Raw genomic sequence first — 267,955 nt, 5'->3', positions numbered from 1 at the left:
ACCATTTTGTATTGCTGTGAAACTATTACTTAAAAGCAGGTTTTCTTTGGCTATTCTTTAGAACTGCTAGAGGCTTCAAGAAAGAGCACTGTACTTCTATGCAAAGTGCTATCCCTGCCTTTATGCCCACCTCACCCCTGTAGGAAGTTGAATTTAAAGGTTTCAGTAGATTCGCAGATGTGCCTATGACTCACGGAAAGTTAAAAAAAAAACAAACATTTTGAGGGAGACTTTTTAATTAAAATTAAATCAAATTAAAAATAAGGGTTGGAGGGCTGGAGAGATGACCTAGCAGTTAAGCGCTTGCCCATGAAGCCTAAGGACCCCAATTCAAGGCTCGATTCCCCAGGACCCATGTTAGCCAGATGCACAAGGGGGCACACACATCTGGAATTTGTTTGCAGTGGCTGGAGGCCCTGGCGTGCCCATTCTCTCTCCCTCTCTCTCTCTCTCTCTCTCTCTCTCTCTCTCTCTCTCCCTCTTTCTCTCTCTGTTGCTCTCAAATAAATGAATAAAAATAAACAAAAAAATTTAAAAAATAAGGGTTTGAGCCAGGCATGGTGGCACACACCTTTAATCCCAGCACTCGGGAGGCAGAGGTAGGAGGATTGCAGAGAGTTCAAGGCCACCCTGAGACTACATAGTGAATTCCAGCTCAGCCTGAGCTAGTGTGAGACCCTACCTCAGAAAAGCAAAAGAAATCAAACAACAACAGAAACCATGAGGGTCAGAGAAATGGCGTACTGGTTAAGGCACTTACCTACAAAGCCTAAGGACCCAGGTTTGATTCCCCAGTACCCCCTTAAGCCAGATATACATGGCAGCGCATGTGTCTGGAGTTTGCAATGGCTAGAGGCCCTGGCATACCCATTCTCTCTCTCTCTCTCTCTCCATATATACATACATATATATATATATATATATATATATATATATATGTATATATATATATATATATATATATGGATGGATCTGTAGAATCTATCTATCTATCTATCTATCTATCTATCTATCATCTATCTATGGGCCTCTTTCTCTTTCGCTCTCCCAAATCAATAAAATAAAATAAAAATCTGTAAAATAAAATTTTTTTGAGCTGGGCATGGTGGCACAGGTTCTTAATCCCAGCACTTGGGAGGCACAGGTAGGAGAATCACTATGAGTTTGAGGCTAACCTGAGACTACATAGTGAATTCCAGGTCAGAATGGGCCAGAATGAGACCCTACCTCAAAACAAACAAACAAAAACAAAGGACATACCTCACTTATAAGACATGAGCAAGCATCTTTTTTGTTGTTAATGTTGCTTTTAGCTGTCCCTTTATGGAAATCTACCCAATATGTACATTATATATGGAGATTTGTTACTTTGCTTCTCAAGTCTTCATTTCATACTTTCTAAAATGGCAGTTTGTCAACAGTGGTGTTTTTTTTCTTGCCCAAATTCTGGTTCTTTCAAGCAGCTGGAAGGAGATAGTTGAAGGTGTCCGTGCTATTTTTAGGGGTTGTTCCTCGATCCGTAAGAAACCTGGGCTTGGATCCAAGTTCTCTTCTGCCTGCTGGCTGTGTGTCTAGCACTCGGAACAAGGCTAGACAGGGCAGTTATGATTAAGGGAAACTGACCAAAAGTAAGCCCCAGGTCTTCTCAGGAACACAGCTTTGCTGTCCTGGAATCTGGAGACTGGGTTAGGGACCTTCTACCCCTAGAACATCGTATATCTCTGCCTAGGCCCCAGGGACTTTCGAGTGGAAGGAACAGAGACCTTCATAGCCAGAGTCTGCGTCTGCTTCTGAGGCTGGCTCTGCCTCTGCGTTGCCTCCTACCATCAGTTGCTTTCAAGGGCCAAATGTTCTCCCAGTGGTTACAGATTATTCCACATTTCTGTAGCCACAATGGCCTTTCTCTTCCATCCTCCAGAGTGAAATAGAAGGCTTCTAAACTGGGAGATTCTGGTCCAAATAATGATGATGATAGTAACAATTTAACATTTGGTGAGGACTTACTTTGAGCCATGTACTATATTAAATACTTTACATACATTATTGAATCTACATATCAACCTTATCAGGTGGACACTTTATAGGGGGAAAAAAAGCTGTTTTATAGTCCATGAAAGTGAAACCTACAGTTTTGTTTTGTTTTTTCTAACGTCACATGGGTAACATTAGAGACATAAAGCAAACCCAGGACTGTCTGAATGTAGAGGTCAGTGGCCTTGGGGACAGAAGAAAGGTTATCTGGAAGATTCAGGGTGCAGGTCCAAAGTTCATATTCATGAGTCAGTGCTTGAGAAGACAGGTGTCACATTATTATGGAAGGCTAATCCTCATGGAGAGTAAGGTGGGCACTGGCTGGGTGGGGCAGGTAGGTGGTCAGGGGCAATAGTGAGGGGAAGGGGATGCTCTCAACAGAAAGCAGCCTAAGCCAAGGTCTAGGGTGGGACTGAAATGGAGGACACTGAGAGGATTCAGAAGGAACACAGAAGTCCTGTAGAGATTAGAGACTGGGAGCTAGGGAATGAAGGTGCCTGGGATCCAGGGCAGTTGAAACTTGCCAGTGATGGAGTCACCCCCTTGAATTCAACATGGCAGACTTTTTTAGCTGGTCATGGGAGTGAAGCCTTTAATACCAGCACGCAGGAGGCAGAGGTGGGAGGATCGATGTGAGTTTGAGGCCACCTTGAGACTAATTCCAGGTCAGTCTGGCCTACAGTGAGACTCAACCTAAAAAAAAAAAAAAAAAAAAAAGATAGTAGACTATACTTCTTTTTGTTTAAATTTTTTGTTACTTTTTATTTATTTATTTGAGAGCAACAGACAGAGAGAGAAAGAGGCAGATAGAGAAAGAGAGAAAGAATGGGTGCACCAGGGCCTCCAGCCACTGCAAATAAACTCCAGACATGTATGCCCCCTTGTGCATCTGGCTAACGTGGGTCCTAGGGAATTGAACCTCCAACCGGGGTCCTTAGGCTTCACAGGCAAGCGCTTAGCCACTAAGCCATCTCTCCAGCCCTAGACTATACTTCTGACTGCCTTTGTTGAGAGCTTGGCAGGGACACCCACATGCAAGGGCTATTGGGCTCATGGACTGTGAGGGACAATATGTTTTTGAGGAAGGTTTCTGCCTAGATGATGACACTCAGGAGTGTTACTACAGCTACAGAAAGAAACTGATTTTAGCACATGGGACCAGAGCCAGGACTCTAGGAGCGAGATGCTACAGAGGTAAAATACTGGTGCCGATGCCTGGAGCCACTTGCTTGATGATGCTGCCTCTGGAAGCCTACCTTTTATTTATCTCGTCTCCCAACCAGGGAATAGACCAGGTCCTGCAGGTGGTCCAGGTTAGTTCAGGACAGGACAGAGTGGAGCTGGCAACTTGTACATCAATTATTTCTTTTGAGGGGAGCTTTTGGATACAGTCCAATACTGTATCCAGGCTTACTTGAGATTCACTTGATAGTCCAGGCTATCCTCAAACTCCTTGGTAATCCTCCTATATGTGCCTTCTGAGTGCTGAGATTACAGGCTTGAGCCACCACACCCGGATATGCATCCATCTTACACAACAAAGATGTTCTAGAGGGCTGGAGAGATGGCTTAGTGGTTAAGGTACTTGCCTGCAAAGCCTAAGGACTCATGTTTGACTCTCCAGGTCCCACGTAAGCCAGACACACAAAGTGATGCAAGTACGCAAGGTTGCACATGCTCACAAGGTGGCATACACATCTGCAGTTCAATTTCAGTGGCTAGAGGCCCTGGTGTGCCAATTCTCTTCCTCTCTCTCTCTCTCTCTCTTTGTCTCTCTCTCCTCACCCCTCTCAGTCTTGATCTCACTCTCTCACATATAAAAAAAGGGCAGTCTGTCTTGCATCAAAATAATTTTCTGGAACTACATACTGTTGGCAGGTGCACAACTCTACAAATATACTAAAAACTACTAACTGTATAATGAGAAGGGTGAACTTTGTGGTATAAATATTATATCTTTTTGTAGCCCAGGATGACATAGAACTCACTCTGTAGTACCAGGCTGGCCTTGAACTCACAGTGATCCTCCTATCTGTGCCTCTCAAGTATTGGTATTAAATGTGTGTGCCACCATGCCTGGCTGTAAATTATATCTTAATAAAGATATTATTTTTAAAAATGTAAAATATTTGGAAAGATATGCTTTATGATATATCATAAATGTTCATGTTTTCAAATAAAATTATTTCATAACCTTTTGTTTTTAAACTTATTTTCTAAAGATTTTTTTGTTATTTTTCAAGGTAGAGTCTCACTCTAGCTCAGGCTGACCTAGAATTCACTGTGTAGTCTCAGGGTGGCCTTGAACTCATGGAGATCCTCCTACCTCTGCCTCCCAAGTGTTGGGATTACAGGCATGTGCCACCACACCTAGCTCTACAAACTTTTATCTTATGTTTTATTTATGTTTTATCTTATGTTTATTGGGGTAGGCTTTTGCTCTACCCCAGGCTCTTACCTCAGGCTCCTGAGTGCTGGGATTAAAAGCATGCACAACCACACTTGCTTCTAAAAATATTTTAATTTAATTAATTAATTTATTTATGTGTGTGTGTTATACTAGGGCTTCTTGATACTGCAAACACTTGTGCCTCCTTTTGCATTTGGCTTTATGTGGGTACTGAGGAGTTGAACCTGGGCCAACAAACTTTGCATACAAGTGACTTTAACCTCTGAGCCATTTCCTCAGCCCACTTCTTAACTTTTAAAATGTATTCAAAGAACTCATGGTACTTAAATTTGATAAAATATTGTTTAAAAATGTAAAACAAAGCTCATCTGTAACATTAGAAATTTTATATTGTTCTTTCTTTTTGAACATGTATTTCCATTTCACAAGTTAACAGAACTTTGTACTAGCAATGTTTTCTAAGTCATTTATTGGTTATCATGATTCTTCTGTACAAGAAGATATACATATAGAGCTGGGGTGATGCCTCAGCAGCTAAAGTCACTTGCTTACAAAGCCTGATGGCCTGAATTCAATTCCTCAGCACCCATGTAAAGTTGGATGCAAAGTGGAACATGTGTCTCTGATCCCAATGTGCCTACAAAAATAGGAGGTGGGAGAACCCACAGGTCATGGACGAGCTAAGTCTGGAGTTCATTTGTAGAGACAAGAAACCCTGTCTCAAGGTGGAGCACATATGTCTGGAACTTGTTCTCTGACCTTCACACACTTGCCATGGTATACATGCCCATGCACGTTTGCACACACACACACATACACACACAGAAACACTTAAAAATACACATATATGACTTCTGGGCTGGAGAGATGGCTTAGCGGTTAAGCGCTTGCCTGTGAAGCTAAGGACCCCGGTTCAAGGCTCGGTTCCCCAGGTCCCACGTTAGCCAGATGCACAAGGGGGCGCACGTGTCTGGAGTTCGTTTGCAGAGGCTGGAAGCCCTGGCGCACCCATTCTCTCTCTCTCCCTCTCTCTGTCTTTCTCTCTGTGTCTATCGCTCTCAAATAAATAAATAAAAATTAAAAAAAAATACACATATATGACTTGAGATTCTCTTATTTCCTTAAAAATCTTAAGTTTCTAAATGTTAAGATCTTTCTTCTGAATAAAGTTACCAATATAATTTTTAGTCAAATATAAACAAAACAGCATGTATACATTGCAAATTTTGGTAATTATTTTGAAAATGTGCCTCTTAATGCAGTGAATAAGACTTTCTTTAAAAAGAAGAAAACACCTCATATCCATGGTTGAAGACTACACATTCTAGAATACAACAGGAACTAGAATGAGTCGTCTTCCTGTTTTCACTTTGTTGATGTAAACATGTAGTGATCTTGCTCACCTGTATGAGTAGATGGGAAAGGAAGCAATTTCTAGCAATGTCACTACATTCTTTAAATTCTTTCTGAAATGTATGTCAAAATTATATAATATCCTATCATGAAAATTTATTTCTAATGTTATATCAGCTGACTTAGATCCTCTTGCAATTTTGTTGGATGCAAAGAACTGGAAACCACTTAAGTTGGAAAAATGTGCTTACCCATTCATTAATGTCACTCACTTTCTCAGTATTGACACCAACTTGACATAAAATTGTCCCTTTATTTAGTCCTCTGGAGGTTTTTTAAATTCCAAAGCAATGAGATCTCACTGTACAATGTAATATTCATAATGAAAAAGAAGTATCTTTATTTTTATAATAAAGAGAAGAAAGGCTCTTGGGAAAAAAGAATTTGTGTAAGGCCTCAAACACTAACCTGTTCCCAGGCAAAGCAACTCTAGAGAAGATTAAATATAAGCTGATCTGAAACTGACAGCTCTTCAAACTATCCATGCTCATGTTCCCGTTGGAAAGTCTCATGAGCATGAGCCACAATCTGAAGACCCGTAAATTCAATACCACTTATTGAAGGAGCCTGAACATGAACCAAGGAGAGGGGGAAATGGTAGCACAAGGGGAAAGGCAGGTAGAAAGAAGATCATTTTTAGGCTGGAATCATGCATGTTTTATCATATAACAAATTATACCAAAGTTTAATGACTTAAAATGACCACTATTGATCACCTTGTGTGATTTATGAGGGTCAAGGTGAGAACAGGCCATCAAGGTGTTTGTAGCTTACATCTCTTAGGCAGTCTGATCAGCCCCTTCCTTGGCCTTTCTAATGTACCTGCCTATAGCAGGGATTCCAGTTCCCTCTGCTCACCTTGGCTGGCCTGGGTCTCCATGTGTTTTTTTCTTTCCTGTCCAGCACCTGTGGTTCAGCTGTGGACACTACCATTCAGTGAACGTACTTACCATAGTGTGGGCTGTGATCATAACTTCTTCAACGAGTTCCGATTCTCTGTCAGGGCTGTCCTTTGTTAAGAACATCCCCACTGCCTCGTGCATCCTTAAGAGTTCCCTTACTAACTTTGCTGTTACTCTCCTGTTGTAACTTAATGTTTCTTGATTTCATAGGAAATGTTTTTTTCTTACTGATTTTTTTGTTTTTGTTTTTGTTTTTTGAGGTAGGGTCTCACTCTAGCTCAGGCTGACCTGGAATTTACTATGTAATCCCAGGGTGGCCTCGAACTCACAGTGATCCTCCTACCTCCGCCTCCCGAGTGCTGGGATTAAAGGGGTGCGCCACCATGCCCAGCTCCTACTGATTTTTTGAGAGTCTCACTGTGTTACTGAAGCTCATCTCTGACCTACAACCTTGTTGCCTCAGCTTCCTGGCATGCTTAGATTACAAGTGTGTACTACCATGCTTGGAAGAAAATGCCTTTCAGGCAGTTGAGGAGCATTCCACTCAACATCACAAGCAGCTCTTTCCAAGGGCATTGGGAACATTTTTAAGAATAGCACATCTGGCCGGGCAAGGTGATGCATGCCTTTAATCCCAGCACTTGCTGTGAGTTCAAGGACACCCTGAGACTACACAGTGAATTCCAGGTCAGCCTGGGCCAGAGTGAGACCCTATCCCTCCCCCCAAAAAAGAGTAGCACATCTGTCTGCTGATAAAACAAATCTTAATGAAAATTTAAAAGGTAGAAATGACATTTAAAAATACAAAATATGGGCTGAAGAGATGGCTTAGCAGTTTAGGTGCTTGCCTACAAAGCCTGAGGATCCAGGTTCACTTCCTAGTACCCACATAAGTCAAATGCACATGTGGCACATGTGTCTGGAGTCTGTTTGCAGTGACTAGAGACCCTGGTATACACATTCTCTCTCTTTCTCTCTCTCTCTCTCTCCCCTGTCAAATAAATAAATAGAAATAAAAATATTTTTAAAAAATGCAAAATATATTCTCTAGCCGCCATGGAATGCAATTAGAAATCAATAACATAGCCAAGTATAGTGGCACACACCTTTAATCCCAGCACTCAGAAGGTAGAGATAGGAGGATTACTGTGAGTTCAAGGCCAGCCTAGGACTGCAGAGTGATTTTCAGGTTAGCCAGCCTATAGTGAGACCCTACCTGAAAAAAAAAGAAGTTAATAATATAAATGTTGAAAATTCACAAACATGAGGAAACTAAATAACACATTCCCAAATAACAAATAGTTACAATAAAAAACCAAAAGGGAAATTAAAAGTGACTGTGAAGAGGGCTGGAGAGATGGCTTAATGATTAAGGCACTTGTCTGCAAAGCCTCCCAAGTGCTGGGATTAAAAGTATGAGCCACCTGGTTTAAAGAAAATTTTTCTAAGCCGGGCATGGTGGCGTATACCTTTAATTCCAGCACTCAGAAGACAGAGGTAGGAGTATTGCCATGAGTTCAAGGCCACCCTGAGACTCCATAGTGAATTCCAGGTCAGCCTGAGCTAGAGTGAGACTCTACCTCAAAAACACACACACACACAAAGTTACTTTGAAGAGCTGGGGTGGGGATATAATTCAAAGTCCTGGGTTCAGTCCCCAGTACCACATAAACCAGGTATGGTGGCACATGCCTGTAATCCCAGGTAGAAGCAGAAGGACCAGAAGTTCAAGGTCATCTATGGCTACAAAATGAATTTTAGGCCAGTGTGGGATGTACATGAAACCCAGTCTCAAAGTAATTGAGATGACTGAAAATAAAGGTAAAACATCTTGAAGCTGGTAGGATGTAGCAAAGCAGTGCATATGTGCATGCATGTGCACATGCACATGTGCATGAAGTGTGCTCCTGTGCAGAGGCCAGAGGAGAATGCATCAGGTATCTTCTTTATTGCTTTCCATATCACATCCTTGAGACAAAGTCTCTCACTGAACTCAGAGCTGCCCTTTTCAGACAGACTGGCTGGCTAGTAAGCCCCAGCTATTCTTCTGTTTCCCACAGGACTGGAATTACAGGTATGCGTGGCCATGCCCAGCTTTTCACACAGATCAAACGCAGGCTGTCTTAGGCCCTCTCAAGCCCTAATATTTGTGTGGCAAGTGCTCTTATCTGCCAAGCCATCTCCCCAGCCCCTAAGGCTTCTTTTTGATGAGGTGAAATATTTTTTAAAATTTTTATTTATTTATTTGAGAGTGACAGACACAGAGAGAAGGACAGATAGAGGGAGAGATTGAGAATGGGCACACCAGGGCTTCCAGCCTCTGCAAACGAACTCCAGACACATGCGCCCCCTTGTGCATCTGGCTAACGTGGGACCTGGGGAACCGAGCCTCGAACCGGGGTCCTTAGGCTTCACAGGCAAGCATTTAACCGCTAAGCCATCTCTCCAGCCCAAGGTGAAATATTTTTAAATCAACTATGGAAATCATTACGTATGTATGTAGAAATACTGAAAATAACTGAAGTATGTACTTTGTTATTGGGTGCAGCTGTCTGTGGGCGTCGCATCCTCTAGGCAATGTGCAATAGGTTGCAGAGGCCAACTGAAACCTCTGTCATTTATGTTCCCTGTATTTAGAATCTGTCTCCTGGCCACCACACAAGCTATGCTCAAATCCCAGCTCAGCAATTTACCATGTAACCTTGTCCAAGACACCCTCTTGGGTTACTCAGTGCCTTTTGGAGTTTAGTTTCTTCATCTGTACAGTGGGTAAGGATAATGCCTGCATGGATGAAAGGGAACAAGGCAATACTCAAAAAGTGGTACTTGGGGGCTGGACCGATGGCTTAGCGGTTAAGGTGCTTGCCTACGAGGCCTAAGAAACCAGGTTCAGTGCTCCACTACCTATGTAACCCAAATGCATAAGGTGGCGTGTGCATCTGGAGTTCGTTTGTAGTGGCTAGAGGCCCTGGCATGCCCATTATCTACCTCTCTCTCTCTCTCTCTCTCAAGTAAATAAATAAAATATTTTTTAAGAAAGTTATAGTTACAACTATTTATTACTATTAAAATGTTGTAGATTTTATATAGCTCCATTAATATAGCGGACATCTTAATTTAGTTTTTTATTAAGTTTTAAGTTAGCATATAAAATATTGGATTTTTATTACTTTTTGTTGTTTGTTTTCTCTGAGACACTGTCTCATGTAGTCTAGCCTGGCCTTGAACTCCTGAACCACCTGCCTTCCTCTCGTAAAATGAGATTGCAGGCATCCATAGCCACACCCTGCCAATACATACTTTATATCTAATGAAAAAGCTGGTTATTTAACCAAATATCATAAGGCTTTCTCCAAGTTGTTGTTCTGAAGTCTACTTTGTACCCTATAACAGTGTACAGATTCCTAGTTTTCTGCACTACTCTCCTAACATTCAGCTTTTGCAAAAATCTTTTTGCTATTGAACTTTTTGTGATGGATATATTTTTTTAAATTTTTAATTAAAATTTTTTTTTCGAGGTAGGGTCTCACTCTAGCTCAGGCTGACCTGGAATTCACTATGTAGTCTTAGGGTGGCCTTGAACTCACAATGATTCTCCTACCTCTGCCTCCCCAGTGCTGGGATTTAAGATGTGCACCACCACGCCCGGTTTAAAGCTTTTATTTATTTGAGCAAGAGAGAGGGGGACAGAGAATGGAAATAGGTGTGTGCCAGGGCCTCCAGTAACTGCAAAAGAACTCCAGACATATGTGCTACCTTGTGCAGCTGGCTTATGTGGGTCCTGGGGAATTGAACCTGGGTCCTTAGGCTTTGCACGTAAGGCCCCAACCACTAAGCCATCTTTCCAGCCCTGTGGTGGATATTTTTATATGGAAATAAAAGTTTGCTGCATTTCCTAGCTACAGATGATTGGGCTTCTGCGTGAGAAGGAAAATACTTAGTAGCAGAGGCCAGTAAGTTAAAAAGGAGACATAAAGGGAAGAGAAAGGAAGGGAGGAGGGTACTTAATAGGTTGGTATTGTATATATGTAAGGACAATGATTGAGATGGGGAGGTAATATGATGGAGAATGGAATTTCAAAGGGGAACGTGTCGGGGGGAGGGAGGGAATTACCATGGGATATTTTTTTTATAATCATGGAAAATGTTAATAAAAAATTAACAAATTAATAAAAAAATTTAAAAAGTTTGCTGCATTTAGGAATTTTTACTTAAGGTTTAAGAAGAGGAGTGCAGGGATTAACAATGTGAACATTGGGGCTGGGGAGATAGTCCAATGTCCAATAAGTAAAGCACCTGCCTTGTAAGCACGAGAATCTGAGTTGCACCCAGTGCCCGTGAAAGGCTGGTGTGGTGGTGGTGTCTGCTCATAATCTTCGGGTAATGAAGGCAGAGCCGGATGGATCTCTGGAGCTTACTGGTCACTCAGTCTGATTTAATTAGTGAACCCCAAGCCAATGAGAGCTCCTGTCTCAAAAGAAGTTGATGGTATATCTGAAGGTAACACCCATGGTTGACTTCTGGTCTCCACACACACGCACACAGATGTGCACATGCACCTATTCACACATGTCCACTCACATGCGAACACAGACATGGATGAACACCACAAACACATAAAATTAAATAGAATTCTCAACAAAAATGTAGAAAAATGAATTAAACAGCACATTTAAAGGATCCCATTTTCTTGTGTCCTAGGAGCCAGGGTACTCACCACTGACTGTCCTGGGTCGTTCTTGCACAAATGGAGGAGGAAGCTGAGGAGGAACTGACCGTACCCAGAGACTTCCATTTTTATCACATGGATCTGTATGACTCTGAAGAAAGGCTGCAGATCTTCCCAGGAGAAGACACCAGAACTAGGAGAGAAGTAGTCCAGGCCGACATGAGCAACAAGCCAGGAAGGGTCGGGGAAGACAGGGCTCAAAGACACCTCCAGGAGGAAGTGGATGAACTTGTCCATTTATACGGACTTGAAGATGACCATGAGTTAGGAGACGAGTTTGACGATGAACACAGAATGGGGGCGTTAGGGTACCCTCCTTATGGGATGACGAGGCAAGACCCTGCCAGGGAGCAGAGAGACTGGCGGCTTGGTAGCGAGGCAGCGGAGGCTGAGGACCTGGCCTATGGGGGGCAAGGCCTGGCTGGCCAGTGCCAGGACTTGCGGGAAGCCTATAGGTACACACATGGTCGTGCCAGTGAGGAGTACGAATGTTACGTCATCCCGGAGGAGGAGGACGAGGAAGAACCTGCTGACAACTTCTGTGTCACTTGCAAAACTCCAATAAGAGCTGTGGAGAAGGACAGTGACAAACACAGGGGGCACGAAGTGACCGCGCTCAGTAAGGCGCTGGAGAGTGCCAAGGTAATGTCTCTGTCCTCACAGCAAGTCTGTGTGTCAAGTTGGTGGGCGGGGTATAACTCTCAAATGCCCTTTACTAGAGACTGGATGGGGCTAAAGCCTAAAGACCCAGGTTTGATTCTCCAGGATCCCACATAAGCCAGATGCGCATGGTGGTGTATGCGTCTGGAGTTTGTTTGCAGTGGCTAGAGGCCCTGGCGCACCTATTCTCGCTCACTCTCTCCTTCTCTTTCTCTCTGTCTCTAATAAATAAAATTTAATAATGAAACTTTAAAAAAAGAAAAGGGATGGAGGGCTGGAGAAATGGTTTAGTGTTAAGCCCTTGCCTGTGAAGCCTAAGGACCCCGGTTCGAGGTTCGATTCCCCAGGACCCACTTTAGCCAGATGCACAAGGGGGCGCATGTGTCTGGAGTTCGTTTGCAGTGGCTGGAGGCCCTGGTGCACCCATTCTCTCTCTCTCTCTCAAATAAAATAAATTAAAAGTTAACAAAAAAATTTTTTTTAAAGGGACGGAGCTGGGCGTGGTAGTGCATGCCTTTAATCTCAGCACTTGAAAGGCAAAGGGAGGAGGATTGCCATGAGTTCGAGGCCACACTGAGACTACATAGTAAATTCCAGATCAGCCTGACCTAGAGCGAGACCCTATCTCAGAAAACCAAAACCAAACAAACAAACAAAGCCAGTATGGACTTAACACCTTCTTTGTGCGACTCTGTTGCAGGATGAAATTCACAAAAACATGTTCAAATTGGAACAGCAGATTATCGAGATGGAAAATTTTGCTAGTCACCTGGAAGAGGTGTTCATCACTGTGGAGGTAAGAACCACGAGCTCACCTTACCAGACACACATGGCTCCCTTCAGTGGCCATGTCAAATAGCTGTTACTAATGAGCTGGAGAACCTGTTTCTTAGAATGTGAAGGTTCAGGGCTGGGGAGATGGCACAGTGGATAAAATGCACACCATACATCTCCAAGTACCTGAGTTCAGATCCCCAGACCCCAAGTAAAAGTGGAAGTTGGCCAGGCATGGTGGCACACGTGGGAGGCAGAGGTAGGAGGATCACCATGAGTCCGAGGCCACCCTGGGATGACACAGTGAATGCCAGGTGAGCCTGAGCTAGTGTGAGGCCCTACCTCAAAAAACCAAAAGAAAAAAAAAAAAAAACAGCCGGAAATTGTGGCAGTCTTCTGCAATCCCAGCATATGGATGTGTGTGTACTCCAAATAATAACATTTTACAAAAGAATGTGAGGTGTTACCACTGCCTCCTCCACTCAGCCTTCCCTGGACCCCCTGTGGGCCCTGAGAACCTACAGGGACACTGATCACTTGTCATTGTCCCCTCCTGTGCTATGTCCTCTGGGTGGAGAGGCAGGCTCTTCTCTGCCTGTGTCAGCCCCCCAGCGTGGTACGTTTCAGAGCAGGAGTGTTAGACATGGATGAATAAATAAGGCAGAAACTTCCCCACCAAACTGCCAATTACATGTGACGTAGTTTGTTTTATTCGAACTAAAGTCACTTCGTGGCATTTTATTTGTTTGTTTTAGGTTGGTTTGGTCTATTTTTTCCCCCTTTTCTGGCCTCACACCGAGACTCCCTTGGGGACTATCTGATATACTGTTGGAACCAGATAGAGCAGGCTTTCTACGTTGTTGCTTTGCTCTCTGGAGTTTCAGGGGTGGCCCTTGGGGTACCAACCATGTGACTGCATTCAGTCAGGTGTGTACTGTCACACAGGGTTTTCCCATTTGATTGCTTTCCTTGTGTATGCTCACTGCACATGGTGGTGTTACATGAGGACATTCATTCAGGTATATGATGTACACTGAGTGTCCTACCGTTCCTTTTGTCACCCCCCCCATTGTTCCCTTTGTTCATCTACACTGTTTTGCTTAGGGGTGGATTCTCTCTCTCTCTTCTTTGTGTCAAATAAGTAAATAAAAATAAAAACTTCTTTTGAAATTAAAAAATTAAATAAATACTATAGGTACCAGATTAAGTATATACTTCCTGCTTCCTTCATTTCTTGGGTACAACCTTCATCTTCCCTTCACCTTTTCCCCTGGCTGGCATGATCCTAATTGAAGTACCCTTGGTGCTTATATGATCCAAGCATCAGGAAGTAAGGATGAGCATTGGGAGGTAGGAGTGAGAGAGTTCAGGAAGGAATGATAGCTGGAAATCTCTCAGGGCAAACGTTTCTACTTAAGGTCATAATTTCCAGTACCAAGCTGACTTGTCATTAATGAACTCCCTGGCCAGTTGTGATGGTGACAGGATAACTAAACTGAGGAGAGGATTATAAAATGCTACCATAAAAGACAGCAGTGTTGGCCAGTGTGGTGGTGCACGCCTTTAATTCCAGCACTTGGGAGGCTGAGGTAGGATTGCTGTGAGTTTGAGTCCAGCCTAACACTACGTAGTGAATTCCAGGTCAGCCAGGGCTAGAGCAAGACCCTACCTCAAAAAAAAAAAAAAAGAAAAAAAGAAAAAAGAAAAGAAAAGAAAAGAAAAGAAAAGAAAAGAAAGAAAGAAAGAAAGAAAGAAAGAAAGAAAGAAAGAAAGAAAGAAAGAAAAGATGGCAAAGTTTTCTGTTAACATTACTTATGGTGGTAGAGGGAGTCTAGAATAGAGACTCCCCTGTTCTGCCTTCCCCAGCACCCACTCCAGCAGCCTGATAAGAGATCACACAAAGTGGAGGCATGAATGCCCTCTGATTACCCTAGTCAGCACAGTCCATGCACTAAAATAACTGAGGCCCTATGTCTTACAGGAGAATTTTGGAAGGCAAGAGCAAAACTTCGAGTCACATTACAATGAGATCTTAGAAATGCTTGCTCAAAAGTATGAAGAAAAAATTCAAGCTTTAGGCAAGAAAAAGAAAGAAAAGCTGGAAGCCTTATATGGACAACTGGTCAGCTGCGGAGAGAACCTTGACACCTGTAAGGAACTGATGGAAACCATAGAGGAGATGTGTCATGAGGAGAAGGTTGATTTCTTAAAGGTCAGTGAGGAAATGAAGCCATGAACTGAAATGGCGGGGTCAGCCAGGGGCGGCCATCTTGCTGTCTCTCCTCGGGGAGGTGTCAGAGTTCACCTTCATGGTCAGCATCCATTTGATTCTGGAGGTTCACGATGGGGGGCTGTCACTCCATCTGTCAGCTCAGACACAACAGGTCCTTTCCCTCTACCACTGCTAAGGTACCCCAGGCTTTGTTCCTTTCTCTCCTCATTCTTTTTTTTCTTAATTTTACTTGTTCATTTATTTGAGAGAGGGGAGCAGGTAGACAGAGAAAATAGGCACGCCAGGGCCTACAGCCACTACAAACGAACTCCAGACATGTGTGTCACCTAGTGCCTCTGGCTCTACCTGGGTACTGGGGAATTGAACCCTGGTTCTTAGGCTTTGCAGACAAGCACCTTAACCACCTCCCCAGCCCTCATTCAAAGCTAGGCAAAGACTGCCCTGAGAGCCTTATGGTCACCTTAGATGGTCTCTTGGAACTTTGGATAGAAAGTGATTCAGGCTAAAACGTCACTTTAAATTTTCCAGTTACAAAGATAGCAACGGTTACTCTTAATCCATAACTTTATATGTATGCCAAAAATCCATTTCTTAGCTAGGTATGGTGGTGCATGCCTTTAATACCAGCACTTAGGAGGCAGAGGTAGGAGGATCACTGTGAGCTGAAGCCAGCCTAGGACTACAGTGTGAGTGCCAGGTCAGCCTGAGCTAGAGTGAGACCCTACCTCAAAAAAAAAAAAATCCATTTCTTGATTTTTGACAAATCATATTAAATATGACAGCTCCATGTAGCTGGGCTGCAGGAATTTCTTCTCAGTCCAAGTGAGGGTCCTTTTGCATTACAGGGTCCCACAAGAGTACAGGGTAGATATGGTGCCCAGGAGGTGGGGGAGGGTTGGCCCTTCAACCTCCAAAGTCCTCCTGGATGCCAAGTATGATCCTACATGGTCCAAGCCCACAGATGCCCTTCAAAACCCAATGACACTGCCCTCCTGCTGTGCTCCAAATAAAAGACCAGTGGCTAAAGGTGGGGAGCAATCTGACAGGTGCCACGAGAGCCACCATTACTGATACATCCATGTCAGTGGGCCCGTATCCACCGTGTCTCAAAGACACAATCCAGAGTGGCGAGGAGGAGTCAGAGGAAGGCACTCCTAGCCATTACTTATGAGGAAAAGGTGGACACAGTGTTCTACAGTAGAGGAGCCATTCTGTAAACAGTGGCATCTTCATTCCACAAACCGCTTGCAGTCGTAGCAAACAGTGGTCCTAAAGGCCACAGGTGACATGGGAAGCACTTCCATGCTGTTGATGTGGAACTGCAGTACTGTAGAAGAAAATTCCATACGTGTGGGGGTGGTATTTTTAGGGAGATACAGATGAGTTTTTTCCCCTTTTTCTAATTTCCAGGTTAAAAAATGTTTATTTATTAGATAGTTTGAAAAAATTATTTCCAAATTCAGTTTTATGTTTTCTTCTTTTCTCTTCCCTTAGGATGCAGTGGCAATGGCTGACAGGTAACACTTCTGTCTTTACGTACTTTATTTTTCGGTTCTTTTCACCTCTAGATTCAGTTCCATGGGGTCTTTCAGCTTCTGCGATCCTATGACAGTGCGGGGTCAGCAGGGCCCTCTGTTGTCAAATCTTGGAATCCGTGTGCTGGAAGGACATGTACACGGTGGGGCCCATCAAGTCTGCCCACAGGCTGGTGTCCTCCACAAGCTCTTTGGTTCCCTGGGAGGAACTGATCCCTGAGGAGTGTGCCCAACGTCTAGCTGTCCTCACACCTGGTGTGTATGGCTGTCGAAAGCATGCTCGTTTTAGAGTCAGAAACATGAGAGCCCTGGGACCTTAACCGGGTCCAACCCAGCCACTGGAAGGCCCCACTTTTTTTCTTTACAAACAGGGATAGTTTGGTGAAAACATAATAAGACAATATCTATAAAGCAATATGAAAATAGGAACTTAATAACAAGGGCTAAGCACATGGATTTTTGGCAAAAATAGAGCTGGTTTCAAATCCTGCCCTTGCCACTTAGAACCCTTGTGACTGCCAGGAAGCCGGTACAAGAAGACCTAGAGCTCCCAGGGAAGCAACTTCAGCTGCGCGCACGTGTGTGTGTGTGTGTGTGTGTGTGTTCGTCTGTGTGGGCACATGTGTGGTGGGAGTGCACATGCATGTCTTCCCCCGTTGCTCTCCACTGATGTTTTTAAAAAATGTTAATTTTATCTTCATTTATTGCTTGAAAGAGAGAAAGAACTGGTATTCCAGGGCCTCTAGGCACTGCAAATGAACTCCAGACATATGCACCACCATGTGCATCTGGCTTATGTTCGTTCTGGGGAATTGAACCTGGGTCTTTAGGCTTTGCAAGGAAGTGCCTTAACTGCTAAGCCATCTCTCCAGCCTGCCGCTGTATTGTTTGAAGCAGGGTCTCTCACTGAACCTAGAGCTCACTGACATGGCTAGATGAGCTAGCCAGAAAGTCTTGGGAACCATTTTGTCTCCACCTCCCCAGCACTGGGATCCCAGGCACATGCCATAGCTGGCTTTTATGTGGGTGCTGGGATCTGAACTCAGGTCCTCATGCTTGTGCGGCCAGCACTTTATCCATTGAGTCATCTCCTAGCCCCAGGGCAGCAACTTGGCCATGTGGAAAGGAAGTTCCCAAAGTCTGAACCCTGGGTACCTGTTAGAACAGGGTGATGTAGGAGCAGTGCTTCCACAATAGTCTCTGAGAGATGCTATGAAAATGTGTGCTTGTTCATGCATGCTCTTCTGCTAACCTTCACACCACGTCCTACCCTTCCTCTTGCCCCTGGAAAGCTCAAATCAATCCCACTCATCCCACTGGTGACTCTGATGGCTTGGATAGGAAGTGTTCCCTAAAAGGCTTGCTTCCCAAGGCAGCTATGCTCAGAGGAGGAGCTTGGGGAAATGACTGGATCAGTGGAGCTCTGACTTCGTCACTTAGTTAATCCTGGGTAGATTATAATTTCATGGCACTATTGGGAGGTGGTGGAAATTAGGAGGCAGGGCATAGTTGAAGGAAGTGCATCACTAGGAGCTTCCCTTTGAATTATATGGCTTGTTGGTGGTCTTGTCTTCTCTACCTTGGGAAGGTGGAGCCTTGCTGAAAGAGGTGTGTCACTGAGGTGTGCCTTGGGATGTCATCGTCCAGCCTGCTTGCCAGTGCTGGCTAGCGCACTTGGACTACTTCCTTCTTGCTGCTGCAGAGATGTGTCAGCTTTCCCGCTCAAGGCTGTCATGCTTTCTCCACCACGATGAAACTTCTCCTTGAAACTGTATGCTAGAATAAGCCCCTTCCTTCCCCCATATGCTGCCTCTGGTCAGGCGTTTTGTCCTAGCAATGAGAAGGCAACTGCTAAAGGAATGTACCACCATCCTTGTATTTTTATACCAACAGACTCGGGAAATTCTTGAAAACGAAAACAGACGTGGAACTCTCCACACAGCCTGAGTTTGAAGACCAGACCTTGGACTTCTCTGATGTGGAGCAGCTGATGGACTCCATCAACACTGTTCCAGGTGTGTATGTGTCCCATGCATCTTCACATCAGCTCAGATTTGCACATGTGTGCATGTGTGTTTTAAAAATCATGTCTTGGGCTGGGGAGATGTCTCAGCCATTCTGTCTGCAAAGCCTAAGGACCTAGGTTTGATTCCCCAATGCCTTCATAAGCTAGACGCACAAGGTGGCACATGCGTCTGGAGTTCGTCTGCAGTGACTAGAGGCCTTGGTGTGCCCATTCTCTTTCTCTCTGCCTCTCTCTCTTAATAAATAAATAAAATATTTAAAAAGTAAAATAAAAAGAACAACATCTACCCTCTCACTATATTTTAAAGCTTATAATGTCATATTGTTAGCAGTGGGTATTACGTTATGCAGTATGTCTACAGAACTTCTTCATATTGCATAAGTAAATCTTTATACTATTATTGAGCAACAGTTCCCCATTTCTTCTTCCCCCAGCCCTTAGCAACCACCATTCTGCTTTTTGCTTCTGGGAGTTTGACCTTAGGTTCCCCATGGAAATGGAGTCATAAAGTGTCTTGCTGTGAGTGGTTTGTTTCACCTAGCATACTGTTCTGTAGGCTCATTCATGTGGGCACAATGACATTCAGTTGCATAGATGTACCAGTTTCTTTATCCATTCATCAATTGACTGACATATAGGTTGTCCCCATGTCTTTTTTTTTTTTTTTTGAGGCAAGCCCAACAGACTGACCTTTTAAAAAAATTATTTTTATTTTATTTATTAGAGACAGAGAGGGAGGGAGAGGAAGAAAGAGAGAGAAAATGGGCACACCAGGGGCTTCAGCCACTGCAAATGAACTCCAGATGCATGCGCCACCATGTACATCTTGCTTACGTGGGTTCTGGGGAATTGAACCCGGGCCCTTAGGCTTCGCAGGCATGTGCTTAACTGCTAAGCTATCCCTCTAGCCCCAGACTGGCCTTTTTTATGTGAGAGAGAAAGAGTGAGAATGAGAAAGAGAGAATTGGCATTCTCTGCTTTCCATACTGTCTCACCATATGACCAGAGAAATGAAACCAGATGACTGTTGACCATGAGCCAACATAAATCAACTGTAAGTTGATTTTTCTGACATATTTTATCTCAGTGAAAGAATGATAATATAGTATAAAGTAATAAACACATGGTGGAGGGAATGCTGCCTAGGTTTTCAGCTTCAGTTCCTTTGTTCCCTTCCTGAGTTGGCATCTCAGTATTCCAATGGCCTCATCTCAGAATGGCTTTCACTAAGCTTCTATTCTCTTGAGAACCTCCTATCAATGTTTCTATCCTGTTCTCTACAAAGTAGAGTTAGACTGGTGTAAGAATCCTCTCTTCTAAGGATCCTCTCCACAATACCAGGTACAGAAGTATGATTAGGACAAAATAGAACATAGGTTCCATCACTCATACACATTTGTTCTGAACAAGTGTTTTTGACCACTCAAGATCACAGAGGTGAATGACCCTATCATGCATATTATCATGCACCTTACTAACAACAGATGTTTTGTGTCATTTACTCTTGTAAACTAAGATTGTTCATTTGGAATCTTGGCTATATTTTACTTATGTCAGAGCTGTCAGATAAATTAAAATTAAAACCACTTTTAAGATATTATCAACTCATCATGTAAGAATGACTATCCTCAAGGAAACTGAAAATACATGCTAGCCAGGGTGTGAGGAAAGAGGAATACTTGTGCTAAACAACTAAGCAGACAGAAGATGTGTGAAAACGTGTCCTCTGGTGGGATAGTGGCAATCGGGAGTGACCCAGGTCTCTCTGATTGGAATTGAGGATGCTGCATGGGAAATAATTCATTTCTAAAGTGAAAAACTAGTCAAAACTATGGCTGAGAAGGTAAAAGATCCTATGAAGAAAGCTGCTATTATTTGGCTAAATATATTTGTTTCAATATTTTCAGTATTTTTTTTCAATATTTCTGTTTATGTACATAGATTCATGTTGTTCTCATGTTTCCTTAGAGAATCTGCTTTATTGTTTGGAAGTGACAACAATTGTGGAGACTCAAAATTCATCAAATGCTGAGAATTAAGTGACTGTTGAGTGCTCATTAAGAAATTAGACATCTCTTTCATAACCTCCAAAACTCAGAGAACATCCAGGAAGAGGGAGCAGAGGAAAGGATATAGGAAACTGTGGTAGCTTGAATGTATGCCAGGACATCTAGCCACTGCAATTGAATTCTAGATGCATACACCCTCTTGTACACATGTGCAACGTTGCACACTTGCATCACTTTGTGCCTCTGGCTTATGTAGGACCTGGAAAATTGAACATGTGTCCTGAGGCTTCACAGGAAAGCACCTTAACTGCTAAGCTATCTCTCTAGCCCCCCATATTGCTTTTCAAAATATTTCAAATTTAACTTATTTATGTATTTGCAAGCAAAGACAGAAAGAAAAAGGAAGAATGGGTACACCAGGGCCTCTAGCCACTGCAAATGAACTCCAGATGCATGTGCCCCTTTGAGCATCTGGCTTTACATAGGTACTGGGGAATCAAATTCGGGTCATTAGGTTTTACAGGCAAATGCCTTAACTGCCAAACCATCTCTCCAGCCCTAAAAATATTTTTATTTGAGAGATAGGGTAAGAGTATGGTTATACCAGGGCTTCTCCCTGAGACAGCCTCTTACTGAACCTGAGCTCCCTATTTTATGTTTAGACCAGCAGACTAGGGAACCCCATCAATTCTCCTATCTCCATCCCCCTTAGCACAGGGGTTTTAGGCATGCATGGCAATATCCAGTTTTTTGTTTTGTTTTGTTTTGTTTGACCTATGATTGCATTTATATAAAGCATCTACATAGAAATGGCAAATCCATACAGAGAACACATTAACAGTTGCTTGGGCTGTGTTAGGGAGTAACTGGAAAAGGACAATGAGGAATCTCATCAGGGTGATGACAGTCCTGAAGCTCAACTATGGTGGTGTTTCACAACTCAGTAAAATCTGCCCCAAATAACTAACAGTAACTTTCTTTTTTTAAAAAATTACAAGTTAAAGGTTCAGCAAAACCAAAATTACTTCTTTGTTGAAACAACAAATAGCTTATATGAAAGAAATTATTGTGCTTTTTCCTTCTGCATATGACTTTTTTTACACAACCTCCCACTAATGCTCTTTTATTGTTGTTGTTTGTTTTTTGTTTTTTGAGTTACAGTCTCACTCTGGCCCAGACTGACCTGGAATTCACTATGGAGTCTCAGGGTGGCCTCGAACTCATGGTGATCCTCCTACCTCTGCCTCCCGAGTGCTGGGATTAAGGGTGTGTGCCATCACACCTGGCTTCATTAATGCTCTTTGAAGCCTGGGTGAAGAGAGGCACTGCCAGGACAGGATAGAGAAGCACTTTTTGTTTTTCTTCTTGATTCTACATGAGATTGAGAGCAAGGGTAGAGGAAACAGACGTATTAATGTACAGCTAAAAACAAGAAGATGGTTCTGACAAGCAGTTTGGCCACTCCAAAGCTCCCTTTTGTGGTGTGGGAGACAGTCGTCAGCTTCCCGCCCACCCACCCCCAAGGGTACCCATGCTGAAGGCTCCTTTTCTTTACTCACTCTGGGTTGGGGGGACAGCAATTCTGCAAGCCTGGCTGTCCTGTCTCTTCAGATGTCATGAGAGGACCCACAACCAGGGCCAGGACACGTAGATCATACCCAGTCTGAGACCCCACTGGCCAACGCTGCCCCCAAGCTCATCTGCATTTGCCCAAGTGGGACCAGTACTCTATTCCTGGGGCTCATGTTGACGGGCTCTGCATTCCAGGCCTCCTTGTCCACTCTGGATGTAGATTTATTGGAAGACCAGTGGCCCTTAAAAGAGACTATTCCCATCCCATTCCTCCACATATGGCTCCTCATTTTTTATTGTTTTCTCTCTTCTTTCTCTAGCTCCCTGTGCTCCAGTGATAAACCCCCAGGCCCCTAACTCAGCCACAGGCTCCTCTGTTCGGGTGTGCTGGAGCTTGTATTCCGATGACACTGTGGAGAGCTATCTGCTGTCTTACAGGCCAGTGCAGGACGGCCCTGCTGGGAAGGACCGAGCAGGTGAGGCTGTGCCAGGGCACACACCCACGGACCCAGAGGAACAAGGCCAGCCTCCCAAAAGCCCAGGCCCTGCCCCACCCATGATGCTGTGTGACCTGGGACATCCAGGGAATGGGAGGCAGGTGGATGGGCAAGGTGGAAAGACCTAGAAAGGCAAGTTGGGACCTGGCTAAGGAGGATATTGAGGTCAGGTCAGAGTCATCCATGGCATCAGTCTCTACCTTTGTTGGGTGCAGAAGAGGGTACATTAACAAGTTACTGCTGCCTCCCAAGATTCTGGGGAGGCATGGAGTTGAATCAGTTAGTTTTGTTGTTGTTGTTGTTGTTTTGATAAATTTTATTTATTTATTTGGGAAAAAGTGGCAGAGAGAGAGAGACAGAGAGAAAATGGGCACTCCACGGCCTCTAGCCACTGCAAACGAACTCCAGACGCATTCACCACCTTGTGCATCAGCTTCAGTGGGTACTGGGGAATCAAACCTGGGTCCTCAGGCTTTGAAGGCAAGTGCCTTAACCACTAAGCCATCCCTCCAGCCCTGATTAATTTTTTTATTTTTGGTTTATTGAGATAGGTTCTCACTCTGGCCCAGGCTGACCTGTTAACTATGTAGTCTCAGGATGGCCTCGAACTCATGGCAATCCTCCTCCTGTTGCCTCCCAAGTGCTGGGATTAAAGGCATGTGCCACCACGCCCAGCTTCTGATTAATTTTTTGAGACAAGTTCTCACTGCATAACTCAGGCTGGCCTCCATTTCTTGGCAATCCTCCTGGCTCAACTTCCCTAGTGGTGAGATTTCAGGTATGCACCATCATATATGGCTTTGTATCAATTTTTGCTTCCTCCCCTCAACTTAGTGGCTGAAAATAATAGACATTTATTGTTTCTTATAACCCTGTGAATTAGCTAGATGGATAATTCAGCTCTGGCTCTTGCATAGGGCCTAATGGTCTTGTACTTGTAGGAGAAGCATTCTCCTCAGCAAGGGGGCAAGCCTTTGTGTTCCAAGCCTATGCCTCTGTTTGTCATTGATTTCCCTGCCAAAGCCTGTCATCAATGTAAGCCCAGAATCAAGGACTCTCTCTCTCTTTCTGTCTCTTCCCCCTCACCTCCCAGTGGCAGCAAGTGAATGGCTACATCACTCCTCTGACTGGTCTTGTTTTGAGCTGGAGTCTCCTTTTACTAATTCCAGAGCTTGCAGGGCTCTGATGATTCTCTGGTCTCTCTGCTCCTCTGAGGGACTTGGATTACAGGGGTGCATGACCAAGGCCAGCTGTTTCCATGGGATCTGGAGACTTGAACTCAGGTCCACTCAGGTCCTCCTGCTTGCATGGGAAGCACACCTAACCATTGAGCCATCGCTCCATCACAAGAGAGACAGTTCTGTTAACAGTAGCAACAACAAAGCCTAACGCAGAGGGCAATGCCTACAAGGAAAGGAAGAATGTGCAGGCAGTATTGTTGCCTTCGGTCGTGGTACTCAGTGCAGTAAAGCATGGACTATTTTAAGGGTTGAATTCTTTTCTTAAAAATATTTTTGTAAACCAGGCATGGTGGCGCATGCATTTAATCCCAGCACTAGGGAGGCAGAGGTAGGAGGATCACTGAGTTCAAGGCCACTGAGATTACATGGCAAATTCCAGGTCAACCTGGGCTAGAGTGAGACCCTACCTCGAAAAACCAAGTATATGTTTGAGAGAGAGGGAGAGAGAGAGAGAGAGAAAGGGCAGGCACAGAGAAAGTAGGTATGAGCATTCCAGGGCTTCCTGCCACTGCAAACAAAATAGGTGCCACCTTGTGCATCTGCCTTTACATGGATACTGAGGAATCGAACCCCTGGCCATCAGGCTTTGCAAGCAAGCCCCTTTAACCCCTGAACTAACTCTGCAGCCCCAAGGGTTGAATTCTTGTCTTTTATCCTCCCCAGAATTTACCATGACCGTCAAAGAAACCTATTGCTCAGTGAGAAACCTTGAGCCAAATACCCAGTATGAATTTTGGGTCATAGCTCAGAACAGAACTGGCCCCAGCCCCTCCAGTGAGCATGCAGTGTACATGACAGGTAATGGGGCTCTTTGTCTTCTGTAGCCGGGCATCCGTTCAAGGCAACATTAGAGTCTGGTGCTTTTTGTCGCACTGAATCTTTCTAATGGAGGAAGAAGGGTGGGGGTGGATGTGGTGTTTGTTCACGGCTCTGAACAAAATGACTGGAAGTGAACATAATGATTGCCGGTCTCTCCCTTCTCCTGCATTTAGCCCCTTCGCCCCCCATTATAAAAAGAAAAGCAATAAGGAGCTGTGAAGATGCTGCGCTCATCTGCTGGGAGTCCGGGAACCTGAATCCTGTGGACTCCTACACGGTGGAGCTGACCCAGGCAGAAACGCCCGAGGCCTCAGGGGTAACTGAGTGAGTCTTGAGGGCCTCTATAGGGCTGCTTATAGAGTGTGAAGACAAGGTCAGAATTTGTGACAAGCAGGAATCTTTATTTTTGCGAGGGAGGGTTTTGGTCTAACTCAGGCTAACCTCTATAGTCTCAGGCTGCCCTTGCGCTCATGGCAACCCTCCTACCTTGGCCTCCTGAGTGCAGGGGTTAAAAGCGTGTGCTACCAAGCCCTGCATCCTGCAGGAATCTTAATTCTGTTGCTTAGTTTTCATGATAAGTAACTAGAATGCTATTATTTTTTTAAAAAATTTGTTTATTATTTATTTATTTGAGAGTGACAGACAGAGAAAGAGAGAGAGAATAGGAGCGCCAGGGCTTCCAGCCACTGCAAACAAACTCCAGATGCGTGCGCCCCCTTGTGCATCTGGCTAACGTGGGTCCTGGGGAATAGAGCTTCGAACCGAGGTCCTTAGGCTTCACAGGCAAGTGCTTAACCACTAAGCCATCTCTTCAGCCCTGGAATACTATTATTGACAGTGAATGATTACTAAGTAATTAGTAAAGCTTCATGCTTGTTTTTTTTAATGTTTAGATTTCCTTTTCAGCCAGGCATGGTAGACCATACCTGTTCTGTCAGCACTCAGTTACAACTCTTCAGGCAGGATTGCCTGGACTATAGAGTGAAACCTTGTTGAAAAAACAAAGGGTGGGAAAAGAAAGAAGGAAGGAAGGAAAGAAAAACTGGGTATGGTGATATACGTCTATATTCCTAGGTTTAATACCAAATAAAGATAGGAGGATCAGGAATTCCAGGTTATCCTCAACTATATAGCAAGTTTGAAGCTAGCCTGAACTACATGAGACCGTATCTCACCCCACCATAAAAAGATTTTCTTTTCATTCATGCACCAATTAGTGATATATAGGTAATATTGGGAAACTAGAAAGATGTATTTTGCCCTCATGGAACTGGCAGTCCGGTAAATAAAACAGGCAAGAAACAGGTAAACTACACACAACAGGGAAGGAAAAATAGACATAATGAGCCAGGCATGTTGGCGCACGCCTATAATCCCAGCGCTCATGAGGCAGAGGTAGGAGGATTGCTGTGAGTTCGAGGCCACCTTGAGTCTCCATAGTGAATTCCAGGTCAGCCTGGGCTAGAATGAAACCCTACCTTGAAAAACCGAAAAAAAAATACATACATACATACATACATACATACATACATACATATATACATACATACATACGACTGATGGCAGAAGTGGGGTGTGCCTGGGATAGGATCCAAGACAGGAGGGACTGAGCCTGATAGCCCTGGGTGAAGGGTGTGCCTGTGAGAGAAGTGGGTCAGAAATGACTCCAAGAGGGCTAGAGAGATGGTTTAGTGGTTAAGGCACTTGTCTGCAAAGCCAAAGGACCTCGGTTTGATTCCCCAGGACACACATAAGCCAGATGCCCAAGGTGGCGCATGCATCTGGAGTTCGTTTGCAGTGGCTGGATGCCCTGGCCCACCCATTCTTTCTCTCTCTTCCTCTGCCTCATTCTCTCAAATAAATAAGTAAAAATAAAAACAAAATATTTAAAAAGAAAAGAAATGACTCCTGGGGGCCTGGGTAGTTGGCTCAGCAGCTGAAGGCACTTGATTGCAAAGCCTGCCACTGTGAGGTTCAATTCCCCAGCCAGCAGCCACCGATGTATTTGTTTGCAGCCACAAGAGATGCACGTGTGTGTGTGTGTGTGTGTGTGTGTGTGTGTGTGTGTATGTGTGTAAGTAAATAAACAAAATAAAATTTAAAAATGAGGGCTGAGAGATGGCTTAGTGGTTGAGGCACTTGCCTGTGAAGTTCTCAGAATCCAGGTTCAATTCCCCACTATCCACACATGCACAAATTGGCTCATATGTATAGAGTTCATTTGTAGTGGCTGGAGGCCCTGGTGTACCCATTCTCTCTCTATATGCCTCTCTCTCTCTCTCTTTCAAAGAAATAGATTAATTAAATTATTTTTGGAATCAGTAGAATGCTCACAGGACAGGACAAGGGCTGCATGGGCACCACTCTGGGCACGGGTGCGCTGGATGTGCTACAGGAATGTCGGGAACAACATGGCTGAAATTAGGAGAAGAGAGAGGAAGACACGAGGACCAACAAGGGAGACTGGCTCAACATACAAAGATGCCATCTGCCTCAGATGACTGTCTGAGAGACTGGAAGGCTCCTTTCTGCCCAGATTGCTTGAGTGTGGGAGGCCTTCATGAGCAGATGAACGCTGATACCGTGGCCTCCAGAACCCATGGGTGCCCAGTCTACAGCAAAGCACCATGGGTCCCTCCAGTTCTGGTCAGTCGTACATTCAGAAACACACATGGAGAGCCTTCCTTGGCTCAGCACTGAGCTATGTGTAGTGGTCGTCGGCCCTCAGGGAGTTTATGGTCTTAACAGACAGAGGAGTCACAGGATGCACACACACCCAGTACACACATCAATCGTGGAGCCAGGTGCCTGGGAAACCCCGTTGAGGAGTTTGGGAGACAGCCACACACAGCTGAGGAAAGTGGGCCACGGGCCATAGGAGGCCCACCACGGTCAGCCAATACTAATGGCCCTGGGTCCCAGGACACTCCTGCAGGAGTGAAGGGGGTGACGATGCGTAGGCCCAGGCTGACGGAGCTCTGCTTCCTTGCCTAGATCTGTGGTGGGCATCCCGACCTGCGAGTCCCTGATACAGCTGCAGCCCAGGCACAGTTACACCATCTACGTGCGAGCCCTCAACATGGGAGGCCCCAGTGCCAGGAGTGAGCCCGCCACCGTCCACACCACAGGTCTGGCTCTTCCACACGCCCTGGAGCCCAATGTGGCCACTTTGTGGCAGACCCAATGCTGGTAACGCTTAGAAAACAGGGGACTATATGCAGATGAGGACGCATGGAGGTCGGGCCTGGAAGGGGGTCTCGGAAGGTCATTGTGCAGGCAGAGAATGAAGACCCAGGTCACAGAGTGAATGGGTTAGCTAAGGAATCATTTGAACTCAAGACTTTTCTCTATGCCTTTCAGGGGCCCAGAGGCTTGGCCCGCTGCATCTGGTAGCCCAGACATCTCTTATCTGACAAATTTTGGGGTGTTTTTTTGAGACAGTCTTACTCTGTAGCCCGGGCTGGCCTGGATTTACTAACTTGTCAGGTTGGTGATCCCCCTGCCTCAGCCTCCCAAGTGCTGGAGATTACGGGCATGAGTCACCACACCAGGTGTGGAACATGGGTCTTTATGAAACTCCCAAGAACTGCCAGTGGCCACAGCCACCTCCCTGCTCCTGCTGTCAGCCCAAGCACTTCCCCAGCCAGAGGCTGAGTGACCCCACAGTCCACCCTCCTCCCAAGCACCCACATCCCTTCTCATCTGCCATTGTCATGTCCCACGTCCAAGTCCCGAGTTAGCAGACACCTCATAAGAAGCATCCACCCAGTCTGGGATCCTGTCCTGCTTTGGCTCTACAACTTGAACTTTGCCCAGGTGCCCCAGAGCCAGGTGGCTCTTCCAAAAGCAAGCCAGCTTATGCCGGCGGGGGGTGGGTGGGTGGGGGGGGTCATGTGCAGGTTAGCTGCAAAAGCAGGAAGCCTGACCAGGGTTGGGGCACAAACTTCCCTTGCCGGGACCTTTCACTGAGACACGCTGTGTCCCCATTTCCAATGGCAGGAGGAGAGGTCTGTGAGCAACCCGCATTTATATTCCTTGCACACAGATGGGAACATCAAGTTCCATGGGCATCTGGCGTGGAAGAGCTGAAAAGGAACGCTGCTGGGGACTCCCTGTTTCCTTTCCTCCCTGCCGAGGCTGTCCTTCCCTTGCCTGGCACTTCTAAGTTTCTGTGTTGAGTTGGTGTTTTTCTTTACTATCCTCAGTTGTTTATTTGCAAGCAGAGGGAGAAAGAAAGAGGGACACATCCACTCTCTCTGTCTGTCCGTCTTCTCTTTATCTCTCACTGCTTGCAAATAAATTGTTTTGTTCATTTTTATTTATTTATTTATTTGAGAGCAACAGAGAAAGAAAGAGGCAGATAGAGAGAGAGAATGGGCGCACCAGCGCCTCCAGCCACTGCAAACGAACTCCAGACGCGTGCGCCCCCTTGTGCATCTGGCTAACGTGGGTCCTGGGGAAACGAGCCTCGAACCGGGGTCCTTACGCCTCACAGGCAAGTGCTCAACCGCTAAGCCATCTCTCCAGCCTGCAAATAAATATTTTTCTAAAAATTCCCTGAGCTGCTTGTGGTGGTTCACACCTGTAATCCCAGCACTCCAGAGACTGAGACAGGAAGATGGCTGCAAGTTGAAGCTTGGGCTATATAATGTGCTCCAGGCCAGCCTGGGCAACCGTGAGAAACCCTGGCTCAAAACAAAAACCATCAAAAGCATTGCCGCAACTTTGTTTTCCTAGGCAAGGAGATCGAAAGTTCTCACTCAGGCACAGACATTCATATCCCGGGAGTTAAGATCACACACAGCCTCTGGAACCAGTGGAGTGAAAGTTCTATCATTTTCCAGCACATATTATTACTTTTTTTTTTTTTTACCACCTTTACCTTAATTTCTTCATGTACAGTGGAAACAGTAACACCGTTTCTAGGCATACCCCAAAATACTGAAGGAGATAAAATTGAAAACTACTTACTTAGCTTGGTGCTAGACACAGAAGCACCGCCCTGCGCATGGTACCTGTCATCCCTATTCACAGGTCAGTTACAACAGCCAGGGTGGGCTTCTGTGTACCCCTTGGAGGAAGCCCACCTGCAGGGGTAGTGCCTCAAGGCTGTGTGGCAAAAGACATAAAACAGCTAGCTGGGGCCTTAGGAATATTTCTTCCCTTTACAGGAAGCTACTTTCACCTGAACAAGGACACCTGCCACCCATGGCTGACCATTTCTGAAGATGGGTTGACAGTCATTCGAAACAAAAGGAAAATCTTCCAAAGAGAGCCACCACCCAACAAGACCCAGTTTACCAGGTACTGGGCTAGCACTCGCTGGAACATTCTGGGCACTTACCTAATAACACTGTTATTCAGGGCAAATTGGATTATGACAAATAAATGCAGCTGGAGAGAGGAGCTCAGAGAAGCGGGGGCTGTGGTGGCCCTTAGGGAAGCCAGGTCCCAGGCTAGTAGTGCTTTGTCCTATTTGACCTGTGAAAGTTTCTTCTTAGCTTTGTCTCTAAAAACAAAACTTAGGGCTGGAGAGATGGCTTAGTGGTTAAGCGCTTGCCTGTGAAACCTAAGGACCCCGGTTCGAGGCTCGATTCCCCAGGACCCACGTTAGCCAGATGCACAAGGCAGCGCATGCATCTGGAGTTCCTTTGGAGTGGGTGAAAGCTCTGGTGCACCCATTCTCTCTCTCCCTCTTCCTCTTTCTGTCACTCTCAAATAAATAAAAATAAACAATTTTTTTTTAATTATTTGAGAGAAAAAATGGGCGCACCAGTGCCTCTAGCCACCGCAAAGTAACTCCACATGCATGTTCCACCTCATGCATCGTACTTTACATGGGTACTAGGGAATCAAACCTGGGTCCTTCGGCTTTGCTGGCAAGCGCCTTCACCACTAAGCAATCTTTCCAGCCCTCAGGTCTTGTCTTATCCATGAAAAAAAAAATTAGTGAAGAGAAGCAGTTTAGGCAGAAGTTTACTTCACAAGGAACAGTATGCACTCCAGAGAGTGACGCTGACCATCCTGAACGGGGTGGGTAGCAGCGATGGCTCCTGTGTTGTTGACCTTTAAGTTTTATGAAAATTTATGAGGAGGGGGTATATTTATGGGGTAAGCTGACCCCTTTTCCTCCCCAAACATGGTGGAAGAGACCTCCCTTCCAGAGTATTTCATTCCAGGATCCGCTGGGGTTCAAAACCACAATAGAAATGCTATTATAGGGCTGAAGAGATGGCTTAGCAGTTAAGGCACTTGCCTGGGAAGGCTAAGGACCCAGGTTCAGTTCCCCAGTACCCATGTAAGTCAGATGCACATGGTAGTGCATGCACCTGGAGTTCATTTGCAATGGCTAGAGGCCCTGGCACACCCATTCTGTCTCTCTCTCAAATAAATAAATAAAATATTTTTTAAAAAGAAATGTTATGATAATGAATTCAGGATACAAACCCTTCATTAGTGCATTTCTGGTGACTGGGGAAAGTGCCCTGGAGCCTTAGTTTCTGGTATAGCAGGACAAACTTAACCGGAGCTTCAAGGATACTTAACCACAAAGGGGCGTTCAAAGTGCAGCCACAACTTCCCTGTGTCGCTCCCACAGCTCCTGAGGGAAGGCCAGTAGCAGAGCAGGCCGATCTTAACACCACCTATGCACTTATGCATGAGCTGTGGGGTGGGGGTCACCCAAAATGCTGTCTGTCTAGCTCTCCAGCTCCCTCTCCTCAGTGTTGGCTGATTTATTTAAACCATCCTTCTTTCTCCAAAGACACACAAAAGCTTAAAATAAGAGGCAAATATATGATACTGAGGTAGAAAAGCAGTAGGATTAAAAGGACAGATTGGTTAACTTCAAGGGCTGTATCTATCTAAGATTAAACAGCAAACATGGCACCCAGCTTCCAGACAGCCAGGACAAAAAGAGTTCTTGGAAGGTTGATTTTTAAGTCCAGAAGATCTTCCAAGGAAGAAAAAGGCCTCTCCCAGTGTCAGCTCCATGTGCAAGCCCTCCCTCCACCCAGGGAAAGCTGGAATCCTTGGTTTATGTCACAGATGTCATGAAGCAAAGCTGGAGTTTATCAAGAAAAAGTTTTAAATTTCATTTATTTGAGAGAAGGGGGGCATATAAAGAAAGAATGGGCACGCCAGGGTCTCTAGCTACTGCGACTGAACTCCAGATACATGCTCCACATTGTGCATCTGGCTTTATGTGGGTACAGGGGAATCAAACCTGGCTTGTTAGGCTTTGTGGGCAAGCACCTTAACTGCTGAGCAATCTCTCCAGCCCACACTGTGAGTTTTCAACCCCCTGCCTCTTTAGTGAGTCAAACTTTTATAATTACTAGAAAAACCACAAGCATCTTTAAGAACCAAAAGAACCTCTTCCGCAAGTTTGGGTCACCTCCTCCACTGCCAAGCGGTGATATTCCTCTTCTGATCGTTAGCATCAGCCAAGCTTGAGGCATGCTCCCTGGTGCTGGGGACAGAACCTATGGTCTTGGGCATGCTAGGCAAGCTCTCTGCCAGAATGCCATTCTCAGCCTGTGTCTACTTTCTAAAACCAGATGTGTTGCTGTCATGGGAAATCTAATTCCGGTCCGAGGGCGCCATTACTGGGAGGTGGAGGTGGAGGAGCAGCTGGACTACACTGTTGGTGTGGCCTTTGAAGATGTCCCTAAGCAGGAAGACCTGGGAGCCAACTGCCTGTCCTGGTGTATGAGGCACACCTATGCCTCAGCAAGGTAAAGTCAGATCTGACACCCAAGGCTGGGCTGTGCAAGTAAGAGGTTTTCACTAATAATACCTAAGGCTTACGTTATGTTCAGAAAACATTCATGTACCTCAAGGGTGCTTGTCATCCACTTCCTTAAAAAGAAAGAGTAAGCCGGGCGTGGTGGCGCACGCCTTTAATCCCAGCACTTGGGAGGCAGAGGTAGGAGGATTGCCATGAGTTCAAGGCCACCCTGAGATGAGAGAGTTAATTCCAGGTCAGCCTGGACCAGAGTGAGACCCTACCTCGAAAAACCAAAAAAAAAAAAAGAGCAGAGATAGAGAAATGGCTTAGCAGTTAAGGCACTTGCCAGCAAAGCCAAAGGACCCGGGTTCAATTCTATAAACAAATAATAAGATCTCTCTTAAAAAGACCAGTTTAAGATAAAAATAGCTAAAGCTCATGGAGAGTTCCCTAGGTGCCAACACAGTTCCACTCCTTTTCTGGGTCATCTTATCTACTGTTCACAATTGTAACACTCCACATAAAAAGGAAGGCTCCCCTCACAGCAGCTGGATAATCCGTGCAATCTAGATTCAGAGTTTGGATCAAACCCAGGCAGGCTGGCTCCACAAATATCATTCTATTTTTTTTTGGGGGGGGTCTCACTCTAGCCCAGGCTGAGCTGGAATTCACTATGTAGTCTTAGGGTGGCCTTGAACTCACAGCAATCCTCCTACCTCTGTCCCCCAAATGCTGGGATTAAAGCCACCACTGCCCAGCTCCACAAGTATCATTCTTAAGCACTAAATGATGGGTTCTTCACTTTGTTCAGCTTCAGTGCTATTAAGCAGTTACTGCTTGATCTCCATCTTGGCAAATATATGTTGGTAAAAGGCTTTATAATTGGGCTGGAGAGATGGCTTAGCAGTTAAGCGCTTGCCTGTGAAGCCTAAGGACCCTGGTTCGAGGCTCGGTTCCCCAGGTCCCACGTTAGCCAGATGCACAAGGGGGCGCACGCGTCTGGAGTTCGTTTGCAGAGGCTGGAAGCCCTGGCGCGCCCATTCTCTCCCTCTCCCTCTCTCTGTCTTTCTCTCTGTGTCTGTCGCTCTCAAATAAAAAAAAAAAAATTAAAAAAAAAGGCTTTATAATTAAGACTTCTCATGCTAAACACTACATGAGATAATTCCGCATGGCTGGGGAAAAAAATCCCATGGAGCCCATATCAGTGGACAAAGTTTTCAGATGCAGAAAGCCACAGTGACCCTTCTTCAATTTAAAAACTGCAAAACAGGGATGGCTTAGTGGTTAAGGCATAAGCCTGCAAAGCCAAGAACCCAGGTTCAATTCCCTAGGACCCATGTAGGCCAGATATACAAGGTGGCACATGCATCTCGTTTGTTTGCAGTAGCTGAAAGCCCTGACACACCCATTCTCTCCCTCTCTCTCAAGTAAATAAGGTAAATTAAAAAAAAAAAAAACTGCAACACACACACACACACACACAATCCCATACCACTTTCCCATCATCCCTTATGAGTACAGGGATGACCCTTCTGGCCCAATGAATGCTGTCACTTTTCCTCCAGTGCTCTTTGCCTATGACCCTGTGTCATGATATTCAAATTCCTACTGGCCTTGCCCAAGCACAAATGAGAAGAGCAGCTTTCTCCCTATGAGAGATTAAACTCAACTGTACTCTGTAATCCCTCAGAACCACTTTAGGGATCCAAGAATTGGTCTGTATGGAGCCAGTTACTTTTCTTTGGGATTCTATCTAAAACTAAGGTCAAAGTCTTCTCTTCATTAGGAAGGTTAGAGCAAGGCAGAGTCACAGGGAGTGTAATGGTAACACTAGAATCTGTGTATGTGGGGAAGGGGAGTATGGGATGAGACAGAATGGCAAAGAGCAAAGCAAGGCCTGGAGCTGCTAAGTTTCTTGAAATCTTGTGTTTAAAGACAGGAGAGGGAACCAGGCGTGGTGGCACACACCTTTAATCCCAGCACTCGGGAGGCAGAGATAGGAGGATCACTGTGAGTTTGAGGCCAGCCTGAGACTACATAGTGAATTCCAGGACAGCCTGGGCTAGAGTGAGACCCTACCTCAGACTTAACAAACAACAACAAAAAAAGACAGGAGGGGGCTGAAGAGATGGCTTAGCAGTTAAGGAGTGTTCCTGCAAAGCCAAAGGACCTAGGTTCGATTTCCCAGGAACCCTGTAGGCCAGATGCACAAGGTGGTGCATGCGTTGAGTTTGTTTGCAGTGGCTGGAGGCGCCTCTTTCTCTGTTTCTCCAATAAATAATTAAAAAAAAAAATCAAAGACAGAAGAGAGGGTGGGAGTTGGGGAGAGATGAGGGTGTTGGGAGGGAGAGAGGAAAATGGAGGATGAGGACAAAACCTCCCGTGTAGTCGATTTTGGGTCCATGATCTTAAAAGTCCATTGGTAGACCAAGAAGGTAAGGTAGAGAAAGAACTCATTTAACAATTGGTAGCTGAAGTTGAGAGATATGGTGAACTGAGATGGTGAACGATTGTCTTGCTAACACATCTAACTGGTTTTCAAGTGTTTATCCAGGAGTCTAAACCAACATGCTGGCACACACACAAATCTTCAGCGTTTAGGTCACAGGACAACCCTGTAGCTAGCCTCAGGTTTCCCAGAGCACTCAGGATACTGAGTGTAAAGGGTGTTAGAACTATTCAATCCTGAACTGACAGGCCTGCTAACAGGTAACGACTGTATGTTCCTCGGCAGTTATAACAAAAACCCCATTTTACAAGAAAGACCACAGGGCTCCCTGTTTTGAACATCTTTATTACAAACGATCTGCACACTGGTTTAGAGTGGTTTATTTGTTTCTGAGCTAACTAAAAAAATATTTTATTATTTAGCCGGGCGTGGTGGCACACGCCTTTAATCCCAGCACTCAGGAGGCAGAGGTAGGAGAATCGCCGTGAGTTTGAGGCCACCCTGAGACTCCATAGTGAATTCCAGGTCAGCCTGGGATAGAGTGAGACCCTACCTCGAAAAACCAAAAAAAAATAAAAATAAAAAAATATATATATATGTATATATATATGTAAATAAATATATATATATGTGTATATATATATATGTTATATATATAAATTCATTTATTTATTTGCAAGTAGAGAGAAAGGGAGAAAGAGTGGGAGGGAGAATATGAAAGGGCACACCAGGACCTCCAGCCTCTGCTAACAAACTCCAGATGCATGCACTACTTTGTGCATCTGGCTTTACGTGGTTACTGGGGAATTGAACCTGGGTTATTAGGCTTTATAGGCAAACATCTTAACTGCCAGGCCATCTCTCCAGCCCCTGAGCTAATTTTGATGCAATCTAAGTTTACGATTCTGTACATAAAATTTTTAGGTGAAGAAGAGTTTGAAACTGTGTTTCTTGGGAAAAGTGTTAGAAAAGATGTAGAGATTAGTTTTGGAAATGATATGCTACCTTGGTAGTTATTTAATATAAAAAAATAGGAGTATGAGTAAAAATAATAAAAAATTATGTAAACTATACTACAGAATTTCTAAAGTTTTGTTGTATCAATTATTTTAATTTTCAGGCATCAGTATGAATTTCTGCACAACAGGACAACTCCAGATATTAGAATAACAGTTCCACCCAAGAAGATTGGCATACTGTTAGACTATGAAAATTCCAAATTGTCATTTTTCAACGTGGGTATTTCTCAGCATCTATACACATTCAGTTGTCAGTTCCACCAATTTGTACATCCCTGTTTTTCTTTGGAAAAGCCTGGGTGTCTGAAGATATACAATGGTATTTCAATGCCAAAGCATGTCACTTTCTTTTAGATCCTACTGCTGTCCCATTTCCAGTCTCTCTTGTGGTCCTCGGTCACTCTACCTCAGCTGGCTGAACTTGATCTTCTATCATCCTGCATCCTTTATATAAGTTGTGGCTCATGTTACCGGCAGACTGTTGAGCTGCCACCCATTTCACCTGATGTGGGCTCCAGTCCTCTGTACTGCTACCTGGGTGATGCTAGGGGAGCCATCACCAAACTGAGTTATAGAATGAGGGGTCAAGCTGAATAAATTCAAAGAGCCCTCACAGAGCCAAACTGCACATGTCTGTGTATATGTACTATTTTGTGGAGCTTAGGAGAGGGAGAGGAGCTGCTGTAGTTATGACATTTCCTTAGTCACCAAGAACAGATCTGAGATGAGAAACTCTCTAAAGAAAATGGGAAAGTCATGTGCCCTCTCAATGCCTTCCAGTTTCCCAGGAGCGGGAAACCCTGTTGAGGTCCCTCCCACTGTTCACTCTTCCTTCACCCTGTCCTCTCCTTCAGAGGACATTCTGTAATGTTACACCAATCCCATGAAAGTGGAGACAGCATGTGTTTATTACTTTCAGAGTCCAGCATGTTAATGGGTGCACCCCTGAAACAAGCTGAGTATATGAGTATCTTCTTCCTCTAATCACTGCTCATTGGCCTCTCATCCTCTCTTGATGGGAACAATGGCAGGGATCTTTTAAAACTACACTGAAGGACCTATGGCAGGGGAGGAAGACAATCTTAAGGGGGACCTTATAAAGAACAGTAAATAGGGCACTGTACCTCAGCAGAGTACAACTTACTGCCACACACCTATGCATGCAGCCACATGAATAGGGTGTTCTCCTCATGCGTTGAGAAGGGCTAGAGGTAGATGCAGATATTAGTTGCAACTGATTCTAGGAATTGCCATGTAATGTCAAGAGCAGATTTAAAACCAAGAACTGGACTTGACTTCTACCTTGTAGCTACACTGCCTTAGCTGAAAAAGTCACCTACCAAACCTTTGGTTTCTCTTCAAACAAAAGAGAAGTAGTATTTGTCTCAATAGGATGGTGAGGCTTCAAGACAAACCTAAGTACCTAGCAATACATGGCATACAGCATATGCATAATTTTAAACGCAACCATCAACCCACCAGAGAGCAGAGCTGGGCCCAAGTGAAAAATTAGTGATCTAGTCAACAGCTCATGGGTATCCTGCCTCATGGTCCATGGCACTCAGTGACCAGCTCTATCAGCTACATGCCTGGTTTTCTAGTTCACATTTCCAATTGCTCTCACACAGCACTGGCAATGCTTAGGAGTCAAGCTGCAGAGTGAGAACTCCATTTCTCAAACAATCTGAGACAAATCAGTACCATGCTTGTGATCCCTCTCTAAACACCAGTATGCCCTGATCTCAGATCTCATCATATAGAGGTTTTTTCTGTTTGTTTTTCGAGGTAGGGTTTCACTCTAGCCAAGACTGACCTGGAATTCCCTATGTAATCTCAGGGTGGCCTCCAACTCCTGGTGAAACTCCTACCTCTGCCTCCCGAGGGCTGGGATTAGAGGTATGCACCACCACACCCAGCTCTTATTATACAGAGTTTTGTTAAAGGGAAATAGCCTTTCTTAAGAGGTTACAAACTCTCCTGTTTTCCAGCACATTCAAAGTCAAACACCATGACAAACTCTCAACTCCTACTGTCTCTGAATTAATCCTTATCAGATAATTTAATAGTCTGTCACACACACCCGTGCCCTACCAAGTGGGTCTCTTACCCTGAAATAAAGGAGGTACAGCAGATTTAAAAATAGAAATGTCTCCAACTAGCAGTATATTCACACATATATTTGTAAGTGTTCTCTCCTGCTGAACAGAAAGTACTGAGAATGGATCAGAGTAGTGCAAGTTTGAGTTCAGGGTTCTAGAAGGCTTTATGGAGTATGTCACATTTATATGAACATGAGTAAATAGTTAAAGACTCGACATCTACAAGATTTTAATAAATTTTTATTTGCCAAGAAAAAAAATCAGAATCACTTTAAGACATTTAAAATCCACTTAATTTAAACAAGGCAGATGACCAACTTCAAACATCACAGTTACTAATTATAAAGGACTGGTTAAATATTTTCCTCATCTTTTTCAAGAAGGGAAAAAAAAGAAAAACTTTGTTTTGTGTGTGTGAGAATATTCCAGGTCCTTAATATACATGTACAGTCTGGTGAAACTAAATTTCAAAAAAGGATGGACAGGGTTTACCTCATGACATGTTCACCTCCAACCTGCTGATAAATCTGTTAAAAAACAAAACAGAAAAAGATTTTTAAAAACGAGACAATTGCAGACCTAATCCCCGATCCTGGGCAGATAAACCAAATGATAGTAGTATCTGCTCTTCTCTCGACTGTCTAACTCTTGGGCAAGGCATTCCAGAAGTGGTGGAAGCTGGCTCCCCACCCTAGTAGCGGGAAAAGACAGCATCCAAAGCAACCACTGAATCTTAGTGGAAATTGGCAAAAATATAGACTCAGACTATTGAGAACTTGCAGTACTCTAAGAAGAGTATGGGCAAGTTGGTTAACAACTGGGGAAATAAATGACATTGGTTTCTGGTAAATTAAATTGCTTTTTAAATTATTTTTTGAGGTAGTGTCTCACTCTAGCTCAGGCTGACCTGGAATTCACTATGTAGTCTCAGGGTGGCCTCGAACTCATGGAGATCCTCCTACCTCTGCCTCCTGAGTGCTGGGATTAAAGGTGTGTGCCACCACACCTGGACAATTAAATAGCTGGTTTATTTAGAAAAATGGTTTGTATGTGTGTAAGTTTTTCTTTTTTTGTGTTTTTTTCTTTTCTTGAGACAAGGTCTCACTCTGTAGCTCAGGCTGACCTTGAGTTCTGAGCAATCTTCCTGCCTCATCTTCCTGAGTACTGGGATTACAAGTGTGAGCCCCATGGCTGGCAGAAAAGTGCTGTGCTTAAAAACTGGCTTCCTGCTGGGTCATATATGTATGCATGTGCTTGGTCATCAGTACAAACCAGAACAAATGCACATCCAGGTAGGAATTCTCAATACTTCCCAACCTCCAAGTGTGTTCAAATTATCACCTTACTCACATACTGGAAGCTGCCTACAGCAATTCCCTATGATGTGATAATATATAAATGGCTTGTCTCTACCCAAGGAGGGTCAGGTACTAAACTTTTTGGACTCTACAAGCTGGCACTACAGGGAAGGTTCTCTCCTCACCTTTCCAAAACTACCTGTCCAATTTCCAGTTACCTCCCTTCAAATGTTCACTATGGCTTTTTCCACCTTTCTTATCTACAAATTTACCAACTTTTCCTATAGTAAGACAATAGGAAGCAGGTAATGGCTGTAGGTAGATAAGTAGGTCTTGAATTCATTTTGCAAACAAGACCTGTTCTATCCACCTTTTCATCTAGGAGGCTAACAGTAAGAGTCAACTTGACTTCAAGGACTCTCTTTTCTAAGTCTCCAGAAAAATATGACCAAATCCAGCATTTAAACTAGTTCCTAAGCCAAGCACAGCCTTTGAAAGGTAGAGGCAAGATCAGTTCAACATCTTCCTCAGCTATATAGCAAGTTCAAGGTTAGCATGTGCTAAGTAAGACCCTGCCCCAAAAAACGAAACTAAAAGCTGAGCATGATGGCTCATACCTGTAATCCTAGCACTCAGGAAGCTGAGACCAATGGACTGCTGTGAGTTTGAGGCCAGCCTAGGTTACAGAGTGAAACCTAGTTTCAGAAACAAAAATGCAAAACCACTGTTCTTAAAATGTCAAGATATTAAAGGAAAGATAAATTATAACTTCAGTTTTAAGCGCTGAACTCTGCACATAAACTTCCTGCACCGCAACTAATGGAGTTTGTGATTTGGAAAGACAACCATAGCCTGCCACATCTGTCTAGGAGTGTGCCTCGGGCACAACTGCCCCTACGTTAGAAGAGCTGCTGCTGCATGAGGCTGGTTTTTGTCAGGTATACTGTGTGCCCCCCATGTCACTGCTTGTTTTCTTCTATTACTAATCCTGGAAATAAATGAGGCTTAACTCACAGATGGAATGCTTTGCCTTCATTTTCCTAGACTTTGACAGAATTAGCATTTTCTACTGTTTTTACTTACTCAAATCTTGGTGGAATTAAACTCTCATTTATTTGAATTGTGAGGATTAAGTAGCTTATACCTGATTCACACAATATTTAATCATTCAGCCATTTTTTTTTTTTTTTTTTTTTTTTTGTCTTTTGGAGGTAGAGACTTGCTCTAGCCCAGGTTGACCTGAAACTCACTCTGTAGTCCCAGACTGACTTCAAACTCACAGCAGTCCTCCTACCACTGCCTCCCAACAGCTGGGATTAAAGGTATGTGCCACAATTTTTTGTAGTATGAACTTAAATTAAAATCTTGCTCTTGCCAACTGAGATACATGTCTTCATTTCCCAAGGAGTAGGATCAGTGAATCCAACCCATCTATTACTATATTTCCCTGCTCTGTGTTTCATACTTCCTTTACAATACAGTAAGTAATTTTTTACATAAGCAAAAAAAAAAAAAAAAGAAAAGAAAGAAAAAGAAAGAAATCTTGTTTTCTCCCCAATTCTCATTCCTAAGCATAAATGTGGGTATTTTCTTTGAAGAGAATTTGAGATGTCTTTAAAATCAAACTTTAAATCAAATCTTTAAGAGAAAAGAATGTAATCCACTCACTGACAAAGTACCCAGCCAACCAAACTTGGGTTTCCCAGTTGCCCATTTTAATAGACACTTTTAGAAATACAATGAAATGATGTATATTGTTTATAACATTGTTTATCATTTTGTCATCCTACTATCCTGCTTCCTTCTACATTCCAAATATGCATCTGAGAGAAGAGAAGCAAGAAAAAAGAAATACTATTTGAAAATAAAGCCGGGCGTGGAGGCGCATGCCTTTAATCCCAGCACTGGGGAGGCAGAGGTAGGAGGATCGCCATGAGTTCGAGGCCACCCTGAGACTACATAGTGAATTCCAAGTCAGCCTGGGCTAGAGTGAGACCATACCTCGGGAAAAAAAAAAAACAGGAGAGCACTCTGGAAAAAGTAGGATACTCAGTACTGTCTTCTTACCATTCCCACTTTATAAGCCAGCCACAGATTCCTAAGGCACCCAGAGTGCATCACCTCTATTTTCTACTTAATGCCTATAAAGCTCAAAAGTCCTCCCTCTTCCAAGGGAGTTATGTGCCATGTACGCACCCATTAGTAATACTTAAGTGGCAATATGGCAACCACTGACTTGTGTTGGCTCCACCTGATGTAAGCAGGTCAAAGGTAGGCATGTGCCTGCACAATCTCTGAGTGATGAGAACATGGAAACTGGTTTCTGTTTTCAGGGAGCTCTTATACCTGAAAAGAGAAATAATACATCAAATTATCTTGAAAATCAAAGGAAAAACGCTTCATTAGTAACCAAAGTAGCTTTCAAATCCATGTGAGCATGGGGGATGAGAAGGCTGAAAATATGGACCAGTGATCTCAGTGATTATATACCTGAGGGGATCTACTGAGTCTCAACAGTAACAGCACTGTGGTGACTTCTACTCTATGAAAAGTGAGGTGGATGGGCATCGTGGCACATGCCTTTAATCCTAGCACTTGGGAGGCTGAGGTAGGAGGACAGCTGTGAGTTCAAGGCCAGCTTGAGACAACACAGTGAATTCCAGGTCAGCCTGGGTAAGTAAAGACCCTACCTTAAAAAACAAAAGTGGGTTGGAGAGATGGCTTAGCAGTTAAGCGCTTGCCTGTGAAGCCTAAGGACCCCAGTTTGAGGCTTGATTCCCCAGGATCCACATTAGCCAGATACATGGGGGGGCATGCATCTGGAGTTTGTTTGCGGTGGCTGGAGGCCCTGGTGCGCCCATTCTCTCTATCTGCCTCTTTCTCTCACTTTCAAATAAATAAATAAATAAATAAAAATAAACAACAAAAAAAGTGAGGGGTGGAGAGATGGTTTAGCAGTTAAGGCACTTGCCTGCAAAGCCAAAGAATGTAGGTTCGATTCCCCAGGACCCATGTAAACCAGATGCACAAGGTAGCACATGCATCTGGAGTTCATTTGCAGTGGTGAAAGGCCCTGATACGCCAATCTCTCTCTCAAATAAATAAATAAAATATCTTTTTAAAAAGTAGAAAAGGGGCTGGAGGGATGGCTTAGTGGTTAAGGAGTTTGCCTGCAAAGCCAAAGAACCCAGGTTCAATTCTCTAGGACCCACATTAGTCAGATGCACAAGGGGACACACACATCTGGAGTTAGTTTACAGTGGCTGGAGGTACTGGTGCGCCCATTCTCATCCTCTCTCTCTCCCTCTCTCTCTGTCAAATAAATAAATATAAATAAAATACTTTTTTAAAAAGTAGAAAAGAGCTGGAGAGATGGCTTAGTGATTTAGGTGTATGCCTGCAAAGCCAAAGGACCTTGGTTCAATTCCCTAGGACCCACAGAAGCCAGATGCACAAGGTGGTGCATGAGTCTGGAGTTCATTTCCAGTGGCTGGAGGCCCTGCCACGCCCTTTCTCTCTCCCTCTCTCTCTCTCTCTCTCTCTCTCTCTCTGCCTTTATCACTCTCTCAAATAAATAAGTAAAAATTAAAGTCCTTTTTAAAAAAATTTTTATTACTATTTTCCATGATCATAAAAATATATCCCATGTTAATTCCCTCCCTCCCGCCCCCCACTTTCCCCTTTGAAATTCCATTCTCCATCATATTACCTCCCCATCACAATTAAAGTCCTTTTTTAAAAAAAGTAGAAAAGGATGTGAGAAAAGATGTAGAAAAATACAGGGAAAGAAAGGAAATGAATGTGATTTAGAATATTCCTCCCATTATGGCATAAAAACTTTGACATTCCCATTTAATACTTATAGTTTTGACAACTCTTAAGATAGCCCAAAGATCTATGTGTTTTTTAAGCATTCTGAATCACCATTTTGGTTTAGAATCCTTAGAGGCTGTTGTATTAAAGTTGCCTCCCTGCCCACTAAGTTTAACTTGGCATTTAAAGCACAACATGACTATCTGGCTATATGCTGGTTTTAGAATTTCATGAATGTTCTGGAAGAGAGAAGGAAGTGGTAGATGGAGGGTATAACATATTGCTCATCACAGGTAGATAAGCCAGAGTTAACTGGATAAGAGAATGAACAGAAAAGGAAACTGCCTGTCACTTGTCCAGGTCCAAATGCAATGAATTGGTAAGAGTCTTCTCTTCTGAGCCTTTGGTTCTCTAGCAGTTAGTCTAAACCACTGGTTGAGTACAAAAAAGGAATGGAGGCTGGGGTGTAGTTCAGTGGTGCAGCACTTGCCTAATGTGCTATGTAGGGGGCTCTGGTTTCAAGCCCTAGCACTGGGGGAGCAACAGGGTTAAACACAAAATGTACAGCTACTTTGTGTTTCTGTGTCTAGAATTACACAGCTTCTAGAAGGAGTGCAGGCTAACACTGCCATCTACAAATGTGTTGGTCTGCACTCTCCACCACCCTTGGACACATGTAGTCCACAAGTCAGAAGTATAACACGCGTTAAGAGATTTAGGACTGCATTTGTCATTACATTTGCAGATGAAATTTCTGCCCATGGAACAATCACAACAGCAATCATTTGTCTATAAACTCAAAAAGAGAAACATTTGCATTCACACAATTTTGAGACTGAACCTAGTGCCTTGTGCATGCCAAGCAAGTACTCTACTACTGAGTTGTATGACCAACCATTTAGTATTTTTTATTTAGGGACAAGGTCTTGCTAAGTTACCCAGATAGTTCTTGAACTTGATATCCTTCTGCTACAGCTTTCTAAGAAGTCTGTATTTCAGACCTGCACCACCAGGCCTGGCAAGTTATTCTTAAAATGTGATTCCTCAAATGGGAAAGTGTGGGAGTGGGAAGGGAGGGAATTACCATGGAAAATATTAATAAAAATTAAAAAAAACCAACATGATTCCTGTGGGAACCACTAAAGGCCTTTCATAGATCAATGAGATCAAAACTATCTTTTTTTTGAAAAATATATTTACTGGGCTGGAGAGAAGGCTTAATGGTTAAGGCACTTGCCTGCAAAGCCAAAGCACCCAGGTTCAAGTCCTCAGGACCCACATAAGCCAGTTAAAGGGGGCACATGTATCTGATGTGTTTGCAGTGGCTGGAAGCCCTCGGTGCTCCCATTCTCTTCCTCTCTTTCTCAAATAAATTTTAAAAAATAGATTTTATTTTCTAAAATCATAAATACTGATTAATCCAGAAGAAGCTTGAGTGCACAATAATAGGGTTTTTTGTTTGCTTAACAATATATCATTTGCTTATTTGAGAGAGAGAGAGAGGCAGGTAGAAAACTGGTATACTAGAGCCTCTAGCCATGGCAAACTAACTCCAGATGCATGGGCTTCTTGTGCATCTGGCTTACGTGGGTACTTGTGAATCGAACCTGGGTCCTGGGCTGAAGGGATGGCTTAGTGGCTAAGGCATTTGCCTGTAAAGCCTAAGGACCCAGGTTCGATTCCCCAGGACCCACTTAAGTCAGATGTACAAGGTGGTGCATGTGTATGGAGTTTGTTTGCAGTGGCTGGAGGCCCTGGCATGCTCACTCTGTCTCTGTCTGTCTCTCTCTGACTCTCTCAAATAAATAAATAAACTTAAAGAGCCACTCCCCCCCCACACCCGCCACACATACACATGGGTCCTTTGGCTTTGTAGGCAAGTACCTTAACTGCTAAGCCATCCCTCCAGCCCTATTTTTTGTTTGTTTGTTTGTTTGTTTTGTTTTTGTTTTTCAAGGTAGGGTTTCACTCTAGGTCAGGCTGACCTGGAATTCACTATGTAGTCTCAGGATGGCCTTGAACTCACAGTGATCCTGCTTCCCGAGTGCTCTGGTTAAAGGTGTGCGCCACCATGCCAGGCTCCTGTTTGTTTTTTGAGGCAGGGTATCACTCCAACCCAGTCTGGTATCAAGCTCAAGGTGTTTCTCCAACCTCAGCCTCCTGAGTGCTAGGATTAAAGGTGTGAGCCACCATGTCTGGCTTAAGTCTTCAACTATTTTAAGGGTGTCTGGAGACCAAAAACATTTGAAAGTTTTTAATAAAGGGTATATGGCTCCCTTACAATGAACATCAAGTTGAGTAAGTTCTTCAGTACTAAGATTTCCCACATGTGATGCTAACAGTTACTCAGTATTTGCTACTGCAGTGTGTTTTCTGGACTGCTTAGGCTCCCTTACTGGCTTAACAGACTTGCCACTCTCCATCAGGTTTCCATGGGAAAGACTATAGCAATAATACACAATACAGTAAAAACTGCACAAATATCAAATGTTTACCTACAAAGACAGCAGATCTGACTGCAGTGAACGCTCCATCATCTCGCCTAGACTTGCAGGCAGTTTACAAGTCCTTTATAGATGGTCTGTCATAGAGTTCTGGATAAATTTGTAAGCTTTTTTACAGCAAAGTCAGTGAAAGCTTAGATAAAGTACTAGCCCGTAAGTTTTCTGGGGAGGAGCTCATACTTTAATAATCCCCAAGTCTTTTTATGTAAAGGTCCATAACCGGCCACGAAAACTGCATCTTCACACTTTGTTATTCTATATGTCACACGGGAAATGACAGAAGTGACATGGTAGACACATCTCCATCTACACAGTATCAAAAATGTAGGTGTATGACACACTTCTAACACCTGACAGATGATTTTGCCTTTGGTAGATTTACATTGTATCAAAACACACTTCAACACCGTCTTCACTCTACTCTCCACCCTCGACGCTAGCACCTAGTTTTAAAATAACCAACTTCCTATGTGTTCATTTAAAACGTGGCAGGTTGCTGCCGCCTCAAGCAGGAGTCACCGCTGCTATACGGGTCCATATTTACCATCTATGTGACACTGAATGTTTTATTTTAAATATTTTATTTTTATTTATTTGAGAGAAATGAGGGAGAGAGAGAGATGGAGCGATAAGGGCACACCAGGGCCTCCAGCCACTGCAAACGAACTCCAAACACATACGCCACTTTATGCATCTGGCTTACGTGGGTCCTTTGGCTTTGTAGGCAATTGTTTTAAATGCTAAGCCATCTCTCCAGCCCATATGTTTCATTTATTTTTTAAAAAAATATTTTATTTATGAGAGAGAGGATGGGCGCATCAGGGCATCAGCGGCTGATAACCAATTCCAGAAGCATGCACCACCTTTTGCATCTGGCTTACGTGGGTCCTGGGGAATCAAACCTGGATCCTTTGACTTTGCAGGCGAGCGCCGTATGTGCTAAGCTCCCACAGGCTTTAGTTTGAATTAAACTTTGGTGTGCGCTAGAGCGTTTCTCCTCCCACTAACCTCACCGCAGCTCCTCACGTTTCCGGAGGTTGGAGAACCAGGAACGAGGCCCCGGTCCCCAACGACGGGCACCCGATGCCTCTCTCTCTCTCTTCCCCTATTCGCTGCCTCCAGGGACAGCAGGTCACCTGCCCCGCCCGGTGACCAAAGACTGGCCTGACCCGGAGCTACGCACGCCACCGGCCATCAGAGCCCAGGCATCCTTTCTCCTTCCGGCGGAAAGACGCTCCCTTCCGGTTTCCTGCGCGTGGGGAGGAAGTTCCGCCCCCACGCAAATGCACGATGGACGTCTAGAGCTGCGGCTGGTGCCGGCGGGTCACCGACGAACCCGCTCGTTCTTGCTGCCGGGAACGCAGAGGGTCTGGCGGTGTTGGCGGGACCTGAGGGCGGCTTGAGTCGTCTTGTCCCCGGTATTCCTCGCTTCCCTCGCCCGCATTCTCCAGGGAATGGACGACTGCGGCCCCTGGCTGCCCTCGCTCCAGCTTAAGCACCATTGCCCCCTAGCCTTGTACTGGGCTGCTTTCGAGCTCCGTGGCTTGGCACCTTTGGGCCACCGTAGAGGGAGCCGTACTGGCTGTACAGCACAGAGTCACCGGCGTCCTCACTATTCATTGCTGGAAGCCCGCATCTTCATCGAAGAAGAGTCAGGAAGTCGCCTCGAGTCTGGTCTCTGCCAGGGATGTGACCCCCTTGGAGCTATCAGGATAAGTAGAAGTTAGTTTTCTGGGGATGTCCCAGAGAAACATCACTCACTGGGCGGCTTAAAACAACAGATTTCTCCTTTTGCTTCTGGGCTCTAGGAGTGTGGATTCAACGTGTCTCAGAGTCATGCTGCCTCAGATTCTTAGTAGACTCCTTTTCCCCTTCCGATGATTGCCAGCATTCGTTAATGTGTACTATATCACTCCACTCCCTCAATGTTGTTCTCCGTTTCTAATTATTAAGAAAAAATTGTCCTAATAGATAATAAGCCCACCGTGCTTATGACCTGCTCACAACCGCTTTTATGTGCAATGACTGTCTATTTCCAAGTAAGATCGACACGTTGCCAGTGCCACTAGCCAACCCAGTACAGCTGTATAGAGTTCTTAAGAATGGGCAAACCAAAAGCTGACAAACAGCTGTAGAACACATGAATTCAAGCAGTTCATTTGGTTCTGAGGTTTGGGCCATTGAAAGGTAGGTAGGATTGGATGTGGCATCATAGACTTAAAAATTTCAAGCAAAAGGAACAAAATACAGGAAACATGGGGTAGACTTAAAAGGTTAAAACAAGGGATCTTACATGCACACTAAGATGTTTGAATTCTATTCTCTATATGAAACTAGGAGCAAACTAATGTTTCATCAGAGGAGTTAAGCTTTGAAGATTAATTGGTTACCAGTTTGAGCCAATCCTACTTTATTTTGCTTGTTTTGCTGTTTTGGATATTGTGTCCCAGCGTGGTGTAGGAGAGTGCTTAAATCACTACATAGCATTAATGTGCCAATACCAAAACCTAGCAAAGCTAAAGAAGCGAAAATTAGGGCTTGAGAGAGGGCTAAGCAGTTAAGGCACTTGCCTATAAAGCCTAAGGATTCATGTTCAACTCTCCAGGTCCCATGTAAGCCAAACACACATTGACACAAAAGCACAAGGTCACACGTCGTCTCAAGGGGGCCCATGAGTTCAATTGCAGTTGCTGGAAGCCCCCAGCATGCCAGTTCTCTCCCTCCCTCTGTGTCTCTCATTAAAAAAAAGGCAGTCTGTTGAACTTGCCTCAAAAAAAAAAAAAAAGGAAAAAAAGAGAAAATTGTACCTAAACCCTAAACACAAGACTGCAAGAAAATCCACAAATCCATATTACAACCTATCTAGAACAAGAAATGGCCAATCCCAGAAATTAAGTGACATTAGAAAATTTATTACTGAGTCATTATATTAACTTACAGGTTTAATTCTACATGTTTATCTCAACAACAATCCTTGTTTGTTGTTGTTTTGTTTTTTCGAGGTAGGGTCTCACTGTAGCCCAGGCTGATCTGGAATTTACTGTGTATTCTCAGGGTGGCCTTGAACTTACAGCAATCCCCCTACCTCTGCCTCCTGAGTGCTGGGATTAAAGGCATGTGCCACCACTCCCAGCTCTGAAGAACAAATTCTAAAATCCAGTATATACTTTGATTTACAAAAGCTTGGCAAGGGGCAAAAGTGATGGCTTTAAGGTTCAAAAGCACTTTCTGTGCAAGCAAGTGTAGTGGCCAGAGTTTGGGTCCCCAGACTTTATGCACAGAGGGCTTCTGTAATCTCAGCACAATGACAGTGAGATGGGTGGTGGAAACAGAAGAATTTCCCAGAAGCCCTCAGCCAGCACAGCAAAGAACAGCAGAATAGATCTAGAGAAAGGAACCCTGCCTCAACTGAGATGGAAAGGTGAGGACTGACTATGAAGTTGTCTTCTAAACTCTGCACATGCACCATGGCATACTTGTGCCTAGACACACACACACACACACACACACACATGAAAAATTTTAGTATTTTTCTTATGTGGTGGTAACAAAATAGGCTAAAAAATAATACATCCAAAGGTGTCAAAATGAAGTACCCATGAATGCACTGAACAAGTGACATAGCAGATTTAAAGGAGATATGAAATATGTGAATTGGAGAATATTGAAAGATGGTATGAAATGGGAAAGCTCAGTGCTTTCAAAGTATCAGTCTATTGCAAATTAATGCAATGTTTGAGGGGGTTAGGCAGATGGAGTAGTGGATAAAGCACTTGCCATGCAGGTATGAGAAAAAGTTCAGATCCCCAGGACCCACATAAGTTTAGGGTAGACATGGGATTTCTGGGACAAGCTGGCTAGCTAGACTAGCTGAATGGGCAAGCACAGGACTCAAGTAAGGCATCACACCTCGGTAAATAAACACAACACAATCACAGAAGACACCCAGCATCAACCTCTAGCCTCCACACGCATATATCTGCATGCACACTTACATGTCCATACCAACATACATACCTGCACACACACCACACCATATGTTGCAGGCCAGTTCGCATTGCTGGTAGAAATCACCCAACCCAGAGCAGCCTCTGGGGAAAAGAGGTTTATTTGGGCTTACAGGCTCGAGAGGAAGCTCCACAATGGCAGGGAAAACGATGACATGAGCAGAAGGTGGACATCACTCCCTGGCCAACATAAGGTGGACAATAGCAACAGAAGAGTGTGCCAAACACTGGCATGGGGAAACTGGCTATAATACCCATAAACCCACCCCCAACAATACACCACCTCCAGGAGGCATTAATTCCCAAATCTCCATCAGCTGGGAACCTAGCATTCAGAGCACCTAAGTTTATGGGGGACACCTGAGTCAAACCACCACATTTCAACCCTGGCCCCCATAAACTGATAACCATACATGATGTAAAATGCAATGCATTCATCTAACTTTAAAAGTCCCCATACTTTTTATCAAGTCCAATGATGTTCATGCATCCCAATAGTCCAAGATCTTTGAACTGAGCCATAATGCCAAAAAATAACCTAAAAAAAAACCATAACGGCACAGAATAAATATTCACACTGCAGAAGATGGCATTGGGCATAACAAAGAAATATTCAACCAATACAAGATTTAAAATAACCAGGGAAAACATCAAACTCTGTAGCTTCAAGTCTAACAATTCTAGTTAGTAATAAATCTCCAAGTCCAATAATTCTAACCAGCAACAAGTCTCTGGCATTCCAATTCTGCCCCTCCAGCTAGGCTACTCAAAGTCCTGGAAAACGTCATTGGGGCCATCAGCTTTCCTTAGCAGCCATCTTGTGATCCTGGCATCTCCACTGCAATCCATGGTTCATCCTTACGGCTCCATCAGGTCTCCATGCAGGCATCCAGCAAACCTGCTTCACACTGCCCATGGCCATTTCCAAAACATAAGACCATGTTGCAAACTCAATGACCATCTCTTTCCTGCATTTCTTGTACTCCACAATACCAGGTAGGGTGCCAATTTGTTAAGCCAGGAGGAAATAAAACAGTTTGAAGAACAGGACGCTCCTTGAGCACTCATGCCTCTTCAAGAGTTTACATTCTTTCTGTTGCCCCAGTGCAGGTCAGCTGGCCCAATCTCAAAGGTTATAATCTCTCAATTGCAGCTGAATGGGTAACAGTTTTAGCCTAAAATTTGTTTCTGGGCCATATCCTTCTGCTCACACCAGTTCATTTCTATGCAAAGCAACCCTGCACATTCTCAGGACATGGGCACAAGAGCAAGCTTCTCATACAAACTACTAGCCCAGTCCAAGCAAAGCTCTTTCTCACCCTCATAAGCCAAACCTCACAGTCCATAGTTCTTACTGCATTTCAGGTCTTTCAACTCTGACCAGAATAGTCCATCAAGCTGTTCTTACAGCACTGCAAGGCATCTCTTAGGCCAATGTTTCAAATCCTTCCACATTCTTCTTGAAAATTAGCTCCAGAAGGCCAAAGCCACGCAGTCAGGTGCCTATCGGCAATTCCACTCCTTGGTACCACTTTACTGTTGTAGTCAGGTTCACATTGAGGTAGAAATCTCCCAACTAAGAGCAGCTTCTGGGAAAAAGAGGTTTATTTTGGCTTACAGGCTTGAGAGGAAGCTCCATGATGGCAAGGGAAAACAATGACATGAGCAGAGGATTGACATCACCCCTTGGGCAACATAAGTTGGGCAATAGCTACAGGAGAGTGTGCCAAACACTGGCAATAGGAAACTGGATATAACACCCATAAGCCTGCCCCCAACAGTACACCACCTCCATGAGGTGTTAATTCCCAAATCTCCATCAGCTAGGAACCTAATATTCAGAACACCTAAGTTTATGGGGGACAACTAAATCAAACCACCACACCATAAAAAAGAAAAACAATACTTGATACAGTGCCTATTAAAATACTAAGATCTTTACAAATAAATCTTTGAGCAAAGTATTTTATTCTTTTAATGCACTATTATGCTCCATTTATTAACATTCTTTCTCTTAGGAGCAAGGTTTGTATATGAGCCCACAGGTCTACTATATTAATTAAATTATTTAAAGTTATACTAGATTGCTTAAAATTAGGTAACATCCCATAATGTTATATGGTCTGAAAAAAAATATCAGACTTTAGGTTATTTCTTCTCTCAAGTTTCAATAAAGGATGAGATTGTGAAACTATCTTACATGATGATGTTGTAGTTTTGGGGTGTGTGTATGTTCATGTGTGTGAGTGTGAGACATACATGCTGTAATGTGTGTGGAGATCAGAGGACAACTTTAGATGTGGATCCTTGCCCATCACCTTGTTCGAAGCAGGATGTCTTGTTCACTGCTGTGTTTACCACACTAGCTAGTCTGTGAGTTTCAAGATAAGTCTCTTGTGTCCAATCTCACTTCTCACTGTAAGTACTCAGGAATTACAGATTCTTGCTCATCAGTTTCTGGCTTTTTATGGATTCTAGGGATCTGAATTTGGGTACTTATACTTGAATGGCAAGCACTTTATCCATTGAACCCTCCTCACCCCATACCATAGATTATACCATCTGTCGGGTTATAGAGATGGCTCAGTGGGAGTACTTTCCATGCAAACATGAGCTTCTGAGAGGACTTGATTTGCCTTGAGTTTGATTATCCAGCATCCATGTAAACAGGTGGGTGGGCTACACAGGTCTGTAGCAATCATCAGCTTAAGGCCAATCTTATTTTATTTATACCCTGATGTCCCTTTACTCCCCATATTATTTTCTCACACTTTGCAGCTGAGGAAACCAAGTCTCAGGTATAAATGAGGAAGAATGAGTTGAATCAGTTAATTCTCAATATATGGAAGTGATGCTGAGGGAACAGGTGGAGGAAGTAAATCACATTATTTGGGGTGACATCTATGACATCTTGGAAAAAGCAAGGCCAGGGCTGAAGAGGTGGCTTGGTGCTGGGCACTACCAGGAACAGGCTGGAGCCTTCAGGAAAAGGGCTTGAGCTGCCAGGCATGGCTAAGGGCCTTTAGCCCCTGGGCTATAGGAGGCCACTCCCCCCAGCCCAGAACACCTGGACATCATGAGACTTAGGCTTCGCTCAGAGCCCTGTGACCTTTGGCCAGTTGCCTAGGAAATTCCTTATATAGTGTCAGCCAGCACCCTTTACACAGTCCATCCTCCTGCAACTCTCTTCCCACTGCTGTAGATCACCTGACTCTCTCCCTATGTGCTGGAATGGATGTTCCTAGGCATCAGCTCGCAACCTTTGAACCCACCAGTCCCCTTAGGACCCTCTTCCCACACTCAACTGTTTATAAACTCATTTCCCTATTGAATAAACAGAACTACTCTCTGAAGTCTTCTCCTGGGTTTGTGCATCCCATCGTGCTCACAGCCACTCAAAACCCGCTCTCCATGGTTGCCTGATGCCTTCGGGGAACTGAGGCTCCAAGGATTCAGGGACCCACAGCTCAGTAGTTAAAGGTGCTTGCCTGCAAAGCATGATGGCCTGGGTTCAATTCCTCAGTGCCCACATAAAGGCAGATGCACAAAGCGGCACATGTTTCTGGAGTTCATTTGCAGTGGCAGGAGGTCCTAGTGGGCCCATATTCATTCATTCATTCTTTTTTTCTTTCTTCTTTCTTCCTGTCTGTCTCTTTTTCTCTCTCAAATAAATAATTTCAAAAGATAAGACCAACTATACATTATTATTATATAACATTTATTTGAAACATGAAAAAAAAAAACCAATACCTTCATAATATAAATCACAGAAGACAAAGTTGAACAAAAATGTCCTCAAGCCTTTAATCCCAGAACTCCGGAGTCAGAGGTAGGAAGATTTCCATTGAGTTTGAGGCCAATCTGAAACTACATAGTGAATTCCAGGTCAGCCTGGGATAGTGTGAGACCCTACTTCAAAAAAAAAAGTTCTCAAAGTTGGGATGAGGATTATATAAAAGGCTTCTCCATCTGTATGATTACCATGTTTATCAGACCCAAAGCCATGGGTTATGAAATCCAGCATTAGAATATGCTAGCCCTTTTCCTCCTTGCCCCTCTCCCACACTAGATCAACTCTCATCATCACCCTGGGAAGGGGAGGCTGTAGCTATTTCCCTCTATAGCATCCAGCACAGTTTTGTGCAACCAGGAGGCTTCAATAAATGCCTTAGAGAAATCGCCTTCTTACAAGAGGAGTTAAAACATGAACTAATAAGTTATCTAGAGAAAGTTGCTTATACACATATCATTTCCAAATTGGAAAAAAAAAAAAAACTCCATAGTTTTCCAACTCTGTTCCCTAGATTCTTATGACCACACAAGAGATTTGGCAAGTATCAATATGTCATAGTCAATCTTGAATATATCTGCATTGATTTTCATTTCATCCTCTTTTTAATTCTCTAAATTTACACCAAACATTTCAATTCATTCTCTTTTGGCTTGCATGGTATCTGAAGAAAACTTGTGTGTGGTTCTTAACCTTGTACTTTATAAAGTATTTTGTCATCTGCATTTTTAATACTCTTAAAAAAAATTTATGTTTATGGGGAGGGGAGAGTGTATTGGTGTACCAAGGCCTCCAAGCCACTGCAATCAAACTCCAGATGTATGTGCCATCTCGTGCACATGTGAAGCCTTGCATGCTTGTGTCACCTTGTGCATCTGACTTACTTGGGATCTGGAGAGTCAAACATGGGTCCTTATCCTTGACAGGCAAGCAACTTAACCACTAAGCCATCTCTCCAACCCTTCCTCTGCATTTTTGCAGGATTTTTCTTTATCCTGGTAAAATATATGCCTCGTTGCAAACCTTTTTATTTTGGCATTGATTCTGCTCAGTGTTCTCTGACCTTAGATCCATAGTTTGTGTCTGTCATTATTTGTAGGAAATTATCAAGTTATTAATGGTTCAAACAATATGAAAGACTTCTTTGTGTTCCTTCATTTCTCTCCTACACTAGTACTGATGTTATGTAGCATCATTTCTAGTTGTTCCGTGGTTCTTGAATATTCCACTATGTGTGGATTTTGGGGTGGGCTTTTTTGTGTGTCTGTTTGTTCATTTGTGACAGGGTCTGCAAGGGTAGTTCTACAGACTAGTCTTGAACTTGCTATGTAGCTCAGGCTGGCCTTGAACTCCTGGTCCTCCTGCTAACCTCCCAAGTGCCAGCATTATAGCCACCACACCTAGCTTTTATTGTTTTGCTATACATAAAAATTGCATGTAGCTGGGCATGGTGGCACATGTCTTTAATCCCATGCATCTATCTGGGGAACTGAACCCAGGCTGTCAGGTTTTGCAAGCAAATTCCTTTAACCACTAGGCTGCCTCTTCAGACCTTAATTTATATCTTTATGATCTGAGAATTCTGTACTATAAAAATACATTTAAAAATTTATTTATAAAAGATTTATTTATCTTAGCATATTTATTTACATGTGAGGGAGGGAGAGAATGGACACACCAGAGCCTCTTGCCATTGCAAATACACTCCAGATGCATGCACCACTTTCTGCATCTAGCTTTATATTGGTACTGGGAATTTGAAACTGGGCCAAACCCAGGCTGACAGGCTTTTGCAAGCAAGCACTTTTAATGACTGAACCATCTCCCTAATCCCTATTTATTTGCATGTGTGTAGGGGGAGGGGCACCGGGGCCTCTTGCCACTGCAAATGCAAGCACAACTTTTTGCAACTGGCTTGCCTTCGGTATTGGAGAATTGAACCCAGGCCAGCAGGCTTTTCAAGAAAGCACCTTTTAACCAGTGAGCTATCCCCAGCTTTGTGTACTTTTAATTAAAATTTTCTTTTTATCTGGTGTGGTGGCACACACCTTTAATCCCAGCTCTCAGGAGCCAGCTGTAGGAGGATTGCCATGAGTTCAAGGACATCCTGAGACTACATAGTGAATTTCAGGTCAGCCTGGGCTACAGTGAAACCCTATCTCAAAAAAAAAAATTTTTCTTTTTATCAGATATGGGGCCAATAATACATCATGATCATAAAACATATTTTCTGTTCATAATTAAATTTTTCTTTTTAATTTAATTTATCTATTTGAGAGAGAGAGGCAGATAAAGAGAATGGGTATGACAGGGACTCTAGCCATTGTAAAGGAACTCCAAACACATGCATCGCCTTGTGCATCTGGCTTTACATGGGTGCTGGGGAATCTAACCTGGGTCTTGGACTTTGTAGGCAAGCACCTTATCCACATAGCCATCTCTCCAGCCCCATAATTAAAATTTTCCATTGCATCAGGTTTATTAGGTTTAGTGTTCAGATATATTGACTTTAGAATTCAACTCCCTACATATTTTTTAGATCAATCTAATTCTATGTGCTTTAAATTAGTTTTCCTTGTATTTCCAAAATGGGTTCTTCATGTATGTGGTTAATACAGAACTATGATGGCCCTATTTTCATGACTTATGCCTTACATAAGTTTCTTTTTATCTTGTTTAGTGCTTCCAGCTTACATCTAACCAGTATCCTCTTACATAACATTAGCCTTACCAATCCTTTCTTCTGTTTCCTCTGCCTGTGTTTTCATAGCTCACCCCTTTGTTGCTGGCCTTTTATATCCCTCTGTTTCAGTTCTAGGAAATCACTAACATAGAAAAGAAGAAGGAGGAGGAGGAGGAGGGGGAGGAGGGGACGACCAACCAAAATGCTGTCATCTGTTTAGCTAGAAACCAGTGCAAACTCCTGTCTTCCCTTCATCCCAGTACTGCCCCATGAAGTTCTGCTTTCAGCGTGACTACTCTGCTCTCACACACACCCAGTGGCTCCTATGAAATCCCGGGGTGGAACTAACATGGCTCAGCCTAAAATATAAGCTTCTCCAGAAGTTGCCCAGTGTAGAGGTTCAGAGAACACACCCACTAGTGGTACTACCTACCTAAGGCAACAAGGAAAAGACAATGCTTTTGGACCTGCCATCTGCCCATCCCTTATTAGGCATTTTCTCTTCCGTAATATGATATGTATTTTTGTTATTGTTCTATTTTGCCTTAATAAAGGGTCTCATTAGCCCAGGTTGGCCTTGAGTTCTCAATATAGCCAAGCTGACCTTGAATTCCTGATCCTCTTTTGTCTATCTCCCAAGTGCTGGGGTGACAGGTGTATGCCCCCATGCCCAGGTGTAATATCTGTGTTGGTAATGGCTTCGATACTGTTGCATCTGTTTCCTGGTATGATTCACATACCAGTTAGAAAGCAGAATAGTGTGAGATTTCACCATGCTACTCAGAATGGCATGGAACTTAAAACATATTAATTGTTTACTTCTGGAATTTTCCACGTAACACTTGCAGATTAAAGTTAGTTGTAGGTAACTGAAACTGCGAAAAGCAATATTGCAGATGAGAGAGGACTACTGTGCACTTGCAGGCAGCAAAGGGATAGATTAGGAATACATATTTTTGTATCTTCTGTATTTTTAGACAGGGTTTCACTTAGTAGTCCAGGATGGACAGTAGTCCTCCTGCTTCAGCCTCCTGGGTGTAAGGTGTATCTTGTTATTTTCAATATATCAATGTTAGACATTAAGAGGACACAAAAGGGCTCTTGCCAGCAAAACCAAAGGACACCAGTTTGATTCCCCAGGATACACATAAAGCCAGATGCACAAGGTACGCATGCATCTGGAAGCTCATTTACAGTGGCTAGAGACCCTGGTGTGCCCATTCTCTCTCTCTTGCTCTCTCTTTCTCTATATGCCTCTTTCTCTCTCTAACAAATAAATAAGTACTTTTTTTTAAAAAAAGAAGACACAAAGCAGGGTGTCGTGGTGCATGCCTTTAAATCCCAGAACTCAGGGGACAGAGGTAGGAGGATCCCCATGAGTTCAAGGCCACCCTGAAACTATATAGTGAATTCCAGGTCAGCCTGGGCTAGAGCAAGACCCTACCTCAAAAAACAAAACAAAACAAAACAAAAAAGACCCAAGAGTCCAGAACATTTGCGTTGACACCAAAAATTCTGAGGTAGCTAATGATGGCTTAACATGTTATCACACAAATAGGGACACATGGCATGAAATGTCATGTAGAGTACTTAAAGCTCTGCTGCCCTAAACATTTGGTTCTGGTAATTATGAGTGGTCAGTGAAACAGAAGGGAATGGTAGACTATACTTCTCCTTTTTATATGTTCTTAGAACAAGTTGATAGTTTGTATCCTCTTTCAGGTGCATTTCTCAGAAAAAAGGGGAAGATCAAGAAGTCTCAGCAGCCAGATCAAGCAGCCTCTAACTAGTTAGGACCTCCCTGAGACTCAATTACACCTGGGAGTTCTCTAGTAGGTGTGGATGTGCCTACTACGATGCCTGGGCATCTTTCTATTCTTCATGAGCAGCCATTCTTGTACATGATCTCTCGTTGAGAACTGATCACCTCCCTTGACCCTATATCATGCCTTTCCAATTGTAGCACTAGAAGCAAAATGTTTTATTTTTTTAAGGCTAGCTTTAACGTCAGTCTGAATGACCTGGAACTCACCCTAGTTCAGAATGACCTCTAACTATAATCCTCCTGCCTCAGCCTCCCAAGTGCTGGGATTAAAGGTATGAGCCATCTGGTTTAAAAGGAAATTTTTCTAAACCAGGCGTGGTGGCTCATGCTTTTAATTCCAGCACTCGGGAAGCAGAGGTAGGAAGATCACTGTGAGTTCAAGGCCATCCTGAGGTCAGTCTGGACCAGAGTGAGACCCTAATCAAAAAAACAAACAAACAAACAAACAAAAATAAAAAAAGAAAGAAAATCTTTCTATTCTTAAAATCCTGGAGGAAAGCATCACCCAACCATTGCTGTTGAATTAGAACAGATGGAACTCTATATGAAGAAAATTTATTACTCTGCCCAGCGTGGTAGCACACAGCTTTAATCCCAGCACTTGGAAGGTAGAAGTAGGAAGATCACTGTGAGTTCGAGGCCCCTCTGAGACTACATGGGTAATTTCAGGTCATCCTGGGCTCTAGCAAGACCCCTTCCTCAAAAAAAGGGAAAATGAAGGAAAAGTTTTTAAGAGCCCAAAGGAAGTAATCATTGATGGGAAGGTGTATAGGGACTAGAGCTGAAGGCTTCGATGCAAGAAAGGTGTGATTTCTCCTGCAAGCATTACAATATATTTTTTTTAAAAAAAAACAAGCTTAAGGTGGAACATAATACATTCTTTTTTAAAAATGTATTTATTTATTTGAGAGAGACAAAGAGGCAGACAGAGAGAATGAGTACAACAGGGCCTCCAGCCACTGCAAATGAACTCCAGATACATGCACCACCTTGAGCATCTGGTTTATGTGGGTCCTGGGGAGTCAAACTGAGGTCTTTTGGCTTTGCAGGCAAATGCCTTAACCGCTATGCCATCTCTCCAGCCCACAATATTTTTTCTATCAATCTCTTTGTTGGGAGAACATATTACTCCTCCTCTCCAGAATTCCATGCACCACCTCACTTCCCCCCAATAAAACAGAATCAGTTTGAAGATAATTCCATGTTCTCAGTCTTACCTTCACCCCTGTTTACACATCTTCCTGAATCTTGTCCTCACATATTTTCCCTCCTGTTAGTGTGCAAAGTTCTTGTTTATACACAAACCCTCCACTTGTGAAGTAGAATCTATCTCTTCTATCCCATCAAGGACTGACTGTGATCCTGTCATCCTATCTCTCTCTTTTCTAAATGGTCATTTCTCCCTCTCTATTGGATGTTTCCTATCAGCTTATGGGTAGTTTCAAATTAACTGCCATTATTTAAAAAAAAATACCTTCCTTAACCCAATACCTATTGCAGCTCACCACTCTATTTTTCCACTTTAAAAAATATTTTTATGGTCTGTAGAGATGGGTTAGTGGTTAAGGTGCTTGTCTGGGAAGCCTAAGGACCCAGGTTCAATTCCTCCAAATCTACATAATCCAAATACACATTGTGGTGCGTGCATCTGGATTTTGTTTGCAGTGGCTAGAGGCCTTGGTGTGTCCATGTGCCCATTCTCTCTCTCTCTTTCACTCTCATAACTAAAATAAGATGTAAAATATTTATTTGTAAAATAGAAAGAGAACATGAGCACACTAGGGCCTCCTACCATTGCAAATGAATTCCATAATCACGAGACCCTTGGTACATCTGGCTTTATGTAGGTACTGCAGAATTGAACCTGGACCATCAGGCTTTGCAAACAAGTACCTTTAACTGCTATAACATCTCCCTACTCCTATTTTTTAAAATATATTTTATTTATTTGAGAGAGAGAGAAAGAGGCAGAGAGAATGGGTGTACCAGGGCCTCCAGCTACTGCAAACAAACTCCAGAAGCATGTGCTCCCTTGTGCATCTGGCTTATGTGGGTCCTGGAGAATCTAACTGGGATTCTCTGGCTTTGCAGGCAAACACCTTAACAGCTAAGCCATCTCTCCAGCCCCTATTTTTTCCCCACTTTCATTTACAGAGTTTTCCATGAAATTGACTATATTCATTTTCTATTTTCTCATCTTCTGCTCCATGTTTAACCCACTTCCATTAGATTTTCATTCCCATTCCTGAAACCCTTCTGGTGTGTATCCCATAATCTTTTTTGTATCCCACTGAAGGATGCCATGGACCACCATGGTCTCAAGCCACCTCCTAGCACCATTTGGTCCTTTAAAGAGCTAGCTGATCTCATATCTTGTCATTCTCTTTGGTGATTTCCAGAACACCACATTCTTCCGGTTGGTATCTTCCCTCGCTGGCCGCCTTGTTTAGTTTCCTTTGCTGAATTCTCCTTTTCTGCTGACCTGTAATGTCGGAATACCCTACTGTTCTGTTATTTCTTCTGTCTACACTAAGGTCCTGGCCAATCTGATTCAATGCAATTTACATAGTACTGGGGACTTCCAGTTAAGATGGTGGCGCAGGAACCACACCAAAGCAGCCTAGGGGAGAAAACAAACAAACAAACAAAAAAACTCCAGCAAAATACACACTTTTACTAAAAAGTGAGGTGTGTAAGAAAACAGCAGCAGAGAAGTAGGAGAGATCCAGAGCATCCAGAGCCGGCACAGGCCCACAGAAGCGGCTCCAGCAGCTGTGCAGCCAGTCCCGCAGGGCCTCAGGGGCCAGGCTGGGCTTGAGTCGCAGGAAAAGCCAGGTAAGGGGATTTTCCACCCACACTGGAGCTCTTCCCAAACGCAATTTACATAGTACTAAATAACATTTTTATAGGAGGCTATGCATTTGAACTGGGCACCTGTCTTGGACCCAACATACCAAACCAATACAGATTTAATTACAGTAACAGAGCTGAGGCTGGTTACAGAAGGTCCTGGAGCCAGTTAGCTAATTAGGCTGTAAACAATTAACTAGTTAAGCTGTGACTAACTGAGCAGCTGACTCCCTAGGGTGTCGCCAACTGGCTTGTTTATCTCACTTGTTTTCCTATAAGTGTTGTTTGATCACACGTGTACCTTGTGTATTTGTTTTGAGCATCTGTTTTCAATTCTTTGGCAAATGTGAGTAGGAAGGAGTTGCTGAGTCACGTGATAGTTCAACATTTAACATTCTGCCCCAACTTTTTTTTTTTTCCTCTTTTTGAGGTAAGTTCTCTTGCCCAGGCTGACCTGCAACTAACTCTGTGTCCCCAGGTTGTCCTTGAAGTCACAGTGATTCTCCTTCATAGTGCTGGTACTATAGGTGTTAGTTACTATGTCCAGCTATCCACTTTACTTTCCCTCCTCTCTAGCGATGTATGACGGTTCTAATGTCTCTGTTTTCAGCTCCTGAGGGATCAGTAAACTCTATGTCTGAAGACCTGGCCTTCAACTCTGAGAAATGTTTTTATTTTTCCCCTGCCTCCACTTTCATTCACTATTTTGTTTCTTCCTCTAGAATGTCTATTCATTCAGAATTGAATTACCTGATTCATTTTGTCTCTTTTTAATCATTTTTAAAAAAAATTTTAATTTATTTATTTAAGACAGAAAATGAATGGGCACAACAGGGCCTCTTGACACTGTAATGAATTCCAAATGCATGTACCACCTTGTGCACCTGGCTTTACATGTGGACTGGGGAATTGAGCTCAGACAGTCAGGCTTTGTGAGCAAGTGCCTTTAATGGCTGAGCCATCTCTCCAGCACCCTTATCATTGTTTTTTTTTTTAATTTTTTATTTATTTATTTGAGAGTGACAGACACAGAGAGAAAGACAGATAGAGGGAGAGAATGGGCGCGCCAGGGCTTCCAGACTCTGCAAACGAACGCCAGACACATGCGCCCCCTTGTGCATCTGGCTAACGTGGGACCTGGGGAACCGAGCCTCGAACTGGGGTCCTTAGGCTTCACAGGCAAGCGCTTAACCGCTAAGCCATCTCTCCAGCCCCCTTATCATTGTTTTAAGGAGGTAGTTTCCTCAATGTATTTGTGTGCCTATATGTACCTACTCTCCTGTCCCCTAAATCAACTATTTTCTTAGGATCATCTTTTCCCTTCCCTTCCCTTCTCTCTCCCTCTCTCAAATTGATGAATATATATTTTTTAAAGTGCAAAGGTATAAAAAGCATAAGTATGAAAAGGAGAGAGCTGGCTGAACCAACATGCATCACTCTCTGCTTCCTCACTATGAACTGAAGGTGACCAGTGCCTCAAGCTCCCTCTGTCATGCCATCCCTGTCAGGACGGATTTTCACTTCAAACTATAAGCCAAAATAAGCCCTTTCTTAAGTTAAGCTGCTTCTGGTTAGGAATTTTGTCTGACCAACAAGAAAGTAACTACTACACTGAGCATGTGCAAAGTTCTAGGTTCAATCCTCAGCACCACAAAACAACAACAAACCCAGTGAATGCCAGTCTGCCCACTCAACTCCAAGACCCAACAGAGAACCTGGTTTGTTCACTTCAACAGTTTCAGGTCAGGAAACTCAAGGCTTGAGGGCTGGAGGGATGGCATAGTGGTTAAAGCATTTGCCTGCAAAGGACCCATGTAAGCCAGATGCACAAGGGGGCGCACATGTCTGGAGTTTGTTTGCAGTAGCTGGAGGCCCTGGTGTGCCCATTCTCTCTCGCCCTCTTTCTCTGTCAAATAAATAAATAAAAATTAAAAAAAAAAAACATTTAAGAAACTCAAAGCTGGACTATTTAGAAGGGATTTAATTTTAAGAAACTGATCTGAATTAGCCAGTCTGACAAAAGAAGCATGAGAATTACAGAATATAGAAGAATTAACTTATAAATAAATATAACTACAAAGGAGAAGAGATCGGACCATCCTGAATGAAAATCTACTTGGAATTTTGGGTAAGGATGATCGTTCACTTATAACTCAGGGAATGTTCAATGGTGTTAAATATAGGCTGTAAATATCCTCAACATACAAATACATCATGAAGAGTTTTGGTGAGTCTCCTCTTCAGGTTTCCTGTCCTCTTGAGCTGTGCTTGGAATTCTGATTTGGATCCTGGGCTGACTGTTTTTCCCACAGTGGAAATGACATGAGAACTCTTAGATGAACTGGATTAAAGAAAGCAATAACCTGGAACTTACACAGGCAAGACCTTACTAGATGTAAACTGTTTCTTTTTCCAAGTTCTTTCAAGAAACTCTGGACAAATGGAACACATGGGGAGTAGAAATGGGGCTCAAAATCACAGGGAATAATTAATTAGGGCTGGTCGGTAAAGTGGTTTCCTTACAAGCAGAGGACCTGAGTGTGATCCCTACAACACACATAAAAATTCCTGGTGTGGGCTGGAGAGATGGCTCAGCTGTTAAAGGCACTTGCAAAGCCTGATGGCCCTGGTTCAATTCCCTAGGACCCATATAAAACCAGATGCCCAAAGTGGCACATGCTTCTGGAGTTTACTTGCAGTGAAAGAGGCCATAGCATGCCCATATTCATTCTCTTTCTGCCTTCTCTTTCTCTCTATGTTTCCCTCTCAAGTAAATAAATAAAAATATGGTGTGTGGTATCATGAGCTTGTAAATCCTAGTACTGCTGAGGCAGAGACAATAGGACCCTGAGGCTACTGGCCATCCAATCAAGCCTAATTGGCAATGCTCCAGGCCAATAAAAGACTGTCGAAAAAGGTGATCCATGTTCCTGAGGATGACATGGAGGTTGTCCTTGGCCACAAAGGACTGGCTGTCCACTAAGAAGTGATATTCCTTAGGAGGCTCCAGTTTCCAGTGCAGGTAAACTCTTCACACTTGGGTATTTGGGGAAGCCCACCTTCCTAACTGTTGCCCATGCTCCCTAAAGAGAAGTCTCCCAGTTGACACAAACGTGTGCAAAGTTGACCTTGTCCTTCCCATTTCCAGAGATAAGCCAGATGGGAAAATCAAATCACATCAGTGGAGAAAACTCACCCAGCTACCTTAGAGGGAGCACCTGAATCAAAGGCCTCTGGAGAGGGTGAGATGAAGCCTAACTTTAAATTTCTCATGTTTCTTTTTATTTCCTTTATTTTTCCTATTTTCTTTCTTTCCTTCTTCCTTCCTTCCTTCCTTCCTTCCTTCCTCTCTCTCTCTCTCTCTCTCTCTCTCTCTCTCTTTCTCTCTCTCTTTCTTTCTTTCTTTCTTTCTTTCTTTCTTTCTTTCTTTCTTTCTTTCTTTCTTTCTTTCTTTCTTTCTTTCTTTCTTTCTTTTTCCTTGGCACTGGCCTGTAATGCTCAGTACCAGGATGCGATTAACACCCACAATGAGCTATTGATCAGAAACCCACAAGGGGGCTGGAGAGATGGCTTAGCGGTTAAGCGCTTGCCTGTGAAGCCTAAGGACCCCGGTTCAAGGCTCAGTTCCCCAGGTCCCATGTTAGCCAGATGCACAAGGGGGTGCACGTGTCTGGAGTTCGTTTGCGGTGGCTGGAGGCCCTGGAGCGCCCATTCTCTTTCTCTCTCTCCTTCTCCTCCTCCTCTCTGTAACTCTCAAACAAATAAAAAAAAAATTAAAAAAAAAAGAAAAAGTAAAAGAAACCCACAAGGTTTCCCAAAACAAGACAGACTTCTGTTGGAGTAGTTGATTACCCACCAGAGGTTAATGGTAAGACCCTACTGCTTGAAGACACCATAAGCTCTTGGCACAGAGCATGGAGAGACCTAACTGGAATCTGGAATAGAGCCAGTCCCCAGACAGCCCATCTTGTGCCAACATCTGTCTGAGCAACTTGAGGTCTAAGCTACTCAGAAGCAAACAATCTTACATGATGCTCACACAAGTGCAATAGTGGCACACAGCCATGGTGGGTAACCAACTGCCTTGGATCAGCTAACAGATCTGCTCCGTGGAAAGGAACCCATATCTGGAACTGGAAAACAAGTCAGAATCATATCCAGACAATGAGTTTGCTTTCCAATATCAAGATCCCACTAATCTTGGGCTATAAGAGGGTCTATATCCATTAAATTCTCTCAAAACTAATAATGGTTATCCCATTTAACCTGTGCTTAATCCACTCTCTGTTGGAGAATCCTTCTCTTTTTCAGACAGAAGTGGGACCTGAGGAGATAAACCACTCAGTACACTCCACCTCAGCTCTAGCTGAAACCACAGAGAAATTGGGGAAATGAGAAAGAGTGCTGCTTTTTTATTGAATCTGATATCAGCACAAGGGTGAAGGAGGTAGACACTAAGGACACTCAACACCTACCAAACCTGACATCTAGATGTTCCTAAGAGCCCATCACTGAAGTAGACTTAAAACACACCCAACATGGCTCAGGGAATTTTGTGGAAGAGTGGGGCAGAAAGATTGTTAGAGACACAAGTTGGGACATTATGCACACAGACATTGCTTCTTCCCCATAACTGATGGCTGCTCCCACAATGCACAACCCACAATCCCCATGAGGATGACCAGCATCCCCAAAGAGGAGGGTCTCTTTGGAGGGGGCACAGGGATGAAGGAAAGGATGGTAGCAACACGTGCTGTTTAAATACTGAGTATGTCCATAATCAATAATAATAATAAGACAGCTGATGTGGTGGCACTTGCCTTTAATTTAAGTAGAGGTAAGTGGATGGCTGTGAGTTCAAGGCCACACTGAGACTACATAGTGAATTCCAGGTCAGCCTGGGCTAGAAAGTGAGACCCTATCCCGAAAAACCAAAAAACAAATAAACAGGGTCCATCACTAGCCTGAAACTCCAAGTAGGCTAAGTTGACTGTCTAGTGAGCCCCAGTCACTTACTTGCCTTCACCTCCCCAGTGCTGGGATTACAAATGCATGTCACCACACCCAGTTTTCCTCTCCTTCTCCTCCCCCTCCTCCTCCTCCTCCTTCTTCACCAAAAGAAAAGTGGGGTCATTCAGCTGCCTGAGGTGGTGTATACCTTTGAACTGAGCTCGTTTGAGGCCAGCCTGAGACTACATAGTAATTCCAGCTAGCCTAGGCTAGAGTGTAACCCTACCTCTTAAAAAAATGTAGATTCAAGAGGTGTAACTAAGGTCTTCATGCCAGCAAAGCAAGCACTTTACTGACTGAGGGATCTCCCTAGCCCTCTAGTCTTGAAGAATAATTAATATAAGAGCATTTATTCTACCAATGGGGGCTGGAGAGATGGCTTAGTGGTTAAGCACTTGCCTGTGAAGCCTAAGGACCCCAGTTCAAGGCTCGATTCTCCAGGACCCACGTTAGCCAAATGCACAAGGGGGCACACGCATTTGGAGTTCGTTTGCAGTGGCCAGAGGCCCTTGCACACCCATTCTCTCTATCTGCCTCTTTCTCTCTCTGTGTCCATTGCTTTCAAATAAATAAAAATAAACAAAAAAAAATTTATTCTACCAATGGTCTAGTCTCACTATAACAGTATTAAAATAGCATGGTATTGGTGCAATAATAGGTAAACTACTAGCCAATAGAACAAATTACAGGTTAAAGAAACAGATCTGTTCATACGGACACTTTGGCATAATTGAGGAGACATTGAAGATCAGTAAGGAAAGGAACGGTTATTTAATGACTGGGCCTAGAACAATTAGTTATCAAATTGAAGGGAAAAAAGAAATTGGGTCCCCCATCACTTACCATACATAATTTTATATGAAACTAAAGCTTTTTGGGGAAAAAGTAAAAAAAAAAAACAAAAACAACTCTGAATCTAGAGAAGTTCTTCAATGAACTATAAAATGCCAGTTTGTACAGAAGATATAAGCAAATTGGTCTGTATTTAAATTAGGACTATGAAATCACCAAGCAAGGCTGGGTGTGATGTCCCACACATTTAATTCCAGCATTCAGGAGGCTGAGGTAGAGTTTGAGTCTAGCCTAGACTATAGAGTTTCAGGCCTGGACTAGAATGAGACAAACAAACAGGTTAAAGTATACTCCTTGCTTTGAAGAATCCTGGCCTAGAAAATAGGCTTGATACATTACTCAGGATTTCTTAACAAGTGATAGTTAACAGGACTTGTTAGGGAACCAGCATGATACTGTCACTTTTTTTGTTTGTTTTTTGAGGTAGGGTCTCACTCTAGCCCAGGCTGACCTGGCATTCACTATGGAGTCTCAGGGTGGCCTCGAACTCATGGCAATCATCCTACCTCTGCCTCCCAAGTGCTGGGATTAAAGGCATGCACCACCATGCCCAGCTGTCACATTTTTTCTACATGAGTGAATTCAGCAATTATCACTTTCTCTAGCCCAGACTGTCCCCCAGCTCCAGGAATTCAGCTACAGTGATCCTGTGTCCCTGAAGGTCCTCTGTTTACAACCTGCTTCAAATGCTTTCACTTGATCCTCGCACAGCTCCTGCAGATCTCTCCTTGTCATTGTCACAGATGGTGTAACTGAGAGCATGAATGACAAGCTACCTTGATGGGTAGACGGAGTAGGACAGACACTTGGAGCCAGCACTTCTACACAGCATTTCATCTTTGTTGCCTCAGCAAGAGGCCTGGCAGGAGGCACTGTTATTTCATTATTGTTCTTTTTTTTTTTTTTTAAAGTTTTTTGAGGTAGGGTCTCACTCTAGCCCAAGCTGACCTGGAATTCATTGTTGTCTCAAGGTGGCCTCGAGCTCATGGTGATCTTCCTACCTCTGCCTCCCAAGTGCTAGGATTAAAGGTGTATGCCACCACGCCCAGCCTGATTATTGTCATTTTTAAATTATTTTATTATTTGAAGGCAATACACGCATGCAGTACAATAATGCCAAAGGGTACAAGAGGAATGAGTAAGAAGTCTTCCTCCCTCTAAACTCCTGAATCTCTTCTAGTCTATAAAGATGATGCCTACTACTGATTGCTTGTCTATTTTGGCAGAAATATTCTATCCATATAGTCCATATTTCTCTGAATATATTCCATATCCCCCAGATATTCCATAGCCTCCTTTTCTGCTTAAAGAACTCATGTCACTATTTTTAAAATATATATTTTACTTATTTATTTGAGAGAGGCACATAGAGAGAGAAAGAACAAATGGGAGCACCAGATCCTCCAGCCACTGCAAACAAACTCCAGATGCATATGCCACCTTGTGCATCTGGCTTTACGTGTGTACTGGTATTGTACTGGTGTTGGAATTAAGTAGTCTAGAGGTGGATTATGTTAATTTAATTACCACACTTTATTCACTCTTCACACGTTAATTAGTTCACTGTCTCCATTTTCCTATCCTCTCAGCCTCTGCCTAGCCTGAAGCAGCTCACCTGTGACTAGGTCCATGGGGCATCTGAGTCAATCCTCCTTTGTCTGCTCTTCCTCCATGGGCTACTCATTCCCCTCCCAGTGGGTAACAACACAAAGAAGGATATATAGTCTGTCTCACTGAGTTGAGTGACACAAGTCTGAGCTTTTGCTGGAGTTTTTATAACCATTTTCTCCTCAGTCACCGTAGTCACCAATAGCCACCTTAGGGTTAGCTCATTCACATAGCAGGGCACAGTTGGTCTCTGGTTGCCATGGTGGTGTCATCATTGTTAGGTGAGTGCCACCATTTATTATTATTATTATTATTTTTACTATTACTAGTGCTCCTAACAACTGGGGAATTGAACCTCAGTCCTTAGGCTTTGCTGACAAATACCTTAACTGCTAAGCCATTGTAAGGAAAGTGTAAGAGAAAAGCAAAAGAGAATGCTGGACTTGATCTTTACAGACTGTTTATTGAGAGGAACAGTGAGGGGCAGCAGCCTTCCTGTGGGATGAAGGCTGAAGCACTGAGCCAGGCTGGGGTTCAAACTTAAAAGGAGGATCCTAAGAAACAGACTGGACCAGGTGCAGTTGATAAGAAAACTGTAGCTGTTTGTGTCCCTGTTCAGAATAGGTTTCTTCAGCCAGGAATGTCTAAGGAAGGATACTCAGATGGTCTCTTGTCCTTCAAGGCCATCTGGGCTAAGGAGAGTACATCAATCAGGGATGGCATTGGGCTTAATGAGGCCATATACCTCTGTGGTTTCTTTATTGCCAGTGAGCTTAAGGGATAGTTATTAACTCTTTAGTTCCCTCTAGTTTTCAGGGAAGGCTATTAACCCTTCAGTGCAGACTCTGGAAGGATAGAAAAGATTGGGGAGAACTGGGCATGAGTGGGGTGTTGGGCTCTGAAAGGCCCAGGTGTGAGGCTTAGTGGAACTTCCTGAGCCTAGCTAAAGTTTGGCGACCTGTCTCTGGCCAGCTAAGACTCAGCAAGATGCCTAGTGGCTTCTGGCCTGCCACTTCCGCATGTTAATTGTAATTACCATTTCAATAGTTACAGTTTACGATTGGCCCTTACCTCTGCCCCCATCCTAAAATCATGATTTTGTTAAACATTTAGTTATTTTAGTAAGAAATATAGGTATAGCTCAATTTTAACTTTGACTTGAGACCTGGCAATATAAATAAATTCATTAATTTATTACAAAGAGTAAAGTCTAAATTATATGAAAAATTAAGGTGAGAAAAATTATGGAGAATGAGAACCTTTAAGTTAACCCATTTTATCACAGGCAACTTAAGCCATTTTCAGTTTAAATCCCACATCTTTTTATATCATTTTCATACCCTTTTAATAACATAACAATCATGTTGTCAAAACAAAGAGGTTAATTATTTTAAATATATCGTAAACCTGATTTTAATAATTTAACATCATCTTAAAATATATGAACATCAGAACACTTAATGACCATAAGCACTGTAATAATTAATGATCATGAATTTAGTCATACATAAAGACAGATTACATGAGACAGAACATATGACATGATATGGTTGACCAACATTAGACATGGCAGCACAAAACATGGAGAGACATGCTATTCAAGATTTTAGTTATGTTTTAAATTGGTTAGGACTTAATCTTAACAGGGAAACAGCCAGTGGTTTGAATTTTTTTTTTAATTTTTATTTATTTATTTGAGAGCGACAGACACAGAGAAAAAGACAGATAGAGGGAGAGAGAGAGAATGGGCGAGCCAGGGCTTCCAGCCTCTGCAAACGAACTCCAGATGCATGCGCCCCCTTGTGCATCTGGCTAACGTGGGACCTGGGGAACCGAGCCTCGAACTGGGGTCCTTAGGCTTCACAGGCAAGTGCTTAACCGCTCAGCCATCTCTCCAGCACCAGTGGTTTGAATTTAAAGTTGACATTTTTTCTTTGGTGGCTTATTGTGGGTCCCTGGATACTCAGGGACACTATTCCCTGAAGGCATCCAGGCAACTGTGGAGAGCAGGGTCTTGAGCAGCCATGAGCGCAATGAAAGAACCACTTTCGGGAGGCAGTGTCAGTGAACAGATCCGTTTGTTTCTCAGGGAAGTGGGTTTATAAGCAGCTGTGAGAGAGTGGGAAGAGACCTGTGTCTTAAGGGGGTTGGATTGTGTGTGTTGTTTGCTGATGGCCAGCATATGGGGATGTACATAACAGCACATAAACAATGGTGGGGAAAAGGCATAGGGTATGGGCTGCAGGGGGTGGGCTGTGCAAAGCTTGCTGGCTGATACCATATAAGTTCCCAGGCAACTGGCCAAGGTCATAGAGTTATGGGCAAAGTGTAAGTTCAGGTGTGCCACACGTGGAGAGGGAGTGGCCTCCTGTAGCCCTGGGGTCCCTAGCCATGCCTGGCAGTTCAGGCCTGTCTCCTGAAAGCTCCAACCTGTGCCTAGCAGTACCTGACAGCTTATAATGAAAAGAAGAGGGTGGAGGGATGGCTTAGTGGCTAAGGTGTTTGCCTGCAAAGCCAAAGGAGCCAGGTTCAATTCCTCAGGACACACGTTAGCCACATGCACAAGGGGGCGCACATGTCTGGAGTTCATTTGCAGTGATAGGAAGCCTTGGCACACCCATTCTCAGTCTCTCTCTCTTTCTCTGTCAAATAAATAAATAAGTAAATAAAAACATTAAAAAGAAAAGAAAAGAAGGGGGAAGGGAAAAGAAAGGAAAAAAAAAAAAAGCCCTAGAAACTATATTGTGATTTAAACCCTAGAAACTATATTGTGATTTTTAACTTTTAGCAAGGAGAGAAAAATTAGATATTTATATGTAGAAGAAGATAAAGAAGCCCAGTAAAGACAGGAGTCTCTTTGAGAAGCATTTGATTTTGCATTTGATTTAGTGAGATGGCTTGAATTTGGTAACAGAGGGAGAGACCCTGGCAAGTCATGGCCAGCTGACAGAACTGCATGAGAGATAGATTTTAGAAGGGGCAGGAGCAGGGGAGGGAACCTTGCATACCATTTGCCATGGCATTTGTTATGCTATGTTATTGGAGAACGTTACACATGAGAATGTTGAAATCCAAAGTACAAAATTTAGGCCAGTGGTGGCCAGAGTTTAGAGAATATTGTGGCCAAATTTGAATAGAGAGTTGGAGTAATTTGGTAGGTAGGAGCTCAGAGTCCACACTCTTTTAAATTAGCTTTGAGACATGCCAGTGAAATGTCTTTGGAACAGATAATTTAGAGCTCATTTTGGAGGACAAGGACTAGAATGGCTAATCCCACCAACTGGGATTTCTCCCAGGCTTAAGGAAGGCCAATTAAACCCAAGGATTAGGAGGGAGCATCCCCACACTCATAATGCTTGGGGTTTCCAGTGGAGCAATACATGGAAGGCTCACAGAGCCTCTGATCATCCACGGACCAAAAAGTGAGAAACTCCCGGAGTTTCTAAGGTCAGAGACGAGGTGCCTCTGCCACAGACTGAGAGTAAATACCTTGTCCTTAAGGCTGTGATGGATAAGGGTATGGATGTTGTGGGTCATATGGCAATGACCTCTCTCTGGAGTCCTGTGAGAGAGGATGAAAAGAAGAAAAAGGAAAAAGTCCCGTAGTACGAAGCTAGAAAGACTGTAGGTTTCTGGTCACAGGCAGCTGTTTAGTTCAGAGTAGTGAGAACAGTGAGTTTTTGTGCTCCTGAGGGAGCGAAACATTGGCAGGGATGTAGAGAGGAGGAGAGGGAAAGAGAAGGGGAGGGTGTGTGGCCCCAAATCCCCAGAGGGCTCTGATCCAAGTCACGGCACCAAATGTAAGGAAAGTGTAAGAGAAAAGCAAAAGAGAGCACCAGACTTGATCTCTAGAGACTGTATATTGAGAGGAACAGTGAGGGGCAGGCTGAAGCATTGAGTCAGGCTGGGGTTCAAACTTATACAGAGGATCCTAAGAAACAGATTGTACCAGGTGCAGTTAAGAAAATTGTAGTTATTTGTGTCCTTGTTCAGAATAAGCTTCTTCAGCCAGGACTTTGTAAAGAAGGATACTCAGATAGCTTCTGGTCCTTCAAGGCCATTTGGGCTAAGGGGAGTACATCAATCAGGGAAGGTGTTGACCTTAATGAGGCATAATACCTCTGTGGCTTCTTTATTGCCCACGAGCTTTAGGGATAGTTATTAACTCTTTAGTTCCCTCTAGTTCTCAGGGAAGGCTACTAGCCATCTCTCCAGCCCCTCACTTGGTTCTTCTTTATTGGAGAAAGAAGGAGAGGGAGAAAGAGAGAGATTGAGAGACAGAGTGAGAACTGAAGGTTAATATATGTCCCTGAAAACCACAAGGAACTAAAGCGTTAATAACTATCCTTAATAGTTCATAATAATAATGATATTTCATATCCTTAATAGGTCATAAAGAAGCAAACTTGACAGGCCTGACAACTCCCCTTATTGATAAACTTCCCTTAATTCAGAAAACTTTGAAAAAGCTTCTTCTGAGTAAGACACAAATAACTACACTTATCTTATCTACTTACCTACTTTCCTTGCACCTGTAGCTGGTACAGTCTGTTTTTCTTAGGATCCTCCTTATAAGCTTGAACTCCAGCCTAGCTCAATGCTTCAGTTTTCATCCTACAGGAAGGCTGTTGTCCCTTGCCATTTCTTTCAATAAACAGCCTGCCTGTAGAGATCAAGTCCATTATTCTCTTTTTCATTGCTCTAATACTTTCCTTACAAGAACAGGCATGCCAGGGCCTCCAGCCACTGAAAACAAACTCCAGATGCATGTGCCACCTTGTGCATCTAGCTTATGTGGGTCCGTGGGAATCAAATCTGGGTCCTTTGACTTTGCAGGAAAGCACCTTAACCGCTAAGCTAAAAGGCAGTCTTTTGGGTGATATATGAGTGCCATATATAATGAATGATAAACTGCAAAAGTGCTTTTGTAAAATTGATCACCCAGATTGTTCCAAACATTGAGGTATTTGAAATTCTATACACACACACACACAGCTTTTTTTTTTTTTTCAAGGTAGGGTCTCCCTCTGGGTGGCCTCCAACTCACGGTGATTCTCTTACCTCTGCCTCTGAAGTGCTGGGATTAAAGGTGTGTACCTCCACACCAGGCTTGAAGATGCTGTCCTACTGACTGGTACATAAACTCCTGGTACACTTACAAGTGATCCCATCTTGGATCTGATGAAATGGAACACATGGTTGTTCTTATTGTCTTAGAGATTTAATGTAGCCATTGGGTATAATATTACAAATATCTCTGTATGATGCTGCTTAGTTATTTTAGATTTTTTTCTTTTTTAAAAGATTTTCAAAAATTTATAAAGAAGAGAGAAGGAGGACTTCCGGTTAGGATGGTGGCATAGGTACCATGCCAAAGCAGCCTGGGGGTGGGGGGAAAGACCAAATAAACTCAACAAAATACACACTTTTACTAAAACGTGAGGTGTATAGGAAATTGAAGCAGGAGTGGAGAAGTAGGAGAGATCCAAAGCATCCAGAGCCCGCACAGGCCGGCAAAAGCAGCCCCGGTAGCTCCGCCAACTGCGGCAGCGGCGCATGAGAAAGCCACCAGACTCAGCTTCAGCGGCAGGAAAAGCCAGGTGTGGGGAGCTGCCACTCACACCAGCGCTCTCTGCAACTCAAGAAACGTGAAGGGAGAGCGGCAGTGAACAACGGAGGAGCAGACCGCGAAGTAGAACACGTGGAACAGCGAGAGAACCAGAGCAGCTGCAGCTCCCTCCCCTCCCCCACCACCTGTGCCCAGCTCCAGCGAACAGAGCAGCGGTTCTGGGACCTGGCCACACCAACTTGACCCGACAGTGGGACCCAAGCAGGAGCAGAGTCCGGCAGCAACATCAGTGGCTCTGGCACTGGTAACAGTGGCACCAGTAGCAGCAGATTCACTAGCAGCAGCAGCGGCAGACCCAGCAGCAGCAGCTTCAGAGGCAGCAGCAGCAGCCTCAGTGGCAGCAGCAGCGGTGGACCCAGCAACAGCAGCTTCAGCAGCAGCGGCAACAGACCCAGCAGAGGCAGCTTTAGCAGCAGCAGTTCCAGCAGCAGGGGTGCTGATCTGCAGGGCCACAGTTGCCAGGCTCAGTTTGCCCTGCAGGAAAAGCCAGTGCCCAGCTCCAGAAATCAGAACAGCAGCTTGATGACCAGGCAACAACTTGACTGAGACCAAAATCATTCAAGGTAACTGGGATTGCACCAGGGAAGGGTCTCACTTGGTCACAAGCTGACTTGGATCCCTCAACAGACCAGAAATCTTAACCTCTTTGTTGATAGAGGATCTGGTTGTTATAATAACTACTCTTGCATACATCCTTGGGGCTGTTTTTGATTGAATGTGTACAGTGTTTAGTTAACTTTTAGAATCTACCTGTATTTAATTCCAATCAGCCTACTTGAATACTCCCATAGCAGGGAAACTCAACCCCTAGGAGCACCTTTATAGATACTCTGAGAGTCTTAAGAGCCACACCTAACACCTTAAGCTGCTACCCTGAAAATGTATAACATCAAATCAATTGATACAGCTAAGAATACCCAGCTAGCTAGAAAATCCAAGCATTAACTTAATCCAAGATGCAAAAATATATACATTATAACACAAAAACCACTAAAAAGCAAGACGATATAAATCCACCTAAAAGTCTTAATGCATCAGAAACGACCTCCAGTGAGAACGAGTTAGAGAAAATGTCTGAGAAAGATTTCAAAAGAATGATTGTAAATATGTTCAAACAAGTCAGAGAACAAATCAAAGGAGTCAAAGAGGAACTCAAAGAGGAAGTCAAAGGAATCAAAGAAGACGCAGGACACCAATTTCATGAAATAAAGAAGGCAATACAAGACATAAATAAGGAAATAGAAACAATAAAGAAAAACCAGTCAGAATTACTAGCAATGAAGAACACAGTTAATGAAATAAAAAACTCTGTAGAAAATCTCACCAGTAGAATGGATGAAGGAGAGGACAGAATATCTAAGCTAGAAGACCAGGTGGCAGATCTAATACAGTCCAACAAAGAGAAAGACAAACTTATAGAAAAGTTTGAGTGGGAATTTCAAGATATTCGGGACACTATGAAAAGATCAAATATAAGAATTCAGGGCATAATAGAAGGAGACCAAAGGCATGCTAGGCATCTTCAACAAAATCATAGAAGAAAATTTTTCACAAATTGGGAAAGAGGTACCAATGCAGATACAGGAAGCATTTAGAACCCCAGCCAGACAAAACCTGGAAAGAACCTCTCCTCGCCATATTATAATCAAACTTCCAAACACACAAGCCAAAGAAAAAATATTTGAAAGTAGTTAGAGAGATAATTCAAGTTACCTACAAAAGCAAGCCCATCAGGATTACAGCAGATTATTCAACACAAACTTTATCCTGCAAAGTTATCCATTCAAATAGATGGAGAAATAAGGACATTCCATGACAAAAGCAGGTTAAAGGAGTATTTGAAGACAAAACCAGCTCTACAGAAAATACTTGATAGAATCCTCCATGCTGAAGAAAAGGAAAAGCACACATATAAGGAACCTAGAGAAAATAAACAATACTCAAATACTAGTTAACAGAAGAGAGCACAGGTAGAACCGGAACCACAAAAAAAAAAAAAAAGGCAAACATAAATACACACCTTTCAATAATATCTCTTAATATCAACGGCCTCAATGCCCCAACGAAAAGACATAGGTTTGCAGACTGGGTTAAAAAGCAGGATCCTACAATTTGTTGTCTCCAAGAAACTCACCTTTCTACAAAGGATAGACATTATCTTAGGGTGAAAGGTTGGAAGACGGTGTTTCAAGCAAATGGGCCTAGAAAACAAGCAGGAGTTGCTATCCTAATATCAGACAGGGTAGACTTTAGTCCGACGTTAGTCAAGAAAGATAAGGAAGGTCACTTTATATTGATTAAGGGCACACTCCAACAATCCTAAACATATATGCACCTAACATGGGGGCTCCCAAATTCGTCAAACAAACACTATTAGAACTAAGGTCACAGATAACACCAAACACAGTGGTGGTGGGTGACTTTAACACTCCACTCTCATCAATTGACAGGCCATCCTGGGAAAAAATAAACAGAGATGCATCTGGACTAAATGAGGTCATAGAAGGAATGGACCTAACAGATATGTACAGGACATTTCATCCAAAGGCTGCAGAATATACATTCTTTTCAGCAGCACATGAACATTCTCTAAAATAGACCACATATTAGGACACAAAGCAAATCTTAACAAATTCAAGAAAATTGAAATAATTCCTTGCATTCTATAGGACCACAATGGAATTAAACTACAAATCAGTAGTAAAAAAGCTATAGAGCATACACAAAATCATGGAAACTAAGCAATACACTACTAAATGATGAATGGGTCAATGAAGAAATCAAGAAGGAAATCAAAAAATTTATAGAGTCAAACGATAATGAGAACACACTATACCAAAACCTCTGGGGCACAATGAAGGCAGTTCTAAGAGGTAAATTTATAGCCTTAAGTGCCTATATTAAGAAATTAGAAAGGTCACAAGTAAATGACCTAATGCTTCACCTTAAAGCCTTGGAAAAAGAAGAAAAAGAAAAACCAAAAATCAGTAGACAGGAAGAAATAAAGATTAGGGCAGAAATTAATGAAATAAAAACAAAAAAAAATTCAAAGAATTAATGAAACAAAGTTGGTTCTTTGAAAGGATAAACAAGATTGATAAACCCTTAGCAAATCTGACCAAAAGAAAGAGAAGAGACACAAATTAATAAAATCAGAGATAAAAAAGATAACATCACAACAGATTCCAGAGAAATTTAAAAAATCATAGGGACATACTATAAAAGCATATACTTCACAAAGTATGAAAATCTGAAAGAAATGGATGATTTCCTTGATCTATATGACCTACCTAAATTAAACCAAAATGAGATTAATCACTTAAATAGACCTATGACAAACATGGAGATCCGGACAGTTATTAATAATCTCCCAACTAAAAAAAGCCCAGGCCCGGATGGATTCACTGCTGAATTTTACCAGACCTTTAAGGAAGAGCTAATACCATTGCTTCTTATGCTTTTCCGGGAAATAGAAAAAGAAGGAATTCTACCAAACTTCTTCTATGAGGCCAGCATCACCCTGATATCAAAACCAGGGAAAGATAGAACAAAAAAAGAAAATTACAGACCAATCTCCCTCATGAACATAGATGCAAAAATTCTCAACAAAATATTGGCCAACAGAATACAAGAGTATATCAAAAAGATCATTCACCCTGACCAAGAAGGCTTTATCCCAGAGATGCAGAGATGGTTCAATATATGCAAATCTATAAATGTAATACATTATATAAACGGGTTGAAGGACAAAAATCACATGATCATCTCATTGGATGCAGAGAAAGCATTTGACAAAATCCAACATCCCTTCATGATAAAAGCCTACAGCCAACATATTACTAAATGGGGAAAAACTGGAAGCTTTTCCACTAAAATCAGGAACAAGACAAGGGTGTTCACTGTCCCCACTTTTATTTAATATAGTTTTGGAAGTCTTAGCCATAGCAATAAGGCAAGAGACACACATAAAAGGGATACAAATTGGAAAGGAAGAGATCAAGTTATCATTATTTGCAGAGTACATGATTCTATACATAAAGGACCCTAAAGACTCTACTAGCAAACTGTTAAAGCTGATCAAAACCTACAGCCATGTAGCAGGATACAAAATAAATACACAAAAATCAGTAGCCTTCCTATATGCTAACAACAAACACACAGGGTGAAATCAGACAATCACTCACATTCACAATTGCATCAAAAAAAAAAAAAAAAAAGTACCCTGGAATAAACCTAACCAAGGAAGAAAAGAATCTCTACAGTGAGAACTTTAAAACACTCAAGCAAGAAATTGCAGAAGACACTAGAAAGTGGAGAAACACCCCCTGTTCCTGGATTGGAAGAATCAATATTGTGAAAATAGCAATCTTACCCAAAGCAATCTACACATTTAATGCAATCCCTATCAAAATTCCAAAAGCATTCTTCATGGAAATAGAAAAATCAATCCAAAAATTCATTTGGAATCACAAAAAATCTTGAACATCTAAAATAATACTGAGCAACAAAAATAAGGCTGGTGGTATCACCACACCTGATTTTAGCCTATACTATAGAGCCATAGTAACAAAAACAGCATGGTACTGGCACAAAAACAGACATGTACATCAGTGGAACAGAATAGAGGACCCAGATGTAAGCCCAAGTAGCTGTAGCCACCTGATATTCGATAAAAATGTCCAAAATACTCACTGGAGGAAAGACAGCCTCTTCAGCAAATGGTGTTGGGAAAACTGGATATATATCTGTAGAAGGATGAAAATAGATCCTTCTATGTCTCCATGCACAAGAATTAAGTCCAAATGGATTAAAGACCTTAACATCAGACCTGAAACTCTGAAACTGCTGGAGGAAAAAGTAGGGGAAACCCTTCAACATATTGGTCTTGGCAAAGACTTTCTGAATACAACCCCAATTGCAATAAAACCACAGATTAATTACTGGGACCTCATGAAATTACAAAGATTTTGTACTGCAAAGGACACAGTGAAAAAAGCAAAGAGGCAACCTACAGAATGGGGAAAAAATCTTTGCCAGCTATATATCTGATAGAGGATTAATATCTAGGATATACAAAGAACTCAAAAAGTTAACTAATAATGAATCAAACAAGCCAATCAAAAAATGGGCTATGGAGCTAAATAAAGCATTCTCAAAGGAAGAAATACGAATGGCATATAAGCATCTAAAAAAATGTTCTACGTCACTAGTCATCAGGGAAATGCAGATTAAAACTACATTGAGATTCCATCTCACTCCTGTCAGATTGGCCACCATCATAAAAACAAATGATCATAAATGTTGGTGGTGTTGTGGAAAAAGAGGAACCCTTCTACACTGCTGATGGAATGCCATCTGATCCAGCCATTGTGGAAATCAGTGTGGAGGTTCCTAAAACAGCTAAAGATTGATCTACCATATGACCCAGCTATAGCACTCCTAGGCATATAGCCTAAGGACTCATCTCATTTCCTTAGAAGTACGTGCTCAACCATGTTTATTGCCACTCAATTTATAATAGTTGAGAAATGGAACCAGCCTAGATGTCCCTCAACTGATGAGTGGATAATGAAGATGTGGCACATTTATACAATGGAGTTCTACTCAGCAGTAAAGAAAAATGAAGTTACAAAATTTGCAGAAAAATGGATGGACCTGGAAAGGATTATACTAAGTGAGGTAACCCAGGCCCAGAAAGCCAAGCGCCACATGTTCTCCCTCATATGTGGATCCTAGCTACAGATGATTGGGCTTCTGCATGAGAAGGAAAATACTTACTAGCAGAGGCCAGTAAGTTAAAAAGGAGACATAAAGGGAAGAGAAAGGAAGGGAGGAGGGTACTGAATAGATTGATATTGTATATATGTAAGTTGAATGATTGAGATGGGGAGGCAATATGATGGAGAATGGAATTTCAAAGGGGAAATTCGGGGAGGGGGAAGGAGGGAATTACCATGGGATATTTTTTTATAATCACGGAAAATGGTAATAAATTTTTTTTTAAAAATCCAAAAAATAAAAATAAAAATCAATCAAAAAATAAATAAATAAAAGATTGAAGGAGAATGGGTGTGCCAGGGCTTCCAGCCACTGAAAACAAACTCCAGTTGAATGCATTACCTTGTGCATCTGCCTTATGTAGGTACTGGGGAGTCAAAACCTGAATCAGGGTCCTTAGGCTTCATAGGCAAGTGCTTAACTGCTAAGCCATCTCTCCAGCCCCAAATAAAATATTTTAAAAGGACAACTTTACTTAAACTGATGTGTTACTTTCTCATCATTTCTTTCAAGAGAACTCATTAAGAAATTCAAGAATTTCTGTTCCCAAATGCTAAACTGTTTATAAACATAAGTTTTAAAATATTTTGGCCCATTTCCATTGAAGATGTTGCTGCTAAAATATAGTTTTATATGTGGAAAAGGGTCCTATTATTTTAACTCACTTACATTTCATTTATTCACGTGCAAACACTCATCAAGATCTCCTTTGTGGGGCCTGAGAGATGGCTCAGTCATTAAGGTGCTTGCCTGCAAAGCTTAATGACTGGAGTTCAATTTCCCAGTACCAGTGTAAAGCCAGATGCACAAAGTGTGAGTGGCTAGAGGCCCTGGCATACCTATTCTCTCCCTCTCCCTTTCTCTCACTTCTCTCTACCACCACCCCCCTCCCCCGCTTGCAAATAAATAAATAATTTTAAAAGATACTTGTGTGAAAGTGCAGGATATAAAAATGACTGAGCTCACTTTCAGCAAACTTGGGAATGGTTTCAGTGCCCTGTGACTATGCTGCAATTGAGTTACGTTCTAAGTAGTAGTTGGTGACAAGGCAATTGCAAACTACTCATTTGATGCTGACTTTGCTGAACTTTTGAATGACAATTAAGAACATAGACACCATGAGAAGGAACCAACATCTCAAAGTCTGGAAGACAAGTTGAGTGAGTGCATTGCACTGGTGAAGCATGACCCATGAGGGAAGAGCAAGAACCCACAACAGAAAATGGGGGAGAGAAATGGCTCAATGATTAAAGGCAATTGCTTGCAAAGTCTGATGACCTGAATATGATTCTGCAGATCCCACATAAAGTCAGATGCACAAAGTGGCACATGCATCTGGAGTTCATTTGCAGTGGTGGAAGGCTCTGGTGCACCTATACTCACTCTGTTTTCCTCCTTTGTCTGTCTGTCTGTCTGTCTGTCTCTCCCTCTCACATAAATAAACAAATAAAAATTTTTTAAGGAAGAAAGAAAATGGAGGGCTGGAGAGATGGCTTAGTGGTTAAGGAACTTCCCTGCAAAGCCAAAGAACTGAGGTTTAATTCTCCAGGACCCACATAAGCTCAAGGTGGTACATGCATCTGGAGTTCATTTGCAGTGGCTGAAGGCCCGATATTCCCATTCTCTCTTCATATAATCAATCTATCTATCTATCTATCTATCTATCTATCTATCTATCTATCCATCCATCCATCCATCCATCCATCTATCTATCCATCTATCTATCTATCTACCTACCTACCTACCTATCTATCATCTATCTTATATCTGCCTCTCTCTCAAGTAAGATAAATAAAATATTTAAAAAAAAAGAAAATGGAGGCCAGACATGGTACCACATGCCTTTAATCCCAGCACTCAGGAGGCAGAGGTAGGAGGATTTCTGTGAGTTTGAGGCCACCCTGAGACTATATAGTGAGTTACAGGTCATCCTGGACTAGATTGAGATCCTATTTAAAAGAAAGAAAGAAGGCCAGGCATGGTAGTGTGCACCTTTAATCCCAGCACTTGGGAGGCAGAGGTAGGTGGATTTCTGTGAGTTTGAGGCTACCCTGAGACTATATAGTGAGTTCCAGGTCAGCCTGGACTAGAGTGAGACCCTACCTCAAAAAAAAAAAAAAAAAGAAGAAGACGAAAGAAAGAAGGAAGGAAGGAAGGAGAGGAAATAAAGAAAGGAAAATAAAATGAAGAGACTTCATTGTGATGGGTGCCTTGGATCCTTGGATTTTGTAGACTTAAAAGCTGCTGTTAGTCAGAAACAATTGTATTTCTAAATGGAGGAAGGTTATATGAGCAAAGTGATGTTGTAGAATCTGGGTGTGTGTTGTTTTGGTTCTGTTTTGTTTTGTTTTGTTTGTTTGTTTGTATAGCCCAGGCAGGCCTCAAACTCATAATCTTACTCCCTTAGTGCTGCCCCCTCCACTGCCACACATACACACACACACACACACACACACACGGGAGAATACAGACCTGTGCTGATTTAATTCTTATGTCATCACATTCTTTTTTTTATATTTTTTATTTTATTTTTTTAAAATTTTTATTTATTTATTTTTATTTGTTTGAGAGCGACAGAGAGAAAGACAGATAGAGGGAAAGAGAGAATGGGCGCACCAGGACTTCCAGCCTCTGCTGACGAACTCCAGACGCGTGCGCCCCCATGTGCATCTGGCTAACGTGGGACCTGGGGAACCGAGCCTCGAACCAGGGTCCTTAGGCTTCACAGGTGAGCGCTTAACCGCTAAGCCATCTCTCCAGCCCCGTTATCACATTCTTATAGAAATTCTTTTTAGTACTTACACTTTTGTTTGGTTTTTGTAGTCCTGTGTATTGAACTTGGGGCTTCATGCATGCTTGGCAAGAATTCTACCACTGAACCACACTCCCAGGCCATACTCACACTTTCAATTCTTTGCCTTTCATTCAGATTTTGTCACTTTGAATGAAACTAAGGAATATTTCTATGTAGCAACCAGGTACCATGGTCAGAGTTCAGTCTTATTCAAAATCATCCCCTCAAGGACTCTTGATTATCTTCAAGCCCTTATTTAAATATCTCCTCTTTGACACTTATGTGTCGTAACCTAATCCCTCTATATTAATCTCAATTTGAACTTTATACATAAGGTTGTAATACTTTCCTTAATGGGCCCTTTGTTCTCACTACTAAATTGTTTGTAATAAAAGCTTCCTTGATTGTCACAGTCAACTATCTGGAACATTGTGCATATTATTGAGTGAGGAATTACAATGCACATGGAGTTTTGCTTCTGGTCAAGATGTAGTACCAGTAACTCGCTTTATCCACCTACCTAAAATAACAATGAAAGAACAAAATATATGAAACAATTTTCAAGATACTATGAGGCAATGAGAACAACAATCTCTAAGAAGAAAATGTGAGAGGAGCTCTGTGGTTGCTCTAGTTTACTGTCATTGAAGAGTTTCCAAGAAATAATAGGGGAAAGGTGAAGGCAGCAGAACTCAACAGGCTCACTGAGTTGAAGAGCTGGAGCTGAGCATTCAGCAAGATCAAGACAGCTAATTTCCAGGACAGTGTCCTGCAGAGGACAGAGCTTCTGAGGGGTCATCTGGACAAGTCAGTGCAGTGTTCATTGGCTCATTTTTATAAAGAACCTATCTGACCTAGGCATGGTAGCACATGCCTGTAATGTCAGCACTTGGGAGGTGGAGGCAGGAGGAACAGGAATCCAAGGTCATTCTCTGTTATATAGCAAGTTCAAGACCAGCCTGAGCTGGCTACAGGAGACCCTCTTTCAAAAAAAAAAAAACAAAAAAAAAAAAAACTGCCCAAAATTTAGGGGCTGGGGAGATGGCTCAGAGGATAAAATGTTTGCAACACAAGCCTGAATACTTGAGTTCAGATCCCCCAAGCCCACCTAAAAAGCCAGAATCTATGGCAGATTCTTTAATCTCAGCACAAAGGTGGTGAGTTGGACGATGGAGACAGGGAAATTCCCTGGTAGCTTACAGATGCCAACTAGCCTGGAGAACAATGATGAGAACAAGACACCTTGCCTCAGTGGAGGTGGAAGGTGAAGAACAACACCCCAAAATTGTTCTCTGACCTCACATGCATGCTGTGGCATACAGGTGCCTGTACTGACACATGTACACATCTGTGGCATCCCTGGCTCCCCAGGAGCATCCAGGCAACTTTGGAGCAGGGTCTTGTGTGGCCGTGAGTGTGACGGGAAGAAACACCTGGGAGACAGCTTCAGAGAACAGCTCCTTTATTTGTCAGGGGACTGAGTTTTTATAAGCAGTTGAGAGAGTGGGAAGAGGGTCCTAAGGGGATCGGTGGGTTCAAAGGTTGCTGCTGCTGCCTAAGGATGTTCATTCCAGCACTTAGAGTCAGGTGATCTATATAGTGGCAGGAAGAGGTGTGGGTCACAGGGGGATGGGCTGTGTGAAGGCTGCTGGCTGATACCATACAAGGAATTTCCTAGGTAACTAGCCAAATGTCTTATCAGGATGTCCAGGTGTCCTGGGCTTGGGCAGGGAGTGATCCTACTTCCTACTTATCTTGGGGCCCGAGATTAGAATGTATGTATTCTCTCAGATTGGCCCTAAGTAAAGGTGAGAAAAGAGGCTTAACCTGTAACCATCAAGGACTAACCCTACACAGAGTTGGATATTCTGCTGTCTTAACAGGACCAACTGTGGGTTTCTTTGTGTTGTTACCCATCAAGTTCAATGGTTGGGGTATATTGAATAAATCAGCATTATAGCATTTGATAAGAATATGAGGCAGCATTGTTTACCAGTGGATATTCATGGAGGACTGGGGAAGAAGAAACTTCAATCCTTAACCTACTGCAGTTGGAAAGGAAGACTAAGGATGCCTGGAGGTAACCCATTTAAAAGAATTCTCAAGTGTCAGTCTCTCTGTTCCTTCCCCTTTCTTCCTCCTGCCACTGTCTTCAGCTAACACACTTGTCATTTGTTCATTCGTCCTCATTGGTACACCCTTTAAGAACAAATCTGTTTCTATTATCTTTTGCACTGGCCACTAGTATCTAAAATATGTATCTAATTTCAATTTTTTTTTCTATGGGTTAAAAATCTTCACTCACTTCTAAGGAGACTACAGGGTGGATCAGATTCTGTCCATAGTATATAAAGTGCTTTACCAAAATATTTGAGCCTCATGAGATGTTCTATAAAAATCTATAAAAAAACAAATTAGTTATGATGGTGCACTTCTATAATCCCAGGACCATTGAGGTAGAAGCTGCAACTAGCTGTGGCTACTTAGCAAGATCAAGGCCAGTAGGCTTACATGAGACCCTATCGCCCACAGAACAAAAAACAAAGCCAAAAAATAAATATATTAGTGGGAACTAGATATACTCAACATAGACAAAGCCATGCACAAGAAAGGAAACCAGATTATTAGTTAATCAAGTCTGTTAATAGTACATATAGAGATCTTATCATAACACAGTCTAGGATGACATAACCTGAACTCAATTCTTGGCTTCACCATCCAGCAGAGGCTGAAACTTGGGCAGTTATTTAACCTGTTTTAATAGTTTCTGATATCTGCAAAATGGGAATAATGTATACTAAGAAGTGTTTTTTCCAGTTCACACCCAATCTCATAAAGCAAGTTAACACTAAGAATCTATTTTACAGTTAGTTAGTCCTATAGAGCCAAATCAATAAGCTGTGTCTTCACATTACATTCTGAGGCAAAGGAAAAAAGTGTGCATCATGTATGCTTTAATGTAGTTTTTAGTAAGTAAATTGTCTTCAGAACATTAATGTAGTTTAAAAAAATTGTGGTGTGTGTGTCTATGAATAGTACTGTGGTGTACTGTGGTGTGTACGTGTAATGTATGCAGGGGACAGGAGAGAAAATCAGTGTCCTCTATTGATCAGCATTTTCTTGGAAAGGAGTCTCACTGAACCTGGAGCTGCCATTTTGTCAGTCAGATTGGCTGACCAGTGAGCCCCAGCAATTCTCTCATTGGCACCCCGCCCCCAATCTCATTATGCAGAGGACTATAGTTATAGGCATGCATGGCTGCTCCTGGCTTTTTGTGTGGGTGCTGGGGACTGAACACAGGGCCCTCCCTGGCTCTCACTTTGCTTAGCAAGCACTCTTACACACTGAGCCATCTCCCCAGCCCTGAACTTTTTATGAAAACTAAAAAGTAGATGTATCAAAACACTGTATTTCAGTTTGTTTGTCTTTAACTTTATTTATTTGTTTGAGAGACAAGGAGGCAGACAGAGGTGTGGGGGGGGCAGTGTGAGTTTGGGGGCATCAGGATCTGCCACTGCAAACAAACTCCAGACACATGTGCCACTTTGTAAATCTGGTTTTACATGGGTATGGGGTAATGGAACCAGGGCCGACAGGCTTTGCAAGACAGCACCTTTAACTACTGAGCCATCTTTCCAGCTCTAGCTTGTTTTTGGAGACAGGGCCTTGCCACATAGACTGGGCTGTTCCTGACCTAGGATCATCCTGTCTTAGCCTCCAAGTACTGGAATTACAGGTGCACATCAGTATGCCCAATTCCACGATGTTTTTAAGTTTACCTATTTTATTTATACAGAAATACATTCCAATTTCAAATCAAAATTGTTTAGGAGCATCACTTGGTTAAGAAAAATGATAACACATGGCAATTCTCCCCATCGGAAATGACATCGGTAGAGAAGTAGATGCTGGAGATACTGATGATTTGGTTGCCATGGAAAGGACACACTTTTTTTTTTTGCAATTTTTATTATCATTTTCCATGATTATAAAAAATATCCCATATTAATACCCTCCCTCCCCCCCACACTTACCCCTTTGAAATTCCATTCTCCATCATATTACCTCCCCATCTCAATCATTGTATTTACATATATACAATACCAACCTATTAAGTACCCTCCTCCCTTCCTTTCTCTTCCCTTTATATCTCCTTTTTAACTTACTGGCCTCTGCTACTAAGTATTTCTTTTCTTAGGCTTTAACACAGCTCTGCACAGAATTGGCATTTATATAAAATTATACCAGTTGGGAGCAGAGGAGATGGCCCTGTGGGTAAGAACAGAGCATGAGGACCTGAGTTTGATCCCCAGTACCCACATAGAAAGCTGGGCTTGGCCACACATCCCTATAATCCCAGTGCTGTGGAAGGTGGAGGCAAGGAAGATCAGTGGGCTCACTGACTAGCCAATCTAGCAAAACATGAGCTGACGTTTCAGAGAGAGAATGTCTTCAGGAAATAATGTGGAAAAATGGCAGTAGACAAGGATGCCTGACATGTTGCTCTGGCATCCACTTGTGTGCACTTGCATCTGCACATACATGTGCATACTCCCCAATACCAAAAATCACACCATTTTGTCCATCAAGAATTATGTTATATTATTTTTTATTTTTTTTCAATTTTTAAAATTTTTATTAGCATTTTCCATGATTATAAAAAAATCCCATGGTAATTCCCTCCCTCTTATTTTTTATTTTTAAAATAGTGTATGAAATTATTTATCTGTTATATTTTTTGGACAGGGTATAGCTATGTAGCTTTGCCTGGATGGAAACTTGCTATGTGGATGGGACCAGCCTCAAACTTGTGGTCATTTTCTTGCCTTTGCATTCTTAGTTCTGGAATTGTAAACACTAAGCACTTTGCCTTAATTACTTAATTACTATTTTTAAAAAAGATTTTATTTTATTTATTTGAGAGAGAGAGAGGCAGAAAGAGACAGAGAGAGAGAGAAAGGGCATGCCAGGGCCTCTAGCCACTGCAAACAAACTCCAGATGCATGTGTCACCTTGTGCATCTGGCTTACATGGGTACTGGGGAATCAAACCTGGGTCCTTTAGGCTTTTCAGGCCAGTGCCTTAACCACTAAGACATCTCTCTAGCCCCTGAGTAGTTTTTTTGTACCATCTTAAATTTTATACCAAGGACATATTTTTCATTTGATTCCCTCCAGTTCCAGCCTATAAGTTAATACTCACTCTTGCTTTCAAGGTAAGAATTCCATAAGGAGGGAGCAGAAGAATCACTGATTTATTCTGTGTCCTATGGCACTGCGGGTTGAACTAACTGTGACAAGATAGTCATTAAAGCACAGAGACTTTGAAATCAAGCCGACTTGGGCCATATGACCTTGAATTTCCAACTTCATCCATTTCTCCTCCTATGTATACAATTAAGTTGTTCCTATAAAGCCTGGCAATGTTCTTTATATTCTGACTTAGAATACTGGTACCAATAAGACTTATAGTCACTTTACTTTTAGGCTAAGCATTGGTCTAAATTCCTATGTTGAAAAACCTGGGCTTCAATATCTAAGAGAAAATCCCTGTGGAGAAAAACCATTCTTACAAATCCAGAGAATCTGCTCTATTATGAAGGTGTTCTTGGTGCAAGGGGCAGAATTTAAGATGCTTACATCTGTCTCCTTTCTTTTTGAATATGTTATTTTTATTTATTTATTTATCTGAGAGAGAGAGAGAAAAAGAGAGAGAGAGAATGGGTGTGTCAGGGCCTCTAGTCACTGCAAACGAACTCCAGACACGTGTGCAACCTTGTGCTTCTGACTTACATGGGTCCTGAGGAGTTGAACCTGGGTCCTTTGGTTTTGCATGCAAGTGCCCTAACTGCTAAGCCGTCTCTCCAGTCCTGTCTCCTTCTTTCTCTATGAAGTTGTGGTACAGTTAGAGTGAAGGCTCCAGAGGATGAGGTCTTCTATTTGGTTTTCTTCTTTTACTGTGCTAGCTAATGCCCTCATCAGTGTTGGATAGACATCCCACTCTTGTACTAAGTTCTTATTTTTGTTGATTTTTCCATGACTGGGGATTGAACTCATGGTCTTGCATATGATATGCAAGTGTACTACCCAGCCCTCTCTGTACTAATTTTGTATTGGTTTAAAAGCTGTTGTAAAAAGTTACTATAGACTTGAATGACTTAAACAACAGGAATTTATTAGCTCAATAAGTCACATAACAGCACCTAAGCTAAGGGATTGGGGAAATGATTGAGTAGATAAAGTGTTCACTGCACAATCATGGGGACGTGAGCTCAGACACTCAACCCTTACATAACAGCCAAATGTTGTAGTGTGTATGTCTATAATCCCAGCACTGGGGAGGAGGAAGCAGGAGGATCCTAGATTTGCTGGCCAGATAAACTAGTTCAATTGGCAAGCTGCAGGTTCAGTGAAAGAACTTATCTCAAAAAAAAAAAAAAAAAAAAAAAAAAAAGACTGGGCTGGAGAGATGGCTTAGCAGTTCAGGCTCTGGCCTGCAGCCAAAGGACCCAGGTGCAATTCCCCAGGACCCACATAAACTAGATGCACAAGCATAGTACCTGGAATTCATTTGCAGGACTAGAGGCCCTGGTGTGCACATTCTCTCTCTATCTCTCGCTCTATCTGCTTCTTTCTCTCTCTCAAATAAGCCACTTGACCTCTGAAACCCCAATTCAAAATGAAATGCTTTTCCCCTTAAGCTGGTTACCCTTGGGTATTTTGCCACAAGAAGGAAGAACTCACACACACACACACACATGTGCGCGTGTGCACTTACACACACACAATCAGTATCTGCCTTCTAGCAGACCTATTTAATAAAGTAGTAACAGAAAACCTATTTCCCAAATCTTGGAAAAAAGAACTACAGGAAAGCACTTAAAACCTCAAATATATATTACCAGAGAAGACGTATTCTATAAAATACTATAGTTAGGTGGTCAAAAGCACAGGACAAAGAATATGCTTTCTCTCATCTACAGAATCTACACACACACACACACACACACACACACACACACAGAGAGAGAGAGAGAGAGAGAGAGAGAGAGAGAGAGAGAGAGAGAGAGGGGTGGGGTGGGGTATGGGTAGGGTCAACCAAAAGTAAGGATGTATGAAAAGGCCATCAAGAAATCTACTACTTTGTAACCAATAAGGAATCAAACAAGCCAATCAAAAAATGGGCTAAGGAGCTAAATAGAGAGTTCTCAAAGGAAGAAATACGAATGGCATATAAGCACCTAAAAAAATGTTCTACGTCACTAGTCATCAGGGAAATGCAGATTAAAACTACATTGAGATTCCATCTCACTCCTGTCAGATTGGCCACCATCATGAAAACAAATGATCATAAATGTTGGCGGGGATGTGGAAAAAAAGGAACCCTTCTGCACTGCTGGTGGGAATGCAATCTGGTCCAGCCATTGTGGAAAACAGTGTGGAGGTTCCTAAAGCAGCTAGAGATTGATCTACCATATGACCCAGCTATAGCACTCCTAGGCATATATCCAAAGGACTCATCTCATTTCCTTAGAAGTACATGCTCAACCATGTTTATTGCTGCTCAATTTATAATAGCTGGGAAATGGAACCAGCCTAGATGTCCCTCAACAGATGAGTGGATAATGAAGATGTGGTACATTTATACAATGGAGTTCTACTCAGCGGTAAAGAAAAATGAAGTTATGAAATTTGCAGAAAAATGGATGGACCTGGAAAGTATTATACTAAGTCAGGTAACCCAGGCCCAGAAAGCCAAGCGCCACATGTTCTCTCTCATATGGGGATCCTAGCTACAGATGACTGGGCTTCTGTGTGAGAATGAAAATACTTAGTAGCAGAGGCCAGTAAGTTAAAAAGGAGACATAAAGGGTGGAGAAAGGAAGGGAGGAGGATACTTAATAGGTTGATATTGTATATATGTAATTACAATGATTGTAATGGGGAGGTAATATGATTGAGAATGGAATTTCAAACGGGAAAGTGTGGGGGTGGGGAGGGAGGGAATTACCATGGGATATATTTTATAATCATGGAAAATGTTAATAAAAATTAAATAAAAAAAAAAGAAAAGAAATCTACTACTTTGTAAGTTGATTAAAAATGCAATTCAAGCTTCTTCTGGTTAAGATGGCAGCGTAGGTACCACGCCAAAGCAGCCTAGGGGGGAAAAGCCAAAAAAAAAAAAAAACCTCAGCAAAATATACACTTATACTAAAAAGTGAGGTGTATAGGATATTGAAATGGCAGCAGAGAAGTAGGAGAGATCCAGAGCATCCAGAGCCCGCACAGGCCAGCAGAAGCAGCACCAGCAGGTCCGCCAATCATGGCAGTGCACCAGAAAGCCCCCAGGCTCGGCTTGAGCCACAGGAAAGCCAGGTGAGGGGAGCTGCCACTCACACACCAGAGCTCTCCGCAAACTCAAGAAATGTGAAGGGAGAGCGGCAGTGAACAACGGAGGAGCAGATCACAAGGTCGAAGAACACGTGGACCAGCAAGAGAACTAGAGCAGCATCGGCAGCCTCCCCTCCCCCACCGCCAGTGCCCAGCTCCAGCGAACAGAGCAGCGGTCCAGGGACCTGGCTATGCCAACTTGAACCGACAGTGGGACCCAAGCAGGAGCAGGGGTAACTGGGATTACACCAGGGAAGGGTCTCACCTGGTCACAAGCTGACTTGGAACCCTCAACAGATCAGAAATCTTAACCTCCTTGTTGTCAGGATTAAGGGTGTGAGTAGGGCACCACACACCCTAAGGGACAGTTAGAGGATCTGGTTGTCATAATTCCTACTCATGGATAAATACTCTGAGAGTCTTGACAGCCACACCTAACCCCTTAAGCTCCTACCCTGAAGTTATACAACATCAGATTGTCTGATACATCTAATAATACCCAGGTAACTAGAAAATCCAATCATTAAATAATCTAGGATGCAAAAATATACATAATAACACAAGAAACACCAAAAATCAAGACAATATAAATCCACCAAAAAGTATTAATACATCAGAAATGACCTCCAGTGAGAACGAGTTAGAGGAAATGCCTGAGAAAGATTTCAAAAGAATGATTATAAATACGTTCAAAGAAGTCAAAGAAGAAATCAAAGAGGATATCAAAGGAATCAAAGAAAACATAGGACACCAATTTAATGAAATAAAGAGATCAATACTAGACATAAATAAGGGAATAGAAATAATAAAGAAAAATCAGTCAGAATTACTAGCAATGAAGAACACAGTTAATGAAATAAAAAAAACTCTGGGGCTGGAGAGATGGCTTAGCAGTTAAGCGCTCGCCTGTGAAGCCTAAGGACCCCGGTTCGAGGCTCGGTTCCCCAGGTCCCACGTTAGCCAGATGCACAAGGGGGCGCACGCATCTGGAGTTCGTTTGCAGTGGCTGGAAGCCCTGGCTCACCCATTCTCTCTCTCTCCCTCTATCTGTCTTTCTCTCTGTGTCTGTCGCTCTCAAATTAATAAATAAAAATGAACAAAAAATATTAAAAAAAAAACTCTGTAGAAAATCTCATCAGTAGAATGGATAAAGGAGAGGACAGAATATCAGAAAAAGAGGAACCCTTCTACACTGTTGGGAATGCAATCTGGTCCAGCCATTGTGGAAATCAGTGTGGAGGTTCCTAAGACAGCTAAAAATTGATCTACCATATGATCCAGCTATAGCATTCCTAGGCATATATCCTAGGGACTCATCCCATTTCCTTAGAAGTACATGCTCAACCATATTTATTGCTGCTCAATTTATAATAGCTGGGAAATGGAACCAGCCTAGATGTCCCTCAACTGATGAGTGGATAATGAAGACATGGCACATTTATACAATGGAGTTCCACTCAGCAGTAAAGAAAAATGAAATTATGAAATTTGCAGGAAAATGGATGGATCTGGAAAGGATTGTACTAAGTGAGGTAACCCAGGCCCAGAAAGCAAAGCGCTGCAAGTTCTCCCTTATATGTGGATCCTAGCTACAGATGATTTGGCTTCTGTGTGAGAAGGAAAAAGCTCAGTAGCAGAAGCCAGTAAGCTAAAAAGGAGATATAAAGGGAAGTGAAAGGAAGGGAGGAGGGTACTTAATAGGTTGGTATTGTATATATGTAAGTAGAAGAATAGATTAATGGGTGTGAAAAGGCCCAAAGTGAGGTAAGGGGAAGAGATTGAGTAAAGGAAAGGTGGAGGGACGGCTAATCAAAATCTAAGAGGATGCAAATAAATCATATGGAATCCTCTGGTTTCAGACAATGGAACACTTAGGAGCCATAGATCACTGTTAGAAAATTTTCAGTGCCAGGGATGGGATACCTCCAGGGAGTTGTTGGCCAGGGAGGTCCCGGATGCCCCCAAAACATTATAGGCCATTACCAAAGCTCTTGGTTTCCCACCAGGAATTGGTGATAAGACCCTATTGCTGAAGACTCCACATAATTGGGCTGCAAGGCCACTGAGAAATCCTGCTGGAACTGAGCTGATAACCTCCTCCATGTAGACCAGCTGACAGAAAGATGGAAGAAGCCATTCTACATATAGTTCAATGGGAGAAAGACATACCACCAGTGAAGATACTCAACAGTGGGCAGTGAAAGCCTTATAATTGGCAAGCCAGCCCAAATGAGCCAACAGGTGCAATAGTGGCACATCTGTCATGGTGGAAAGCAACTACCCTCCAATTGGACTGGAGGCCCACTCCATGGGGGGGAATACATCCCTGATACTGAAAACTTAAAACAGGGGTAGTCATGAGTCCTAGGGGTGTAACATCTGCTGATGTCTGGAAAAATTTATATACTATGCTTATCAAACTGCCCAGTAAACACTTCTCTTAATATTTATACCCTTATATTAACGCTACTCTCACTTTGGGTAGAGAATCTTCTCTTTTCAGATGGCAGTGACCTTGGGATGACTCAGAAAGTATCATGGCACTGGAAAGAAGTGACTGGAGTACTGAGTAACATCTCGATCACACCTTCCAAGGCTCAGGGTCTAATGTGGAAGAGGTGGCAGAAAGAATGTAAGAGCCAAAGGAAGGGTAGGACTCTTTACAATATGCTCCCTCCAGATATAAAATGGCCTGGATTTCCATGACCTCATAGTGCCTGACACTACTTACACAAGACCATCATAAGAGGAGGAAAAGATCATGACATAATAAAACATGACAAAATAAAAGAGAGACTGAGATGGGGAGGGGATATGATGGAGAATGGAATTTCAAAGGGGAAAGTGGGAGGGCATTACATGGGGTATTTTTTATAATCATGGAAAATGTTAATAATAATTGAGGGAAAAAAATATAATTCAAGGGGCTGGAGAGATTGCTTAGTGGTTAAGGCACTTGCCTGTGAAGCTTAAGGACCCAGGTTCAATTCCCCAGTACCCATGTAAGGCAGATGCACATGGTGACACATGCATCTGGCATTCATTTGCACAGGCTAGAAGCCCTGATGCTTTCTATATGCATAGATCTTGCTCCCTCAAAAGTCATGTTATTAAGTGGCAATTTTAATACCAGGGTGGGCCACTTCTCTAGGAGTTGTTGGTTAAGGAGGCCTCTGAGCCCTGCCAAACAATATATGCTATTACTGTTGCTCTTGGTTTCCCAGTAGAAGTAGATGGTAAAATCCTATTGATGAAGTCACCACATGATTTGGTTTCAAGACCTAGAGAAACCAAGCTGTAAGCTTCCTCCCTGCTGGCTAGCTTTAATAGTGCCAGAAGGTGCTATGCAGGCTGCTGGGGAAAATTGTCACTAACAGTCTTACTCAGCTGTTGACTCTACATGCTACACTACTATAGCAATCACCTTCTCACTGCTGGGACAAAACAATAGAACAACCAGAAACAGTTTATGGAAAGAAAAGTTTTGTTTCTGGCTTAGTTTTGAGGGCAAGCTTCATAATGACATGGCAGGGACAAGCAGGTGAGCGTCACATCATCTATCAACATGGAGGAGGTATCAAGTGTGAGCTCTGAATACTCAGTGGAAGTGGACTAATGAACTTCGAGGCCCACCCCCAGTGGCATACCTTCTCCAGCCAGGCTCGGCCTCCCTAAGGCTCTACAAGCTGGGGATTAAGTATGATGCTAAATCAAAATACATGAGCTGGGCATGGTGGTGCATGCCTTTGATCCCAGCACTTGGGAGGCAGAGGTAGAAGGATAGCTCTGAGTACAAGGCCACTCTGAGACTACAATAGTGAATTCCAGGTCAGCCTGGGCTAGAGTGAAACCCTACTTCAACAAAAGGACCATAAGCAAAAGAACGTTAAAATAGAATTCTATGTCCAACAGGATAGGGTGATTGAAAAGAAAAGTGTTTTCAGATAAAAAGAAAACTGAGAATGCATCATCAGTGGGTTTGTACCACATGAAATGCTGAAAGGAATTTTTATTCTATAAGAAAACAGTATCAGAGTTTCAAAAGTGCCAAAAGAGGACCAGAAATAATTAAGTATCTGGGTAAATGCAAAAGACTTTTTTTCCTTCTCTCTAAAACAAATAGGACTGTTTTAAGCAACACATAACAATGTTTTGCCTGGACTACAGAATGAGTTCCTGGTAAGCATGGGCTAAGGTGAGACCTCAAAAAAGTTAGAAAGCAAGATTAAACTACATTTTATTACAAGAAATGTCCTTTAAATACAATGGTATAAAGCCTTGTGCTGTGTTATATACCTATAATCCCAGATTCTCAAGAGGCTGAGGTAGGAGGATCATTTGAGCCCATGGGTTCTAGACTAGCCTAGGAAGTGAGGTCCCATCTCAAAGCCAATTATAAAGACTTAAACAGATTGGAAGTAAAGTGTAATAAAGAAAGTAAATGAATGAAAAAGATATAGTTGCAATTAGTAAGACTTCAAAGCAAGCATTGGCAGAGAGGAGGAACATTCATGAGAAAATGTCATCAGAAAGATATGACAGTCATAAAATATTTCTACATATAAAAGAGTTTCAAAATCCACTGAGCAAAATTTGATGGCATTAAAGGGAGAAATAGACAAGTCCACAACTATAGTTGGAAGTTTTAATACTCTTCTCTTAACTGACAGGAAGCTGCATAAAAACTAAAGCCAATGCAGTCAAGGTGCCACCCACCTTGACCTCATCCAGGTCCTGAGTGCAAACTACCGCGTTTGCTCGCGTGTAAAGTATGTCCGCCAGTACAGAGCATGAAGTAAACCTCAACACATTCACAGGGATTGGATTCCCACTCTTGTTTTCTGATCACAGGAGAATGCCAGGCACTAGTGAAAGGCACTGAGCTGGTGTTGAGAGCAAGTACAAATGGCAGGGCTAGAATAGCGCCAGACACTTGGAGAAGGGGGGAGAGGGCTCCATTTAACCCACGTGGACCCCAGCTTCAGGCCCTGGCTTCTTGCCTGTCCCTAGGGCTACAAGAGGAGGGAGTGAACTCTTTTGCTGCTACTGCTGTCAGACTGGCTTGGGCAGTGATGCTCAATATAAGTCCTCAGGACTTCCTGCTTGGCCTTTTATATGCCAGAGCCATGAGTGATTTGTTCTTTGCTTTGGCCACAGAGGACGATCATCTTACCAGGTGTGGAGTGTGGTCATTACAAGGTAAGCTGCTTGGGCTTGGGGGGAGAGGGTGGCAGATTCAGGTGGGATCATGGGGTGAGAAGGAAAAGGGACTGAAGGACTAGGGGAAGAAGGAAGGGCCCAGCCGGCGGGCTGCTTCCTCTGCACCAGTAGAGGACTCCAACCTTGTTCTGGCTGAAGGTGGCTGGTGGGGGTGCGGCAGGCTCAAAATCAAGTCACAGGGGTTTCTCCCTCCCCCCACCCACTGCTTTCTTCTCCTGACAGCCATAGCCAGTGTGAGAGGAGGGAGGGCACAGGTCCCTGAGCAAGGATCCCCAGTGGGGTGGGTACTGTTGTTAGGCCCTGTTCCCTAGGTTTGGTTTGCTCTGTTCTGTGGGTGTCCATGGCTTCAGGGTGTTGCTTCTTAGCATGTCTAAATAAAAGCCAAATGGAAAGGTGGCCCCTTCTTCCAGTCAGAAAGAAAGCAGAGCTGGTACTTCCTGATGGCTGGGTCTGGGGGAGGGGATCCCCAAATGACAGCAGCATGTGAAATACAGTCCTATACCGTGGTTAAGGACCCAGGAGCTAGAGCTAAACCGCCATACTTGAAACTTTGTTCTTCCACTTCCTAGTTGCCATCTTAGCAACCTCCCCAAGCTTGCTTCCCCCATCTATAATGATTGGACTGGAGAGATGGCTTAGCGGTTAAGGCACTTGCCTACATAGCCTAAGGACCCAGGCTTGATTCCTCAGTAAAGCCAGGTGAACAGAGTGATGCATGCATCTGGAGTTCATTTGCAGTGGCGACAACGGTGTCTCCGTGATGTTGGAGGGCTAACAGAGCTTAGCTTTTAGCAATTGTGATTATAGTTGGAGCACCACCACCTGTGGGCCTGGATCCACATCTAAAGGGGCATCTTGTCACCCAGACCCCGACTCAAAGCCAGGGGCCCAGCTGACAGTAGTCAAAGTGCCTCAGCCATCACGGGTACTTTCCCAGGAAGAGTCTGGGCCTTTCCATCTGAGTGATTCCCTTTGAGCTGTGGGGCAGGGGTCACAGGGAGGCCATCAGCCTCTGGAGACCCATTGTTCTTCTCCTCTGAACTGAGAAAGATGTGTCCTTCCCAACCCCTCCTCTTGGCATCCAAATCTGCATGCTCAGGAGCCAGCCAGACCCAGGCTGCCCTCTTGCCTTCTCCAGCTCACAAAGAGCTCTCAGTACAGCACAGTCGTTGTGTGGTGCTCAACCCTACTGCCTCCAATGCACAGACGGGGAAGTGGAGGCCTTGAGGGAGGAACCAACTTGCTAAAAAGTTTTATTTATTTGTGAGGAGAGAGAGGGTGGGAGAGGGAAAGGACATGCCAGGGCTTCTTGCAGCTGCAAATGAACTCTACATACGTGTACCACTTCTTGCATCTGGCTTCATGTGGGTAGTAGGGAATCAAACCAGGGTCATTCAGCTTTGCAAGCAAGCACCTTTAACCACTGAGTCATCTCCCCCAGCCCCAGAACTTTTTGATGTCCCATATAGAGAGGTGATGGAGCCATGACTAGGTCTCTCAGTCCGTGACTAGCAATCTAGTGCAGACTTACGGGCACAACCTTGTCCCAACACACAGTGGCAGGCTGGGGGAGGGCCACGTGGTGATGACAGGTTTTTCTCTCCCTAGATGAGCTTCACTTCCCAGGTAATTGGAGTAGAAGTCCTTCGGCTCATCTTACCTCCTCCGCAGCCTGGGTGCCTGCTGCCTCAACAGGGGCCAGGAGGATTGTTAACTCTCTTCCAGAGATGTGACTTCTGCTTGACTCAGTGGGTATGGGACAAGAGGGAAGCAGGAAGTAAGGTGCCTTTCCTACCTGATGGATGGTAGAGAGCATGACCCAAGATCAAAGGGCTGTTCATGATGGTGATCTCTCTGTGGTCTAATGAGGATGTAAGATGTGTAAAGTGGGCCTAGGGTGACCAACTTTTCAACTTTTCCTGGTTTCTGGAGATGCATGTCTTTCAATTTTAAAACATGTAAAGTTTAGTCGGGTGTGGTGGCGCATGCCCTTAATCCCAGTTCTTGGGAGGCAGAGGTAGTTGGATTGCCATGAGTTTGAGGACACCCTGAGACTACATAGTGAATTCCAGGTCAGCCTGAGCTACAGTGAGACCCTACCTTGAAAAACTAAAAAAGTAAAGTCTTAGACAGGCTAGTATGAGATGGTCACCCAAGTCTTCCATAGTATCCAGTCAAAAAATCAAACTCAGGACTGGGGAGATGGCTTAGCAGGTAAAGCACTTCGATTCCCCAGGACCCATGTAAGCCAAACACACAAGGTGGTACAAGCATCTGAAGTTCATTTGCAGTGGCTAGAGGCCCTGGCATGCCTATTCCCTCCCCCCTTCTGCCTCTCTCTCAAGTAAATAAATAAAAATAAAATAATCAAACTCAGTCAGCAATAAGCAGAGAATATTATGGACTAGGGATTAGGAGGGAAAAGGAGAATGAATCAAGATTGAGAGACAAGTGAGGTATAGTGGCACATGCCCTTTAATCCCAGCACTCAAGAAGCAGAGGTAGGAGGACCAATGAGAGTTCCAGGTCAGCCTGGGCCAGAGTGAGATCCTACCTCAAAAAATAAAAAATAAAAAAGCGCAGTCCTTGGGATGCCAACACAGGAGAATCACAAATTCAAACCTGAGCTACCTAGCAAGATCCTGTCTCAAACAACAAACAAACAAAATGAAAATGAGGCTGGGTGTGGTGGCTCACACCTTTAGTCCCAGAACTCAGGGAGGCAGAGGTAGGAAGATCACTGTGAGTTTGAGACCACATAGTGAATTCCAGGTCGGCCTGGACTAGAGCAAGACCCTATCTCTCTACCTCAAAAAAAAAAAAAAAAAAAATTAAAAAAGAGGAAAACACAGAAAGCTACACAGTGGCTGTCATTCCACAATGTGGTCTTGGGCATCTCCTCATTTCTATCTGTATCTCAGCTCTTCCCACCTACGTCACGACTGCTGGAGTCCACCTTCTCTCTTTGCCACAAATATGCCTAGAGACCTGGTTTAGTGGGTCACTTGCTGCTCCCAAGTCCTTTATCAGTGCCTCAATAGGCCCTACCATGCCTTTTTCTCCAGGCTGTGAGACCAAAAGCTTAAACATACTATAGGCAATGGGATCCAAATACCCTAAACCTTGTTCCAGTAAAGACGGGAGAAACTTAAACTAGCTTTTGCACTTCTGAGTACAGGAAAAACACATGACTGATGTTTAGTACAAGGGGCACAGGGTAGAGTCAGGTAGAACTCCTTAGCCTTGAGCTCCTGGAAAAGTTAGATGAATCTCAATCTCCTTATCCCAAAATAGGGATAGTCTTCCTATACAACAGAACTGTGCATTGCTGACGAAGTTGGACTTGGGAAGGGCCTGCCCTGGGTCCAGATCTCACCCAGGCTTTTCTATTTCTTCAGGTCTACTGCTCAAACAAGGTACCAGCACACACCCAGAGCTCTGTGTTGCTTCTAAGCCTGCTGAGAAAGGAGATCTTGGAGCAGGGAGAGGGGAAGAGAAAAGAATGACTGGATTTTGAGATGAGAAGCTAACTATACGTGGGGAGAAGGTTCCAACTGCTGGACACTATGGGGTCCTCAAGAGTGGCTCAGGGCTGAGTATATCTGTGACTTTAAGGCTTCCGAATCCCTTAAGGACAGGGAGGGGGTACATATGGAGCAGTAAAGTCATTCTGCCTGAGATGCAGCCCTGAGCCGGGTCTTCTGCTTTCTGGTCAGTGGCCTCTATTCTGACTCGTGCACACAACTCTGCCATCCGCTCCCATTCTCCTCCTAGGTCATTCAGGGGGCAGCCAGTACCCTTAATTTCTTCCTCTCCGAAGTGTACCTGGCTCAGAACTTTGAGGTGGTGGAGTTGGAAGCAGATGAGCCCAAGCCCGGAGACCTCTTCCTCTTCAAGTTACTGTCCCCCCAAGCAAAGTGGTGTGGGGCCCACGTGGGCGTTTACTGCGGCGATGGCGAGATCATCCACTTTGAGGGTGAGCGAATGAAGCTTGCCCAGGCCAACTTGCCTCACCCACGAGCGAATGTAGTCCTGGGTTGGAGGTGCAGGTCCTCGAGGATGGAGGGGTGGACACTTGGAGCTGAGGAATTACGGGTGTGGGGTTAACTGGGCACAGGCCCTCACTCAGCTGGCTCTGATTTGTGTCCTGTCGGCGACCCTCACCCCACCCCACACACCACAGGCAAGGTTCCAGGCCATCACGGACCGCAAATGTTTCTGAAGCCCTTGGAAGGCGTGGTATCCAAACAGAGCCAGCGCTCGCTGCAGCGCTCGCGCCCCCTCTGGCGCGTGCTGCGCCGGCGAGGCGGCGTCGACCCCACTGTCCTGGCGCGGCGCGTACGAGAAGCGATGGACGCCGATCCGCCTCTCTACCACCCGGTGCGCAGCAACTGCGTGCACTTCGCTCTGCACCTGCTGGGCATAGATTCGGTGAGGGCTGCCCAGAGCAAAACGCTCCTATTCAAACGCGCTCCTGCCCTCCCTACTTAAGCCACCTTCCTCCAAACTCAAGGTCTTCTTTGGCAGCCCCAAAGGCCCTAGAACTAAGCAGGTTTGCATGACTTGTTGAAACCCTTTTGGGCCCACGTCGTACTCAGGCCCAAATTCACAGGTCCTAGTCATTTCAATCTGCCAATCTTCAAGCCAGGCGCGATTCCAGACTTCCCACGCTGGTCCAGCCACATCATTTCCCTTTCTCACAAGAGAAACTTGTGGGGGCCAAACTACACCTCTCTGGGCCCCACTCATTTTCAACCAGCTCTCCAATTCCAATTAGATCCTAATCTACAGGTCAAGACTCAGCTCTCAGGAACTCTTCCATTCTCTAAGCTCACCCAAGCGACCACAGACAGCCAACCCGATGCCCAACACCTGGCCAGGGTAGCTGCAAGCTCACTGTCCCCAGCATGACTCCCTCCTTTCTGATCCCAGACCCTTCCTTGGATCACATGATCCAGGAGACCGGGTGGTTACACCAGACCCTAACCTAGTCTGTTCCTTCTCCCTTCCTAGGTGTCAATGGACGTGGACCAAACCCTGTACCAAATGTGACCTTGAGCCCTCTTAGATGGGCCAGATGGGATTTCAGAAAGCACCATTAAAGTACTTCCAAAATATCATTAGAATGTTCGTTGTTCTCTCTACTCCATCTTCCATCTCTCTAACCCCCCACCCCACCCCCCAGGCTGCCTTCTAAGGGTTCCCCAGTGCTCCCAGGCCAATTCTAGGTCCTCCGACATGATGTCTACTTAACAGGCAGGCCTCAGATTGTGTAGAAAAGGAAGTAGGAAAGGCACCCTCCGGAGTGGGAGTGTTCTAGCTCTGTGGACCCTCCCCGGAGGTCGTGTGCCTGCGGGTGCAGCCTGCTTTTCAGCACCCTGCTCCCTCCACTGCAGGAGTGTGGGAGCCGCCCCTACAGATCGGTGGGGGGTGGGTGCCCAGGAGGGAGTCCGTGGTGGGGATGACGGGCGTTCCATCCTCAGGCTAGCAGCCGCTCGGCTGGTGTGGGAGGGGGAGGGGGAAATGCCGAGGGCGCGGGGGCGGGGCATCGCGGTCGCCCCTCCCCGGCCCCGGCCGCCGCTCTCCGCAGGCGCCGGCTCCTTTAAGAACCTCGGCTAGCGGCTCTGATTGACGGCCGAGCCCGCGCGCAGCCGCCGCCGCCGCCGCGCAGATTGCCGTGCCGCAGCGCCGGGCCCGCACGCCTTTCCTCGGTGGCCCTCCGCTCCCCGGCGCAGCTCCTCCCCATGTCGGTGGCTCCGGCCTACAGCGAAGACAAGGGCGGTTCGGCCGGCCCCGGGGAGCCCGAGTATGGCCACGACCCGGCGAGCGGAGGCATCTTCTCCTCCGACTACAAACGGTGAGCGAAGGCCGGGGCGCGGCACCATGGACAGCGCCCCGACCGCCGCGCGGGCCTGGGGGGACCCCCGGGGATGTGTGGGGGATGGGCTGCCCGGCCCCGGTGTTTTTCCTGCCTTCCAGGAGAAACCAAAACGCCCCCCCCCCAAAAAAAAAAAAAAGTGGAGGAGGGGTGGTCTGTGTCCAAGAACTTGAGTTTGAGCCTGGGGCCTCCCTCGGGGAGGCCGCCCAGCATGTAGACTAGACACTGACTCTTGCCAACAAATTCATTCCCCCCCCCCACTGCCCTGTGAGTCAACCTTACTTGGATATGGTTCTTCAGCACCCTCACCTTGGACTCGTTCATTCGTTCATAAATTCAGCAACAAGCATTTGTTAGAAAGGACTACTGTGTCGGGGCCTGCGATAGTCACACAATAGAGCCGTAGAGCAGGAGGTGACTGTCCTTGCTCTCACATTGCTCCAGAGGGGAGCACAGGTGAAGCAGTCAGTGACGATTCAGTGTAAGAGGTGGGGGAGCAAAGTGTGGGGCTGTTGCCTACAGGGAGGAAGGCTGCTTGCACAGAGATTGAAGTGTGGGCCACTGCTGCTGCTCTTGGCCTGCTGTGAAGAGTGCATTCTTCCTTGCTTGCTTGCTAGCTAGCTCTAATTCGACTTCTGTCTGATTGCTCTGAAAAATAAAAATAAAATAAAAAATAAAATAATGATTGGGGTATGATTACGAAGAACAGCCAGGTCAAAGATGCTGTTGGCGATAGAACTGTGTGATCACAATCATTGTACAGGTCACACTAGTGACCAGAAATGAGCATGGAGGCAGCTGAGGGTTGTCAGCCGGTGCCAGATTTTCAGTTTACTTGGGTCACCGGTTGGGTGGTGGAGAAGAGGTTGAAAGTGAGCTGGCTTGATTGACCAAGAGATAGGGGAAAGAGGCACTGGAGCCAACTGGTAGGACTTGAGGACTTCTGGTGGTTTTGAATAGAATAGATGGCCCCCTATATATTCAGTTGCTTATTTGTTTGTAGTCTGCAGCCACCTAGCTGGAGGCAATGTCACTGGGTGGATCTTAAGGTGGGGTGGTGGGTTTTAGATTTCAATCTAAAGATATGCAAAGTGTGCCTAGCTGGAAGCTGCTGTGCTGTGTGGCGTTTTGGCTTTGGGCTTGAACTTCTGTCTCTCTGCTTGGTCCTGTGAAGGCAGGCCAGCTTCTTCTGCCATTTATGGAACTTCCCCTGGATCTGTAAGCTTCAATAAATCCCTTCCTCCATAACTGTGCCTGGTCTGGAAGTTTATCTCAGCGAACCTGAATCTGTCTGCTACAATGACCTTACCAAAGCTTCTTAAATTTTGGGTTCTGAGTCCATAAAGGTCCTAGTAACTCGATGTGGGGGTGGGGGAGTCACAAAAATGTATCAGCAATAAAATGTTTCTGGGTTGGAGGGATGGACTAGCAGTTTAAGGCGCTTGCTTGTGAAGCCTAAAGACCCAGGTTCAATTCCCCAGTACCCACATAAACCAGATGCACAGGTGGCGCCTGAGTCTGGAGTTTGTTTGCAGTGGCTAGCGACCCTGACATGCCCATTCTCTCTCTATCTGCCTCTCTCACTCTTTTTTTTTTTAAATTTTTATTTATTTATTTGAGAGCGACAGACACAGAGAGAAAGACAGATAGAGGGAGAGAGAAAGAATGGGCGCGCCAGGGCTTCCAGCCTCTGCAAACGAACTCCAGACACGTGCGCCCCTTGTGCATCTGGCTAACATGGGACCTGGGGAACTGAGCCTCGAACGGGGTCCTTAGGCTTCACAGGCAAGCGCTTAACCACTAAGCCATCTCTCCAGCCCTCACTCTTAAATAAGTAAACAAATTAAATACTTTTAAAAAATGTGTCTGAATGCATAGGGACCAAAAATTAGCTAAAAACAAACGTGTGATGAGTGTAAAGTGCTCCTAGCAGCTGACTCAATGTTGCGTCCTGAAACTTCACAGCAGCTTTGCTTCTGAAAAGCATGACATGCCCACTCTGCACCATGCATGCTGACTCACCAAGCACTGCCAATGAACTGCCTGAAACAACGTCAGTTCAGGTCCTACATTATAGTGTTACAAAGTATAGTGCTTTGAACTGTACATAAGTTTTCTGCTCTTTCCCCTCCCTCCAGTGATTCTCCAGACTATGCCACCGTACAGGACTGAGGTTACACATGTGACCACATCCAGCTGTTTTTATGTCAGTTCTGGAGATTCAAAATCTGGTGGTCTCAGGCCCTCATGCTTATGTGGGGAGCGTACCTAACTGCTTGCTGAGTGTGTCTCTGTTTGTGTTATGGTTTGAATAAAATGTGCCCCATAGGCTCATGTGTTTCTTAAAAATATTTTTATCTATTCGAGAGAGAGAGAACGGGCAAGCCGGGGCCTCTAACCACTGCAAACGAACTCCAGATGCATGTACCATCTTGCGCATCTTGCTTACATGGGTCCTGGGGAATTGAACCTAGGTTCTTTGGCTTTGCAGGCAAGTGCCTTAACCTTTAAGCCATCTCTTCAGCCCCAGGATCATGTGTTTTGAATGCTTGGTCTCCAGATCATGGCAATTTGGGAAGGAGGCAGAGTCCTGCTGGAGGAGGAATGTCACTGAGGGTGGACCTTGAGGTGTATTAGTCCAGCCTACTGGTTGTTTGGAGCTAGCTTGCTTAGACTCCTTCCTTCCCACTGATGTGGAGATGTGACCCAGGCTTCCTGTTCAGGCCTTCTATGCTTTCCCCCCTGATGAAACTTCCCCTTAAGACTATAAGGTGAAATAAATCCTTCCCATAAGCTACTTCTGGTTGGGTGTTTTGTCCCAGCAATGAGAAGGTAACTGTAACTGTGTGTGTGCATGTGTGTAGAGTATATATGTGGTGTGTGTTTGATGTGTGGTATATGCATGTGTGTACAGATGTGCATGCCCATGCATATGCATGTGGAGGCCAGAGGAGAATATCAGTTTCCTTCTCTTACCAATCCACACATTGTTTAAGACAAGGTCTCTCCCTCAACTCTATCAGTTAGCGGAGTTATAGATGTGTGTGGCCAAACCCAGATTTTTGTTTGTTTGTTTGTTTTCTTGAGGTAGGGTTTCACTGTAGTCCAGGCTGACCTGGAATTTACTCTGTATTCTCAGGGTGGCCTCGAACTCACGGCGATCCTCTCCAACCTCTGCCTCCCGAGTGCCAAACCCAGATTTTTATGTGGGTTTATAATGGGATTCCAGGCAACAGGGAAATTCTTTCCCTGGCTCAAGAATCTCAAACTTTAGATCCTTGTCCATTACAACAAAGAATTGAGGAAACAGATTCTGAAAAGGTTAAATTATAAGATTTCTTTGAGAAAATTGGTACCTAGGGAAAGGCTGGAATGGTGAAGATTTCTAGGGAAATAAAAAAAGGGCAAGAGCTTAAAGGAAAACACACACACACACACACACACAGGAGGTAGAGCAAAAGGATATAAGCCTTTCTCATTTCACATTAGGAGAAAAGATAAGGTCAGTTAGAAAGGGCCCCATAGCTAACAAGAGAGTTAATGAAAAGAAGCCCCCCAAGGGCTGAGATGGGAGAGGGCTTACCAGAATCAGGGATCTTGAGTTTCAGGTGGCAGGAGAGATGAACAGCTAAGAGGGCCTTGCCCACCAGTAAGCCCCTCTTATATCTTATAGGCAGAGGTAGGAGGATCACTGTTAAAGACCAGCCTGGGACTACACAGTGAGTGCCAGGTTAGCCTGAGCTAGAGTGAGACCCTACCTTGAAAAAACCACAAAAAAGTTATTTTTTTTTCAAAAAAGTTATTTTAAAATAATTTTCTTTATGATTTATTATTAGCTAATGGTTGATTTGAATACCTATTTTATATACCTATATACCTGGAGTCATATAAAAATTTCTTGAGTAGAAAGGAGTGATAAATGGAAAGTTTAAGAAGTCTTGGCCTAGATTAGGGCAGGAGATGAGGACTTAAGGACTACTTAGGTAGAAGCATGATTTATGATTTGATATGGGAGGAAGGGTAAGAAAGAGTGACTAGGAGAAGTTGAGGATGGTACTCAGGGTTCTGGCTCCTGCAACGTATAAATGGCTCTATTTAGTACAACTAGAAGTAAAAATGTTACAAGCAATTTGTAGAAACTAATGGCAATCTCTACTTTGAACATGCTGGGATGGTAGACTCTGAAAACTGTTCAAGTCTAGCATCTAGCTGAATGTTAGGATTTAGGTTCCAGGGTTATGGTTAGAGAGATGAGGAGATTGTTCTCATATGTTTTAATTAAAGGCACAGAAGGCAAAAAGGTAACAGGACCCAGTCTGACCCTAACCACCATTAGGGCTGACCAGAGGAGAGCAGGACTGTTTTAAGGACTGAGAAAAAAAAATGAACCTAGGGCTGGAGAGATTGCTTAATGGTTAAAGTGCTTGCCTGCAAAGCCAAAGGTCCCAGGTTTGATTCCCCAGGACCCACATAAGCCAGATGCACAAGGTGGCTCGTGCATTTGGAGTTCCTTTGCAGCAGCTGTAAACCCTGGCATGCCCATATATTCTCTCTCTCCCCAACCTCTTTCTCTTTCCCTCTCAAATAAATAAATAAAAATAAAATATTTAAAAAAATGAACCACAAGGCAGGAAGAAAATAAAATGCATTCAGGTATTGTAGCTCATACTTATAATCCCAGGGCTCAAGACTAAGGCAGGAGCATTGTTATTAGTTCAAGACTTGCCTGAGCTATATAGTGAGCTCAAGACCAGACCCTGTCTCAAAAAAAAAAAAAAAAAAAAAAAGCAGCAATTTCAGGGAAAGAGTAGACAGTTTATCAATACCCATTAAGGTCAAGTCAAGCAAGAAAATAAATTTGAGACAACTGGCTGACAAAGTCAACTTCTCATTCTACTTGGCATGGAATGGGACAGAAGGGCCAAGAATGTGAGAGCTGTGGAAGGGTGGACTGGGCCTGGCAGGGAGGAGACAGGTCCGAGAAAGCTGACGGAAAGGAAGTCATCAAGGAAATATGCATTAGTTACTTTTGCTTTTTATTTATTTATTTGAGAGAGAGAGAAGGGAGCGGGGTGCACCAGGACCTCTAGCTGCTGCACACGAACTCCAGACACATGCCATGCGCTACCTTGTGCATCTGGCTTACATGGGCCCTGGGGAAATGAACCTGGGTCCTTTGGCTTTGCAGGCAACCACCTTAACAGCTAAGCCATTTCTCCAGCCTTATTAGTTACTTTTCTTACTGCTGCCATCAAGTACCTGATAAAAGCAACTGAAGGAAGGTTTGTTGGACTCACAGTTTGAGCGGAGAGTCCATCAAGATGGGAGATGTCCCGCAGCAGGTGCACAAGGAGATGGTCTTATTGCATCTGCAGTCTTGAGGCAGAGGGATGAATGCAAGTGCTCCACTTGCTTTCTCTTTTTCATTCAGTCCAGGACCTTTGCCCATGAAATAGTGCCACCCACACTTAGGGTGGTCTTCCCACCTAAACTCCCTCACAGGCAAGCTCAGAGGTTTATTCCTAGGTGACTCTAGATCCCATCAAATTGACAATCAAGATTAACTATCACAGTTGGGCATCTGGGCATGGTGGCACACTCTTTTAATTCCAGCACTCAGGAGGCAGAGGTAGGAGGATCGCTGAGTTTGAGGCCACCCTGAGACTGTATAGTGAATTCCAGATCAGTCTGGGCTAGAGCAAGAGCCTACCTTAAAAAAATAAATAAAAGTTTAATTATCACAAACTTACTCAGGAAGGGCCTGTGAGGATTAAAAGACTGAGCTAAATGAGTGAGAATGTGTGAGATTTCTGGGGAGAAGCAGTTCTGAAAAAACCTAGGGTCTGCTTGTAGCTATTGTATTGGAGGAGAAACAGCCATTCCTCCCTTGTCTCCTGCCCAGAAACTAGGGTGGGCTTAGTCTTCCAGCCTAGTCCCTACCTTGTCCCTCCTGTGGCCTTGTCTCTGAGGAAGAAACCAGAGCCTCTTTCCTGGGCAGTGTCTGGTTACTGAGTTTCGGGGCGGGTCATCTGGTGACAATGACAGGCAGTCACAGCTCACTGGCAAGCTCAGTCCTCTCCCAGAGCTGGACCTGATGCCCAATGCAGCGATTCCTACAACTCCCAGGGGCCATGGTGAGGCCAGGGGCGAGAGGGGCCGATCAGGAGGCTGCCAGTCCTGTGCTAGGCCCGGAAGGTGGGCCCCCACCCTGGTACCAGGCCCTGAAGCCTGAGGAACTACGATGGCTGCAGGCTCCTGAGGAAGACACAGCCCAAGAAGCATCTCTGGAAGGACTTTGCCCAGAGACTGGACAAGGCCAGAACCAGAGCCAGCCACTAAGGTAAAGAGGGACCCCCAGGACTCTCCTCCCCTCAGATAGCCATAAAGCCCATAGAATGGGTGGCTGCCACTGTTAGCCTAGTCCCTTCAAGTCTTAGCTCCTTGGTGGAGGAGCAATGGGCTGCCAGTTACAATCCAAGCTTAGTGGAGAGAGATCACAGAACACGTACAGGGCGGAGAGTATGTATTGGGGACATAAGGAGCTTAACTCACTGGAGGCTCTAAAGGAAGGAGGACAGTTAAATAGTCAAAGATTTTGGTTCTACCTTGACCCACTGTCTTCCTCAGGCCCTGGCTGGAGTGGGTTCAGGGATAAGATGTGGCGACAGGATAAAGCACAAACCATGTTTGACCATCTTCTCCCTGGCTAGTGGACTGGAACCTGGGTGGTAAGGGGAGGGAGGGCTGTAAGGCATTAGAGAAATGAATGCGTCTGGCCCCAGTGCCATATATTACCCCCTGGAGAACTCCAGCTATGGCCAGGAGAGTCCTCAGGCCAGATCAGGGGGCAGGTCAGAGTGAGGCTGTGTAAGGGGATCCACCTGTGGGAGATGAATGTTTCATGGCCTCAGGTGTTGCTGTCCCTTTCTCTGTCTCTGCCCCTTGGGAACTGAGGTAGGTGGGAGTAAGGGAAATGAGGAGGAAGAGGGACAAAGGCCATCTTACCCCAGGAGGCCTTGTCTGGGTCAGTGGACATCTGATGCTCAATCCTGCCTGCTCGGCTTGATACCCGCCACTCCCTCCCTTCTGTTGGGCCTGAAATGTTTGCTCCAGATTGACTGGGTGGAATGCCCAGGGGTGTGTGAATTTGACAGAGGCCTGTGGCATTTGTAGGTGTGGCAAGGACACCCAGGTATGAGAGCCTCACCTCTAGAGAACACCCAGAGTTAAAGGAGACTGACCCCACTCTGTCCATCCCACTGTAGGCCAGTGAAGACCCTCCCTCCCCACCCATGAGGCCTCAGAAGAATGTCAGAGGAGCCCTAAGGCTGGAAGTCATTCATCTTACAGGCCTAAATTTACCCTCACCTATATTGAATAGGAGGAGTTTGCCAGCCACTTTGGTAATTGAGACTGGAGTAGCCAACTTTTGTCAAAGTTGTATTGTACTAGATATGGCTATGGTGTAAATGACTGTGGGGGCACATGTGGGATGCCTGTGTCTGTACAGGGCATGCATATCTATATAGGAAGGTGCTGGGTAATGTGGAGAGGCCTTTTATAGTATGTATTTGTGGGTATGTAGGTGAAGTGTGTCTAGGCAGGTTGTTACATGTGGAAGCTGGCTGTATGTTTGTTTATTTATTTGAGATAGGGACTCACTCTAATGCAGGCTGACTTGGAATTTCCTATGTTGTCTTAGGGTGGCATTGAACTCATGGCAATCCTCCCACCTCTGCTTCCCGAGTGCTGGGATTAAAGGTGTGTGCTTCTCTGGGGTTGTGGATATGGGTCTGTGGTGTTTCATGTATATGGGCATGCATGGGCTTCTTGCCAGTACAAGAAAACATGTGCTGCTTTGTGCATCTGGCTTTACCTGGGAAATGGAGACTTGAACCAGCCTAAAGACTCCACAAGCAAATGCCTTTAACTGCTGAGCCATCTGCCCAGCCCCGTTTTTGTTTTTTTTAGGTAGGGTTTCACTCTAGCCCAGGCTGACTCTGTCCTACCTCTGCCTGCCACCTGAGTGTTAGAGACGTGCACCACCATGCTTGGCTCCTTTTATTTAACCTCAGACCTTGTGCAAGCTAAGCTAGCAGTCTACTACTGAGCTGTACTCAGCTATTTTCTTTGTTGTTTTGAGGTAGGATCTCACTGTAGCCCAGGCTAATCTGGAACTCACTCTGTAGCCCAGGCTGGCCTCAAACTAATGATTCTCCTACCTCAGCCTCCTGTGTGCTGCAATTAAAATTGTGAGCCACCATACCTGGCTATTTTCTTTTTAAAAAAATATATTTCTTTGAATGTGTGTGTGCGTGTGTGTGCGCACATGTGTGTGTATGGGCATGCCAGGGTCTCTTGTCACTGCAAACAAATGCCTGTCCAGCTTTCCTGGGTGGCTAGGAAACTGAATATGGGCTGGCAGGTTTTCCAAAAAGTGCCTTTAACCAGTGAGCCATCTCCCCAGTCCATTTATTCCCTTGAATTAATTTTTATAAAATCAACATTAAAAAAAAGTGAAACTAGCCATCTTGTTACTGGTGACTTTATAACCTTGAAAATAAGATTTCTTCTTTCTGTATTTAAAAATAATTTATAGGGGCTGGAGGGAAGCTTAACAGTTAAGGCGTTTTTCTGCAAAGCCAAAAAACCCAGGTTCAATTCCCCAGGATCCATGTTAGCCAGATGCACAAGGGGGCGCACGTATCTGAAGTCATTTGCAGTGGCTGGAGCCCTGGTGTGCCCATTCTCTCTCTCTCTCTCTTTCTCCCTCTCAAATAAATAAATAAATAAATAAACCATCTTGAAAATAATTTATTGAGGGCTAGAGAGGTGGCTCAGTGGTTAATATATTTGCCTGCAAAACTTAAGGACCCAGGTTCAATTCCCCAGTATCCGTTATAAAGCCAGTTGCACAAGGTAGTGCATGCATCTGGAGTTCTTTTGCAGTGACTAGAGGCCCTGGTATACCCACTCTCTCTCTCTCTCTCTCTCTCTAACTCTTTCTCTCTCTTACACTCGTTCAAATAAATAAAATGATTTAAAAATTTTATTAAACAAGTGTGAGATTTATTTTGGTATGAAATAGGTATACAGGTTATTGCTTTGCAGTCTAACATTTTTCCCATAGCATTTATTTGATGGAAAATAGATTCTTTCTCTCATTGATGAGCTATTTGTCCAAATGTTTTAACTTAGAACTTTTTTTTTTATTCTGAGGTAGGGTCTTATTCTAGCCCGCTGACCTGGAATTCACTATGTAGTCTCAGGGTGGCCTTGAACTCATGGTGATCCTCCTACCTCTGCCTCCTGAGTGCTGAGGTTAAAGGCGTGTGCCACCATGCCCAGCTCAACTTAGATCTTTTGATGAAGCTTCTCCCCATGACCTTTGATTTTTATTATTAACTTGGTTTCATATTGCTTTTATCACTTTCATGCTCCTTTTATTGTTGTTCTCTGTCCCCTCCTCTCCCTATACACACAGGGTCTCACTCTAACCCAAGCTGTCCTGGAGCTCACTCTGTAGCCCAAGCTGGCCTCCATAAAGGTTGTCCTCTTACCTCAGCCTCCCAAGTGCTGGGACTAAAGGTGTGAATCACCACATCCAGTTTTCGAGCTTTTTAAAAAATGTTTTGATGTCTAGTAGGATGAGTTTGTCAAATTGTATTCTTTTTTCAACAATATTCTTTAGATTTATTTACTTATTTGAGAGTGAGAAAGAGAGAGAGAGAGAGAGAAGGAGAGAGAGAATGGGCACAATAAGGCCTCTATTCTCTGCAAACAAACTCGACTCATGTGCCACATTGTGCATCCAGCTTTATATGGGTACTGGGGAATTGAACACTGAGTCCTTCGGCTCTGCCAGCAAGTGCCTTAACCGCTAAGCCATCCTCTAGCCTATGGATTTTTGTTGTTGTTGTTGTTGTTGTTGTTTTGATGCAAATCCAACAGACTGCCTTTTCTATGAGAGAGAGAGAGAGAGACAAAGAGAGAGAAAGAGAGAGGCAGAATTTGTGCACCAGGGCCTCTAGTCACTGCAGTTGAACTCCAGGTGCATGCGCCCCCTTGTGTGCATGTGTGACCTTGTGCACTTGCATCACTGTGTCTGTTTTAAGTGGGATCTGGAGAGTCAAACATGAGTCCTTAGGCTTTGCAGGCATGTGCCTGAAGCACTAAGCCATCTCTCCAGCCCCCATGGATTTTTTGTTTCAAAGACAAGAGCTCAGGCAGCCTATGTTGACTTCAAACTTGCTAGGTAACCAAGGAATTCTTTAAACTCCTGATCTTCATTCCTCTATCTCCCAGAGGCTGGGAAATCAAGTGTGAATCATGTTTGGAGGTTTTACCTACTCATATTTTATTTCCAGATAAATTTTTCTGTTACTTTACAAAGTCTGCACAAGACTCCTTTTGAAAGGCCAGTGGACATTACGTAAAATCTGTGTATTGGTTTATCCACTACCTTCATCTTCCTTGGTCAAATGCTAAAAATCTATTTATTCAGGAACTCATTGACTTTTCCCACTAAGGTACAATAACTTACTTGAATGACTATTGAAGAATGACAGGCAGGTCTGGCCCTTTTGCTTGTTTGTATGTTTGAGACTGGGTCTCATGTCTGCCAGACTGGCTACAAACTTGCTGTGTAGTTGAGGATGACCTTGACCTTACAATCCTCCAGCTTCTATCTCCTGAGTGCCTAGATTAGTCATGTGTCACCATGCCTGGTTTTAGGTCTGGTCTTTGATATAAGACCATCTGTGTCATCTATGGGCCCTATCCAGTCTTTAGAATCAGTTTAGTTAGTCTGTGAGTTCAGTACCTACAAACACACTGGATATGGAGCAAGCATGTCTGATCCTTGTTTTGATACCCACTTTCTACTGGTTCTTCTTATCCACCCAGCTAGCTTTGTCTTCTAAGCAAGGTCCCTGCCTTCCCACCCTAAGCACTTCTTTTGTCCCCTGGCTGTCTGCTCCTGGCTGCATTATGTTCTGATTGTTGCTAAAACAAAGCATCAGGATGTGGATTGCTTAGAACAATAGAAAATATGTATGTGCATGCGTGGGCATGGGCAGGCTTTCTCCTTTGCTCTGTCACTGACCCTGGAACTCACCAATTTGGCTAGGATGGCTAGCCAGTAGGCCTTATGGATCCTCCTGTCTCTGCCTCCCCAGTGCTGGAATTTCAGGTAGGTGTCACTGTGCTTGGCATTTTATGTAGGTGCTGGGGATCTAAACCTAGTAAAGCAAGTGCTTTACTAACTTAGGCATCTCCCAAGCCTGAAAAATTCATTTTTTTTTTTAGACAGGTTTCACATAGCCCAGGCTGGCATCAAACTCACCCTGTAGGTGAGGACTACCTTGAACTTCTGGTTCTCCTGCCTCTACCTCCAGATTACTGGGATGTGTCACTATATCCTGTTTATGTAGTGCTTGGGATGGAGCCCGGGGGTTCTTGCAGCTAGGAAAATCTACCAACTGAGCAATATCCTCAGCCTTCCAAAGCATTGAAATGTATTGTCTCACGGTCCTAGAGACCAAACATCTGAAATCAAGGGGTAGGTAGGGCCCTGCCCGGAGTGAAGCCCCTAAGGGAATCCTTCCTTTCCCTTCCTTGATTCTGGTGGCTTGGTGGCAATCTTTGATATTCCTCAGCTTTTAGGTTAAAATCTCCAATAGTCTGTCTTCACATCATGTTTTCACTTGGGTCTCTCTCTTTGAATGGCAATACCAGAGGAATGGGGTATAGTGGTGCATGGCAATAATCCAAGCACTTGGGACGCTGAAACAGGAGGATCATAGGGCTGAGGCTGGAGATAGTAAGGCCTTTACTCAGATAAATGGATGAGTGAATTGAAATGAATTAAAAAACAAGACAGGAGACATATTGGACTAGGGCCCACCCTACTATGGTATGACCTCACTTAGCTTCAAGTACAGGTGATCCTTTTACTTATGATGGTTCATTCAGCCTAAAAACTTTTGACTGTTTAATGGTGTGAAAATGATCTGTATTCAGTAGAAAGTATTTTGAGTTTTGATCCTTTCCAAAGCTAGCAATATGCACTGTGGCACTTTCATGCTGTGTCCAAGTATTGACTAATATAAGTGTTCAGGGCTCGAGAGATAGCTTAGTGGCTAAGGCACTTGCCTGTAAAGCCTACAGACCCAGGTTCAACTCCCCCAAAACCACATAAACCAGTTGCACAAGGTGTATGCACACAAGATCATACACATGCACAAGGTGGCACGCACATCTGAGTTCAACTGCAGTGGCTAGTGGCTCTGATGCACCAACTTTCCCTTTCTCTTGTAAAAATAAAAAAGGTGGTTAGGCGTGGTGGAGTACACCTTTAATCCCAGCACTTGGGAGGCAGGGGTAGGAGGATTGCCCTGAGTTTGAGGCCATTCTGAGAATACAAAGTGAATTCCAGGTCAGCCTGGGCTAGACTGACACCCTACCTTGAAAAACCAAAAAATAAAAAAAAATTAAAAAGGTGGTCAGGGTGTTCTCTGAACATTTGAGACAGGTGAGGCTAAGTTATGATGTTTGGTAGCTAAGGTGTATTAAATGCATTTTCAACTTGATATGTTCATTTAATACTATGTTTATGGAAACACAACACCACTGTGAATCAAGGAGCATCTGTCATATCTTTGATAAATCTATTTCCATGTAGGGTCTTATTTTGAGGCTAGGGGTTACAAATTCAACATCTTGGGCTGGAGTGATGGCTTAGTGATTAAGCTCTTGCCTATGAAGCCTAAGGACCCTGGTTCAAGGCTTGATTCCCCAGGACCCATGTTAGCCAGATGCACAAGGGGGCGCACGTGTCGAGTTCATTTGCAGTGGCTGAAGGCCCTGGTGTGCCCATTCTATCTCTCTCTCTCTCTCTCTGCCTCTTTCTCTCTATCACTCTCAAATAAATAAAAATGAATAATTTTTTTAAATTCAAGATCTTTTTATTTATTATTTTATTTTATTTTTTAAAATTTTTATGTATTTATTTGAGAGCGACAGACACAGAGAGAAAGTCAGATAGAGAGGGAGAGAGAGAGAATGGGCGCGCCAGGGCTTCCAGCCTCTGCAAACGAACTCCAGATGCGTGCGCCCCCTTGTGCATCTGGCTAACGTGGGATCTGGGGAACTGAGCCTCGAACCAGGGTCCTTAGGCTTCACAGGCAAGCGCTTAACCGCTAAGCCATCTCTCCAGCCCTCAAGATCTTTTTAAATAGTTTATTTATTTGCAAGGCAAGACAGAGGGAGTCATAGGGAATAAGAATGAGAATGGGTGTGCCAGGGCCTCCAGCTGCTGCAATGAACTCCAGATGCATATACCTCTTCGTGCATCTGGCTTTATGTGGATGCTGGGGAACTGAACCTGGGTCATTAGTCATAAGGCACTTTGCAGGCAAGTGCCTTAGCCACTGAACCATCACTCCAGCCCCATCTTATCTTTTGACAGCGGGGAGACACAATTTAACCCATAACATTTGCTGCCCACATGCTTCTCCCAACACCTTGAGTCCCGTAATCTTTCCCCTTTCCCCCTGGATCTGGTTGCTCTCTGGTTTGGACTTGCCGGAGCCTTCTCCCTGACTGGATCCTGATGACTGACACCCTGCCTCCTACCCAGCTGACCTCTCCTGCCTTCCACCAGGCACGATGACCTGAAAGAGATGTTGGATACTAACAAGGATTCCCTCAAATTGGAGGCCATGAAGAGGATTGTGGCGGTGAGAGGGGGAGTGGGAGATGCTGAGTGTTCTTACTGCTGGGTGTTTCAGGCTTTGCCTAAATCTGTACTTTGCTTCCTCCCTCCTTCTCCCTGTGTTTGCCCCTCCCCACCCCAGATGATCGCCAGGGGGAAGAACGCCTCAGATCTGTTTCCAGCAGTAGTAAAGAATGTGGCCTGTAAGAACATAGAGGTGAGCACCACTCACCAAAGGGTTTTCCATCCCCACCAACCAGGACTCAACTCAAGCTGGGCTGGGAATAAGGAAGGACATGATTCAGCCTCTGAGGGCTGAATCTGCTCAGGTCTCTCTCTGGTCCAGATGACACTGGATAAAAGGTAAAGGACTCGGGACACACTCTAGTAACACTGTCCTCTTTTAGAAGAATTTAACTCCATGGACAATAGCTGGAATGGGCAGTGATAGCATCCTGGGAACTAAAGGTACCAGCCTCTGCTAGGCACCCTCCTGCTGAGATACCTGCTCTCCCCTAGGTAAAGAAGCTTGTCTACGTGTACCTGGTACGATACGCAGAGGAGCAGCAAGACTTGGCCCTTCTGTCCATCTCCACCTTCCAACGTGGTCTGAAGGTCAGAAGTGTCCATTTGTTCCCTGCAGTCTGAGCTTCCTTGGAACTCTGTGGGAGCAGTGGGCTCAAGGAGAGGCCATGAGCATGGAAACGGTTCTGGAGACCTGTTTCTATCTGCAAAAGTGGGGAAGGTCAAGTCAGGGGAACAGAGAGGACTGGCCAGGCCTCGTAGAAGAGGCCCGGCTTAGAAGGGACATGAGAGTGAACTGTGTGGCCCAAAGGCCTCTGTCTCTCCACCTCTGAGGAACCTGTGGTAATGGCTGTGTCATTATACAATTTTCATGGTTATAACTGAATTATACTGATTGAATAAGTTGTAAAAATAAATAAATAAATCAGAGGTTGCTCAGCTTACAGTTCTGGAGGCTGGGAGGTCCCAGGCTGATGAGTCATACCTGGTGAAGACCTTCTTGCTGTTCAGAGTCCCAAGGTGGCACAGGGTATCACATAATGAGAGAGGCATATGCAAGAGACAGGGCCACTTTAATAGAAAAGGGTGAATGTGTTTTTATTTGCAGGTGATAGGATTCTATGTGCTAGAGGCCCTAAGATTCTGCCAATAACTCTTAGAGCTGATAAACACCTCCAGCTAAGTGGCAGGATACAAAATTAGCATACAAAACCCCATAGTCTTTCTATTTACCAATAATAAACCTGCTGAGGAAGATAGCAGAGAAACAACCCTATTAACAATTGACACACACACACACACACAAAAACAAAACAAAACAAAAAAAAAACTTCAAATTAACCAGGTGAACAAGCTCTGTGTTCAAGTGACAGCTCTTGCTTCAGTAAATAAAGTGGAGAGCCATTGGGGAAAACACCCACATCAATCTCTGACCTCCTCATGTATGCACATACATGTGCATCCACCCATGTGAGCAACACACATGTACATACATGCAAAAAACTTATGAGATTTTTGGCACAAATTTCACATTCTTTTCTAGTTCTTACAATCTGTCTTTGGGCTCATTTAGTCCAACTCAGTACAGTAATTTCTCTAGAGTAATTGTCAGCAAACTTTCTGTAAAGTGATAAATGGTATTTACATTAGGTTTTGTAGGCCATACTGCAATCGCTGACCTATTCAATTTTACATAAACAAGTGGGCATGACTATGCTCAATCAATTTTTATTTAAAAATTAGGTGCCTGAAATTGGGAATATGGCTCAATGGATAAAGTGCTTGCCACACAAGCATGAGGACCTGAGTTTAGATCCCCAGCCCCCACATAACATGCTGGGGGTAGCAGTGTGAGCTTGTAATCCTAGTACTGGGTAGGTGGAGACGGGAAGATCCTTGGGGCTTTTTAACTAGTTTATCTAGCCCAGTTTGTGAACTCTGAGAGACCCTGTCTCAAAAAGTAACATGGAGAAGCTGGGCGTGGTGGCACATGCCTTTAATCCCAGCACTTGGGAGGCAGAGGTAAGAGGATCACCATGAGTTCGAGGCCAACCTGAACCACATAATGCATTCCAGGTCAGCCTGAGCTAGAGTGAGACCCTACTTTGAAAACCAGAAACAAACATACAAAAAAGTAACATGGAGAATGGTCAAGCAAGACACCTGACCTCAACCTCTGGCTTCCACATGCATGTGCACATACATGCACCTGCACACATACACACACACATACACCCACTAAATAAATGAACAAATAAATAAATAAATAGGCAGCTGACCTATCTGTCCTTTGCTGCAGAACATCTCTGAGATGTTATCTCCAGTGATAGGGACTACCATCCACAGGCAAGTGCCTTAACCTCTAAGCCATCTCTCCAAACCCAGCACTGAGCTATTAATAAACCTTTGCCAACTATGTTTTACCAAGTTGTATACCCACACAACTGTACGGTCAACATTTACCTATCTTATTAGAACTTAATAGCAAGAAAAAAAATTTAACACCCTTCCTGTGCAAAGAGCTATGGGTGTTGCAGAGATAAAATAGGCCTTAATTCTGCTCATAAAAAATTAGGTGAAAGAAAAGGCTCCTGTCAAAAGTGGTGATGAGCAATGCTATGAGAGTCTTGGGAACACCTTGCTGAAATCAAAACACATAGTACTGACATCTACCAGCCTGGTCATCTTCCCCAAAATGAAAGCAATTTTTTATGACTATGATCATCTGCCAGTTTAAGTGGTTGCCATGATATAATCTGTCTAAGAAAATACAAGCTCCAACGTAATAAATACTTCTAAACCACCCATTTAACATGACTTCCATAATTTTTGCCAGGGATTATTATCACTTTCACCTCTAATGTAGTAGGATTTTTATTTACTTTGGACACATCTAAATTTCTTCAGTGTTCTAGCTCCTCTCTCATCGTCTACCATTCCCCAGGATTAGCAGATATTTAGAGCGGCTGCCTATATAGTGCATGCTCTTACATGGGATCTGTCTGCGCAGACACACCTACTCTGGATTTGTCACTGTGGAGGAAGAGCAGCCTTCACCGAGTTGCTGGGAGGGTGTATTCTTTGGAAGAGAGATTAGCTTGCGTTTTCTGGCAGTCACCTCAGACCTCAGCAGCCCTAAGGAAGAGGAAGTTTGCTTCCAGAGTTCTGAAGTTTTTACTCTTTCTGAAAGCAAAGCTAGCCCTTTCCACGCCTCTTCAGGTGTCAGGTTTCACAGCCAGAGCCAAGAGTCAGCACACCCAAGCAGTACTCCCCCAGGTACCCAGCGCTGGTAGGTCAACCAGCCTCCAGTCAGGAGACCCTATAGGAGACCTAGTGCCTTCTCAGACCTCTCTATCTCCACCTCTACCCTTAGGATCCCAACCAGTTGATTCGTGCCAGTGCGCTCCGTGTCCTCTCTAGCATCCGTGTACCCATCATCGTGCCCATCATGATGCTAGCCATCAAGGAAGCCGCCTCGGACATGTCACCCTACGTTCGGAAAACAGCTGCCCATGCCATCCCCAAACTCTACAGGTGTGTCCCCAGTCCTCACAGGCTGCTTCTTACCTGGTACAGGACAGTTTAGGCAACAGAGATGGAGGCCAGTGGTGGGGACTCATAACCTCTTCATGAAAGCGTGTGTGCAGGGCTGGGGCAGCTACTGGGAAGACTGGGGACAAGAAGGAACAAGGTCTTGCCAACTGTTTCTCCCACAGTTTGGATTCTGACCAGAAGGACCAACTGATCGAAGTCATTGAAAAGCTCCTGGCAGATAAGACCACAGTGCGTACAGGATGGGCACCCAGGGGCCAGAGGTGGAAAGGGACCAGCCAGGGGCGGAGCCAAATCATTCTACCTTTCCCCTTCACCCCCCTCTTGTGTTGATTCCCCAGCTGGTGGCAGGCAGTGTGGTGATGGCCTTTGAGGAGGTCTGCCCCGAGCGTATCGACCTGATTCACAAAAACTACCGGAAGCTCTGCAACCTGCTCATCGACGTGGAGGAGTGGGGCCAGGTGGTCATCATCAGCATGCTCACGCGCTATGCCCGCACGCAGTTCCTGAGCCCCACGCAGAACGTGAGCGCCAAGACTCCGGGCAGGGGCAGGGGGAGGAGAAAGGGGAGGGACGTCCCCTGGGGATGGTGCCCACAGGTCCAGCCATCTCCCCTCCAGGAATCCCTGCTGGAGGAGAACCCTGAGAAGGCCTTCTATGGCTCGGAGGAGGACGAGGCCAAGGCCCCCGGCTCGGAGGAGGCAGCGACTGCAGCACTTCCAGCCCGAAAGCCCTACGTCATGGACCCCGACCACCGGCTGCTGTTGCGCAACACGAAGCCGCTGCTGCAGAGCCGCAGTGCAGCTGTGGTCATGGCGGTGGCGCAGCTGTACTTCCACCTGGCTCCCAAGGCGGAGGTCGGCGTCATTGCCAAGGCGCTCGTGCGCCTGCTGCGCAGCCACAGGTGTGCAAAACCTTGCCCCTTGCCCCGGCCCCAGCTGCTGAGCCCCTCGGAGCCCGAACCCCAGCTGTAGCCCCACACCCTCCTCATCCCAAGCCTGCCCAGTCCCACACTGGCTACAGCCTGCCTTCCTCCTGAGTTTTCTCCTCCCTCCGTGTGTTCCCCGCGACCTGGCCCTGGCGTCCAGAGACGTCCAGGGTCTCTGATCAGTTCTCTCCACAGTGAGGTGCAGTACGTAGTGCTCCAGAATGTGGCTACCATGTCTATCAAGCGCAGGGTGAGCATGTGACTCCCACTCCTGAGGGCTGTGCGGAAGCTGTTGGGGTTGAGGGGGGTGGTTGTAGAGTATGAAGGGTTGCCCCACCTGTGCAGGCATGGGGAGGGTGAAACCTCCAAACACAAAGCAGAAGCAAGGCCTGCATCCCGAGTGGCCATGGGGTGGGAGATGCCCCGTGAAGAAAGAGCAAGTCAGATCTGAGGTGGAGGGGAGACTTGGAGAGGGAATGAGGGCCCTGCTCTCTGACAGGCGGGTGGCACTGGAAGAGACGTAGGGCTGGCACAGTGATGGCGCCCTCCACCTACTCTCTTGCCAGGGTATGTTTGAGCCCTACCTGAAGAGCTTTTACATCAGGTCCACGGATCCCACCCAGATCAAGATCCTGAAGGTGAGTGGTGGACACAGTGCACATGGCTCCTGAGCCTTCCCCACCCGAGTCACATATCACATAACAGCCGGTAACTGCTACTGGTCGGTAATGCCTGCCTCTTTCTGGGTCTGAACCCCAGCTGCTCTAGAGGGAGGTGTTTACTCACGTGGCAGGCTGAGCTTTTCCTGGTATGGTCTAGCTATGCTTCACAGAACCCAGGAAATGTACATTACCTCAAGTTTGTATTAAAAAAAAAAAAGGCAGATACTCCAAGAAGTGGCGAAGTATGTCACTCTGAGGTCTCGTAACACTGCTGACTTTTCCCATGATTTTCCCACTCAGTTTTCCGTCTCTCACACACCTGTCCCCATAGGCTTTAGGGAAAACATATACCAACAGGGAAAAGGTCAGTAATCTGTACTTTCATACCACTCCCACTCCGTTGCTTCATTATATTGAGTGATCTCACTTAGTAGCAGCTAACTCTCCTAAGCCTTTGACACATCTACTACATACCAGGTTCCTGGCTAGATTTAGGAATTCAAGATGAAGCAAACTCATCAGGGCCCCTGTCTTCTGGAACATGCAGTCTAGTTGGATGCAGGTGGAGACATGAAACAGCTAATCACAAGACATATGTAAAAATTCATTATGAAATTTAGCAAGAATGGTGGAGAGAGGGGGGAAGGGAGGGAGAGAGAGAAAAAAAACATAGGGAGCCACATCAGTTGTTTCAAGAAAGTTTTGGGGCTGGAGAGATGGCTAGGTGGTTAAGGCATTTGTCTACAAATCCAAAGGACCCAGGTTTGATTCTCCAGGACCCACCTCAGCCAGATGCACAAGGTGGTATATGCATCTGGAGTTTGTTTGCAGCAGCTAGAGGCTGTGGCATGCCCATTCTCGCCCTCTCCTTCTGTCTCTCTCAAATAAGTCAAAAAAAATTTTTTTAAAAAGAAGAGCACTGGAGGGATTGCTTAGTGGTTAAGGTGCTTGCCTGCAAAGCCAAAGGACCCAAGTTCGATTCCCCAGAACCCACATAAGCCAGATGCACAAGGTGGCACATGCATCTGGAATTTGTTTGCAGTGGCTGGAGGCCCTGGTGCACCTATTCTTTCTCAATCTCTCTCTCTCTCTCTCTGGCTCTGTCTCTCAAATAAATAAATAAAATTTTAAAAAGAAGAAGAAAATTTTCTCTGAGAACATGGCATTTGAGCTGAGGCTTGAGAATATCTATGTAGATAAATTCAGAGACAGAAATGGGAAAAACTGCTTCACGCAGATGGAATGGCACTTGTAAAGCCCTTGCCGCAGGAAGGGGTGTGTGACTGGGTTATAGTGGTGAAGAGGAAAGTGGTCGTATGATTCAAGGATTTAGGGACCATGGTAAAGACCTCGGTCTCCTAAAGCCATAGTTTTCGGTGGAGATGGGAGAAGACATGATAGTGCTTGAAGCATACTGTCAGGAACTCTGTTAGGACTTCCATGATCTGGTATTCCCTCTTCACTGTGAGCATGCTCAGAGCTGTCCTGAGCATCGTTTCATGGTCTGTCAAGTATATCTGACATGAAAGCCTGCTGGCCACCCCGTCAACTTTCTGCCTCTTCACTCCTCCCTGTAGCTGGAAGTGCTGACTAACCTGGCCAATGAGACCAACATCCCCACTGTGCTACGGGAATTCCAGGTACCAGCCATGGGGAAATCCCCAGTCAGTGGGTCCCATGAGAGGTGCCCTGCAGATCCTTGTGCCCAGTGAGGCTCATCTTCTCTAAGAGCCCAGTGCTGGAGAAACTGTTACACGGCTCTCCCTGCCAGAGCCTTCGCTGGCTTTGGGCTGAGGAATCACTCTGGATGTGGGTTGGAGATGGTACTCTCTCCCAAGACTTAGTCTGTGTTATAACATAATGAGTCAGAAAATGAAGGGGTCACAGTGTTCCTGAAGGACACACTCAAGCCTACAGACTTACTGTGGGGTTACTGCCTATTGAGTGTCATGTGTTGTGATGCCCCACAGACCTACATTCGCAGCATGGACAAGGACTTTGTGGCAGCCACAATCCAGGCCATCGGACGCTGTGCAACAAACATAGGCCGGGTCCGTGACACCTGCCTCAACGGTCTGGTGCAGCTTCTGTCCAACCGTGATGGTCAGTGTTTGCCCTTGGAAGTGTCCACCCTCGCTGTCTCTGTGTGGACTCTGCTGGCAAATAGTTATTTCCCTGGCCATGTAGGTTCAATGCATGTCCATTGGTTTATCCGCTTCAGTTAGCATCCAGGTGTTTCTACACCTGGAGGGCTACTAAAGTGGTGCAGGGGGGTTGAAGGAGAGATCCAAGTGTGTCTGTCTACCTAATGTGTGGCCATGTGACTGCCTTGGTACCCACATGCCTGTCCTTGTTTCCTAGAGCTTGTGGTCGCAGAGTCTGTGGTGGTCATTAAGAAACTGCTGCAGATGCAGCCAGCGCAGCACGGGGAGATCATCAAACACTTGGCCAAGCTCACAGACAACATCCAGGTGAGGGAGCAGCCCCGTGTGCCTCAGCCCTATCATTGTCCCCACAGTCTTAAGACCCAGTACTTAAATGCTTTAGTCTTCTCAGAATCAACTTCCAAGCCTCCTGAGTGGGCTGTGAGGAAGTTTCATGTAAAAGGAGAGAGACCACGGCTGAAGAGATGGCTTAGTGATTAGGTGCTTGCCTGTGAAGCCTAAGGACCCCCATTCAAGGCTCGATTCCCCAGAACCCACATTAGCCAGATGCACAAGGGGGCGCACACATCTGTAGTTCATTTGCAGTGGCTGGAGGCCCTGGTACACCCATTCTCCCTCTCTGCCTCTTTCTCTCTCTGTCACTCTCAAATAAATAAAAAATGAACAAAAAATTGAAAAAAAAAGAGAAACTGGACTGTGCAACCATAACCTTGTTGCCCAAGATCTTCCTCCCCCATGGGGATATCTTACTGGGATCCACAGCCTTTACTACAACTCTTAGTTTCCCTCAAAGTTCTGGCCAGCACAGATGGATAAGTGCTATTTCCCTGGCAGTTTATGTTCCACCCACTTTGCCATGCTTCCCTTAGACCTACCTGTCCCTCACAGGTGCCCATGGCACGAGCCAGTATCCTGTGGCTCATTGGAGAGTATTGTGAACATGTGCCCAGGATTGCACCTGATGTCCTGAGGAAAATGGCCAAGTCATTCACAGCAGAGGAGGACATTGTCAAGCTGCAGATCATCAACCTGGCAGCCAAGCTCTACCTGACCAACTCCAAGCAGGTAAGAGTGAATTGTCCCCACAGCGTGCTCTGATCCCCAACAACTTTGCTTGGCAGTATTCTTTTGGCCAATCCCAGGAAGATTGGATTCTTTCTGAGAAGGGGGAGTCTAGACAGGTAGCTGGTCTGCCCAGCAACAACGCTGTCCCAGTACCCACACTGATTCTGGAGCATGGTCACCACTGACATGACTTGAGGCTATGAGTTCATGCCTGCCAATAAGAGTGTCATTATCTGTCACCTTCAGAACACTGGGCTGTGGAGCCCACTGTTGAGTGGGGATAAGGAAGAGGGCATCGGTGATAGGCAGTGATGGGAGAAGATGCACCCCAGAGGACATGGACTGTGCTTCTTCCCAAGGCTTGATGACGCCTGACCAGTTTGTGCCAGGGCCAAGATTCTGCACAGATGGGTGATGCCTCATGTCCAAAGTGAAAGAGATACCACAGCCATGATTGTCGTTCAAGTAGGCTGGCCTATCATGATGCTAAGAGTCTTTGGGTGTCTGGAGTCCCCTGAGATGGCTCCAGTAAATTCTAAGAGTAAAGCATGATACACGGAACTTTTCAAGGTGTTGAAGACAGCCAAACAGCAGGAAGGTTCAGCAACACAGGGAGTGGCAAACGACTGCCTGTGGGCTATACTGGCCTGTTGCTTGTTTTTATTTTATTTTACTTATTTTTATTTCTGTGTGTGTGGTTTTTCAAGGTAGAGTCTCAAGGCTGACCTGTAATTCACTATGTAGTCTCAGGGTGGCCTCAAATTCATGGCAATCCTCCTACCTCTGCCTCCAGAGTGCTGGGATTAAAAGGTATTCACCACTATGCCTGGCTTATTGCTTGTTTATTTATTCATTCATTTATTTATATTTTTGAGGCAAGTCCAAAAAATTGGCCTTTTTTATGCAAGAGGAAGAGAGAGAGAGAGTGAGTGTGAGAGAGAATTGGTGTGCAAGGGTCTCTAGCCATTACAATCGAACTCCAGACATGTGTGCCCCCTTGCGCATATGTGCAACCTTGCACACTGCGTGTTTGTGCATCTGGCTTACGTGGGACTTGGCGAGTTCAACGAGTCCTTAGGCTTTGCAGGCAAGTGCTTTAACTGCTCAGCCATCTCTCCGGCCCTTGTTGCTTGTTTTTATAAATAAAGTTTATGAGATTTTTAAAAGTTTTTTTTTAAATTCATTTGAGAGAGAAACAGGGAGAGAGAGAGAGAGAGAGAGAGAGAGAGAGAGCGCACCAGAGCCTCCTCCAGCTGCAAACAAACTCCAAATGCATGTGTCACCTTGTGCATGTGGCTTATGTAGGCCCTGGGGAATCGAACCTAAGTCTTTTGGCTTTGCAGGCAAGCGTCTTAACCTTTAGCCATCTTTCCAGCCCTATAAATAAAGTTTTATGGAGCACATGCATTTACATATTGCCTGTGGCTGCGTTTTTGCTACAGTAGCGGGGCTGACTACTTGAAACAGTATTTGTGTCCCATGAAGCCCAAAGTACTCTCTAGCTCTTCACAGAAAGTCTGCAGATCCTTAAGGCAAAATAGCTAGGTGGAATGGAAGGACAGAGCATGCTGGAAGAACACTGGAATAAAAGAAGTGGCCTTGAAAATCAATAGTGATGCTTTCTGCATCCTGGACAATGAGTGACAGTCTAGGCCTTGCTACAAGGCCACAGAAATCCTAGTTATTTCCTTACTACAGGTCAGATCCCAGCCCAGAGTGAGACCAAAGGAGATGACAATGTACCCCTCTGTTGACCGCAGATAATCAGATTCTGTGACAATAGGCCACAAAGGAGCAAGACATAGAGTCAGAGGCTTGAGGGCGGGTGGTGGTATTGTACCCACCTGGGTACAGCAGGTGGAGCAACGCCTGGAATGCTCTTGGCAGGTGAGTGTGATTTTTCTATGCAGGTTAGATGTGGGAGTGGAGGGCCTCCCAAGGCACAGAGGGACTACAGCTGCTTTTCTTGCTGCTTCTACAGGGGACCCATGTAAAATCTACAGACCTAAAAGAAAATTTGTGTATGTGTGTGTTTTATAAAGGAGCTCACCACAGAGCATTTGGGAAAATACTAATTAATAAATTTAAATTATCATGCCTCTGACGTAGTTTTTTTTTTTTTTTTTTTTCCTTTGGTGAGGTAGGGTCTCACTCTGGTCCAGGCTGATCTGGAATTTACTCCGTAGTCTTAGGGTGGCCTTGAACTCACAGCAATTCTCCTACCTCTGCCTCCCAAGTGCTAGGATTAAAACCGTGTGACACCACACCCGGCCGTGGCACACATCTTTAATACTGGTATTTTTAAAAAAATATTTTTTTCACAATTTTTATTAACATTTTCCATGATTATAAAAAAATATCCCATGGTAATACCCTTCCTCTCCACCCTGCACTTTTCCCTTTGAAATTCCATTCTCCATCATATCCCCGCCCCATCTCAATCATTCTACTTACATATATACAATATCAACCTATCAAGTACCCTCCTCCCTCCCTTTCTCTTCCCTTTATATCTCCTTTTTAACTTACTGGCCTCTGCTACTAAGTATTTTCCTTCTCACGCAGAAGCCCAATCATCTGTAGCTAGGATCCACATATGAGGGAGAACATGTGGCGCTTGGCTTTCTGGGCCTGGGTTACCTCACTTAGTATAATCCTTTCCAGGTCCATCCATTTTTCTGCAAATTTTGTAACTTCATTTTTCTTTACCGCTGAGTAGAACTCCATTGTATAAATGTGCCACATCTTCATTATCCACTCATCAGTTGAGGGACATCTGGTTCCATTTCCCAGCTATTATGAATTGAGCAGCAATAAACATGGTTGAGCACGTACTTCTAAGGAAATGAGATGAGTCCTTTGGATATATGCCTAGGAGTGCTATAGCTGGGTCATATGGTAGATCAATCTTTAGCTGTTTTAGGAACCTCCACACTGATTTCCACAATGGCTGGACCAGATTGCATTCCCACCAGCAGTGTAGAAAGGTTCCTCTTTTCCACATCCCCGCCAACATTTATGATCATTTGTTTTCATGATGGTAGCCAGTCTGACAGGAGTGAGATGGAATCTCAATGTAGTTTTAATCTGCATTTTCCTGATGACTAGTGATGTAGAACACTTTTTTAGATGCTTATATGCCATTTGTATTTCTTCCTTTGAGAACTCTCCATTTAGCTCCATAGCCCATTTTTTTGATTGGCTTGTTTGATTAAAAAAAAGATTTTGTGTGTGTGTTTATATAACATCACCCAGAAGTTGTACATTTGTGAATTATTCACTATTTTAATCTTTTCATTTGTATTTTTCAGTGCTTTTCTGTTCTGAAAGTTTTTAAAAAATATTTTATTTGAGAGAAAGAGACAGAGAGAATGAATGAATGTTGGCATGCTAGGGCCTCCAGCCACTGCAAATGAACTCCAGACACATACACCATTTATTTATTTATTTTTATTTATTTATTTGACAGAGAGAAAGAGGGCAGAAGGGAGGGGGAGAGAGAGAGAGAATAGGTGCACCAGGGCCTCCAGCCACTGTAAACGAATTCCAGATGCATACGCTCCCTTGTGCATCTGGCTAAAGTGAATCCTGGAGAATCAGACCTGGTCCTCTGGCTTTACAGGCAAACACCTTAACCGCTAAGCCATCCCTCCAGCCCATGAGCCATTTATTTCTAAGCCACAAGGGACAAATAGGAAGACAGAATTTGATCCTGTCATCTTTGGCACATTCAGAAGTCTTGGACCTTGTTCCCATCAAGATGAGGGGATTACACAAAGGCACGCACACAGGAAGCAGACAGAGCCTTAAAGTCTGCCTGCTCCATCTATTTGGAATTTATTCTTGCATGGTGTTTAAAGGGAAGATATTACTTAATTTTTTTTGAATAGTTTTATCAGCATGACTTACCAGGTGGCTGGTTGCAAGTTAGCAGGAATGTTGACATAGGTTATTAAGAGGAAGTCAGTGTCCCTAGTTAGCATGCTTCCCTGGTAACTGCAGTCCATTGATCAGTGGGAGTCTCGCTCTGTTCTTGGTGCACTGAAGCATGGCTCACAGGTCTTCCTGAGCAACACATAATTCCAGAATACCCTGGGCAGATGAGGTGGAGTCCTAGGGTACAGAATGGATAGGAAAAGGTATAGGGAATGACTCCTTGGGCTAGAGAAGGGTCATGGACTGGTATAGGTAGGTCTTGCAGTGTGTTTGTTGACATGGGGTTAGGGCTGTAGACAGATGGATCCAAACCCTGAACAGTTCTTTCTAAAATGAGGTAAGGGGAGAGAATCTGTGACCAGCCAACTGGAAAGCCTGTGGAAGATGCTGTCCTAAACTAAAAGGAAGTAGTCAACAGCCTGTTACTAGCAAAATATGTTGATAAGTTGTCTACCAGCTTTGGCTGGTCAGATGGTATCTGGTCAGGGGAGAGGAAGGCCCACAGTAAAGTCCATTGTGATGCCATTTTGTGATTATTTTTCTGAAGCCATTGCATTAAGAGAGTATGTGACTGGAAGGGTCACCAGTGCCAGAAGGGACTGAACCAAATGTGAGGCCATCAAAGTCCTTAGGGGACATACAGTTGGCAGAATTAGAGCCATAGGGGTCACTAAAATGATGTGGGACAGTTTCGCCACAAAAGCTCCTCTAATTGTGGTAAGCATCTAGATCAGGGGTGTCCAGCCTTTTGACATTACAGTATGGTATGATCTACAAATATATTGGACTGCATTTATAGCTATCCTGGGATACATGTGGCCCATAGACCATAGATTAAACACATATGATCTAGAGGGCTCTGCCCCTCAGACACTCCTGTTTCATAGCCCACTGAGATAGCTAGGTCAGTCATGTTCAAAGCTGGATGTTACATTATGTCATCATAGATCTCAGGACGACTAGAGCGAGTTTCAGGCTCTGTCCAGCTAGTGCCTTTTACTCCCAAGCTGTCTGGTTGTTGGCTACCTGGTGGTTATTTTAAAATATATTTTAGGGCTGGAGAGATGGCTTACTGGTTAAGCACTTGCCTGTGAAGCCTAAGGATCCTGGTTCGAGGCTTGATTCCCCAGGACCCACATTAGCCAGATGCACAAGGGGGCGCATGCATCTGGAGTTCATTTGCAGTGGCTGGAGGCCCTGGCGTGCTCATTCTCTCTATCTGTCTCTCTTTCTCTCTCTCCCACTCTCTCTCCTTCTGTTACTCTTAAATAAATAAATAATGAAGAAAAATTTTTAAAATATATTTTATCGTTTATTTATTTATGAGAGAGAAAGAAAGAAGCAGATAGATAGAGAATGGGTGCATCAAGGCCTCTATCCATTGCAAAACAAATTCCAGTTGCATGTACCACCTTGTGCATCTGGCTTATATGGGTCCTGGGTAATTGAATCTGGGCCCTTAGGCTTCGCAGGCAAGTGCCTTAACCACTAAGCCATCTCTCCAGCCCTACCTGGTGATTTTGATCTTGGTTACAGGACATGGACACATGGAAACCTGGGCCAGGGAAGTCCCATTTTGTCAGCACATAAGCAGTGAGGGTGGTGGTCCAGGTCTGGTGTAGCACCTATGAGTTCCTCAACCTGGAAGAAGCCACTTGACGATTCTGCTTCTCTGCAATGTAAGGCAATAATACTTACCTCTCCGAGGGCCTGTAGAGATGACAGGAGAGTGAGGAGCACCTGGCACAGTACTTCACCTCAGATGCATGAGGGCTGTGCCACTGTCACAGTGTTGAGTTGGGCAGTATTTCAGACGTTAGGTCCTCAGATAGAGCTGCCTTGACTGTGAACTGTGGACTCCATGTTGACTTCATCCAACTTCATCTTGCTAGAATCTTTCAGAGAGCTAGAGAGATGGCTTCGTGGCAAAAGACACTTGCTTGCAAAGCCTGACAGGCCCAGGAATGATTTCTCAATACCCATGAAAAGCCAGATGCAACAAAGTGGCATTTGCAGTGACAGTAGGTCCTGGCATAGTCATACTCACCCTGTCTGCCTCTCTCCCTCTCTCTCTCCCTATCTTCCTCTCTCTCTCTCTCTCTCTCTCTCTCTCTCTCTCTCTCTCTCTCTCTCTCATATGCACACAAATAATAAAAATATTTTCAAAAATAATCTCTTAGAGAAAGACTGGGGTCTCCAAGACCCATGGGCTTCTCAGAATCTGCTCTGTGGGTTCATAGTTATTGCCAAAGGACTCCTTGTTGCCACCCCTCCCCTTTTGTTGTCTTGATTCCTCAGGAATGCCGGAGCTGGAAATCATGAGGTGCAGCAAAATGTTCTAATCTTGCACTCATTTTGCCACCTCAGAGGAAAGAGGTTGGCTATCCTCTATCATAAATCAGAGGAATGGAGTTCAGGGTCAAGAGAGGGGAGAGGGCAAGCTCTTGTTGACCCAAGGCACTTTTCACAGTTGGGGTAGGAGTCCCCTGAGGAGGGATGAGAGGACCCTGGAGTCATGGCAGGTAGGGAGGAAGTTGGGCAAGGGCAACTTGTTGTGTGTCTAAGTGGGAGAGAAAATTCTGCCTGGAAACATTGGCTGAACAAAGCTGGTTACACACCTCCTGGGTCCCTACCCTCAGTAGGCTGCTGAGCCACATACTCTTTTTCCCTCAGACCAAGCTTCTGACTCAGTATGTGCTGAGTCTGGCCAAATATGACCAGAACTATGACATCCGTGATCGAGCCCGCTTCACCCGGCAGCTCATCGTCCCTTCAGAGCAGGGTGGTTCCCTTAGCCGCCATGCCAAGAAGCTCTTCCTGGCCCCTAAGCCAGCGCCTGTCTTGGAATCATCATTTAAAGGTGGGAGCAAGTATCAGGATAACTTCCCTGGAGAAGGGCAGGAAGTTGTCAGGTCCCCGGCACCAGGCTTCTACAGATAGAACTGGGGAACTTCCGGTCCTGGCCTCTGATCACTCTACCCACCCCCCACACAGTCTGTGCCTACAACACAGCTGGCACCATCTCACCTCCCTGTCACACGGGGCTTCTGATACCTCTCTCCCCCCCTTCCATTGCCTTCCCAAGCAGGCTTGGGATTCTAGGTCAAGATGTTAAATACCAGGAAGGCAGGCAGTGAAACAACATGCAGAGGAGAGGTGTACATTTTAGCAGTTCTGAGGATGTGTTTGCCAGCACTAGGTTTAGCCACTTGATCAGCCAAAGCCCTGACCCTGGCCTTCAACCTTACATCTGCTCATGAGCCTGGCCTGGGAGGGGAGGAGCCTTCACTTGGCTCTCTGGCCCTGGTAACCAAAGCCAGGGCCTTCACAGAGCCTGGCTTTCTTGGGCACTTTTACATTCCTCTCTTCCCCGCACCTCAGGAATCGGGAGGTTGAGAGGTGGGGCTGCTATGGAAATGTCCCAGGAAGCAGGGCAGCAGGCTGTCCCTGCCCTAATGCTGTCCTCACTCAGGTCTCTTACACCATTTGTCCACTGCGTCCCCGACCTCCTCCCCCTCGGATCCTAACCACTCACCTATGCCCAAGTCTAGAGGCCAACCCGACCAGCCTCCTATGCACCTTGTCCCCCCTTGGCCTCCCTCCCAAGCCTGGCTGTGCCTGGGAGTTACGTGACATTTACATTTTGCCCTCCTCATAGAGACCTGAGCTGACAGGCCAGCAGCATCTCTGAGCAGGGTGTCTCTCCTCCCACCTTATCCCATTTTTTAGGCCCTACCCTGACCATAGTGGATGACTTGTCTTACTAGCGTGTGGATCTGACATGTGGCCAGGGCACAGGAGTCATCAGGGTACACATTTGTCTACCTTCCCTGCCCAGTTAGGAGTCCCAGTCAGAGCTCGCACCCAGCCTCAACCAAGCCAACAGCTCCCAGGGCATTGTTCATTGCCACTGCTAGCCTGACTGCTAAACCTGTCTGCAGATCGGGACCACTTCCAGTTGGGCTCACTATCCCACCTGCTCAATGCAAAGGCCACAGGCTACCAGGAGCTCCCAGACTGGCCAGAGGAAGCCCCAGACCCGTCTGTGCGTAACGTAGAGGTCAGTGGTTCTGAGTGTGTTTGCACAGGCTGGGGTAGAGGGCAGCAACAGGGAGCCCTAAAAGTATTGTCCCGGCCCTCCTGATGTCCTCCCTACACACAGGAAGAAGACCTCTCCCTTATTGAGACCCACGTGGGCCTGTTAGGCGAATACACTGAGGTCCCCTCTGTGTGCCGTGTGCTCTCCTTCCTCCTCCCCTCCCGTGTGCCTTTCCTCCATGGCTGTGTGCTGCTCCACCCGTGACCTGTCCCCTCTCCCTCGGTGGACTGTACTCCTCTCCATTATTCCATTTTGGGGACAGGGCCAAGTAGGGGACCAAGAAGAGATTTGTGGTGAAAGATACAAAGGGATTGCACATTTCTTCCCCTTCCTCCAACCCGGAGTAAATGACCCCCCTACCCATTCCATCTCCAGGTACCTGAGTGGACCAAGTGCTCAAATCGGGAGAAGAGGAAGGAGAAAGAAAAGCCCTTCTACTCAGACTCTGAGGGGGAGTCTGGCCCCACTGAGTCTGCAGATAGTGGTGAGGAGAGAGGGAGAGCTGGGGCCTTCAGTGTGCCTGTGTGGTTGGGGGGACCCTGTATGTGTTTATATGGTCCATGACCAAGGGTGTGCACTTGCTTGTGAGTTACTGCCTGTGTGTTTGTGCACCCAACAATCCATTCCAAGGTACAGGGGATTGGGGAGCTGTGTAATGATAACACCTGTTCATGTGGGTCCTTCTATATTCTTGCCAGTTCTAGTTGGCATCTGGGGTTAGGGTGGGTCAGAGGGGGTTTAAGGATTCAGTGAAGATGAGAACCCAAGCAACTGCCTTGGACTTAGGGAGTCCTTCACAAATGGAAGGAGGCCTACACATAAGAGATGTTTACCTATGATGGGGGTGAGAACTGACTTGAGGGGGGAGGCCTGACATGGTTCTCCCCACAGAGCCCGAGTCTGAAAGTGAGTCAGACAGTAAGAGCAGCAGCGAGAGTGGCTCTGGGGAATCCAGCAGTGAGTCAGACAATGAAGACCAGGATGAGGATGAGGAGAAAGGAGGAGGAAGTGAGAGGTAAGAGGGGACCCAGCCAGGTGGTTTGTGGAGCTCAGGGTCTCATCTGAAAAAGAAACAGCCAGTCTTTGGGAGGCTCTGAGCTGCCCACAAAGTGCTGGGTGCCTATACGCCCACTGGTTAGCCCCCATGACGGTTGTCTGTGGGAAGTCTTGGAGACCTACTGGAAATATGAGCAGAAGCCATCAGGGGTTGGGACCTGAGCTGGCATGAACCACTCTTACTTCTACTTTTGGGGTTTCCCTTGCTCTTCCATGAGACAAGGGCGAGGTGTTTAGCCTGGACCTGTGGACTCACTTGTCCACTGTCCTCTAGTGAACAGAGTGAGGAGGAAGGTGAGAAGAAGAAGACAAAGAGGAAGGTGCTGGAGCAACATAGAGAAGGCGCATCCTCAGACGAGGGCAGCGATTCCAGCAGCAGCTCCTCGGAGTCGGAGATGACGTCAGCATCGGAGCAGGAGCAGGTGGAGCCTGCCTCCTGGAGGAAGAAAACAGTGAGGACTTTGCCGGGGCCCCTCCAGACCAGAAATCCTTCCACATTCAGAATCAGTTATGGTGCCTCTCACCAACTCAGTGCAGGCCAACTCCTTCCTCATACTCTCGCCCCTCTTTGCTCTTTCAGCCTCCCAGTGGCAAAAGTGCCCCGGCAGCCAAGGAGATCTCCCTACTTGACCTGGAGGACTGTGAGTATGGGTTGTGGAGGCCATGGGAAGGAAGGTTTTGGAAGGTTTCTGGGAGTTTTGGGTCTGGTTGCTAAAGTCTGGGATTTGATGTGGCCTGGCAGTTTATCTAAGCGGCCGGCGTGTCTCGCTGTCCATGGTGCTGAGAGCTTGCTCCTTGAGCCCTGGGCGCCCTGCTCAACCCCCAAACTCCACTTTGCCTCTTCCTCATCTTAGTAATCTTTGTCTCACCCCCAGTCACCCCTCCCAGTGTACAGCCCGTGTCTCCCTCCACGGTTGTGTCCACCAGCCTGGCTGCTGACCTGGAGGGCTTGACGCTCACAGACACTTCTCTAGTGCCCTCGGTGAGTTGGGTAAGGGAGGGACTGAGTTGAGACAGGGACCTAGTACTAGGTTACGTCCTGTGGTGTGGCTCTGTGAGGGGAAGAGGTATGATAGAGGGGATATCTTTGAGTCACAGTTGCAGGATGGCCCTAGGTGAGACAAGACTGACACCAGCTGTTCTTCCTACTCATTTCTGTGCTTCCTTCCCCTCCGCTCTAGCTGCTGAGTCCAGTGTCAAGCATCGGGAGGCAGGAGCTGCTGCACCGAGTAGCTGGCGAGGGGCTGGCGGTGGACTATGCCTTCAGCCGCCAACCTTTCTCTGGGGATCCTCGCATGGTGTCTGTGCACATCTACTTCTCTAACAGCTCTGAAACTCCCATTAAGGGGCTCCATATGGGCACCTCCAAACTGCCTGCTGGCATCAGCATCCAAGAATTTCCTGAAATTGGTATGGAAGGGCCTTGGATGGGTGGAAGAGGAGGATTCTGGGCAGTTAGTCTTTCTGTGCTTGCTGACCCCTGTTTGGGCCAAACTAATTTCCCCACTATGGGAACACAGAAGGTGGCATCTAGCATCTGAGATTGTGACTTCCCTGTTTCCCTCAAGCACCTTCTGGTGTACAAGATAGACTAGTAATGAAGCAAGTCAATGTCAGGGCAGAGAAGTACCTGAGCAGAAGATTCGGACCTGTTTGCTTCAAGACTGACTTAGAGAGCTGAGAGTGGTGGAGGAAGGGAGTCTGCACTTCAGAAGGAAGCCAGGGGATGTCTCGAGGGGCCCAGAAAGTCAGGATTCTGTGAATGGCTAGTCTGCTCAGTTAGAGGAGGGAGGCTGGGTCCACACTGGGTTCTAGGTCAATCAAGTGGTGGGCTCTCCCCCACTTAACCTTCTTCACGTCATTCAGAATCCCTGGCACCTGGAGAATCCACCACTGCTGTGATGGGCATTAATTTCTGTGACTCCACCCAGGCGGCCAACTTCCAGCTGTGGTATGTGCCCAACACACAGAAGTGGGGTGAGAGGGTGGGCTAGACAGTGGCAGGATCTGAGAGAATCAAAGAAGGGAAGTAGATGGGTCTAGCTGCCACCCCCAGCCCACAGATCTCACTTCATTCTGCTACCTTCTTCACACCCTATTTCAAGCTGAGGGAGTCAGGTGATAAGAGAGATGATGGCCTCACTTCCATTCCTGTCTCCACTCTTCCCAGCACCCAAACCCAACAGTTCTACGTCTCTATTCAGCCACCTGTTGGGGAACTGATGGCCCCTGTGTTCATGAGTGAGAATGAGTTCAAGAAGGAGCAGGGTGAGTGTTTCCTGTGGTGGGTTGGAGGAGCCCAGCACCATCCAACTAATGCTCACAGAGCTTCACCATACGGTCCTAGCATTTCAGAGCCGGGAGGGGTCCAACCCCATCATTAGAGATGAGAGGATGACCTTTGGCTTCAATTCCTAGCAGTGGGAAGAGTCACTGGAGGAAAGGGAAAGGCCAGACCTCTACCTCAGAAAGAGCAATCTGACAACACTCAGCTGAGATTTGAGAGCCTGTGGGGTCACCTTGCACCAGAGAAGGAAATATGGGGCTTCACAAGTCATGGCTTTAATTTATTGGTGTGTGCTCTGGGCTAAATTCTGTGACTGGGTATCAGGTCAGTGCAATAAATCTGATGAGAAATGGTGAAGCTAGAATCAGAGCTATCACAAAGGGCATGAAGGGCTTGGGGCTGGGTGTGGAAAAGCTTAGAAATAAGGAATGCTGGGCTGGAAAGATGGCTTAGTGGGCAAGGCAATTGCTTGCGAAGCCTAAGGACCCAGATTTGGTTCCCCAGTACCTACATAAGCCAGATGCACAAGGGGGCGCATGTGTCTAGAGTTCATTTGCAGTAGCTAGAGGCCCTGGCATGCCCATATTCTCAATCTCTCTCTCTCCCTCTCTCTGTGCTTCTTTTACTCTCTCTCTCAAATAAATAAAATGCACTTAAAAAAAAAAAGTAAAAGAAAGAGGGAAACTTTGGATACTTGCCCTGAGATGGGAAAATGCAGGCTAACTCTAGAATTTCTGGCTTGAATGGTAAGGAAATGAGTGGTGCCCTTCATCTAGAGCAGGAGGTGAATTTTTCTGTAATGGGTCATAAAGTAAATATTTCAGGCTTTGAGGGTCATGTGGTCTCTGTTACAATTACTCAGCTCTGCTATTGTGACACAAAACAGCCACACACAAGATGTAAATGAAAGTGTGACTGTGTTCTAATGATAACTTATTAGTAGACAATTTTATTTAATTTTCATGTATCATGAAATACTAATCTCTGGAATTTCCCCCCTCAATGTTTAAAAAATAATGTGAAAACCAATACAGGCCCATTTGGGTGGTAAGCTAAATTGGCCAGCAGGTTGTAATTTGCCAGACCCTTGGTCTAGAAGAAAGAATAGCACAGGCAAGGAAGGGAGATCCCAGCTGGTCTGGAGAAAGCTGAGTTTGAACTGCATTTGGGAGGTTCAGGAGATGTCAGAATTGATTGAATTTATGGGTGTGTGCCCAGCAAACACTTGGAGGCTGGAGTCACAAGCATAAATGTGCCAATAGAAGCTGTGAGTGGGATATCACCCTGGCACACAAAAGTGGTGGCAGGTGGGGGTGGGGCATAAGAAGCCAAGGACAGAACCTTGAGGAAAACCTGCATTCTATAGAAGAAAAAAGAAGGGAGCAGAGAGGAGAGGTTCCCCTTATGGAGAACTAGGTGAGATGGCAAGGCAGGAAGGTGCTTTGGAGTAGCCTGTAGTCCACAGTGACCAAAGTCCTTCAGATCATGCATACTAGAGGTTATGGTCAACCCCAGGGAGAGCAGGTTACTACTAACAGAGGGACAGGCCACTTCGAGGGGATTGAGGGATACTTTGGTTTGAGTCCTCTTTGAGAACTTTGGCTATGAATAGGGAGAGAACTAGGGCATTGGCATGAAAAAGGCTGTCCCTTTTAGAAAGGATTTAAAATTTTTAAAATTTTTATTTATTTGAGAGAAGGAATGAGGGAGAGAGAGAAAAAGAGAGAGAGAGAAAAAAAATGGGCACGCCAGGGCTTCCAACCACTGAAACTCCAGATGCATGTGCCCCCTTGTGCATCTGGCTTGCGTGGGTCCTGGAGAATCGAACAGAGGTCCTTTGGCTTTGCAGGAAAACACCTTACCCACTATGCCATCTCTCCAGCCCATAGAAAAGATTTTTTAGAAATGGGTAAACTTTGGCTGGGGAAGATAGCTCAGTCAGTAAAGTGGTTTTCCTTGTAAGCATGGGGATCTGAATTACTTCCCCAGACACCATATCCAAAAAACCAGATGTGGTGGTACACTTGTAATCCAGTGCTGGGGAAGAAAGGACAGGTGGAACACTGGAGTTTACTAGCCAGCCAGCCTAGTCCCCACTTGTCAAGCTCTAGACCAATGGAAGACCCTACCTCAAAAAAAAAAAAAAAAAAAAGTGGGAGGGAGAAAGCATGTCGTTTGCGCGCCAATGAAGAATGACACCTGAGGCTGTCTTCTGGCCCTTCACATGCACACATACACATGTGCATGCACACACACACACACACACACACACACACACACACACACAGATGGATAAACTTGAACATGACGAGAGTGAAAGAACAGTGGTGAGACAATGTCACTGGCCAAGAATGGAGGGCATAGAAGAAGGTGAGGGATGCCAGTTCTGTGAAGGGGGAGAAGAATGAGGGAGCTGCGGAGGGAGGGGAGGCTGAGGAGGGGGATTCTTACGTGCCCAGGTGGGGAGAACTCAGTAGTTAGGTAGGTGACACAAGTGCTGATCTCTGTGTCCACTGCAGTCTCTAACCTCTCACCCCTGGGTTGGGGGGATGTCTGCCCACAGCAAAGCTGACAGGCATGAATGAGATCACAGAGAAACTCACGCTACCAGATGCCTGTCAGAGTGACCACATCGTGGTGCAGAAAGTGACCGCCACTGCAAATCTGGGTCGGGTACCTTGTGGGACATCTGATGAGTACAGGTACTAGTGTGGTGGAGGGGCTCTTGTGGGGCTAGTTTGAAGCAGAGGCCTTAAGCACCAGGGCTGAGTCACTTGCAAACACAGTCACCCTGAGAAGCTATCCTCCCACCCCTTCCTCTGCTCTCACCTCAGGTTTGCAGGGAGGACGCTGACCAGTGGGAGTCTGGTCCTGCTGACTCTGGATGCCCGGCCAGCGGGAGCCGCCCAGTTGACTGTCAACAGTGAGAAGATGGTGATTGGCACTATGCTGGTGAAGGATGTGATACAAGCTCTGACCCAGTGACTCCCAAGCACCGCAGCCTCTTTGGTCTTCACTTACGACATCTGCTCACAGATCTCCCCACCTTCCATGTTCTCCCTCCTTCCTGGTACTGTCCTTATGCCAGATAGCATGGGGCTCTCTGTTTCCTAGTGACCTCTTCCAGCCTGAGTGACCTTTGCTGAGGGAGGCAACAGCTGCTGCCTTCAGCATCAGACCCCACCCCCAGATTTATGTAGCTATTTATGTAGCACAATCTCAATAAAATATCTTCTCCTTAGTTGCTGGCTTATCTATCCTTCTAAGGGGCTGGGGGCAGGGATGCTAAGTTGACTGTGTTTATGACTGACTCTCGGGGGAGACACGTTAAATCTCTAACGTGACCATCTCCAGGCCAGGAGTCTAATTAACTCTATGGAAGACGTATCTGCAAAGGCACAGGTAGGTCGAGCTTTGACAGTTCTTTGGTCTTCTCCAGGTGTGGTGAGACACATCAGTAATCCCAGTGTTTTGGAGGTGATGGCAGAAGCATCAGACATTCACGGTTATCCTCAGCAACATAGTATGTTTGAGGACAGCCCGGGCTATATGAGCCCCTGTCTCCAAAAATTCCCCCTTTCGCAAATTCTTAGTTTTTTTTCTAAGTCTGAACAGAAGCAAGTCTTTGGTGGCTGGCAGTTTTCTTTGGTTTCCTCATGGGCCCTTTGGGAAGAAAGGAATTACCCAAATATAGATGTGCAGTTCAAAGTATGTTAATTGTATCTGGATATAGGACATGGGATTCCCCCCCCACACCCTTCCCCTAAACCCAAAAGATGACCCAACTGGCCATCTTAGAGGAGAAAGAAGATATACAGCCATGCTTCTCAAACTTCCTTTCCCCAGTCTCCCAGAGCTCTTGCTAACCTGCAGATTCTGGTCACTAGGTCTTGAGTGATGCCTGAGAGTATGCATTTCTACAAGATCCTAGCAGCTGTCAGTGCTACACCTTGAGCAGGAGACAGAATCATGAGGATTGGAGCCTCCATGCCAATGGCAAACTTGGTGGCCCTCCTTGATAGTTCTTCTAATGAGGAAACAAGCTGAGTGAACAACAGAAGTAAGAGGGCCTCACCAGCATGTGTTTGGCCAGGAAAATATTAAAGTTTTGATCAAATAAATGTAGGCAGAATTATTTAAATGAGATATGATTATTTCCCTTCGGCTTTCCAGTCTTGACTATTCAAATATGGATTATGACTAGTCCTCTCTGCCCAGTGGGAATAGAACTCACAGTGTTACCTAAGCTTGCTATTATCCTGGAACACATTTTTCTCAGAACATTTTGATTAATTAGATTATGGGGAACAGCCTGCAGGAATAGATAGCTTGGCAGGTAATGCCAAAGCCCCTGATCTCACATAACCAAGATTGTAGTTCCTTGGCCACAGCCCTCCCCCAAAGCCTTGTCACTTAAATGTGCATAAGCCCTTCTGTTCAGTAGTGCAAAGATGAAACAGGTGTGGTGGCCCTCTTGTCAGGGGGAGAACAAAGGAAGTGCCAGGGGACAGCCTGCCTGTGGCTCCAGGGACTTGCTGGGTACCGTGGCACCTGAGAGCAGCCAGAGCTGCAGCTTCCAGGAGAGCCTTGGGGCCCCAGAGTCTCTCTGGGATCACTGTTTTTGTCATTGTTCTGTCTGAGGTGGGAACTGATTCTAGACTTGGTCTCGCTTTTGCTTCTGATTCAGCTCTGACAGAGGGCAGAGATTGTTTTCTAGGAAAACTGAACACAAACCAATAGAGACTGCCTTGAGGGCCTTTAAATTCTGCACTTACTATCAACTGGGGTCAGTGTGATGGCCAACCCCCAAGATGACTCCCATGATCTCTGCTTCCTGCTATTTGTATACTTGCATCTTTCTTAACCCAGTTCATCAGGATTGGTGTGTGTGAACAACAGAGTACCACTATTGGCAATGCCATTTCTGAAATTAAGTTTAAAAAGACTGTCATATGCTCACGCAAGCTCTCTCCCTCACCTGTCCCCTCTCTCCTCCTCTGGAGAGCGCCAGCCAGCTGCTTTGATGCTGGTTGCTAGGAGGGGAGGAGTCAGAGCCATCAGTACTGTGGCCACTGCCTGTTGCCCATTCCCCAGTAAGTAACTTTGTACACATGATCATGCAAGCAACTCTCATTTAATTCAATGGGTAAAAAGAAGAGGGGGCATGAAATTAAGATGAGGATTTAATGGAGGAAGAAGGGTGTTAATGGGAGGGGGAGAATAAGAAAGGGCAATTTGGAAAATAAGATCAAAGTACATTATATACATGTATAAAAATACCAAAAGTGCAAAAAAATAACTTTTAAAAAGCTAGCTAGCTGCCCCATCTTGAGCAATGAAAGTAATGGAGGCTTTTCCCAGCACCCACTGGAATGAGCATGGAAGCCAATGCTCCAGTCCCAGGCATAGCTTCAAATGCTTGTAGTCATGACTAGCCTGAGTGCAGCCACAAGAGGTCGTGATCCACAACCACCCAGCTAAGGAATTGTGAGATGATAAATACCTACCGTTCAAGTATCTTTTTTATTTTATTTTATTTTTATTTATTTATTTGACAGCAACAGACAGAAAGAATGGGCACATCAGGGCCTCCAGCCACTGCAAATGAACTCCAGACACGGGCACCCCCTTGTGCATCTGGCTCACGTGGGTCCTGGGGAATCGAGCCTCAAACCGGGGTCCTTAGGCTTCACAGGCAAGTGTTTAACCGCTAAGCCATCTCTCCAGCCCAAGTATCTCTTTATGGAGGTAACTGACCAGCAGTAGACAACTAATACAATCCAGCTTTCCTCTCCTCGCCTAGAGCATTGGGAAGGTCCCCAGAGGGAACCTGAGCATTAGGCTTGCAAAGCACTTTGCTCCCTCAGCTAGTTCTGTGCAGGGTGGAGCTGCTCACACTGTTCATGAGACCAACTGCACTTTCTGGAGACTGTGAAAACATGGGAAGACTACAAAGTACTGCTTCCTCCTGCAGCCAATTGCCATTTACCAGCATTTCATTGGCCTTAATTACTCCCATCCCTTGTTTATTCATTTGTCGGAGACAGTGTCTCCACGATGTAGCCCAGGCTGGCTTCAAGCTTTCAGTCTTCCCTCCTCGGTCTTCTTAGTACTGGGATTACAGCTTTGTGTCACTACATCTGGCTTTCTCTTGTATAAAAAGTTGTATTTTCCAAGATTAAAGAATAAAATAGGCCAGGTGTGGTGGTGCATACGTGTAATTCCAATCCTCAGGAAGATTGTGAGTTCCAGGCCAGTCTGGAGCATATCTCAAGAGCAACAATAAAGCACTCACGAATCCACTCTATCTTCCCCACCAGCCCTGTTTTGCAAGCTCTTTCCTTCCCACGTTTTCCTGGATTTTCTCATTATCAATGCTTTCCATTTTTGGCATTTTTAGTATACACAAAGTATAGTATAGACAAAGATGTTCCTGAACACAACATACTTTGTAATAGTAGTAATTCTGCTCCTTTTAAACTTGTATACAGGACTAGAGAGATTTCTCAGTGGTTAAAGGCACTTGTTTGCAAAGCCTGATGGCCTGGGTCCAATTTCCCAGTACCCACTTAAACACAGGTGCACAAAGTGGCACATGCATCTAGAGTTCATTTGCAGCAGCACCCTGGTGTGCCCATACTCTCTCTCCCTCTGCCTCTTTCTCTCTGCTCTCTTCCCCTCTCTCTGCCACATTCTATCTCTCAAAATAAACAATAAGTGATTTAAAAATGTATACAAATGACATTTCAGAGTGTGTATCCTTCTGCACCGTACTTTCATCACCCAGTATCATTTGAGTCATGTTGGTATGTTTGGCTTTGCTTCATTTAGTTTTACATGCATATGTGTGTGTCATTTACTGTTCCATACATATATGGAAGTTTCATTGTATGATTATACCACATTGCTTTGATCCACTCCACTGTTGGTGAGAAGGTTGTTATTGTAGGGGTTTTTTTTTTTTTTCAACTGAAACAGCTGCAGGCATTTTCACTCATGCCTCTTGAAACATGTGCCTTATTTTCTTAAGTGTCATTGCTGCATTATTTACACTTCTTCCCCTTACCTGGATGATACCAGAATATTTCACGTGAAGGGTGTTTATAGTAGCTTTATTTATTTATAATTTTTTGTTTATTATTTTTATTCATTTATTTGAGAGTAACAGACAGAGAGAGAAAGAGGCACATAGAGAGACAGACTGGGTGCGCCAGGGCCTCCAGCCACTGCAGACGAACTCCATATGCATGCGCCCCCTTGTGCATCTGGCTAACGTGGGTCCTGGGGAATCGTGCCTTGAACCAGGGTCCTTAGGCTTCACAGGCTAGCGCTTAACTGCTAAGCCATCTCTCCAGCCCAGTAGCTTTATTTATAATGGCCCCCACACTGGAAACAATCCAAATGTCAACCAGTAGGAGAACACAGAAAGAAATTATGGTATATCCAGACAATAGAATAATATTTAGCAATACAAAGGAACAAACTGATGCTGAATACAATATGGATGGACCCCACATATGTATTGGTGACAGAAGCCATTACTTTCACAATTGTCGGATCAACCCAAACAAAACTGTGTTGAAAACAATAAGAAAACCAGTTACCTCAACAAGGCACAAAGGGGAAGGAGTGTGATGGAACCCTGTGAGGGTGGAGAAATTCTATGTCTTGATATGAATGGTAGCTTCCTGGGTGTATCAGTAGGAAAGAAGGCACTGACCTTTATACTTTGGATTTGTTTACTCTATGTATAGCTCCATATGTACACAGTGTAAAAATTAAGCTGTGTGTGCATGTAAGCCCTCCTGAATAGGAAGCTGAGACAGGAGGAATGCCACAAGCTTGAGGCCATTCTGGGCTACAGAGTGGATGCTATCTCAAAAACAAACAAACAAACAAAAAACCCCAAATTGTTACTGAGGGAGAGTGAGTCATTTTCTTTAGTGGTGTAGCTACTGGCAAACTGCCCATGCTCCAGTAAATCACCTTCATCCATGCTTACGCAAGCAACTCTAACTCAGTGTGTCACAAAGATATAAAAAGAGGGAAAAGCAGTTCACTAGGAATAAAAGAGGCATAAGAAAGGCTAATAAGTGACAAATATGATCCAAATACATTACATATGAAAATTTGAAAAATAGAAAAAAATAAATTAAAGCCGGGTGTGCTGACACACACCTTTAATCCCAGCATTCAGGAGGCAAAGGTAGGTGGATCCCATGAGTTCAAGGCCACCCTGAGACTACATAGTGAATTTCAAGTCAGCCTGGGCTAGAATGAGACCCTACCTCAAAAAAAAACATAAAAGAAAAATTAATAAAAACACATGTGAAAGTAGTGATTCTGCTATGGGAATAGTAATTGTGTGTGTGTGGTATGTGTATGTATGTATGCTCACATGTGTAGTATGTCTGTGCACATGTGGAAATCAGAGTTTAAAATCAGATTACTTTCTCATCAGTTACTTTCTCATTTTGGAAACAAAATACCTGAACAGAAGCATCTTCAGGAAGAAAAGGATTTATTTTTGGCTTAGTTTTGAGGGGAAGTGTCCATTTGGGGTGAGGAAGGCATGGCAGATTTGAGCAGGCAGTGTGCCGGCCACATCTTCACATCAGCAGGGAGGAATAAGAAGGAGAAAGCCAGTTGGTCCTAGCTGTAGCATCTCAAGGCCCGCCCCCAATGACACACTTCCTTTAGCAAGGCCCACCTCTTGAAGGTTTCAAAGCATTCCCAAGCAGTGCCACCAACTAGGGATAAAGTATTCAAATACCTGAGTCTGGGGGGGAAGGGGTCACATTCAAGCTGTCACTAGTGTCATCCTAGATCACCCTATACTTGATTTACAGAGACAGGGCCCCTCATTTGAACCCAGAGCTCACTGATTCAGCTAGTCTACCTAACCAGTTCAACCCAGGGATTCCGTGTGTACACCTCTTGAGCACTGGGATTACAAGTCAGCTGTTTATGCCCATGCAGCATTCATGTGGCTTTTGGGGATTTGAACTTGGGTCTTCATGCTTGTGCAGCAAGTGTTTTACCAGTTGAGCCATCTCCCCAGGCCCTTCAGTGAGCCTTTCATTTTAACCACTTGAGTATGAATTCACCTTTGATTATGGCTTCCTTTGCATTCCCTTGGTACATCGCTGTTGATCAGTGTATTGGTTATTTGGGTTTTCAGTCATGTCCACTGCCTGTTCCCATCTTCTGCACTTTTCAATGAAGTTGTCTTTTTTTCTCATTGACTTTACAAATTCTTAGATATCTAAGATATCTTAGGCCTTTGAAGATATATGTATTGCAGATATCATTCAGTGTATGGCTCACCTTTATAAGTTTTAAATATTTAACAAAGTTTTTAATTCCAGTTTTGTTAAGTTTATCAACATTCTTTATAACCGGTTCTTATTGTTTCTAATTTACAAAGTTGACACTCCCTGGTGGTCTAGTGGTTAGTATTCTGAGCTCTCTAATTTATAAAGTTCATCTATAGGATAACATAATAAAAATGTTTTCCTACTAAGCCTGGTGGCATTGACCTATAATCCCAACATATGGAAGGTAAAAGAAGGAGCATTTAAGTTCAAGGCCAGCCTGGGCCTCATGGCTAGAACTTGTCTCAAAAAAAAATTTTCTCCAAAAAAGAATTGCTCTGTTATTTATCTTTAAAATTCTTGGAAAAGCAAGCCAAGTGTGGCATGTGCCTTTAGTCCCAGCACTCAGGAGGCTGAGGTAAGGAGACTGTCATGAGCTTGAGGCCAGCCTTAGGGCTACAGAATGATTTCCAAGTCAGCGTGGGCTAGACATAAAACTCAGACTTGCAAAAACAAAAACAAAACAAAAATTCTTTAAAAGCCTTTTCATATTTACATTTTAAACTCATTTAACATTTACATTTATGTATGATGAAACATTGTCTCTTGTCTCACTTAAAGACAGAGAGAAAGAAGAGGGGAGATGAAAGAAGGGGGAATGAGGGAGGAACAGGGTTTTTTCTATAGAGTTTGGTGAAACTTGATCAAAGAATTTGTGTGTACTTGTCCTTGAGGTCTTGTGTCCTAAGTGATCTTTCCCTTCTGATTTTTACAAACAGGGCATCCCTTTCTCCAAGTACTCTCCTTGCTTCTTTTTCACTTTCTGCCTGTTGTGTTCGTGCTTTTATATGTGAGCATGGAGAAAACTATAGCTATGGTCCCACCTGTCCCCTTACTACATGTATTTAAGTTAAGCTGACTATAAGTTACTTAAACCTGTATTGTCAATCTGAAGCTTGACTGCAGAGACAGTGCCAGGCATTGCTGGACTCAATGGATGTTTGTTGACTGGGAGAATGGATAATGCTGTCCATTTGTTCCTGCTACTTCTGCCAGTGACCAGCTGTGGGGACTTGGCCAAGTTATTTAATATCTCTGCCCGTACCACTTTCCTATTCCCCCCTCCCCATGTATGGTACATTTACTATCTCTACCCCTACCACTTTCCTATCCCCCATGTATGGTTGATTTAATATCTTTGCTATTTCCACTTTCCTACTCCTCCCCTATGTACGGTGGCTACCTTCTAGTCACTTAGATTTTAAATATTTTATTTCCAAGAGAGAGAGAGAAGGCAGATAGAGAGAATGGGCACGAGGACCTCTAACCACTGCAAATGAACTCCATATGTATGAGCTACCATGTGTATCTGGCTTACATAGGTATTGGGGAAATCGAACCTGGGTCTTCAGGCTTTGCAGGCAAGTGCCTTAACTGCTAATCCATCTCTCCAGCCCTCCTCTTTTTTTTATATTAAAAGTAAATTATTAAAGATTTATTTTAAGACAGAAGAGAATTGGATGTGATGGTGCACACTTTTAATTCAAGCTCTCAGGAATCAGAGGTAGGAAGATCACTGCATTTGAGGCCACCCTGAATCAACATAGTGAATTCCATCAGCCTGACTAGAGTTAGACCCTACCTCAAAAAAAAAAAATTAATTAAAATAGCTCCCAAAAGAGAGCATAGAAATAAAAGAAGCAGGAAAACTCAAGCTGAGGGCCCTCTCTAGCTCAGAGGGATCCCCAGAGGGACAATCTAGGGAAACACCTAGTTATTTATGTTTTGGATTGAAATAGGGCCTCATCAGTAGTCCAGCTTGGTCTTGGACTTTAAATCTTGCCTCTACCTCCCAAAAGCTGGAATTATACATCTGTGCCAGTAGGCCCAGAGGAGAACATTTTTATTATCTCAGACTGTGCTTTCTGTATGACCTACAGGTCTAGCCTAAAATACCCAAGGAGCCAGGAATCATCTACAGGGGATATGGGGTTATGGCTACAAGACTCCTTTACCTTTCCCCATTCTGTCAGCAGTAAGCTCCTTCACAAGGAAGTACACGCAAGAAGGTGCTGGAATAAACCAAGCATGTAGTTTTCAGGGGTAAGGCATCAGGACCAGAAGTTCAAGGCTGGTCTGGCCTACATAGTGAGAGCCTTAAAACAAACAAACAAACAAACAAACAAACAAACAAACAAACAGGGAGGTGAGTAGGAGGACTACAAGTTTTATCATCAGGCTATGGAAACAAGTCTCTGGGTTTGAGTCCTTGCTTTGGTACTGCTAGCCTGGGGCCATGGGCAAGTGATTTAAATACTCTCTTTTCGTTGTTGTTTTTTTCAAGGTAGGGTCTCTCTCTATTCCTGGCTGACTTCCTCTGTAGTCCCAGCTGGGGAACTCACAATGCCCTCCTACCTCTGCCTCCCAAGTGCTGGGATTAAAGCACACACCTTAATTACTTTTTTTTTTTTTTTAAGGTACTAGGTATTGAACCTAGAGTCTTCTGCATGCTGGACAACTGCTTTATGACTCAGCTATAGCTCCAGTCCTCTTTGTTTGAGTTAGAGTCTTACTAAATTGTTCAGGCTAGCTTTCAACTTATTTTGTAGCCCAAGCTGGCCTTAAACTTGCAATCTTCCTGCCTCAGCCTCCTGAATAGTTGAAGCCCAGCATGTTACTTAATTTCTTTTAACTTGTTTCTTCTTTTGCAAAATAAGTTAACATAGGGAAAACACCTATGCCAAGCACATTAAGTGCTCAAGAAAAGTGAGCTATTCTTACCTCCTGCAAAAAGTTTAGGGAGAGCAATTTAAGCAGCAGAAATTCTCTTGCAAGTTGCTTTCATACAGTCAGTGAGCTTGGACATTTGAAAATGTTCCCAGATACTCATTCCCTTGGGCACTTTTCCAGCTTTTAGATTCTTATCTTGCTTAGAGCTTTGGAGTCAGGGAAGTGGCCCGGATGTGAGGCATCACAAATTGTCAGTCAGTGACCTGAATGATGCCCTTGTATTTGACATTCACATTAAAAACTTCATTTTTTAAAAATATTCTGTATTTCCAGGTTTTCTTGGAAGATATATCTGGCACTTACCAGCTAACATCACCCAGTTATTTATTTTATTTAGTTATGAGGCAGGGTCTCACACTGTAGTCTTAGATGGCTTGTAACTTAGGGCCATCCTCCTGTCTCAGCCTCTTAAATGTTGGGATTACAAGCGTGAACCACTATGCCTGGAGGTAAAGCAGCCCTTTCAGATGTGCCTCAGACCTTCAGAGCCTCTCAGGCACACTCACCTATTTCCTGTGCTGTAGGCATCTGAGTGTGGCACGCCTTAAAATGGGGAGAAAACAAAATATATGACATCTGTAGCAGCTGAACTATGTTGCTTGCTGAGGGCTTTGAGGGTGGGCTGCTGGGAGAGGGGGGGGCGGGGGCGAGAAGGTTGTGTCCCAGGGAAGTTGTTCCTGCCTAGCTCTCTCTTATAGTCATGATCCTCTTGTACTCATGACGGCAGCCCAAGGCAGTGCCTCTGGCTGCGTGCAGACTAGCCAGCTCTTGTCACTCAGCTTCCTCTGGACGCTGACTCTAGCTAGCATCTGCCCTTTCCTTCTCCACTCCACCTCAACCAATCCTTCAGAAACACTAGACCAAGGCCACGGACTTCCTTTCTTTCCATCACCCTGGGCAGAAGCCTAGTTACCTGTCTTCATCCGCTTGGCCATTAGATCTAGGTCAGCCTCACCAGCCTGCTAGGCAGGTGTGGCAGCCACATCTTCCGCCTCTGCTTTGAGTATAAGAAGTGCTTAATAAATAGCATGATAAGAAAACATAAAATAGTAATGCTCAATAAACTCTGGTCCCTTTCTTACCCCCTCCAGTCCCCTATTTCCAACCTCCAGTAAATGTCCAGTAACACTTTAAAAGGACCTGACAGCTTCCATTCTTGACTAGTTTCCAGCTAGCCGCAAAAATAAATAAAAACAACCTCTTTTCAAACTGGGCCCAGGCTTCCCTCCAGTGGCATCAGCACGCATTAGCCTCGGTCCCGGTCAATCCTCCCTCTCCGCCTTCCCTTGGTCTCTCGCCTGGAATGCCATCTCCGCCTCTGCGCTCGCTTGGGCTTCCGGCCCCCTCCAGCCCCAGCTAGCCGGTGACGCCTTTCCAAACTAGTCAGGCCCACAGCGATCTGTTGCCCCCCAACCTTCTCAGTGACGCTCCCTAGTCTATCTGGCAGGAGCGTCTGCAGCGGTTTCCCAGTGGAATTGCAATCCAAAGAGGATCCCCGCTGTCTTCGGAACTTTCCGGAATCCCCTGACGCCAGCGCTCCTCTTTGCAGCTCGCGACAGCGTGGGGGTCTAGAAAAGTGGTGAGAGCTCGTCACCCCGGGGAGTCTGAGGGTGGGGACTAAGGGTGCGGACCACCGGGGCTTGCAAAGCAGCAGGCTCGTCACCCCGGGAGGGGTCCCTGGAAGAGGCCAGGGTTGTGCCCATAACGGTTTTATTGCGCAAACACCTCGTTGGCGCGGGTCGCCTCACTTTCAACTGCACGAAGGGGAAACTGAGGCCCGGCGGGGTGGGGGAGAAGGAGGAGAGAAACAGCGTGACTTGGCAAGAGAGTCCACTAGGTGAGTGATGCGCTCAGGCCTTGGGACCTCTGGTCTTCCAGGAGTGGCTCGTGGCCAGCAAGTGTCTCCAGCCGCAGAGCCCGCCCCACGCTGGCTGGGTCGCGGCTGCGGGTGGGCGGTGGACGCTCGGGTCTGGACGGCTGGAAAGGCCCGTGGAGAGGGCGGTGGGGGCGGGGCGGGGCCGAGGCCGGGCGGGGCCGTCACAGGTGTTGCTCATCCGGCCGGCGGGCGGCTCCGCCGAGCTTTATAAAAGCCGCCGAGGGGGTGCGGAGCTGCGAGGGAGTAGCTCGCTGCAAAAAGGGGGAAGAAAAAAAAAATTAAAAAAATAAATAGTGTCCACGTGTGCGCGCGTCCTTCGCCGCGCCGGTGTACCGCTCGGCCGGCCGGCGCACCCGTCCCCGGACGCCTGTCAGTCCAGCAGGGCCACGCCGGGCCCCATGGCGTTCCCTCTGGTAAGAGCCGCCTGGGCGGGGCCGGGCCGGGCCGCGGTCCCCACGCCTCCGCCGCCGCCGCGGCTAACGGTCCGCGCGCAGTCTCGCCTTCCCTCCCCCGGTGCGCGCGTCCCGGGCGGGGCGCGGGGGTCACATGCCCGCGGTCGTGGGGCCTCGTGGACGGGTTGGTGGGGTGACGGACGGACGGACGGGGTGGCGGGGCCGGGCGCTTCCTCGTGACTCAGGGCCTTTGGGCTTAAAGGCGCCGCGGCCCTCCTGGGGCTGGGGCGGAGGGGGGGGCAGAGAGTTGCGGCGGTCGCTGGAGCCTTCGGAGCTGCTCTGCAGACTCCCCTCCCCCCGTGCTCCCGAACGTGTGTCCAGACAGGAGCTTGCCCGCACGGAAGGGGCCTCTGGCGGCGCCCGGAACACTTCCTCGCGTCGCTGCTCCCACCGTCGTCGTCCTCGTCGTCGTCGTCTCAGCACGTGAGAGCCAGAGAAGCCGCCGCCGCCGCCGCTGGAAGTTCCCGCCCCCTGCGAGTCGCGTTAGCATCGGGCGGGAGGCCGGGCGGGGAGGCGTCGCAGGTGGCCAAGACACCTCACATGAGCGGCGCGGCTCCTTTAAGGCAGAGGGACCCCGACCCTCCTCCTGGTCGTCGTCGGAGGCGGCGGCGCCGCACGCCTTGGGAGCCCCGGGAAGTCACGTGGCTTCACACGTTCGATTGGTTCTGGAGGCGTGAGGGCGGACGGGGCCAGGTGAGGGGAGTCCCGACACGTGACCCCCTGGGCTCCCGGGGGGCGCGGGCCGCGAGGGGGCGCACGGCGTGGAGGCCGGCCCACGCGTCGCCGCCGCCGGCTTCCGCCTTTTCCCCTCCTGGCCTCCCCCGTGGCCCCCCGCCCTGACGCGCTCATGTGGCCTTGCCGCTGTGTCTCGGCTTATCTCAGCCGACTAGTCCAGGTGCCTGAACTTTGGGGACGCGCGAGGGGAGGGGTGGGGCGGGGTGTCGCGGGTGGGTTCGCGTGGGGTCTCCAGCCGCGGCCTCGGGTTTTGGAGCGGGGCAGGCGAGGATTGACGGGGGCCGCTCCCCGCCCCCACCCCGAGGCCCAGACGGCTGGCTGACTTAGACAGCCCACCCGCCCCCCACCTCCCGTGGGCCCACGCCGCCGGGACCGCCTTTTTCCTGGCGTGGTCCGGCGTTGCTTGGGGGTGGGGGGGAGGCCCTTTGCTTCTTGCGCCGCCTTCCTCTGCAGGCCGGTCCACCGTGATGACGGGCCGCCTTTCTAGAATGGTGTCGTGCCAGGCGAGGCCACGCTCCTTGCAAAATGGCCCGAGAGGACGAGAGCGAGAGAGATTGCACGCGGCCTCGTGCGTCTGCGCGTCCTGCTTTGTAGTGGGCCCCGGGGGCTCCTTTGCAGGCTGTGTACCCCGCTAGCACTGTGCCGTCCGTCGGAGACGTGTGAACTCCGTGGGAAAAGGCTGAAGTCACCACCCAGACCCAGAATGGCCTCCACGGTGCTGGAAGTGGAGGTGCTCACTTGCCTCAGGCCTTCCCTTCCCCCTCTGTGGCCTCCAGGCACGGATCAAATGAAGGCGGCACCCCCCCCCCCCTTCTCTCTCTGGCAACTGCTTCCTTTGGTCTCCCTGGCTACCGTGCTGCCTTCCCCACTCTCTTCTGGCACCTGAGTAAACTGCTGCTGTGCGTCATTTGCTGGAGCCAAGGCAAGAGGGTAGGATTGGGTGCTCTGGAAGACACGTGCGCCTGTAGCCTCCATACCACTCCTAAGGTGACCTGGTCCACATGTGCTCGCTTGGAGAGAGTGTACTGAGGGTAATTCACCCTCAGGCTCCTGTTCTGAGTCTAGGGGGACACACGTTGGGTTTAAAAAAAAAAATAATAGAACTCCAAATAGGCAGAAGAAAACCTCAGAAATGCAAGTTGGCAATTGTTTTGCTGGTTTGTTTTCGTGAAGGTTGGTAGAAAAGGGATGTGCGATTGGCTTTTGATCCCACTGGGGTTCCAGGCTATTCGGAGCACTCAACTTTTATCCTTCCTCTTGGGGCTTGCCTGGAGCTAATCTGTACTCCCAGAATAGGTTGCTGTAGAGTTTGGGTGGTGGTGTATTTTATTTTATTACTTTTGTTGTTCTGTCTTTTCTCAAAGTTACACTGGTCTGAAAGTGTAAGCTCTGTTTATAGAAAGTTGACTACCTTATAGGTAAGCCAGCCTTGAATAAAAATACATGCCTTCCTCTTCCCAGTCAGTGCCTGTCTTACAGATAATTCTCTGGACAGCAGACGGGAGGTTAAAGAGCTGATAGGTTCAAAGACTGCAGTTAGGAGTGGCTTTAGGATCATTTATTTTACTATACAGGTAACTAGATGGTTGTGGTGCATTTAATTATCCATGAGGCAGAGGATAAAGTTATGATTCTTAAGCTCAACACTAGACTTGTTTACAAGGGAACTGATGGTAATGGCTGCCCCAGTATTTGCACTATTTGGTTTTTAATCCTTAAAATGAGTTGTAAGCCCAAAAGGAGCTTGGGGGTAACGTAAATAAAGGAGGAGGGAGGAAGAAAGGGGCCTTCTGACCTATAGAGTTAATGCTGCTGTAAAGCAAGCATTCATTAATTGAGCATTGACAAATTTTCAGGCCCAAGAGTTGATGGGTCTTTGACTTAATTCCTATTTTGATGAATCCCCTGGCTTTTAAAAATGCAGCAATAAAATATTTAAACACAAAATGGATCAAATGTATTGTGTCTTTAATGTTGGAGTCAATCAGAATCAATGCTCAGGGGATCAAAAAACTAGTTTGGAATCCCTATAGGTTTAACTCATTTTGCAGATGAGGAAAACAGACTGAAGCATCAAGTTACAGCCTTATCTTAATTTAATTTTTTTACCTTTTGGATTTTGGAGGTAGGATCTTGCTCTAGTCCAGGCTGACCTGGAATTCACTGTGTAGTCTCAGGCTGGCCTCAAACTCACAGTGATCCTCTTACCTCTGCCTCCCCAGTGCTAGGATTAAAGGTGTGCACCACCATGCCCAGCAAGTTACAAACTATTAAGGGATGTCATTATGTTTTTTTGATGCCTTAGTCCAACCTATTACATTATTTTTGTTCTGGTATGTCAAGGATGGTGTAGGATAGGGTGGTTGGGGTTAGAGAGATGGCTTAGTGGTTAAGGTGCTTGCCTGCAAAGCCAAAGGACCTAGGTTTGATTCCCCAGGACTCATGATGCACAAGGGGGTGCTTGCGTTTGCAGTAGCTGGAGTCCCTGATGCACCCATCCTCTCCCCCACCTGCCTGTTTCTGTTTTTCTCAAATAAAATAAAATCTTTTTTTTTTTTTTAAAGGGTGATTGGCTGTAGGCTACAGGGTGAAACTTAACTGTAGTGGAAGAAATGTCCTATTACTGTATAAGTCACTATGGGTCTTCTGAGCATTATTAGTGCAGCACGATTGATGCCTGAAGGAATGTGCTGTGTCTACTATTCCGTGATGTGTGTCAGAGCAGTTAGATGGTCCTGACAGCTAGAAGTCTGGAGAAAGTAGGCTCCTCCCACTGTGGGAGTGATCCTCTGGACCCTCTGCACAAAAGACCTGTTTTTTTTTTTTTTTTAACATAGCTAAAATTTCAATAACTTTTTTCCTTTGGTGGCAAGGCAAATTTAAAATTCTAGAATTGTTTTAAAATATCCATAAAAGTAGAATGGAGATTAATCTCACTTTTTCTGGCTTTGCTAAAACTTCCATAATGATGTCTCTCATATTACCAGGAAAAATTAATAAAATTGTTCCCTTTTTTTGAGACAGGATCTCCTTATGTAGCCTGGCCTGGCTTTTTTAACTCACAACCCGTCTATGTCAGCCTTCTGAGCAATTGTGATTTTTTTTTTTTAAAGCAGTATGTGGTAAAGTCTACCAGGATAATCTGTCTCCCAAGTTATAGGTCATAAAGGGGCTGGGGAATGAAAGGCTAAGGTTTTAATTCTGGGTAAAATTTAAGAGCCTCAGTCTCAGCATTATACATAGCCATACTTAGCAGATGTGAAAGAGCTGTGAGCATTTGATTTTTGTATCTTATGCCTAAGGACTTAATGGAGTAAAGAGTGCATATTCAAAGCCTTTGCCAAGTGGATTTTTTTTTTCTGTAAGAATACAAACTGAGGGCTGGAGAGATGGCTTAGCGGTTAAGCGCTTGCCTGTGTAGCCTAAGGACCCCGGTTCGAGGCTTGGTTCCCCAGGTCCCACGTTAGCCAGATGCACAAGGGGGCGCACGCGTCTGGAGTTCGTTTGCAGAGGCTGGAAGCCCTGGCGTGCCCACTCTCTCTCCCTCTGTCTTTCTCTCTGTGTCTGTGGCTCTCAAATAAATAAATAAATAATTTTTTTTTAAAAAAGAATACAAACTGAAATACAAGCAAAGTAGATTTTTTGCCTGTGGCTTGAAAAGTTTTAGTAAAGATAGAAACTTTAAAATGGTACCTGTCTTTAGTCTCTTCATCAAGCTTTACCAGCCAAGCTATACTGTATGAGTTGAGTGTCGGCAGATTGGAGAGTGGAGGGCAGTGGGTGGGCCTGAGGAGTATAGATTAAAGTTCTCTTAGCTTGTGTGTTTCTACGTTTTATTGATATGTTGTGCGTGGAAGCTTTCTCATTCACTGGTCTTGGATGCCTTAGGTAATTGACCATTCTCTTAAAAATTTTGTCTTGTTTAAAGGGAAAATTCATTGGCTTAAAATTGGGCAAGAGTAGACATCCAACCCAGGTGTTAATGTTTAGACCATTATTTTCAGTACCTACTAGTGGGGGCAACAAAAAGAACCAAGGAATCAAACAGTAAATGATTTTCTCTCCTATGGAAGAGCTGTGCTACTCTCATCTTGTCTGTAAATCTGCTTTTCACACAGGCTCTAAACTGAATTGACTTTGGGGAGAATTCACCAAAAGTTAGGGGTAGAGAGCGTTACCTAAATAATTTGGCTTTTATCTGTTGTTGATTTAAACCCCGAAACTACCTATTGAACCCTTTCAGTGTTTTAATTATTAAGCCTTTGGATGCCACCAAATCCACCTCCTTTGCCTGCCACATTGCAGCTTTAGAAATACCCTTTTTTTTCTGTCATTGTTGCCATATGTTTTTAGTTAAACCTGCTTGATATGAGATTCACATCTTGTGTAAGCACAGATTCCAAGTGCTGAAAGTTTTTATGTTGAAGATAAGACCACCAAATAAAGCATTTCTCAGTTACAGTACATGGACTGAAAAGATTGAACTAAAAGATGCATTAGGTTTATTTCATATTTTTAAAGGAAAATTATCTGACGTACTGTGAAAAATTAATACCTAAATTTTACATTTAAAAATAGACATTGTAGATAAGATTTCTAATATCTTTTGTTGCTGGGATTTAAAAAAATTTGTTTGGGATTATTTTGTTGCCTTAATACATAATGAGTTTTTAAATAAGGCTTGGGGGTGTTCCTGACTAAATAGGCTGAGCTTTGCTTAAATAATTCAGGAGAACATTTAGACAAGAGTTACTTTGAATTCCACCTCTTTCAGAATTTCTCTAAGGTTGAAGTGCAACCCTTTTAGGTTACAGACTGTTTTTATTTTTTTAAGGTATTTTTTTGCTGGTTTTCCTTGAAATAATTGGAGAATCTCCAGAAGGGCAGGTCTCCAGATTGTTTTGCATGCTAAAAATGGGTCATTCTTGAGTCTAGAAGTATCTTGACTAAGAATGTTACTGGTATCTTTATTCTTGGCCAACATACTATGCTGGAATAGTACTCTGACTGGATTTAGCATGACTACAGTCTTTGGTAAGGGTGTGAGAATAGCTTTGGAAGAGAGCAATTATCTTGAAGGACAGGTAGAGGGTGTGTGTGCGTGCGTGCGTTTTATTTATTTATTTTATTTTACTTATTTGAGGGTGGCAGACAGAAAGAAAGAGGCAGATAGAGAGAAAATGGGCGCACCAGGGCCTCCAGACACTGCAGATGAACTCCAGATGCGTGCGCCCCCTTGTGCATCTGGCTTTCTGTGGGTCCTGGGGAATCGAGCCTCAAACCAGGGTCCTTAGACTTCACAGGCAAGTGCTTAACCGCTAAGCCATCTCTCCAGCCAGTGTGTGTGTTTTTTGACAGAACACTTAATCTCTTATTATTGTACCTGGCATTTTGGGGTGTACTACTGGTTTTGGCTCTGATACCACCTGTCTCCTGAGTTGGCCCTTTCCCCTGGGTCCATTTTTATTATTATTATTATTAAAACTGTAATCTTGGGATTGTTTTGAATCTCAAAAGGTATTAGAGCTTTGTCTCTTGGGTATAATTTGGAGTTGACACCAAACCCAGGTTATAATTTTTTACTTTTTTCAGTGGATAAAGTAGAGTTCAGCTTAGAATGAAAATTGATTGTTTAAATGTTGGGCAGTGAATGAGTGATAGAGCTAGAAATAGAACTGTCATTTCTTCTGTCCTAGTGCTACTTCTATAATTTGTGTATCTTGACTTCTTTGTTGACCTCTCATCTCATTTACTTAATTTCTTCATAATTCATAAGACACTGGATTCCTAGTTTTCTGTATGATTCTTCTTGTCTTGGCACTTTTAGGCTTCCTTTTCCCCATCAATGTTATATTCCCTAGGGTTCAGCCTCTTGGTTCATTCCTGTGCTTGTGTATATATGGAAGCCAGAGTGTTCCTGTAGCTGTACTACTTCTCTATATGATCAAATAGACTAAGTGCTTTTACCCCAGGTTTTTCTCACAATCTATGCATCTGTCCGTGTGATGCATGTTAAATCCAGCACATTTCTGGTTTAAAAGGTTTCTTCCCTTTTTTCTTCAAACTAATTTGAATCTTACTCCTTTTCCAAATTAGACTTTTATTTTATTTTTCCAATTTGAGGCTGTATTGCTCCTTCTAGACAATAGATTTGGGTATTTTTATTTCTTCCCCACTATAGAGGCTTTTACAGAAGGGTACTAGGGCCAGACATGGTGGCACATGCCTTTAATCCCAGCACTCGGAAGGCAGAGTCAAAGGATCGCTGTGAGTTCAAGGACAGCCTGGAACTACAGAGTGAGTTTCAAGTCAGCCTACCTCGAAAAACAAACACACACACATACACTAGCTAAGCACATTGTTGGAAACTTCCCTTTGGAAACTTCTTTCTAGCTCCTATAACTGTAAAGCTTGATGTGAGCTTATACTTTATTCTCTATTCCTTCTTCATTCCCTTACACAAATATTTTCAATCCACTTTTTCAACACCATCCTTCTCAACTACTCTCATGTATTCACTCCCGACACTTTGTGGAGCCTTACCACACTACTGTTCTCATTGTTCCCTAGACATTCCTTTGACCTGTGGTTCTTAGTGTATTATTATATCTCCCAATCCAGGGAATAAATTCTGGATGAGAGCCTTTTCATGGTTCCTTTCTGTCTTCACATTCTCAAGATACTCAGTCATCAGTTGTATTTATCCTCATGTCAAAGCTCTCAGCCACTTAGTCATTTCAGGATTTGAGGTTTTAAGTTTGGACTAGAAACAGTTTTGCATATACAAAAAACAAGAGTCCATGAACTAAATGTAATACAATGCTTGGAGACTCAAATATTGCCATTATTATTTTCTTGTTTTTTCATGACAGTGGCCACTTGCCAAAATAAGCTTAGTAGGGTTGCCAGCTAGGGAAGCTTGATAGAACCTTGAATGCACAGAGCATGTGCTTATTAGGTTTTGGTTGGTTGTTTTGGCCTAGTCAGCTAGGTGTCTGCCTAGAATGTACCAGGTTTCCATAGTTCAAGGAGGAAGTAGGTATTTGGCATAAACCATTGTTTGTCCAGTTTAGGAGTGGTAACTCAGTAATAGGAATGGTGAATTTTCAAAATCCAAGGCTCCACATGCCAGCCAGAAGACCTACTGTTTAACTCATTTCTGCATACTTGTAAGTAGGAATACAAATTGTGATATAACCACATCTGATAATATACTATACAGTAATAAAAAGCTACTGGACTACAGCATGTGAAACTCTCATGCTAGCTGGGCATGGTGGTACACACCTGTAATCCTAGACTGAAGCTGGATATTTGTGAGTTTGAGAACACCCTGGGTAACTTAGTGAGACATTGTCCCAAATTTTAAAGAATATTTTTATTTTTTTATTTATTTGAGTCAGAGAGAAAGGGAGAGTGAGAGTGGGTGTCAGGGCTTCCAGCCACTGCAAATGAACTCCAGATGTGTGTGCCCCCTTGTGCATCTGGCTAATGTGGGTCCTGGGGAATTGAACCTGGGTCCTTTGGCTTTGCAGGCAAGCACCTTAACCTCTAGGCCATCCCTCCAGCAATGTCCCAAATATTTTTTAAAGGATTGGGGATATAGTGCAGTGGTATAGCACTTGTTTGTCACAGGGCCCTGTGTTCAATTCCTAGTATTAGGGAAAAGAGGAGTGGAAGGAGGAAATGATAATGATCTCACATATTAAGTGGAGGGAAAAGGAGTACCTGTTACACAATTTCATTTATAAGACATTCAAAAACAGACAAAACTGTTCTCGAGGGATTGCTTAGTGGTTAAGGCATTTGCCTGCAAAGCCAAAGGACCAAGGTTTGATTCCCCAGGACCCACGTTAGCCAGATGCACAATGGGGTGCACACATCTGGAGTTTGTTTGCAGTGTCTGGAGGCCCTGGCTCGCCCATTCTCTTACTCTCCCACTTTCTCTGTCAAATAAATAAATAAAAATAAAATAAAAAATAGACAAAACTAATTGGTGACAATGCAAGTCTGAGTGGTTAATGGAATCCATTATATATAACTAATACATGCTAATAACATAAGAAGGAAAAACATCTGGTAAGTGCCAAGGGAAGAGGGTGGAACTTAAAAATTGAGTTTAGAGCATGGGAAAGGGCACAGAAGCTACAGACTGTAAAAGTGCTCTTGATGTGTGTGGTATTCTGGTGTGTACAAACATGTGAAGATTTATAGTATGCTAGTGTCCTTACTGCATATTCATTATCCCTCAGTTAAAATAGGAGTAAAAATAGGAGTAATTAGAAGGGCTGTAACTTGGCCACCAACCTGAAGCTAGACCCTGAAGAGATTTTTTTGTTATGGCTAAGGGACTTGGCCTTCATGACAGTTGTTTTCAAAGCTAGGTCTGTGGACCTTTGAAGGTCTCCACAGTTAAGAGTATTTTATAATTACAGCAGGTTTTCTTTCCTTTGAGATAGGATCTCATAGCCCATGTTAGCCTAGAATTTACTAGGTAGCCCAAACTGGCATCGAACTTGTCCTCCTTCCTCCAAAGTGCTATGGTTATAGGTGTATGACACCACACCTGGCTCCATCAGTTGCTTTTGAAATTGTGTTGGCATTTACACTTATGGTACAAAAGTGATGAGGGTGCTATGGGAAACTTAGCAGGAATCATAACACTGCCACTAAGTTATAATATCCATCACTGTATAGTCATTCTACACATTCCTCTCAAAAAGCCAGTTTCACATACAGACATTGTGAGGATGCATTAAAAAATGGTTATTAAATATTGAGTTTATATTGTGACAAGTGGGAAACTAATGGAGAGCATGTTCACTTCATATCTAAGGACAATGAATGTCAAAAGTACATTTTTGATTGGGTTCTTTTTTTTCCATTCATGAACATCTTTTCTTGAAACAGAACACTTGGTAAACTATGGTTATTCAACTTTGGGAATTTGACATACACATTCTTGAAAGTGAGCAGAGTAAGCCAGTCACTACATAAAAAATTGACAGTGTTTGTTGCCAGTGATAAATTTATTTTATTTTATTTTATTTTTTTTACTCTTTATTTTTTAAAAATTTTTATTAGCATTTTCCATGGTTATAAAAAAAATCCCATGTTAATTCCCTCCATCCCCCCCACTTTCTCCTTTGAAATTCTATTGCCAGTGATAAATTTTGAGCTCAGAAGAAATTAGTTTTTGGAAAACATTTAATATCTTCAATATGCTTATGGACTCCTGATTAAAGTAGTATGTGTTGTGTCAATACTTGAGATATCTGCAGGACTTGGTAAACCAGTATTTACCAAACAACTAACATATAGATTGGGTACAGTATCAGAGAGGAATAGTCACTATTAACTGAAAATATTCCTCTTTCTAATTACTAATAGGAGACGAATTTTCTTCATAAACTTCAACCAGAAAACATAGGGCAACAGATTAAACACAGGAGAAGATAACGAAAATCTAGTCAGCTTTTATTAAACTATTAAAAAAGAGTTGCAACAACATGAAAGGATACCATTCTTCACTAACATTTGTTACTGTTTTTAAGGTGTGTGTGTGTGCGTGCATCATCCTTGCCCCTGCCTGTGGAAGTCAAGAGGACAACCATGAGGTGTCTGCTTTTCTTTCACCTTCAAGTCAGGGTCTCTTGCTACTGGCTGGCCCATAAGCTTCAGGTTCTTCTTGCTCTACCTTCCATTATTGTAGGTGCATTGGGATCACAGGTAAATGTGCCACTTTGCAACCAGCTTTATGTAGGTGCTGAGGAGGATTGAATTCAAGTTGCCAGATTTTGCAGTTAAGCACTTTTAACCACTGAGCTGTCTTCCCCCGCCTCAGAAAAAAAGTTCTAATGAGTAAATGTTGATAAGCATGATTGCATCAAAGCTCTTGAGATTCTTAGTTATGTTGGGAGTGTAAATAGTCCTGAGACCAAAATAATTTTTTAAATTTATTATTATTATTATTTTAAATTTTTATTAACGTTTTCCATGATAATAAAAAAGTATCCCATGGTAATTCCCTCCCTCCACACCCCCACACTTTCCCCTTTGAAATTACATTCTCCATCATATTACCTCCCCATTACAATCATTGTACTTACATATATACAATATCAACCTATTAAGTATCCTCCTCCCTTCCTTTCTCTTCCCTTTATGTCTCCTTTTTAACTTACTGGCCTCTGCTACCAAGTATTTTCCTTCTCACGCAGAAGCCCAATCATCTGTAGCTAGGATCCACATATGAGAGAGAACATGTGGCACTTGGCTTTCTGGGCCTGGGTTACCTCACTTAGTATAATACTTTCCAGGTCCATCCATTTTTCTGCGGATTTCATAACTTCATTTTTCTTTACCGCTGGGTAGAACTCCATTGTATAAATGTGCTACATCTTCATTATCCACTCATCAGTTGAGGGACATTTAGGCTGGTTCCATTTCCCAGCTATTATAAATTGAGCAGCAATAAACATGGTTGAGCACGTACTTCTAAGGAAATGAGATGAGTCTTTTGGATATATGCCTAGGAGTGCTATAGCTGGGTCATATGGTAGATCAGTCTTTAGCTGTTTTAGGAACCTCCACACTGTTTTCCACAATGGCTGGACCAGATGGCATTCCCACCAGCAGTGTAGAAGGGTTCCTCTTTTTCCACATCCCCGCCAACATTTATGATCATTTGTTTTCGTGATAGTGGCCAATCTGACAGGAGTGAGATGGAATCTCAATGTAGTTTTAATCTGCATTTTCCTGATGACTAGTGATGTAGAACATTTTTTTAGATGCTTATATGCCATTTGTATTTCTTCCTTTGAGAACTCTCTATTTAGCTCCATAGCCCATTTTTTGATTGGCTTGTTTGATTCCTTATTATTTAACTTTTTGAGTTCTTTGTATATCCTAGATATTAATTCTCTATCAGATATATAGCTGGCGAAGATTTTTTCCCATTCTGTAGGTTGCCTCTTTGCTTTTTTCACTGTGTCCTTTGCAGTGCAAAATCTTTGTAATTTCATGAGGTCCCAGTGATTAATCTGTGGTTTTATTGCCTGAGCAATTGGGGTTGTATTCAGAAAGTCTTTGCCAAGACCAATATGTTGAAGGGTTTCCCCTACTTTTTCCTCTAGCAGTTTCAGAGTTTCAGGTCTGATGTTAAGGTCTTTAATCCATTTGGACTTAATTATTGTGCATGGCGAGAGAGAAGAATCTATTTTCATCCTTCTGCAGATATATATACAGTTTTCAAAACACCATTTGCTGAAGAGGCTGTGAGACCAAAATATTTGAAATTCATCATGTAGAAGTGGTTTTCTTATTTATACTCATAACTAGTGATATTGAATAGTATCTTATATTATCTAGTCACTAACAGTACCATCTAAGCAGGTTGGAAACCTCTTGAAAGGCTCAAGAAACTCCTCTATGGATTTGGTACATATAGTGATGTAAGAAATTTCAGAATAACATGTATAGGAAGGAAAGAGACATCCAATGCCTGACTTCAAGGATTAAAGAGATGAACAAGGGTGGATCAGTAGAGACAGTGGGTTTCACTATAGTGAAACCATAGAAAAACAGGCGGATGACTAGCAGAGAGTATGGAGTTAAGGAACAGTCTAAACATGGGAGATCCTGTTGACACACAGAAGTGAAAAATATGGCAGGGATAAGTAATCAGGAGCTCATGAGGATGTGAGTATAGATGGATTTCAAAACTGCTCTTTGCATAGGCAGGATACTTCTTTGCTAACTGGGGAGAAAAAAAAAGATAGCAATAGAAGCCATATCATCTTGAGGAGGGCAAGAATAGAACCTAGGTGTTCAGTTGTCTAGAACTTTCACTGTTTTTTGATATTGAAAGGAGTTTGAGACTGTCATTCTCATGTTATAAATGAGAAATTTAAAATCTTGATCAAAGTTGCCTAGATAATAGAGCACTAGGACTCATACTGAGATTCCAGACTTTAAACTCCTGTTAGCATCAGGCAGCTTGAGAAACACTTAGAGAGAAGATGAAGACCAGGGCAAGGAGCAGCTCTTAACACAACACTGTCGTCTTACATATATTCATTTATTTGCCAGTACAGAGACAGACAGAATATGGGCGTGTTAGGGCCTCTAGCTGAACTTCAGATGTACACACCACTTTGTGCATCTGGTTTTTATGTAGATACTAGGGAGTCTAACTGCAGTCATTAGGTTTTTGCAGGCAAGTGCCTTAACTGCTGAGCCATCTCTCCAGCCCTAGAGTCTTATTTTTGTTGATGAGAAATTCTCTTTGCTCAAAATTTAAAACCCAATTATTTTATATTTTGGTTTTTCAAGGTAGTGTGTCACTCTAGCTCAGACTGACCTGGAATTCACTCTGTAGTCTCAGGTGGCCTCAAACTCACAGTGATCCTTAAACTGGCTCCTAAATTTTTATGTGACTTTTTTTTTTCTCCCCGAGGTAGGGTTTCACTCTAGTCCAGGCTGACCTGGAATTCACTCTGTAGTCTCAGGAAGGCCTGGAGCTCATGGTGATCCACCCTGAGACTACAGAGTGAACTCCAGGTCACTTGGGCTAGAGTGAAACCCTGCCTCAAAAAGAAAAAAAGAATTAGTGAGGGCTGGAGAGATGACTTAGTGGTTAAGGCACTTGTGTGCAAAGCCTAAGGACCCATGTTCAACTCTGAAGGTCCCAACTAAGCCAGACACTCAAGGTGACACAAGCACACAAAGAGGCACATGTGACTGGAGTTTTGATCGTAGTGGCTGGAGGCCCTGGCATGCCAATTCTCTCTCTCTCTCATAAAAAAATTAGTGAATAGCCTGATATATTTTTTTTAATTTTTCCTTTGAGGTAGGGTCTCTTTCTAGCTCAAGATGACCTGAATTTCACTATGTAGTCTCAGGGTGGCTTTGAACTCATGGCTGTCCTCCTACCTCTGCCTCCTGAGTGCTGGGATTAGAGGTGTGTACCACCACACCCAGCTCTTAGCCTATTATTTTCTAAAGCTCAAGAAGGGAGCCATTACTTTCTATGGGGGTTATAATTGAGGTGGCAAAAGTACCTATGATAGAAGTGGAGTGTGGTATGGATTTAGTTTTCATATAATACATGTATTGTGTGCCTGTAGCAGCAACAGATCTTACGCTGGGTGCTATTAAGGTGCAGGTTGTGGGCAACCTTACAGTTTGTCAATTCATAAAGGATGTAGCTGACAGTGACTAGTAAGTGCTGACAGGAGCTATAGTTATAGTGACTATGTGCTGTCAGTATCAGGAACTTGAACAGTCTTAGTGTTCAAACATTCCATTACTATTATCTTGCCTATCCTGAAAATTATATGTACTTTCCCATATTGAGTAAATAGAGTTGAAAGAATATTAGGCAATAGATATACTCCTATGGAAACCTAAGAGTAACCAGAGAAGGGAAAACCAATAGAAAGTGGTTCCTGTATTCATTGGAGAGTAGTTGGGGATGGTCTTGGTTGGGTTTGGCAACTATGAACTTACTAATCTAGGAGTTCCATAGTGTCTTGTAACAGCATTCTGGCAGGATGAATGGAGGTTAAATAAAGGTAGAAATCTTTCTAGAAGGTTGGTAATAGAGAAAAAGAAAGATTTCAGTGGATAGGGAGTGTTGCAGTCAGCTTCTTATTGCTAGGACAAACACCCAACCACAAACAGCTTATGGGAGGAAAGGGTTTATTTCAGGGTCACAAATTCCAGGGGAATACCGTCAATGGCAGAAGAAGCTGGGTCACTTCCATAGTTCCATATAGAGAGACACCACTAACAGCCAGCACCATAAAAAACTGCCAAAGGTCCAAACTGTTTTCCTCACACCTTAGGGATAGACTCTTTATAAGATCCCCTTCCTCAAGTGGCATGCCCCAGTAGCAGGGATCTGCCTGCTAGAGGTTCAAGTTGCAAACTCAGTTTTAATAAAACACCTGAGTCTATGGGGCCATGCATTCAAAACTGTCATGTTCTAGCTGCCACAAGGAAGATATCTTTTTATTTATTTTTTTTTAATTTCATTTATTTGAGAGTGACAGTCAGAGAGAAAGAGGCAGAGAGAGCGAGCAAATGGGCGCGCCAGGGCCTCCAGCCGCTGCAAATGAACTCCAGACTCGTGCGCCCCCTTGTGCATCTGGCTAACGTGGGTCCTGGGGAATCGAGCCTCGAACCGGGGTCCTTAGGCTTCGTGGGCAAGCGCTCCACCGCTAAGCCATCTCTCCAGCCCAAGGAAGATATCTTAAGGCGAGAGAGTCTACTTGAGCATATGTACAGACTAAGAGGAAGAAGCAAGCAGAGAATAGAAGAAAGCTAGGTCATGAAGAAGGGAGGATATCTGGTATCTGCGGATAGATTCTCTTTCTTACGAAAAATATAAAAATCTACAGCCTGGTCTCCTTTAATTCTGGTGAAATTCCTGGTCTAGGCATGTTAGAACATGTCTGTGGGGAGGGGAGGATGTGTGTCTGCAGCACCCCACACACTCAGATATGCTCACCTGCAGTGGTGGTGGCCAGAGAAGAATGCTGAGTGGTCCCCCTCCATCACTCTTCCACCTGTTCTTACTTGAGCCAGAATCTCTTACTGATCTTGGAACATGCTGGTTGGTTGGTTGTTTTCTTTGAGCCTGGGTGATTGTCTTGTCTCTGTTCCCCTCAGGACTGGTATTAAAGCCATGTGTGGCCACAAACTGCTTATGTGGGTCCTAGGGATAGGACTCCAGTTGGTGTCTCAAGTCTCCTTTGGCCCTCCTACTTCCACAAGAAATTGTTAACCATTGAGCCATCTCTCCAGCCTGGGTTTTTGAGGCAGAGTATTACTCAACCTAGGCTGACATGGAACTTGCTCTATACCCTAAGTTGGCCACCAGCTCAGTGATCTTCCTACCTTAGCTTCCTAAGTGATAAGATTAAAAGCATCAGCCACCACTCCCTGCTTTTTTTTTTTTAATTCTGTTTTCTATCTGTGTGTTTGTTATGTTATTTCTTATACCTTATTGAAATTCTGCTTAGCAGTTTTTAATTGTGAAACAATTCCTGACAGTCCAATTTACTCCTTTCTTCTTCCATAGCAATTTGTGCTTTCCTTGTTCTCCACTGGCCTAACTGAATTTATTTACCCCATTTAGAGAATTCTCCTGAGACAGGATTTATTCATGTCTGTGATCTCAATGTCTAATCTGCACTTTTCCAGTATTCATGAAATAAGTAGATTGAGCTATATGAAATTGCCATTTTCTTGGTTAAAAAGGTAGAATATTAATTTCTTAAGAAACAACTCAATACATTTTTATTCCTTGTATTTGGCCATAGGAGAAAGTTAAAAATAAAGCATTTCCTTTCTCTTTTTTAAATCTCTGTGTGTTTGTGTTTTGTAGGTATATATGTAATGTGTCCATGTGCATTTGGGCATGCATGTGCTATGCATGTGGAGGTCAGAGGACCAAAAATGTCAATCCTTTGTTTTCTATCTTATATGAGGCAAGTTCTCATTTACTGCTGCATTCACCAAGCTAGCTAGCCTGTGAGCTTTTGGAGAGTCTCCTGATTTTTTGCCTCCCATTTCACCATAGGATTATAAATGGGTGTTACTGTGTCTGGCTCTGCATGGGTTCTAGGGGATTGTAACTCAAATCTACACTTGTGCAGCAAGTGTTTATCATCTTCTCTCCCCTCCACTCCCCTACCCTTCCCACTCTACTTTTCATTATTTGAGGCAGGGTTTCACTCTAGCCCAAACTGACCTGGAACTTACAGCCTTCCACCTATCCCTGGGCCAATTCACTGATCTTTACTCCCCTTTGCAGATCTGGGGTTACAGGCGTATGTGGCCAAGCCCAGCTATTTATGAGGATCCCAGAGATTTGAACTCTGGAAGTTGCAAGCCTCCAGAGGCTCTGGCTTTTGCATAGAAGGCACAGGTAACTGCTGGCCTTCTCTCCAGCTCTCTCTATTTTTACTGATGCAAGGTCATTCACTTGAGTCCAGAGCTTGCCTATTCAGCTAGTCTAGTTAGCCAGCTTACCCTAGGAATTCCTCATCTATGCCTCCTGCACTGTGATTAAGACAGCTGCCACACCTACCCAGGATTTCTATAGGTGCTGGGGATCCAAATTGGTCCTCAGCCCAAGAAACACTTCTTTTTTATTTTTAAATATTTTATTTGTTGTGTACAAGCCAAGAGAGTAAGAGAGGCAGGTAGAATGGGTACACCAGGGCCTGTAGCCACTGGAAATGAATTCCAGATACATACGCCACTTTGTGCATCTGGCTGTACATTGGTACTAGGAAGTTAAACCTGGGCTTTAGGGCTTTGCAGACAAGCGCCTTAACTGCTGAGCCATCTCTCCAGCCCCAACAAGCATTTATTTTTAAAATTTTTATTAGGTATGTACATATTTAGTATGTAAACAACACACATTGGTACCATCCTTTCCCTCCTCCCTGCCTCTTTTCTGAAGAGGCCTTCCTCATTGGGGATGCCAGTTAACCCCATGAGGATTGTGTGGGTCTTGCATTATGGGGGCAGCAGTCAGTTATGGGGGAGAGGCATTGTCTGTGTGCAAAATTCCCTGAGCCATGCTGGTAGCATTTTAAGTCTACTTCAGTGATGGGCACTTAGGAGCATCTAGATGTCAGGTTTGGTAGGTGTTGGGTGTCCTCGGTGCCTACCACCTTCACCCTTGTGCTGGTACTAGATTCACTAAGAAAGCAGCACTCTTGCTCGTCTCCCCAATTCCTCTGGTTTTAGCTGGGGCTGGGGTGGAGTGCACTGGGTTGTTTATCTCCTCAGATCCAGTGATGGACAGTGAAGTCAGCACAGGTTAAATGGGATAGCCATTATTAATTTCTAGAGAATTTAAAGGGTATAGACCCTCTTATAGCCCAAGATTAGTGGGAGCTTGATAGTGGAAAGCAGAATCACTGTCTGGATATGAGTCTGACTTGTTTCCCAGTTCCAGATATAATTTGCTTTTCACTGAGCAAGTCTGCTAGCCAGTCCAAGAGCAGTTGGTTACCCACCATGGCTGTGTGCCACTATTGCACTTGTGTGAGCATCACGTCAGGTTGTTGGCTTCAGAGTCACTTAGACTTTGAGTTGCTTGCCATATGTTGGCCACTTTTCCCCAGCAGTTCATGCAGCACCTTCCAGCACTGATTCCAACCAGGTCTGTATGGTCCGTGCCAACTGCATATAGTGTCTTCAGCAGTAGGGTCTTAACATGTAACCTCTGGTGGGTAATCAAGTGCTCTGACAGAAGTCTGTCTTGTTTGTTTTGGGAGATCTACTAGGTCTCTCTGATCAATATCTCACTGTGGATGTAAACTACATCCTGGTACAGGGAATTATAGGCCAGTGCCAAGGGAAAAGAAAAAAGAAAAACGAGAAATTTAAGGCCAGGTTTCATCTCACCCTCTCCAGGGCCCTTCAATTCAGGTGTTCCCCCTAAGGTCCTCTTTGAGTGTTCTATCTTTTAGTTTAACTTCCAGGATATAGGGTTCTATGGTACCAGTTCAATTTGGGTTCAGTTTTATGTTCCCTCCACCCTTCCCATTCCCCCAAGCCCTACCCTCCCTATTGTACAGACCTTGAGATGCCATTCAGGAATGTAAGCAGCTCAGGCTGATCCAGGTTAGGAACCACAGATGAGTGAGACCATGTGACGGTTGTCTTTCTGTGATTGTGTGAGTTCACTTGGAATGATCTACTCCAAGTTTGACCATTTTTCTACAAATTTCATTGTGTCTTTTTTTCCTTACTGCTGAGTAGAATTCCATCGTGTAGATATATGATATCTTGGTTATCCATTCATCATTATAGTCAGCAAAGTTCAAGCAGAAATTTGGCATTGAGTAGCCTGACGACTTAAGCAAACAGAAACGTGGCTAGATTTGCATTCTTTTGTAAGTGTATGGAAGGTGTACAAATGTGTGTGCTCCTATGTGTGTGGGCACACGTATTGGGAGTTTGTGAGTGTACTTGTGTACATGTGAAAGTCAGAGCTGTCTTCTTTCCTATTCTTTGAGACAGAGTCTCTCACTGAACATACGAGTCATTGATTCAGCCAGACTAGTCAGCCAGAGAGCCTCAGGGATTCCCTGTCTGTCTCTACCCAGCGCTGGTATGATAGGCATACATTACCCCACCTCGCATTTTATGTGGGTGCTGGAATCCAAACTCAGATCCTCATGCCTGTGTTAACTGAGCCATCTTTCCAGGCCTATATTTGCTTTCTAGTGAAAGCATGCTAGTTACTCATGGGAAACTAGCATTTTCCATTCTGTCATACAAATAATATTTTTCTGTGAGAGCATTCATATAAGGGCTGCTCAAAATTATAGTAAAAATATGATCAAAATCTGAGTATAAATATTACAGAGGTGTTCAATTATATTTTTATTATTCAACTAAGGACAATCACCAAAGTGCATCTCAGAAGAACTAGGTCTTTGGGAACATCTAAGTATATTACTTCCTGTTGCTCTGGCTCAGTTTAAAAAAAAAAAAAAAGTCTTTAAGTATTCAAGACCAAAGCTTTCAGCTAAAAATATTTAATTAAATGGAAAAACTCTTATTCCTTGGAAAAAGTGCAAACACAGTTTTTCAGGAGGCTTACAGCGTTCTAATCTATGGGTTTACAACTCCATCAGGAGGAGCTAAAGAGATGACTCAGGAGTTAAAGGTGCTTGTTTGCAAGGCCTGATGGCCTGGGTTCAGTTCTCTAGTAATCACATAAAGCCAGATACACAAAGTGGCACATGCATCTGGAGTTTGTTTACAGTGGCAGGAGGCTCTGGCATACCCATTCCCTCCTTCCCTTCTCTCTTTGCAAATGAATGAATAAATTTTTAAAAATCCATCAAGGGAATGAGAGATGGCTCAGTGCCATGCAAGCATGAATACCTGACTTCAGATCCCCAGAACCCAGAGCTAGACTTGGTAGCACATGTCTGTAATCCCAGCCTGCCTACAGTGAGACAGGAGGCAGGGATATTAGAATCTTTCAAAGCTCACAGGTTAGCTAGTCTGGATTACCCAGTGGTGAACAATGGGAGACCCTCCCTCAAACAAGGTGGCAGGTGAGAGCTAACACTCGAGATTGTCCTCTGATTTCTACATGTGCACTTGCACCAGTACACAAGAACATACACATCATGCATGCATACACACACCAAAACAACCCCATCTGGAGGAGTAAACTGTATATCCTTCAGACAGTCGTGCATCTCTCAACTGGCTTTTTGACAAATTCATGAATGATTAACACTGGTTTTTAAGGCATCTCGTGTTGATATTGTGTTGATTGAAGCAAACCATTTAAAACCCAGAAATGGTAGAATTGACTTGAGGATTTTGACTTGGGAATGGCCATCACTAAGCTGAGCCTATACAGTGTAACACCTAAAGGCAAATCCAAAGTGTTCCAGTGAGGCAATTCTACAATACCAACTTTGGGAATTTTTAAAAATTTTTTGTTTATTTTTATTTATTTATTTGAGAGCAACAGAGAAAGAGGCAGATAAAGAGAGAGAGAAAAAATGGGTGTGTCAGGGCCGTCAGCCACTACAAACAAACTCTAGATGTGTGTGCCCCCTTGTGCATCTGGCTAACATGGGTCCTGGGGAATCGAGCCTTGAACCAGGGTCCTTAGGCTTCACAGGCAAGTGTTTAACCACTAAGCTATCTCTCAAGCCCTTTGTGAATATTTTTGAGCAAACATATCCATATAGATTTTTAGCCACATATAATGGTGAATGCCTGTAATCCCAGTGCTAAGGCTATAGAGGTAGGAGGACCATGAGTGCTAGGACAGCCTAAGGTGTGAGAACCGCCTCTCAACAATTTTTAAATTTAATTTTATTTATGAAGAGAGTGAGAGAGGCATATAGAGAGAATAGGCACATCAGGGCCTCTAGCCATTGCAAACAAACTCCAGACAAATGTGCCACCTTGTGTATCTGGCTTTATGGGGTACTACGGAATTGAACCTGATTCCTTAGGCTTTGCATCAAACACCTTAACTGCTAAGCCACCTCTTCAGCCGTGAACAAAATTTTAGAGCCATGAGTAATAATTTCAAGTCACAGATATAGAAACAAACCCCACTTACACTAAAGCAAGTAAATAAATTTTCTTGGTGAAGGTGGCTAGGGTGAATAAGTTGAAAGCATATTTCTGAGTACCAACACTGTCACCTATGGAACTGGACATCTGCCATTAATTATTTGTTGTGTGTTTCCTGGCACTTACTTGTCACCCCTTTTTATATCTTAACTAATGAAGGCTCAGGATAATATGTAGGTGATAAACCTAGTGCTTATACTCCAAAGCTTGTGGTGGTCTTATTTTTTGAAATAGTGACTCGCATTTTGGGGAAGGAGGGTTCTTTCCTTATGTAAAAAGAATTTTTTTTTTAGTCTCAATTTGGTTGTGGGAGTTCTTGGGGATCACAGCTTTAGGGAACCATAGTTGCACCATGGGAGTATCAACTCATCTGTTGAGAAAATTGGGTCCTGAAGTAAAATAACTGTGTTGGTAGAGATTCCTCATGAGCCATTCTATTACCATGTAGGTAGGTAGGCAGAACTGGTTTTATTTTGAGGCTGGGTTTTGCAATATTTATTATTGCAAGCTTTAAACTTGAAAGAGTAATTATTTTTCTCTTCTATTATTACCAAATAATTCTTTTTTAAAAATTTTGCTTATTTATTTGAGAGCAACAGACAGAGAGAGAATGGGTGCGCCAGGACTTCCAGCCGCTGCAAACTAATTCCAGATGTGTGCGCCCCCTTGTTCATCTGGCTAATGTGGGTCCTGGGGAATCGAGCCTCGAACTGGGGTCCTTAGGCTTCACAGGCAAGTGTTTAACTGCTAAGCCATCTCTCCAGCCCACCAAATAATTCTTAATGTTGACCCCTGATCTTTCTAAATTTTTATATTGTTATTTATTTATTTCCAAGCAGTGAGAGAGAGGAGTGAGATAGAATAGGCATACCAAGTCCTCCAGCTGCTGCAAACAGATGCATGTGCCACTTTGTGTGTCTGGTTTTATATGGGTAATGGGGAATCAAACTCAGGTTGCTATAGTCTGAAGGCAAGTGCCTTAACCGCTGAGCAATCTCTTCAGTCTGTGATTCCTGATTTTAATAACCTTAAGGTTTACAGTTTTTTGTGTTTTTTTTTTTTTGTTTTTTTTTTGCTTGTTTTTTCAAGAAAGGGTCTCACTAGAGCCCAGACTGACCTGGAATTCACTATGTAGTCCCTGACTGGCCTCACTCACAGCAGTCCTACCTCTGCCTCCCCAGTGCTGGTGTGCCACCAACCCAGCTAAAATTCACAATTTCTAAGTCTTTCTCTTAAAGGCTATTTTTCTGTCCATAGTAAAAGACCACCTTAAGGATTAAAAAAAAGGCTTCCAAGTGATCCCATGTTTACAGCAAAATAAGCTCAAAATAGGGGAAGCTATCAGGCAATAGTAGACTATAAAGAAAAAATTACCGCCGGGTGTGGTGGTGCACGCCTTTAATCCCAGCACTCGGGAGGCAGAGGTAGGAGAATCGCAGTGAGTTCAAGGCCATCCTGAGACGACAGAGTGAATTCCAGGTCAGCCTGGACTAGTGTGAGACCCTACCTCAAAAAATGAAAACAAAAAAAAGAAAAAAGAAAAAATTATTCCTTATATTAAGAAATTGTTCTGAACTTGGAATTATATATTGACCAAGTTAAGGTAGACTATACAAAATCAAGGAGAGTAGATAGTGGGCTTCCATTATGAAAACGAGAAGCAGTTCATTTAACGGATGTGTTCACAAGAATTAATCTATCACTTTTATAGTAGACTCAGGTTTTAGGAAGCTGTTTGTATCATGTCTTTAGTATTTTTTAATTAGGCTTCTGAAGTCAAATGAGTAAAAGGAGGAAGAATTATGGGGATCCAGGCATAGAAAATTGCCTTAGCACTTTATTAATATATTTTTATTATTTAATGAGCACATAGATCTTCAAAGATCCCTGTAGTTGCCTCAGACTCAAGGTACACTGCTGCTACTACTACTAGCATCAGTTTGCTCAGCACATTTATTTGTCAGGCACTGTGGTAAGTACTCTATGTATAGTCACACTCTCGAGAGATAGTATAATCACTATATTGTTCAAATAAGAAAAGTGGTAGAACTGCTCTGCATCTGACAATGTTGTCTCCCCCCTCAATTTGGTCTTTCAAGGCAAACATTAGTATTTACTGATAAAGCAAGTTGTTTATGGTATAAATTAAACACCTCATTGACTTACTCTAAGTACACATCACCTTGAACTTGATCTATGATTTGGGATACACAGAGAAAAGGAGAGAGACATGGTAGGCGACATTTGCCCATTTGGGATTATGATGAATTTTCCAAATTGGATTAGGAGTAGGGCAGGATGACCAGACATAGTACTAAATTAGATTATTTTCCAGGCTACTTGAAATAGTATTTTAGGCATTTCTCCTGAGGAATGACTTTCTCCTAGAAGACCTCCCCAAGTCTGCATGTGTCCCTTAAACTGTTGTCACATTTTTCTCAGAGGCCTTCATCTCCCCTGTACTTACTGTTAAGCCTAAGATTTACATATAGTCGTAATTTACTTGCCTTCAGATGTGGCCAAAATCTAGGGACTCCACATTTATAGTACTTGGAGTACATAAAAATTAGGTTATTTTGTACTGTTATAAAGGGATCTTAAAAGTTTGGTAACTTCTGATTTAGAAGGCACTGCTAATTCCTTAACTCAGTGTACGAGGCCTTTCCTGTCTCCTATAGCTAATGCTTTACCATACTGAGGTACTTTTGATAATGCCTCAGTGCTTTCTGTGTTCTTCATATGCCCTCCTTACCCCACTCCTGCACACATTCTCTCCCTCCCAACCACCTAGATTTAGAGGACAGTGGTTATTTACAGCATGTTGAAACATGTTGGGGTCATTAACAACGCAATTAGGTCTTAGTTCCTTGTCCAAACTTAAAAACTTTTTTTTGATTGACTCTCTGTCTCACCCTTTGGTGTGTTGCCTGTTGGTATCAGGCAGTCAATAAAAATTCAAGAAGCATGTAGCCCTAAGATCTGCAGATTGTAAAAGCTTGCTTGCATCTTGCAATCTTTGTGAAGTTACCTGAGGGAAGTTTGAGTATCATCTTGGAAACATAGTTGTGAAAAGGGCCTGATTAGTTATGTCTTTCAGTAGAGATTGGGAAACAGCCTTGCTGAACTGAGTATTCTTATTATCCTCACAGATTTCAAAGGACACAGTCTTTTTTTAAAAGTTTTATTTTTATTTCTTTTCTTTTCTTTTTTTTTCGAGGTAGGGTCTCACTCTGGCTCAGGCTGACCTGGAATTCACTATGTAGTCTCAGGGTGACCTCGAACTCATGGCGATCCTCCTACCTCTGCCTCCTGAGTGCTGGGATTAAAGGCATGTGCCACCACGCCCGGCTGGTTATTTTTATATATTTATTTGAGAGTGACAGACAAAGAGGCAGAGAGAGAGAGAGCGAATGGGCACGCCAGGGCTTCCAGCCACTGCAGACGAATTCCAGATGTGTGGGCCCCCTTGTGCATCTGGCTAACGTGGGTCCTGGGGAATCAAGACTCTAACCGGGATCCTTAGGCTTCACAGGCAAGTGCTTAACCTCTAAGCCATCTTTCCAGCCCAGGACACAGTCTTTTTAAGAACTCGAGACTGAAGTAGGATTCAAGTTTCTCTGCTTAAGAGTTGGTAAAACTATGGACTGGGACGATAGTTCAATGGTTAGAGGTATTTGCATACAAAGCCTGATGGCCTATGTTCAAATCCCTAGTACCCACATAAAGCCAGTGGCACTTGTATCTGGAGTTCTTTGCAATGGCAAGATGCCCTGACATATCATATTTTCTCTTTCCCTCTCTCCCCTCTTCCCTTCTCTTTTGTCATAAATTTAAACAAAACATTCTGTAACACTGTAAAAGCATTTGGTCATGTCATGCTGGATCTTAATATGTTAAACAAAGGGACACTGGACACTGGGATGTTCTGTTTTCTTTTAATGAGCCAGCTCTAAAATAGTGCTAGCTACTGTCCATGCTTGGTCTCCTGTTAGGTTTTTTGTTTGTTTGTTTGTTTTTGTTTTTTTTTCTTGTCCTGAAATAACTAAGAATGGTGAACTATTCCTATAGGAGGTTTCTCTTATAAAATTCAGTCTTATCAGCTGAGCATGATGGCTCACATCTGTAATCCAGCATTTGGGAGGCTAAAGCAGGAGGACTGCTATGAGATTGAGGCACTCTGGGCTCCATAGTGAGTTCCAGACTAGCCTGGGCTATATATAATATGAAACCTTGTCTGAAACTCAATCTCCAAAAAAAGGAAGGGAGGAGAGAAAGGAGAGAGAAAAGAAAGGAAGGATGGGCAAGTGAGCTAGACATAATGCTTCACACCTGTAATCCCAGCACTTGGAAGGTAGAAGCAGGAGAATTGGTAATTCAGGGTCACCTTGGTCTATATGAGACCCTATTTCAGAAACAAAGTAACCAAAGAAAGAAAATTCATTCTGTCAACCAGTGTTTCATTGCTAATAACCTAAGGTCTTGAATGTGGAAAGTTAAGGACTTGAGTGAAGAATAATACTGGCTGGGTGGCTGCCTTGGTACCAGTAGATGGTGATGTTATATTTACAAGTTAGAGAACACCATAATCGTTTTTACATAAAGTTCAGTTCATGATTGGATATCTAGGAGTGTTCCTTTTTTTCAGTGATATCTTTCACATCTCATGCTCATAAGTAGAAATGTGTTAGGCCCAGGCCTTCAGCATGTTAGGCAATGCTGTACCAAGCAGACTCCCAGCTTCTCTGCTTTTTGTGTTCTGGCAGGGTTTTACTAAATGGTCTAGACTGGCTTTGAATTCATGATCTTCCTGCCTCAACCTTCCCAGTAGCTAGGATTATAGACCTGTACCATCAGGTCTGGTCATGGAGTTTTAAAACGTATTACACATCACTTCAGAAAGAAACCTTGCAAGTCACCAGCCAACACACCCTTATTTCTGACCCAACTCTAGAAAAGTAATCTGTAGATTTTTTTATGTGGGGTGTTTCATATATATATGGGCTTATATAATGCTGCCTTCAACTTAGCATAATGTTTTTGAGGCTTATCCATGTTGTAGAATGTCTTAGCACTACGTTTTTTTGTGCTCAAAATATCCCAATATATTGGATATACCTCAAGATTTGAACAAGTCTGTCTGGTTCTAAAGCTCATGTTACTTTTTTTCCTCAATTTTTATTAACATTTTCCATGATTATAAAAAATATCCCATGGTAATACCCTCGCTCCCCCCCCCACTTTCCCCTTTGAAATTCTATTCTCTATCATATCCCCTCCCCATCTCAAAAATCAGTCTCTCTTTTATTTTGATGCCATGATCTTTTCCTCCTCTTACGATGGTCTTGTGTAGGTAGTGTCAAGCACGGTGAGATCATGGATATGCAGGCCCTTTTGTGTCTGGAGGAGCATGTTGTAAGAAGTCCTACCCTTCCTTTGGCTCTTACATTCTTTCTGCCACCTCTTTCACATTAGACCCTGAGCCTTGGAAGGTGTGATTGAGATGTTTCTCAGTACTCCAGTCACTTCTTTCCAGCACTACGATACCTTCTGAGTCATCCCAAGGTCACTGCCATCTGAGAAGAGAAGATTCTCTACCCAATGTGAGAGTAGCATTAATATAAAGGTACAAATATTAAGAGAAGTGATTACTGGGTAGTTTGATAAGCATAGTATATATACTTATCCAGACATCAGCAGATGTTACACCTCTAGGGCTCCTGACTACCCCTGTTTTCAAGTTTCAGTATCAGGGATGTATTCCTCCCCATGGAGCGGGCCTCTGGTCCAATTGGAGGGCAGTTGGTTTCCACCATGACAGACCTGCCACTATTGCACCCATTGGCTTATTTGGCCTGGCTGGCCAATTACAAGGTTTGCATTGTCTACTGTTGAGTATCTTCACTGGTGGTATCCCTTTCTCCCATTGAACTACATGTAGAATGGCTTCTTCTATCTTTCTGTCAGCTGGTCTACATGGAGGAGGTTATCAGCTCAGTTCCAGTAGGATTTCTCAGTGGCCTTGCAGCCCAAGTATGTGGAATCTGCAGCAATAGGGTCTTACCATTGATTCCTGGTGGGAAACCAAGGGCCTTGGCAATGGCCTATAATGTTTTGGGGCATCAGGGACCTCCCATTGTTAATGTTACTCTTACCATGTGTGGTAGTTTGAATGCATCTCCTCCAGCAAATCAGGAGTGTCAAATCAGGAGTGTCTTAAAGCCTTGGATCTCCAGCTGCCAGGCTGGAGGAGGTGTCACCATAGTTAGATACTAGGGTCTAGCCCTGAGGTTTATTTGGGGTGGGTCTGAATTCCAGCCTAAGATATGTAGAGTACTTCAGCTCTGTCTAGGGTTCCTGGAGTGTGCTGGCTTTGTGATGCTGGTGGTGGTTGCTTTTCTGTCTGCATGGATCTATATAAAGGGGCCAGCCTGTCATTATGGAATTTCCCTTGGGTTTCTATGCTTCAGTAAATTACATTCTTCCTATAAACTGTTTGCTCTGAAGGTTCATCCAAGCAACGTGAAGCTGACTGTAACACTATGTCATGCTGATACTTTTATGTATGCCATTATATTAGGAGTGGCTAGAGAATCTTTATATTTTAGTTGGTACTCTCACAACTCCCAGTATCTTGTTCATAGCAATAACTCATTGAGTGTTTTAATATGCAGGCAAGAAATTCAAGTCCTTGTTACTTTTTCTGATTCATCTATTGAGTTGAGGGGGCTGTGAAGTCTATCATTCTATATGAATGTACAAAACCTGATCATGTTTTCTCTATATCTAGGAAGAAGAAGCGAGGAAGATAAAAGATTGTTGGGACAACCAGGAAGTTCCAGCACTCTCCACATGTAGCAATGCCAATATCTTTCGAAGGATAAATGCCATATTGGACAATTCTCTGGACTTCAGTAAAGTCTGCACAACACCCACAAACCGAGGAATTCATGACCATTTGTCAGGTGATTGCGCTTTGGAAAGTTGGAAGCACTAGGCTTGTGCATAGAACTGCTTCTAAGCAGTGTGGGGGAGGTCTTCTTGGGAAGCTGTGGGAGAAAGATCATGAGTTCTGGCAGTACTTGCCCGTTTTATGGTTTGCTTTAAGGATTGGGATCCCTCTGGATGGAGATTGCCTGTGATTAGAATATAGAAATCTATTTTGTGATATGTAAGAAGATTGGATAAGAAAGTACAAGATGAAGATAACAGAGTATTTATATAGATAAATGTAATGTGAAGCAAGGTGTGGTGGTGTAGGCCTATAATCCCAGCACTTAGGAGATGTAGGCGGGGGACTGGGGGGAGGGGTTGTGAATTTGAGGATGCCCTGGACTATGTAGCCAGTACAAGGCCAGAATGAGCTACTTATTGTGGTCCTGTCTCAAAAACTAAACAAAAACAATACTAAGGGCTGAGTGTGTAGCTCAGTAGTACAGTGCTTGCCTAGAATAGATAAGGCTACAGCAGCCCCCAAAAAGAAATAAAATGTGAGACATGTTAGAGATTTTGTGGTAGCTACATAAAGAATGTTAAAGGAAAAATAATTGGATATAATTGAACAAATGTAATGCATTGCCAAATCAACATGCAATCAATCTAAAATTTTATTAGTAAGCTATATCTTTTGTTAGTTCTATGACTTCAAAATTGAGTGTTTTACACTCCAACACATCACAATATGGACTAATAGTTCATGTGACATGGGAATAGTGCCTACTGTATATATTTTTATTTTATTTATTGTGTATGTGTTTGTGAGAGAGAGAGAATATGGATGTATCAGGGCGTCCAGCCACTGCAAATAAACTCCAAATGCATGTGCCCCCTTGTGAATCTGGCTTACATGGGTACTTGGGAGTCAAACTTGGGTCCTTAGGCTTCACAGGCAAGCGCTTTGACCACTAAGCCATATCTCTAGCTCAAAAACATTTTTTATAATTTTTGTGTGTCGTCTATAGAATTTATTTCTATTAAATTGGGCTGGGAGATGGTTAGTGGTTAAAGGCACTTGGTTGCAATTTGGGTTCAATTCCTTAGTAACCATGTAAAGCCAGACACAAAGTGATGTATGCATCTGGAATTTGTTTACAGTGGCAAGAGGCCCTGGTGCACCCATTCTCTCCCTCTCCCCCTCCCCACACACGTGCGCGTGCATTTACACACACAAATTTATTTTAAAAAATATTTCTATTAAATTGTACTGGAGCTGGGCATGGTGGCACATACCTTTAATCCCAGCACCTAGGAGGTAGAGGTAGGAGGATTGCCATGAGTTCAAGGCCGCCCTGAGACTACATAGTGATGAATTCCAGGTCAGCCTGGGCTAGAGTAAGACTACCTCAAAAAAACAAAACAAAAAAAATTGTACCAGGAGGCACAGATAAACACCACCAAGCCTTTGTACTATGTTCTTATCTCTGCAAACTTCCTAAAAATCATATAAAATATAAATCATGAGTGTAGCAGTTACCTTCTCATTGCTGGGACAGAGCCACCTGCAGAAATTATTTATGGAAGGAAAAGGTTTATTTCCAACTTACAGTTTCAAGGGAAAGCTTTATTGTGTTGCATGAAGGAGAACATGGCAAGAGCAGGCAGGAAGGCATCACACTTTCACATCAGAATGACAAATGGGGAAAGTGAGCTGAGTATTGGAAATTTTTTGTTTTGTTTTTTGAAGCAGATGATCTAGCCCAGCCAAGACTGGCCTTGAACTCACAGCGATCCTCCTACCTCTGAGTTCTGAGTGCTGGGATTCAAAGCATGCATCACTACACCTGGCTCTATATTGGAATTTTGTTTTGTTTTTCAAGGTAGGGTATGTCTCCCTCTAATCCAGGCTGACATGGAATTCACTATGTAGTCTCAAATAGGCCTCAAACCCATAGCTATTTTCCTACCTCTGCCTCCCAAGTGCTGGGATTAAAGGTGTGTGTCACCATGCCTGGCTGGAATAATTTTAATGTATTTTTATTTATTTTTTTTAGAGAGAGAGAGGTAGATAGAGAGAGAGAATGGGCATGCCAGATCCTCTAGCCACTGTAGACGAACTCCAGATGCATGCATCTTATGCATCTTGCTTACATGGGTCCTGGGTAATCGAACTGTGGTCCTTGGGCTTCACAGGCAAATGCCTTAATCCTTAAGCCATTTCCCTAGCCCCTGGATTTTTTTTTTATTAACATTTTCCATGATTATAAAATATATCCCATGGTAATTCCCTCCCCCCCTTTTTTTTTAATGAGAGGAACAGGATTTATTTCAGCTTACAGATCCAAGGGGAAGTTCCATCAATAGCTGAAGAAGCTGGCTCCCTTTCCCAGATCCAAACAGAAACACTTAAATAACCAGCAAACATCAAAAAGCAGCAAACAGGGCTGGAGAGATGGCGTAGCGGTTAAGCGTTTGCCTGTGAAGCCTAAGGACCCCGGTTCGAGGCTCGGTTCCCCAGGTCCCACGTTAGCCAGATGCACAAGGGGGCGCACGCGTCTGGAGTTCGTTTGCAGAGGCTGGAAGCCCTGGCGCGCCCATTCTCTCTCTCTCTCTCCCTCTGTCTTTCTCTCTGTGTCTGTCGCTCTCAAATAAATAAATAAAAATTTTAAAAAAAAAAAAAGCAGCAAACATGAGCTGCAGCAAGCAGGAACCCCCTATATTGGGATGTTGATGGTGATTGCATTGAATTTGTAGGATGCTTTTAGTAGTATAGCCATTTCCACAATATTAATTCTTCCAGTCCATGAACATCTTTTTATGCTTAGATTTATAGCTCACCTGGAATTTAGTTTTGTGCAAGGTTACAGTGTTAAGATTCATTTTATTCTGTATTGAAAGCCAGTTGATCCAGCACTATTTGGGAGGGAAAGTAAAGGGAACTGTGTATGTGTATGAGAAAGTGGGGGGGGGGGCGGCTGGGACTGAACTGAGGACTTTGTGTATGATAGGGAAGTGTTTTACCTCTGAGTTATAGCCACAGTTCTCCTTTGTAAATTTTGAGTTAGGGTCTCAATAAATTGACCTAGCTGATCTTAAACTCACTCTGTAGCCTAGGTGGCCTTGAACTTGTGATCCTTCTGCCTTAGCTTCTTGAGTAGCTTGGAAAATCCACCATGTTATCTTTCTCATCAACTCAGGTGTCCATTATGTATGTACACATCTGTTTCTGCATACTTTGTTCTCACTTACAAATCTATTATTCTCTCCTTGTATTACTTTACAGAAAGGTTTTCCTAGTTAATGGTGAGGTTCTTCAGCCTTGTCCTGTCTGATTGTTCACTTTTTTGTATTTTTGCATTTTCATGTAACTTTATAGATCAACTTAATCAGCTCTCAGTCCATGAAGCTGGTATTTTTTTGTTCATCAAGTCATCATTAATTTTTCTCCATGTTTTGTAGAAATCTTGTACATTTGTATTTAGGCTTGATCTCTAGGTTTTTGTGGGTATTTTATGCTGTTGCAAATTATAGTTAAGGTCACTTTTCTGTTTTCTGCTGCCCAAAAGTCTCCCAATGTGGGCTCCAAAACTGAGTAGGCAAATTTAAGGCATTACATGCAAATGAAGTTCTAATATTCTGTCTCCTAAATATTCTGTAATTAGGAAATGTGAGTTGTTACATTACTTTTGTTGATGTTTATGCAGTTTGGAAGGGACATGAAGAGAATAGGTTCAAAGAATTATCAGTTTCTTACTGGAAATAAAAAGCCTGATTTTGCTGATCTTGTTTGAAACAATAGGTATTTCCTTTCACACACATAGGGTTTTTTGTTTTGTTTTGTTGTTTTGTTTTTCGAGGTAGGGTCTCACTCTAGCCCAGGCTGACCTGGAATTCACTATGGAGTCTCAGGGTGGCCTCGAACTCATGGGGATTCACCTACCTCTGCCTCCTGAGTGCTGGGATTAAAGGCGTGCACCACCACGCCTGGCAACACATAGGTATTTTTAAGATAAATTCTTATTTTAGAATAGTTTTTGATTTATATAAATTACAAAGAGGAAACCAAGTGTCATGACTCACACTTGCAATCCCAGTACTAGGGAGGCTAGAACAGGTGGATTGCCATGAGTTCAAGGCTAGCTTGGGCAACACTGTGAGACCTTATCTTAAAAAAAAAAAAAAAAAAAAAAAAAACAAAGGAAGAATAAGGACTAGTTATAAAGACCCTGTCAACAAAAAAGGGGAGAGAAAAAAACAGAATGTAACTATATACCTTGCACCATATTTTCCCTGCCAACTTCTTAACATTAGTAGGGTGAAGTTTCTATACCTAATGAACTAATATTGTTACTGTAGTCACCAAGTTGCTTTGATTTTCCTAGCCTTTTTCTACACTAAGATCCTAGCAAGCGAATCATCCTTAGTATTATGTCTTCTTAGGCTCTTTAGGTCTGTGTTAGTTTCTCAGGCTTTTCTTGTTTTTGTTCATGTTGGTATCTTTTAGTAGTTAGGTTGCACTTAGAAGAAATAAGTGTATAACTATATATAGACTTGTGCACGTATGTTTATAGTCCCATACTGGGAACAACCCAGATGTCCAAAAAGTAAATGAATAGACAGCCTTTTATATGTCCATACAGAGGAATACTACTCCATAAATGAAGAGTGAACTGTTGCTACATGCTATAACAGGGCAAATTTCAGAATAATTATGCTTAGTGAAAGAAAGTATGTACTGTATGTAATTACATTTGCACCGAATTCCAGAAAATGCCAGCTAACCTATAGTGGTAGCAAATCACTGGTTGGCTGGGTGGACTGGGCAGAAATGGCCTAGAAAGAGTTCAAGAAAGGGTATGAAGAAAACATTTGGGATCAGTGTTAGTTCTTGGTGGTGATAGTGATTTCATGATTTATGTATATACAGATTGAAACATACCAGATTGTACAGTTTAAATGCACTTCTAGGTCTCTTATGGCCCAGTAAAGCTATTAACATTTTAAAATAATTACCTCTGAATAGGACAATTTAAATTTCTGTATTGCTCTTATTTTTCTCTATTTAATTGGTGATTTTTAATTTTACTAAGTAGAAGCTTGGTACCAACATATGAAATGTCCATACAATAATTTCTCTCTTCCCTGTCCCCACACCACTGAGAGCCCTCCTGAGTGGGGTTACTGGGGTATTCACCATGAAGTTGTAGGTTATGGGTTGTGAAAGCAGCAGTCAGTAATGGGATGGGCAGCGCCTCTTGATATTCCCTCCACCCTGTGGCTCTTAACATTCTTTTTTCCCCCCTTTTCTGCAAAATTTCATGAGCCTTTGTGGGTGTGCTCTTATAGTTGTGAGCTCTTGGCAGATTCTAGGTTTATGTTTTGGTGCATTTTGAATATCCTCAGTGTCTGTCTCCATCATCCTGAACCAGGTTGTCAGGCTCGCCATGGAAGCAGCACTCTTGCTCATTTAGCCAGTTCCTCTGTGAGTCACTTTGGTTCATCTCCTGCCCGAGAGTCAGCCATCTTATCCTTGTCTTGTTTGATAGACTCTGGTTGTCCTCAGTTTTTGCTGTTTTCTGAAAAAGACAAACAGATTCTGCAATGGAGAGTGAGATCAGGATAAGTTAAAGGGGATACACATTGTTAATTTAGAGAGATTTTTGCTAGGTTTAGCCTCAGTTTTAGCCAAAAAACTAGTGGGAGCTTCTCATTGGAGCCCATAAACTTGGTGTCCATAGGATTTTGACTTGGTCTCCAGTTCCCGTTTTGGGTTCCTTTCCACTGAGCAGATCTCATAGCCAGAGAGCCATTGGTTACCCACCTAGGCTGTGTGCTGCTATTGTACAGATGTGTTCATCTTGTAAGGTTGGTTGCTTTCATATAACATTGTCTCCTGCTCACAACATTGTTGGCAATTTTCCCTCAGCAGCTCATATAGTGCTTTTCAGCACTATATGGACTAACCATCTGGGCATTGGCTTCCTTCCAGATTCAGCTGGATCTCTCAATGTTCTGCATTGGCAGAACGTGGTTTCTTCAACAATAGGGTCTTAACTTTTACCTCAGGTGATAATCACGTGCTTTGACAGAAGCCTTATTTTGGGAACCTTGTTGACATGCTCTTAAAAATTATTTATTTATTTGCAAGCAGACAGAATGAGATTGAGCCCACCAGGGCCTCTGGCCATTGCAAACGAACTCCAGATGCATGCAGCACTTTGTGCATCTGGCTTTATGTACACACTGGGGAATCGAACTCTGGTCATTAGGCTTTGCAGGCAAGTGCCTTAACCACTAAGCCATCTCTCCAGCCCCTGTATTGCTTTTATGGAGTTACTTCAAAATATTTAAAATAATTCAAAATTATACTTATATGCCTACAACCTACCTTTAGCACATGTTAAGGTCTTAATGTTTGATTCAGATCTCTTCTCCAGGCAACATAAGCATCAAATAAAATTTTTGCACTAAAGTTACCTCTTTCCCTTACTCATTCTTCTAGTGGTCACAACTCTCCTAAAGTTGGTATATTTCTTTCCCGTTGGATTCCATTCTTATACATATGTCCATAAATAAAATTTTACATATAAAAGCCTATTTCATACATAAGATACACATCTAGGAAAGTAGTGATATATACAAGTAGGGATCCAGGGATATTGCCTAGTTTTTGCCTAGCATGTGAAAGCTGTGAGTTTGATTACCAGCAGCACTAAAAAATGTGTGTGCGCATATGTATATATATGATTAGCAATCATTCTAGAATATTCTTAGGCTGTGTCTCAGGGTTTGTACTTAAATATTGTTGTGACTGATTTATTTTTTGATATTCTGTGTGTATCATTCAATACTGGCTTAGATAAACTTATTTAAGCAACACTCTTATTTATTTGAAAAAGAGAATGAGAATGGGCAGGTCAGGGCCTCTAGCCACCACAAACAGATGCCAGACGCATGCACCATCTTGTGCATCTAGCTTTTGTGGATACTGGGGAATCCAACCCCAGTCCTTGGGCTTTGCAAGCAAACCTCTTTAACCTCTGAGTCATCTGTCCAGCCTAAAGGAATACTCTTTTGCTACAGAGATGACAACTGGTTTGGATACTGCCTACCTAGAAATAACCTGTTCTTATGCAAGGGGGGCTTGGTTGTCATCTCTGAAAACCTTCTCACATTCTCCTGTCTCCCATGTTCCATAGTCAGTCTGAATCTGGTATTGAACAAGGTCCTTCTTGGCTTTCTTTCACATACTCACTTTATCTGATATCACACCCTGTGTGATAATTAATATATAATAACAACATATACATACATGTATTCTCAAAACGGAGAAGAGAAGAAACAGTCTGGAAAACACTGTTAGTTTGCCAATTTCATAACAAACCTACACAAGGTATGGTACAGCCTCTGACATTTATGACCTGCAAACAAATTCTGCTTTGCTCATTGTTGGCTTTGACTGCGGCAAACTGAGTTTAAATTTTCCTGAGCTACAACACAGGGAGTAGTAGTACAACCTGGTTATGGGGCTTTTATGAAGCTTGGCTTGTTATAGTGAATATTTGAAATTCATATAGCTATACTTAGTGACTTAAGGTGATAGAGATCATAATGTGTGAGTATACAGAAACTTCAGTTGTAAGAGCATTGCTTGGATCATGTAGTTAAAGTTGTAATTAGTAGCTTTGTTTAGACTAAAATTTTCTAAGGATATTCAAGGAACAGATTTAAAATATCCCTGGATTCTTGAACTTTAGAAGTAAGTCTGATGCATGGAATGGGTATCACTGAATAAATTATTAATTAATTAATTAATCTTCAAAAGTAGTAGGGCTGGAGAGATGGCTTAGCAGCTTAAGGTGCTTACCTGTGAAGCCTAAGGACCCAGGTTTGATTGATTCTCCAGTACCTAGATAGGCCAGATGCACATGATGGTACATGCATTTGTAGTCCATTTGCAGTGGCTGGAGCCCTGACATGCCGATTCTCCCCCTCTTTTTCTCTCTCCCTCCCTTTCTCTCCATCTTAATAAATAATTTAAAAAATTTTTAAAATAGGGTGCCAAAGCGTGAAGACTTAATTTTATGTTCATATAAATTGTGCCCAATAAATGCATGAAATACATCTAGAATTTTAGTTGCAATTTCTTTGGTATGTGTATACATGTTTATACAATCATTGCTTAATTAAATTTTAGTAATTTTCTGATTTCTTAGAGTACATTTGTTTTTGTTTCATTCTTGAACTAGTTTTTCTTTTCTAAATTGTTGAGCATAGCATCACACATATATTCAGAAAATCACATAAGCAACTGTAGTCTACGAAAATATACATTCCCAGGCGTGGTGGCATATCCCTTTAATCCTAGTACTCAGAAGGCACAGGTAGGAGGATTGCTTTGAGTTTGAGGCCAGCCTGAGAGTACATAGTGAATTCTAGGTCTGCCTAGGCTAGAGGGAGACCCTACTTGGGGAAAAAAAAGGGGGGGACGGAGAGAGGAAGGAAGGCTACATTAAGCACCCATATAGCTACTATTCAGGTCAAGAAACAGGACCTTGCCAAGTACTCCAGAAATTCCCCATGTTTCCTCTAGAGAACACATCTTGCCTGGATGTGTGTGTTACCTTCCCTTGTTTTTCTCCATGTGTTTTAACTCATGTGTATATCCCTAAAATATTTATTTGTTTTGAACTTTATTCCATGCTGTGTTTATTCTGTTGTGGCCAGTTTGTTTAGGACACTTGCCCATGTTGTAGTCTGTTTAGATTCATAACTATAATGTCATGAAATAACTCACAATTTCTCAGTTCTGTTGTTTGACGTTTAGATTTTTGACTGTTAAACAGTGGTGCTGCAAACATTGTTGTATATGAGTCCTAGTACACAAATTATCTAGAGTGTATATCCTAGAGAAGAATGCTTTTTTTAAAATTATTTTTTATTTATTGAGAGTGACAGAGAGAGAAAGAGGCAGATAGAGAGCGAGAGAGAGAATGGGTGCGCCAGGGCTTCCAGCCACTGCAAACGAACTCCAGATGCATGCGCCCCCTTGTGCATCTGCCTAACGTGGGTCCTGGGCAATCGAGCCTTGAACCGGGGTCCTCAGGCTTCACGGGCAAGTGCTTAACCGCTATGCCATCTCTCCAGCCCGAAGAATGCTTTTGGTAGGAAAATTTTTAAATTGATGACACCACTTTTTCCCAAAGAGTATAACCCAGTTTCATTCCCACTGGTAGGGTATATCAGTGCCAGCTGCCTCACATCCTTACCAGCTATCTGTCTTTTTCAAGTAGCTATTTTGTGGCGTGTAATAATACCACATTATGATTTGGGTACTGTTATTTCTTTGTTGTTTTTTTTTTTTATGAGATGGTGTCCCATAAAGTCAACACTGGCTGGCTTTGACTTCTATTTCTGTTCCTGCCTCAGCCTCCCAAGTGCTGAGATTGTGGGCATGTGTCAACATAACCAGGCATATTGTGGTTTTAATTTTATATTTTCCTGATTTTTACTTATATTGAACATTTTCATTCAGGGTTTATGGTTATTTTTAAATTGTTATTTGTTTTGCTTTTTAGGGCAGGGTCCACTCTAGCCCATACCGATCTGGAACTCACTGTGTAGCCTAGGCTGGACTTACACTCACAGTGATTCTCCTACTACCTGAGCCTCCTGAATGCTGAGATTAAGACATAAGCCACTGTGTTTGGCTCATTTTCAGATCTTTAATGGTTATTCCAAATCTTACTCTGCAGTGTGCTTATGCAGATCTTTTGTGAGTTCTTACATTGTGTGAATCAGATTTGTGGAAATTTCTAATTGGTTTTGGAGTGGAATCCTTTATTTCATTTAAACAGTTACTCTTCCACTTTTTTGGTTTGCCTTTTTAGTCATTTAATATAAGTGAATATAAGTTCTTCATTTTAAGGTAATTCCAAATTCAATAATTTATTTAAAAGTCAGTTCTTTATAGTTAGTATTTTTATTTCATACTTAAACCTTGCCCTTTTTAAGGAAATAAAAGATTTTTGTGTGTTCCTTTGGATTTTTCTTTTTGTTAATGTTGTACATGGCATTTAAAACTCTTAGTAGTTATTTGCTAGTATATAGAAAGAGAAGCTTTTTGTACATTGATACTTTATTCAGTGACTTTGCTATATTATAAATACTGACACCTGATTCTTTATAGGTTTCCTACATGCACAACCATCTTGTCTGCATAGTATGATAATTTCCATTCTCTTTGGTCAGTTTTCCTTTTTTGTCACACTTTTTCCCCCACAGGTAAGTTGTCTCAGCTTTGTAAAGTTAACTGTGTTAGTAGCCAGCGTCTCTTGTAGTCTGGGGAGAGGATTGAGTGTCTCAGCATTTTATGCGTATACTGTTTTGTGGCTATTCTTTGAATGATTAAGCAAACTATTTTCAGAATTGCCAGGAGAATTTTAGAGAATTTGTTTCTTTGGCTTGCTTTGATATCCCATGCTAGCCTGATACTCATGTGTAGCCCAGGCTGGCCTTGAACTCATGGCAATCTTCCTATTCCAGCCTTCTGTGCACTGGTATTACAGGTTTACACTACCATTCCCAGTGATGAAATTTAGTTTAGATAATTTTAATTTTTTCTGTTTATTCATTTGACTTTCATACTTTATAAATGGGGGAATGACATTTAGGAAAGAATACTAAAGTAAAACTAGCTTTGTATCCCTGTAGTAAACCCAAGTTGTTCATAATGGACTTTAGTGTATTTCTAAATATGATTTGTACATGTTACCTTTTTATGTTCATGAATTTTAGAGATTAGCTTGTAATTACCCTTCCTTAAAATATCTTTGATGTAGCTTATGGTGGCTTACATCTGTAATCCAAGCACTCAAGAGGCTAAGATAGGAGGATTGCCAGGAGTTTGAGGCCAGCCTGTGCAACAGAATGAGTTCCAGGTCATCCTGGGCTAGAGTTAAAGAAAAGAAAAAAAAATACACACATTTATCTTTGTCAGCCAGTTTGGCCTCCTGAAGCAAATTAAAAAGTTACTTTTTTCTGTTCTTTGGAAAGATTTACATAAATTTTGCAATATTACTCTTAAAATTTTGGTGTGATTTATTTGTGAAAGTATGTGTTATTCCTTAGGCATGGTCTACCTTTTTTGAGATAGGCTTTCTCATTGGTCCAGAACTCACCAATTAGGTTAGACTGGCTGCCCAGCAAGCCCCAGAGTTCCACCTGTCTCTGCCTCTCTAGCTCAGGTTACAAGTGTATACCACTATTTGTGGCTCTTTTACATAGGTTCTGGGGATCAAACTCATGCTTGCAAGAAGAGTATTTTACCTTCTGAGCTACCTTTGTAGCCTTTTGAACAGTTTTCTTCTCTTGTGATGTCTTTGTTTGGTTTTCATATCAGAGAAAGAATGACTGATGACTAAGTTGTAGTGATTCCTCATCTAATTTGGAAGGTAAGAGTTATGAAAAATTGGTTTCATTTTTTTATTTTATTTACATATTTCTTTGAGAGAGAGAAAATAGCAGATAGAGAGAATGCATGCAACAAGGCCTCTAGCCATTGCAAATAAACTCCAGACACATGCCACCTTGTACATCTGGCTTATGTGGGTACTGGGGAATTGAACCTAGGTCCTTTGGCTTTGCAGGAAAGTGTTTAACTGCTAAACCAGCTCTCCAGACCCCCAAAATTGGTTTTACTTAATTCCTTTTTTTTTTTCTGTGTCTCACTCCATAGCTAAAACAGGCATGGAACTCATAATCCTCCTTCTTTGTGCTGAGATTATAGGCATGTACCACCACACCTGGCTATAATTCTGAAATTGTTGGTATTGATTCCTTTTTAAAAATTATAGTCATTTATTACGTGTGTGTATGCATGTATTTATGTATGTAGGTATGTATCAAGGTCTCTTACTGCTACAAATAAATGCCTGCCTAACTTTTTGTGGGTGGTTGGATTTGAAACCTAGCCAGCAGGCTGTACGAGCAAGCACCTTTAACTGCTGAATCATCTCCCCAGTCCCAATTCCTTTTTAAGCTTTTAGTGAAATTCACTTGTGAAGCCACTTTGTTTTGGGCTTTTTATTTATTCAGGCTCTTTTCTAATTTTGGTCTAATCTGATTGCCTGTTCCTGTGTCAATTTGGGCAGTTATGTCTGCACAACTTTATCCATTCACATAATTTCTGTTTTGGGTAGGTGTATTAGTTACTTATTGCAGTGACAAAATACCTAAGAAGCAACTTAATGCGAGAAAAGATTTATTTCCGTTTATGGTTACAGTGGATATAGTCCACTGTGACAGGGAAGGAAGAATGATGGCTGGAGCATAGATTAGCTGGTCACATTACCTCTGCAGTCAGGAAGCAGAGCAGTAAATGCTGATGTTCAACTTTCTTTTTATTCATCTTAGTACCCCTACCATGGAATAATGTCATGCATCTTGAGGCAATTGACCTAATGTAAAGATTCCTTCACAGACATGCCCAGAGATTTGTCTCTTAGTTGTCTCTAGAGCCTATTAATTTGACAATCAATATTAAACATAGTAGGCAAATGTGAAAGGTTTTTAAAAAATATTTTTAAATATTTGCTAAAGAGAGAGGGAGAATGGAAGCCAGATGTGATGGCACACACCTTTAATCCCAGCACTTGGGAGGCAGAGGTAGGAGGATCCGTGTGAGTTCAAGGCCACTCTGAGACTACATAGTAAATTCCAGGTCAGCCTGAGCTAGAGTGAGACCCTACCTCAAAAAAAAAAAAAAAAAAAATAAATAAATAAATAAATAAATAAATAAATAAATAAAAGAAAGAGAGAGAAAAAGAGAGAGAGGAAGAGAAAGAAAGAGAGGGAGAGTAGGGAAAGAGAGTATGGGCACACCACTGTGCTTTGCTGCTGCAAACGACCTCTGGGTGCATGCACTTTGTGCAGCTTGCTTTACCTGGTGTGGTGGTTTGATTCAGGTGTCCCCCATAAACGTAGGTGTTCTGAATGCTAGGTTCCTAGTTGATGGAAATTTGGGAATTAATGCCTCCTGGATGGAGTGTATTGTTGGAGGTGGGCTTATGGGTGTTATAGCCAGTTTTCCCCTGCCAGTGTTTGGCACACTCTCCTGTTCCTGTTGTCTACTTTATGTGGGCCAGGGGGTGATGTCCACCCTCGGCTCATGCCATCATTTTCCCCTGCCATCGTGGAGCTTCCCCTCGAGCTTGTAAGCCAAAATAAACCTCTTTTTCCCACAAGCTTCTCTTGGTTGGGTGATTTTTACCAGCAATACAAACCTGACTGCAATACATGGGTAGTGGAGAATCGAACATAGGCCATCAGGCTGTGCAAGCAAGCACCTTTAACCACTGAGCCATCTCCCCAGCCCTGTGTAAAGTTTATTGTTTTGTCCCCATTTTCGTAATTTGAGTCCTTGATTAATCTAGCCCAGTGTTGGTCAGTTTTGCTATTTTCAGAGAAATGACTGTATCTGTTTTTGTGTAAGCACCATGCTGTTTTTATTGCTATGGCTCTCTAGGATAGCTTGAAATCAGGTATGGTGATAACCCTGGCAGTATTTTTGCTCAAGATTGTTTTGACTCTTTGGGGTCGTTTGTGCTTCTATATTGAAATTTAGGGTTGTTTTTTTTTTCTTTTTTCTTTTTTTCTTTCTACTTCTCTGAAGAATGGTGCTGGAAGTTTGATTGGGAGTGCACTGAATTTGTAGATTGCTTTCAGTAGGATGGCCATTGTTAAATCTTCCAGTGGTCTTTCTATCTCCTAGTGTCTCCTTCAGTTCCTCTTTTTTCAATGTTTCAAAGTTTCTGTCATACAGGTATTTCACATTTTTGGTTAAGTCCAAGGAGTTTTTTGAGGCCATTATGAATGAGATTGTTTTCCTGATTTCTTTTTCCTTATGTTTATTATGATATATAAGAAAGCTACTGATTTATGTTAATTTTGTATCCTCTTGCTTTGCTGAAATCATTCATTAGCTCTAGGAGTCTTCTGGTGGAATATGTAGGGTGTCTTATGTATAAAATCACATCATCTGAAATAATACTTCACTTTATCCTTTCCTATTTCTCTATCCTTTCCTACTTGTGTGTTTCTTATTTTGTTCTCTTGTCTTATTGCTTTATAACTAAGACTTCAAGGATTATGTTGAATAGGAGTGGAGAGAGTGAATATCCTTGTTTTGTTTCTGATTTTAGTGGGAATGCTTTGCATTCTCCATTTAGCATAATGTTGGCTAAAAATTTGTCATGTGGCTTTATTAAGCTATGTTCCTTTCATCCATAGGTTCTCCATGAAAGAGTTGTTGGATTTTGTCAAATTCTTTCTGCATAAATTGAGATGATCATATGATTTCTGCCTTTCCTTGAGTCTATTTATGTGATGTACTACATTTATTGATTTTCATAGGTTGAACCATCCCTGCATCTGTGGAATGAAGCCACTTGATCATGGTTTATGACCTTCTTGATGTATTCTTGAATTTGGTTTGCAGGTATTTTATTGAGAATTTTCCTGTCTATGTTCTTCAGAAAAATTGGTGTATAACTTTCTTTTTTGGTTGTGTCTGATAAACATTTCTGAAGATGACTTCATCTGTAAATATAACCATGGCTTAGATTGCTAATTTACATAACCCAGTAAACTTACACATAAACCAAAAGAAAAAAAATATGAGTGTGTGTTTTTATTTGAGAGAGAAAGAGTAAAAAGATAGAGTGAGGGGCTAGGAGAGAAAGAGAGAGAATGGGAGCACCAGAGCATCCAGCCACTGCAAATGAATTCCAGATGCATGTGCCACCTTGTGCATCTGGCTTACGTGGGTCCTGGGGAATTGAACCTGGGTCCTTTGGCTTTGCAGGCAAACCCCTTAACCACTAAGCCATCTCTCCAGCCCCGTGGTTTTTTGTTTTTTTTTTTTTTTAATACTTTGAATATGTTATCCTATTGCCTTCTGGCTTCTGATGCAAAGTCACCTGAAAATAAGATTATACTTCCTTCAAAAGAAAAAGTTACTGTTATTTTGTTTTTCTGAGGTGGGGGTCTCACTTTAGCTCAGGCTGACCTGGAATTGATTATGTAGTCTCAGGGTGGCCTCGAATTCATGGCAGTCCTCCTCTGCCTTCTAAGTCCTGAGATTAAAAGTTGTTTGCCACCATGCCTGGCTAACTGCTATTTTTTTTTTTCTTCAGTGATTTCTCTCAAATAATTCTATAGAATTTTTTTCTTTATGTGAGGCTACTGAAGTCTCCACTTGGGTTTGTGGTTATATAATGGATGTATGTTTTAGTAACCAGCTAATGACTGGGCAGAGAATATCTTACATTCCTGGAACCAGTAAAACCTCCCATTTTTGCCAAGTAGCCTAACATACTTTCCATGCTCAGCCAGACAGCTTATAACTCTCCAATTGTCTTTACTTTGTGGTTGTGCATAGCCTGAAGATTAACCAGAAGTGGAATCTTAAGGTTTTCTCAAGAATATATTGAAATTGAGCTTTTGAAAGTCTCCTGTAGCCTCTTCTTTAAAAAATATTTTTATTTATTCATTTATTTGACAGAGAGAGAGAGAGTGGGCACGCCAGGGCCTCCAGCCACTGCAAATGAACTCCAGAGCATGCGCCCCCTTGTTCATCTGGCTAACGTGGGTCCTGAGGAATCAAACGTGGGTCCTTTGGCTTTGCAGGCAAATGCCTTAGCCACTAAGCCATTCCTCCAGCCCTCCTGTAGTTTCTTACTCCTTTTTTTCCCCTTTGTAGGTTGACCTATTCTTTCCCTAAACTTTTATCTACTATCTCAGGCATCCATGGTTTTAGTAACTTTAAAATAATTTTTAAACATTTTTTACTTATTTCTTTAAGAGAGAGAGGAAGAGAGATATAATGGACATCCCAGGGCATCCAGCCACTGTATACAAACTCCAGAAACATGTGCCACCTTGTGCATATGACTTACATGGGTCCTAGGGGATCAAACCTGGGTCCTTGGGCTTTGCAGGCAAGTGCCTTTAACTGCTATGCCATCTCTCCAGCCCTAAAATGTTTTGTTTTGTTTTTTTAAATTTCTTAGTAAGCAGAGAGAAAGAGAATGGAAGTGGGAGGGAATGGGCATGCTAGGGTGTCCTACCACCGCAAACAAACTGCAGATGCATGTGCCACTTTTACATATGACTGGGGAATTAAACATGGGCCTTCAGGCTTTACATGCAAACACTTTTAACCATTTAGCAACCTCTCAAGCTTCTCCTGGAGAATAGTCATTCAAAGTAGGTGAGCTGAGAGACAGGTCAGCCTTGCAAGTCAAGTCAGTCAGTGCTCGCTCTGCAGGATAGAGCTTGAGTTTCAGCTGCTTGGCTCACCCCAGTAGCAGCAAAGCGGTTAGTTTTCACAGTGATGTGAAGATGTTGGTTTTCCAGGGAAAAACCTGAGCTAGGGAGAAGGGGGATGGATGTGTATAAATTAAAAGATCAGAAATCCAGAGGCTACAATGAATACAACACTAAATCAGAGTGCCAATAGGCCTACCATGGCTCTGGGAACATTGTGGAAGAGGGGCAGAAAGATTGTAAGAGCCACAGATTGGTAGGAATACTTTAAGGCACCCTCGCACCACTATCCCACAGGGACTGACACTGAGGCCTTCATGACCCCACAGTGAATTCCATAACCTCACTGAGGAGGACCCCAGGTAAATGGGACTGGGCGAGGGTTTAAAAGGGTATAATCTGTGTTTTTATTTATTTACTTGTGTGTTTGTGTATAGACCATATACAGCATGCTAGTCTTACTAGAATTCAGATTTATGTTATTTTTTAGATATTTCTCCACATTACTGAAACATGCATTTAATTTCTAGAGTTCTGAAAAAGTTGATTCTGACAGTTTTTGCCAGTGTTTTCTTGCTTTTAGGGAAGAATTTTTATAGATTTTTAACCCTGCCTTTTTTCTGAAATCACCTGATAATTTATTTATTTATTTTTTGATAATTTATTTTTAATGTTCCTAGTAACTGTACTGAAGATTATAACTTTACCTGTAAGTAGGTTCTATACATTGTGAAGTCTTTTAAATTATTATTCAGCCAAAAATATTTTCTTTTTTGTGGTGCTGGGGACTGAACCCTGAGCTTTTTATGCATGACAGGCAAGTCCCCTACTGTGGAGCCAAATTCCTATCCCTCAGTTCCCAGTTGAAAATATTTTCTTTTTTAATATTTACTTATTTGCAGCTGGACGTGGCGGCTCATATCTTTAATCCCAGCAGTTGAGAAGCAGAGGTAGGAGGATAGCCATGAGTTCAAGGCCAGCTGAGGCTAGGGTGAGAATCTACCTCAAAATCAACCCCCCCAAAAAAGGACAAAAAATTATTTGCAAGCAGAGAGAAAATGAGAATGAAAATGAACAAGTGGCACTGTAGAGCCTCATGCCACTGCCAGTGAACTCCATTTGGATGTACCACTGTGCATCTGGCTTTACATGGGTCCTGGGGAATTGAACCCAGACTTCAGGCTTTGCAAGCAAGTGCCTTTAACAACTGAGCCATTTCCCAATCCAAAATTTTTTTTTTCTTTTTTTTAAGGTAGGGTCTCACTCTAGGCCAGGCTAACCTGGAACTCACTTTGTAGTTTCAGGCTAGCATTGAACTCACAGTGATCCTCCTATATCCCAAGTGCTGAGATTAAAGCCATGTGTCAACACTCTTGGCTCTGAAAATATTTTATTTAAGTATATTTTATTTATTCATTTGAGAGGAAGAGAAAGAGAATGGGCATGCCAGGACTTCCAGCTACTGCACAGGAACACCAGATGCATGTGCCTCCTTGAGCATCTGGCTTTTACATGGGTCCGGGGGGAAGGGGGCAAACTGGGGTCCTTTGGCCTTACAGGTAAATGCCTTAAGTGCTAAGCCATCTCTCCAGCCCTCTGAAAATATTTTTTAATGTTTATTGATTATCTTGTTGACTGGAAAAGTATATTTTATGGTGTTGTATGCCTTTAATCCCAGCACTTGGGAGGCTGAGACAGGAGGATTGCCATGAGTTTGAGGTTAGTCTAGGCTAGAGAGATCCTGCCTTGAATAAAAAGGTATTTGAAACTTTCTAGTCTCCTCCATATTATTTCAGTCCTTAATAACTTTCTCAAGGTTTGGTTTTTGTCCAAGACATGTTCTTTGTTAAATGTGCTTGTACACTTATTAAAAACCAGCATCCTTAGCTGTTGGATATATTATTCTGCTTATGTCAAGTTAATTTTACATTTCAAATTAGTATATTTGTCTTTTGTTGTTCCTCTATTATTAGGCATGGCTGTACTAAGTATTAGCATATAATTGAGATTTGTTTTATAGAAGATACAAAAATCCCTACGGCAGATGCCTGTGATCTCAGCTACTCTGGATGCTGAGGGAAGAGGAACTTTTGAGCCTTAGGGCTTAGAGACCAAGGTAGTCAGACCTTGTCTCAAAAAAGGAGAAAAGAACCAACAAGAAAGGTCTAATTTAAGTGAATTGGGTGGGACTAGTGTGCTGTCAGGAGTACAAATGAGTCCGAATATTGGCACATACTTGCTAGTATTGAGTTGGTAGTTCTTAAGGGCTTGAGTGGGAATGAGTCTCACTTGGTTTAGAATTCTTGTGAGGCAGGTAAACATCTACACTGTGATTATTGGATATTTCTCAAGTTGCTTTGAGTCTACAATTGCTTCATCTGTTTCTTTTCCTCCTCTTATAGTTTATTTGTTGAGAAAATCCACATTGCCCTGCAGACATAGCTACAGTATACATTTTACTGACTGCTGTTTTCCTATGGGAATACTTAGTATGTTGCTCTACCCTCTGATTTTTCGATGAGCTGATAGTTATATTTAGAGGTTTCAGTAGACTTAGGTTTGACTTTTTGAGAAGAATATTTCATAGATGATACTGGCCACTTCTGTGAAGTGCCAGCAGGCAATGGGGACTTCCATAGATGCATTAATATATACATTAGAAGCTGCCAACAAGTTCCTTATTCTCTCCTTCATTTATTAACTGTCCTGGGGTACTTTAAGTTTTACCAACTGCTTGGTTAACTTTCATATTAGACACTTGGGAAAGGCAATTGAATACTTTGTGAATTTTACTTACTTTTTAATAATACTGAGCTGATTTCTCTAAAACTGACCAGCAGTTGTTTTTTTTTTTTTTTTTTTTTTTTTAGGATATCATAAACTCATAGATTTCATGTGATTGATATGTCTTGAAGGATCATAATTATCCTTTTTTGTTCAGATGGCCCTATTCTTAAAATAGCTGAATCTCTTCATGCCCAGTAGAATTACTACTATTTTTTATTAATGTTTATTTGAGAGAGAGAATATGGGCGCACCAGGGCCTCTAGCCACTGCAAACGAACTCCAAATGTATGTGCCACTGTGTGCATCTGGCTTACATGGGTTCTAGAAAATCAAGCCTGAGTCCTTAGGCTTTGCAGGCAAATGCCTTAACTGCTAAACCATCTCTCCAGCACTACCTACAATTTAAAAAAAAAAAAAAAAAGTTTACAACAATGACTGATCAGAATGTATAAAACTGGAACTCTCACATGTTGCAAATGTGAAATGTTGAAGCTACTTTGGAAAACAGTTTGGCACTATTGAAAAAGTCAAGCAAGTTACCTTATGACCCAGAAATCAACTCATAAATATATATTTTAAGAGAAATAAAAGTACAGACTCAAGGTCTAGGGGTGTAGCTCAGCAATAGGAGTGCTTGCCTAGCACATGTGAAGTACCAGATTTAGTACCCAACATTTCAAAAAAAAAAAAAAGTTATTACAAAACTTCTAATGAATAGATATTTATAGCAGCACTTTCTTTATTTTATTAAGTAGAAACATTGTATGAAGACATCATTTCTCCCTGTCCCCACTCCATTGAGAGCCCCCTTAGTGGGATTGCTGATACTCACTTATGGGGTTGTGGGTTATGAATTGTGAGAGCAGCAGTCAGTCATTTGGGGAGAATCAATGTCTTTGGATATTCCCTCCCACCGTGTGGCTCTTAACATTCTTTTCTCCCCCCTCTTCTGCAAAATTTCATCAGCCTTTGTGGGTGGTGCTCTAAGTCTACATTAGTGGTGAGTGCTCAGCAGATTCTGGGTTTCTGTTTTGGTGCATTTTGAATATCCTCAGTGTCTGTCTTCATCTCCCTGACCCAGGTTGTCAGGCTCGCCATGGAAGCAGCACTCTTGCTCATCTCACCAGTTCTTCTGTAGTTTCACCTGGGCCCTGGCTGCTGTGCTTGGCTTGGTTCATCTCCTGCCAGGGAATCAGCCATCTTGTCCTTGTCTTCTTGATAGACTTTGGTTGTCCTCAGTTTTTGCTGCTTTCTGTAAAAGAAAAACAGATTCTGCAATGGAGAGTGAGATCAGGATAGATTAAAGGAGATAAGTATTATTAATTTAGAGAGATTTTGCTAGGTTTAGCTCACTTTTGGCCAAAGACTAGTGGGAGCTTCTCGTTGGAGTCCATAATCTTTGTCTCCATAAGATGCTGATTTGGTTTCTAGTTAAAGCTAGGGGTTCCTTTCCACCAAGTGGATTTCAAAGCTAATCAAAAAGCCATTGATTACCCACCTAGGCTGTGTATACAGTAATATTTTTAGATGATCTTATGTGTAATTGTGCCCATGAAGATGCACATGTGCTATGGCTTTATGTGGGTTCTGGGGATCTGAACTTTGGTTCTTGTTGCAGTCAGGTTGGCATTGCTGGCAGAAATCACCTGACCAAGAGGAACTTGTGGGGGAAAAGGGCTTATTTTGGCTTACAGACTCGAGGGGAAGCTCGATGATGGCAGGAGAAAAGATAGCATGAGCACAAGGTGGACATCACCCCTTCTGGCCAGCATAAGGTGAACAACAGCAACAGGACAGTTTGTCAAACAGTGGCATGGGGAAACTGGCTATAATACCCATAAGCCTGCCCCCAATACACTATCTCCAGGAGGTGTTAGTTCCCAAGTCTCCATCATTTTGGAATCTAGCATTCAGAACACCTAAGTTTATGGAGGACATTGGAATCAAACCGCCACATTCTGACCCCATAAACTGATAACCATACACAATATATAATATAATGCATTCAGTCCAACTTTAAAAGTCCCCATAGTTCTAGCAACACCAGTGATGTTCAAACATCCCCATAATCCAAGGTCTTTTAACTGAGCCATAATTCCAAAAAATCCCCCAAAACCCATAATGGCACAGAATAAACATTTATACTGCAAAAGATGGCATTGGGCACAACAAAGAAATGTTCAACCAATACAAGATTTAACTGTGAAAACATCAACTCTGTAGCTACCAGTCCAACAACTCTACTGAGTGACAAATCTCCAAGTTCAGTACTTCTGACTAGCAACAAGTCTCTGGAGTTCCAATCCTGCCCCTCCAGCTAGGCTACTCAGAGTCCTGGAAAAAGTCATCTGGGACTGGCAGCTCTCCTTAGCAGTCATCTCCTCCACTGGTTCTCCACTGCCACCCATGGCTCCCTTGGGTCTCCATGCAATACAGCAGACATGTTCCACACTACCCATGGCCATTTCCAAAACACAAGACTATGTTGCAAATTCAGTGACCCTTTCTTTCATGCATTTCTTAATACTCCATAATACCAGGTGGGGTGCCAGTTTGTTCATCCAGGGGGGAATAAAGCAGACTTTGAAGAACAGGACACTCCTTCAGCACTCAGGCCCCTTCAAAGTACTTCATTCTTTCTGTTGTCCCAGTGCAGGTCAGCTGGCCAAATCTCAGTGGTTTTAATCTCTCATATAATTGCAGATGAACAGGCAGCAATTTTGGCCCAAATATATCATTTTTTTCTGTGCCATATTCCTCTGCTCATACCAGTCCATTTCTACACAAAGCAGCCCTGCCCAAGTTCTCAGGATACAGGTGTAACAGCATGTCTTTTACATAAACTGCTTCTAGCCAGTCCGGGGAAAACACTCTCTCATCCTCACAAGCCAGACCTCACAGTCCGTAGTTCTTACTGCATTTCAGGTCTTTCAACTCTGACCAGAATAGTCCATCAAGCTGTACTTATAGCACTGCAAGGCATCTTTTAGGCCACGGTTTCAAATCCTTCCACATTCCTCTTGAAAATCAGCTCCAAAAGGCCAAAGCCACAAAGTCAGGTGTCTAGCAGCAACTCCACTCTCGGTACCAACATTACTATTGTAGTCAGGTTCACATTGCTGGCAGAAATCACCCGACCAAGAGCAGCTTGTGGAAAAAAGGTTTATTTTGGCTTATAGACTAGAGGGGAGGTTCCATGATGGCAGGGAAAAATGATAGCATGAGCAAAAGGTGGACATCATTGGCCAACATAAGTTGGACACTACCAGCAGGAGAGTATGCCAAACACTGGCAAGGGGAAACTGGCTGTAACACCCATAAGCCCACCCCAGCAATGCTCTGCCTCCAGGAGGCATTAATTCCCAAATCTCCATCAGCTGGGAACCTAGCATTCAGAGCACCTAAGTTTATGGGGGACACCAGAATCAAACCACCACAGTTCTCATGCTTGGACATCAAGAGCTTTACTCACTGAACTATCTATCCAGCCTAAAGCAGCCTTATGCATATCCTTCCCAATGTAGAACAGCTCAGATGTCTTAACAGCTGAAGAGTGAATAAACAAAATGTTATTACCATGGAATATTATTCAACAACAAAAGGAATGAGGTCCTGATTAAATGCTATAACACATATACACCTTGAAAATATTATGCTAAGTAAAACAAGCTTTTAAAAAAGCCCACATACTTGGCTCACACCTATAAATCCTAGGATCCAGGCCAAGGCAGGAGGATCACTGTGACTTCAGGCTAGTTCTAAGCTACAGAATGAGTTCTAGGCAACAGTATATTCTGCATGAAGCTTAGTGGAGCAGGCATATATTCTCTTATGAATGAGAAGTTAAGGAGAACAGAGCAGAAAGGCAGAATCAATATAAAGACTAGTGAATGATATACCAAGTTACTCAAGACTTCAAGTTTTTAAAATGTTTATTATTGACAATGTCCATAATTATAGACAATAAGCTGTGATGATTCCCTCCCACCTCCACAACCAAAAGTGAGAGCAGCATTAATATATGGGTATAAATGTCAAGAAAAATGCTTACCAGGCAGTTTGGTGGGTAGGCATTATACCCCTAGGGCTCATGACTAACCCCATCAAAGGCTTTTTGGTATGAGGCATGTATTCCCTCCCCTAGAGTGGGCCTCCAGTCCAATTAGAGAGCTTTTGGTTTCCCCCATAACAGACATGCCACTATTGCACCCATTGACTCATTTGGCCTGGCTGACTAAATTTAGGCTTGCATTGCCCAATGTTGTTTATCTCCACTGGTGATTTCTCTCTCTCCTATGGAACTGCACGCAGTGTAGCTTTTTCTAGCTTTCTATAAGTTGGTCTATACAGAAGGGGTTTCAGCTCAACTCCAGCAAGATTTCTCAGTAACCTTGTAGCCCAAGCATTTGGAGTCTTCAACAATAGGGTCTTATTCCTCGTAGGAAATCAAGAGCCTCAGCAATGCTTTGTAATCGGGGACCTCCCTTGCCAACAACTCACTGGAAGGTATTCCATTCCTGTCCCTGAAAATTTTCTACTAACAATCTGTGGTGTCTGGATGCACCATTGTCAGACTTCAGTTTTGAAGAAGAAAATGTGCTTGTAAAATTTTGCTTTATATTACTTGTGGCAGCATGAATGATAGTGCAGTGTTGCTTTAAATATCATCTGATTTCTTGTTACAGAAAATTATACTTAGTACTATGCAAAAGGACACAGTTTGAAATCGTGGGAGTTGAACAGTTAATAATCACTATGTCTCAATTGGTTAACTTAAGGCTCTCTTTTTAAAAAAATTTTTATTAGCATTTTCCATGATTATAAAAAAAAATCCCATGCTAATTCCCTTCCTCCCCGCCCCAACTTTCCCCTTTGAAATTCCATTCTCCATCATATTACCTCCCCATCACAATCATTGTACTTGCATAATTAAAATATCAACCTATTAAGTACCCTCCTCCCTTCCTTTCTCTTCCCTTTATGTCTCCTTTTTAACTTATTGGCCTCTGCTACTAAGCATTTTCATTTTCACGCAGAAGCCCAATCATCTGTAGCTAGGATCCACATATGAGAGAGAACATGTGGCGCTTGGCTTTCTGGGCCTGGGTTACCTCACTTAGTATAATCCTTTCCAGGTCCATCCATTTTTCTGCAAATTTCATAACTTCATTTTTCTTTACTGCTGAGTAGAACTCCAGTGTATAAATGTGCCACATCTTCATTATCCACTCATCAGTTGAGGGACATTTAGGCTGGTTCCATTTCCCAGCTATTATAAATTGAGCAAGGGCTCTCTTTTTTAAAAGCAGAGTCTCACTCTACCCCAGGCTGGCCCTATCACAGCATCCTCTTACCTCTGCCTCCCATGTGCTGGGATTAAAGGCGTGTTCCACCATGGTCATCTTTTTTTGTTGTTGTTGTTGGATTTTTTAAGATTTTATGTATTTATTTGGCAGAGAGAGAATGGGCATACCAGGCCCTCTAGCTACTGCAAGTGAACTCCAGATGCATGCACCCCCTTGTGTATCTGGCTTATGTGGGTCCATGGGAATCAAACCAGGGTCCTTAGGCTTTGCAGGCAAATGCCTTAACTACTAAGCCATTTCCCCAGCCCTGTTCTTTTTTTTTTTTTTTTTTTTTTATTTTTAGGTAGGGTCTCACTCTAGCCCAAGATGACCTAAAATTCACTATGTATTCTCAGGGTGACCTCAAGCTCATGGCAATCCTCCTAGCTATGCCTCCTGAGTGCTGGGAGTATAGGTGTGTGCCACCGTGCCTGGCTCACTTTTAAATTCTAACGCTCACTATTTTTAGTTGCTTAGTTCTTCCTTGAATAATATCATCTATTTCTATGGCTTCATACACCATCTAGATGCTACTGACTCTCAGATCTCTTTTCTAAAGGCCAGAACTAATTTAAAAATAATTATTTGATCTAGAGGTATGTCAAATTCAGTTTATATACAAAATCAAATTTTGATTTTTCTTTTTTCCTTGAGGCAGGGTCTCACTTTAGCCCAGCCTGACCTGGAACTCACTCTGTATTCCCAGGCTGACCTCAAACTCACTGTGGTCCTCCTACTTCTGCTTTCTGAATGCTGGGATTAAAGGCATGTGCCACCATGCCAGCACAAAATCATTTTTATTTGTTTTTCATAAGGCCTGCTATGCACATGTAAACTTTGAAAGAATTATAGATATTATCCTGATGAACTGGCTTATTTATAACCAGGAAAATGAGATCAAGTTAAGTAAAGTTAAATGACTGCAAAACCAAGGATAGAGTGTAGAATATAAAATATCTAGGAGTACCTATAAATATCTAAAGATTAATGTGCCATTCTGGCTCTTTTAGTGTCTGCCATGACAGTGGCCTAATTTCAGTCTTACTTATTTCTCATCACATTGAGTCATTTTATAAATATGAATCTACCTATTTGTCCCTTGCCATACAACATGGTTAGAACAAGAGCCACAGTTCAGTCTCTTGTGAGCCAGAGTGAAATGATCCAAAGTAGGCAAAGATACTTAGTTGGTTTCCTCTGCTCCTGAATTTAGACAATGGATGGAGGGAGGGAGGGAGGGGGAGAGAGAGAGAAAGAAATTATCTCGCAACCCATTTAAAAGCCCAGCATTTTCTATTTTAATGTATTATTTCATTTTATTTAATAGTGATTTATAGATGGGTATCTAAGTTTCTAAATTTTTGTTATGAACACTGCTACAATAAGTTATTATATGCACATTTTTACTTGCTTGTTTGATTTCTTCACCATGCTTAATTTCTGGCCATACTGTTGAGTAGAGGATGTAGCATTACACTTTTAAAATGTTGAGACAGAGTCTCGTGCAGCCTAGTCTGGCCTCAAATTCATTTTGAAGAAATATTTTTATTTAATTATGTGTGTATGGTAGATGTATGAGTGTACTAGGTTCCCTTCCCACCTCAAGCACATGCAAGATGCATGCACTTTTTCCTTCTGGCTTTATATGTGTGGCTGGGGAATCGAAACTTGGCTAACAAGTTTGTTAACTAGTAACTTTAACCATTGGGCTAGTCCCAGACCAGCCTCAAACTCATAACAGTCCTACCTCTGCCTCCCAAGTGCTGGGATTAAAGGCGTGCGCCACTGCTCTTAGCTTTTTCATTGTTATATCTTTGTGGCGTAGCAATATCCTTATTGAAACATAGTAAGACTCAGGAAGTAAATGAAACTACATAGTAAGACTCAGAAAGTAAATGAAACTTACAAGGGTCAGGAAGTAAACAACTCACAAAGTCTTAGGAGGTTCTTGAAACTTCTAAGATTGACAAGGCCCCTTTCCAAAAGTTATATAAGCAGTAACTTCTGTCAGGAGAGGAGACACTTCAGCCAGCAGAGCTACATGATTTCTGGTGATGGATGCTTCTGTGAGTAATCCCTCACCCATACTCCTTTAACCCAATAAACTCGATGGTTTGCCAATGTCTTTTTAAAAAAAGACCATATACCATATGGTTCCATTTATGTGAATATAGGCAAATCATAGAAAGTAAGTCGGTTAGTGGCTTCCTAGGAATGGGAATAATTGTAGGAAAATAAGAATGGCTACTAGAGAGTTCTTTTTGGCGATGACAGAATGTTCTAAAATTTAATCTTATAATGGGGCTGGAAAGATGGCCCCAGGGTTAAAGACACTTGCTTGCAAAGCCTCAGTATGACAATGGGAGACAAAGCCATGAGAATGAAGCTTGTGGATTATCTAGTTTCCACATGCATGCTATGGCACATGTGCCCATACATACAAAATTAAAACTTAATGTTATACAAGCCAGATGTGGTGGCACACACTTTTAATCCCAGCACTTGTGGGGCAGAGGTAGGAGGATCACTGTGAGTTCAAGGCCACCCTGAGACTACATAGTAAATTCCAGGTCACTGGGGGCTAGAGTGAAACCCTACTTAGAAAAACCAAAAAATAAAAAGTTGAAAAACATAATGTTATCCAACTCTGGATATACTAAAAACCATTGCATTGTTTATTTTGGGGGGGGGGGCAGGGGAATAAAAGCAATTTATTTGCTTGTATGTGCTTTATGTGGGTGGCTTGGGAATTGAACCCAGGCCAGCAGGCTTTGCAAGCAAGTGACTTTAACCACTGAACAATCTTCCCAGCTCTATATATGTATTTGGCAGTGAGGAGAGGTGTTGTTGAGATGGTGTCTCGCTGTGTTTCCAGGCTGATGCAGAATCATAGAGGTTCTCCTACCTCTGCTTCCCAAGTATCTGGGACTACAGGAATGAATTACCACCCCTGACTTTGAATTATATAATTTAAATGGATATAGATGTGACTAAAGAGGAAATAATATTTATAATGCATGGCAGAAGATTAACTTTCTTAAATTACAGGGCTCTTAAAAATGAGACTAACAATCACGCTTTAAAAACACCCATGAAGAGACAGTTCATGATTTGAAATGTACTAATCAAACTGTTCTGGGGGCTGTGAATCCAGATGTGAACAGATTACACAGCGTCTGTTCTCCTGTGGAAAAGCTATGAATAGAATGTGTAACTACAGCAGGGTGGTGGGGAGTAGCACAAATAATAACTTTCGGATTATGCCAAGTAATTTGAAAACTAAACAATAGAATGAATTAGGAATGACTGGGATAGTGGATGAGTGGTTACATCATTTTGGTGCAGAATTCTGGGGTCAGGAGAAAGTCTTCCAGAATTTATGTACCCCAACTTTTGGGTTCTTCCCTAACTTTAATAAAGAATAAAGATGGACTCAAGGATAAATTATGTTACTAAACTTATTTGGGGGAAATCACAAATTGTGGGGTTTATTTAAAGGAGATTGAAGTCAGGAAGGGAGACTAAACATGTGGAAAACACAGCATAGTCTGTGAGATCCATTTAAGGGAAATTGCAGTTTTTAGGGAATAAATACGTGGAAGAGAGTATTTAGGAGCTTGTGTAGGGAGATTAGAAGGAACATCATAGCGTCCACCCTGAGTTTCCCCATGGAAGGAAGTTATAAGGGCAAGTGGTAGTGACTTAAGGAAGAATAGCAGAGAAAATATCAAAGGAGAGTCCAGGAGATTCAGAGAAGAAATAAGTAAGGAAGAGTTACATTCATGGTTAACTCAAGTTTAGAATAATTACACAGGTAATAGGCTTAGAGTTAGAGAAAGCACCATGTGGTACATCCTAAGAGAGTAAGGGAAATATGTAGTAAAACATATATGTACTACCAATATGTAGAAAAACATGTAGTAGATTTAGAGACCTGAGGAAAATCATGTCATGTAATTAAAGTGAGAAGTTACCCCAAACTATAAAGCAGAGGCAAGCAGAGAAACCATCCAGAGGAAGAAGCAATATTCTGTTTCCTGTCACGTGTACCCAAGCAGAAATGAGAGGGAATCCAGAGAGACCTCACACACACCAGAGGGTCTAGTCAAAAGAGAGAGAGGGACCAGAAGGCTGCAGCCTTTATAGCATCAGATTGAGGTATTATAAGGGGAAGACCTGATCGGTATGTAGATTTGGGGGGTGGACCCCAGGGCTAGCCCACCTGGGCCGTTTTATTTAGATAATGTGTTAGACTGTGGACAGCAGGGGTGCTGTAGGTCAGTCTGATTCAAGTTCCATTCCTCTGTCAGGGCAAGGTGGGATTTCCTGGTTCTCTCTGGGCCTCAATTTCTAACTGAAACTGCCATTCAGTTATTTACTTACTTTTGAGATAGGGTCTCACTGTAGCTCAGGCTGACCTGAAATTTCACTATGCAGTCTCAGGGTAGCTTTGAACGATGGTGATTCTCCTACCTCTACCTCCCGAGTGCTGGAATTAAAGGCTTGCGCCACCATACCCGGCTTGAAACTGCCTTTTAAAAACATACCTTTCTCCTATCCTCCTCCAGTTTGAATGTGGGGTGGGAGATAATTTAGGGAACACCTCTATCTGAGAAACTGATATTTAAGCCAAATCCCTGAATGATACGTAGGCAATCATATGAAAACTGGGTTTTCTTTTGTTGTTATTGTTGTTTGTTTGTTTGTTTGTTTGTTTGAGATAGTCTCACTATTTACCTAGCCTGACCTCAGCTCATGATGCTCCTGCCTTAACCTCCCAGTTGCTGAGATTATAAGTGTATCCCACTATGGCCAACTAGAGACTAGTCTTAAACCAGTGAAACAGTATTATAGGCAGAGCAAAACAGCAAGGTCTTGGGTTGGGTTTGGATGGTTAAAGTCATCTATCATTTTGAGGAAAATAATTCCATTTTCTTTTCAAAATGAATAGCATTGTGACAAATGTCTCTATAATCAAATCTGTCTTAACATTTATGAATATTTTGGAGATATTTAAAGAGAAGAGAAGTACTGCTGAAGTCCTCCTGCATAGTGAGTACTCTACCACAGAACCAAGCCCTAGCCCTAGGAGAGAATCTTACAATGCATTTACTATGTTGAACAGTTTTCTTGGGGTTTTTGGTTTTATTTTGTTGTTTTTTTAATATTTCTATTTATTTATTTATTTATTAGAGAGAGAGAGAGAGAATGGGCACACCAGGGCTTCCAGCCACTGCAGACACAGGTGCATGTGCCATCTTGTGCATCTGGCTTACGTGGGTCCTGGGGAATTGAACCACAGTCCTTTGGCTTTGCAGGAAAGCCTTAACTGCTAAGCCATCTCTCCAGCCCTTGTTTTGTTTTTGATGTAGAGTCTTACTCTAGCCCAGGCTGACCTAGAAGTCACTGTGTGGTCTCAGGGTGGTCTTGAACTCACAGGGATCCCCCTACCTCTGCTTTACAAGTGCTGGAATTAAAAGCATGTGCCTCCATATCTGGCCAATATTTACATTTTTATTCATTTATTTGAGAGGGAGGGAGGGAGAGAATGGGCATGGAAGGGCCTTTAGCCACTGCAAACAAACACCAGACTCATGCACCGATCTCGTTAATCTGTTTTACATGGGTACTGGGTTATCAAACCTAGGTTCTTTGGCTTTTGCAGGCAAGCACCTTAGCCACTAAGCCATCTCTCTAGCCCCCAGCTAATATTTTTAAACTCAAGATTTATGGAAATAGCCCTTTTTTGCATGGTTTGATAAAGGAGAATTATCATTTTGATTCCTGCTTATTTGTTTGTATTTATTTGACAGATTGGGTGCCCAGAGCCTCCAGCTGCTGCAAACAAACTCCAGATGCATGCATCACTATTCATCTCGCTTTACATGGGTACTGGGAAATTGAACCCTTGTCATTAGGCTTTGCAGGCAAGCACCTTAACCACTGAACCACCTCTCCAGCCCCTCACTCCATTTATAAGTGGAAGAACTTAATTTTTTATTGTTTATTTCAAAGTAGTGTCTCACGCTAGCCCAGGCTAACATGGAACTCACTCTGTAATCCCAAGCTGGCCTTGCACTAATAGCAATCCTCCTAACTCTGCCTCCCAAGTAGTGGGACCAAAGGTGTGCTCCACCACACCCGGCTTATTTTATTTGGGGTGGTTGCTGTAGAGATGGTTTAGCAGTTAAGGCATGTGCCTGCAAAGCCTAAGGACCCAGGTTCGATTCTTCAGGTCCCTTGTAAGCCAGATGCACAAAGTGGTGCATGCATCTGGAGTTTGTTTCCAGTGGTTGGAGACCCTGGCACACCCATTCTCTCTCTCTCTCCCTCTCTCTGTCCCAAATAAATAAATACCTTTTTTTTTTTACATGTTCTTTTTTTTTTAATATTTATTTGAGAGAGGGAGAGAAAAAGAGGCAGAGAGAGAGCTGGAGGGATGGCTTAGCAGTTGGAGCATTTGCCTGCAAAGCCGAAGGTCCCAGGTTCGATTCCCTAGGATCCACATAAGCAGGATGCACATGGTGGCGCATGCGTCTAGAGGTCGTTTCCATTGGCTGGAGGCCCTGGAAACCCATTCTCACTGTCTGACTTTCTGCCTGTCTCTCTCTCTAATAAAACTTTAAAAAAAAATAAAGGCAAAGAGAGAGAATATGAGCACAGCAGGGCCTCTAGCCACTGAAAATAAAATCCAAACACATGCACCACCTTGTGGGTACTGGGGAATTGAACCTGGGACCTTATACTTCCACTAAGCTGTCCCTCCAGCCCTATTTTTGGCATTTTCAAATACAGTTTGTTTTTACTGATTCTCATTCTCCCTCCTACTTCTCTTCCCCCTCTTTACCCTCCACACTGTTTTCCTTCCTTCTGTTTACATATCAAATGTATCCTTTTGCCTCACCCCCCCCCCTTTCAGGTCACATCTTTTTGTTTGTTTATTTTTCAAGTAAGGGTTTCACTCTAGCCCAGGCTGACCTGGAATTCACTATGTAGTCTCACGGTTGTCTTGAACTCATGGTGATCCTCCTACCTGTGTTTTTTTCATGATCCTGTCTTTATAGGTTTTATCCACTTTTGTTCCCCATATATACATACTTAAAGATGTTACAAAATAAGACCTACATATGGTTTTGATCTTTCTGAGTTTGAGGCACTTCATTAATATGATTCTATCTAGATCCATCCATTTTCCTACAAATTTCATTTTTCTGTACTGCTGATAAAATTCCATTTCCATTTTCAATATCCATTTATGTGTTCCTGGGAATCTGGGCCATTTCCAGCTATTAGCTATTGTAAGCTGTAAACACGACTCTGTAGGGGTGTGGAACCCTTACTGTATATGCCCAGGAGTGGTATGACTGGCTATATAGGAGGTCTACTTCTAACTTCTTGAGAAACCTCCATGCTGATTTCCATAATGGCTATACTAGTTTGCACTCCCGCCAACAGTGGGTAAGAGTTCCTCTTCCCCACAGCCTCATACTTACCCAACATTTGTTGACTCTTTTCTTGATGATAGCCATTCTGACTAGAGTAAGATGATTTCTCATAGTTGTTTTGATTTGCATTTCTCTGATGGCTAGAAGTCATCACCAAAGCAAACAGATCACCCACATAATGAGAGAAAAATTTTGCCACCTGTGCTTCAGGCAGGGGCCTAATAACCAGAGTTTACAAAGAACTATAAAAAGCAAACAGCAAAAAAATACTAATTTGCCAATCACCAAATAGTTTAATTAAATGGACAGTTCTCAAAAGAAGAAACAAATTTTTTTATAATCATGGAAAATGCTAATAAAAATTTAAAAAAAAATAAAGAAGAAGAAACACAAATGGCCAACAAGTACTTAAAATGTTTTCTAGGAGGCAGAGGTAGGAGGATGGCTGTGAGTTTGAGGCCAGCCTGGGACTATACAGAGTAAGTCCCAGGTCAGCCTGGGCTAGAGTGAGACCCTGCCTAGAAAACCAAAACAAAAAATGAAAAAGATGGCTGGAAAAATGGCTCAGCAGTTAAGGCACTTGCTTATAAGGCCTGAAGGCTTAGGTTCAATTCCTCAGTACCCATACAAAACCAGATTCAAAAAGTGGTAGGTGCATCTGGAGTTCATTGGCAGTGGCAGGAGGCCCAGGTGGTCTCATAACATATTCTCTCGCTTTCTCCTTTCCAATAAATAAATAAATATATATATATTTCAAAAAAGTCAGGGCTGGTTGGGCATGGTGGCTTACACCTTTAATCCCAGTACTGGGGAGACAGTCCAAATGGATTACAGACCTTAACATCAGACCAGTAACTCTAAAACTGCTGGAGGAAAAAGTAGGGGAAACCCTTCAACATATTGGTCTTGGCAAAGACTTCCTGAATACAACCCCACTTGCTCAGGCAATAAAACCACACATTAATCACTGGGACCTCATGAAATTACAGACTTTGCACTGCAAAGGACACTGAATAAAGCAAAGAGGCAACCTACAGAATGGGAAAAAATCTTCGCCAGCTATATATCTGATAGAGGATTAATATCTAGGATATGCAAAGAACTCAAAAAGTTAACTAATAAGGAATCACACAAGCCAATCAAAAAATGGGCTATGGAGCTAAATAGAAAGCTCTCAAAGGAAGAAATACGAATGGCATGTAAGCATCTAAAAAAATGTTCTACATCACTAGTCATCAGGAAAATGCAGATTAAAACTACATTGAGATTCCATCTCACTCCTGTCAGATTGGCCACCATCATGAAAACAAATGATCATAAATGTTGGTGGGGATGTGGAAAAAGAGGAACCCTTCTACACTGCTGGTGGGAATGCCATCTGGTCCAGCCATTGTGGAAATCAGTGTGGAGGTTCCTAAAACAGCTAGAGATTGATCTACCATATGACCCAGCTATAGCACTCCTAGGCATATATCTGAAGGACTCATCTCATTTCCTTAGAAGTACGTGCTCAACCATGTTTATTGCTGCTCAATTTATAATAGCTGGGAAATGGAACCAGCCTAGATGTCCCTCAACTGATGAGTGGATAATGAAGATGTGGCACATTTATACAATAGAGTTCTACTCAGCGGTAAAGAAAAGTGAAGTTATAAAATTTGCAGAAAAATGGATGGACCTGGAAAGGATTATACTAAGTGAGGTAACCCAGGCCCAGAAAGCCAAGCGCCACATGTTCTCCCTCATATGTGGATCCTAGCTACAGATGATTGGGCTTCTGCGTGAGAAGGAAAATACTTAATAGCAGAGTCCAATAAGTTAAAGAGGAGATATAAAGGTAAGAGAAAGGGAGGGAGGAGGGTACTTAATAGGTTGATATTGTATATATGTAAGTAGAATGATTGAGATGGGGAGGGGATATGATGGAGAATGGAATTTCAAAGGGGAAAGTGGGGGGAGAGGGAGGGTATTACCATGGGATTTTTTTTATAATCATGGAAAATGTTAATAAAAATTGAGGAAAAAATAAAATGTGAAACAAAACAAAAATGAAATAAATAAAAATATAACCCAGAGAAAAATAATTGGTTTAGTAAAGCCAATATTACTAGGGGCTTCTATAAATAATACTGTGGCTTAAGGTACTTCAAATCTTATCTAGTGCATAGAAAAAGTAATTAAATAATTTAGGGATATTCATTTTGGGGGTATTCATTTTTCACATGTATGTGCGATTAGAATTTGTTGAAGAAAAGAGGGTACATAATGTAAAACTGAAAGCTTATAGCTACTGACTGTTTTTATTCTGTTTGGGGAAAAAAGTTTTAACCATTTATTTGATAATCAAGGACATTGTAAATTAAATTAACAAGATAACTGAAAAAAACATTTTTCCTGGGGAAAGTTTAACCATCATTATACTTTAGGGTAGGACTCCTTCATGTACTTTTATGATGTCATGTCTCTTCCTAACACTTAACTCATGTTTTAGCTTATCATTTGTATGATTTTCTTTGTTTCTCCTGCTAGCCTGTAAATCCACATAAGCAAGAGCTTCAGATGTTTTTCCTCTACCCTGTTTCCTTCCTAATGCCAAACAGAAGACTCGCTCAATTTTTTTTTTAACCTGTCACATCGGCAGAACTTAAAAGTTGGATAGGAGCTATTTTGGAAAAGATGCATTAAAAAATGGTAGAAAAGGAGTATCCCTTACGTGGTTAACTCAGTGATAAGTAGAATTTAGGATGAACTATTGTAAAGATAGGAAAGTGAACTTTTCTCCTTGATAAATATTTGTATATTGCTTTAATTTGTTTTAACAAAATGAAGCTTAATAAAATTTTTCAAAGGGCATGAGGAAGAAGGACATGGCTAGCTTTTAACTAGAACTGAGCACTAGCAGTGTGACCTTGGTTAAAAAGGCTCTACTTCTTTTGAGGCTAGTTCTGTGACATAGTTATGATGTCTTCCTTCTCCATGGAGTTGTTTTGAAAATCATGGTGATGATTATAAGTTGCCTCATTCCTCTTAGACATAAAAATAAGTTTTCTTTTATTCTCACTATAAAAGTAAAAACTGATGTTTCATTCCATGTCTAAAAGCCTTGATCTTCATGGTATCATCCCCATCTGCTGAGTGACAGAGCTCTGCCACCAAGTGCACACTTGATTGTGTCTTCTCACAGTCAGAAATAATTTCATTTGCGTGTGTGTGCTGAATTTCAAATGTAGATAGATACTTTACCTGTTTTTTGGCTGGGAGAGGGGGGCTCAAGGTAGTGTTTCGCTCTAGCCCAGGCTGACCTGGAATTCACTATGTAGTCTCAGGCTGGCCTTGAACTCACAGTGATCCTCTTACCAAGTGTTGGGATTAAAGGCATGCACCACCACACCGGGCCTTTACCTCTTTTTTGTTTTGTTTGGCTAGACTGGTTGGCCAGTGATTGCCCAGGAAATCCTTCTGTCTCTGTTTCCCCAGTGCTGGTATTACATGTGCTGCTCACCACCACGTCCAGCTTTTTTACATGGTTGCTCTGGATCAAACTAAGGCAATCCTGCTTGTAAGACAAGCACTTTACCAATTGAGCTATCTCCCCCTCCAGAGTTGTTCCCAATTTTAATGCTCCATAACTTACTGTATTTTTAAAATATTTTATTTCTGTGCAAGTAGAGAGAGAATGGGTATACCAGGGCCTCCAGCTGCTGCAAACTCCAGATGCATGCACCTCTTTGTGCATCTGGCTTTATGTGGCTACTAGGGAATTGAACCTGGGTCAATTAGGCTTTGAAGGCAAGCACTTTAATTGCTGAACCATCTCTCCAGTCCCAACTAACTGTATTTTTGGAAAAGATCTAACTACATTCCTAGAGAGTTTAAAAAAAAATATTCCAACTAAGAAGAAACCAGATATAAACCATCCAGGACAAGACACACAATGAGTATAAAACAAGAATAACTTTTTCAGATTTTTTTTTTTTTTTGAGGTAGGGTCAGGCTGTAGACCAGGCTGACCTGGAACTCACTGTATAGTCTCAGGGTGGTCTTGAACTCCGTGATCATCCTACCTCTGCCTCCCATGTGCTGGGATTAAAGGCATGAGCTACCACACCTAGCCAAGAAGAGCTTTTTCTCATACTAATAGTAGCAGCTGGAAGTTTAAATGAAAAGATATTCTGTGCTCCTTAGCAACCTTGTGAAATAAATATAAATTGGATAAGAAACAAGTTGTCTTGGAGAAACCTAGAAAATTACCTTGAAATGAAGATTTTAATGAGTGGAGAAACCTTCTTAGATGGTAAGAGTTACTCTTGTAATCCCCATAACATAGACTCTGGAGTCATAATAATTGGGATCAGATCCAGTTATTGAATGTTTCAACTACAATCCTGGCATGGTGCTGTATTCACCCCCCTCCCAATTAGTCTCAGCTCAGATGTTAGATTAGTGGATCCTCAAGGCATATGTATGGAAACTTTTTCCTTATGTTGCTGAATGGTCAACTGAGAGACTGTAAATGTCATGTAATGCTGCTGAGAGGCATTCTTGAGTGGCAGATAAGTGAATGGGCATCTAAGATTTCAAAAGGCAGTATGTTGATCCAAATTGATTATGGGTGACAACTAAGGGCATCTAAGAAGGATGTTCCTTCTCTCTGGCAATGTTTCTGTTCTACATTGTCTTAGCACTGAGCTTTATTTCAGCAGATGATCCTAATAATAAAAAACAGGAGTAATGAGCCTAAAACTCTCTAGTCAACAAGTTTTAGCCATATAAAGAGCTTTTAGCTCATTACTTAGCGCGTGCCTTTAATCCTAGCACTTGGGAGGCAGAAGTAGGAAAATCACCATGAGTTTGAGGCCACCCTGACTATATAGTGAATTCCAGGTCAGCCTGGACTAGAATGAAAGCCTACTTTGAAAAACAAAAACAAAAAATGTGGGAGGGGTGTGTGACTTACGACCAACCAAGTAGTGACTATGTGTAGGTAAGAGTCTCTGGGACAAAATGTATACTCACCTAGTATCAGATGACAAAATCTCAAGTAAAAGGACCAGAATTCAAAAGACCACCTGGTCAAATCCTGCCTTATTAGAAAGCAAACAAGGCCCAAAGTGGGGTACAAGCTAACTAAAAACTGGCCTTAAATTAGCAAGCTTCCTTTTTGCTATCTTCAAGGAAGTAAAATTGTTACCTTCAAAAATAGTAAGTTGGGCTGGAAAGATGACTTAGCGGTTAAGGCTCTTGCCTGCAAAGCATAAGGCCCCATGTAAACTAGATGTACAAGGTGGCACATGAGTATGGAGTCCATTTGCAGTGGCTAGAGGCCCTGATGTGCCCATTCTCATTCTCATATTCATTCTGTCTCTGTCTCTATCTAAATAAATAAAATAATAACAGCAAGGCATGGTGGTGCACGCCTTTAATCCCAACACTTGGGAGGCAGAGGTAGGAGAATCACTGTGAGTTCAAGGCCATCCTGAGACTACATAGTGAATTCAAGGTCAGCCTAAGCTAGAGTGAGACCCTACCTCAGAAGACCAAAATAAATAAATAAAGTAATAAGTGCATACATATGAAAGTGAAATCTTGGAAACACCAGAATGTAAAATCAACTTTTTGCAGGATAAGTGGAGAATTGTGGGGAGAGTAGGGGGAGGGGAAAAACTGGTGTTAAGAATTGAATTCCTAGTGAAATGGGATGGTTTCATTACAAAGCTTCATGAAGACCTAAGTAGAGAAAAGAAAATCCAGTGATAGCTTATTGTAAACAGGTCTGAATGGACATAAGGGAGTATAGACCTGGACCTAGGAAGCATCCCAGAGTAGCAAATAGAGGAGTATTTTGGTCCCTGGATTTTTTGGACCAATAGGTCAAGATTTGGATTCTGCTTGTACCCCACTTTGGGCCTTGTTTGCTTTCTAATAAGGCAGGATTTGACCAGGTGGTCTTTTGAATTCTGGTCCTTTTACTTGAGATTTTGTCATCTGATACTAGGTGAGTATACATTTTGTCCCAGAGACTCTTACCTACACATAGTCACTACTTGGTTGGCCAATACTTGTTAGTGGCCTGAATGACTCTTAATTACAAATGAGCAAACCAAAGAGAATTTACTTTACAGAAGTCTCCTGATACATAGTCTTCAAACTAGAAAGGAGCTACAGAAAAGCTAGAGATACTGAATCTAATTTTTTCAGGACTGTTTTTTTTTTTTTCTGTACTTCCCAATGTGGGCTTAATTTTCTTTTGCAGATTTGCCTGCTGTCTGAAAAATGGGATGTACTTGTACCCACTAGCATTACAAGCAGTCAGAAGAGGACTCTTTTTCCATATATATATTTAGAAAAAAATTGAAGGAAGAAATCTGTACTAGTTTTGTTTGTGTTATGCTCATATTGAAAACAATCTCTGTAGTTATGGGAATGGTTTCTCTGTCTTGGATATGGTGTCTTCCAAAGGTTTTATGGACTAGAAGCTTGGTCCTTAGTGTATTAATATAAAGATATGGCAGGATTTTTTTTCTCTCTCCCTCTCTTCTTATTCCTACCTTTTCTCCTTCCTTCCCTTTCTTCCCTCCTCCTTCCTTCCTTTTTCTTTGTCTTTTGGGATAGGGTCTTCCATGTACACATAGCTCAGGCTGGCCTTGAACAAGCCATGTAGCTGAGAATAATTTTGAACTCCTGATGCTCTTCTGCCTCCTGAGTGCTGAGAGGTAACTCATTATATCTGGCTTGAAGTAGAAGGATCTTTAAAAGATGGGTCCTTACAGCTGGCCGTGGTGGTGCACGCCTTTAATCCCAGCACTCAGGAGGCAGAGGTAGGAGGATCACTGTAGTTCGAGGTCACCCTGAGACTACATAGTGAATTCCAGGTCAGCCTGAGCCAGAGTGAGACCCTACCTCGAACCCCCCCCTAAAAAAAAGATGGGTCATTGGAAATGATCATTAGGTTTATAGAAGACATGGCTTCTAGAAGAGATTAAGGAAGTCCTTATGGAACCCTGAATTAATTCTGAGAAGGTTGTTAAAAGTCTACCCCTTCTTTGCTCTAGTTCACAACTTTGTGACATGTTCTTTCCTTTCTATACTTTTACACCATGATAGGATTCACCGAGAGGTCTCATAAGAGCCAAGCCACTGCCGTGTCTTTGAACCACCAGAACTGTGAGCTAAATAAACCTCTTTCCTTTATAAAGTAATTAGCCTCAAGAATTTCATTACAGTAACAACAAAATGGACTAGTATGTCCACCTATGACCAGTGAGGTAGAATCTTCACAAATGTGCTATGTGCCTTTTGACCACTTGAATGGTATAAGGAAGAAAAGTTCAACAAAAAACAAGCATGGGGGAGATTATTTTCAACATGATCTTGGAGACTTATGAATGACATTCTAAGTATCTTCAAATGGTGACATACAACCTATTGGTTTTTAAAAACATACCCCTTCAATTAGCTACCAATTAATATCCATTAGGATGGACATTATAAATCATTAAGAACCTCATAAGGTAAATAGTTGACAAAAATGTGTGGAAATTGGAACACTTGTCCATTGCTGCTGGGCTTATAATATGCTTGCAGTTACTGCAGAGAATAGTATGGTTCTGGCTTTAACACTAAACAGAATCACCACATCATCCAGCTTCTAGGTGTATGCTGCAGAGAATTGAAAGCAGGGAATTGAACATAACATTTGTACATAAATATGCATCATAGCACTATTCATGATAGCCAAAGGGTGGAATAAGTGACCACCTGCAGATGAATGGCTAGCAAAAGGTAATAGTCACACGGTGAATATTATCAGCCTTAAAAAAGAAAGGCATTAGTTATTAAGAGTGGGAACCAGAGATAGCGTCCTGCTGCTGCATATAAATTCCAGATTCATGCAGCACTTTGTGCATCTGGCTTTGGGTACTGAGGAATTGAACCTGAGTTATCAGGCTTTGGAAGCAAGCACTTTTACTTGCTGAGCCATCTCCCCAGCCCAAGAAAAGCAGTTCTTTAAAAAATTATTTTACTTATTTGGGAGAGGGGCAGAGAGAGAGCATGCGCACACACAGGGGCCGTGCAAACAAACTCCAGACGCATGCATCACCATGTGCATCTGGTTTACATGGGTCCTGGGGAATCAAACCCAGCTCCTTAGGCTTTGCAGGCAAGTGCTTTAACCACTAAACAATCTCTCCAACATGAAAGGCATTTAAAAATATTTTAATATTTTTCTTTATTATTGACAGCTTTGATAATTACAAGCAATAAACCATAATTCCCTTCCCACTTTCCCCTTCACAACTCTACTCTCCTTCATATCCCCTCCCCTTCTCCATCAGGCTCTTTTATTTTGATATCATCATCTGTTCCTCCTATTATACTGGTCTTCCAGGCGTTGCAAGGTCATGGATATCCAGACCATTTTGTGTCTGGAAGAATGTATTGTAAAGAGCCTTATCCTTCTTTTGGCTCTTACATTCTTTCTGCAACCTCTTCTGCAATGGACCCTGAGCCTTGGAAGATGTGATAGAGATGTTTCAGTGCTGAGCACTCCTCTTGTTACTTTTTCTCAGCACTATGGTATCTTTTGAATCATCCCCAGAGGTCACCATCATCTGAAAAGAGAAGCTTCTCCAACCAAAAGTGAGAGTAGCATTAATAAATGAGTATGAACATTAAGAGAAGTGCTTACTGGGTAGTTTGGTGAGTATAACATAGGCATTTAGTCAGACACCAGCAGGCATTATACCTCCAGGGCTCATGACTTCCCGTGTCACAGATTTTACAGTATTAGGCATGTATTCCCTCCCATGGAGTAGACCTTCAGTCCAATTAGAGAGCAGTTGGTTTCCCCCATAACGGACATGCCACTATTGTACTCATTGGCTCATCTGGCCTAGCTAGCCAAACTTAAAGCTTACAATGTCCACTATTGTTTATCTCTACTAAGGAGTTCTTTCTCTGCCATGGAGCTGCATTCAGCACAGTTTTTTTTCCAACTTTCTGTCAGCTGGTCTACACAGAGGAGGTTTTATTAGCTCAGCTCCAGTGAAAAGCAGTTTTAACACATGCTACAGCATGGATGAGACTTGAAGACATTGTGATAAGCCAGACAAAAAGGATAAATAATGTATGATTTCCACTTATATGACATCCCCAGTATAGAAGTAGAAAGTAAAATAACAGCTACCAGGGGCTTGCAGAGAGAGGTTACTAGTAGATTAGTGTTCAGTGTTGAAACATGGACTAAAAGGTTCTGGAGGTAAATAGTTGTGATAGTAATTCAAAATGTGAATTGTACATTTAAAAATGGTTAAAGTGATAACTTTGTTGTGTATGTATTATCATAGTAAAATTTGTAATACACCCCTTGCATATTTAACTTGGTATTTCTATTTTCATAAATAAATTTATTTGTATTTGTAGAAATAGATTGAAACCCTTCTTCACTTTAAGAATGTGTAGGGGTTGGAGGTGTAGCTCAGTGGTAAAGTATATGCTTAGCATGTGTGAGGCCTGAGTTTGATCTCTAAAACATTTAAAAATGTGAAGAGACATCTTAGTGATTAAGGTGCTTGCCTGTGAAGCCAAAGAACCCATGTTCAACTCTCCAGGTCCCATGTAAGTCAGATACATAAAATGATGCAAATGCTCAAGGTTGCACATGCATACAAGGTGGCACACACGTTGGGAATCTGATTGCAGTGGCTGGAGGCTCTGACGTGCCAATTCTCTCTCACACACACACACACACATTGAAGAAAAAAAAGGCTAGGGCTGGGGGAATGGCTTGGCAGTTAAGACATTTGCCTGCAAAGCCTAAATTCAATTCCCCAGGACCCACGTAAGCCAGATGCACAAGGTGACACATGCGTCTGGAGTTCATTTGTAGTGGCTAGAGGCACTGGTGTGCCCATTCCCTTTCTCTCTGGCTGCTCCCCCCTCAAATAAATATTTAAAAAGTGTTTTTAAAGGGCCAGTCTGGGGCTGGAGAGATGGCTTAGCAGTTAAGCGCTTGCCTGTGAAGCCTAAGGACCCCGGTTCAATGCTCGATTCCCCAGGACCCACATTAGCCAGATGCACAAGGTGACGTCTGAAGTTCGTTTGCAATGGCTAGAGGCTATGGCTCGCCCATTCTCTCCCTCTCTCTCTCTATCTGCGTCTTTCTCTGTCACTTCCAAATAAATAAAAAATAAATAAACCAAAAATAATTTATAAATAAATAAATAAAAGGCCAGTCTGGAGCTGGGCATGGTGGCACACACCTTTAATCCCAGCACACGTGAGGCAGAGGTAGAAGGATTGCCATGAGTTCGAGGCCACCCTGAGACTACATAGTTAATTCTAGGTCAGCCTGAGCTAGACTGAAACCCTACCTCGAAAAAACAATAACAACAAAAAAGGACAGTCTATTGAGCTTGCCTCAAAATAAAAATAAAAATATGAAGGAAGCCAGGTGTGGTGGCGCACGCCTTTAATCCCAGCACTCAGGAGGCAGAGGTAGGAGGATTGCCATGAGTTCAAGGCCACCCTGAGATGACAGAGTTAATTCCAGGTCAGCCTGGACCAGAGTGAGACCTTACCTCGAAAAACCAAAAAAAAAAAAAAAAAAAAAAGGAAACGAGTTCTTTAACAGTAGTAAGGATTGTTGTTGTTGCTGCTACTCTTGTCTTTGGTTTGTTTTTGTTTTTTGAGGCAGTGTCTTACTGTAGCTCAGAGTGAATTCTAGGTCAGCCTGGGGTAGAGCTCAACCCTACCTTGAAAAACAAAAAACAAAACATGTAATTTTAAGATGGCTTGCCTATTATTGGAATGACTCAGGATTTTCAACACTAAATATATTTTAACTTTTTGTTTTTATACTGTAGGTTTTGTGCTATGAGTAAACTTGTTCATACAGAGTAAGTCAGGGAAATGAAGTATTGTCACTTGATTTTTTTTTTTTTGAACTGAGTTCTATGCAGAATTGAGTCACTGATTGTTTCTCTGTGTGGGTGTATAGTATGGTGCCCCATACGCTCTCCTGTGGGGGTGGGGATACACTTGCCTACAGTGGCCCACTCCATTGCTCTTCCACATGCTCTCACTTTGAGCCAAAGTGTTTTTACTGATTCTGGAGCTTGCAAGACTCCAACGATGCTGAGGTCTTGCCTTCTCTGCAGGACTAAGGTTACAAGTGTGTATGGCCAGGCCCAACTCTTTATGAGGCATTTGGAGATTTTAGCTCTGACAGTCTCAGGCCTCCTCAGACCCTCATGCTTGTGCAGGAGCTGCACATTTAACTACTAAGCCATCTCTCCAGCCTTGTTACTTCTAGTCATCTAATGATATGATAGTTGATTCACTTCACCTTCATATTTTTTAAAAAGAAGGAACTGGAAAACAGCCAATTTATAATAAGATTCATTACTTAGTCATGTCAGGAATTGAATTAACTCAGTTTCTTGGAAGTATACCAAGATGCTATTTATCATTCTGAAGGGCTTTTTATATTTTGTGCCATTTTTAAAAACTTGGGGGAAGCAGGGGGTGGTTTAGCGGCTAAGGCGTTTGCCTGCAAAGCCAAAGGACTCGGGATTGATTCCCCAGTACTCAGGTAAAAGCCAGATGCACAAGGTGCATCTTGAGTTTATTTGCAGTGACTGGAGGCCTTGGAGTTCCCATTCTCTCTACATATATGTGTATGTGTATGTATATGTGTGTGTGTGTGTGTGTATCTAACTCTCAAACAAAAATGTTTTTAAAAATTAGGAATTTGGGCTGGAGAGATGGCTTAGCAGTTAAGACATTTGCCTGTGAAGCCTTAGGACCCAGGTTCACTTCCCTAGAACCCACATAAATCAGATGCACAAGGTGGCTCATGTCTCTGGAGTTCATGGGTAGTGGCTAGAGGCTTTGGCACACACATTCTCTCCCCTCCCCCACTCTCCCCCTCACACTCTTCCCCTCACACTCTTCCCCTCACACTCTTCCCCCCTCACATTCTCTCTAGTCCCCTCGCCCTCTCTCTAGACCCCTCCCCACTCACCCCTTCCATTCTCTCCCCTCCCTCACTCTCCCCCATCACACTCACTCCCCTCCCCCACTCTCCCCATCACACTCACTCTCCCCTCCCCCCCCACTCTCCCCCTCACGCACTCCCCCTTCCCTTTCACACTCTGTCTCCCTCCCCCACTCTCCCCCCTCACTCTCTCTCTCTCTCTCTCAATATCTTGCTTGCTAATAAATTTTTAAAAAGATATTTTTAAATTTAATTTTATTTTAGAGGTCACTTGAATTGGCTCTAGGGCCTCAGCCACTGCAATCGAATTCCAGAAGCTTGCGTCACCTAGTGGGCATGTGCAATCTTGCATTTGCCTCAACTTTGCATCTGGCTAACATGGAGTTGAACATGGGTCTTTAGGTTTCGCAGACAAAGGCTTTAACCCATAAGCCATCTCTCCAGACCTCTAATAAATTAAAAAATATTTTTTAATTGGGAATTTATCTTATTTGTTATAATTTCTCCTATAGTCCACATAGTAGTCTGTCATAGTAGTCATAGTAGTCATCTGTCAACAGAATATACCTCACACTTTGTAGCTTGCTTAGTTATTAATAATGTCTTGAGCAGCAGTTTTTAATATTTTTTTTTTCATGGCACAGTCTCCCTCTAGCCTTAGGCTGGCCTTGAACTTGCAGCGATCCTCCTAACTCTGCTGCTTGAGTGCTGGGATAAAAGGTGTGTGCCACCACACCTGGTAGATTTTAATTTTAGTTTTTTTGTTTTTTGAGGTAAGGTCTCACTCTAGCCCAGACTGACCTGGAATTAACTCTGTAGTCTCAGGGTGGCCTTGAACTCATGGCGATCCTCCTACCTCTGCCTCCCGAGTGCTGGGATTAAAGGCGTGTGCCACCACATCTGACTGATTTTAAGTTTTAAAAATTTTTGTCTATTTTTATATACTTATTTGAGAGTGTCAGAGAAAGAGGCAGATAGAGAATGGGCGCACCAGGGCTTCCAGCCACTGCAAATGAACCCCAGATGCATGTTCCCCCTTGTGCATCTGGCTTACATGAGACCTGGAAAACTGAGCCTTGAACTGGGGTCCTTAGGCTTTCCAGGCAAGCATGTAACTACTAAGCTATCTTTCCAACCCCCTGTTTTTAATTTTTTTTGTTCATTTTTAAATTCTTAGGTTTTTTAAAAATTATTTATTTATTTATTTGAGAGCGACAGACACAGAGAGAAAGACAGGTAGAGGGAGAGAGAGAGAATGGGCGCGCCAGGGCTTCCAGCCTCTGCAAACGAACTCCAGACGCGTGCGCCCCCTTGTGCATCTGGCTAACGTGGGACCTAGGGAACCGAGCCTCGAACCAGGGTCCTTAGGCTTCACAGGCAAGCGCTTAACCGCTAAGCCATCTCTCCAGCCCTTGTTCATTTTTATTTATTTGAGAGTGACAGAGAAAGAGGCAGATAGAGAAATTTTTGATTTTGATAACCTTTAATTTACCAAAATTTTCTCTAATGTTCAGTCCATTCTCTGTCTTAGTAGAAAATCTCTGGGCTAGGCCTAATGTGTTAGGTCCTGGCTTTGATCTCTAGCACTATACAATAAAAATATTTTTTCTTCTCCTTAGCAAGTTACAAAGATAGTCCCTAGAGAAGTTTTAGTTACATTTTTGCTTGTAGATCTTTTAGATGCCTATTAATATTTGCATATGCTATAAGGCTGGAGCCACGGTTCATTTCTCACTACCATTTGTTAAGCCTTTTGCTATTAAAGTATTTGGTGACACATTATTTTGTGATCACACTGTAGATATTAATTTGATGGGAAATAACTCTTTTAAAAATTTATTTATTGGAAGCCGGGCGTGGTGGCACACGCCTTTAATCCCAGCACTCGGGAGGCAGAGGTAGGAGGATCGCCGTGAGTTCAAGGCCACCCTGAGACTACAGAGTTAATTCCAGGTCAGCCTGGACCAGAGTGAGACCCTACCTCGAAAAACCAAAAAAAAAAAAAAAAATTATTATTTATTTATTTATTTAAGAGAGAGAGAGAATGGGCACACCAGGGCTTCCAACCACTGCAAACTCCAGATGCCTGCCCCACCTTGTGCATCTGGTTTACATGGGTCCTGAGTAATCAAACCTGGGTCCTTTGGCTTTGCAGGCAAGTGCCTTAATTGCTAAGCCATTTATCCTGCCCTGAAATAACTTTTTAAAATATTTTATTTATTTGATAGAAGCAGAGGAAATGGGTATGCTAGGCCCTCTAGCCACTGCAAACAAACTCCAAATGCATGTGCTACCTTTTGCATTTGCCTTCACATGGGTACTGAGAAATTGAAACTGGGTCCTTTGACTTTACTGGCAAGTGCCTTAAGTGCTACACCATCTCCTCCAGCTTGGAAATAAATTTTTAATAAGTGTACAGGTGCACATGTTTAAGCAGGTACATGTGTGTATGTGTGATCGTCATGCACCTTTTGTTGAGACCGGATCTTTCATTGGCTTGAAACTCACCAATTAGACTAGACTAACTAGTCAGCAAGCCGGTCTCCTAGTGCTAGGATTACCAACATGTGCCACCACACAGTACTTTTACATGAGTTACGTGGATCAAACTTGGGTCTTTATGAGGCATATACTTTACCACCATAAATTACCACCTATTCAGTTTTATGTGGGTGGCTGGGGAATTGAACCCAGGCAACAGGCTTTATAAACAAGTGCCTTTGACCAGTAAGCCAGCTTTCCAACCCAGTGAAGCAAATACTTTACCAGTTAAGCTATCCCTTAGCTCCCCCCCCACCAAAAATGTATCAAACCTTTAGTATGTGTTCATTTTGTGACTTTTAAAATTATTTTTCATTTACTTATCTGAGAGAGGGCTTGATAGTTAAGGCATTTGCCTGCAAAGCCAAAGGACCCAGGTTTGATTCCACAGGACCCACATTAGCCTGATGCACAAGAGAGTACATGCATCTGGAGTTTGTTTGCAGTGGCTAGAGGCCCTGGCATGCCCATTTTTTCTCTCTCATAAATAAATAAATAATAAATAAAATCATTTGAGAGACTATCACACCTTCCAAGGCTCAGAGGTGGCAGGAAGAATGTAAGAGCCAAAGGAAGGGTTGGACTCCTTACAACAACATGCTCCCCCCAGACACAAAATGGCCTGGATACCCATGACCTCATAGTGCCTGACACTACCTACGTAAGACCATCATAATACTTGGAAAAGATCATGACCTCAAAATAAAAGAGAGACTGATTGAGAGGAGGAGGGGCTATAATAGAGAATGGAGTTTCAAAGGGGAAGGTGGGGGGGAGGGCATTACCATGGGATATTGTTTACAATCATGGAAGTTAATTTTAAAAATTGAAAAGAAAAAAATATTTGAGAGAAAAAGAGACAATGGGTATGCCAGAGCCTCTAGCCACTGCATACAGACTCCTGATTCATTTGTCACCATGTGCATCTGACTTATGTGGGTACTGGGGAATTGAGCCTCAGTTTTTAGGCTTTGCAGGCTAGTGCCTTAACCACTAAGCAATCTTCCCAGCCTTCATTTTGTGACTTACTTTGTTTGTTTGTTTGTTTGAGATGGGATTTCACTCTAGCCCAGCCTGACCTGGAATTCACTATGTAGTCTCAGGGTAGCCTCCTACCTCCACCTCTCAAGTGCTGGAATTAAAGGCATATGCCACCATGCCCAGCTCTTTCTCTCTTCTTTAAAAAAGAAAAAAAAAATTCTTTTTATTTTCAAGCAGAGATAGAAAAGGGGCGCAGTAAGACCTCCAGCCACTGCAGATGGTCTCCGGTTGCATGTACCAGTTTGTTCATCTGGCTTTAAGTAGGGAATTGAACTCAGGTCATTAGGCTTTGCAGGCAAGCACCTTAACTTCTGAGATCCTCCATGACTTTTTAATACAGCAAACCAAAAAAATGTAGAGATGTAATATACGAGTACTGCTGAGTGCAGAGTAGTGACTTTTTGTCTTCAGAAGTCTATGATCTCATTTTAGTAAAATAAATGGCATGTAAATAGAAACAGAATGGCTTTTAGCTTTACAATTTTGCCTAGAAATAATCTATAAATGCATTTTTCTCCTGCTACTAGTCATAAAATATAAAAAAGAGAGTTAAAGTAGTTTTCTTGTTGGCTATTATTATATAAAAGGTAATATGTTTTCTCTTACTAGGACCAGTATATGAAAAAGATCTAAATTAAATGTTACTACAAATCTGGAGCAATTGAGATTCTGACTAAGAAGAGTTGTAAATGAGAAAAATACATAATTAAAGGATCCAACACAGTTAAACAAAGTATTGTTACAAAAAAAAAGTCTAGGGGGATAGAGATGGCTTAGTGGTTAAGGCGCTTGCCTGCGAAGCCTAAGGACCCATGTTCAACTCTCCAGATCCCACATAAGCCAGATGCACAAAGGTGAGGCAAGTGCAAGGTCACACATGCCCACTAGGTGGTATGAGCATTTGGAGTTAGATTGCAGTGGCTGAGGCACTCGTGTGCGCTCTCGCTCACTCGTGCGCACACACATGCGCTTTCTCTCTCTCAAAAGAAGTTCTAGGAACACTGTAAACATAGGGAGTTTTGTTTTCATTTCTATCTTTAAACAATGCAAATGTGAAAAATAAGGTCAGTTGTGTTAGACCAAATTACACTACTGCACATGCTGCATTGAATTGAACCTTTGTGTTATGATACAGAAATATACTTTGCATCACATTATGGCAATTTATCCCAAGTAAAAGCCTTCTACAGTCCTTTTACTTTGGAATAACTTGTAAACAAACTACCAGAACATGATTATGCAACAGTAAAATATTATTTTGCATTAAATTGAAGACATTTGCTTAATTTTAAAAAAAAAGGGAATATTGAATGACATTAAGAACTGTTGGGCTGGAGAGATGGGTTAGCAGTTAAGCGCTTGCCTGTGAAGCCTAAAGACCCTGGTTCCAGGCTTGATTCCCCAGAACCCACGTTAGCCAGATGCACAAGGGGATGCATGCGTCTGGAGTTCGTTTGCAGTGGCTGGAGACCCTGGTGCGCCCATTCTCTCTCTTCTCTCTCTCTCTCTCTCTGCCTCTTCCTCTCTCTGTCATTCTCAAATAAATAAATAAAGATAAACAAAAAAAATTAAAAAAAAAGAACTGTTAGCTAAGTACATAACACCCTAGATAACTGAAGGCATCTTAATCTCCAAGATCAACAGCAAAATAATTTTTATGATGCAGTTAAATTCATTATTATGAATAAAACCAGAGGAAAAAATTTTAAACTAGTGAAAATTGTCCAAACAGATTAAACAAATACTGATGTGTAAGATGAGATGGCATATTTGCAAGTATTATGTGAGTACTAGTCAATGGAGTTTAAAGGATCCTCCCTTCCTTGTTTATTTTCCAAGATTCTCAGAGTTCTGTTGTTCAAAAATATATTGTCAAGTCTCCCAGTTTGCTTTCTCATTCTCAGACTACATTTTTTTATTTGCTGTGTTTGCAAATTCTTTTTCATTTGCTCATAGTACTGTTGGAATGCAGCTTCAGCCTCCATCAGTTATTTTTTCTTTAAAAGTTTTTTAAAATTTAATTTAAAAAAATTATCTATTTGGGAGAGAGAAAATGGGCACACCAGGGCCTATAGCCACTGCAAACAAACTCCAAACACATGGACCATCTTGTGCATCTTGCTTACATGGGTACTGGGGAATTGAACCTGGGTCCTTAGGCTTTGCAGGCAAGAGCCTTAACCACTAAACCATTGCTCCAACCCATCAGTTATTTTTTCTAACTTTTATTCATTTATTTATAAGCAGAGAGAGAGAAAGAGAATATATATGGACTCACCAGGGCCTCTTGCCACTGCAGACAAACTTCAGATGTATCTGGCTTTGTGTGGATACTGGGGAATCAAACCCAAATTCTTAGGCTTTGCAAACAAATGTGTTTAACTGCTGAGCCATCTGTCCAGCCCCATGAGTATATATCATGTAATTGTAAAGTCACAGTATTTACCATTTTATCCTTAGTACTACTACCCCAAAGACACTACACTGCTTCTGTTACCCCTTTTTCATTAACTTCAGTGTTTACCTGTTACAGTAGTAGGCATAGTGGTAATAATATTATCTTTTAACAAGCTTATTCATAGCATTTTAGAAACTCATACTCAGGCCCTGGATTGCTGTATAACTTCTACATTTTATGAGAGAAAACACTTCAATTTCATATTTAATTATTTCATTATTCATCTTTTAAGTTGTTGTTTCTCCAGTGGAAGCATGTCTGCTTTGACAATAAGTGATAGTCAATTTTTCATTTAAATGTTTCTTAAACTCAATACCCATATAAGTCCATGTCCTCAAGGAGTAATGAAGTATAAGTCACTTCATACTGTATTGCAAGGTATCTACCCTAGTCACTCAAGATTCTGCATTTAGGCAGGCCTCAAATTGACTATTAATGTAGTCCATTACAGGCTTGTGGCAGTTGCTATTAGCTACTGTGACCCCAAATGCTGGTGTTTCAACTACTTCAAGCAGCACTGTCTTTGAAATATCATTTACTTCTGGACTTTTATTTAAAAAGTAAAATTGAGGGCTGAAGAGATGGCTCAGTGGTTAAAAGAATTGCTTGCAAAGCCTGATGGGCCAGATTTGATTCACCAGTGCCTACATCAAGCCAGACGAGTAGAGCATGTGCATGTGTCTCAAGTTCATTTGCAGCAGCAGGAGGCCCTGGTATAGCCATTTTCTCTTTCTCTTCCTCCCTCCCTCTGTTCCTCTTCTCTTCCCTCTCCCAAATCAATATTGTTTTAAAAAGTAAAATCTAAATCTGTGAGTATTTAAGAACTGTTAGAGACTAGTTAGCAATAATATACAAATTTGAAGATTATTAAAAGCAGTCAAGATTAAAATAATTCAGTGTTACTTGTTATACCTAATTATAATAATTATTATACCTTAAGAATATAGCATAGTAACCAGTTAAAATTGTTAGGCAGTACCCCTTGACTATTCTAACCTGCATTACCTTTTTATTCTATTTTTATACAAATAATACTACCATCTTCTTATGTGCATGATGCGTATGTGAGAGAGTGAGTGAGTGACAGAGTGGGCTATAAATGTGGAAGGCACAAAACAGTGTAGGTCCTTGCCCCTGTCTTGTTTGAGGCAAGGTCTCTTGTTTACAGCTTCAAAAGCCAGGCTGGCATGTGAACTGATACTCTCCGGTACTCATCTCCCTGTAGGAGAGCTGAGATTACTGATGCTCCAGATTTGCTTGGGTTCTGGGAATCTAAACTCAGGTAGCTGTACTTGCTTTTTGTAAGCACTTTACCAACTGAACTCTCTCCCCAGCCCTTGTTTGTCTTTTGAAGTGTTCCACTTATAAACACTTAGATTAACAATAAATCCTTTTCTAGAGTATAAACTTCTAAAGGGTTGTGATTAACGCACATTTAGCCTTTTATGTTTGGTGAATAGTGTGAGAGAAGGTTAAAAAGTTAGCCAAGACCTGAGGAGCGGTTTTGATCTGAGAGGTAACAGGGAACCATAATGGTGATTGCTTGGCAGGGTGGATACAGTGAAGAAGGGAGTGCTGAGTCAGGATGGCGCAGATTACCTAGAAGAGAGATTTGGGGGTAGAAAGCTTAAAAAAGAACTAATTTAGAATATGACTATGTTGAGCTCAAACAGGTCAGCAGGGCAATAGTACTGATACCACCTGGAAGTTTGTTAGAAAGCTGGAGAGCTGGCTCAGAGGTTAAGGCAGTTACCTGCAAAACCTAATGACCTGAGTTCAGTTCCCCAGTACCTATGTAAAGCCAGATGTACAAAGTGGCACATGCATCTGGAGTTTTGCAGCCACTAGCCCTGGCATGCCAATTCTGTCTGTCTCCCTCTCTCTCTTTGCTTACAGGTAATAAAAATATCTTTAAAAAATGCAAGTTCTGAGCCGGGCGTGGTGGCACACGCCTTTAATCCCAGCACTCAGGAGGCAGAGGTAGGAGGATTGCCATGAGTTCAAGTCCACCCAGAGACTCCATAGTGAATTCCAGGTCAGCCTGGGCTAGAGTGAGACCCTACCTCAAAAAACCAAAAAAAAAAAAAAAAAAAAAGCAAATTTTGGGTCCAGGATGGTGATACATACCTGTAACTCCAGCAAGTTGAGGCTCAGTGCCAGCCTGGGCTACATGGGGAGAGCTAGTCTTAAACAAAATTCTTAGAAATGCTACTCTATTGGCTTGCTAGTTTTAAAATATATTTTATTGATTTGAGGGGGAGAGAGAGAGAGAATGGGCGTGCCAGGGCCTCTAGTCACTGCAAACTAACTTGAGACCACCTTGTGCGTCTGGCTCATGTGGGTACTGGGCAATTGAACCTGGGTCCTTAAGCTTTGCAGGCAAGCACCTTTGACTGCTAAGCCCTATCTCCAGTCCCATGGCTTGCTAGTTTTAAGAACATATCATGGATAGTAGAAGACTACCAAGAAAAAAAAGCAAAAAGTAGAAAAGGGTCTAATGGGAAAGAAGGGGGGAGGTTTAGCCTTTAATCTTAACACTCAAGAAGTAAAAGTAGGATCACCATGAGTTTGAGGTCAGCCTGGGCTACAGCAAGACCCTACCTCAAATCAAAAGAATAAAAAATGAAAAGGAGGTTCAGTGTAAGGGGCCTGAGGGAGGGGAAAACAAAGAAGGTAACAGGCAACCCATTAGATCAAACTATACTATTTAAATGATCAATAAGAACCATCAGAGCTGGGAATCTTGATGTGTACAATGTTGAGCATCAGAGTTCAGACTTTTAGACCCCATGTAAAAGCCAGAAGCTACAGCAGTCTCCTGCAGTTCCCAGTGTACCTGCAGCAGGAAGGTGAGTTGAGACTCCCACTTTGAGAATTTGCCAGAAGCTTATGAACAACAAAGGTGGAACGTGAAGACCAATCCAAAAACTGTTAGTTGTTCTTGCCTCCACATACGCACTGTGGCATGTGTATGTACGTGCATACACATGTACATATTTACACACCCAGAAACAGCTACCATAAACATTAATTTTAATATTCTCACCTGACTACAAAGTCACTCAATTATTTTGAAGAATATTATGTAGACAAATGACTCAATGTCTTGTCTTTGTTATTCCCAGAGACTGAAATTAGAAATGGAGCAGAGATTGGTTAAAGAACTCAGTGTGGAGATAGGAGGATCGCTGTGAGTTTGAGGCCACCCTGAGAATATAGAGTGAATTCCAGGTCAGCCTGGACTCGAGTGAAACCCTACCTCAACAAAAAAGAACTTAGTGTGGTTGCTATACAGACTAGAATGGTATGCTTGTTGAAAATGAGAAACAGGAGCACAAGAGATGGCTTTGTGCATAAAGTGCTTGCCCCGCAACTGTGAAAACTGGAGTTAGGTTCCCTAGCCCCCACCTTACTGCCAAGTGGGTATGGTGGTCTGTCTGTATCTCAGTATTCAGGAGGCTGAGACAAGGGATCTCCAGATCAAACTGGCCAGCTAGACTGAGTCAGCAGTTTCTGGAGTCACGTGACAGACGGACTGCTTCCTTAAGTAAAGTGGAGAGCATTAGAGGAGGAACACACCCAGTGTCAACCCCTGGTCTCCACCCCTTAGGTGAACATGCTTACACAAAGCGAGGGGGAAAAAAATGTCAAGAGGGGACAGATTTTATTTTGTTTTGTTAGTGTCTGGCCTGCTACCCTCAAATATTAAGTGTAGTTTCCAAGTTCATTTGTCAGGATTGTCCATCTGAATAAAGTCAGAGCCACATGTTGGGTCATGATATGCAGAGACATTTATCATACCAATAATTGTGGGCTAACTACACAATGCATGACCCATATACCTCAACAAGGAGGGCCCATTGGGGAGGAGGTAGGTCATGGATGAGCCTAATAATGGTACCAAACTGCCTGTATTTGCTGAATAGAAAACTAATAAAAATAATTTAATAAAAAAAAATACTCAACTGGAGCCAGGCATGATGGTGCACGCCTTTAATCCCAGCACTCAGGAGGCAGAGATAGGAGGATCTCCACAAGTTCAAGGTCACCCTGAGACTACATAGTAAATTCCAGGCCAGCCTGAGCTAGAGTGAGACCCTACCTCAAAAAAAAAAAAAAAAAAAAAAGAATATTCAATAGGCTATGGTAGCACATGCCTTTAATCTCAGCAACTGGGATGCAGAGGTAGGAGGATCACCATGAGTTTGAGGCCATCATGAGACTATGTAGTGAATTCCAGGTCAGCCTGAGCTAGAGTGAGACCCTACCTTACAAAAAATAAATAACAACAGACTGGAGAGATTGCTTAGTGGTTAAGGCACTTACCTGCAAAGCCTAAGGACCCAGGTTCAATTCCCCAGTACCCATGTATTTTCAAAGGGAAACAGCTTTCCTTAGCAGCCCCGGCATCTCCACTGTAATCTACGGGTTCATCCTTTTGGCTCCATGGGGTCTCCATGCAGGCATCCAGCAAACCTGCTTCACACTGCCCATGGCCATTTCCAAAACTCAAGACCACGTTGCAAACTCAATGACTCTCTTTCCTGAATTTTTATACTCCATATACCAGGTAGGGTGCCAGTTTGTTAATCTGGGGGAGGGGGGTAAAGCAACCTTTGAAGAACAGGACACTCCTTGAGCACTCAGGCCCCTTCAAAAGAGCCTACATTCTTCCTGTTGCCCCAGTGCAGGTCAGCTGGCCCAATCTCAACGGTTGTAATCTCTCAAATAATTTTCAGGTTTAGGCCCAAAGATTTCATTTTTTTTTTTTTTTTTTCTGTACCATATCCCTCCAAGGGCAGTGGAGATGCCGGGACCATGAAGTTTTCTAGGACTGTGAGTAGCCTAACTGGAGGGGCAGAATTGGAACTCCATAGACTTGTTGCTGGTTAGGTTGCTGACTAGAATTGTTGGACTTAAAGCTACAGAGTTCAATGTTTGCCCTGGTTGTTTTAAATCTTGTATTGACTGAATATTTCTTTTGTTATGCCCGATGCCATCTTTTGCAGGGTGGATGTTTATTCTGTGCCAGTATGGGTTTTTTTGATGTTATTTTTTGATATTATGGCTCAGCTAAAAGGCCTTGGATTATGGGGATGTATAAACATCATTGGAATTGATAAAAACTGTGGGGACTTTCAAAGTTGGATAAATGCATTGCATTTTACATCATGTATGGTTATCAGTTTATGCGGGCCAGGAGTGGAATGTGGTGGTTTGATTCAGGTGTCCCTCATAAACTTAGGTGTTCTGAATGTTAGGTTCCCAGCTCATGAGTGTCATAACCAGCTCCCCCTTTGCTAGTGTTTGCCATACTCTCCTTTTGCTGTTGTCCACCTTATGTTGACCAGGGGGTTGTCTACCCTCTGCTCATGCCATCGTCTTCCCCTGCCATGATGGAGCTTCCCCCTCGAGTTTGTAACCAAAATAAACCCTCCCCCCAAAAAAAGCTGATTTTGATTAGGTGATTTCTACCAGCAATACAAACCTGAAAATTAAAGATAACCTTTGCTCATTAGGCCCTTTGACACTGTGCATGGTAGCCCATGTTGACTGCTTCTCTATGGAGCAGAATGGGTAAGTTTAAAGAGAATGGATTCAGGGAGCATTTTGAAAGGCAGCTTTATGTATTTTTTTTTAAGCTAAATGAGGATATAAAGGCCATGCCTTCTCGTTTGTCTCACGGTTTCTGTTGACACGTTTAGCCATAGTACTGTACTTGCCCCTTTTCTCTTTCAAGCGTAAAATACTTTGTCTTTCAAACACTTGAAAGGGTAGGTGCTATTGCCCCTTTACAGGTAAAAAGATACTCAGAAAGATCAAATCATGATGAAGTTACATGTTCATATTTCTGGTGAGCAAAGCAAGATCTGTGAGATGTCAAAGCTACCTGATTCCCAGATTCCCCTACCAAAGTTTAATAGTATGGCCTCCACTGTTTTTTTTTGTTTGTTTGTTTGTTTGTTTGTTTGTTTTTGTGTGTGTGTGTGTGTGTGTTTTATCCTACAGTGGTAGTAAAAACCTTCATGTGAATTAGTGTCTCGCTAAAGCTAAAACTGAGGTGTGAAGTGAGGTTTCTGAGGTGAAAGTAGAATTGTGCCATAGATAGTTCATAAGGTTCTGGGTGCACGTGGCCAATAAGCCCTTGGGTGGTTTTACAGTTCAGGGTGGAAGGTTCTAGTTCTGTTGATCAGTACTGCTCGGACTTTTATGTGCACACATATCAACTGAGAATCTTTCGAAAATGCTAATCGATTCCATAAGTCTCAAGTATGGCCTGGAATTTAGGATTTCAAATGGGCTCCTGGTGATGCTGATGTTACTAGTCTGTCACACATAGCCTATTCAATTCTCTTTGCTTGGGATACAGTATATATACATTTGCTCAGATTTTAAAAGTACAGAAAGAATGGCTACTTTTGAACAATAGATGCCGGCAAGATGCCTTTAGTTTAGGGTAGATAGAATTCTGTGCATTCCTAGTTTAGGTGGGAATAGTTACTTAAGTGTAGTTTGGGATTTTTGTTTGTGTGTTTTGTTCAAATATTTTATTTTTATTTATTTGAAAGAGGGAGGGGTGAGGGAGAGAGAATGGGTGCACCAGGGCCTCCAGCCACTGCAGACGAACTCCAGAAGCATGCACCCCCTTGTGCATCTGGCTTACATGGGTCCTGGGGAGTCAAACCTGGGTCGTTTGTCTTTGCAGGCAAGCACCTTAACCGCTGAGCTGTCTCTCCAGCATGAGTGTTGTAGTTGTTTTGAAAGGAAGCATTTTATTTTGTAACTAAAATGTGGATTAATCTGACAGCATATTATTTGCTTGGGGGAAGAGTGGACATAGGCAGAAGTAAGAGAGAATAGGATAGGGCTAGGTCCGATATGGGTGAGTTTTTCTTCAGCCTGTACAGTGGTGACAACACAGCTTTGACAGACACAGACAGGGAGCAAGCAGAGTGTCTACAGCCAGACAGGGAAATCATGGAGCGATGACACAGCAGCAGAGCTTAAAAAAAAAAAATCCTCTGAAGGGAGGAGCCCCTCCCACAGACTTCCCCTCCAGAATCTGTGTCTGAGTATGCTCAGGATATGCTGCTCTGACTAGATGTTCCTGTGACTAACAGCACTAGCCCATCTCTCTCTCGCCTGGTTCAGACCCTGCCCTGGGAGGTCCCAGGTGCACGTGCTTTCCACATCTGCTTGCTTCTTCTTGCAACAGAGAACAGGCAGATGGAGTGCTGCCTGCCTGGTGCAGGTGTGACTGTTGCCCTCCCCTTATCCTTTATGGGAAGAAGCCTAGTGTGTGTGGGGGTCCATATTGGAAAAGGACTTATTCAGAAGGAGATGATGGTAAAGAGGAAATGACAGAAGCTCTAAAAGTTGGACTTTACTGCTCTTTGTTGCTGGAGCTGTGAGGAGTTCAGTGACTGAAGTAGGTTCTTGGTTCTGGGCAGTCACCTCTGAGAGAAATTATGGCAATTAAGGGTATTAGTGATGCTTACAGAGGCCCGGATGAAAGGAGAAATAGTACCGACAGAGCAGGGTGATGTGAGCCCCTGAGCAGGGACTTCTGGGTATTATAGGAGTTTCTGAGAGTGTTTGACTTGTTGTGGTCTGTCAGACACTGCCTCAGTCAGTGCCTTTAGTTGCTAGAGGGAGAAGAGCTGGGTCCTTAGGTCTGATGCCCATTCTGTTGGTGTTATGGAGCTTAGGAATGCAGATTTTCCTAGTGACAGCAGGTATCACTCTGGTGTGTGGCTTGTGGGCCATGCCCTGTGCGATGTACCTGAAACAGCCTGATAACTCTCCCTCCCTTTTACCAAAGCTGACCCGTTTTCTCGTGATGAGCTGTTCTCAGACAAGCCTGGAGCACCAGGTGTTATTCCTCAGGGTCCAAGTGTACTGTTTCTCTGAAGGTTATCCCATTCCTCAGGGGCAAACACTGCTGTGTCAGGGTGCTGCTCAGGGGCCACTTGGAGCACTTGCCAGCAGGATTGTGAAGCTTTGCATTAGGCTGCAAAGCCAGGGCTTGAGCCAGCAGCTGGAGGGAGTCCAGGACTAGAGTGTTTTTGGGTTTGGGGGTGGAGAGCAGAGGGAGGGTGAGGGAGGGGCAGGGAGGGGCAGGAGGGCAGAGCTGCACAAGCAGACAGTCCACTGCTTTGGTTTTAGCTTGCCTGTCAGCAGAGAGGACTTCAGTCTTGCCTGAGGGCAGCCTGGCCACCATTGCTGGAGACGGGAGGGGTCTGCCTTGCAACCCTGACTTAGCAGCACTGCACCCGGACTATTTCAAGTAGCTCTTGTGCTGTCTTTTCCCTGGGAGGCAAGTCTCCTCCCTGTTGTTGTCCCCTCCTGCTCCTCCCCCGATCTGTGAGGGATGATGCCGCTGCTGCTGTATCGCAGGGCTCAGCCGGCTGATGTCACTGGCAGCGGGAAGCATCAGCAGCCTGATCACATGCTGCCCAGTCTGTAATGCAGACGGGATAGGGGTGTGTGGGGAGGGGGCTATGTGGCAACTGCTCTTGCTTGCTCCAACGCCCCCAAAAGTGCAGAGGCAGTTGCTGCACGTTGAGCCAGCTTGGATACCTGGCCCCTGAACCTGGGGAAACTATTAGTGATATTTATTGTTGATAGTGTTAGGAAAAAAACAGCCCTTAACTCTGGGGTTTCTGCTATCCTCCTGTCCAAAGCAGACTTCCAGGACTCGGAAGAAGCAGTTACAAGCAGGATGCTTTTCCCCACCTCTGCGCAAGAATCTTCCCGTGGCCTCCCAGATGCAAATGACTTGTGCCTTGGCCTGCAGTCCCTCAGTCTGACCGGCTGGGACCGACCCTGGAGCACTCAGGACTCAGATTCCTCAGCCCAGAGCAGCACACACTCGGGTGAGTGCCAGAAAATTAGGTGGCTGGGGGAGGGGACGCATGGGGTGGTGAGCAAAGCAACAGTTGTTCTATTCCCCTTTGTATCATACCCCCACCTTCACACAACATGGAGCTGTTTTGCAAGAAATGGAAATGGTAGCTGTGAGTGTGGCAGGACAGATGGCAGCTCCTAAAGATGAGCATAGCTTTTCCACTTACCCTGATACATTCCCTGGAGATATTAGTTTACACTTGGGGTGGCCCTGAGAAAAGTCCCCAAGGTTATAGCCTTATGCAGAAATGAGCCAGCCAAACCCCTGGTGCCCAGGCCTGTCTAGAGATGATGAAGCAAAACACTTTTATGTGGGGGAGGGGATTTAAGGGTCTGATTACTATGTAACTAGCTTCTATTTCTTAGTAGCTCTTAAAACTAAGGAGCTGTATGTGAAAGCTGAGTGATCCCTGAGTCATGGGAAGGGAAAGGAAAGAAAGGATTTTAACCTCAGGTGAGGCTGAGTAATGCTTGAATGTTGGAATTTCCTTAACATAAGGTTAAAAACATTGATCCTAGAAAGGTAGTAGGCAGGGTAAGCAGGGTGGGGTAACTACCAGCTTCAGAGGCCCTTTTTTTTTCTGCATTCACTCTCACATTCATATTCTTTATTTCCTCCCCCTCCCCTCTCTAATAGATAGATGAAAGAAGAGCCACTCCCCTTTAGGATTCCTTGTCTGCTTGGTAGAATTTGTTGGGGCTGAATTGAAGGGACTTCTTGAACCTTTGAATTGCATTTGCTCAGACCTTCTTGTTTTCTGTTTATTTTGCTCTTTTACTCAGGGGAAGGTTGACCAGATAGATACAAGTCTTAAGAGTGAGTACTCAGGAGGAAATGAAACTTAAATGCTACAATAATACTTGAAGCCTACATATTTTCCTTTATAATAACAAATATTGGCAGCAGATTTTAAACTGATCAGAACAGATACAGTATATGGTTTTAGTCAAAAGGTTGAGATGCAATAGGCAACAGACTTTATAGGAAAATGGAAAGTAAGGCTTCTGGGGTGCAGCCATTTGCTGTTGATACTGACAGTGAAGTTACACTGAGAATCATCTGACCTTTCCTACTTCCCTGGTCTAGGAATCAACAGTCATGGTAGCAAGGTACTGCTGGCCTCCACCCTGTTTGCCGCAGGTCTTTTTTTAGAATGCTTTGCAGAGCTTGGGATTCTTGTCTGTTAGGCATTTTAATGCCCGTTTGTTTTGGTAAAATCCCACTTAGTGAAGGAAGGTTAATTTTTTTTAATTGGGTTGTGTATTTGGAGGAACTTGTCTTAATTAACTACCTGCAGGTTAAGGTGGAGACCTCTTGAAGTACTGCCTTTCAGCTGACTCAAGCTTTTCTAGAAAGGTTGATATGTGCTCTATTCCCCTGGGCCAGGAAGTGTGGTGTCACTAGTTAATGTCCTTTTCCTGGACCTTGGCTTAAAGGCCACAGTAATTTCTTTTGTATATTCTTTGAAGCCAATCTTATCCTATCCCCACTCCCACAGTACCTGAGCAAAAGACAGAAGAGCTCACACAGGAGATGGGTACTTGTGTGTGGTCATCAGTGTCTAACTTGTGCTGTCATCAAATTGAAGTGTTGCCCTTCTTTTGTAGCTAAGAGAAGTAAGAACCAAGGTAGCTTCGAAAATACTGCTTTGGGCCAATAGAAATTCAGTTATGTCTAGTTTAGGGCTTAGAGAGCCTGGCCTAAAAATTAGTGGTGGAATTAGGCTGTAAAAACTAGTTTGGCTATGGTAGTATGTGCCTATGACTCCAGCTACTGAGAAGGGGGCAAGAATCTGTCTCAAAAAGAAAGAATACTTGGATCCAATCATAATTTTACCAGCTTTCCCACCACTTAAAAAACCTGATCTTGTAGCTGTTTGTCTCTGAAGAAGGGATGTTTTTCTTCACTTTCCATCTCAAGCACTTTAGTGATAAATATTACATGATTTTGTGGATTAGGGGAGGAATGCAGCCTGAGCCTTAGAATTCATGAAGACCCAGGACAGCCCCGTGCTATGAATTTGTTGAGGGCAAGATTAGCATGGGTATTTCTTCCTTTCCGACAGTTAAGAGCACACATGTCCTTGGTTTGTGGAGCTGGTAGTAGTAGCCATCTCCTTTCCCTGAATTCTGGGCCTTCTCTGAAAGCCCACATAAGGGTGCTGCCTACTAGAGTAGGATGCTGCTCTCCCACTGGCCAGCTGCAGTTTCAGATCGTGCACCCTCGCCAGCACTATGAGAACATGCAACCCACATTCCAGTACCTACATTGCCTCCCCATCTGAACTCTAACTCACTCTGTTTTGTTTTGTGTTGTTTTTTCACAAAGGAAGGAGATAATTCAGAAGCTTCAGGAAATTCGGGAGCTGTCCTTATAGACATCCCAATATCCTGTGTTTATTCCTTGGATTCTGGTTTGGTGATGCTGCCTAGGAAGTTATAGCTTCACATCTGACTATCTTCTGTCACTCTTTAAATATTTGGCAGTGTGATGAGCAAGGTTGAAGGGCAAGGCTCTTGACTTAAGATAGCTAAATTCATTCATTCAGCAGACATCAAACACTGGTTATATGCCAGGCATTGCATTGGGAGCACTGAAGGTAGTTTGTCAGTATATAGGGTAAATTTGTTGGCATTAAGAATCTCTGTGGGCTGGAGAGATGGCTTAGTGGTTAAGGTGCTTGCCTAAAAAGCCAAAGGACCTAGGTTTGAGTCCCCAGGACCCATGTAAGCCAGATGCACAAGGTGGCACATGCATCTGGAGTTTGTAAGCAGTGGATGGAAGCCCTAACATTCTCATTCTTTTGCTCTCTCTCTTTCTCACATAAATAAATATAAAATATTTTTAAAAAGGAATCTCCATGATAAAACTGAAGAGATGATGCAGTGGTTAAAGGCACTTGCTCACAAAGGCTGCTGGCCCAGGTTTGATCACCCAATGCCCACACAAAGTCAGATGCACAAAGTGGCAAATGCATCTGGAGTTCATTTGCAGTGGTAAAAGATCCTGGTATGCCTGTTTATAGTATCTCCCTGCCCCCCTCTATCTTCTCTCTCTCGTCAAATAAATAAATACTTTTTAAAAAAGAGATCTCCATAACTGCCAAGGAAAAATAGATGATAAATATACCAAATACAGCAATAATTGCTCTGATTGAGATGTCTGTTTTCACTCCTGAGGATTTTTTTTTTTCCATTGGGACAATCTTTCATTGAGTTCACAGCATGAAATGGCACATGGAGAACATTCATAAGGGACCAAAGTGCTTCTGCTGTATAGGTTTGTTGTTGTTTATTTTTAAAAGTTTTTTGAGAGCTGTGCCTATAAGGTCAGCATAGGTTTGAATGTGGTACTTTGTATGGTACTTCTCTTGTAGTCCTTACCCCTTACTGGGGAGGAAGAATTTCAAGCAAGATGAATGTTAAAAGCATACTCTTCAGCTGGGCCTGGTGGTGCACACCTTTAATCCCAGCACTTGGGAGGCAGAGGTAGGAGGATCACCGTGAGTCCAAGGCCACCCTGAGACTCTAGTGAATTCCAGGTCAGCCTGGGTTAGAGTGAGACCCTACCTCGAAAAACCAAAAACGAACTTTTCATGGAGACCCCCAATGGCATATAACCAGGGCTATCCTTGTCCTGCTTCCTTATCTTAAGTTCTATAATGGAAACAGTAGGGATGTGGAGGCTGTCCTCAGTATTCTTAGATGGAAAATGGAATAACTAATAGCTGCCATTTATTGATCACTTTCTATCCTGAGGAGTACATCACATGATTTTAATGCTTGCACAAATAAGGAAAAATGCTCGTGGAAGTTACAGAGTCACAAAAGTAGTATAGCTACTGGTAAACTCAGCATTCCAACCCTGGCCTCTTCGTTTCTAAAACTTCCATACTTCCTGTTTAACCTATATTCCTATAACCATAATTGTAATATGTTAGACAAGAAGACTTAGCCGGGCATGGTGGCACACGCCTGTAATCCCAGCACTCAGGAGGCAGAGGTAGGAGGACTGCAATGAGTTCAAGGCCACCCTGAGACTCCATAGTGAATTCCAGGTTAGCCTGGGCTAGAGTGAGACCCTACCTCGAACCCCCCCCCCCCAAAAGAAGACTTAGATATCTCACATGAAGTGCAGGAGATATTTAGCTAGAAGTGTTGGGCTCCCTTGATGAGGTCTCTGAAGTTGAGAGTATTCACCAAAAAGTTCCTACCCCTCAGTCTCAGTTCATGAGCTATACCACCCACTGGAATTGTCTTTTTGCCTTTTCTCTTGTGACTTCTTTCTGTGTGGCAATACTCAACGGAAGAGAGTAGTGACGATTAAAATGTACTGTGAGGGACCTGGAAATAAGGACTCCTAATGAGTATTTTATACAGAAGTCAGGTGGGCAAGCCAGATGCTCAGCCTAAGGATGTCAGAGGATACATCCTGTCTACTCTCTTTTAGGAGTCTCATGGGATTAACTCATTCTCCCTGTCTAGTTTCTACCCTAACTGTTAACCAGTGGATGGAGTGTTCCTTGTGTTGTGTCATTTGTAGGTTCCCCACAGTTTAGATGAGCCTGAGATGATAAGGAGAGTCTTCAGCATTTTGGGTCTGACCTCCAGCCTCTTCCAAATTCTTTTTTGGAACAGTTTTTTTTTTTTTTAATTTTTTATTTATTTAATTGAGAGTGACAGACACAGAGAGAAAGACAGATAGAGGGAGAGAGAGAGAATGGGCGCGCCAGGGCTTCCAGCCTCTGCAAATGAACTCCAGACGCGTGCGCCCCCTTGTGCATCTGGCTAACGTGGGACGTGGGGAACCGAGCCTCGAACCAGGGTCCTTAGGCCTCACATGTAAGCGCTTAACTGCTAAGCCATCTCTCCAGCCCTTGGAACAGTTTTTAAAATAAAGTCAGGTCTCTCCTGCATAGACTGTGGACTTCCTGGGCCCAACTAAGTTATCATATAGATTTGCCTCAGTTCCCAAGTCTCCAATACTATACATCCAACATGTAGCACACTGCCTGATTCAGGGCAGTTTGCTAAATGTTTGTTGAATGAATGGTGAGTGTTAAGCCATTTGTTTGTTGTTTTTCTTTTTGGGGTTGGTTTTTAGTTTATTGCAATACTGGGGATGAAACCCAGAGCATTCTACCCAAATGTTATGCCACTGAGCTATAACCCCCATTTTTTCTGGTTGGGTTTTTTTGTTGTTGTTGTTTTGTTTTTCAAGGTAGGGTCTCACTGTAGTCTGGAATTCACTTTGTATTCTCAGGGTGTCCTCAAACTCACAGCAGTCCTACTTCTGCCTCCCAAGTGCTGGGATTAAAGTCATGCACCACCATGCCCAGCTATTTTTTGGTTACTTTTTAGCTGCTTATTTCCAATAATGTTTTTCTACCATCATGCCTCTTTCTTGCATTGATCAATCTGGGTGGCCAGATTCTTAAAGATTCTCTTAATCCTAGTCACTTCTAGGACATGACAATTGACTTACACATGTTTTATCAGACATTGGAGCATGAGTTTTTTTATGGAGTTAGTTCACTTATTTGGGAACAGTTTCCAGTGCAGAAAGAAGAGAAAACCTAGGAAGCAGTGTAACAGTGAGATCATTGGGCATGTGCTGGCCTTACTGTTGTAGTCACCTTCTTATTTCTGGGATATAACACCTGATCAAAAGCAGCTGATGGCAGGTAAGGGTTTATTTTTGCTTACAATGTCAAGGAGAAGCTTCATGATGGCATGGGAAAGCATGGCACAGCAGAGGCCACCTTGCCACAGCAGGTAGAAAACAGCAACAACAGATCCCTATCTTGGCAGTGTTAGTTTTGTTCACTAACAAACCTCAAGGTCTACCCCCAACAACACACCTCCTCCAGCAAGGCTTTATCACCAAAGTTGCCCCCAGCTGGGGATCAAGCATTCAAAATACACAAGTTTATGGGGGATGTGATTCAAACCACCACATTGTGCCCCTGGCCCCCATAAACTCATGAGCATCTCAATCTATAAATATTTGTAAGCAGAGAGAGGGAAGGTGGAAGAGAGAGAATTGGGTGTGCCAGGGCCTCTAGTTATTGCAAATGAACTCCAATGTATGCCACTTTGTACATCCAACTTTACATGGGTATTGAGAAATCAAATCCCAGTCATTAGGCTTTGCAGTCAATCACCTTAACCACTGAACCATCTCTCCCAAAAGTCCCCATAAGCTGGGTGTGGCGGCACATGCCTTAAATCCTAGCACTTTGGAGGCTGAGGTAAGAGGATCACTATGAGTTTGAGCCAAACCTGAGACTACCTAGTGAATTCCAGGTCAGCCTGGGCTAGAGTGAAACCCTACTTCGAGGAGAAAAAAATACCAAAACACAATTCCCCATAAATCAATCCCAACACTGTCCAAGCATCCCCATAGTCTAAAACTCATAATAACAGAGTAAACATTCATACCACAAAAGACAACAGGCCAAGGAAAGATTTTGCAATACAAGATCTGAAACAAACAAGGCAACCATCAGATCCTTATAGCTTCAAGTCTGACATCTAAAACCAGTGATGAAGTCTCTGGGATTCTAATTCCATCTCTTCAGCTACCAAATTTGTCAATCCAGGGGACAATTATAGCTGACTTTGAAGAACAAGAAAACTCATTCAGTATTCTGCTCCCCTACTTTCAAAAGATTCTTCCTGCTGTCCCAGTACAGAACCACTGGCCCAAAACAATGATGATAGTCTCGCAAACAATTGTGGCTGAAGCAGACTGCAGTCTGTAGCTCAAAACTTTCATTTCTTTCTGTGCCATATCCATCTGCTCACACCAGTCCATTTCTTGTAAACTCAACCCTGCTCAAGTTCTTAGGACATAGACAGAACACAGCTAGTCTCTTGCACAAACTGCCTCTAACTTAGTCTGGACAAAGTTCTCTTCCCCTGATAAGACAAACATCATAGTCCACAATTTTCTGCATTTAGGTCTTTCATCTGACCAGAATGGTCTGTCAAGCTCTACTTACAGCACTATAAGGCATCTCCTAGGCCAAGGTTTCAAATCCTTCCACATTCCTCCCACAAGTCAATTCCAAAAGATCAAAATCTACACAATTGGGTTTCTAGCAGCAGCAACTCCAGTCTGGGTACTGATTTTTTTTTTTTTTTTTTTTTTGGTTTCTTGAGGTAGGGTCTATGGCCCAGGCTGACCTGGAATTCACTCTGTAGTTTCAAGAGTGGCCTCGAACTCTTGGTGATCCTCCTACTTCTGCCTCCCGAGTACTGGGATAAAAGGCGTGCGCTACCACGTCCAGCTGTGAGTACTGATTTTCTATTGTTGTTACCTTCTTGCTGCTGGGACAAAACAACACCCAAACAAAAGCAGGTGGGAGGAATTTATTTTTGCTCATAGTCTTGAGGGGAATCTTCATGATGGCAGGGGAAAGCATGGCACAGGTAGAGGCTGGCTATCACCTCCTTGCCACCGCAGGCAGAAAACAGCAGCAAGAAAATGAGACGAACTAATACTCACAAGCTAGGGCTTTATAAACCTCAAGTTCCACCCCCAGAAACACACTTCCTCCAGCAAGGCTCCATCTCCAAAGTTGGTATCAGCTGCAACCAAACATCTAGAACACATGAGTTTATGGGGGAATGATTCAAACCACCACACTTCCCATAGGACTTGAGTACATTATCTCTGTAGGTAATGGATCAAGAGTGGGAGTGCACTAAGGTAAAGTACTATGTCTGGTAGACTACCTTGGACCCAAGAGATCCAGAGTCATCCAAAGAGTCCATACTCAGAAGGTCACCACTTGACCTGAGGTTATCATAGATATGCAGATTTGGAGTCACAAGTAAAGGGTCTGTTTTCAGTGTTGCTTTCTCCCTTTCTTGCCCTTTACCTTCAGGTGGATTCTCTACAAGCAACCTCAGGATCAGATACACAGCCATATATCTTAGGCTGGAAAAGGCAGCCCTAGTCTAGTAGATAACAAGTGTTTGGTGATGGTGTCCAGGACTAATTCCACTTCAGAAGAGCTCAAGCTCGGAAGGATGTCTTGTAATACAGGCATCCAGTGCCAGGCCCTGCTGCCTTTGCCAGCACTGCCATCAGACCTAGATGCTCCTAGGGAGCTTCAGAAAATTCCAACAGTGACTCAGCTTAAAACCACAGGAGCTGGCATAGAAGGGCGAAAGTAGAGAAAGTTAACAATCATCTAAAAATATCATTGCTGATTTGGTCTCTTGTATTCTGAGGTGGCATTAATGAACTGGAACCCTCTGCCAGGTTGGGCTATAAAGCGACAGTCAGGACTGTAGGGCATCTGACTGGGTCACAGTTTCCAGAAACTTGGCTAATTCTATGGGGCTGAAAGAAATCTCAAACCAGCTTTATCCAAATTCTCCCATTGTTGACATTCTATCCCATTTGCTTTACTTATCAACTGCACATTCTCTATATATTTGTATGTAATAGAGGTTTCTCTGAACTGTTAAAAATGTAATTTTCTTGGTGTTTTTTTTTTTTTTTTTTTTTTTTTTTTTTGAGGCATGGTCTCACTCTAGCCCTGGCTGGCCTGGAACCCCCCTCAAAGTGATCCTTCTACCTCTACCTCCAAAGTGCTAGGATTAAAGGTGTGTGCCACCATGCCCAGCCTAAGTGATCTTTCATTTATATATAACAAAATAGTTATGAACTTAAGATCATTAAAAATTGATATTCTCTTATTAAACAATGATTTTATACTCCCAATTTTTTCAGGTGATGCAATAATTGTCTTGTGGCATTTTCTTTGCATTCTCTCAATATGTATCTATCCCAAACAGTCCCTACCTCCAATGGTTCCCTTCAGTATGAGCTTAGTAAGTCCTGTGACTGTCTTAAATGGTCTTTACAGTGTATTCTGTTGGTTTTGGCCATTACTTTTCCTGAAAGTATTGTTATATTCCATGTCTCTTGTAAATGTGTGTGTGTGTGTCTCACCCCGACGAGTAAGTATTGGGTGCTCAAGGCCTCCTGCTGCTGCAGAAGAACTCCAGTTTTATGTGTCACTTGGTGTATCTGGCTTTTTAGTAGGTACCAAGCAATTGAACCAGGATTTTGTAAGCAATCACCTTTAACCCCTGAGGCATCTCCCAATCCCCCATGTCACTCTTTTGGTTTTTTGAGGTAGGGTCTCACTCTGGCTCAGGCTGACCTGGAATGGCCTTGAAATCTCTGCGATCCTCCTACTTCTGCCTCCCAAGTGCTGGGATTAAAGGCGTGCACCACCACGCCCGGCTTCCCCATGTCACTCTTGATATCTTTGTTGTTCCTTATTTTTCTACTTCTCCCTCTAGCCCCACCCAATGTCTTCAGAAATCAAATGCCTTGGGAAATGTCCTGCATAGCCACATTGGTTTCATTTGGTGAGCTCCTCCATCCCTTGAGCTTTAGTCATCTTTGTGCTGTAAAAGCTGTATTTTCCTTTAAGAGAAATGATTATATATGAAAGCTGTTTGGATGTGGTAAGGGAAGCGATTAGAAACTTAAAGTGGGGGGGGGGCCGGAGAGATGACTTAGCGGTTAAGGCATTTGCCTGCAAAACCAAAGGATCCCCTTTCAATTCTCCAGGACCCATATAAGCCAGATGCACAAGGGGGCACATGCATCTGGAGTTTGTTTGCAATGGCTGGAGGCCCTGACACAGCCATTCATGTTCATATTCATATTCTCTCTCTCTCGCTCTCAAATAAATAAAATACATTTTTTAAAAAGTGGGGCCTGGGAAAATGACTGTGGTTAAAGGCACTTGCTTGCAAAGCCTGCCAGCCTGAGTTCAGTTCCCAAGCCACCCACATGAGCTAGATGTAGAAAGTGGTGCAAACGTTTGTCTGCTGCAGCAAGAGGCCTTGTTATAAAAAATAATAAATTTTTTAAACTTGAAACTTAAAGTAGCAAGCTTAGGTTTTTTAGATTTGAGTTTCTCAAAATTTAATGTATATATAGATCTATTGGAAAATCTCATTAAAATTCTGATTCAGGTCTACAGTGGGATCCAAGGTGGATTTTATTTTTTATGAGAGAGAGAGAGAGAGAGAACTGGCACTCCAGGACCTCCAGCCACTGTATTCAAACTTCAGACACGTGCATCCCCTTGTGTCACCTTGTGCATCTGGCTTATGTGTTATCTGAAGAGTTGAATATGGGTCCTTAGGCTTCACAGGCAAGTGACTTAACCACTAAGGCATCTCTCCAGCCTTAAGGTGGATCTTTAATGAGTTCCTACAGTGGCAGGCCATAGCTAAGTTTTGAGACTCAGTGCATTAGATTCCCTGCTACTTAGTCAGTGAGATTGTTCATCTGTAGTTGAAAGTATTAAATAATTTGAACAAAATGGAGATGTTACAAGAACATGAACACAAATATATGTAATTTTTTAAAGTAGCTAGTAAATGATGCTTTACAGAAAATAAAGCTTAAAATTGGATAGACTCAGATCCCACACTGTTACTCATATACATCAACTGCCCTCTGAACCAGTTTCCTTTGTTAAGATTGAGTAATAAACTTTAGACTTTGGTGAAAAATTCATATTTACCCAAAGTGCTTATGGCATGTGTTAGATGTTAGACAAATGGAAGAAACCTGGCTGAATGTGGTCAGATTATAAAACAGGTGACTGGGCCAGGTGTGGTGGCACATGTCTTTAATCCCAGCACTAGGGAGGCAGAGGTAGGAGGATTGCTTTGAGTTCAAGGCCACTCTGAGACTACATAGTGAATTCCATGTCATCCTGGGCTAGAGTGAGACCCTACCTCGAAAAAACATACATAATCATACATACATACATATGTGTTTATGTATACATACCACATACATATATACATACATACTACATACATATATATGTGTATATGTATATATAGTAGATGACTAACCAGGTGCTGTGAGTTCTTGAGGAAATGGAACTCATTAGTGATCAGTGTGGGTTTTCATGCCATTTTCCATTTAGATAAGCTTATTACCATAGTAAAGGATTGCTGTAGACATAATTTCTGTCATTGGCATAGGAGTTTGACAAAGCCTCCATCTTTTTATAGGCATAGTAGAGTTGGCATGTTATCTGAGGTACCCAGTATACAAACTGATGTGAAAACATGAGGTTGCCTATACTGGCTACCATGTTGCTTATTTAGTCTTTACAATAACACCTTTTTTAGGTGAAAGTATAGTTCTCATCATTTCTCTTTGTCTTCCTTGGTGCCCACAGATATTATCCCTGTGAGCCAGTATCCTCTCTTGAGCATTGTTATGCATACTTTTCTATGCTGTGTATCAATGCAGAAAGCAAAGTTTTCACTAAAAAGGGAATAAGAAAGCTTATTCTACAACAAATATGAGTGACTATGGTCCAGGAACAAAGATTCAGGTTACCTCGGATGCCATGTCCTAACACAGTAATAGTTTCACAAAGGCTGTTTTTTTTTTTTTTTTTCTTTTTTGCAGGAATGGTTGCTTATGCCTTTATTTTATTTGGAGGGGAAGAGGCAGAGAGAAAGAGAATACAGGTGCACCAGGGCCTCCAGCCACTGCAAACAAACTCCAGACGCATGAGTCTTCTTGTGCATTGGCTTATGTGGGTCGTGGGGAATTGAACTGGAGTCTTCAGGCTTTGCAGACAAATAACCTTAATCACTAAGCCATTTCCCCAGCCCCATGAAGGTTTTTTATAATAACAAAACACCAAGAGAGTCATAAATTAAGGTGGCCAGGTATGGTGGCACAAACATTTAATCCCAGCACTCAAGAGGGAGAGGTAGAAAGATTGCCATGAGTTTGAGGCCAGCCTGGGACTACTGCATAGTGAATTCCAGATCCGCTTGGTTTTTATAATAACAAGACAAAAGAGAGTCATAAATTAAGGTGGCTGGGTGTAGTGGCATAAGCTTTTAATCCCAGCACTTGGAAGGCAGAGGTAGAAAGATTGCCATGAGTTTGAGGCCAACCTGGGACTACATAGTGAATTTCAGATCAGCTTGGGTTAGAGTGAGACCCTATCTAAATAAAATAAAATACACTGGTGGAAATTGTAGGTGTAGATGGGTTTCAGCAAAGCAAGGAAGTCTCTCAGGTATTACCTAATGGCATTCTTAGCCTTTGGGCTGGTGGATGATGTGGGTCTGTTTGTACATTCCAAAACGGATTTTACCTGATAATCACAAGGATATTAGGTCAATCACAGAGGTGGGCAATAAATGGCTATGAAAGGGGACTAAAATTAGCCCAACATACTTTGCCTCTGGACTTGTAATGTTCCAGCTCTCCATGATCTCAGAAGTTATAATTAATTAATCAGCCTTATAGAATCTTGAGCACAGGTATGGTTTTTTTCCTGGGAACTTCAGTTCACACATGTCTCCCTCAACAGCTCCCAGAGCTCTCTGCTGTGCCACTTGAAAGTCTCCTTTTCCAGTATTAACAAGCTGTCCCTGATCTTGTTTTTCTCTCAATGTCTGTTAGCTATAGACTTTTCTTTAAGGTGTTGCTTTGCTAGGTGGAGCCTACTCACTGTCCCAGCCTCATCTACCTTGGGGTCATTCTCTTTGTTCCTCCTTACCTATTTCCCAGTCCTTTCCCATCTGATGATTTCAGTTCTTACTATTTTAAGCCCCAACACAACTATCACTAATGTGTGCATAGATAACCTCTCCAGTGTTTCAGACTTCACACATTCCACTTCAGCCGCCTATATCCTGTTTCCATATCCTGGACCTTGCCCTCATCAGAAATCTTAATTCCCTTCTCTTTCCTTTTGCATTTCTCTTAGAGGTGTCAGCCTACGGAACTAGCTGGCTCTCCATTTCTCTGCTCCCAACCCTTACTAACAAGCTTCTGTCCTTAGCCTATAACATATGATGCACTCTTTAGCTCCTCTTTTGTTGTCATCACTTCTGTTCTTTTTCCTACTCCCATGAGGAAAAATAATCACATCCCTTGGTAGGTCCACTAGCCATCCAGAACTACCTGAGTTCTGTTGGACAAAGTGCTATAAGTCCAATTTAAGTGTGCCATCACCCTCTTAGCTGAATTCTAGCTGGAAACTGCTGTCCATCTTTACTTTCTCTGGCCAGCCTCCTCTGCTACCCTCAGCAGTTTTTTAGACTATCTCTTCAGTGTCTTCCAGTTATCTTCAGGATAATATCAAAATTCTTTAACCTGGGATGGAGAGATGGCTTAGTGGTTAAGGCACTTGCCTTCGAAGCCAAAGGACCTTGGTTCGAGTCCCCAGGACTCACATAAGCCAGATGTATAAGGTGGCACATGCATCTGGAGTTTGTTTGCAGTGGTTGGAGGCCCTGGTGTGCCCATTCTGTCTGTCTCTGTGTGTGTATGTGTCTGTGTGTGTGTGTGTCTGTCTGTCTGTCTGTCTCTCCTCCCTCCCCCCCTCCCTCTCTCTCTCTCTCTCCCCCCTTTCTCTCTCTGCCTGTGCCTCTTTCTCAAATAAATAATTTTTTTAAAAATTCTTTAACCTGGATGTCAAAGCTCCTTATTACTTGATTGTTCTCTTATTGTTCACCACCCTAAGCTTCTCTTGGTAAAACGTGAAGGAAGAAGAGGCCCGCTAGGGCCTTGGTAGGATTTTAAAGACTGCTGTATACCATCTGTGCTTCACAATGTTGTTAGGCCAGGCTTTTACAGCAGCAAGGAGGAAACGCTAGCGAGTCTGTACATGTCCTGCCCTCTCCAAAGCTGGACTCTGATATTTTAATTTTCTGTTTATTTCAGGCAGGGACTTAATAAGGATTACTTGAGAAATATGGCAAGGGTTATTTGTAATGAGTATCAGAATTTAAACATTTTGAGACATTTAGTTCCAGCATACAGTTAAGACTTAGTGTTTGAAAACTACTTTAAAAGGTCTAGGTAAAAGACTATTTCCTTAAAAATAAAATAGTATAAAATAAAATTAAGGGCTTAGTGGTTAAACACTTGCCTGTGAAGCCTAAGGACCCCAGTTCGAGGCTCGATTCCCCAGGACCCATGATAGCCAGACACACAAGGGGGCGCACACGTCTGGAGTTCATGGCTGAAGGCCCTGGCGTGCCCTCTCTCTCTCTCTCTCTCTCTCTCTCTCTGCCTCTTTATCTTTCTGTCTATTGCTCTCAAATAAATAAATAAATAATAAAAATTAAAAATAAAATAAAATTGAGACTAATCATACAGATATTGGCCAAGATATAGAGGGACTGATTTTTATTAAAGCATTTTGACAGTACAGAATAATAATTAGATAAATTCATCCATAATATCCCCTATGTTAGAAATGAAAAAGTTAAGGATACATACACCTACTATGTCTTTATCTGGAAGGGGAGGTCATATGCCTGAGGAGAGTGGGCAGGTCTAATTCCATGGTAACAGATGCTTTGGATCTTGTGCATATGTTCTGTAATGAATGTCAGTGTTTCTGGAACCCAGAGAGCATGCTTTGACTTTGAGGTTTATTCCTGCCATTTGGAGGCTTGGTAGGCTACCAGCTCAGGGTAGCTTGTATTTTCATGGAATTATTAAAGCTAAAGTGGATCTAGTTAGATAGCCACTGTTGGATCAAATTAAGGCTTCCATTGGAGGCTAAGTATGTCCATCTTTCCATGGCAAAGCCCTTTTACTTTTCACCATGGTAGATGAGAGGACGTAGTTCACTCAGGTACCTCATTTCCATGAGACCAAGTGTGTGTGTGTGGGGGGGGAACCTTCCCTCTCTTGCTTTCCCTTCTTCCTTCTCTCTTGTTTTCTTGATTTTTAAAAAATATTTGAGGGAAAAAGAGGCATAGAGAGAGAGAGATTGGGTTCATTGGGTCCTCCAGCCACTGCAAACAGACACATGCACTACCTGTGCATCTAGCTTACATGGGTCCTGGAGAAGTAAACCACAGCCCTTTGGCTTTGCAGGCAAGTGCCTTAACCACTAATCCATTCCTCTAGCTTGAGATATATATATATGTACGTGTGTGTGTGTGTGTGTGTGTGTGTGTGTGTGTGTGTGTGTGTATCAAGATTTTGAGTCAAGATCTAGATACGTAATTCAGTCTGTCCTGGAACTCTCAATCCTCCTGTCTCAGCCTCCCAAATAGCTGGGTTTACGGACATGTTCCACCACATCAGATGGTATTTGTGTGTATCCGTGTGCACTGTGCATTCTTTGCTGAGCACTTTACATCTGTTGTCTGATTATTGAACCCTCCTAGTAATGTTATGAAATACCTTAGAATTGAGGAGCTGGTTCAGCAGTTAGAAGTGCTTGCTTGAAATAATTTATATTCTACCCAAAAGGCCTGTGAGAAGAAAGTGGAAGCTCAGAGAAGCAGAGTAGGCTAGGGCTCACAGTAACCCACAGGAGGTGTCAGATCTAAGGTTTTATCGCAACTTAGTTTGTTGGATAGTGGACTTCATAAGGGCATTCTGCTTACTTCCCAAATATTTCAAATGAGGGCTGCATAGAAAATCTTACATGAGAAGCTTGCATAAGGGAATCTCAAATGGAGTGAGTGGCATGCTTATGCTATACTAGACTTCCAGTGTGTTGCATATAATTCTGTGTTTTAGCAGTATGGCATTAGAAAAGTGGAGCTGTAATCAACACACTGGCACACAGTAAAGGAGTAGAGTTTAGGTTACCTTGCTGTGCTGCAGGTATCTAGACAGTCAAAGCAGCTGTGACCAAGTTTCCCACATACTGATACTGACTGACCTTTAAGCCTGATGACAGAGAGCAGGGGATTTACTGTTGAGTTAACAGAAGCAGCTCTGCTTTCTATAACTTTATCTACAGGGGCTTTGGTGACCAGGTCTCTAAAGTGGTTGGTTATGTATACATTATACTGTGTTTCCAGGAGTTGGGACAATGGGAGGAGTGAAAACCACTGGGCCCCTCTGTAAAACCATTCATCCTCAACAGAATCAAGGGTTCTTCCTTGGGTGACTGTGGAAGAAAAGGGCTCTTATCTGGGGTGGGGGACATAAAAAACTAAGAGGTCCTTGTTTGTTTGTTTGTTTTGTATCCTAGTATTGAGCATGCTCCAAAACCCACTGGGAAATGTCCTAGGAAAAACCCCCTTGAGCTTCCTGCCTCTGGATCCTCTTGGGTCTGACTTGGACAAGTTTCCAACATCCTCCTCAGTTAGAGGATCCCGCCTGGACACCCGGCCCATCCTAGATTCGCGTTCAAGCAGCCCCTCTGACTCAGACACGAGTGGCTTCAGCTCTGGATCAGATCATCTCTCAGATTTGATTGTATGTAACACACTCACAAGGGTAGGGGGGAGCATGGAGGCAGAGCTGTCTGTGTGTCAAAAGGAAAGGAAGATATAGTATCTGTCTTAGAGCTTGAAATAGTGTGCCTGCCCGTTGATGGAGTCTGGGAGGTGGGCCTGTGGGAGGATTGGAAACCGCTGGGCCCCTCCTTTTGAATACCCAGGAACAATACATCCTGAGTTAGGGACTGTCTTTTTACATGTTATTCTAAGAGCTGTTGGAAAACAGTTAATTTTGAAAGTAAATATTGTGTCCTTAGATATATTCTGTTTATTGAAGTACAAGGGTGTTTTCTTTAGCCTTTAAACAGTTATCATTTATATACCTCTGTGTATAATATCTTAGAGTTTACAACTGCTGACTTAACAAATGACAGTAATTAGCAAGATTTTAGATAGTGACTCTAGTTCCTGTACTTTTGCACTGACCCATGCCATCTTACAGTCTGAAGTCACGAAATTTATACATCTTATGTTCCTTACCTATAGCCATGTATAACATGTATAGTATCCATGCTAAGTAGAGTTGTCAAATGGATTAGAGTAGATGAAGAAGATAGAAAAAAAAAAAGGATAGACAAGCTTGGCATGGTGGCACACGCCTTTAATCCCAGCACTCAGGAGGCAGAGGTAGGTGGATAGTCATGAGTTTGAGGCCACCCTGAGACTACACAGTTAATTCCAGGTCAGCCTGGGCTAGAGTGAAACCCTACCTTGAAAAAAAAATAAAGAACAGAATGGACAGTATATTTAGGAAACAGAACTGAGTTCATGTGAGATTGGCAATGAGACATCTTCCTGAAATAAAATACAATTTTAGGTGTCATCTAACCCTCAGTTTTCTATTACCAAAACCCTTGAGCTGAATATTTAATGAATAAGACAGCTCATTTTCTTGCTTTTATTTTCATAGTTTTTCATTCATGCCTTCTAGAGCTCGCCCTGTCTTCTTTTAGCCTATCTTAGGCAGTAAGTGCCAGTATTGGTATTCCCATTGCCCATTGATTTTTCTGTTCAGACTGGGATTCTAGAAGGCCAACCACAAGCAGATCTCTTTACTTCTCTAATCTATAGATCACACTGTCATACATATGTGTGTATTATGTTTAGAATGCTTTAGTTACAACTCATCTTGGCAGTTTACCTCATGACTGACTAAGAGAACTTTCTCATATATTCTACTTCAGAGTTTCCTGGAGAGGCAATAAGGCTAACACAGAAGAGGAAATAAGACAGTTTTCAAATTTTCAGAAAATATCATCACCAAATTTTGATTTTTTTTTTGATATTTTAACACGTAAAGCCCCATCCAGGTTATATAGTAAAACTCATGTCCCCAGACATTTGTGATAGAACAGAAAGTATTTTGGCATTCTACTTCTAGGAATATGACCAAGTAAAACATAAACTACATCTTATTCGTGAATCTGAAAACTTGAAGAACCTGTAAATGTGTAGCAGGATATGGTGATGCATACCTGTAATCCCAGCCACTTGGGAGGCTGAGGGGAGACTGAGACACAGAAGGAGCAAGAGTTTGAGGCCTAGGTAGGGAACATATTGAGACTGTCTCAAAACAACCACCACTTGGGAGATGAGTCACTTAGCTGTAGCTGGTTTCCTAAGTAAAATGTGATAAATTCATTAAAAATGGTTATGGAAGGTTGTCAATAAAAAGTTATTAAAATGGTGATGAAAACTATCTGGCAACATCTATGTGAAGAGATGGAGGATCTATTTACAGTATAACCTGTAACTAGCCTTAAAAATGAATAGGAATAGGTAGGGTGTGACGGCAAATTAATCCCAGCACTTGAGAAGCAGAGGTAGGAAGACAACCATGAGTTTGAGGCCATCCTGAGACAACATAGTGAATTCCAGGTCAGCCTGGGCTAGAGTGAGACCCTACCTCAAAGGAAAAAAAAAGTAGGAAGAAGACTAAAAGAAATACTGAGTAGGATCTGGGGAGGTGGCTCAGCAGGTAAAGTGCATGAGGACCTGAGTGGGACTCCATCACCTCCTAAAATGCTGGCTGTAGGGCTACCTACTTTTAATCTCAGCACTGGGAAAATGGAAGCAGGCAGATTCCTAGAGCTCTCTGGGTAGCTAGTGTAGCCAAATCAGTGAGCTGTAGGTTCAGTGAGAGAACTATGTTCCAAAAGATAGGTGGAGAGTGACTGACTAGAACACCTAATGTCAGCCTCTGGCCTCCATACACATACTGGTGCATAAGCACCTTCACGTACACACACTAAAAATGACACATACTAAATGATAAGCATGTTGGGTACTTTAATAATTTCTGTTGTGATTATTACTTTATAGCAAAACTGTCTTTTAAAAACCCGTATCTTCCTTTTTTCCTTCCCTAGTCAAGCCTTCGCATTTCTCCTCCTCTGCCCTTCCTGTCTCTGACAGGGGGTGGTCCCAGAGACCCTTTAAAGATGGGAGTTGGGTCCCGAATGGACCAAGAACAAGCCGCTCTTGCTGCAGTTACTCCCTCCCCAACCAGTGCTTCAAAAAGATGGCCAGGAGCTTCTGTATGGCCATCCTGGGACCTCCTCGAAGCTCCCAAAGACCCTTTCAGCATCGAGAGAGAAGCCAGACTACACCGGCAGGCTGCAGGTGAGTGTGGCTTGGTTATATGGGGCATGAGACCTCATTCCGAAACAGAAGAGTAACTTTTGTTTACCGTGGACTCTAACTCCAGAAGAAGCTCTGGATGCATGGTAACGTCTTCAGATCTTTAAAAACCATCTGTTGGGTGCTAGAGAGATGGCTAGTGATTGAGGCATTTGCCTGTGAAGCCTAAGGACTCAGGTTCAATTCTCCAGGTCCCATGTAAGCCAGATGCACAAGGTGGCACACATGTCTGGAGTTTGTTTGCAGTGGCTGGAGTCTCTGATGTGCCCATTCTTTCTCTCTTTCAGATAAATAAAGTATTTTTTAAACTTATGTTGTGTGGAGTAAGGGACAGCATTCAGGCTAAGATTAAAGAGGCAAATAACCTTATACACTGGCTGTGCCACAGTATATGGGGTTAGCTCCATCTCTCACTGTGGGTATCCATGGAAATGGCTGTGTACTACCCTTGTTTTGATTCTTTCATAAGTATCCACAAGAGAAGGCCTAGAAATAATGCCTCCCCACTGTCACAACTCATCTTGGGGCTTTATAACCTGAAGCTTTCTGATAATTATACCCAGGGATGTACTCAGGGTGGGTAATCCATTTGTAGCCTTTAAGCCTCAGGGGATGTCCAGTCTTTTGGCTTCTGAGACACATTAGATGAAGAATTGTCTTGAGCTGCATAGTAAATGATTGAAGGAGACTAACTTTCTGCCTGTGGCTTGCCAAAGTATATACCTGTTTATTTTTCATGTCATTGCAATAAAACCATGCAACTGAGTTACAGAAAAAAATCACAAGTTTTTATAATGTTTTAGATAAGTTTATGATTTTGTATTAGGCCACAGATTGAATACCCCTAAAGGTACAAGATGTCACCAACTGCCCTGACTTCTCAGGAACCCTTTAGGTTCTGTCATTTAAATAATCTCAAGTACATATTAAATCTGCTTTTTATCTTACTTCAGTGCCTAGAAGTATGAGCTATAAATGTTATGTTTCAGAGACATGGTCACTATTCTGAGGTCAGCAGTTGATTACTAAATGAATGTTTCTCTGTTACATTTGTTTCATAGTCTTCAGTTTGTCTTTCTATTCATAGCACTAGTCTATATCTGACTCTGCCCTAACAGTGCTAGTGCCCTAGTCACCTAACAGTTTTGGCTGTCCAAAACTGCTTTCTGTTGTGTCATCATTTGGAATGGTATTACCTTGCTTCAAAGGATGCCATTATATTCTGTTTTTGTCATAACATTTTACTGACAGTGTCCAGTTTCTCGCTGTAGCAATACATTAGGCCTGTGGCTTTTAGGTAATGGTCTTTATATCCTTATCCTGAGTGAAAATGATAATTTCTTTCACTGCATGTCTGACTTCATGCTTAAGGAAGAGAATAAAATAGATAAAGACTAGCCAGTCCTAACCCAGGTCAGTCTGGTGTGAAAAGGTTGAATTGGTTACCAAGAATGGGCCTCTAGAAATGGGGATAGGCTAGTCACAAAGTTCTGTTCCCACACAGCAGGAAGGGCCTCTTCACATATTTGGGTTTGACATAGTTAGGAATCTGAGGGCTTGGGACCAAATTTTTTTATCATAAAATGTGGCATCAAGGAAAGCTCTGTGTCTGTTCAGGTGCTTATTGAGAATAGCTTCTGGTAGTTGTAGATTGTAGTTCTGACTTTGGAAACAGCTGTGACATTCCTATCTTGTTGAGTTTTAATGGAGGCTTTTTTGTTTGTTTTTGGTTTTTTGATGTAGGGTTTCACTCTAGCCTAGGCTGTTCTGGAATTTACTATGTAGTCTCAAGGTGGACTCAAACTCATGGTGATCCTCCTACCTTTGCCTCCCAAGTGCTGGGATTAAAGGCATGTGTTACCACGCCTGGCTTTAATGGTGGTTTTTATTTATTTTTATTTGGGGGGGGGATTGGTTCACCAGGACCTCAGCCACTGAAGACACTTGCGCTGCCTAGTGGGCATATATGACCTTGCACTTGCCTCACCTTTTTTTTTTTGTTCATTTTTTATTTATTTATTTGAAAGTGACAGACACAGAGAGAAATACAGAGGGAGAGAGAGAGAATGGGCACGCCAGGGCTTCCAGCCACTGCAGACGAACTCCAGACGTGTGCGCCCCCTTGTGCATCTGGCTAACATGGGACCTGGGGAATTGAGCCTTGAACCAGGGTCCTTAGGCTTCACAGGCAAGCGCTTAACCGCTAAGCCATCTCTCCAGCCCTCACCTTTGTGTGTCTGGCTTACGTGGGACCTGGAGAGTTGAACATGGGTCCTTAGGCTTCTCAGGCAAGTACCTTAACCACTAAGCTCTCTCTCCAGCCCTAATGGTGGTTTTTATTAGCAGTGTCCTAAGTTCTGTGGTTTATGTATTCAGAGCCAAAATAGACAAACAGCATTCCTCTTTTGAACTTGGAGATGAAAACCTATCTGGACCTATAGGACATTATAAATGAAATTTCTCTATTTACTCTCAGGTATTTATACTTAGTACTATAAAAAAATAGCAATATAAGCCAGATGTGGTGGCACACACCTTTAATCCCAGCACTCAGGAGGCAGAGGTAGGAGGATCGTTGAGATTTCGAGACCACCCTGAGACTACATAGTGAATTCCAGGTCCAGCCTGAACTGGAGTGAGACCCTACCTTGAGAAACAAATCAAACAAACAACAACAACAAATATATATACACACACATATACACACATATACACACACATATACACACAGAGCAATATAAAACTGCCTTGTGCTTAACATATCAGTTATATAATTGGAAGTAGCTTATGAGATATGTGTGTGTGTGTAATTTTTGTTTCAAGGTAGGGTCTTGCTCTAGCCTAGGATGACCTGGAATTCACTATGTTGTCTCAGGGTGTTGAATTTATGGCACTCCTCCTATTTCTGCCTTCCAAGTGCTGGAGTTAACGGTGTGTGCCACTAGGCCCAGAGTCAGAATTTTTTACCCTATACATCTGGTATTCCTTTCAGTTTTATTAGAAACAGGACTACTGAGGTAGGATTATCGAATTAGCTGAGGAGTTTGATAAAATATCTTTTTTGGCATGTGTAGTATATGTGGTGTATGTTTGCATGTATGTGATTATGCAGATGTTCATATCCCTGCATATGTGTGTGGAAACCAGAGTATGTCAGATATCCTCCTCTGCCACTCTATCTTGTTTCCTTAAGAAATGGTCTCTTGAGCCAGTATGGTGGTACACACCTTTAATCCCACCACTCAGGAGGTAGAGTTAGGAGGATCACCATGACTTTCAGGCCACCTTGAGACCATATAGTGAATTATAGGTCAGCCTGGGCTAGAGCAAGACCCTACCTCAAGGAAAAAAGAAATGGCCTCTTAGACTGGAGAGGAGGCTCAGTGGTTAAAAGTGCTTGCTTGCAATGCTTGCTTTGATTCTCCAGTACCCGTGTACAGCCAGATGCACAAAGTGGCACATGTCTGGGGTTTGCAGCTGCAGGAGGCCCTGGTGTGCCCATTCTTTATGTATCTGTCCCTCTCTCTCAAATAAATAGAAATATTTTTTTTAAAAAAAGAAAGAGGGATAGAGTGGGATGGAGAGATGACTTAGTGGTCAAGGCACTTACTTGCCTGTGAAGTCTAAGGACCCATGTTTAACTCTCCAGATCCCACGTAAGCCAGATGCACAAAGGTGAGACAAGTGCAAGGTCACACATGCCCACTAGGTGGTGCAGGCATCTGGAGTTTGATTGCAGTGGCTGAGGTCCTGGGGCACCCATTCTCTCTCTCCCTCTGTCTCTCACTATCTCTAAAATAAAATTAAATTAAAATTAAAAAAAGAAAAAAGAACAGCTATAGAAATGGCTTAACAGAGCCGGGTGTGGTGGTATACACCTTTAATCCCAGCACTCAGGAGGCATAGGTAGGAGGATTGCTGTGCGTTCGAGGCCACCTAGAGACTACATAATGAATTCCAGGTCAGCCTGGGCTAAAGTGAGACCTCACCTCGAAAAACTAAAAAAAAAAAAAAAAAAAAAAAAAAAAAAGGAAAAAGAAATGGCTTAGCAGTTTAAGCACTTGTCTGTGAAGCCTAAGGACCAAGTTTGATTCCCCAAAACACTACGTAAGCCAGAGGTACAGGGTGGCACATGCATCTGGAGTTCGTTTGCAGTGCCTATCCTCTTGCTTTTGCGCACACTCTCATAAATAAGCAAAAATAAAATATTTTAAAGAAAAAGAAATGCTCTCTTAAGTGATCTGAAGCTCATGCTGTTTTTCTGTTAGGCTGACTGACCAGCAAGGCCCAGTGATCCGCCTGTCTCTGCCCTAGTGCACATTGGGGCTTACAGGGATGTGCAGCTCCATCTGACTTTTTTTGTTTTTGTTTTTCGAGGTAGGGTCTCATGCTAGCCCAGGCTGCCCTGGGATTCACTATGTAGTCTCAGGCTGGCCTCAAAATCACAGTGATCCTCCTACCTCTGCTTCCTGAGTGCTGGGGCTACAGGCGTGTGCCACCACACCCAGCCTGACATTTGATTTTTTTTTTCCCACAGGGGTGTGGGGATAAAACTCAGCTCCTTATGCACAGCAGGCACTTTTACCCATTGAGCCATCTCTCCAGCCCCCAATGTGTCCTATCTTTCTGAATAGTCATGGATATTCTCCCAGGAAGCCAAGTTGGAATTATGGCCAGTTTGTCTTCCTGACAAGTTCATCCTAAGGAAAGGTAGTAATTTGACTCCTTGTTTCTCTCTGTCTCCTACCAAAGCTGTGAATGAAGCTACCTGTACCTGGAGTGGCCAACTTCCTCCCCGGAACTATAAGAACCCCATCTATTCTTGCAAGGTGTTTCTTGGAGGCGTTCCTTGGGATATTACGGAAGGTGAGCTACCTCAGAGACCTACTACAGCTGAAGGTGTGGCATGTCATTCAAGAGCATGAATTCTGGGCTCCAGGCCAGATCCTGAACCTCTGCCCTAGCACAGGTTGGAGTAGTTGAGCAGACCAGTGCTCCCATAGTGCTTCTGTGTCTGCTGCTTAGGCATTAGACTGTGGGGTTTGTTCTGGGTTGTGTGTCAGAACAGTGAGCCTGTGGGGAGAGTACTAGTGATCGTGCATGTGTGCCCTTCTTGGGTGGACTGCATCTTAGCTTTTGCTGTTCTTCCCCACCTTTGCAGCTGGATTGGTTAACACCTTCCGTGTTTTTGGCTCTCTAAGTGTGGAATGGCCTGGTAAGGATGGCAAGCACCCCCGGTGTCCTCCCAAAGGTAATATGCCTAAAGGTAATAAAGACATGGTAGGAACTTTTTTTTCCCCTTCCCTAATATGTAACTGCACCACATGGTGCTGGGATGTCACAGACGCATGCTGGTAAAATGGTGTGGGCACTCCAAGCATAGTTCCTCTTCTACTTTGCACATCCCTTTGCTTCCTCTGCATTAATGGCCAGTCTTACATTGCAGTGGGAACTGCCTCTGTACCCCTTCCTTGTGCACTTCCCTCCAAACATGAACCCCAGAAATGTCTTCCCTCTCTAATAAAGTGTTTGGAGAGCTTTCCCTTGTCTACTTTTGCTGCCCAGTTACGTTGTTGCTTGTCCTAATTCTGAGATTCCCTTTGGAGTTGTCAGGAACAAGAACCCAGCATCTGATTCCTCACTGGTCTGAAATGAGATCCCTTCCCTATAGAAAGGAGCAGGTGCTATTTTCACTCTGCCCCATCTTCACTGAACTGAACCAATGGTTTAATTAGGCTTTTAAAGCAATATCTACCTTCCCTGGCAAACTGACCATAAATCTGCCATCCTCCCTGGCTCTGACCTGAGCATGTTCTGTGTTCTGGGACAGAGCTTTGTGGTACTGGTGGGGTTTTCTGTCCCAACTTGACAGTTCTTCCCTTACCAGAGTGGGGGATGGTATAGATCTCTCTCCTGACCTGGACATAGGCATAGCAGTTGCTTCCATTCAACAAGGCTTTTCCAGGAGAACAAAAATGTATTTGGGGCCAGGCATGGTGGCTCATGCCTTTAATCTCAGCACTTTCTAAAGGCATAGGTAGGATTGGTATGAGTTTTATGCCAGCCTGAGAATAGTGGATTCCAGGGAAGCCTGGAATGCAAAAAGGCCCTATCTCAAAAAAAATAAAACAAAAAATCTGGGCATAGTTGCACATACCTTTAATCCAAGCACTTGGGAGGCAGAGGTAGGAGGATATCCATGAGTTTGAGACTACATAGTGAATTCCAGGGCAGCCTGGACTATAGAGACCCTACCTCAAAAAATATACATACATACCTAATATATATATATATATTGGGGGGGGGGACTGGTAATTCATCTCAGTGATAGAGTATTTGCCTAGCATGCACAGTGCCCTGGGTTCAATCTCCAGCACCACATACACGTGTGTATTTGAAGTCTCCTCCTTTGGAAGGAACTCATTGCTGTAAAGCCAGGTAGGAGAAGTAGCCACATGAGGGGGATGATAAGGCATCTTTTCTTCTCATTGGGAACAGGGTATGTGTATCTGGTGTTTGAACTAGAGAAGTCTGTCCGGGCCTTGCTTCAGGCTTGCTCTCATGACCCACTGAGCCCAGATGGCCTGAGTGAATATTACTTCAAGATGTCCAGCCGAAGGATGCGCTGCAAGGAGGTGAGTTAGTAGGTATTCTTTCTGTGTCTAGGCAATTGGAGTATGATGGCACTGGATTTATTTCTTGAAGTGAAGGATATGTAAGATGACAGTCAGAAAGCATTCCTGCTGAGGCAAGAAGTATGTTCTTGTCCCACTATAAATACACCATTATCTTCCCAATTACATTTTTAGAAAAACCTTTTAACTCTTAATGAAGTGGGAGGGAAGTAATGATTCTTTCTTGCTTGCCCACCATGCTCATGCAGTCTGACTTCACAGACTTTTGTTGAAGAATATCATTGGCCCACTCTGTGCCCATTGCCACCAGCCTTGTCCAGGTCTTAATCACCTGTCCTTTAAACGAGTTTTAATTTCTTTGGTTTCTGCCTCAGATCTCTTCGTGCTTCAAGACATTTTAAGATATTCACAGACTTAATCTTTAAAAAGTACTAGCTGTTATCTCACTTCATTACAGGTTCCTCTGCCTGCCATACCAGGTCTCATTCTAGAGTCAGGGCATTCAGAGGCAAAGGACATGGCTGGCTCCTGCTCTGTAGCACCTTAGGTGTTCGCATGACTTTCCATCTTTTCTTTTTCTTCCTCCCTCTCTCTCCTCCATTGCTCCAGGCAAAAAGTCTTCCTGTGCCTACATAAGACCAGTAATTGTCTCACAAATTAAAACATTCTCCCTTCTCTATCCTGTAGAATCCTAGCTTTTAATTTCTCTGTGAATCTTTCCTTTTTCTAGAACTCTTGTTTCTTTCTTGAGAATTCATGCCCTGTCCACCAATGTCCATGGCCCTTGGTTGGCATTCTGAGTCCCTAGGCACATAAGCTTGTATCTCTGGCTTATTCTCCAGGGTGAATGTTAGTCTACTGTTTACTTTCACCATCTATATTGGGTAGGTGATGATGCCTTTCCCCTGTTTGGGCTTCAGCAGCCCCAGCTGTAACTTCTCCAGCACGTGTTCCCTGCCGTACAGAAGCCTCTCTATCTGTAGCAACTCTGACACTGCTGATATATCTTTGGGGGTTTCCAGGTACAGGTAATCCCCTGGGTCTTGGCTGACAGCAACTTTGTCCGGAGCCCATCTCAGAGGCTAGACCCCAGCAGGACGGTGTTTGTTGGTGCTTTGCATGGGATGCTCAATGCTGAGGCTCTGGCTGCCATCTTGAATGACCTATTTGGTGGAGTGGTGTATGCTGGGATTGACACAGATAAGCACAAGTATCCCATTGGTGAGTGTCCTACTTCTGTGTGGGAAAGCTTGGTGCCCCCTGGGAGTAGATCAAGATTGTGGTGTACTTCCCTTTGGGAATGAAGAGAGACTCCTGACCCAGGTTTGCAGATCAGCATATACAAATGGCATAGCATCTTTCCCCAGACAAGTTACCTGGTCCCTTCTACTCCTACTTCCCATGCAGGGAAAAAAATACGGGCTCTAAGATATGATTGGTGAGAATGAGGAAAGAACTTTGTTGGAAACTCAAAGTTCACAGCCAAACCAGTTTGGAACAAACCACAGGTAATATATTGCAGTAAAAGACCATAATTTCCTGAACTTGCCCAGTTTTTTTATATATATATAAAATGTTCTTGAAAAGTTCTGGTGGTGTCTAAGATCAGAGATGAGGTCAGGTCGAAGGAGGGTTTTCTGAGCACATCAAGAAACTGCAGTCATGGCTTGAGCCTGCCCCAGAGAAAGAGAAGTCTGTAGGCCTGACCACTGGGTTTTGATCTGCCCCTCTGAGAAAGGTCAGTTCCACAGATAAAATAGTATCAGTAGCTGGGTTTGGAAGTGGAGCGGAGCCTGATCAAGATGTGGCTAACCCACCTACCCAGATTCTTAATCTGCCCACCCACACCGAATCTGGTCAGGAAGGAGCACATTGTGCTCATCAGTGCTGGCTGCAGATTGAGAACAAGGACTTCAGAGGCTGCAGGAGCGGAGGTGGCACTTGGCAGGATGGGACTTCTTCTGGCTCTCCAGCTAGTTCTCCAGAGTATCCCTGGGGCCAGGAGGAGTTTGGCTGCTGTGCCTGCCCTTCAGAAGTGTTTTGTCTGTGTCTTGGTTATACCCTGAACCCTTTATCCTTATCTACATATCTGTACTGGAAGAGCCCCTTTCTTCCCTCTTTCCTGAGTGGTTTATACCAAAATAGTCTATAATTACACTGTCCAATGTGGTAGTCACTAGAAAAATGTGGCTTTTACCACATTAAAATATTTTGGAGCCAGGCATTGTTGCACGTGCCTTTAATTCCAGCACTTGGTAGGCAGAGGTAGGAGGATTGCTGTGAGTTCAAGGCCACTCTGAAACTACATAGTGAATTCTAGGTCAGCCTGAGCTGGAGTAAGACCCTGCCTCAGGAAAATAAAATTTACATATATATATATATATATATATATATATATATATATATATATATATATATATATATATGGACACATGGGTTAAATAAAACAGTTTTGGGCTAGGGAGATGGTTCAGTGGTTAAGGCACTTGCCCACAAAGCCTAACAACTAAAGTTTGATTCCCCAGATCAGTACCCTTGTAAAGCCAGATGCACAAAGTGACACATGCATGTGAAGTTCATTGGCAGTGGCTAGAGGCAATGGTGTGCCCATTCTCTCTCTGCTGCTGGGCGTGGTGGTGCACACCTTTAATCCCAGCACTAGGGAGGCAGAGAAAGGAGGACTGCTATGAGTTCAAGACCAGCCTGAGACTACATAGTTAATTCCAGGTCAACCTGGCCTATAACAAGACTCTACCTCAAAAAAAAAAAATTATTATTCCACAGTTCTTGTTTTTTATGTGGCTATCACAAAATTAGAATACATTTGTCAAACAGCACTGGGATAGGAAAAGGTTCCCTGAATGTTGAAGAGAATATAGAATTTGGCTAGAAGGTAAGCTCATGCTTGTTGTTCCCAGGGTCTGGTCGTGTGACTTTCAATAACCAGCGTAGTTACCTGAAAGCGGTCAGTGCTGCTTTTGTGGAGATCAAAACCACCAAGTTTACCAAGAAGGTGAGTGGGCTGGTTTATGCTTACTCTGAGAAGTGTGTAGACCCAGGGCAGGCCGGATATGAGGGAAGTGAACCAAACTGCAGAATTAATGAGTTTAGGTTCAGGCGGGCCTTTGTCTTTGTGGACTCAGGAGGGAGAAACCTAAACTCTTTAGCTGCCTGAGTGTGTGGGAGGGGTGCCTTCCTTTTCTGTGGTATTTGTCTGGCATTGCTGAGCGGCCTGACTTCCCTTGTCCCATCTTACCTGCATCAAGCCTGCTGCTGTTAGAGGACTGGAGTTCAGTTTACTGAGAAGAGCAGGCAGCAAGGTAAAGTATGTGGCTGATTCCTAGAGGCAGCCATCCTTATTATCTCTTTGTGGTGTGAGGCTTTCTTCTCTAAGATTCCTGTTAGGCCCTGGGCCATAATCCTGTCTATTCTCACTTAAAACAAATATCCTGGGCTAGAGAGATGGCTCAGCCATTAATGATGCTTGCTTGCAAAGCCTGATGGACCAGGTTCAAACCCCCAGTACCCACGTAAAGCTAGATGCACAAAGTGGTGTATGTTCCTGGAGTTAATTAGCAGTGGCAAGATGCCCTGGTACTCCTATTTTTTCTCTATCTCTCTCCTTCCCTCCCTCCCTCTCCCCCTCTGCTTACAAATAAATAAAAGTATCTTTAAAATAATACCCTGTATTACTGTGGAGCCAGTAATGTGCCCTTACAGTCCATCTGGCCTCCTAGTGAGAAGAGCTATTTCATCCTCCTGTTGCTTTTCTGCAGGTTCAGATTGACCCCTACCTAGAGGATTCTCTGTGTCATATCTGCAGTTCTCAGCCTGGTCCTTTCTTCTGTCGAGATCAGGTGAGTGCCCTGGGCACTGGATATGTCTGTGAAGTACCTACCTTAATTAAAAATTAAGCCATTTTTGTGACATTGAATGTTAAGGGTTCTGAGATAGGGCTGGAGTGATGGCTTAGCAGTTAAAGGTGCTTACTTGCAAAGCCTAATGGCCTGAGTTCTGTTCCCCAGTAAAGCCATATGCACAAAGTGACACATGCATCTGGAGTTCATGTGCAGTGGCAGGAGGCCCCACGCACCCCTACTCACTCACTCTGAGATAGCTTGTGATGTCTAAGAATACACAGGAGGGAATAGCAGTCATAGGTATACTACATATGAAGTTAACCTGAAGCAGTTCGGGTGGCTGGGCCCCCAAAAGTAAAGGCAGGAATGTCCTTAAGTCCAGTCTCCACTTTAATTATTAGAGATCAGAGAAGGATCTTTCCTCTCCTTATCTCTTGACTAAAGGTGTTACCTAGATCTATTTTTTCATGAACAACCTGAGTCCCTCAGAAGGTCCTCTTTCCTAGAATTTGAATCAAATCCTGGCATTGTGGTAGGTCAATCAAGTTCAGCCCCTAGAACTTGGCATCATGGCTGGCCTCTTCCTGAGCCAGCCTTTAGCCCAGACCTGTCAGCTGTCTCTCTGGCTCACCTAAACCTGAAAAAGGTTATAAATTCTTACCAGAGAGACAAGCTCTCTTGGCTGCCCAATCATCTCTCCTGAACTTACAGGTTCCCTAGTTAGCTCTTCCAATGTTCTCCTATGTTGGCAACCATGTGATAAACTGCTCTTTAGGAGGTGAGAAGGGCAGAGAAAATGAGAACAGCTATAATGCTGAAAGGAATGAGGGAAGCTAAATGTTTATGGAAGGCACTCACTGAAACAAGAATGGATTCACCATGGTTGGTCAGCTCTGTTGGGATGAGAGGGCTCCCAAGAGACCATCTCTTAGCATCACAGAAGAAACCAGGGGTTCTCTCTCTTTTTTTTTTTTTTAACTTTTTATTTATTTGAGAACGGGGGGGTGGGGTAGAGAATGGACATGCCAGGGCCTCCAGCCACTGCAAACGAACTGCAGACACATGTTGCCCCTTGTGCATTGGCTTACGTAGGACATGGGGAATCAAACCCGGGTCCTTAAGGAAGCACCTTAACCGCTAAACCATCTCTCTAGCTCATTTTCTCTTAAAGCAGAGCAAGGCAGAAGTTCCCTTATGTCTGGTACCAGCATCAGTGTGACATCTCTGTTTCCCTAACCCAGGTCTGCTTCAAGTACTTCTGCAGGAGCTGCTGGCACTGGCGGCACAGCATGGAAGGCCTGCGCCACCACAGCCCTTTGATGCGGAACCAGAAGAACCGAGACTCCAGCTAGAGAAGCTGGCCTTGCCCCATGGCCTGTGGCGCCCAAGGCTGGCAGGTCAGGCGGCAGCCTGTACCACCCTGCCCCTGGTGCCCAGGGAGCTGGCTTCCCAAGGACAAGGGAAAATTGTAATCACCTTTGCACTTGCTGAATCTTTGTTTCTGCACTAATTAATGCACAATGAGTTTTGTCAGGTTTTGTTTTCAGGGGGTGCACCAGAGCAAGGACCCTCTGGCTCACCTTCCAAGCGACTCTAGTTTTCCCAGATTTTAGTTCTTCATTTTGCAAATGAAAAGTAAAAAAAAAAAAAAAAAAAAAGTCCAGAAGGTATTGACACAGATGCCTACATCTAGGTTTATTTATTAAAGCGCTCTTTCCATTCTTTGCAATGCTGATGGTGGTGATGCGCAGGTCTCATTGGTCTCATTCTTGCAGTTGCCATACAGTGCCTTTCCATTTATTTAACCCCCACCTGAACGGCATAAATTGAGTGTTCAGCTGGTGTTTTTTACTGTAAACAAGGAGACTTTGCTCTTCATTTA

At 43.3% G+C, this 267,955-nt stretch overlaps 3 protein-coding genes and 1 non-coding gene across 9 annotated transcripts; 3 read left to right on the top strand and 1 right to left on the bottom strand.

Moving 5' to 3' along the window:
* Positions 1-11,503: 11,503 nt before the first annotated feature.
* Positions 11,504-36,402, top strand: Fsd2 (fibronectin type III and SPRY domain containing 2). Of its 3 annotated transcripts, XM_045146382.1 has the most exons (13): positions 11,504-11,640; positions 11,734-12,127; positions 12,846-12,941; positions 14,901-15,131; positions 16,647-16,669; positions 18,581-18,702; positions 22,615-22,770; positions 24,696-24,830; positions 25,025-25,175; positions 27,846-27,979; positions 30,023-30,155; positions 32,411-32,587; positions 36,150-36,402. In XM_045146382.1, the coding sequence occupies exons 1-13, from the start codon at positions 11,504-11,506 to the stop codon at positions 36,400-36,402; spliced, it is 2,142 nt and encodes a 713-aa protein (XP_045002317.1). The 3 variants fall into 3 exon arrangements, with proteins under 3 accessions (XP_045002317.1, XP_045002316.1, XP_045002318.1); XM_045146381.1 differs by having other exon boundaries at positions 11,504-12,127; XM_045146383.1 differs by lacking the exon at positions 24,696-24,830 and having other exon boundaries at positions 11,504-12,127.
* Positions 36,403-39,755: 3,353 nt separating this feature from the next.
* On the bottom strand, positions 39,756-39,883 carry LOC123459956. Its single transcript, XR_006636687.1, has one exon.
* Positions 39,884-101,880: 61,997 nt separating this feature from the next.
* On the top strand, positions 101,881-138,808 carry Ap3b2 (adaptor related protein complex 3 subunit beta 2). The gene is made up of 26 exons (XM_004658219.3): positions 101,881-102,058; positions 115,743-115,818; positions 115,936-116,010; positions 116,313-116,408; positions 119,191-119,351; positions 119,534-119,600; positions 119,711-119,893; positions 119,990-120,273; positions 120,493-120,547; positions 120,864-120,935; positions 122,537-122,599; positions 122,930-123,062; positions 123,321-123,430; positions 124,013-124,189; positions 130,799-130,985; positions 132,067-132,185; positions 132,600-132,708; positions 133,116-133,239; positions 133,555-133,732; positions 133,861-133,921; positions 134,156-134,262; positions 134,462-134,690; positions 135,147-135,231; positions 135,451-135,548; positions 138,131-138,269; positions 138,402-138,808. Exons 1-26 carry the CDS (start codon positions 101,946-101,948, stop codon positions 138,550-138,552), a joined length of 3,252 nt encoding a protein of 1,083 aa, XP_004658276.1. The 5' UTR covers positions 101,881-101,945; the 3' UTR covers positions 138,553-138,808.
* An 11,072-nt stretch (positions 138,809-149,880) lies between these two features.
* Cpeb1 (cytoplasmic polyadenylation element binding protein 1) lies at positions 149,881-267,579 on the top strand. Of its 4 annotated transcripts, none has more exons than XM_004658217.2 (12): positions 149,881-149,960; positions 177,661-177,835; positions 236,435-236,623; positions 252,689-252,915; positions 255,308-255,560; positions 260,331-260,444; positions 260,740-260,829; positions 262,077-262,213; positions 263,236-263,434; positions 265,132-265,226; positions 265,990-266,070; positions 267,315-267,579. In XM_004658217.2, exons 1-12 carry the CDS (start codon positions 149,946-149,948, stop codon positions 267,423-267,425), a joined length of 1,686 nt encoding a protein of 561 aa, XP_004658274.2. In that variant the 5' UTR covers positions 149,881-149,945; the 3' UTR covers positions 267,426-267,579. The 4 variants fall into 4 exon arrangements, with proteins under 4 accessions (XP_004658274.2, XP_004658272.2, XP_045002395.1 ...); XM_004658215.2 differs by having other exon boundaries at positions 260,740-260,844; XM_045146460.1 differs by having other exon boundaries at positions 236,432-236,623.
* The last annotated feature ends 376 nt before the right edge of the window (positions 267,580-267,955 follow it).

Source organism: Jaculus jaculus, chromosome 3, assembly GCF_020740685.1.
Source record: "Jaculus jaculus isolate mJacJac1 chromosome 3, mJacJac1.mat.Y.cur, whole genome shotgun sequence".
In the NCBI taxonomy this organism is placed as follows: Eukaryota; Metazoa; Chordata; class Mammalia; order Rodentia; family Dipodidae; genus Jaculus; species Jaculus jaculus.
This window is presented reverse-complemented; position numbering and strand designations above follow the sequence as displayed.

Bases quoted from the DNA above. Each gene is read 5' to 3' on its own strand.
- Fsd2 (XM_045146381.1), top strand. From the start codon at position 11,504: ATGGAGGAGGAAGCTGAGGAGGAACTGACCGTACCCAGAGACTTCCAT. The intron at 12,942-14,900 runs GTAAGAACCACG...TATGTCTTACAG, and splicing joins AGGTGTTCATCACTGTGGAG to GAGAATTTTGGAAGGCAAGA. The intron at 22,771-24,695 runs GTGAGGCTGTGC...TATCCTCCCCAG, and splicing joins TGCTGGGAAGGACCGAGCAG to AATTTACCATGACCGTCAAA.
- Ap3b2 (XM_004658219.3), top strand. From the start codon at position 101,946: ATGTCGGTGGCTCCGGCCTACAGCGAAGACAAGGGCGGTTCGGCCGGC. The intron at 123,063-123,320 runs GTCAGTGTTTGC...CTTGTTTCCTAG, and splicing joins GCTTCTGTCCAACCGTGATG to AGCTTGTGGTCGCAGAGTCT. The intron at 135,549-138,130 runs GTGAGTGTTTCC...GTCTGCCCACAG, and splicing joins TGAGTTCAAGAAGGAGCAGG to CAAAGCTGACAGGCATGAAT.
- Cpeb1 (XM_004658216.2), top strand. The intron at 236,624-252,688 runs GTGAGTGCCAGA...TTTGTATCCTAG, and splicing joins CCAGAGCAGCACACACTCGG to TATTGAGCATGCTCCAAAAC. The intron at 252,916-255,307 runs GTATGTAACACA...TTCCTTCCCTAG, and splicing joins ATCATCTCTCAGATTTGATT to TCAAGCCTTCGCATTTCTCC.